We start from the raw sequence: 226,229 nt of genomic DNA, 5'->3' as shown, positions 1-226,229 counted from the left end.
ACGTATTACTGTGTGTGAGGAAGATGAATCATTTTTGTAGGGAGACATAAAGTGCCGTTAGTTGATTAAAGGCCTTCTGAGACTTAAAGTGTTATTGCTGTTAATCTAGTGGGAGCTATGAAATAAAATCAGCTAACCCCGGTAATATAGCAAGGCATAAGCTTGAAATATTGTCTTTCAGACTAGGAAAAAATATCTAACTCACTCCTCCTAAATGTTGATCCAGCATAAGACCCTTTTGATACTCATTTCTTTTTGAGTTTGGCTCTTATAAACTTAAATGTTACATCACTTGTTTTTGTTATAATTAACCCAAAAAAAAAAAACTTATATGGGACGTATCTAATAAATACAAGTTATATTTTAAATAATTTAATTATATTTTTTTTCAATGGTTAGATGAATCGTAATATTACCCTTAAATAATTAGTTAAAAAGACACTCATAAAAAAATATTCAACTGGAGAGGATATGTACACCAAGATTACCAAAGACTTTCTAAGTGATTAAGGTATATAATCCAACTCCACCGGAGTTGGAATTTATCTACAGTTGGATTTATAGTAAAAGAAAAAGAAAAAGGAAAGAACATTAATAGATAAATTATCACATCACTATGACTTGTGAATTTAGAAACATAATGGCCAAAGGGGGTCATCTTTCTGGAAACTCGTTGGCAACAACCCTTCCTTCATCTCCATTCAAGCGCGTGTATAACACCGTTTATACATTAAGAATTTACAGGTCATAACTGATGCAACGATCCCCCAAGAGAGAACATACTATATATATCACTTACGTTTGGGTGGCACCAAGCGCTACTTCTTGTAAATTGTGATAATAAAAACTCCTCTTAATATTTTGGAACCAACCATTTTCTCTTTTGCTATATATAACGCACGCAAAGAAAGTTTTTATGAATGAATGAATGAATGGCGGTTATTCTTTTACATGAAACTTGCAGAAAATCTCGTTTGACCCTTTCAATTTTACGAGAACTAATTCTTTCTCTTTTCTATTCTCTTTCTATTGTCTCTGAATTCAAAGGCGGCGGCGCCACCGCACCACCACCTTCATGGTAGCACACAAACACATTTTCAGTCACCCCAAATGGCCCGTTAACTGAAACATCGCCCAAAGAGAAAAAAAAAGTTGCCTTCTAGCACAAGGTACCGAAAAGGGCGGAAAAAAATCACCCTTTTGAAAGTGCGTTTGATTTTGATCCAACGATTGTTATTAGCTTTTAGGTCCGCGTTAGACCATGGCGGACCGGGACCAGGCGATTTTGAAAGATTTGGCGAGGAACATACAATTAGCGGACACCATCACCAAGATAGCAAACGAGGCACAATCGTTTAAACAAGATTGTCAAGAGCTGCAGGCGAAGACAGAGAAGCTGGCAGTGCTGTTGCGGCAAGTTGCACGTGTTAGCAGCGTGAGCTACCAACGTCCAACGCGCAGGATCGTTGATGATACAGAGCAGGTTCTTGATAAGGCCATGCAACTGGTTGTCAAATGCCGCGCAAATGGCATTCTCAAGAGAGTTTTCACCATCATCCCAGCTGCGGCATTTCGGAAAACATTAATGCAGCTTGAGAATTCTCTCGGGGACGTCTCGTGGCTTATTCGTGTGTCTGCTTCTTCGGAGGAGAATGATGATGAGTATCTGGGTCTTCCTCCAATTGCAGCCAATGAGCCTATCTTGTGTCTCATCTGGGAACAAATTGCAATTCTTCACACGGGTTCAATGGAAGAGAAATGCGATGCTGCTGCATCATTGGTCTCCTTGGCTCGCGATAACGATCGTTACGGAAAGCTGATTATAGAAGAAGGTGGCGTCCCTCCGCTGCTGAAACTAGCTTATGAAGGGGAATTAGAAGGTCAGGAGAATGCTGCGAGGGCTATAGGATTGTTAGGACGCGACGCCGAAAGTGTCGAACAGATTGTGAATGCCGGTGTTTGCTCTACGTTTGCCAAAAACCTCAAGGACGGTCATATGAAAGTTCAATCCGTGGTGGCTTGGGCTGTCTCTGAATTGGCTTCAAATCATCCGAAATGCCAAGACCATTTCGCACAGAACAATATCGTTCGCTTTCTTGTTAGTCATCTTGCTTTTGAAACCGTTCAAGAACATAGTAAGTATGCCATTGCAAGCAAGCAAAACATTTCTTCGCTTCATTCAGCTTTAGTAGCCAGTAATTCTCAGAATCCCAAAGATCATAGGACAGCACCACCACAACAACAAGGCAATGGAAACATTAGTAAAGTTTCTTGTCCGATGCCTAACCAAGCTAATAGTTCTATCTCGAATGTGGTCACTAACACCATAGCAATCAAAACCAGAGCTCCTACCAATGCCCAACAAGCGCAGCCAGACAGTCATATGTACGCGATGCAACCGAACCATCACAACCAACACCAAGACCAGCAAGTATTAGGCGGTACAAGTACTAAAGGGAGGGAATCAGAGGACCCCACGGTCAAAGCACAGATGAAGGCAATGGCTGCAAGGGCCTTGTGGAAGCTCTCTAAGGGAAATTTGTCGATATGTCGAAACTTAACGGAGTCAAGAGCGCTTCTATGCTTTGCGGTCCTGTTGGAGAAGGGCCCTGAAGATGTTAAGCACTTTTCAGCTATGGCGTTGATGGAAATCACAGCTGTAGCTGAGAAAAACTCTGACTTGAGACGCTCCGCGTTCAAGCCCACCTCAACGGCTGCCAAAGCTGTGCTTGAACAGTTGCTCCACATTGTAGAAAAGGCTGATTCGGACCTTCTTATTCCAAGCATCAGGGCAATAGGGAACTTGGCACGGACTTTTCGAGCAACGGAAACAAGAATCATTGGGCCATTGGTGAATCTGCTCGATGAAAGGGAACCTGAGGTTATAATGGAAGCAACCGTGGCTCTTAACAAATTTGCAACCACTGAGAATTACCTCTCTGAAACTCACTCAAAAGCGATTATTAATGCAGGAGGTGTCAAGCACTTAATTCAGCTTGTCTATTTTGGTGAACAAATGATTCAAATTCCTGCATTGACGTTGCTATGTTACATTGCAATAAAACAGCCTGAAAGTAAGACACTTGCACAAGAGGAGGTGCTAATAGTACTTGAGTGGTCATTCAAGCAAGCTCATTTGGTTGCTGAACCTTCAATCGAAGCTCTATTACCTGAAGCGAAATCTACTCTGGCAACCTACCAGTCCAGGGATCGACCATTTCATTAACTTTAATTAGCACCTATAACATTATCAATAGAAAGAAAAAAAAAAAAAAAAGGTACAAACAAGTTTTGTTTTGTTTTGTTTTGTTCGTTCGCGTAAAAGTGTATATAAATTAGCATTGCTGTGATCATATTGTTGTTGCAGTTGTTTAGCAAAGAACCTAATTTGCCAGTTGCTTGTAGTAGCACATTTTCCTCTTGCCCTTATCCTCTCATTTTACACATATATTTGGTCACCTAATTAAAACCCTCTTTGCATTTGGAGCTTTTGCAGCGAGATCGCTGTGATTTTGAACCAGTCCACAAGGCATATCGGCTCAATTTGATAGCCATTTACGTTTAGTTTTGGGCATGAAAATGCTCCGATCTGTGCGCATGCTGGGTACATGCTTTTATTCATGGCTAATACACACACTTGATGTTTTATATGTGTGTATATATATAACAAAGATCCAGCGAGAACCAATCAAATGACCATAGTTCTCTAGATCTGAAACCAAAGCTTTAGATCAACAAAGAGAAATAGTAGACAATAACTTGAAGTTTATTGATGAAGGTAACAAATCTATGCTAAGTTTTCCAAGCGTTTCAATAAATCATGATGATAAATTGAAAATTATACATTCATATCTTATGCACATAAAATTTAAATAAAGGACTGTTGTATCTATGCTAAGGTGTTTCACTCGTTTAGAGGTACCATCAGTTCTCTGTAATACAATCTCTGTTTCATACTTTTTTCCCTTTAAATTCAACGAGCTTCCTCATTTGAATAAGTTGCTTCATTGATTACATTCTGACAAAGTAATTGAAGCTCTACATTTCTATCTAACTGGAGCTCTCAGCCTATTAATTTAACAAATTCAGAAATTTGAATTAACACTTGAGTTAGACTTGGTTAAGGGGAATTTATCCTCTACCTAATAATGTAACTTACATCAACCACTGAGTTATATTAGATAAATACATAGTTCTTTTAAGTAAATTACACTTAACTTGTTTGGTGTAATTCTGTGGTTAATATAACTGATATCATTATATAATAAATCAAATTAACAGTTTCACCTAATAATAATGATATATATATTTTTTTTCAAAAGTTATTATATGTTTACAAAGTCAAAATGTAAACTTGTATATAAAATTAAATGGCACGTGACATGTCATTCATTCATTTGTACTGTAAAATTATATTATTAATAATAACTTAAAAAGTCAACTATTAACAAACACGTTGCATCTATAGTTGACGCGTCATTTAAGATACAAACTTTATACTTAACTTTGTAAATATATCATTGCACTTGACCTAAAAGACATTTGCACTTTCAGAAAGAAAAGTGATTTGTTTTTTTTTTTTTTTTTAATTTGGGAAGAAAAAGAGATTTGTATTAAAAAGGGTAAAACAGGCAAGAGAAAAGTACGTTTTGTAGGAGGGCGAATATGGACTGCCCAAAAACCAACGGAGAGTCTCAGGCCCAAATACTATAGCCTTTCTGTTTTATGGCTTGGACCTGCTCCGGGATTCTGTTTCAGATTAATTTAAGCCTTGCTTTTTAATTTGAACCCATACCTTCAATCAAAGTACGAAGCAGGAATAATTTACTATGAAAGAAACTGATTAGATTGTTTAAGTAAGATATTAAAAATCTATTAAGGAAATAAAATTTAAAAAAAATAATGTTTGGAAGCCAATCGCCAGTTGAGTGGTAGCTCATTTTTGTGTGGGAATGTTTTCGTCCTCTCGTATTCAAAGTTAAAGAATATAAGCAGTCCATCTGGGTTCAAATATTGACACTGCACGATAATAAAAAGGCAATGACAATATTAATCATTGCCGACGAGATGAAGAACGTGTGCACGGCAAGCAACAACCTGAAGCAATCAAGCTGTCCATTGCTGCAGCCGTGGTACTATTATACTACTCCCTGACTCCCCCAAAGAAGGAGCCATTGATGTTTGACCAGACCTGATGGATCGCTCTCCTGGAAAAGCTTTGGGAAAAGCTGTAATTTGACGTTCCATTGCCAGATTCAATTTCTGCCCCCTTGAATTGTCACATCCAACAGACACACCGCAACCCCGTGGAAACCATTACTTAAATCCATAAAAATCAATTGTCTCCTTGATTAATCAAGTAAAAACTTTCAGATCCAACGGCTTTAAAATTATTAATACTGTTGGAGATAAAAATTTTATTAGAGGGGCTTAAAAGATAATTGGGTAATCTCAACTTATCTACAAAATTCTTTATTATAACGGTGCCTTTACTTGTCCGATTGGAAAATCGGAATGATTGATGTCGTTTATTTCGTAAATATGGAACAGAAATCTGAATCGAAATGATAAGACCCACCACTATTTGGGAATGGAGAATGGGAGATTAATTCCCATGGGAGATGGGAATGAGTCTCACATTTCTAAGATTGATCATTTTGTCCTCCTTAAAATTAAAAATACTCACTTTGTCTTATTTTATAATTAATTAATTAATATATTATTATCAATAAAATAAATATATTATTAAAAACTATAGTTCTTGAATAAATAATCACAATAATTAATAATAATATTATTAATTAATTAATATACTATAATAATATTATTATAATTAATTCATATATTATTATTAATTAAATAATATATTTATTACTAATAATTAATATATTATTATTGTAATTAATTAATTAATATACTATTATAATTAATTCATATATTATAATTAATTAATAAAATTAGTATTATTAAATAAATAAATGATATAATTATTACTATTAATTATATATTAATTTATTATTAACAATAATTATAAATTTTGAATAAATAATCACAATAATTAATATATTGTTTTAATTAAGTAATTAATATTAATATTATTAGTTAATATATTTTTATAATAATTTTTATTATAGTTATTATAATTAATTAAATTTTTTTACAATTAATTAATATATTACTTAATAATTATTATGACAATAATCCATTAAGTACTTTTTAGTAATTTGTTACAATCTAATTCATTCCGATTCCGATTCTAAGACAAAGTAAACACATTAATGACAATCCAGCTCATTTCGATTTCGATTCCTATAGTTCAAGTAAACAATTTATTTTGATTCCCATTCCTTATTCTCATTTCAGCTCATTCTCATTCCTGCCCATTCCGATTCCAGCTCATTCCGATTCCAGTTTAGGAAACGAAGCATAAATGAAGTTGACAAATTACATTCATTTTTTTTAAATATATAAAGATAAATGTTTCAGAGTAAATCAAAATTGGTTTTAAAGTAATTTAACTTGAACCATTATTACTACGGTGAATCAAATCAAATTGACTCTCAGACTTTTTAAAAGATTATTTTTTTATTTTGGTTTTATTTTTTAAAAAAATTACACTGAATTAAGAATCAATTGGTTTAAAATTGAACTATTTCTAAATTTCAATTTGTTCGGCTTGGTGATGAAAACTTTTACCCATCTCTAAGAAAATTGTTATATTTAAAGTATAAACAGAGATTTTAATTCATCACATGGCTCGTATCGGAAAAAAAAAAAGAAAAAAATAATCACATGGCTAATGGCTTTCTCTTAATTTTTAGAGAGGTCTTTTAACGTGAGGTCTTTTATTTTATTTTTTAGTTTTTTAAATAAAATGACACAAATGCCTATAATTAGTGGTCATGTAGTTTTTTTTTCCTAAAAAAAGAAAAATTTAAAAGATAATTAATTAAGAAGCACTGTGCCGTCCCATCCCGCACATGCTTAATGGTTTCTTTGACCGTCAGTGTTGACCATTATTGACCAGTCTCCCAAACTTTTCAGTTTTCAATTTCTTTTCTGATTTTATTTTATTTTGTGGAAATCACTTTTACCCAAAAATAAAAAATCAGTGTTTAAAAGCACTTTGGAAACAAACAGCACCTTGCAGAAGGGACAGTCTTTTCAACGGATATTTTAGTGGGCCCCACGGGCGTCCTCTTTCAAGTTTCAACACCCATCCACCTCGGAAGGAAAGGATAAAATCGCCAATTCATCTCCATTCTCATAAAGTAGGTTTGGTAAAACCCCGGGGCTGGATCCGGGTATTACAATGACCGGATCTTGGCCGGGTTTTAATTTGGGTATTCAAATTTTATATTTTTTAATATTATATGTGTATATATTTTTTATTTTTTGGTAATTTTATAAATTTTAAATTTATTTCAATAAAATTTGATATGAAAATATAAACTTTAAGTATATGTATAATAAATGAGTCAAATAAATATAAATATTTAAAATATTATATATCATATAATTTTTTTAATCAAATTTAAGTTCTGAATTTATCAAGTGATGCCCAAGACCAACCTGACTTCATACCCATTACCTGACCCACAATGCCTGAGTACGATCCGGGTCCGGATCAAGCGGATATTTTTACCACCTCTACCAGAAAGCCCCCTGGGGAAACTAATGGTGTGTTTGGTTTTGGAAGGATTTATGGACAACGCTCCACCATAAGCATCTCATCCATAAATGCTTTTAGAATTGTTTTATTTTGTTTAGAAATTTAATCCTAAAATAAGTAACGTCCCGTATCCCAAAATTTATCTATAATTGATGAACATTGCATTCATTGCAAGCGTGAATGAGTTATGTATAGTTGTAGAACGAGGGGTATAATAAATTATAAATTAATTTAAAATCTGTGAATTTATTTAATAGATATCACATCATATATCAATTTACTTAAAATGATTTTTTTTAAATATTTAATTTTTTTTTTGAAAACACAACACTATTATGATAGTCATAAAGAGCTTCGCGAAAACATCCTTTCATACCTATTGTTATTATCTCCATCTTTATAATTAAATGAGAGGATATATGATAACGAATTTACTAATTAGATCTCATTGATTATTAGCATGAATTTATAAATGAAATAAAAAAGATATCTAATGTGGAATTCATTTATAAAATATACTAAAACAAGCCAACTCTAACAACTAAATATAATTCTAAAATCATTTATTTCAACTTTAATAAAAGAATCCAACACAACTTTTATATGTTGTTTTAAATTTACTAAAGTGAAAAACACATCAAAAGCACCTCAATACTAATATCTTACCTGAAAAATGCTTGCTAACAAATATTATTGAAAAAAAAAATTTTACTTTTTGTTTATGTTCTCGCAAAAGTACTTTTCGCTCGTTTTAGTCAAAAATCATAAACCACTGCAAAAACGTCTTTTCGTTATCACGCCAAACACGCCTTGTAGTCCCCACTCATGGATCCAACGGCCCATTTCACCTCCATCAAAACACCCATCCGTCAGATCACACAGTAAAAACACTATCCCGTCTCTTAGATATTATCCTGGAAAAAAAAAAATTATCCTGGAAGCAAAGTAATAATCAATAAATTGAAATAACACTCAGGCCCTTAAAGTTTGTCCTAATAGATAATCACCTCCATTAGTTTTAAAAATAAACAATAAGTCAACATTTTTGTTTTAAACACAGCTATACACTATTAAATAGTAATAGTTACTGAATTTCGTTTATAAAAAAAAAATCATAATATATTTATCTTCATGAAGATTATAGAACATTAATATCCTTATAGATGAAATTTACTAATAAAAGAGAGTTTTGATACCAATTTTTGAAATAATGGAGGTCTAACTATTCATTAAAATAAATTTCAGAGATTAGAACATTTGTTATCTTGTAAAAAGTAATGATATCTCCACCCCACATTTTTTGCAAATCCATCCCATTTTTAAAATATAATTATTAAAGTGTCACATTATTTTTAAAATTTTCAGATCAAGAAAAACTTTGGAGAATTAATTAATTAAATATATCTTAATTCACTTTTTTGTGACTTAGATTTTTTTAGTATATTTGATTACAAAGATTGCTTTGACATAAGTTTAAATTGATTATTTTACTCTTATAAAGTAAAATTATCAAGAATTTACGTTAACTTTAATATTTTTCTAATTTGTACCAAACTTATTATTTCTAATACTACTTTATTAGTATGAATATTATTTTTTAATTAAATTAACATAGTGTCTTTATGGCACAATTCTCATATAAATTATTAGACTGTCAAATTTATGTTATTTACACGTAAGGACAGTGAAATAATAATTAGATTTCATTTAGAAATACTAGATTATAAGTCACAAAATTAAATACCGAAATTATTAGATAGTCATTTTAATTAAATACCAAAATTAATACTCATGTTTTTTTAGGGTAATTTTATCTTTTTATATCATAATAATAAATATTAAAATAAAAATTTGTATTAAAATTTATGATCAAATATGATAAAAGAACTTAAGAAAAGAAATTATAGAAGGATTTAATTGATTAATTGTATAAAATTTTTATTAATTTGTATTTTTTAAAATATTGTGAACTCATTGTAATTGTTTTTTAAACTGTGGTGGATTTACAAAAATAGTGGGGTGGAAATATTCCTATCCCCTTGTAAATTAAAATGTTATCACTTTTTTTTTACCACTTTATATCATATACTTTTACTACTTTATCCCCATAGATTTTTATAGTATTTATTAGAGCATCTCTAAAAGGCTCTTCAAATAAGATTTTATTACTTATTTGAAGAGTCACATTAATATTTAAGACTTTAAAAGATACTTTAATTAATATTTTTCAAATAAAAAATAATTATCTCTCTTCAATTTTGTAGAGTTACTTTATTTCTCTTCAATTTATATCTTGTTATTTTTTGTTGGAGAGAGAGAAGTATTTTAATTATCATTTATTTTTTCTTTGAAAAAAATTTATTTGATTAAAATAATATTAACTTATTTCTATTTGAAGAGTCTTTTGAAAAATAACATATTTTTTCACTCTCTTTTTTACCACATAGGTAAGTAAAATAAATATTTAAATAGTAAAATTAATAGAATTTTTTGAAAATACACTTACTTTCTCAGTATAAAAAATTTTAAAAAAAATGCCCGCTATGAAAAAAAGAAAGAAAGCTATTTTGGTTAAAAATTTTCGTAGAGGATATTGAGATATTGCGAAAGTTATGGAAGATAAGGGGAAAAAATCAAAAAATAAAGGTGTATGAGTTTTTTTCCAATTGTCAATTACATAATTATCCTCAGCGACAAACACACACTGTTCCCTAGCTTCAATGAATATATATAACTACTACCCTGCAGTCCCACCTCTTCAATAATTCTCTCAAAGCCTCTTTTCTCTCATTCTTGGTTCTCTAGGGTTAGGGTTTTTCTTTTCGTTATCAGACATGAGTTCCGAACGAGTTACAGGCAAGGTCAAGTGGTTCAGCGACCAAAAGGGGTTCGGCTTCATCACCCCAGATGACGGTGGCGAGGACGTGTTCGTCCACCAGTCGTCGATCCGCGTCGAGGGCTTCCGCAGCCTCGGCGAAGGCGAAGAGGTTGAGTTCGTGATCGAATCTGACGGCTCCCGCACAAAGGCGGCTGACGTCACCGGTCCCAACGGAAACCCAGTTCAGGGTGGCCCCCGTGGAGGCGGTGGCGGAGGCGGAGGCGGAGGCGGAAGAGGTGGCGGTGGTCGAGGAGGAGGTGGTTCCAGGGGAGGGAGAGGTGGCGGTGGTTATGGCGGCGGTGGGTACGGTGGAGGAGGTGGATATGGCGGCGGCGGCGGATATGGAGGAGGTGGGTACGGCGGCGGCGGCGGTGGGTGTTACAACTGTGGGCAAAGTGGGCATATTGCTAGGGAGTGTAGCCAGGGCAGCGGCGGCGGCGGGAGGTATGGAGGCGGAGGCGGAGGCGGCACCGGCGGCGGGGGAAATTGTTATAGCTGTGGTGAATCAGGTCACTTCGCTAGGGACTGTCCTAATCCAAGCAATTGACTTGGTCTTTTAAGTTAAAAAAAAAAAAAACTTTTTTTAGTGTCATTATTTAGGTGTTTGCTTTTGTTTTTTTTTTCTTTTGGCTCTTTTTGCTTTGTTGATGGTGACTCGCGCGATGAAGGATTATGTTTCTTTGACTTACGAGTCGCACAATCTTATGGTGGTTGGGTTTGAATGAAGTGTTTCTGTTTTTCTTGTTTACAAAAATCGAAAATCAAAATCAGTGTTGTTATATGGTGGGTTTTTGCTAGGATGGCAGTGGAGAGAATTATGCAACATGAAAGAAAATGTTGATATTTGGGTGCTTTATTTTGTTAACTCTCTCTGTTTATACATTAATATAATGTCAATACATGCTGATTTCGGTTAAGTTTAGCTTTTGACTTATTACTGGTTGTATGTTAACGCAATGGTTTGAGATTTTTTTTATTTGGCATGAATGAATGGAGAAGGGGGAAGGAAGCCTTGAAAGTCTTGAATAAGACTTGAAAATTGGTCCATGAAAAGAAGACTATTTTTTTCCTATTTGCTTTTCCTTGGGCTTCTTTTTCAAGTTGCTTTCAATTTGTGGGGACGGATTTTACAGCTGGGATCATGGGAATTGATTCACTTTCTCTTTATTGGAAAGGTTAAAACAGATAGGCGCACAGAGAACATGAATAATTGGAGTTAGAGTTACCCAATAATGGTAGTTTCATAGTTTTTCATCTCTCTTATGGTTGTATTGGTGGTCCAGCCCTAGCTAATTACTGTATTTTGAGCTTTTACCTTTGTTCGTGGTTAATTTGCATTTGCTAAATTCTTGTGATTGAAAATGATAAAGACAGAGATTGGCGGTGTATTGTGGAGAGCGTTGTGGTAATGGAGTGTATAAAGTATGCGTATAAAATATTGACAGAATATTCTTTGAAAGTGCCCATTCCTCAATTTCTATTTGTTTTTGGTGGTGGTGATGGTGGTTGTATTCCTTTTTCTTGTTAGAAGTATGCTGTTCTTTATCCTTTTTAAGGTCAATTAATTCTAGCGTTTGAAAGTGGGTATGAAAACCAATAGAAATATTCGGTCTCACTTGCCATAGATGGGAGTTGATTTTGATTTCGAAGTGCACCACCCCCTCTAATGCTTTGCTTCGTGACAAAAATGAAAATGCGTTTTTTTTCCTTTTTCGGCTATGAGAATCTGCAACCTCAACTAATGGTTCAAAGCCTCAAACTCTAACTAATGGTTCAAAGCCTCAAACTCTACTTGCACAAGATTTAAGGCCAAGAAACTTCTTTATGGTGTAGAATTGGAATCCACAATGGGAATATGAAAATGAAACATCTGAATTCGGGAATTGAAGTTCGGAATTTTGAAATTTGGGATGTGAATAATTGACAATGTTTATTTGCTAAAATATAAGTGAGAATGAAAATGAAATATATGGGACTCGCATGTTTTTTAGATTAAGAATAAAGATTTCGAGTCTGGCCTTGGATATGGCAATGCTCACACCCGATTCGAGTATGTTTTTTGGACACTCGAGTTGGGCTTAAAAAGGCTGAGGATTGGTTTTTTTTTGTGGAGTTTTTGTGTCTTGATTTTATATTTTACAGTATTATATTTATATGTGTATTTTTAATTTATTTTATAATTTATAATTTTATTTTAATAAAATTATATATGAAAAAATGAACTTTGAACATTTAAAATATATGTAATGAATAGGTTAAATAAATATGATTATTTCAAATAATTTATATCTTATAATTTTTTTTTTATAAAATTCAAGTTCTAGATTGGACCTCGAGTTTGGCAAGTATTTTTTGACATCCTTAATAACGAATGGTAACTTGATTTTCATGTGAGATTGGAAAACAAATTTTCATTTCTTGAACTCCTCATTTTACCTCAATCAGAGTTCATAATGTCACCTAATTCTCAATTAAAATATTATTATATTATATTATATTATTCCTTAGCCCCAAAAACAAGTCTCACATTCTATATTATAGTTATCACTTATATAACTTTGAACACTTTAGTACTCTCACATACATATATTAATTATAAAAAAAAATTGAGTTTTATTTTGTACACTCTTTAAAATCTTAAAAAGATCCTTATTTAAATTACTTAACTTTATTTATTTAAAACACAAATAAAATTATGTAGCTACTAATTTTAAGATGTTTAATGTATACTTACAAAAATATAATAAAGTCAAGTTGCAAAGAAATTATTTGCATAATTTTAATTATTAATTTTTTGTTTATTTATGTTTGATATTGAACTTTACATCCAAAATAACTTACGATGATAACATGATAATATTTTCATAAATACTAACTGGGAAAAAAAAGATAAAGAAGGAGGAGAAGAAGAAGAAGAAGAGAAGAGGAAGATGAAGACGAAAGGCCAAAGCAGACGGAGAAGATGAAGAAGATGAAGAAGGGCGAAAGCAAAAAGAAAAAGAAAAAGTTTTTTAGGCTTTAAAGTATGAAAATTGTAAATTGAAAATGAGTATATTATATGGGTAATCAAATTAATTATATAATATGGATTTATAATAAATTGTCCTTAATAGTAAATCATATGATGGGTGTTTTTGTAATGTATATTTTTATTAGAATTAGAGTATTTAGAGTAATTTTTAGAGTGCAAATAACTTCACCCTATATTATATTATTTTTACTATTCTTATTATTCTTATTTTTGTTGTTGTTGATGATGATGATGATATTGTTGTTATTTTGAATAATAATAATCACAGTTGTTATAACAAGGGTAAATTTCAGCCTGCCCCCATCGCGAAGTAACAATTTTCAAATTGTCTCCTTTACTAATGAAAATATCAAATTACTCCTCAAAAATCATTATCTGCTTGTTATTTTTAACGGCTAAAAGAGTAAAATAGTATTTCTACATTCCTCTAACAGTCAAAAAACGGGAAAAAAAAAAAGTCAAATCTTTATATGGGTTAATTTTTATGGGCCCAAATCTTTCTAAGTTTTTCAAAACACACATAAAATATTTATGATATGCATCCCTAATATTTTTATTTTGCACCTATATGTCTAATTTTGTTCAAACTGATTAAATTTTAATTTTTTGTGTTTAAAAAATAAATAAAGAAATTAATTAAAGTTATAAATGGAAAAAGAATAATATTTTACATTTTATATTTATTATTATAATCATTATTATTCTTTTTTCCTTTTGCAAAGGTATTTAAAAAGATATATGGATAAAAAAATCAAAGAACAAAAGAAAAAAGCAACCACAAACTTAATCTAAAGTTTCAAAACCATTCTCACCAAAATCATTGTCATTGCACACAATCCAGAACTTTTCAAATCCTTTGCTTATTCATCAAATTGAAAATAATAAACAATAATAAAATAAATTCATTCTATTATTAATAATATGGTTAGTTCAAGATTAAAGAATATTTATAATCTAAAATTAAATAATCCCAAATATCATTATTATTGTAAAATTCGTGGAGTTTAGAAGTTTGCCTCTTTATTATTATCATTATTATTCTTTTTTCATTTTGTAAAGGTACTTAAAGAAAATATAGATATAAAAAAAAAATCAAAGAACAAAAGAAAAATACTACTGGAGTTCCACCAAACAAATGAAAGGAGTAAGGATGAGAAAAATGAAAGGAAAAAAATGTTACTGGAGTCATGTACGTGAAAGAAAAAAAAATGAAGAAAAAGACGAAGAAGAAATAAGGATGAGAAAAAAAAAAGAAACGAAAAGAGGAAGGAGTAAGGATGAGAAAAATGAAAGGAAAGAAAAAAAGTTACGAGAGTCATGTACATAAAAAAAAAGAAAAAATGAAGAAAAAGATGAAGAAGGAGTAAGGATGAGGAAAAAATAAATGAAAAGAAAAGACAAATGAGTAAAGATGAGAAAAAAAAAAGATAAAGAGAAATAAAAGAAAAAGACGAAGATGACATTATTGTAATTTACATATGATGGCATGTCTTGTAATTTATTTAAGGGAAATTATCACCGGTATACCCTAAAATGTCATCAGTATCAAACATACTACAACACTTTTCACTTGTATCACTCGTACACCCTAAATTGACAAAAGATTTCTGGCGTCCACCTTTCCGTTTACTACCGTTGAGACATGCTGACGTCATAGGGGTAATATAGTATTTTAATAAAGAAGTGGCTGCAAAGAAAGACGGCGTCGTTTTAATACCCCGAAAACACTGCCGTTTCACTGTAACAAAAAAGAAAAAACAAAAAGACAAAACGACGTCGTTTTTTATTTTGGTTAAAATAAAAAGTTACAAAGAAACGACATCGTTTCACTGTAACTCAAAGACAAACAGACAGAAGTGGTCCATCCTCCCCATTCTTTATTCACACTGAGAGAAGTTTGCATGCATATGAACAACCGGTGCAAGACTGTATGCATGCCTGCCATTTTTTTACTAAAAACCCTCAATATTTGACCATCAAACAAGTTTAAGTGATAGCTGTGGAGATTGATTTGGAACTTGACAGAAGAGTAAGCTGATTTCGATCGAATCCAGCGAGCGAAGCATCGAGTTGTTAGGTATGTTCATATATATATATATATATATATATATATATATATATATTTCATGCAATATATCTCTTATCTCTTATTTAGTCAATAGATGTAAGAAATAATTTGAAATTATCCGAATTTATGGGAATTTAATTTTTGTTACAAACCCTAGAATGTTAAAAACGAAGAAATAAGCAGTGGTTATTTTTTGGGTTATTTATATTCTTATGTGATCAATGTTTTAGGTTTATAGAAGTGCATTTATATGGTAAATGATATCGGTTCTGGTTTTTGCATATTGAGGGTCTGTTGGCTGTTACATGTATTTCGTTAAAACTAATTGGGGCTTTTTTCAACTTGCATATTAAGGGTCTGGTTTTTTGCATATTGTATGATATTTATTTCCTACGCTGTGTGTGTAAAGCTTAAAGGATCCATATTTAAGCACATTCTGTTATTTTTGGGATTACAGTAGACATGTCAACAATGAAGCTAGTGATTTCTTTCAAAGGAGAAAAACATCATGTCGGTATGATTAACCCTGAAGATTGGACTGTTGATAGAATAAAGGCTGAGGCATTGAAGATAACTACTGTACATGGGTTAGATACAGTTGGTAAAATCTTATTGACTGTTATGAACCCAGATAGTAAAGTCAAGGTTGTTTTAGATTCTGAATATGGGTTGAAATGTTTATTTGGGTTTCATAATTTGATGGGTGTTACTACATTTGAAGTTGAAGTTGTGCCTGTTTTATGCCCTCAAAATCTAGATGCTCCGTTAATACAATCATTGCTGTTTAACTTAGGAGTACACCTGTCTTCAGAAGTTATAGATATCTTGAATGATGGAGGTACACCAGAAGTTACGCATACAGATCAAGAAGGGGTGAGTAACAGAGATGAATTCGATGATATGCAAAGGGGTTATGGACACGAAGCTACTGCAACTATTCATGAGGGTGAAATTGATGAAGACAAACTATTATCAGATTGGTCAGATAAAAGAAGTGACAATGATGGTGAGGAACCTGTTGTGCAACCAATACCTACCATGCTTGTTGATGATATTGTGTCTGTTGATGACATTGATGATAGTGAGGGCAGTGAGGACAGCCAATGCGAGAGTGATAGCAACGGAGGTGGAGATGGTTTACTAGATGATGACACTAGGGCAGTCGAAATGGTTGTGAACTCTTCTGATGATGACATCAATCTTGGCAGTGTGAAGTTTACAAAATATTTAGAGAAACATGAGTATAAATTAGATGCTGATGGGATACATAGGTTGAGATTAGGTGATGTGTTTAGGGATGTGAATCACTTTAGACAAGTGTTACATGAGGTTATGATTAGGAAAGGGTTTAACATTAGCATAAAATATAGTGAACCGCGGAGATATTTTGCAACTTGTAAGGAGGCTAGCTGTCCATGGTTTGTTAAAGGTGCAAGACTGAATGATAGGAATGGTTTTTGGCTGCGGGAATATCAGAAGAAGCATGAGTGCAAGCTTACCAAGAAATCTGTGAAAGTTACTTCAACATGGGTTGCTGAAATGATAAAGGGACATGTTGCTATTGATGCAAATGTCAAGATATCTCTTCTCAAGAATTATATGCAAGAAAAATTCAGGTTGAAGATTGAGAAGCTCACAATGTATAGGGCTAGAGAAAAAGCAAGGATTCTAGTATATGGTGACCATTCGAAGGGCTATGAGAAGCTGTTTCAGTATGCTGCAGCTATTCATCGGGCTGAGCCAGGAGCCATTTGCAAAGTGTTATGTGATGCAGTCACTATTCCAGAGAAATGTCTATTTCAAAGATTTTTTGTTGCATTTCCAGCACAAAGAAATGCTTTTCTGAATGGCTGCAGACCGTTCATTGGAATCGATGGGTGTCACCTAAAGGGAAAATATGGTGGAGTTTTGTTGGCTGCTGTTGCTTCAGATGCTAATAAAGGGATAGTTCCATTGGCATTGTGTGTATGCGAGATTGAGAACACAGAAACATGGACTTGGTTTCTTGATCATTTGCATAGCTACTTAGATAATGGAAGACAGGTAACATTTATTAGTGATAGGCAAAAGGGGCTGTTGAATGCAATTCCGAACACATGGCCTACTGCCTATCATAGGGCATGTTGTAGGCATGTGTATGCTAATTTTGCGAAAGAACATGCTGGTGCCAACTTGCGGACTCTTTTTTGGAAGGCAGCAAAAAGTAGTAACAAGCATGATTATGAGGAGGCAATGGCACATATCAAAGTGGAAAAGTTAGCAGCATATAATTGGTTGGAAAGAGAGCTGCAGGGATACACTTGGTCTATGCATACATACGACAGAAACTGCAAGGTAGAAAAGACTGATAACAATGCCTCCGAGTGCTTCAACAGTTGGATTTTGCCTTATAGAGATAGGCCTGCTTTGTCAATGCTTGAGGAAATTAGATGCAGACTGATGAGAAGATTTACAAAGAGAAGAAATGAGGGAAATACTTGGCAAAAAACTATTGCTCCTCGGATTTACAAAGAGTTGGATCAAACTTTCAAGAAAGGAGAAAAAATGATTGTGCAACCCTCGGGAGACTTGAATTTTCAAGTCATGGATAAATCTTATTATCCAGCTAGGAGGTTTATAGTGAAATTGGAGGACAAGACGTGCGATTGTGGGTTTTGGGAAATTGCCGGCTTACCTTGCTGTCATGCTATGGCTGCCATAGGCTATGCAAGGCATGAAATTGAGGAGTATATTCCATTTTGCTTTACCAAGCAAGCCTACATTAATACATATTCAGTTATGTTTAGTCCAATTCCCGATGAGCGGACATGGGAGCATGGTGATAGGCCCTTAATTGATGCCCCAATTGTGCGGAAAAAGATTGGAAGGCCAAAGAAATGTAGGAAGAGAGCAGCCACTGAACCTCAAAAACGCAGCAGGAGATTCTTTGTCAATTGCTCGGTTTGTGGTGGCTCGAACCACAATGTAAGATCTTGTCCATTGAGACCATCGGTTGCAAGGCCAAGCAAAGCTACAAACACTAATTCTCAGGTATCTATTTAGTCCATTAGTTTTATTCATTTATGTTTATTGTTTATATTGTCATCTAACACAGAAGTTACGTTTTTTCAGCTGTCAATTGGAAATTCTTCAGGCCAGTCAGCAGATCCTTTAAGCCAGCCATCAAAGCCAACAAGAACGAGAAATACAGCGAGGAGAGACCATGTACCAAGTGATCGAAGTAAAAGCTCCAGTGCTGGATCGATGAAAAGAAAAAGCGCAAACGCTGTTGGAGTTGCTGGAACAAGCAAAAAAAGAGGTTGAATTTCGTTTCTTTTTTATCATATTTCATAATTGAATATAAGGAGCTTAATTTATTTTCTTTTCTGTAATATAGGAAAGACTTCACATGTCAACCTATCCCAAGTCAGCCAATCACAGAATCCATCACAAGCATCCACTGTCACATGTGCTTTGTAATGAGTTTGATGCTCATTTTGCAATGTTTTGTTGGAAACAATCTATCAACTTCAATTTCCTTAACTGTTATGCTAGTTATGTGATATCAACTGAACTTAATTATGCTCTTGCATGAGCTAAGCTATCGAATTGGTTTTTGGAATATGTATTTGAAGGAGATATGTTGCTATCTGCATATTTTGGATATGTTATGATTAGATTAATATTTTAGTTGATAATTATGACTGTTGAATATTTATTGAATACAAACTTTGTGTGTTACATTACTTTCTCATAAGGACAATTACAAAGACACACACTAGCACAATTAGGATCCATTTAAGCTTTCCTTCGATGCTTTTTAGCCTTTTCTTTATCTTAACCAAATCATCATTCAGCTTCAAGTTTTGCCCTGGCATTGCGCCATCAATATTAGGATATATGAGAGATTCCACAGTGAACCATTCCCAAAATCCACAATGCCTCGCTCCATAATGCTTCCACCTGCATGACCAAAACATTGCATTAGGGTTTTGCAATGTGGTTGACACTAGAGCCACTGCTTGCATGCCACACTTGCAGTATTTTGGTTGGCATTTTACTTTATAATATCTGGTATGTCCACTATCAGCAGAACTTGATGCTTCACTGGAGGCCATTTTCATATGAATTGCTTGGCATGTGATTGCTTGGCATGTGATGGATCAATGATTTGTTAATGTGCTTCTGGTTTTTAGTTGGAAAAGAGTAGCAAATTGGTTAAATTTAAAGAGATTATCAGGTGTGTGGTGGCTGATTTTTTGTTGCAAATTGGTTGAATGTTGGCTGATTTCTTGTTGCAAATTGGTTGAATGTTGCAAACTATTTTTGTTGTTGTGTTTTAGGTCATTATATAGCCAAAAATGTAACCGTTATTGGCTCCCAACGGTTACATTTTCAATTGCTTCACTTTCAGGGCAAATTTGTCTTTTTAAGTTAAAAGGGTAAAATAGTCATTTTGCTCAAATTCCGTTAAGAACTTAACGGTAGTAAACGGAAAGGTGGACGCCAGAAATCTTTTGTCAATTTAGGGTGTACGAGTGATACAAGTGAAAAGTGTTGTAGTATGTTTGATACCGGTGACATTTTAGGGTATACCAGTGATAATTTCCCTTTATTTAATTACAATGTCTAATTTAGAAAAACTATCAATTTATTTAGGTTCATTAAGTCATTTCAACACTTTATTTTTTAATGACTAATCATACATCAATTTTTTTTTTTTTTCCAATGAGTAGTCACACATCAACCTTTTTTTTTTTTATCCTTACAATGCCGTTACAAGAATATTCTGTTAAGGTAAGGGTGTTTTCGTACTTTTATGAGTCAACGGCGGTCAATGACTTAAAAAAATAAGTTTTAGGGGGTAGCTTGATGTTTTTAATAGTAGGAGGGGCGATTTGAAGATTGTCACTTCACGAAGGGGGTAGGCCAAAAGTAACCCTTATAACAAATAATGACAATAATCAAATAAAGTTATTTTGGCAACTTACAATTTCAAGACAAAATAAATACGTTAATGGTAATACAATTCATTTTGATTCCTACAGTTAATGTAAACAATTTATTTTAATTCTCGTTCTCTGTTTTGATCTTAATTTATTCTAATTGGATCCAACTAAGTTACAACCAGCTGTAACTTACTCTTCTCACAAAAATCAAGTGAACCCCACCACTATGTTAATGTTCATACGAGAGGAGTAAGTTACAGCTACCAGTATCTTAACACTTGCCATTGTAATTGCCACTACCAATTAATAATTGTCATGCTTGTAATTTTTGTGCTTTGGCTTAATTTTGAAACTTGGTAAACATTTATTTGACAACTATTGTTTACTAACCGTTCATGCACTTATAACTTTGAGTGCTCATTAATGTTTATTAATCATGCATTACTGACTCTTTACATTTATTTTATTTATAATAGCCATTCATTAAAGCCACATTACTTTCTTACTAATAATCAGATATATGTTCATAAATACCCTTCATTGGAACAAATTTCTCAATCATGGTCAAGGAAAAAGGCCAGACTCGAGAGTTTCACGGGCTGGGCTTATTTTGATTTTAAAATATTAAAATAGTGATTATGAGAGCACCGGGTTGCACTCTGATTACACCACCTTGGTTTCTGAATAGGGTTAATAAATCTTTCACTTCACGAAAGAAGATGAATTTTGGAACAGGAGAGATGGGTGTATTTAGACAATTTGGGAATGTTACTGATAACCAAGGAGTGAATACTAGTATAATTTATTTACTTATGAAATTGTATTTTTGTTGACTTATGTATACTTGCGTAAATATAATATACAATAAAATAAATGTATACATGACAAAATTCTACTGTAGATTCCTTTTAGGTTTTACTCACCAGAACAATAGGGTAAATGAAAGATTAGAGTGCATATTTTCCAAGCAATTTAGCTTAGCCTGGCCTTGTTTACTCATATTTGGGTGTGTTTTAATGCTCTTTCTAATGTCAAATATGATATGGTTTTCCTGATGATCCAATGGTAGTTACATCAGTGAACACGGGGAATTTGCAAGCAATTTCAACCAAGATACAATCAAAATATTTGAATAAACATCTTGTTTTCTAATTATTACGTTACAAATTTGATTAATAATAAGAGTATCACTAAAAAGTTCTTCAAATTAGAAGTAATTTTTTTTTAAAAAAAAGAACCATATCACTATTAAACAATCTAAAAGATACTTCAATTAGAATTCTTTAAACAAGTTATACTTCTCACTCTTTAAGCATCACCGAAAATCTCTTCAAATAAGATTTTGCATTTTATTTAAAGAGCCAGATTAGCATTAAACACTCCGAAAAACACTTCAAGTAAGATTTTTTAAATAAGATATACTTCTCAATTTTTAATATTGCCAAGTGAGTTTATGGCTCTTGTATTAATAATTTTAAAGAGAGAGAGAGAGAACAACTATAATTAGTATTTAGTTTTCTTTTCAATAAAAAATAATAACTATTTAGCAATAGCTTTTTTACCATATTAAGTATTATTAAACTCATACACATCTCATGGCAAATATTTTTTCTTCAAATTGTTTTATGTTTTCAAGTAACTTTGTATGCTTAATTTATTAACTACTAGTTGTTTTTTCAATTAACATGTATCAAAATAAAAATGGACAAACATAATGGGAAAAACGTGTTAAGAACACATTAAGAGAATTATTAAAAGATGATGATGATGATGATGACAACATTTAGAATAAATAGAAAATTACTTAGCAACCAAGATTTTGACAAAAGTAGTTGAAGAGATAAAATGGAGGGTAATTAAATTTGGTGATGAGAAGATTTGATTAAAATAATATTAATTTGTCTAATTTGAAGAGCCCTTTAGATGAGAGTTTATTTTTTCACTCTCCTATTTGTCGTATAGGCAAGCAAATAGATAAATAAACAAACTATAATTCTAGCCATAAACAAACTATAATTCTAGCCATTGATTTAGTGCTCAGCAAAAACTTAATTCAGTACTGAATCCCCATTCTAAAATTTGAAGATCCTTTTGGTGATATTCTTGTTGAGTGGAATTCTCTCTCTTCAAACAATATTATTTTTTTATTGGAGAGAGAAAATAGCTATAAAGACTATAATTACTATTTTTTCCTTAAATAAAATAACAACTATTTAATGGTATTTTTTTTTACTCTACTAAATATCATTAAACTAATAAACACCTCACTACGTTTTTTTGTTCAAAATGTTGCATATTTTTCAAGTAATTTTCAAACTAACATTAAAATTTTAATTTATTAATTACTGGTTGTTTTCCAATTAGTATGTATTAAATTAAAAATGGACAAACATATCAGAAAAACATATTAGGAATTATTAAAAGAGAAATATATTTAAAACATAATAATAATATTTTAAATCAACAAAAAATTTCTTAGAAAAAAAAAGATTTCATTGAAATAGTTGGAGCAATTAAATGGAGAGTAATTAAATTTGGTATGGAAAAAAAATTGATTAAAATAATATTAATTTATTCTTATTTGAAGAGTTTTTTTTGTAGAAAAACTTATTTTTCTATTCTTTTATCTATCATAAGGTAAGCATATAGATATTTTAAGGGTAAAATTTGAAAAGTCTTTTAGTGAGCACTCTTCAAATGAGATTTCACTTCTCATTTAAATAGCACATTAGCAATAAAAATGCTAAAAGACTCTTCAAACGAGATTAATTGTCCTTCTATCTATTCAATATTTAAAAGGTGACTTCTTCCTCTTCAAATAATATATGTTTTTATATTATCATTATTGAAGAGAGAGAGGGTAGTTGAATTTGGTGAGAGAAAAAATTGATTAAAATAATATAAACTTGTTCTTATTGAAAAGTCTTTTAAGAGTGAACTTATTTTTTTTTCTTTTTCATTTGTCATACAGTTAAGTAAATAAGTATTTAAAGAGTAATATTAAATGAGTCTTTTGTGATGTTCTAATAGAGTTAAAGGTGTTAGAATCTGTCTTGATATATCTCATCAAGTGCAGAACTCATAATAAATGTCTACGGGGCCAAATTATATTTTTATCCAATATATAAAGTTATAGACTAAGTATGCGAAGACCAATGTAGACTTGTCACACTAATTTTTTCATAGTTTGTGTATATACCCAAAAAAAAATTTCAAATCTTGTAGGTGTTGTGGCACCTCCGCTCTTAATGTTCCTCCGTTCATGTAGGCCATGATTACTGCGACTAAACGATCTATTCTAAGAGAGGAAGGATCTACTTTTGAAGAGAGAGAAATATGTACTTCCACAATACACAACGAGAGATTTGAATGAAGAAATTAGATGACAATTATCATGAAGCAAAATAGTGTGCATCAATTTGAATCAAAGAGGCTTTTAAACTCCCATTATTGTTTAATACCATTGCTTTATGCCTTTATGACATGTAACTTGGATAAGAAGAGTGATAGCATATGAAATGTAAATAATCTCTCTTTAATCTTTATGTAGAAAAAAAAAAGTGCGTTAATTTTGTTGGTGTCACATTAAGGCTTGTTACAATGTGATAGAAACAATCTTGCCCAATAATTTGCTCACACAAATTTATACATACTATGCATTTTATTTGGTCGTTGTTGGACAGACAAAGTTGTATCTTTGACGCATACACAATAACTAAGAAGAAACAAAATCCTAGTACTTTCTTCGGCCACAGAACTATGTAGAGACCTTGTTGGAAAAATTTAAAATGACTATGAAAATATTTTTTTTTAAATGTGACCTTCAAATTATACTTATTTTTATTGTCACCCAGTTTAGTTGTCATTCAATACAAAATTATCCTTTTATCGGTACATCTTTAACAATTTTAATCATAAAAATAACTTTCTTTTTTATAGTTTGAAACCCCCCCCCCCCTTCCTGTAGTTATATATAAAACAAAAAAAAGGCCCCCTTGATTAGAGAATTCTGGTTCTGCCGTTGGCTTCTACAACAAATCAAAAGGGCATGTCTCCCATCTTGCTAAAAATATCACTATCCCTTTGTCTTGTAGTATAGGGAATAAAAGAGGAAACAAACAAATCAAAGACCATAGATCAATGGAATATATGGATCAGCTTCAAACTGAAAAGATACAAGGCTTTATTTTTTTCTGGGTTCGCATGCTAGCTAGCCTCTTACAAAGAGAATCTAGTCTCTCATAAAAGTGAAGCTTTGGGCTGCTTTAATTTCACAAGCTTTATTTCATGAATGTGAGCTCATTATTAGATTCCCACACTGCAAAAACTGTTTGATAAATGTCTATATATACATCTAGCAGCCTTATGATCTAATATTTGAGCAACATTCCCCAGCACTTACGTCACCCACAACATTCTCTAATTATTAGTAAGTTACAATCATGTAAAAAAAAAAAGCATAGGGGAAAAAAGGGGTTTTACGCACTATTGATTTTTCCCTCTCTGCTAGCTAGCAATGCCTCATGCTGCATGCATTTAGCTTTATTGCATGAATGATCGTTTTCAAGGTCCTGGAACCAATGTGCTAAACGAAATCTGCGTGGCTCAAAATTTTCAAATTGATCAAAACTTGATGATATGTGTTGTCATTTAGTGTGATGTAATTTATCAGTTCTCCCTGCTATATGTTACTATGCTATGGTCAAAAAGCGAGTTTGGACTGAAATGCATGCTTTTGTTTTGTTTTTACGTTGCTGTAGTTTGTGTATTTTGGAATATTGTACTGTGGCATTGTTGGTGTTGAAGCTGTGTTTTTCTGCCCACGCAAATCTATCAATCTAACATATTGTGAGGGATTCAGGGAACAGCTCCAATTCGGATGCAGAGTCAAATTAGATCAGCTATAAAATTCACGAACAGCATAATATTATAGCATGTGGTTGAAATACGGAACAGGAATTTTGTTAAATTCCGGACCAACAACTCTTTGAACATAGAAGATTGACAATTTGATCAAAGTTTACTTGAGCTTTAGAGTTTCTTTTACAAAGTGAACTAAAGAAGATTTTGAAATTGAAGATCAAATTTGTTTAGGATCAACGAGCTAAATGATAAGCCTCGTGACACTCTCTATGTAAAGAGCCGTTGGTTTGAAATTTTAAGAGTGTAACTTTAGGGGGAAGAATAAAAAAAAAGTCCCATGTTTACCCTGTGTGTTGAACCTAAATACAATTATACTATTGGATAGTTTTGTTTTTAAATGTTTGACAAAATGCATGCCTTTGTAAGATATGTGGTGATGGCCCAGTTGCCTCTACAAAGACACCAATCTTTTCTTGCTAGTGTTTAATTATCGAAATGGTTTGCGTTTTGGGTGAGAATTAACTTGTTATATAATCCATGCGGGCTCATCATTACTATATTCATGGATTGGCCATAGCCCATAATGTAATCAAAGCTCGATCGTTTCTGTTCCAATTTAAGCAAAGATGATATCATGACAGAAATTTCTATTTTATGACGGATCGAGTAGTAAGGCATTTGACAACATAACTAATAGTACAAATTTTCAATTTTGCATACAATATTTGTTATCCTCGGAAGGCATATGACATAGAAACTCACTAAACTAAATGAAACAGACAGAGGAAAAGGCATGGAAGATGTTTGGTGGCATGTGTATGTTTACGGATGGGAATTTTACTAATCATTTTACTAGCCGAAGACACATTACATTGATGGGTTCTTTTAATTTCAACTCTCCATACAAATTCTCTAAATAACATGATCACAATGTAACCATGCACTGCATGGTAGCATGCTATGTGAAGCCGTGTGGGAGGAACATTTGATAACTCAACCGAAATGTTGCTGCATTGGATGGCCAAATCAAAGGTTGTGATGAGTGTGATTGAAGCTGGGTTGGTGGTGAGGCGACGGAGCCACGGTGGTGTTGAAAGAGTGCGGTGGCGGCGGCAGAACTCCTTGCGGTGGTAGGCATTGGTAGCACTTAGTAAAGAGCCCAAATGTGTCAATTTGGTGTATGAAATTAGTCATGCTCGCCCACCCGCCAAATCCAAACCCAACAACAAGCACCCACACTACTACAAACACATTGATCGTGTACGTCCCTACCCATCTTCCCACAAACTTTGGTGGTTGCTCCACAGCATTCTGCATGATCACATCACGGCCATCCATCAGAAAAATTCAACTTAATCACTGACAATCGTGTACGACCTAAACATTCTGTGACATTAATTTTGCAGTGCAATGCGAATATTGTGCCTTTTGCACTACTTTTATCATGGAGGTTACTATGTTACAGATTCTGTAACATACAGCACCCAATGCATGAACCACAGGTGTCCTGCATATGGAGAAAAAAGGGAGCAAATGATTTTGTCTGGGAGCTGGCTAAAGCAGAATCTGTAAGTTACAGATTCTGAGCTTAGCCTGCTCCCGTTTATCATATAATCAATTGCATATCATAATTGCAATTATCAAGAGCTGATATTTAATTAATACGTATTGATTATTAAATCCCGAAGAGTGTCAACTTAGGAGAAAGACCGGGGACTGGTCTGCTTTACCGTGACCACACGCGACCACCATAACTGTTTTTCTTGTTCTTTACTCTTTGTTAATAAATAAACAATCAATTTTATATATTCAACTAGTATTAAAATATTTAAATTCCAGTCAAACTTTTAGAGTACTAAGCCTGACAAAAAACTCATTAAATAAATGACTTCTAATTAAATTGAATTGTGTTAGTAATGTTAGACTGTTTATGTCATGGGAAGCTATGCTTTCACGTTATTTCTGATAGTTCAATTACCTCTCTTGCAGCAGCTGATTTGAAAGTGAAGATGTGGGCAAGAGCAGGGATGATGTAGACAGTAAAGCTGACAAGAAGTGATCCAACGGTTGAGTTGATGGGGCCAAAGAATGGAAAGACTATAGCCAAAAACCAAATGGGGATCACCACAGGCAATCTTGCTGCTGCTCTTTTGCACAAGCTCTTGCATTCATGCATCCCAATTGCTTTCTCCCAAACAAAATACAATGGTGTACATGCAAAACCAAATGTAATAAACTGCACAAACAAAGACAGACAATGTAAGTGTAATTAAAAGTTAACCTGAAACATTAAGCAATATAGAAGGTAATGGAAGCATGCCTGGTGAATAAGCATTAAAATGACAGCCATGTCTCTGAAGGGGGATCTTGGGAGAAGAGAAAAGGCATTTGAGTGATTGAGAAGCATGTCTCCAAATGCCCAATACACAGCAGCTGCAGATGGAAGTGTTAGCGTCATCACATACAGGGTAGCCAGTAAGTATATGGCCTTGAATTTCTGAGGCTTCCACATTGCGTGCATAATCTCCCTGCAAGTTACACCAGCAATATGTTCAATATTTTCATCTTTTTTATAAAAAAAAAACCATAATAATAACATCATTTTTACTATAAATGCACATTATCTTCTAGGCGTAAATCTCTTTCTTTGGCTCTATATTGCATGTTCATCTAGAAAAGTGAAAAATAAAAAGAATCAAACACCTAGGATTATTCATTATGCATTGGTCAAGCACTCAAGCTGGACCCTCTTGGCCAGTTGGCCTTTCTCTTCTTATGATAAAAGCAAAAGCAACCAGAAAGATCATTGGCTTTTTGCATTGAAATGGAAAAAGTTAGGGTTTCCAAGAAAACAGACTTTTTGCTTCCCACGCTTAAGAATGGCAATTTGGGAACAAAAAAAAAAAAACCCTCGTAAGTGAAAATCTTCTATACGCATGCTTTTTACATAAAGAGATTGGTCATTAGATCACATGGTCAGATCATGCGTCTAAAGAAAGTGTAGGGTATCTAAGAACAGAGAATAAATTTGAATATAATTTAAGAAACTTGACCAGATTTGTAAATATCGTAAAAGACGGGGATCTTTAATCTAATCTTGTCTTACACAGTGACAGCATGTCCACCAAACGTGTAGAGAATGTTTGTAGCTCCTGTAAAATATAGCACCAACTTGGTAGGACCTGCATGCTTAACTCCTTCCACCTATGCACATTTAGTTAATTAATTTAACATCATTTTGCATTAGTTTAAAGAGCTTTAGCCACACTTGTGGCTGCTGAAATTTCATTCATTAATTTAGTGGTTTAATTACCTGGCCATGGAGGAGAGAGGCAATGGTGAGGTACCAAGCAGTGTATGTAGTCATCAGGAGGCCAAGAAAAGACCAGATTCTGTAGTTGTGAAATGAAGGAATAAACACCGTGGTGGCACAACAAGCCCCGAATATATAAGTCCAAGTTCTCTTGTCCAGATTATCATTTATGTAATATATGTTGCTGCAAGTTTCCATTCAAAATTAAAGAGTCAATTAATTCAGATTCTTTAAATCAGGATAACGATGAAGCAAGGGTCAGAGATTCATAGATACCTTGCACAAGCTATGAGTTGAATGACAGATCCAAACAGAAGAAAAGTACAATTAAAAGCCAAACCCACGTTCCTCCAGTGCTTTCCAAGGAGCCCGTCAAGAACTTCAAACCACTAAACACGATAAAAATACAAAGAACGATCCAGTGAGCAACTCAACATGTGACACGTACAAGTTTATGTTTATAACAAGCAACATAGCGTCGTGTGACTGTATCGCTCACCTGAATGACATGGTTTCTGAAATCAACTTTCTCCCTTTCTTTCCTTGTCCTGTATTCTACATAGAGTATGCTAATGAGATAAGCGGTCCAGCTCCCAAGCAACCCATAGAAGAGCTGAAAGAGGATCCCGGAGAGCATCCCCAGCTGGGAAAATGAATACGGCAAAGTGAGTAGCACTTGAGCCACCTGCATAGTATAATAAAAAACTCGAATTACACAAGATAAATACAACTACAGAACACTCGTTTTGATCAATGGGGTCACTGTTTAACACAAAACCTGATTTGACGAACAGCTAAACCAAGCATCGTAAACAGAGCCACCATGCCAAAAGAAATTGGAAAGCTTTGATTTCATGTTCTGTGGCTTCCCTTCAGTCTCCATTTCGACATAGTTCCCGACAACCACTGTCTCCACTACCTTATCAGCTGCCATTTTAGCCCTGCTTCTCTAATACTAATGGTGAGTTTTTTTTTTTTTTAATGTGTTGAAGGGCTTGGAATGAGAGTGAAAGTGGAGTTGAAGTGAATATACAAGTGGTAGTAGTAGTGTGTGTGTGAGTATATATAAGCAAAGAGCCAAAGACAGAGGAGTAACAGAGATGGGTCTCCGTGAGTGGGAAAGGGCTGTGTTTGAAAGGTAGTTTTAAGAGGGCTTTTGGGAAGTGTAAAGTTATCGCTTTTGCGGGTCTTTGATAAAATATTCTAATTTTGGGGCCCTATTTTGTAATTAAAAGTTTTTGTTGTTTAGCTTTAAATTAATATAAGGGTAATTGAAGAATTTAACACTAATCATCTTTGGAGCGTTAGTGGCTTTGGCCGCACGAGCGGGTCTCCCCGTTTTCCGAGCTGATTATTACGACTCTTTATTTTGCCTAATCTTCTCTTAATGGTTTTCTAACCCCACCCCCCAAAAAAAAGGCTCCAGGTGATAAAAGAAAATTTCTACTACAGGAAATTTATTTTTTGTTCAGGTTTTGAACGTCATTATTCTTTTTTAATCCATAAGTTTTCAATATCGTTAGATACAGTTAACATTCAAAAAATGTAAACACAATTGGATAAAAATATATGGCTATGGATTCTTACTTAAACGCCAGCTTTAGTTCTGTTACTTATTAGGCTGATGAGTTAATGAGCAATTTATTTGGCGAAGAATTTCTCTTATGATTAATAATTTATTGCAATATTTTAAGAAAGAAAAAGAATCGCGGCAATATTGATGTGAATGTTGGCGAAGGATAGCATTGTAAAAGTAAAACAAATTCGTCAAAATATTTGTAGAATAACAAGGTACATGGGGGAAGACAAATTATTGGGTAAAAGGGAAAATAAGCAAAGAAAAGAGTGAAGGAGAAATTATAACAAATTAGACCACATGATTGCAGCCAAACGAGCGTGGTCGCTTTATAAGAAGAAGAAAGCTGCTTTTATCACATGGCCAAAGCCATTCACAAGCTCAAATTCCCAAATTCCTTATGCACATTATTATCTTTTTTTTTTCCTTTTATGTTTATAAGGCATAGTTTCTAAGTTTTGAACCCAAGCAATTAATTCATAGTTTATTTGCATTAATAAGGGCACATATGGACATATATGAGGCCAATTGGAGATTGATTGTTAGATTATGTGCCCTTGGGAAGGGCCATTTGTTTGTTATACTCTAGTGGGTAGAATTAAAATTTCTTTCCATGCATGATACGGATACCCATATATATTCTTCATTAACAAATGTATGTATGTATTTTTTTTTTCTTCCTTCTCTTGCTTCATCATTCAGATTCTCCTACTCTCTTTACACAACTAAAAGAAAAGGAGATATTCTCTATGGGACTGAAGCGTGGCCAAAAAATCTGTCTAAAGAGTAACTAAATCTATTCTTTATACATATTTTATTATAATTCCAAAGTGCTAGCTAGAATATAATTCCTAAGTACTAGCTTCTAGCCAGTACTTGCCTTCAATTGGAAGACGCATGCATCTCGAATTTTGGTGGTTGATTATGTATACGTCATTTACCTATATTTTAAATGTAATAGAATTGAGCGAGAATTCTCTTTTGATCTGGGTATTGCTTGAACAGACAGAAAGTGGAAATTGAAAGTTTATGTTTTGGTGTTTTTAACCCAAAAAGAATTTTTTTTTTTTTTAAAAAAAAAACCTATGGGCTATATTCAGAATTCCAAATACAGGGGGCATCATTATGAAAAGTGAAAACCCCAAGAAATTTCTTTAAATTCCTTGTTTCAGAGTTTTAGTTATAAGTCCTTCCTTTGTTCATAGGTTTTGAATTTTGAACAAGTGACATAGAGAGATTATTGATTATCTTCAAAAATCATGATCACAAACCATAATGAGTTTGTCTTTCTTCCAATAAATAAGAGACACCCCATCTCTATTTCCAGTACTTCTAGTATTATTTTAAAAAAGATGCCATGAAGTTCTGAGTCTTGAAAGCTTTAATTGTTTTGATGCAGTGCAACATATTCATGAAGCTTGTTGGGGCTGGCACCACTCACACACATAACCAATCCTCGATCGATAAGTCATGCTTTCTGGCCTCATAGGGACCTGAAACATGGCCTGTAAATTGTGTCTCCTTGATTGCATTTGTGCACTGATAGCTAAAGCATGCACCAACATATCTGCATGCTTGTTAGTTTCTCCATCACATAACATAATAATACTGTTTGCCTTCGCTAATTCATCAAATTGTATGAACATTTTGCTTGTAATTATAAAAGATTGAGAGACTAAAATCCTTACTTGTTTCTTGGTCATAAATTGAATGTATAATGATGAAATGAAGGTGATTAGGGTTTATTTTTCATTTTTTTTTCTGACCTATTGATGATGCAGCCTTTTGCGCATGTATGTAAGCAATTATATCAATGAAGAGAGTCATCATCTTTCTGAAATTTTGTATTCAAATTTTACCATGGGCATTAGCGGTCTCCTTGGTCATGTTTATTTTTCTATCAAATTTTACGAGATTCTCCTAGTAATTAATAGCTTATACCTTACACACATATTTTAATATATCACATTCATTTTTTGATTTGTCATTAAAAAATATGCATTTTTTCGCACTAGCTAATATGAGTGAAATTTAAATATCTTATCTCTTATATTATCTCAAGAGATTTTATTAACTGAACTAATTAATATACTGACTCAATTCAATTTTTTTTATTTAAATTAATTCAAATATGTGTTGAAGTTTATTTATTTTTATTATCTTATTATTGCACGCACAATCGGTATTCATTGAATAAATTAATGGACTTTTAGAGAATCTTCTCCATTGAGGATGATTACGCGATTTATATGAGATTTCATAGAGTTTTTCTCTAACGCAATGTTCACACATTTTAAAAGTTAAAGTTAAAATGTGTTGTGTAGCTATAATAAAAATATTCAATTATAGTTAACTATAGTAATCTAGTCTCAAATCCTTACTTTAAAATGTGCATAATTTGTATCTGATAATTCTTAAAATCTTAAAAACTAATTAAATCAAAGAAACTTCTAGACATTAGAATTGCTGGTAAACTATGGAGATGGATCAAACACATAGCATGCTAATCCAATTATCCTGCTATATTTTGTCTATGAAATTATGTTTAAGATAGGGGACAAAATGAAAAAAGATCCAAATCATTGGATTTTTTTTGTGATGATTTTGATTAAGAAACTAACAACAGAATCATCCCAGATGTTCTGAATCATATACATTGCTTTCACAATGGATTTTGCATGCCAGGCCTGCTAATATTAATAGTGGATCCCTCGCAATACTGTTAATAGATCACGCTATGCCAACAAATAATGAACAATAATTTCTTTAAACAATTATTGGAATGCATTATGAATATCAACATTGATTGACAATGATCTTAACGGGTTTTGTCTCTCTTTTGTGAAAAAGAATCATCATGCTAATCAATTCTTTTATGTCTTGTTAAATATACACTCAATAATTTGCTTCGCCCAATTGTTAAAAACTCAATCAAGCTTATTTGTATATCAAATGTTCGGGTCGAATTCAATTTACATATAATATAATTACAAAAACAATGAATTCCAACTTATGCATGTGGTTTGTATATTTGTATATACACATATTCGAGATTTATTCTAATCTTATTAAAAATGGGGTCGAATATTATTTAAATATTACACGTACAAATTCACTGATCTTACAAATAATAAATTTAATGAGATTTTTAATATTAGTTTGACATGGGAAAATCTGAATATCTAAATTTATCGACCTATACTGATGTGGGATCAAATATTTACACGTAGAAATGTAATTCAAACATATTTAAAGTTTTAATTTGATATTTTACATTGAAGATGGGATAAGATAGTTTTTTTCTTTTTGGGTATGTTGGATAATTATTAAAGCTTTCAATTGGGTCAAACTTTAGGCCATCCCTTCTCCTTTTTTCATCAAAAAATTTTTGCAGGTCTTCAGTGTGTCGTTGAAGATGATAAAGAGAAGCACTTTTGCTTTTTCGTACTTAAGGCATTAGAGATTAGAAGCTGCATTGACTTGAGATACAGTGAGAGTGTCGCAAAGTGGGTCATTGGTTCTTGATTTGCTAATTGAAATTCAATTATGGTCAACTCCATTAGCAGAGAGCTAGCAAGTATTAGCTGCCCCATTTTCACCATTGCAATGTAATTGATTTTAAGGCCATTTATCAAATAACAAACACAATGATGCTAACTTCTCTTTATGGCTTCCATATTGGAAGCAGTTTTTGGCATCAAAGAATCCTATACTGAAAAAATATTTTTGTCGATCTACTTTTGTGTCATTGTTTTACAACATTAAAACTACTCTTTGGTCAGTCCAAAGCAAACCAAAAGAAAGCATTTCAAAATTGTCTTATTGGGGGGTTTTTCCCCCCCTTGGCATTTGAACTGGCCTTATTCATCTAGCTAAAAAGGAAAAAGATAAGAACAATAGAGAAGTGACTTTTGCCAACGACCAATAACATATTGACGCTTCAAGGCTATAGAGATTTTTCAAAGAGAGCGATCTTTAAAATCTTACAGTTTCATACTGTTCCATGCAAGCAGTATGTATTTTCATGTTCATCATTTTATCCAAATAAACCAACTTTTAGCCTTTCCTTCTCCTTGGATGCAACTGAGAGTATAATTAACCTCTTGTAATCATTTAAGGATCAATACTAGGTGCTTCAATTGTGTATTTCTCATATATTAAGTTATTGTCACTCATTATTTTACTTTTACATGATTGTCTGACAGATACACGTGACAAGAATTTAATTGAGAGAAGTATACATTAAGAGTACCTAAAACTTTCTTTATTAGTTAATTACAAATTTTTGCAAATCGAAACAAAATATTTGAGTGTATAAGTATAACTCACTTTTTGCATTTACCCTTTTATCATTGAGTTACCTAAATTATTTGGTCATAAATTTAACTTAGTTAAAAGCAAACAAATATACTCTTACAGCCTAATGATTAAACTCTACACTAATCATATAAATTACGACTAATCTTACATTCATCCTTTTGTTATCGAACCACTAAGTTTTTTAAGTGTCAATATATGTTGTTCCAAAATCCAGCATTTAACTCACAAAGTAAAATTGCAATATTATAATTTAGAAGATTAAAATATTAAATACTTTTTTTGGTTGGGCCAAAGGCCCAACATTACTTCAACTCAACAGACCACAAGTCCAGGTGACGTGGCAACCGATTATTGAATCCCGCAGGGCCTCCATTTATAACGTTATTAACACTCCCGCCCAAGACTCCACTTATCTTCTCCGCTCTCTTTTCACTCTCATCCTTAACCTGCGCACTTGTAACCACCACGGCGCACGTTAGCCCCGGTGGCTCCACTGTTTCCATTCACCGGAGTATCCCTCAGTTGTAGGTGTAAATCGCCTATTGTTCTGTCAGGTACTTTTCGCTACTCTCTACCTAACTATTGTAATATTTTATCTGCCTCGTTTTAGTTGCTTAGTGCAATGTAATGTGTAAAAAATGAAAAATTTGAGCTTGAAATTTTCTTTTATACTTTCCCTTAACTTATTATTCTGTATTACAAAAATTGGGTTTCAGTGATGTGATTATGTTATTGTATAAAACCAAGGGAAGTTATATTTTGTTATTAAGGGAATATCTCAGCATTGATAAACTTATGCGTTATGCCTAAAATGGTAATAGAAGTCAAGTTTTTGAGATGCTAATTCACTTAACAGAGTTTAAAAATCAAATCGATATGGTAGGCTAGGTAGGCCTTGGTTTTACGGCTGTATTATTGCTTATTCATCAGGCTTAATTACTTTTTCACGAACCCTTTTGAGAGCTAATTGCCTTGTTGCTGTTTAGATTATTGCCAGTGTCATGCGCTATCCTTGTTTTATGTATATTGATTCCAGGAAGTTTCATAATATTGACTATTTTTATTTCGTTGATTTCACATCTTTAGTGAACGGAGGGAGCATGTCCGTGGCGCAAGATGGGGTCCTAGGGAGGCCGAAGGCAGAATGGACACCATCCCGAGATTCATATTTGGTTGAGCTTTTCATTGAGCAGCATAATTGTGGAAGAACTGCTTACAATGAATTTAAAAACGAAGTGATTAAATCTGTTACTCGTGACTTCAATAAAAAGTTTGGGATGAATTTAGAAGAGAACCAGATAAAGAACCGGTACAACGTTATGAAGAAAGATTATGGTGTTGTTAAGACGCTGCTTGGTCATACCGGGTTCCATTGGGATGAAACTCGACAAATGGTCGTTGCTGATGATAAAGTTTGGGACAGCTATATTGGGGTACATAATATCCTTAATTTACAACTTTATTAGCTAGTGATTTTTCAGTTCATTGCAAGAGCTGACAACATATTAATGTAGGTAAGAAGTGAAGCAAGGCCTTTCCGAAGAAAGAGCTTTCCCTTGTTTAAGCAAATGTCCATCATATTTGAAGGTAAATTTCCTTATCTTGATTGGTGCATGGTGGTGGTAGTTTAAGTGTTTCAAACGATTACTGATGCTTCTGGTTCAGGAGAAAGAGCAAATGGGAAACACATTCCAAGTGGGGTTCCTGTGGTAGCCGAAGAGGGGCATAGCAACACAGAGACTATTCGATCTTCAGAGCCTACTAATGTACCTACACAAGTAGTAGATGGTGCTCCTGATTCTGATTCCATAATTCGAATAAATGACATGCAACCAAAGAAGCGAAAATGTGTTGCTTTTACAGCATCAGGTCGAAAGAAAAGAGCATATTACAATGCCAGTGAGACAATAGAGAATGCAGTGTATGAGATGATCTCAGCAGCCACGTTTAAAGCTGCGGAAAGAAACGTATTGAGTGAGAAAACATTGTACCAGAAGTGTCTTGAGGATTTGCAGAACTTGGAAGAATTAGATGACACCGAATTCACGAAGGCTGTCAATGTTCTTAAAGACGATAAGAATGCAATTGCATTCATGACAATTAAAGGGCTTCGACAATTAATCTGGTTGAGGTCTCTCTGGCATGCATAGTGTTCTAGAACAGGTGATTGATCCATTTATCCTCCTTGTGAAAGATTTTCCATTTTCTGTTTATTGACCCTTTTGTGTTGTATGTACCACAGTGACTGTGAGAAAGTTCCGTTCCTTATGAGATTGAATGAAAGTTTTGTATGTACCATAGTGTTTTCTTATGGAGAATTTATAGATAACTGATTTATATAATATTAATTCATCAATTTCTCGTCACATTTTTGTCTTTTTTTTTTGTTATTTTGTCGTCACTTCTCTAAATTCAAATAAGTTTTCAATATTTCTTTAATCGCCCGAACACCATTCATGGGCAGAAGAATAACCTGGAAAAGAGTCGTAAGTTATCCTCCTATAGTATAGATTTACTTGACAGCTTGTACTTATTTAATTACAAGCTTTTAAAATCATTTCGGAATCACCTTTTGATCATCAATTTTTAATTTTCTCTTTCTCTTCGCTAATTGAATGTAACACGCACATTCTTACCTTAAGATGTAGGTAATCAATGCACTTTAACCTCAATTTCAGAACCATCGAGATCGCAAATACTCGTGTGCAGCAACCACTAGAGTAGTGATTTATCAAAATTTAACAGTAAAATTACGTGGTTCACTCTCAATTTTCATAGGGCTATGCAGCAGTTTGGACTCTAAGTGCCAAGTCTACAGTAGACTAAATCTGCCTTCAAAATTTGAAGAAAGTCTTTTTATACAGTAGATTTAAGATTGAAAGTGGTTTATTACCTCATTACTGCAATATTTTTGTTGAATTTTATAATAATCTACCGACATACTATAATTAGGAGTGTATTGTGAATTTAAATTTACACAATCATCGCATCGTTTGGGGTAAGAGACCCAATATAACTCGAAATTACACTAAATAAATAAATATTTATAAAGAAAAATGAGTTTCAAATTAAGACACAAGCTTAATCCTTCCTGAGTCCACGATGTCAATTTTCCCTCTTGAGTTTTCATTTGAAGCCTAAAAAACTCTTAATAAAAACATGGTTTATGGCTCTGTCACTTGTTAAAAATACGGGTTTATGTGAGAATAAAAATAAAAATGAACCAAACGGTTAATAACAGAAAATCACAAAAGCGAGGGAAAAGCAATTGGCAAATTACCATAACTACCCAGTCCACAAAAATTTAAAAAGAAATAAGAAAAAGAAAGAAACCACGCACAGCTTCCACCCCTCGTATCAAGAAAAGTAAAGTTGTTTTCGCAAACTCAAGAACAACAAAAGGTTCATCTTTTTATTATTCAATCTTCAATCTTGAAATCAAAATTGTTCTTGAATCATCTTTATTAAAATTCTTCTCTTAAATCAATCATTAATGGATCGCCGCCGCCTCCTCTCCGCCACCTTCCTCTCTCTTCTCGCCCTCTGTTTCATTTCCGGTAAGTAACAATAACAAAAACGATCACTTTGCTTTTCCAAGGTTTATAAAATTTTTCAGTTTACGCCGACGCCCACTCTTTTCTAATTTTTTGCATTTTGGTGCCCGCAGAAACTGAGCCAGCTTCTTTCAAGATGGTCAACAAGTGCCGCCGCACAGTATGGCCGGGCCTACTCTCTGGGGCCAACTCTCCGCCGCTACCGACGACCGGTTTCGAACTCAAGAGCGGCAAATCAAGAACGATAACCATCCCAAAATCTTGGTCAGGCCGCATATGGGCTCGAACTCTTTGTACCCACCATCAAAACCAAACCTTTTCTTGCGTCACGGGCGACTGTGGGTCACAGAAGCTAGAATGCGCCGGAGGCGGCGCTGCGCCGCCCGCCACGCTCGCGGAGTTCACTTTGAACGGCGCCGGGGGGCTCGACTTTTACGACGTGAGTTTGGTCGACGGGTACAATCTTCCGATGCTCGTTGTACCGAAAGGAGGCCGCGGCGGGGGGTGCGGCGCCACTGGGTGTCTGGTGGACTTGAACGGAGCGTGTCCAGCGGAGTTGAAGGTGGCTCGTGAAGGTCGGGGAGGTAGTGTGGCGTGTAAGAGCGCGTGTGAGGCTTTCGGTGATCCGAGGTATTGTTGCAGTGAGGCGTACGCTACGCCTGACACGTGTTTTCCTTCGGTGTACTCATTGTTTTTCAAACATGTCTGCCCACGCGCGTATAGTTATGCCTACGATGACAAGACGAGTACGTACACGTGCGGTTCTGCCGATTACGTTATCATATTTTGCCCGGCGCCTTATACAAGGTGAATTTACAGTTTTGCTTTCATTTTTGTTCTAAAGTTTTGAGTAATTTTGTCATTTCATTGTATGCATTGTCGGCCACGTTGGCACGTTCCAGAAAATTCGCCAGCTTTTGGAAGTGGACTTGGTAAAGTGGACATAAATAAAATACTGGAGTTGATTTTGATGTTCTATTTTTATAAAAGCCAGCCGTTTTAGAACTGAGATTAGAGTTTGTGTAGAAGTGATTTTGTGATGAAGCACTTTTTGTTCACTAGTGTTCTCTTTATTGAGTGATATTACAGTTTCATAATAGTATATAAGCAAACAATGAAAGTATGAAATTTATGTTGTAAATCATACCTAGTTTTAGGCACTGCATAAGTGAACATCAGTCTGAAGTGAGACTAGTGTTATGGTTGCATTGGCAATTTCTATTGACATATGTTGATAGTCGTTTTCTAAGGTATGACAAGTGTTTGGGAAGACACATGTCAAGACTTGGTTTGACCATAGTTAGTATTTAGGTGATTGAAGCAAGTTCTTGCAAGTCATTCGTGTAGTTGTCAATTAGAGTAGAAAATTTGATTTGGTAGACCAGTATAGTTACCAGTTAGTGCTAAACTTGTAGAAGCTCAAGCAAGCTCTCTACATGGTTCTAGGAGATGCAAAATGCTCTTCTACTGAAACAAGCGGCGTGACAATAATGCATCAAAACTCTGCTCGGTAAATGGTTAGTCTTGGAAAGCAATTACATGTGAGCAGCAAAATTGGAGTCACAGCACTTGGGGAAGTTTTGTTGGTTGTCCTAAGACTATTATGGTTTTAGCTTATGCTTTCACAACAAATGGATTGCAAGGCTGATTTCATGTTAGCAAATGTAGTTGCCAAATAGCTGAATGGTCTGATCGTAATAGGCAGTCTGTTTTGTAGCTATGATTGATAGTGATTTCTTGGATCATGTAGCTATCTAGGCTGTGCTGGACCTTTTTAGAATTTCATGCAAATCACGCATCTGTGATGCACATCAGTTGATGGCTTATGCTGAAAAGGAGGTGTAGGTTCTTGTTTAATATTTGGGCTTGTCCTTGGTCTTGTTACTGCCCACTGACAAATGTCGGTCGCTAAGAATTAAATTTCACATCTTGCAGTTCATAACTGTTTGTGTGTTGCACGCATGTGCATCTGTGTGTTCTTTATTTATATTTTATTTAGCTATTCAAGCGGTGGTACTGTCAAATTTGAATTTCGTGTGCTTTAGAAATCTAGACTTGGAAGCACTTTGACAAACTTGGCTACTGTTACAGGTACCCGTTATTTGGTTCTCATGCTCATTAATAGAAGTAATACTATTGTATGTACGCAATGTGATTCCTTTGTTTCTTTATGGAAGGGATGCCACAAATTTGTAAGGGGTTTTCTTGTGCTTAAATTTCTAGTGAATCATTTCGCAGACTAGGAAAATATTTTTCCCCAGCCAAAGAACTACAAACTCAAGTTGCACATAGCCTTTTGCTTCTCTTCTATCTCCTGCCTTACATTTTCTGCAGATTAAAATGCTTAATGGTATTTGTTTTGGGTCACATTGTTTTTTTTGACTGTTTTGTCCACTCTTTCTTTTAATTATACAGTAAGAGTATCATATATCAATGGATATGTCTTTGTATGTACATTGTTTTCAGCCAAAAATTGCTGGGATCAAGAAAAGATGGCGCAGCACTACCACTCGTGAACAAGACAACGATGTACATTGCAAGCCGGCATCCAAATGGTGCTTCAGCCTCAGGTGTGCTCCAAAGGCATTTTACTGCATGTGCTGCCTCAATTCTAACAGCAATTTTCCTCTTTTGGCCGCTTATTTTCCCGTTATGACTAACATTGGCCTGGATGCCTCTAGGCAGATAGCAGTACAAATTCCATCTCAATCAAGAGGTAGAGCTCCGCATCTCAAAATATCTTCTTATGTATATTGTTCCGCTCATGAACGAAGCAATTCAACTGTAGATTAGCCACTTCTTGTGGTCTTCGAGATCCCATTAGAAATATTGTACATGCCTTACCTTTTGCGTATACGTCTTTTCTTCTTATTCAGACACATAATTAGATTTTCATATTTGTACTAATTATTGCAATTTTCCTTTGAATTCTATACATACAAGATTTTGCAGTATATGGGAAATCATATACCTCAATGTGTCCTTTAATTTTTGTGATGACTGGTTTTTTGTTGCTGAGCTCGAATGACAGGAGCCCTCAAGCTGTGTCCTCAAGTAGTCTCTGAAGAATGAAGAGCAGTAAATTGATATTTGGGCAACAAGACTGGTTTATCAAATTCTACGGCAGCTTATGAGTTATTACCATGGGTGGAGCTTTTAACACCCCATAAGATTCTTATAACAGCCCTTTCAAAATTTATTTCTTAAAATGCCCTAATTTAATTTATAAAATAAAAATTCATATTAAAAAAAATAACCGTCTTCCCACAAAATTTCATCCTTAAAAGAAAAAGTATTTTTTTTTAAGTTTTTACTATAAAATACATAAAAAAATCTTAAACTCTTTATTACTTTCTTCTCATTAAATTATTGATATCTTCATAACTTAAAATTCTTGTACTTTTCTTTAAAAAAAAAAATCTTTCAATGAAAATTTAAAATACAAATAAAAATAATGAAATTGACTGGGTGCAAAAATTTAGTTAAAAGAATATTTCATGGGGAAACCTTAGGTGTAACTGTGGTACCACGCCACAGTTACATCCAGTTGTTGGATGTCAGTGGATTCCACCAATCTAAGTGCATCCAACGGCTGGATGCCAACTGTAGCATAGTATTATAGTTGCACCGTAGCTTGATCCTTATTTTATTCAAGTGTTTAGCTAAATTGTCTTTCAAAAAAAAAATCATCTTTAGTTGTTTTAAGTAACTTCAATAAGAAGGAGATTTATGAAGAATTTCGAGGGAGGTGTAGAAAGGCCTAGACTATGACTATTTAAACACCAACTAATGGGCCACCCTCAAGCCCAATGAGCAAACACCAGGAAGTAGTGGGATCATAATTTTCAGCTCATAACCTTTTTTTTTACAAAAAAAAAATTTGTTTGTCAGAAAAACAACAAGAAGCTTGATATTACCATTGGACCTCTCTTTGAGTCTAAATGAAGTTACAAATCCGCGATTAGAATTGTGTCTAAGTGTCTGTTTGATATAGCTTATTTAATAGCCATAAGTGCTTATTTAATCTTATAATCTCTTATCATAATTTTTTTTGGTGTTTGATTATTTTTCTAATAGAACTTTTAAAACTTAAATAAGATATATTACATTTACTAGTAAAAGTTCACATTTTAAGCTTTTAGAAGTCGATGTTGAAATTGTTTTTTAAAATTTTAAAATATCTAACACATCCCTACTTATTTAACAATTTTATTTTATTCTTTTCAATTTTCATAACATAACTTTAAAAACTTGCCTATTAAAGTAATTTCATAAATTTTTAATAAAAACTCTTATTGACAACCAAATAACTAAATTTTTTTGAGTAAAATCTCTATTTATAAAAGCTCTTCTAACAAAAAACTCTACTTAAATAAATTTTACTTGAAAAGCTGTACCAACCAACGGAGCCTAAATTATTAGTAAAATCAGAATCAGGATTGATTGTTACCGCAAGAATGAATCTAAATGGACTCATGCACGAGAATGCTTAATGATTTTAATTTTAACTTCAATTAATAAGGAGGAAAGTAATAAAGATTAAAGACAAGATATATGAGTTAAATAAATTGAGTCGGATAAACCTTAATGCAACAAATGAAGCTAACAATAGTATTCCTCTAAAGCTTCATGCTTTAATTCTCAAACATATTTGATTTGCAGACGATGCTGGATTTCCAATTTTCCAAAGAAAGAAAGTCACATGCAAAGAGCTGACACAAAGAATTGCTTTGTGTTAAAAGTCATAACTCATAAAGGCATAACCTTATCCTCATAATACAATATAATATACACCTCACTTTTCACCGTAAATAAGCACATCTTTTCAGCTTTGCGGCTTCTGCTATGCACACATTGGGTGATCAACTACTGATTAATGGCAATTACTAAGTTACTGTCGGTGTACTTAACACTCTTTTTAGGCACAATTCATACCTAATAGGTTATGAGGTGGTCTGCATGTGTTTTATTGAGGGATGTAAGTTACATAAGCACTGGTTAATTTTGTTAAAATTCCATAAAATATCAAATGATTGATTTACCAGTGAGAGATGAAATCTTTGAAGCTGGCAAATTGGCGGATTCGTTCGTATATCTAATTAAAATATCAATGGGAAATTGACAAGCCTATTGAAAAGAAAAGGGGAGAGTGTCACGGACCCAATAAACTTGAATATCCATGTGCGTGACCTTGTTCATATGAATGCTGACTATTACAACTCCGTTTGACAGACACCCAGCACATTCCTTTCCATTAAAATCCAAATGAGAAAACGATGCTTGCTTTGGATGGTCCCTGTGGGCTGTGGCTATGCGGAGCTTTAATTTATCAGCACAGCGTGTTGGTTTCTACATGAATCTATTGGCCCAGAGAGAAAGAGAAGAAGAAGATCAAATGACATGATAAAAACGAGCGAAGCCTTTTACTAATTTTAAATCGTTTTAAGTGATTCAAGTAATAATGCATGAAGTATATATATATATATTGCATGCATGCATTCAACTTTTTCTAATCTGAATATTATTTCTTTTTTTTTTTGTCCTTTTAATATCGTCTTGTCTAGTCCAGAGCAAATTATTAATAAATTTTATTTATACTATTAGAGCTGAAATGAAAAGGCAAAAAGCCAGCAAATTAAAGCAAGGAATTTTTGTTTTTGCTTCACAAGAATGATTAGGAGAAGACTGCTCACAAGATTTCAAACGCTATGAAACAAAATAATAGTAGTAATTATTCTTTGCATGTTTTGAAATTCCTGGTGCCAGATTCTCCTCACTTATATCAATTCAACATTACATAATATTATTTTGATTGCTATGTGGCTAGTCACATGGGACTAGGCCAGCTTAGACCTATATATATATATATATATATATATAGGAAAATTTATAAAAATAACCCAATTTTTTTTTTTAATTTTCACAATTGGCCCTCTAAAATTTTTCCTATCATAATTAATTAAACACAAGGTTTCTTCCCCAAATTACCCTTGTCTATCAAACCAAACACAACTTTTTTTCTCTCTCTTTATCAAACCAAACGTAGCCTTTCACTCTTAAATCATCAACGGCAAATGACAACAACAAACAATGACGACGAAAGATAAAAGTAAACTTCGATCAATTATAGCCGAATTCATCCGAATTCAACATTAATCTGACATGATTCTAACAAAGTAAAATAGAATCAACCTAATTTTATGCAACAAAAGAGTTTCGGTGCGAATTGAGTAAAAATGGAGGACCAGCCGTTTCACTTTTAAATGAATCGGGCACAATTGATTGGCATTGAAAGTTCACTTTATCCGTCCTTTTTCACTTTTTAACTATAAGAAGATTAAAATCGAGAGTAACATAACACGCTTACCTTTTCAATTTTGTATTTTAATTGGTTGGTGGTAATATTAATTTCTCACTTTCTACAATCAATTAAAATTACAAAGTGTGTTGAATGGTCTATGCAATCGTGTGATGTGTGGACCTTCTACATAATGATGTTTAAAGGGGACATAAAATAATTATTCCTTATTAAAACTGTTTCATCAAAAGATTTAAAAGAAAAATAGCGGGTAGATAAATTGAGAATATAATTACATACTTCAATTAAGATGATGGATGTTATTGAAGTTGGATCTATTTAAATGGTTTTTGTTTCATAAAAAATATAACTCAAAAGAAAAGCCGCTATTTTGTTAGCGGGCACTTCTTTCATTTATTGGTTAAATTGAGGATTCAATGATTCTCCGATATATTAAAATAGAACCTAAATGTATTAAAAAAAATGTATGTGTGTGTGTATATATATATGTATACACATACCCACACATATACATATATGTTCTAATTTGAGATTTTAAAGCGCGTAAAAAATTTTAAAAAAATACATAAATCATGTACTTTATATACTTTAAGTTTTAAGTTTCTTAAACTATAAAAATTTAAAAATTTCTCAACTTTTTTATACTTTAAAATTTTAATTAAAAAAACCTCTATATTAAGATGAGGATGTCTTAATTAGATAACTACTCCCCAAGCGATGGGCCATGAAGCGAGTTCTTCTAATTCACTTTTTGATCGCTTGGAAGTAAATAGCATATGTAATTCAGTTTATAGAAAATAATTTGCTAGAAATAAAATTTATCAACAAAAACTATAATTATTAATTCTTTTTTTCCCACTTTTGAGGCAAAAGACAAGAGACGGAAAAAATTTGTATTTCATTGTTCACCATTTTCATAATTTTAGTCAAAATTTTGGGCTACCAAAAGAAACATTAATACTTTAAAAAAAAAAAGAAACATTAATAGAGAAACAAAATCAATGCACATGAAAAGAAGAGAAAATATGGAATCCAATGCTTTTCTTTCCATTATTGCTTCCCACACTTAACACTCGCCTGGACCCGCTACCCACTCTCCCACGTGGCATTGCCCAAACGGTCATTTTGTATGACGTGGCAACCGTGTAGCCAGTGCAAGCGCATCCACATTTGCCATTGGGTCTCCATCTCAGCTTTTGTAATAGTGACGCGGATCAGTGACAGCACTAGTGGGTGCTGATGTAAGACTAAAGTGACAGGTGTCGCAATCAGGAAGGTAACTGGTGGGGCCTGCTCTTCCCAAATCTCCGTTATTTATTTGACTTGAGCGTTTTGAGTGTGAGGGAATCACGTAGTGTCGCCACGCTTTTACTATGGGGATTCACGTACTGGAAAATGGTAGCTGTTTCGTCTTCCTCGGATAGGAAGTGATGCCAAGGCCTTATAATTGATTGGCTGTGGCTGTGTGGCACACACGTAATCATTATATACACTGGTTGCAAGAAAGAGCCGAAAATCCTAATGACCGAGTTTCGATTTAAATTTCAATTGATGGTATATTTATCCATTTATTATGCTGATTATAAAGTTTTTTTTTTTTTTGATGAATGGAAATTTCATTAAACATAAGATATTGTCAACATCAAATATAACCACGGAGGTGGAACAAACCTACACTCTCCATGACCTGACATAGAACCCTCCACCCTAATTATTGTATGAGCAGCAACGTTCGCAGATCGACGAACAAAAGAGAATCTTACTTCTTCAACTAGCTTAACTAATTCTTGACAGTCCTCAATAATTAAACCAAACCCATTAGGGTTAGGAGTTTGAGTAATTAAAGGTGAGTACACATTCAGACAATCTATTTCAAGAATAACTTTAGAGATCTTCAAATTTTTCATCCAGCTAAGAGCTTCATGAACAGTCATAGCTTCTGTCTCGCGGGGATGAAATAAACTAGGGAAGCGTTGACACTTAGCTGCCAAACAAATGCACCACCAGAATTTTTTATTACTCCTCCAAAGCTGAAACTGTCATGAGAACTAAAGACCCCTGCAACCACATTACACTTTAACCAGCCCGTTGGAGATTATAAAGTTTATTATTTAGTAAGTAAACGACACAAAATAATTAGGATTTAAATTGAAATTCAACCTTTATGATTCATAATATTATTATTATACAAGAAAATATTTGTAGAAACTCAACACTTTCTTTTTTAATTTCATGTTGTAACTCAAATAATATAATAATAGAAACTTATCAAAAGTAGTTTTAATCAGCACAACGATTAACAGTGCAAATAACGGAAATTCTCCTACAAATAACCTTTATTTAAGATTAGTTTAAAACTATGGCAGCGAACGAAATAAGTTACTTTTACTGTGCATATAAATAAGCGTTTGATTAAAAATATAATTTAGTGCCTAATAAATTATGTTACTGTAGTTACCATCAATTTAAAAAGTAATACAACATTTGGTAAATTTTATTATGAAAATATTATTTTATTATGTAATAACTAAAATAAACATAAGTTTAAATAGCCTTTTATTTATATAGTAAGATTTATGAAATATTGTATATCATTGTCTTTTTTATTAAAATATTAAAGTTATAATGTTAAAAGAAGTGTAGTACTTATTTAATAAATCGTGTGTGTGTATACCCTATTAACTATTAAAAGCTTATATCAAAGTAGAGAAAGTTGTGAAATAAACAAATTTTAAAAAAATTTACCACACCAATTTTGCCAAAGTCAAAACTTTAGGAAATTTAATAGGGCTATTAAGAAATGTAATTTCGTATAATTTTAAAATCTACACTAACAAAATTGAAATGTGCTCAGAGTTCAAGTTATTTATAGATGAGAAGAGAATCGAGGTCGCACTCTCGCTCCGCCAAAGCCCTAATCCATTTGAATCATTGACTAGTGGATAGCTGCTGCCGGTTGGATTCATGTGCAGAAGACAATAAATGTAATTTTGCAAAGTTTAGGGAAAAGATATGCTATGAAAACAAATTTAATGAAATGCGATCAATATACAATATTATCAAACACCACAACACTAAAAAACAAGACAGAAAACAGTAACCTGGAAGACAGAACTCAGAAGAACTGGTTTAAAAAGAGAAAAAAGAAAAAAAGAGTACTATTAATAACACAATACAGCTATTTTGGACTAACCCTCACTCACTCACTCTGTCACTTCACTTTCCCATCTCTCCCAAGAAAAACACTCCCACTTGTTTATGGGCATTGCCATTGTACCCTCAATCCCAAACCCTTGCATCACCACCCTTCATTGTCATCTCCACTTCAGCCAAAACCCAAATCAAGCAACAACTTGATGCAAAAAACAACCACCCTTTTCATGGATCTCCCCTCTTGTACCTCCACCTCTCTCATTCTTCCCCTCATTGTTCTTCTTGCAACTTCTCAAGGTAACCCACCGAAAACAAAACACATTGCTCATCTTCCCTTCATAGCTAACCTTCTCTCGCACACTCACATAGTAACAGCTTGTGGCATTTTTCTACTACATGGTCTTCGTGTTTTCATGCTGCATTATCTTTTAACCAAAAATATTATTTTCTTGGGGCTATTTTAATTTAAAAAAGACAAAAAAAAACCTCTAGCATTTAAGTTTTTTAGCTTAGTTTTTCACATTTGTCATAACAATAACAAAAAAATTTAATTTTTTTCTGGGCTTTTTTTTTTAATGTTTTTGGCAGGTGTATTAAGTGCTACCTTTACATTTGTTAACAAATGTGACTACACGATATGGCCGGGAATTCTCGCCAATGCGGGCAGCCCTAGACTCGACAGCACGGGATTCGAGCTCCCACAGGACTCCTCCCGCTCTTTCGTAGCCCCTACAGGCTGGTCTGGCCGGTTCTGGGGGCGAACCCGCTGTAACTTCGACGGATCCGGATCCGGGTCATGCCTCACAGGGGACTGCGGCTCGGGCCAGGTTGAATGCAACGGTCTCGGAGCCGCCCCGCCCGCGACTCTCGCGGAGTTCACTCTCGGGTCGGGCGGGCAGGACTTCTATGACGTCAGCCTTGTCGACGGGTACAACTTGCCCATGATTGTGGAGAGTTCGGGCGGGTCGGGTCTCTGCTCTACGACGGGTTGCTCCACGGACGTGAACCGGCAGTGTCCGGCTGAGTTGAGGGTCGGCGAGGGCGACGCTTGCAAGAGCGCGTGTGAGGCGTTTGGGAGTGCCGAGTACTGTTGCAGTGGCGCGTTTAATACACCCGCCACGTGTAAGCCGTCAGTTTATTCTCAGGTGTTTAAGTCTGCCTGTCCGAAATCTTACAGCTACGCTTACGATGATGCTACGAGCACTTTCACCTGCACTGGTGCCGACTATACGGTGACGTTTTGCCCTTCCTCTTCTCCTAGGTAAGCTCCTATTATCTGCTTTTCAGTCTTTTTCTTTTCTTTAATGGGTGGGTTGCTATTTTATTTAATCATTTTTAGCATCTAATTTGTGATTATTAAGCTTTACTTTTTGAACTTTTTCATAGCGGTTTGATTACGTACTACAAGTTTGTTTGTTAATTGTTACTCGACACCCATGGTGGTGGCCAACTGGAAATGCCAAAGATTCCCTTTATTATGATTTTAATTTTTTATGTTTTAATTTTTTTTTAAAGATTATGGGTGTAGTTAATGATGCTATCAATGTCATAAATGTGTTAGATTCAAGTGTACTTAATTTTTAACTAAAGATTCTGAGCATCAATTACACATCCTGCAAGACTGATTCATGAATTCTGTCTCGATGTCTATTTTGCAGTCAGAAATCTTCAAGTTATTCAACTCCAGTGGCTGGAGCCACATCACAGCAGCAGGGTGCAGGATCGGGGTTAGAGTACTCAGCTGACGGATCCGGCTCAGGGTATCCGGGTTCCGGTGCTGGAACCGGGACCGGTACAGTTACTGGATCTGGGTCAGCATCTGGAGATGCGATGCTAGCAGATGGGTCATATTTAGCCGGTTTGGCCATGGGGGATTCAACAAGAACAGCTTCAATTAGTGCTCTACAAATTTCACTTGTGGCCTTTGCAGCTTTCTCCTCTTTTGTGTTTTCATTTGGGTACTTGTAGTTATGTCTCTCTATACTTCAAAATTAATTAAGGGGTTTTTGTTCTTTGATGTGAATTCTTTCCTTGCATGTTTTTGCAGCCGTTGTTAAGAAAGCTGACTAGATTCTCATTCCACATGTAAAACACCACCCACCATCCCCTTCAAGATTCTGAAAAATTTTCAATGTTTGTTACTGCATAATTCTGAGAAGATAAGGTGCTTTTTTTTTCCCCATTCACACTCGAGCTTTTATTTTTAGGGTTAAAAAGCAAACAAAGCAGAATCAATTGAAAGATCTTTGATGGTATTTTGACAATTTCTTTTTCTTGTCTAGGTTCAACAATTTGTAAAGTAACAAGAGAGAGAGAGAGACTTGTTTTGATTTGTGTAATGTGAATACATAAACAAGATTGTTTGCTGAGAGATTGATTCCCATTGTAGCAAGTTTTGTGGTGGTGCTTTTGCTTTTTTGTTGGCTATGGGGTAACCTTACAGCTTTGTTTGGTGGGGTTGTGCTTGTGCAATGAATCATTGATGTTTGAAAGTCAAGACTTTGGTGAACACTATCGGAATATCACATTCTTGTGGGCCAAACCCTAATGTAATATCTTATCTTTGTACAGAAAAAAGAAAAAATTCTAAATAAGATTAGAATAAAGCCTTAAATTGTGATCATTGTCCTTAGATACGGTAATATGAAGCTGGCTTCTATTTGGAACCGTGATGATTGCCATTCAACTTTTCTGATTCAAAGTCATTGCTGTGCCATTCACATTTTAAACCATCCATTCTGTGTTAGATCTACAGAATAACTCGGTGATTTTACAGTTGAAATTTATTTGATTTGGTGTTTTGAGTTGAGGCAATGAACTATGAGCTACTTATGCAACTGCTATATTATCTGCTGTTGCTTATAATCGAATGGTAACATGTCTAGTTTCATCGCCTCGACAGAGCGAAAATGTTGAGTTTGCAGTTCTATTGCCATACTTAACACTCACTTTGTATTAACCTAAGAAGCCGTAAAAGCTGTACGAACCATGGGCATCAGTGTGACCGGTTACTTCCCCGGTTTGACATTCCTTCAAAAGCTTATCAACCACATCACCAGCAGGTAGATTTTGCAAATTATTATCTGTCAGACACATTTGGTAACACCCATTAGGATGTAATGCTGCCCAAAGCATTATCCCACTCACAGAAGGATGTGAGAAACCTTCCCTCAATACTTGCTCTAGATAAACTGCCTGTTTTTCCTTACTGAGTTTGCTGCTAATATCGACTTCTGTAAGCCAAATGGGGAGTTTTAGCGTTGTCATTTTGTCTATAATAGCTCTCATGAGTGGAAGATTTGGGACTGTAAAGTGACCTTGTAGGCCTATGCCATCCGTTGACACTCCACTGCGTCTGAGTTCTCGTAGTCTTGAAATGTAGCTATCAACCATTGAATTCACATCACTGCAAGTCTCCACCACATTGTATTCATTCATGAATAGTGTTGCCAAAGGATCTGACTGGTGTGCTGTTTGGAAGAAATGCAAGGCTGCTTTAGGGCCAAGACGTTGCTCATAAAAATCAAAATGAAGGATCTCATTGCTAACATCCCAGTGTATGAATTCTTCCTTGTATTTGTTCATTAGGCTTTGTATCCGGGAGTTGACAGCTGATTGTAGTTGGAATCCTGTAAGATTACGAACCCAAGTTGGATTGTATTTTGGATTTTCCCAGAATATATTGTGGCCTCTAACAATTAGTTTATTGGCTCTAACAAATTCCATCATCTGATCTGCTACAGTGTAGTTGACCTTGCCTTGTTCTGCTTCTGTTGCATACCACTTCAGCTCATTTTCAAACACAGCTGCATTGAATCGCTTAACAAACCATTTCTGTGATAATTAAAATAATCACATTAGAATTAGCTCACAATGTAATACGACACGTTGATTCCTTCATAATTTCAATTTCAAAGACTGTTCGTTGTACTCGCTATTGTACCTGATAAGGTAAATTTCCAAGAATGGTGCTTGCTATTGCCGATCCAAGTGGGAAATCCTTTGAGACTTGCTTTATTTTGATTACTGCTCCTTGCAGTATATCTCCATGTCCATTGGTTACATGCATTGTCACAGCACGTTTCCTTTCCTGTATACATTTGAGAGGGTTCCTCTTTAGTGTTTATGAAATAAGTCTTTCATATAACAGAACCATTTAATAGTTTTGGAATTTGACGCTCTAATTTCTTATAAATGCTAAAAGAGTTCCTCTTGGTTTTTATAAGTCTCTTCTTTTTTCGAAGGTCAGTATCTTACTTTGATTATTTGTATTAGCAAATACAGCGTAGTAAAGAAGTGTTACTAGTTATTACAGTGTTGATTATATATTGCTGGTTGAATCTCCATTGATGTTCAGTAAACGGCTGCAGTGAAGCGCTAGCAACAGCTATATTGATATCTCTGTCATCCGAATTCTGAATAATCAACATACAAGCAAAAGGTTCAGCTTCATCTTCAAACAATGTATTTTGCTCATTTTTGCACTAATGCCAACCTAAAGAAGAGTAATATTCAATCTGATGTATTTTACCTGAAAGAATAGTAGAGATAAGTTTGATGATGAATCAAGAACAAATCCACCTTTAAGAAATGACCAGCATCCTTGTTTGGCAGTCACAGATCCAACACAATCATACAACTCGTTTTCTGTCTCTAGGCTTGCGCGTATGTCAGCCGAGTTGGCACCCTCAATCTTAACCCAAACTGTTTTAAAGTAGGCTATAGATTTGATACCCCTGGTGCAAGCATAACCATATAAAGTTATAAATTGGACAATCTTGTGTAACATAGGCTATAGATTTGATAACAATGCGTTAATTGTCGAATAAAAATGATTCTCACTAGAAAAGCAGTATATGGTTCCCTGTGTGAGATTATGCAATATGAAAGCCGGTGTATAGAAACTAGTCTCAGAGTAGGCAACCCAGCTGGGATTTTTCAGGGACTGCTTTCTCAGCATTCCTCCATCATAAAGTGGCTTCTCAGGTGACTCTTTACACTGCAGCCAAGCAAGATATGTGCATATATACATATATGTACTTCAATCAAGCAATGCAACTTACTAGGCACAGCAAGTTCAATCAAAGCACTTATTAATTACCCAAAAAAAAAAATTTACCTCAGTGTATGCAGTAAAATCGTATAGTGGCCGGTCTGCAACACCAAAGTTCTCAACAAGTTAACAAATGTAAACAAAATGATGACATTAACAAACCTATTTGTAATCATAACATTAAGTATCAAGCAGTGAGAGAGAGCTGAACCATATGAAGCAGCCAAGGACGCTCCAATAATAATGGAAAAAACCAAGAAGCCAGTGGAAGTAAGAGTGTGATTCATGTTCGTATGCTGAGATAAACAGAGCGCTTATTTGTGTTATAATATATAGAGAAATTAATGGAGATTGGCGATTGGTCACGAGGCCGGAAATAGTGGCAGATTCTGAGCAATCCAGCTCCTGCTCACATGCAAACAGGAGCTTCATTATGTGGACTAAATTAAAATAATTACACGTGTTTTTCAAAGTAATCCTTATTTAGAGTACATTACTTAATTAATTTCCAATTTGCCATTGCATGCGATTACATTTATTCGTTTGTCAATTAATTTGGCTTTATTTTAAAGACAAATCATTCTCTGATCCTCTCTTGCATCGTCGGAAATGTTGAAACGGAGTTGCTAATTGCCAAATGATGAATCAATTACGGTTTTCAAAACAACTAGGTACGATCAAAATATTACCCCTTGCTACTTTGTAATCGAAATGTTGAAAGGGATCGCAACTTTTTCAAAAAGTTGACTTAAGCTCTACAGCATGATTTGGTGATCTTACAGATGAGATATAATTGTTTGTGTTTGATTTGAGGGATTGATCTAATAGATTGCACCATACATACGAACCATTATGCAACTGCAATATAATTATAATCTGCTATGCCTTACACTCGAATGGTAACGTGTCTAGTTTCATCGCCTTGACAGAGCGAAAATGTTGAGTTTGCAGTTCTATTGCCATACTTAACACTCACTGTGTATTCACCTAAGAAGCCGTAAAAGCTAAATGAACCATGGCCATCCGTGTGACCCGTTACTTCACCAGTTTGCCACTCCTTCAAAAGTTTGTCAACTATGTTACCAGCAGGCAGATTCTGCAAATTATTATCAGTCAGGCACATTTGGTAACACCCATTAGGATGTAATGCTGTCCAAAGCATTATTCCGTTCACTGAAGGATGTGAGAAGCCTTCCCTTAATACCTGCTCTAGGTAAACTGCCTGTGTTTCCTTATCGAGTTTGCCGCTGATATCGACTTCTGTAAGCCAAATTGGGAGATTCAGTGTGGCCAGTTTGTCTAGGATAGCTCTCATGAGAGGAAGATTTGGAACTGTAAAGTGACTTTCTAGGCCTATGCCATCCATCAACACCCCGCCCCTTTTCAGTTCTCTTAGTCTTGAAATGTATCTATCGACGGTTGAGTTCTCATCACTGCAAGTCTCCACCACGTTGAATTCATTCATGAATAGAGTTGCTAAAGGGTCTGATTGGTGTGCTGTTTCGTAGAAATGCAAGGTTGCATCATGGCCTAGTCGCTGCTCATAGAAATCGAAGTGAAGCATCTCATTGCTGACATCCCAATGTATGAACTCTTCTTTGTATTTGTTCATCAGGCTTTGTATCCGGGAGTTGACAGCTGATTGTAGTGCAGGACCAGTGAGATTGCGAACCCATGCTGGTGTGTATTTAGGATCTTCCCAGAATATATTGTGGCCTCTGGCAATTAGTTGATTAGATCTAACAAATTCCATCATCTGATCTGCTATAGTGTAGTTGATCTTGCCTTGCTCTGGTTCTGTTGCATACCATTTCAGTTCGTTTTCGAATACAGCTGCATTGAATCGCTCAACAAACCATTTCTGTAACCATCAGAATAATCGCATTATTGTAGAATGCAGTGTGACAAGACTTTCATGGGATACATAATAGCAATTCCGAAGACTTTTACATTGAATCAATTAAAGCAATAGGTTACCTGATAGGGTAAGTTTCCAAGAATTGTACTTGCAATTGCAGATCCAAAGGGAAAATCTTTTGAGACCTGCTCTATTGTGATTTCTGCCCCTTGTAATGTATCTCCACTTCCATCTGCTGCATGGATTGTCACAGCCCGTTTCCTTTCCTGTATTGTTTAACAGAGTTATTTGTGCAATTAGTTTTCCATTTAACAGATCACGAAACTATATGAAAGTGTTTGGCATTTTAAAATTTTGACTGATTTTGGCACAAGATATATTGCAACAATTACATAGTAATAAACAAGTGTTACTTGTAATTACAGTGTTAATTATATATTGCTGGTTGAACCTCCATTGCTCATCAGTAAATGGCTGCAACGAAGCGCTAGCAACTGCTATATTGATATCCCTGTCATCCGAATTCTAAATAATCAACATACAAGCAAAAGGGTCAATTTCATCTCCAAACAATATACGTTGCTCAATTTTGCCTTAAGAAGCGTAATATGCGATGTGATATTTGATTTTACGGCTGCGAAATTACCTGAAAGAATAATATAGATAAGTTTGATGGCGAATCAAGAACAAATCCGCCTTTGAGAAATGACCAGCATCCTTGTTTGGCAGCAGCAGACCCTACACAATTGTACACTGAGTTCTCTGTCTTTAGGCTTGCCCTTACGTGAGCCGAATTAGCACCCTCAATCTTCAACCAAACTGTTATGCAGTAGAGAAAATAAGAACCATTGCAACATCTAATGTAAGGGGCTAGAATGTGCATATTTTATTCGCCTTTGCAAGGACACTGAATCAAGCTTTGCCCCGGTGAAAGCATTAGCATATTAATTGCAGTACCTTGCGACGTGCATAGGCAAGTAAAAATTCATGGAGACATAAGGATTCTTACTAGAGAAACAGTAGATGGTGCCCGGTGTGAGATTGTGCAATATGAAAGCTGGTGTATAGAAACCAGTCGAGAAGTGGGCAATGCTACTGAAATTTTCTGGAGGGTGATTTTTGAGCATTCCTCCATTGTAGAGTGGCTGCTCTGGCAGCTCTTTACACTGCAGCCAAATAACATTGTGCATATCAGTCGAACAATAGAACTAGAAACTATTAATAATATTAATCACCATATGTAAATGTTTACCTCGGTGTAAGCAGTAAAATCATACAATGGCCCGTCTGCAAAAGAAAAGTTCTCAACAAGTCAACTAATTAATTTTGAACATAACAAAAACCCCCTTTGTAATAACGAAAGCATTAATCATTGAGACATGAGAGAGACCCGCACCATATGAAGCAGCCAAGGAAGCTCCTAAAAGAACGAAACAAATCAAGAATCCAGCAGAAGTAGGAGTGTATTTCATGTTCGTCTGCTGATATAAAGTAGAGAGGCTGACTTGTGCTTATATATTGGAATTTTAACATCTCATTTCTTGAAGTTGACCCCGTCAATATAATGGAGTTTTCAGAGAGAAAGGGATCCGTGCACTTACTGAGGTTTAGGAGGTGAATTGGTCACAGCTCACGAGGGAAACAGTGGCAGATTTGGAGTGGTTAATCCGTGTCTGCTCACTTGCAAAGGAAAGCCTCATGTGAACTTAAAATGAGTACGTTTGCTTGTATTTTAGCATAACTTTTGTACAGTTTTGGATTCATTACAGACACTTTGTTCAAGCAATCCTTAACTCCCGTGCGTGTACGTGGACATTTATTACTTTGTTAATATGGCTTTATCAATCCTTCATTAATCATTAGGCTATCTTGCATGTGTTGATGGGAATGTTGTAACAGAGCTGCTAATTGCCAAATGAAGAGTCTAGAATATGTTTCTCAAAGTAAGATTGATCGTAATATTATTTTAAGAATCAAACTTTAGATGTCAAAGCAGTTTAAGAGCCTTGGGCATTCTTGGAAATAACAAAGCATATGTCAAACTTAAGGAGGAGCCAAAACACACGTCCAATATTTAACATTTGACCCGTACTTTGTGCCATTGCCTTAGACTAGCTTTCTAATGGAAATTAATAATTAGTAAGTTTCCCAGGGATCATGGATACTGAGTTAATGGGAAGTGATATGTAGACAAATGGGTATGGCAAAAAACATATAATTGTGCCTCCTGTGAAAGGAAAATGCGCACGCTATGGTTTCAAGTCCTAGCTTTTGTTACTACAGGCTCCCGTGAGTGCTCAAACTTTGCATGCGCGCATGTTACAGTGGACCATGACTCCTCTGCTGCGTTATAAGCATGGTACTATGATATCCCACAAGTCCGTGCCTTCCGTAGTAGGAGATGAAATGAAATATTGAACTGAAAAGAAACCAAACCTTTGAACACCAAAGACGCCTTTCTTGGATCCTCATCCGCGTGGTTGAATGTTGTTGAGAGCTCTACTTGATTGATACTTTACACATTGGAAAAATTGAGCTAGTTTGCCTTACAAGTCAAAACTTATGAATGTTACAATAGTTACAACGTTTGTTCATTTACACTTAATAAAATTTCGTATACACATATTATGATCGAGTATCATAGTAAAATAAGCGTAGCTTTATTGATTATAACTATCCTTACACACGTTGTAAGTTTAACAAATACCATTAGGCTCATTCCCAAAAAAAAAAAATTGCGGTGTTATATCAGACAATGGTAGTAAGATAGCTTCATTAAAATAAGCCACATTTCAATTAAAGCCCTAAATTCCATTTTGAATTTTGTATTTCACGTTGGGAGTTCCTCCAATGACCAAAATGGGAAAAGCCGCCACCTAATTCAGCCCCTATTGCTTGCATCAACAATTCATTTTCGAGGAGCTTTTTTTGTATGGAGCGGACCCTTCTTAGTAACTTCTCAGGAGGCTCTTTGATTACTGATGAGTTTGTGACCTTCAAGTTTCATCTTCCATTGGTCAGTATAGGAATGTCCTCAAATACGCTATAAAACAAATCCGACCCACTAGCTTACCACATTCCTTCATCGCAGGCCCAACTTCAAGGACTTTATTACTGCCTTCGTGCATTCACGAGGGATTTCAGCGAACTGGGTCACCTGGGGCTTATCGCTATGAGAAATTTTAAAATTGTTTATTAGCCAGGGCTAGACAGTCTGATGAGCGAGTTTTTCAAAAAAAAAAAATAATAATAATTAAGGAATAAAAAAATTTCACAATTTTTAAAATACAAAGAGATGCACAAGCTCTAATGCGTTACATACAAGTACAAAAGTATAACACAAAATCACACCATATCTTCTCGGTACTTTACATAGAGAGTCCAACAAATAATAATAATTATGGCAATGCTCGCCTTATTGATAAGGCATCATCTAACAGACTAATCGCGAAACTCGGATATCACGGAGCAAAAAGGCTCATCAATCCTACTTCTTGGCCAATCACTGCTGCTCAAATTGTGTTAATGTCCATTAGATTCTGTCGACGATGACGATTTCTTCGATCTCCTGCTCCTGTAAATCTTGGTGTAAATGTTCTTGGTCTTAGCTGCAAGTAAAATGTCCAAACCAAATCCAACAATGCATGCCATAGCCATGATGACGAACACAAGTCGGTAACAGTGAGCTCCGACGCAAGTGTTGCCGCCTCCTGCAGTCGGGGTAGCTTGTGCGTCATAGAGGTATCCAGCAAGCAGGCCAGAGAAAAGGAAGGAGCCAAGGGGAAGGTTGAGGATTAAGATATTGTAGATTAGACCATAGTATTTGAGACCAAATAGTTCAGAAGCGGTAGGGACTGTGACAGCTAGACGGACTCCATAGCATAAGCCTACTATGATTGAGCCGATGTATAGTGAACCAGGCAAGGCTACAGCCATGAGAATGTAGCCAACTGCCATTAAAATTTGAGAAGCTGCATTCCAAATTGGCCTTGGTGTTCCAGCTCTCCTGCAAACAAGAAAATATCATAATAGAAGTAAGTTATTGTGAATCAAACAATTTCCTAAATTAATTAAGCTGGCCCAGATGAAAGTGATCCAAAAATTGAAAGCACACAATATTTGACTCCAAGGATAGAAATAGCTTTAGCCAATTCATCATAAGTCAATTCAAACATTTCAGCTAAGTGAATGCAACGGGCGCCGGCCCAAAAAATCTTACCTGAAAGACACTGTAGCCATGGGATTTCAAAAGGATTCGATACCAAGAAATATTCTATTCATTCTCAACAATGGACCATCCTGCCACTGACTTTGTTAAAGCAATTCCCTCCAAATTCTTGCTTCTAAAAAGTGATCATGAGCAAGAGAAAGCAACGCACTAATCTTTAAAATAAAGCTAGAAAGATATGTCACCCCACTTGATTTCATTATATAATAATTTTTCTTTTCTCTCTTTGTCTGAGAGAATTAAGACCTGAACCTATACTTGACTCTCATATTTTTTTGCTGCTAAAAGAAGGAACGGAGACATGGAGTGAAAGCAACATCGAGTAATAAGAAAAATCTTCACGGCTACACATATTAATCTACACCCAACGACAAGTCAATGAAGCTCTGTTTATCCTTACACCCAACGACAAGTCAAAGTAGCTCTCCTCACCCGGGTCTTAGAAAATCAAATAGGCATGTAAGTATTTCTTTACCTGTACTAGCGTAACCTCTCAAGTTCTATATTAAATCTTGCGAGCTACTTGTTACATTAAATTTTTTGTACCACACTAATTAAGCTACTAAACCCCACAAAGTATATAATATAAGATCTAACATAACCCCAAAAGGGGAAAAATAAGATATATAGAACATATATATACATTAAAAATCCGTCAATTCCTTCTTGACAAACCCAACTCAGTAGTCATATATAGATTCAACAAAACATTCGAAGATTTTGTTTATAGCCTTGAGCAAAATCAAGCTTAGACCCCGATTCTGGTCAAGAGCTAATCGAGTATTCCAAATAAAGAAACAAATAAAAGTCATGCAATAATCATGCGCAAAGACAATAGGAACTAGAAACGACGTCGTTTTTACAGTTTTAATTAAAAAAATAAAAAAATACGAGCTAAGGTTTAAGCAGTGACCTAGAACTTACTTGATAAAGTATTCCGAGACGGAACCCGATATAATCCTACCGAAAAATCCCCAGATACTCGTCAAAGAAACGAAAATCGAAACGTCGACGTATCCAAGAGCCAACCCAATTTGTCCCATGTTATTCATCACCGCCAGGCCAGTCCCTACCCCACAAAGAAACGAAACAAACAAGATCCAAAAGTCAACGGTCCACATCGCTTCAAATATCGTGTGATCTTCCCCCAGCACCGGCCTCCTCTTCACTTCCTCCACCGCCACAACCGCCACCACAGTATCCTCCACCGCCACCACCTCCTCTGTTCCAGTAGTTTCCCCGTTTAGCAACGGCTCCACCACTTGTTGCTCTTCCACATCCGGTTCGGTTCTTTTCCGGTTCAAGTTCCAGCTCTTTATGAAAGAATAAACCGGAATGGCCACCGGAGAAGCTAAGAGAATTATCAAAATACCAGAGAAGATCAACGCGAGAGTTTCACTTTTGTTAGGCAAGAAATCGTAAACTTGCAGGTACAACGCCACGACGATGGCGACGGTGTTGATGATTGAGAAGTATTTAGCTTCTTCTTTCTCCTCGTCGACAGTGGAGGCCGGAGTCGTCTCGCGGAGGAAGAAGATGGCGCCGAGGCAGACAACGAAGGGGACGATGGCGAGCATGAAGAGGAACTTCGCCGGATCGTCGGCGAACAAGGCGCTGCAGAGGTCGGTAAATATGGCGGTGCTGAGACCGACGTAGCCTTTCAGGATCCCAGAGACGGGACCGCGGTTACGGCGGAAGTTACGGATGCACGTGACGAGCACAGCGGTGTTCATCCACGTAGTGCTGTTGCCGCCCATGCAGAGGAAGACGCACATTTGCCAGTACGAGAGCGGCTGGATTTTGCGGCTGACGACGAGCCACTGTGCGCCGTATCCGACGAGGCCTTCGAGGGAGCCGATGAGGAGGATGATTGGAGCCGGAATCCGGTCGGAGGCTAGGCCCGCGAGTAGGCCGAATGCTTTGCCGATGTCCTTAACGACGGAGAGGTTGTTGAGTTCGAGTTGAGTGAGGTTCATTAGGGTTTTGAGAGCGTCAGAGTAGTTAGAAAAAGTGTAGTTGTTGCCGGAGATGGCTTGGACCCAAACGGCGGTGACGAAGCCAAGCCATTTGCCGGCGGAGGAAGTGTAAGAAACTTCGAAGCCCATTGAATGTTCGAAGATTTGGTGGGAGCTTTGGAAAACGCAGATAGTGGGGGGTATTTAAAGTTGAATTTTTTTCTATTATTAAATTTCCTTTTTTTGTAATAAAATATTTTATCATTACTTTATTTTATTTTATTTTCTTTTCAGTTTGTTGCTGTATCCAATAAAGCGACACGTACGGTTGCGTTTCGTTTGTCCTTCAAAGGATTGTGGGACCACGTATAAGTTATTGGACTTCACGGTCCGTGCTGTTATTTGCATTGCAAGTTGATTTTTATCTAGTTTTTCGTTTTTGGAAATTTTACGCAAGTTGAACTCACTCGAGAAAATTTTATATATTTAAAAAATTTACTGTCCTTTTTTACTTATGATGAAAAAATACACTAGTTTTCATAAATTTTTTGGACAAATTTAATAATATCAATAATTAATTTTTAAAATTTGAATAATAAACCAACTTGAATTATTTCTTATAAGTCTTTATTTTTTTGAATGGTTGAATTTTTCACAGGGCTCGCCTTGTTAAGGTCTATTTTGAGTTCCCAAAAATCATATAAGTTGGCTTAGTTTTTTATTTTTCTTGATTTATTTTTTGGGATATTATCATTTTACTACTAAAGTTTTACTGACATATCATGTCAGTACTAAGGTTTGCCGAAAAGTGTATTTTACCACCAAAATTTTGCGCCGTTATCAATTCACTACCATTCTGTTAACAACATTAAAAATTTGCTGATGTCATAAGGACATCAAAGATATTTTCAGTTGTAAGAGTAAAATTGTCTGTTAATTTGATAGATAAATTATCATTTTACTACCAAGTTTTTAGGGGAATTATCATTTTACTACCGAATTTTTAGGGGAATTATCATTTTACTACCAAACTATTGCTGATGTCATAAGGACATCAAAGACATTTTCAGTTGTAAGAGTAAAATTGTCTGTTAATTTGATAGATAAATTATCATTTTACTACCAAGTTTTTAGGGGAATTATCATTTTACTACCGAATTTTTAGGGGAATTATCATTTTACTACCAAACTATTGCTGATGTCATAAGGACATCAAAGACATTTTCAGTTGTAAGAGTAAAATTGTCTGTTAATTTGATAGATAAATTATCATTTTACTACCAAGTTTTTAGGGGAATTATCATTTTACTACCGAATTTTTAGGGGAATTATCATTTTACTATCAAACTATTGTGGGTAAAATCGACTTCTAACTCAATTTCCATTAAACATTAACATTTTCTTAACGGAATGGTAGTGAATTGATAACGGCGCAAAACTTTGGTAGTAAAATATACTTTTTAGCAAACCTTGGTACTGACATAATTTTGGTACTAAAATGATAATTTCCTTTTTTGTAATGGTATGGAATAATTAGACATAGTAAAATTCTCTACGAATCTAAGTGAACTCAGTTTATTTCGGCTAAAATCAAACTTTCATTTTTTTTAATCAAACTCGGAAAATAATTCTCAATTTGAATTGGCTTTTACACACACACACACACACACACACACACACACACATATATATATATATATATATATGAAAACTAAATTCTCTCTTTATTTACTTGCTCCAAAACTATTCATTATCATAGCCTTGAAATTTTTTGAACTTGTAAATTTCTAGGTAAATATGTTTTAATGAAAATCCAAGGATCCAGTTATTATTATCCCTTTAAGAACTAAACAAAACTTTGCCGGATTTTTCAAGAAAAAAGGAAAAAGCAAAATTACAAATTGAAGAAAAAATAAAAGCAAAAAAGTTTTGGATTTTGAATGGGATGGGGTGTGTCGTTGAGTGTTTAAATTTCTCATGAGATGAAGAAGCAAACACGCGAGCTGGCTACTGGTATGACGTATGATAACAGAAATATTGTCGTCGTTGGCACGTCACGTGATAGTGAAACGGCACGGTTTTTTGTTGTCAGCTTTTGGCATTTATTAGATCGTATCTCGTAGGCAGGTAGCATGGCGAGATCTCGCGCTAAGATTTTCGCGATTTTATTTGATTTTATTTTATTTAAGTAAAATTTAAAAGATCACCGTAGATAATAATAAATTTCAAGTTATAAATAACATATGCCTTGGTGCTTGGTTGAGTAAATTATATTTTTTAAATCAGTAACCCAACTTAAAATCTTGCATAGATAGGGATCAATAATTAAAAATGAAAATGCACTTGTCACGTTTTAATATATGGATTTGGGGCTTAATAAAATTATCTAGATACAATATAATATTAAATTATAACTAAATAGTGTAGTATGTCCTTGATGATGCATTTTAAAATATATATAGGCATCTGTATTACTGCACATGAGAATTTTTTTAATCAACTATAAAATTGCAATTTATAAAATTGAATTTTGATAAAATTTATAATCGTTTAATTACTACTGTAACTCTGACAATGGAGTGAGGTAAAAAAAGTGAGTCCATCATGTTTTGACTATATCTATAATTTTAATGTTATTTGTCAATATATAATGTACGTTACATGTTGAAATGGTAAAATTATGGGAAATTATCTCTACATCACATTTCTTTTGTTATATGTACATTTAATTACCACAAACAATTGACATGTATTTTACACTACTTTTATTTTAAAACTTGGATCAATCAACCACTTTAATACTAAAAAATAACTATTTTATTAGTAAGTGAATTAAAGACAATTTATTCTACAAAATTTTTAAAAATAAAAAATTAGAATTATAAGAATACCCCTGAATTTAATAAAATAAATAAATTTTAAATCCAATATGTTAATTTTTTTATAAATATAATTTCATTTAAAAATTATCATGTTAATTGTTTGCAATCATAATTTCATTTAATTTGTATAAGGAAGTTTCTTAATATTAATTATAGGGAAGCTTACAATAATTATAGGGAGCTTTTTTTCATATTAATTGTTGTAACTGTACAATCTCTACACTTAATTTAATTATAAAAATTAAATGAAATTATAATTACAAGATGTTATTTTTTTATAAAAATTATCATCTTAAATTTTGAGATTTATTTGTTCCGTTGAATTTAGAGATATTCTTATAATTATAATTTTTATATTTTTTAAAATTTTGTAGAATAAAATAATATCTTAATTCATTTAGGGGTAAAATGATTATTTTCAGCGTTAAAATGGTTGATTGATATAAGTTTAAAAACAAAAGTAGTGCAAAGTAAATGTTAAAATTTTATGGTAGGTAAATGTGGATGTAACAAAAGAAAATAGGTGTAGAGATAATTTCTCTAAAATCATCACTAGAAATAAAATTTGATAAGCTGTTTAAAAAATAAATAAAATAGTGATAAGTGATTGGACATCTCATAAGCAAATGCATGTTAAATTGACGTTTGCATGGTCACATGATTTATGTCGATTTGTAAGAATTATATTTTAGAAGAATTGCAAATGATTCATTGACAATGAAAAGAGACGACGCATTTGAGTTATTTTATTACGTCACGAATAAAATAATATAATTGTTGTGGAGTTAATATGCTTAATAAAAATGCCCCCAAAAAAAAAATGAAAGAGAGGATCTTAGGGACATTTAAAAATAATTTTTTTGTAGAAAAATTGAAAATGGGGAAAGCTTTATTTAATTACAAGTTTTATTGAGCAGTAAATGTGAATCATTATTTCATTATTATTATGAAAATGAACACCCATACCCCACTATTTGCGTTAGCATGTACAATTAGACTCTCATTGATTAAAATGAACATTTAGACCCTTTTTTTTTTTTTTTGTGGTGAACTTCATGTAGCTGGAGGGAAGTAAAGGAAATGACGAACTATATTGTTCCTGAGAGTATAATAATACTCTTACGACAATATTTCTGAGAGTATTAATGAAACATTATATTTTTTTAAATTAAATGTAAATAACATAAATTCTTAAATTATTATTTTACTTTTATAATTAATTTCATAAATTAATCAGTTATAAATAGTTATTGATAAGATTGTTGTAAGGATATTCAACATTACTTTAATTTGAGAGATATTAATTTATTTATAAATTAATTATTAGCAAGGTTATTGCACAAGTACAGAAAAGACTAGTTCTTTCCCGCAGACATTTATTATTTAATTTGTTAATTAATTTTTTCATAGATAAATTAATTAATATTAAGAATATTATTGCAACTTGCAAATGTATTATTATAAAAGGAAATAAAAATAAGAGTGCGAATGTAATATATTTAACCACATGGATGTTTTGAAATATTTTTTAAATTGTAGGGTCTAAGTGAACATTTAAATAAAAATATAAGACTAAATAAATACTTACCCTATTTTTAAAGTCTAATTGTCCTTTTCTCTTATTTTTCTATATGTTATAAAATACACAAAAAAAAATTAGAAAAAAAAAATCAAGAATATGCCACATCTACTTCAAGATCCAAAATGTAGCCAGAAAATAAAATCGCCATAAATTATAAACGCTTCAAATTAAACATAAGATAAGATCCAAGATGTCCTTTGTTGCATTATAAGCTCATGTCCTTCACAATTCCGTGAACAACTTTCTGTCTACCTTTTTCCATGTGAAAGAAGACCAAATTATTGATTTCGTTGATATAAATGTAAAATGCGTTGCGTACTATACTATCATTTTATGTTAATAAGGAGTTAACGAACACAATTGATTTCTTAAAATTTCATGTGAATGAGAGGAAAAAATGTTTTTTTCAGGTGTTTCACACTAAACTATATTACAATGCATTGCATTGTTAAAAATGTGCATTTTTCAATGTTGAATTTAAATATCCTAATTCAAAAAATTATTTTATTTAACTTATCCTATTCATTTTTCATTAGTAACACTCCTATTTATTATAGGAGTAACTTGTCCTGCATTTTTCTCTTAGTTTCACACTAAATTATCTCTGATACCACTTGTTGAGGGACTTGACTTAAAATTTCTAAGTATCCAATCTAAAAAATTAGTCTATTAGGAAGATTAACCTCTCTTGCTAATAAACTCAACTAATTCTTATTTGTTAGTCAATGTGGACACAACTCAACAAGTATGAATGTTGTCATACGTCGATTCATTTTCTTAAATTTAAACGTCGGTTCAATTTATTAAATTTAAAACATGGTTTAACTTAATCGAAATAAACTTACTAAAAACACCACAAATTTCATTAGTCTTGTCTTTCTATTCTGGATTTGCAAGAAAAATGAAGAAGGAAAAAAGAATTTGGCCACTTGAAGAGTGGAAAACTTTTATGCCGGTATGGGAGTTTAGGAACCGAGCAAAGAAATTAAAATGTGGAATCATTCATTACTGTTACTGTCGATGATATGGACTCGAGAATTGCGATGAATCTCGCTCACTAACAAAAAGCCAAAAGCTGGTATTTGATACGTGACTTTGATATAATCCAAATTGCTTATCAGAAAAATAACTATTTTATTTGATAAGATTCGGTTCATGGGGTCGGTACGGTTTTGTGCAAGCTGTTTTTGGTCATGGACCACAAGAAAACCTGGTCCCAAATCACAAGAGCTTTTATAATTTTAATTTTTTTAATTATAATCTGGGAGACTTACACTTCTTTCCTAGAATTTTCAGTTATTACCACTTATCTCCTATCATCTTTCATAATATTCCATTTTCACTCCTATTAATGTCAAAATTTGAGTGATGCCAAAGAGATAACAGCGTATTATAGAATCTTTAAAAAAAAAAAAAGTAATTAGTGAAAATTTAAAAATCGTATAGAGAAAAGTGACTATATCCTTTGTAATTTTGAAGTAATAATCAATTTTGGCACCATCAATTAAGAAATTCATGATAATGCAATAAAGTTGGTGTAATTTAAAAAAGTAGTCACTTATTTATTTCTTATAAAAGAGTTAAAATGGACATTACCAACATAAGTACTTAAATATAATTTATCGTGTTCAATAAAAGGTGTAATCGACATGTCGATTATCTTTTATTCATTTATGAACTAAGTGCTCGATAATTCAATAATCACACATCAATGCGATAAATTACTTAGAAGATATTTACATTCGAAATAACTTTTTTAACTAAAATAATAATATAAAAGATTAGTGGGTTGATTTACAAATTGAAACTACTTTTAGGCCATTTTAAATTTTTTTAAGAATCTAGACAATTATTTAATATATGTAGACATATAATCGTTCCCATTTGACAGTCCGCCTAATTTTTTCTTGGTCACTTGCTTTACCGCTCATATGGGGCACCTTGATTTTCTTTTCTGTAGCTCATTTTTTGGAATTATTCTGCGGGTAATTTTAAATCTTGGCTCAACTTGCAGGCCAAGGGCCGGCTTCAAAAATTAAAATTAGCAAGGTCCCATAAAGGCAGCTACCAAAAGCTGTAACCTTTTTCTTTTGTCTATCAGGTTAAATTTTTGTGAAGCATCACGCATTGAGCTGTTGAATTCTTTTAAGGGAAAATGCTACTTGCATATAAAATTCCATAAAATAAATAGAATGATGATTTTTAGTTAAAAATAATTAAAAAATTAAATAAAAATTTCTCTTTTAGTAAAACATATCTTGTGTTTTAGTGATTTTGTATATTTTTACATGTAATTTTGTGTGAAAATAGCATTGCTCTTCTTGAAATTGACAACAATAAAGTATAAACAAACCCTTATCAATGATTTATGAACAGAATGATGTAACAAAGATGCCGATTTCTTACTTAATTATATTTATCATTGTTATCAAATTTTTTTATACTTTGGTTCTTGATTTCAATTTCCTTTAACATTAGATTATAGTTTAGAAAACACTCATTTAGTTAGGAGACGAACATTTTATAACAATCGTGGATAGGGATTCAAGTTCTCGATACATGTTGTGGGATTGAGAGGCTTTTCTTCTAATTATTTAGAGATATATCTAGTTCGTTTGGATCTAGATTTTTCAGTTGTCCAATAACAAATCTATTTAATATAATACAAATTTAGGGCAATACGATAGTGACCGAGCTATAATACAAATTTATTATACAATAAGTCAGAGAAAACAATAATTTATTAATTTTATGCATGTTGTGAAGTGCGAACGTTAATTCTCGTGCTGTAAATTATATCCTAATAAGCTTCCAAAGCTCATTGTTACAAACCAATCGTGTTAAAATTGTCTCCTATTAATTTATCTTGGAAGTTCAATTTTCCCAATCAGTAATGATTAATTAATCAATCCACTTGGTTTAAAACGACCCAGCTTGTTGGCGGCTGATAAAGATACTTGGTAAAGCTTTCTTTGATTAATTGAATTAGTAAAGATTTCAGTATAAAAAGAAGCCCTCAATTTACAAAATTTCCACAAATTAAATTTCATCATCAGACTGTCATTCAAAAAAAAAAAACATATCATCTTTAGACTGTATCACTGGGTCCCTACACGTGAAATACTGAAATTATCTAATTTGTGAAGAAAATATGCGGTGCGTATAAGGAGATGAGTTGTTAACAAATAAGTTGACACGATTTTCCAATTGAAGAAAGAAAGAGTGGTCCATAATATCTTTTTCATTTGATAATTCGTTCTGTAATTTGCCGACACGAACAGCTGTACGATTAATTTTAAGCCGTATACGTATGATAAAGCTTGTCATCGTGTGTCCATAGTTCAATTAGCATTTGCATAGCTAAGGCGCCAAAATTAAAATTGAAGATTTATATAGTTTTATACCACCTCCTGTGTTTTAGTGTTTATACAGTAAAATAATAATAATTTTGCATAGCAGGAGGACTGAAGTAGATCATATTGTTTTGTTAAGTTTAATTCAAAAATTAAAAAAAAGTCACTAGTGGCTACTGCCTGCTTGTTTCATGCTTAAACGAGGTCGTAATCATCGATGACACCCAATGACGGTATTCTCACTATTGTTGGTTTTTATCAAGTGGGATTTTTTAATAATTGACGCTTTTGGCTGGAAAATTCTGCCGCGGCCAAAAAGCTTGACCTTTTCTTTAATCTTATTTTTGCGGCTCGTGGGCATGATTTTAAGATGGAAAAGATCATCGTCAGCTCCGATTTATTAAAGCACAGAGCAGCTGCACGGCAGTTTGTGGGAGATTTTGCCGTTGTAGAGGCGGCAAACAACCAAGAACCAACCAGAGGAAAAAATAGACTCCGAGGTTCTGCAAGTTCGATGGCATAAAAATGACGTGTTGTTGAAAATAACTTGAAGACATTTTTTTTCTCAAAGAATCTTTCTCTTTTTTGGCCTGCTTAATTACTGGATATTATTATTTTTTTGTTTTCCTAAAAAACATGGAGATGTGTAAACTCACATGGATAAAGATCATCTCCTTATCTGAGCTCTTATGAGGTTTTAATGATTTTGTGTCATGTGTATTTAAATGATAATATATGGATATAATTTAACTTCTTCATTTTCTTTATTTATTAACTATCAATCACGCATGTGTGTTTTTGCTCAGAAAAATATCAGATCATGAGAGAATCCTAATCCAACTCATATTGATCTTTTTATTTCCGTAGCTCCTTGGGAATTAAACTCGTGTGAAACCCCCACGCTTGCTTACTTATTGTAAAGAAAATGAATTGTTGAATCCTAATATACAAGCAGATCTCTAACTGTCAATAATGGATACACAAACTTATTTTTATGGAGCATACAACCCTTTTTATTTAAGTCGCAGACTTTTAAAATCTAATTATTGTTTTTTCTTATTTTTATTATATATCATAAAGCACATAAAAAGATTCAATTAAATTTTCAAGAATGTGCCACATTTACACCACTATCCAAAATGCGACCAAAAAATGAAATCACCATAAATTATAAAACTCTTCCAATTATAGATAAGATGAGATCAAAGAATCCATATGTCCTTTGTTGTATTATAAGTTCACGACCTTACAGATATTGAAAATGACATTGAAACTACTCAGGGTTCTGCGAACGTATGTTTGTCTACCCTTTTTTTCATGTGAAAGGAAACGAAATTATTGATCTTGTGGATGTAAATGCATTGGCCACCTTTTTATGTTAATAAAGATTTAACCAACACAATTGAATAAAAAGAGAGGAGCATGAAATTTAATTCTATTACGTCTCTCGCACCAAATCATATTACAAGCCGTCATAGAAAATCTACATGTTTTACCGTCAAATTTAAAAGATGGTTTAATACTTTAATTAATGGAAATAAACTAATTAAATACACCATAAATTTCATTAATTTTTTGTCTCTTGTATTTTTTACTTGCAGGGGAAAGAAAAAAAAAAAAAGTTGCCACTTGAATTAGAAAGAGAATATGTGAATCCAGAACGCAAAAAAATTCAAATCATTGCTATGTGTACTGGAGAGTCGTGATAATGAGCCGCTCACCAAACAAAAGTGAAAAGACGGTCTTTGACATTAATTTGACACCAATATAATCCAAAGTGCTTATCAAAAAGAAAACTACTTTCATTTGATAAGATTACGAGTCTGTGGTCGGCACGGTCCTTGTATAGGCTGTCTTTAACTCTTAACATAGACGACACAAGAAGCAAAAGCTGGTCCGTAATCTCCAATCGAATTTAAAACTCGTGCTTCGAACTCAGAATTTCATTTTTTTTTTTCATTTTTATAATTTTTAATTTTTTTTAATTATGATATCCCATCAGATAAGGTTTCATAATCGGAACATAATCCTCTCATAATCTGAGTACTATTGAGTTTTTAAAAAAAATTTGTCATGTGTCTTTTAATGATAGTATATGGGTAAGATTTAATTTTATTTATTTATTTTATTTATTAACAACCAATCAGTGATTGAATTATTTACTCAGAATATGATCAGATCATGAGAAAATCATGAACCTTCATAATATTTCATCTTCTTCACTCCTTAACATTTGTTGAAATTTGGATGATGTCATGGAGATAATATTGTATTATAAAATCTATAAAAATGTAATCACTAATTAAAACCGTAAAGAGAAAAGTGGCTGACTCCCTTGAAAATTTAAAGTACAATGATCAGTATGACACAATGAATTAAGAAAAATATGGCAATGACTTGAAATTAGGATTAATTCAACAAAATAGTTACTTATTATTGTTCCCCCATTAATTAAAATTGGCTTTTATGTCTTATATAATGAGTAGTGCTAGACATTTTAAATTTTTATCTCAAATAATTACCCCAAATGATACGATATTTATCAATTGATTGGTGAGATAATATAATTAATTAACTTTAAATTTTGTCAAGAATTATGAACCGATTAATAAATATCACATTATTTAAAATAAAAAGATTAAAATATTTATCATTACTCTTATATAATTTTGTCGCGTTAAATAGACAATGTGTTTAATATTTCAGCTATCTTTCAACTTCTATGAATTAGATCTCCATTAAATCATATTTCATTATTTTCAAACGCAATAAATAACTCAAAAGGCATTTACGATGAAATGCCTTGTTTTGTTAACTAAAACAATTAAATATAAAAAAGATGAGTGGGTTGATTTAAAAATTGGAACTAATTTTAAGCTGTTTTTGTCAGTCACTTGCTTCTCGCACATGTGGCGCACCGTGATTTTCGTTTTCTGTGGTCACTTTTTTATTTTATGGTGAATAATTTAAAATTCTGTGGGTCACCTGAATTTAATTTTATATTGACTCAACTTGCAAGTTGCACCCAAGGGCCAGTTTCAAAAACTATAAATTAGACATAAAAATAAATAAATAAATAAAGGTAGCTATCAAAAGCTGCACCATTTTTTGTCAGTTGGGTTTGGGTAAAAAAATTTTAAACATCTAAGATGGAGCTGTTGAATTTTTATAATTGACAGCCATTAACAAACTTATATTGGCAGATTCAATGGTTTTGAAATATAATGATCTAATAAACATTGTGAAAGAGAGTTTTCTTTCAAGGTCTAATTATATAGAGGCATGCATAATTCTTTCTGGGGGCTCAGATATTTGAATTGCCCAATAATAAAACTATTTCGACAGAGTCTACGAGAAATTAGAGCTAACTATATTTTACATAATATAAATGAGAGTAATATAATCGTGTAAAATAATTAATAGTTTATTGATTTCATCTGCATATCATGAAGTATGAACATTCTTGTGCCCTCAATTATATCCAACTTCTAAAACTTATTATTAGATTGTCTACAAACCAAATATCTGAATTTTTTTGTTAATTTATCTTTGAAGTTTAATTTTCTCAAATCATTATGATTAATCAATCAATCCACTTGGCTTAAGACAACTCAACTTGTTGGCGGCTGATAAAGATACTAGATAAATGGTTACTTATGGTTAATGGAACTGGCAACACAAGTGAAAATTTTGATTAAAAAAGAAAACCTCAATTTACAGAATTTCCACAAATAAAATTTCATCCTTAGACTTTCATAAAAATTTTTTTTTTAAAAAAAAAATCATCTTGAGGCTGTGTATATGCATCAATGGGTCCACTATACGTGAAATTATCTAATGTATGAAAGAACATATGTGGTGGTGCGTATAAAGGAGATGTGTTGTAGACTGTAAGTTTACTCATTTTCTAATTGAATGAAAAAGTCGCCCATAATATCTTCTGCATTTATTAATTTGTTCTGCAATTTCCCGACATGAAAAGCCGTGCAAATAATTTCAAGCCATATGTACAAACAATGAAGGATAAAAAACCCAGCGGCTATGTCGATCAATCTATGTCATTATGTGCAGTTGTGCACAGTTCAATTGGCATCTACATTATTGTGGTTAGTAAATTCAAGATCTATAAACAAAAGGCTTGAGATGTACGTGACAATAACTTTACAACTTCTGACGGAAAGTGATCAGAGGGACGGGACCCTAGACCGAGTAAATAATGTCGGCCTCTGTATGCATGAATCATGCATGCCCAGAAAACAAAAAAAGGAGTCTTAACAGTTTCTCCTGAGAATATGCTGCAAATTGCATGCATCTAAAATTCAAAGATGGATTCACCAATTAACCCATAAACATAAAAACTCCTGCAAGTTGTAGGATGTTTCATTTGAGGTGATTTTGGTCATCTTATTTTTTGCAATGTATAGCTCCAGTACGATGCACTTTGATTCGAGGGAAGAAGAAGGACTGAAGTATAATCTATTGTTACATTAATTCCCCACCCCCCCATGGTGGCAACGTCTTTCATGCCTTTACCCAATAAAAAATGATCATTATCATTAGTTTTTATCAAGTTGGAACTTTAAACTTTTAGATATTGACGCGGTTGGCTGCAAATTTGTTCTGTGGCCAAAAAGCTTGACTTTTTTTTTTCTTTTTTCTTTTTTTTAAAAAAAAAATCTAATCTTTTGCGGCTTGTTGCATGATTTTAAGATGGAAAATTTGTCAAGTTGTAAAGAAATGTGCTTGTGTATTATATATACAGATTAATGAAAGCGTCTTTACAATAAAATTATATATACCCAATAAAATAATGCTCTTTCTGAATAGAAGGCAGTTGCATGGCAATTTGTGGGGGAATTCGACGTTGCAGAAGCGGCCAGCACCCAAAGGAGAAAAATACACACCCAAAGTTCTGCAAGTGAGTTGGCATAAAATGACATGTTGAAAATAACTTGGCATAAAATGACATGTTGAAAATAACTCTTAAGACACTTTTTCTTGTTCTCAATCGGTCTTTTTCTCCTTTGGCCTACTACTTAATTAGTTGATGTTATTATTGTTGTTTTCCTACAAAATGATAGAGAAGGGCAAATCCAAATTAATCTTTTAGTTCTCTACCTTCTCATAGCTCAAACTCCAATGACTTAAAAAAAAATAATACTTGAAAACTACTCGAATAAATATTGGGTTCTCGCTAATTCAGATTTGAAATGAATAGGACCATTAGGACATCAAATCTCTCTCAATAAATATTTAACATAACTGTATTTCCAAGCATTAAAATGAGAACCTTTGTTAAGTTAAAATAGTTATATACCACCTTATTTGATCTTTTTACTGTTTAGAAAATGGACTTCCAAACTGTTGAATCTTAATGCATAGGTAGACCTCCAAAGTGTCAAGAATGGAAACACAAACTTACATCTAGCTTGGACCATACGGTCAACATCATACGTGTGTCTTTTCCATTGCTCCTCCATCGCTCCTTTTGTGATATCAATCCCACCACCATATAGGTCTGAAAAATGAATGAAAACTACTACCAAAAGAGGATATGTATGTTTACTCGTACATTAAAGTAAACTTTAAAGATCTGAATGCTCTTTTTCCTTTATCATAAGAGGCAAAATTTGGCAAATTATGATGGCTATATATCCATTTCTCAAAATAAAATAAAATAAAATCTATGATTCAATAAAAAATTCAAGCCGAGTGGTGAATAGTTGCTTCATCACCGTGAGTCCATATGAGAATAGCTGTTTCAGCCTCATGGGCTCAATTTCAAATCCATTTACATGATTATGGATAACATGGTTAGGTGGTTACATCTGGGAAATTTACAAAAATAACTATAAAATTTTTGCTATTTTCACAATTAACCCTTTCAACTTTTTTCTATCAACATTAGCCAAACACACGTTTTTCTCCCCAAATTACCCTTCTTTACAAACGAAAAGAAGTTTGGTGCAACAGGCCCAAGTCTTGGTGCGACAGGCACCTGTCGCACCAAACTTCGTGCGACATGTTGCCTTCTTCTACCTCAGTATTTGTTTGTTTTCGCCAGTCCTTTCGTCTTTGTTCGTCTCTTCTTATTCGTATGTAATATCTTCTTCTACCTCAGATCGAATCTCATCCGACAACCCAAACAATAAAACAAAATCAGCTTTTTAATCCTCCAAAATCCAATTTCGGAATTCAAATTCCCCGGGATTTTCCATCAGAAGCCACGTTGCGAAATGCTAGGCGGGCTGTACGGAGACCTACCTCCACCCTCCGATGAGGACAAACCCACCAACACGACCACCACTGTCTGGTCAATTTTCGCGCCACCACAAACCATCCTCAAGCCCCAATCCAAACCCAAAACCACCCAAAATTCTCTCCTGACTAGACCCCATTCCTCACCTACAATCGCACCTTCCCCTGACGACGTGGTAGCACTGCCGCAACTGGCATTGGTCGACGTCACTTTGACCGTAATCGAGGGGCATGACCCCGCTAGACCGAACGATTACGAGGATTATAGGAGAGAGAAGAAGAAGAAAGAGGTGGATGCTGAAATTAGTAGAGATCTGGAGAGAAGAAGGCAAGAGGAAGAGGAAAGGGAGATGAGAGAGAGGGGTAATTTGGTCTCAGCGGTTCTTTTATGGCTAATGTTGATAGAAATTTGTTTGAGGGGTTAAGATGGAAAAAACTAAAATTTTTATGGTTATTGGTGTAAATTTCCCGATATATCTTCATAAATATTAATATGAGTATATGAGAACTCATATGGTTCAAGATTATAAGATAATAATTTTTTCGAACTTTAATAAAATGTAAAATTCTTGATTGGATAATTTCTAGTGAGTAAATATGTCTCTTTTACTAGGTGTAGATTTTCGAGCTATATCCTATATACCTTTGAGTTGCGCTATAAATATATGCATTTAGATTCTCGGCGGAACCCGGATCGCGATATATTTCCAGATGGTAACAAATTAAAAAAAAAAAAAAAAAAAAATCTAAAATTCATCTTAGGACCACAGGTCCTTGAAAGGACATTTCTTGTTCGTTCTCTCACTTGGTGACTCATTTGTTCTTATCGCTTAAAATCCTTCAATCATCAGCAATGTGTCAGCATCTTCTTGCTTGATCTACAATGCTGATTGCTGAGTGGCTCTGCTTTTGCTTAAGTTTTGTCTCACAAGTGTTTCATCAAACACTTTTGGAAATGCGTCAAACACTTGAATTCCTCAAAGAAGCCTGAAATACTTTCGTTTCTATAACTAACCTTTATCATAGTGTTGTGCACTTGTATCAAATTCAAATCCATTTCTAATGGTAGTAAAATTGGGTTCTTACTGACCAATTGGTCCTTACTGACCAATTTATCCCCCTCCAAAAAAAAAAAAAATCTATAACTTAGACCTCAAAAAGTAGTGAAAAAACAATAGAAACTCATTAAGATCCAACATTTTGATCACATTCAACTTGACTCTTGAGGTAACTGCCAAATTTTGACTAAATTGAGATATTGAAAAGGGTTCCTTTTTTACTATTTTTATTTTGTAATTCAACTTTCAATGTCAAAAATGATGAGAAGACTTTATTTTTTGGGCTGTTCTAATGAATTTGAGGCCCTAGCCGATTGCCATATTTTAGGCCTTATCATTTTTTACTAAATCTAAAAAAAGATTTTGCCAGTCTTCAATTCAATTTTTATATATTATTTTTAAATATTTAAAGGTAGATAGGATTTATTCTAAAGCCTTGAATTAACTATAACAGAATTAATTTTGAAGATCTTGGTAATATAGTTTATCTAAGAGGGGTACTAGTAGATATTTGGTATTAAAAAAAAAGAAAACTAATAGATTTGCAATGAAATATTTAAAAAATTAAAAAGTAGTCAACCCAACGATACTGCATATTGCCAATTTTATTTCAATTGTGAGTGACACGTCGTCCTTGTGTCCAGCCCCAAATGATTCCACATTCAAGAATCAAGAATGTACAATTTAGTAGGCCAAGACAAAACTAAGGCCCAATTTCGACATTGCCTTATTCATTGGAGTGAAGTTAAAAGGCACCTCAGGTTATTGTTCAAAACACCAACAAGGAAGCAATGAGAGGGTTGTAACTTATTCCAATTACAGATGTAGAGTGTGTTTGGGATTGATATTGGGTAATTATAGTTTAAAAGTTACAACACTAAAATATTTGGTAAATACTAATTGTTATATATTGAAAACTATGTTGATAGTATTTTTCACTTGTATAATAAAAAATCTATTATATTTTTAATAATTATGTCAAAATTATTATTTAAAATTTATATTTACTATATATTATTAATTTTTTTTTCATAGTTACAGTTTTTTTTCACAGCAGCTATAGTTTAAAAGTTACAGCACCTTAATTCCAAATAGGATCATATTCAAGTCTTTACTTATACGATTCGACAATTGGGAACGATATGATTCTCCGTAGGCCTTATTGTACTCTAATATTTTGTGGGTTGATAATAATTAGGTTGGCAAAACTCGGGTTTGATCTGGGTATGGCAATACCCGGACCCTGCTTGGATGTATTTTTTAGAAATATGGGTTGAGTTTTTGTACCTGGATTTTATATTTTTTTAATATTGTATATGTATATATTTTTAATTTTTTTGTAATTTTTTAATTTTTTCAGTGAAATTGGACACAAAATTATAATTTTTAAATGTTTAAAACTTTATATGTGTAATAGATAGGTCAAATGAATATAATTATTTAAAATAATACATATTTTATAATATTTTTCAATAAAATTTGAGTTCCGGGCGAGGTCTCAGGTTTATCAATTGATGTTCATGACTGGCCCAACTTCATCTCTAGCTCACATCGCCCAAGTTCGGTTTGGGTACGGATTGGGCGGGTATTTTTTACACCTCTAATAATAATCCTTGGGAAAATATCAAATAAGCCCTTCCATTTCAAAAAAAATAATTTTAAAATCCACAAATTTAATTGCTTGTATCAAATTCATCTTTACCTAATACCGACTATCTCAATTTTAATTTTTTTCTTTTTAATCAAAGATGGGACAAGAAATCTGACTCGTTGAAAATTACTTTTTACCATATTGTTACTTGAAGCTACATTTATGGGGTTATCAACTATTTTCAACTTGATTAATTAAACTGGTGATGCTATTTGAACCTACTAAATTCCTCAATGCACTTTTTTTTAATTGAAATTTTATTGTGGAAATATAATTTAATTAATTATTTATTTGACCTTATTATGTCTCCCTCTATCTCTTCTCATATCAAAATTTGTCATGATACATTAAGTAAATATTGTATTTAACAAATGAAATTGTTCAAAAATTAATAAATCCAACCCTATTTTATCTAAACAATATTAAATCATCAATACCCATAATGTAAAAATAAACATTAAAGGTTTATGTGCCACTTTGAATTTATTAGACTTTTTTTAGTCAAATCTCAAAACCACTAACTCTAATTCTCTAAATGATAATAATAGGTAAAAATTGATAAATGTTATAGTTAAGACTAAGAAAAAGATAAGAGTTGATTTAAGGAAAAAAATGAAGTAGAGATAAACTAGTTTAAGTTTTGACTATTGTTACAAAAGAGATACATTTGTAATTTTTGAAATTAGTGAATCAAAATGAAGGCCATACTATTTGAACAGGCAGTTTTTATCGTAAGACCCATTTTCTTAATTTATACATTATTGAAATTAAAGGCACTGAATTTTTAATTTTACTCTCCAAACCCTCCATAAACCCAAAAATAACCTCCAATGTCCAATTGTTACATATCCTCTCATTTTATTTATCACTTTTTTTGGTTAAATTATTATCTGCACCCACCAACTGTTTTCATCTTACTATCATTTCTTTGCCTTATCTTTTGTCTATTACCCTAGGAGATCATAGTTCCATGTTAAGGGAATAAGATTTTTTTTTTTAATTATGCTATAACTGGATGGTTTAAGATCAATATAAAATTATGTCTATTGTAACATGAAAAAAAAAAAATTTATGTTACTCAATGCAGACTTCAAAGTATCAATGGGTCTTTGGCTTAGCGGTGAATCTCTACTCTCACAGTTAAGTATGATTGTGAGGGTAGAGTTTCGAGTCATCAAACTCCCTCAATTAAGTATTATGCATGATTGTGTGGAGTTATTTGCAAGTATTTCTCCATTGCGAAATGTGAGTGGAGTAGAGACATTTCTCATTTGTGAGTGTTATTTATCTAGATATGTACTTCATAAAATTTAATGTAATAATGTAAGTTCTAATTATATATCTGATTGTAAATATTAATATAATGATCTACTGTTATAGCAGTTGTAAATTACTATGTAATACAATAATCTAATGTGTAATCAGTATTTAAAAAAAATACAAACTTTAAAGTGCTTCATTGCTTGGGTATTTTGGTTGACAGACAAGAGTGGAATTAAATCAAAATACATTATAATTACCTGTTTATTGAAAGATTATGAATTTGTGTTCATATGTGATTGTTGATACTCTTCGATTTTTTAAATTCAAATCTGTGCTCTGACTCCATAATTGCTTTCAAAAAAATAAGAACAAGTTTTCATTTTCTGAATTTGCTAAAACAAAAATTGCGTAACATGACATTTGATTGATAATTTTACAAGAGTAACGTAGTGTAAAAGTTATGATTGATGTTAATGGGTGGCAAAAAAAGATTTTACATGTAATGAATACAGATTAACTGGGTTTAAAGAGTAAAAAATTTTATTTATAAACATTAGTTTGTCTTTAATTGTAATTACCTTATGGATAATTTAGTAATATAAAAATTAATGTAAAAGCGGGTCCAGAAAATAATTTGGCAGGTTCAAATAGCCTCACCTTTAAAATAATAAGTTATAATTTATAATTTCTTTTGACACAATAATTTGATAATTATTTTAACTAAAAAGTGAGTGTTGAAAAATATTAGAATATCATTAACAAAACTCTTTTAATTTGACTGTTAATGCTTATTTGCTTACCTATATAGCAATTGGCAAATAGAAAAATAACTCTCTTCATATAAAAACAAACTTATATTATTTTAATCAAAACTTTTTCTACAAAAATAATAATAATAGCACTTCTCTGTTTTTCATAACGATGATATACAAAAATAATATAACAATAATTGAAGAGGAAGTGTTTACTCTTTAATATTGAAAAAGGGAGAAATATCATTTTATTTGAAGAGTTTTTTGAAACCTTCAATGCTGACGTAACTTTTTAAATAAAAAATAAAATCTCATTAAAAAAAATCTTCTTGTGGATTTTTTTTCTCTTAAGAACTTATAAATTGAAGTTTAAATTCAATGATACGTTTATGAAGTGTTAATGACCTAGTTGTAAATCGTACGGAGTCATGATATTGGATGACATTGGATTCCCTTTTCATCTTTCAAGACACCCAAAAATAGCAAAACATTAGCTGTAAATCATCCTCGTAATGATCATCCAATCGTATAAACTTCACAGAAAGAAAAACGCTAACTTTTAATTACTAGCAATGGATTCCTTCAGTAATGCTGTCATGAAGCAACTAGCGGGAGCCATTTCTTTCTTCTTAATTCTTCATTACCTTTCCTCAACAAATGTCACAATTCTGAAATCATCAGCATCAAAATTAGTTGATTGTGTTCGCAGACAAATCCAAAATTATATAGACTGTGTCTCAGCTCTGGATCGCAATCCCCGAATTCCATCAATATCAGACCTGGAAACTCTGGCAAGAATTGCTCTAGAGATAGCAGTAGCAAACACAACAAACAACAAAGCTTATGTTGAAAAAATGGCAAAGAACAAAAGGACTGCCCTAATCAAAATTAACATATTTCCGTAGTTGTATTATTATACGCCGTAGTTAATGGATACAAAGAATTTAAAATGTTAAATAAGTCACCTTTATTTATAAGAAAATATTAAGATGAATATTCTTTTCTACTAAAGTATTTTCAAGTCAAGAATGACTATATCCTATTTCTATCATAGAATACTATATTTCTATTTAGTATTAAAGTAATATAACATTTAAAAATTCTTGTACAAATTGATGTCACATTATATGATTGGTTGAATAAAAAATTAAATAAAAATAAATCATGTGAGTCAAATAATATCTTCATTCAAGAACTCATGTGATTTAGTGATGTCAAAAATATCTATTAGCCCGGACCTGGGTGATGATCGAGAATGAGACCAGACCAAACCCAGGCTTCACTTGATAAGCTTGAGGTTCAACTAGGAATCCAGACTTTATGAAAAATATTAAATAATTATATTTATTTGGTCCACCTATTATATATATTTGAAATTATAAATATTTAAAGTTCATTTTTAGGAGCCCAATTTTAGTAATTCAAAAATCATAAAATCATAAAATAAATTAGAAATATACATATATAAATTTATAAAACATAAAATCTATATTTTTTTAAATTCCAAATAAAAAAGATTGGCTCGAGTGTAAAGTGTTCAAAATACATGCTGCGGACGGAACCGACCATTGCCATACTCGAGATTGACTGGGTTTTTGCCTTCCCTTTTGATGTTATATCAGATATATATATATAATTGTATCATTACTTTTTAACATTAATATGCAATACTTATTAAAATGTAAGATCTAGCCTCAGTGAATACAATTTATGCTGAAATTTGGCACTTAATGTAACTTCTAGTTGACCCAAAAGTAGCTTCCCATGAGCATTAGTCTTTTGACAGACAACAACTCAATTATATAAAAAATTTGATTTTGAATTAACGCAAGTAACATATAATGTAACTTAGTAAGGCCCTGATACTTATCAAACTACATTGAGTCGTATGTTAATAGAGTTAGACGCGGGTAAATTGGATTTTGATTCAGGTTGTTCAAGTTTCGGTTTCGAGAATTAAACACAATTAGATTTGAACTATAAACCTGAACTAAATTGAATTTAATTCGGTTTGGGTAATAAATTTGGGCTCAATTTAGATTAGAAGTCCTAATTTTATTTCCGTTCAATTCTCATAATCTCATTCAAAAACAAAATAATTAACATATACAATTTTATGTTTAACAACTAACAAAAAAAATTAACAATTAACAAAAAAATTAAACAATGAAATAACAATTAAAAAAGAAATTACTCACAATTAATTAATGGGAGATCAGAAAAGAATAAGAGGAAGAAGAAGAAATATCTGGTTGTGGTAGAATAAAAGAAGAAGAAAAACAAGTTTAGCAGCAGTAGGGAAAAAAAAAAAAGAAGAAGAAAAGAAGAAGATATTTGGCAGTGACGGAAGAAAAGTGGCGAGGAGGCAGCTGAGAAATGTGTGTTTGGGAGTTGGGGCTTTATGTATTAGATTATATGGATATGTGTTTTAATTTTTCAGTTAACCCAATCCGTGTTTGGATTTAAAACTTCAACCCAAACTGAATCGAAACTGAAGTTAATGTCGAATTCTATTTAATCCGAGTCAAACCGATTTGAATGCCCGTCATAAATAGAGTTAGAAGGCCCAAGTCCTAAATAGATTTTTAATTATAGCATTAGAAGATCATAGTATAATGTTTAAGGAAAAGCAGTATACGAAATTTTATTTAAGGGAAAAAAGAGAAGCTACATAAAAGAATATAAGAGTCATGAGAATTAGTATTTAGAGAGACTCCATGATCTTCTAGCAAACTCTTATGAATAGAATCTGGGGGCTCATTACCAGTTCATAAAAGAAGAAGTAAAAACGATGTAAAATTTGCAGGTATTAAAGGAATTGTCTTTAATTCTCACAGATTCTCAAATTGCTCTCAAACAGGGATGTCCAATGTCATGTGTTAATGGCAATATTACGCTCACATTGTTTCTTTATTTATTTAAGGAAAATTTACAATGGTCCACCTGTTTGTTTTGGCTTTTAAAAAAATATATAAATATTTTTTTTTTCAGCGCGCTACTTGAAGTTTGCTTTTTGTTACATTCGTCCACTTCCGTCTAATTTCCGTTAGTGGATTTAACGGAATGTTAACGAAATGATATTTTTATCCCTCAAAATTATAATTTAACCCAAAATAAATAGAAATTGGAGATAAATTGGATGGATTTAATTTTTTTCAAAGGTGGATGCTAGAAAAGAGAAAAAATAAATACAAATTTTCTAAATTTAGCAAGCAACAAACATTATTTTCCTCCAATTTCTAGCATCCACCTTTGAAAAAAATTAAATCCATCCAATTTATCTCTAATTTCTATTTATTTTGGGTTAAATTATAATTTTGAAGGATAAAAAGGTCATTCTGTTAAATTTGCTAACGGAAATTAGACGGAAGTAGACGAATGCAACAAAAAATAAACTTCAGGTGGCGCGCTGAAAAAAAAAAGCATTTGTATATTTTTTTAAAAAATAAAACAAACAGGTAAATGGTTGTAAATTTCCCTTTATTTAATGTAATTATTCATTTCTTGTAGTTATAAACATGAATGGCATGACATGGCGCGCCGCCTGTAGGGATGAATTTGAGAAGGTTGCAAACCTATGAATCTGTTTGTTATTTTTGCAAACAATATGGATAGCTATGATAATTACCCTTAAATCTGTCTCTAATGACATAATCAATAATTTCAGGCAAAATCATAGCATTTTTAAGCCTCTAAAAATTGCTTTGATTAATCAATAATTTTTATTACATAATTCACCTCACAAACTCTCCAGTATTCACGTCCCTGCAGGAGGCACAATAATACTCTGCAACAACCATTAAAGAACCCCACTGACACTCTCTGTGCTGTCTGTGTTTTTTGTGCAAATCGATACTATGGAGGATCAAGAGAACTTAGATTTTTGCTGATTTTATTGAGAGAAAGCAAAAGAGACGCCTCGAAACGATGCGTAGAGAGATCTCGGGCTTCGTTCGGACGCGATATCTTCTACTTTTTGTTCTCATCTTTGTCTTTCTCATTGCCGCTTTCAGTAGTCGCAGAAAGGTTTGATTTTTCTTTCACCCATTTGATGAAATGCGTGAATGAGTTAGTGTGCGGATCTAAGTTTTGTATTTTTGATGTGAAATTTGATATGGGGTTTTGAATTTAGGAAATGGGGTTGCTGGGTTTCTAGGAAATTTTGGCTCTTGTATTGGAAATGTCAATGCGGGGTTTCTTTTGAGTCAAATTAGTGTTTGAGCTTAGGGATCATGTTAGAAAGTGTACTTTTTTCCTTGCTTTGGGCAATTAAGCCTATTGCTTGATCTTCTAATTATAATTGCTTATTGGCAAACAACTCTGCACTGCCTATTACTTGATGAAATTTCATCCGTTTGCTAGTTATTTGGGATTAATATTAGCTACGTGTGAGATCAGGGGTTTTCTCACATTGTTTGCTTGTTTCAGTTGGAAAGAGCTTTTAAGTTCTTGCGATCTTTTTATCTTGCAAAGTGCTTTGACTGGTGTTGATGCTCCAGAGAATGAGGTTGATCTGGAAATACAATCATAATCATTCTAGAAGATGGATGATTATTTAATATACTGCATATTGGTTGAGTTTTTGTTTTTTTTTTTTTGGTATTAATATTGTCATTCTCAACTATTTATTCTTTTTGTTATATCTATCAAGCACTGATCTGTTGCTCTACGATGATGCTCTAGGAAGAAGAGAAGGAGGAAGATGTGTTTGAAATTACACATAGAGTATACTTGGATGTTGATATAGAAGAGCAACGTTTAGGTACGGTTTAACATCTTCACTTTTGAATGACTGTGGTTAGGTTGCCAAGTTATTTTATCTTATTAAAAAAAACAGCAATTAGCAAAGTATGGCATGTTGATTTTTTGTCACTACGATGTTAGTTCAGGTTTTACACAGACTCTGTTATATGACTGTTTTTTATTATTCAAATGTGTCCCTGTTGTCCTCCTTCGTTACTAATTTCCAGTTTTGTGCCTGAATTTTTGCAGGTAGAATTGTTATTGGATTGTATGGCCAAGTTGTACCAAAAACTGTTGGTATGTAGTCAATCTTCTGTTTGAATACTTAGATATCATGATGTTGGAAGCTTAAATTTACTAAATAATTGCCTTGTGTGCAATTTGCTCTTGGTTAAGAGAAAGCCACCCTCTATTTGAAATTCAAAGAATTTGGTTGTTTTTCAGATTCTCAAGTTAATTATCTTAATATTTTAGCTCATATTTTGATGAAATTGAAGCTTTCAAATATATAAGCTTGCAAACTGACATGATGTACTTGCTTTCTAAAATGTATCTGATAGTTCAGTGCAGTGTGCAGTAAAAGTATTTAATTGTCAAGTGCAGTGTGTGAGTCTTGAGAAAGCCTGTTCATTCAAAACCACTGAAGGTCGAGGCCTTATTTAGAAATCCCTGCTACTGTGTATGATTCATGCTGTAAGGATATGTGTTGGCTATTTGGCCTTTTACCAAGTAGATATGTACTACCATGCAAAATCATCGCATCCCATTATTGTGGTGCTCTATATGACTGCTCTGTGTATGATTCATGTTGGAATCATGAATATGCAAAAATTGAATATTTAAGTTACATGTATATTTGATGTTTATTTACTGACAAGGGTATAAAGTCTCTTTGCTTATGTGCATGCTCTGTCAATTCCTAAGGTTGACCTTTTAATTTTTTGCAGAAAATTTCAGGGCTTTATGCACAGGTACTTTGGGTTCTTAAATTTCATGTTTTCAACATTTAAGTTCCAGATAATTCAAATATCGGCTACTCTTATGGTCAATGTGTTTAGTATATTTGTTACTTTCCGATTATAGGAGAAAAAGGCACTGGGGCAAGTGGGAAACCTCTGCACTATAAGGGAAAACCATTCCATCGTATTGTATCTGGGTTTGTGATTCAAGGTGGAGATATAGTCCGTGGTGATGGCAAGGGAAGTGACTCTATATATGGTGGCACTTTTCCTGATGAGAACTTTAAGATTAAACACTCACATGCAGGTGATCTAATGTGTCTAATTGTGTGATTTGCATTGTTTGTGAACCATGGGCACTTTTTTCTTGTTGGAATCTCTAGAATCATTTTAATTTTAGATATCACACTTTCTGCTTCAAGCTTGCTTTATCTGGAATAAATCCCGATTTTCCTTTCTAGGTGTTGTTTCCATGGTGAATTCAGGACCTGATTCCAATGGCTCTCAATTCTTCATCACCACTGTCAAGGCCAGTTGGTAAGTTATTTTGTAAGGGCGTATGTTGGATTAGTTTACCTTACTTTAATTGGAGTGCTGGGCAGATTTTCCTTTTAATGAGTGTTGGAATTGATGTATGTTTTCATTGAATCGCTTTCCAGGTTGGATGGGGAGCATGTCGTCTTCGGGAAGGTTATTCAAGGCATGGACACTGTGTATGCTATTGAAGGTGGAGCTGGAACTTACAGTGGAAAACCAAGAAAGAAAGTCACTATTGCTGACTCAGGAGAGATACCCAAGAACAAGTGGGATGAGGAAAGGTGAGGATCCTCGATGTATTTACAACGAGAAGAAGTTTTTTCGTTTCGAGTTTGCTAATTGCTTTCAGATAATTGATTCACTTTTGGTGCCCTTTGTATCATGTTCATCAGTTCATGAAATTTCTTTAGTCTTGATATAGATCCAATAGTTATAGGCTTTTCCTGGAAATATTGTTGTAACCATGATTATATTGTATCTGACCATCAAATACACTTATCAATTGTAGCTGAAAATCACAAATCTCAATCACATCATACAGTACAACCACTGTATTATTCTCTGTTACAAAATTTGGGATGTGTGAAGTTGCATGAGAGATTTTTAACAGAGAATGCGACAGCGATGCTGTATTATAGTCATTATCTTGCTTTCCGGTGCATTGATGAAAAAGTTAAAAAAAGTTGCATGAAGTGGCATAATATTTACATGGAGAGAGATTTTTAAATGGGATGATTTTAATAAGACCATCCAATAAAAACAAATTACATGTTCATCATTATGTAATGAAAAGGAAATTATCTCTTATTTATTTATTTATTTATTGACTCGGATCTCTTTTTTATTTGATATCTTTGTTTTGGGACCTTTCTTCCGTTACATCAAAGGAAGGGAGGTTTTAAGTCCAATTATCCAAAGTTTTGTTATGCTTCTGTTCATACGTTCGGGGTGAGATGATGGCGGAAAAGAAAGAATTTGAGATTTTTTCTTTCACAAACTCACTTTGTTCATATTACAACTTGGCCTGAATCCATGAAAGTCCAGCAAAACAATCCAAACCAAGTTAGCAAAACAACCCAAAAGAAAAAAAAAAAAACATTGCACAAGCATATAATAAAGCTTTATAGAAACCCAAAGAACGTATATACCCACTTCAGCGGCATTTGCATAAGGAAAAAGTAAACAAATATTCAACGGAATTTGCAGGAAATTTTGAGCTCTTCTAAGGGTTTATCTCCAGGAACTCCTTCGTCAACCCAGGCAGAATAGCCTCCTTCCAACTTAGTCACATGCTCATAAAGCCTGTTACCATGAAGTCGTTATAACTCAGTTTTTGTCGTTCACAATATTGCAAGGAACTGAATTGAACTTACCAAGATTGAGAATAATCTTACGGCATTTCGAAGATCAACACAAGCACGGAGCGCTCTGCCTCCACTGTTGCAAACCTTTGCAACATTGAAAACAGGCATATATATTTTAAGATAGACTAGATTTCATAAACATTTTAAGATAGACTAGATTTCATCTTGATATATAAACAGACGAATAGATTTTACCACAATTGAAGGATCCTCTTTCTTGCAAAGTGAGGCCACCTGGGTTAGAAACTCAGGGTTTTTTTCACTCTTTCTGGACTTAAAGGGCAAAACAAATTGTGTTTTTACAGGGGTTAAGGAGTTACTTTTTACAGGGGAAAAACAAATTGTTTCCAGGAAACATTGTCAGGCAAAACAATCGTGCACAAAATAATGTGTTACGGGCATCAGTCAGATGATAGCAGCTTTTGCAGCCTCGGGGTTTTTTAATTCAGAAATCAATATTACCGCCTTGCATGATGGACATGTATGGAGCATTCAAGGCTTTGTCAACATGGCCCTTCTTGAACTCCGCAGTTGTTCTGCAAAGAAATCATTTACTCTTAATGCCTTAATCGTCAAAATCATGATTGCGACTGTAAAAGTGGATGAAATTATTTTCCAGTATCCCACCTCACATCTAGATAGCGGTGACCGGAGCCGAGAAGATCTTTTGCAGCATGAACATCAACACTAGCAACATCTTCAGGCCTACAAACATGACAAAGAAATGAAGTAATGACACAAAGGCTGCTATGTTGAATCATATAAGAAAGGCAACACAATGATAGCTAATTTCTGTTTTGATATAAAGGGATGGAAATCTAACTTCTTTATGGCATCCATGATTGACAGAATAGGACGCAAACTATTCTTCCTCAGCTTTGTCGACGCAAATATTCCTACAAACATCATTTTCAAGCGCAGGTTTTGTTTATATAGACAATGTTGACAGTAACTCTTGATGTAAAAAAACTTATTCAACTCTCAAATTGTAAACTTCTGAGTGTTGACTTTTAGGTGCCAATAATTTTTAGAAATTATCTTGAATTTTACTTCGCTAAAAGCTAAAATCGGTAGAGGGCCCTTATTTAGTTAGCTCGTGATAACATTCCATGGTTATTTGAAACTTTAACCTACCCAGAGAAATCTCCTTATTTGGAAATTTCTGTTAAGACCCAAAATTATTATTTTACACAAATGAACATGGTCTTTGAGGATTGCTTGTGTCCAACAAAATGTGATTGATGCTTATAATTGGCCGTCAATTCTCTGTACCTTAGCCATAAGTTGACTTTAACTGCTCTGACTCTTGAATAATCAAATGATTTATCTTCCTTATATCTTCCAACAGCCCCCCCCCCCCCCCAAAAAAAAAAAAAAAAAGAGCATTTGATAATAAGCCAGCTACCTAATATTGCATCAGAAGAGGTGACAAGCTCACTTTATTACAACCTTGGCTTAGGGTATACAATAGTAAAAATGCTCATCTCAAGGGCAGAATTTTCAACAAGTTTTGAGCTCTGCAGCTGGTTTATTTATCTTCGGCAAGTTCTTTGTCAAGCCACGCAGAGTAGCCGCCTTCCATGCTAGTCACATGCTCATAGCCCTGCTTCCATGACATGAAATCTTTCCATTTCAGTTTTTGTCATCCACAGAATCGGAAAGATTTGAATAGAACTTTGCATCAACAAATATTGAGAATAATCTTACTGCATTTAGAAGATCAACACAAGCACAAAGCGATCTGATTCCGCTTTTGCAACCCTTGCAGCATTAAAATCAAACATAAACATTTGAAGATTAGACACAGAGTCTAGATGTATTTTATCAATAAACAAAAGTACAATCGTACCACAATTATATGATCCTCCTTAGAGCAAACTGATGCCACCTGGGTGAGAAACTCAGGATTTTTCACTCTTCCTGGAAATATTGCCAGAAAATCAGAAAACACAAATTGTTTCCTGGAAACATTGCCTGGAGAAACAATGTAGCTAGCATCTAGCACAGTATTTGTAGCCTCGGGATTTTGAAAGTTCGGCAAGATTATGAATTCCAAATCACCTTCTTGTGTGATGAATAAGTATGGAACATTCAAGGCACCGTGAACATGGCTCTCGTTGAACTCCTCAGTTGTTCTGGAAACAAAGTCAATGCTTCAGTCATGAAGTACAAGGTTGTAAAACAATAGAAGGCTGATGAAATTGAAAATGATTTCCAGGATCCAACCTCACATCTAAAAAGCGGTGACCGGAGCTGAGGAGATCTTTTGCAGTATCTACACCAACACTAGCAACATCTCCTGCAGGCCTAAAAACACGAAAAATGAATTAAAATTAAAATACAGAAAGCTGCTGGTGTATGAGTCATACAACAAAAGCGCAACAAAATCTCACCTCTTTCCGACATCTATGATTGTTCTAATGGGAATAAAACTGTTCTTCCTCAGCTTTGTTAATGCAAAAATATTCCTACAAGACATCATTTTTAAGTGCTTTCAGTTTTTCTGAATGCCGTAGGCTCGTACACTTCTGTATCAGTGATATTGCATGTAATCTTCTACCATTTTTTTTCCATATATTTTCCATCTAACCTTTACCCATTTGTAAACTGATTGAATGCTAAAAGCTGTTCATTTTATTATGCAAGTGAACATGGCCATAGGAATTCTTTATGGACAAAAGATGTACCACATGCATCTCACTTATTTATGCATTAGCTTCTGCAATGTTACATGCTTCCCACTCCCCACTTGAAAGATGGTTCGTGTTTTTAATATTTATTCTTTATTATGGCTAATTGATGGTGCGATTGATCTGAATAATTGGCCATCTATTCTTTGTCCATTAGCCTTTTGTTGACTTCATCCACTCTTACTTTAAAACAACACTTACTCTGTGAGGCATTTGATAAGGTGAGCTAGCATTTTTCACATTATCATATTCTAATTTTTTGTTTTACACTAAGGTTTGGCCTTATCTCTAAACATTCCGAAGTAAAAGCATATAACCTAAACTCGGATCTTATGAATGCTTTTCACTTAATGGTTTTTTAATATTAATCTCTTAAATTAAAACCAATTAAATTTGAGAACCATCTTGTAGCTAGATGTTAAATCATTTTTCGAATTTGTGTCTTCCGCATATGTTTAGCAGAAGTTGAATCTCGTCTAGCTATTTAGAAGGATATCTAAAGCTGCTATAAATTTCTAATTACAAATGTAAGTGAAAAGAGAAAACAATTAAATTATAATTTTGTTAATTACAAAGATTTCAAATTTAATAAATAATTACCCCAAATATCAATGGCCTTGTGTGAAATGACAAAAGAATGTTTGTCAAAAATAAAATGGACGAAAATTAGACGGACACCTGCCACTCACCACTTCCAGGTTCCAACTCAAGACGAAGAACACAGACGTATCTTCTCCTCATCAAAATCCACGAAGAGAAAATCACTTCCACTTTCTAGCTTCTGCTTCTGCTTTCGGCTTCCAGCTTCCAGCTTCTAGCTTATTAGCTTCTCCCTCAAATGGGCAGCAGCGAAGAAGACCCCAACAAGCTCGTGTGTTTCTACGAGTCATCATCTTCTCCATCACAACCTCTCCTCATCAAACCCACTTCACCAATCCCCGAACCCACCACCCCCTCCGCCGCCAGTCCGCCGGAACCCGACCCGACCCAATTCCTTCAGATCACCTACAATTACGGCCCCAGACCCTTCAAAGACATCCCCTTTATCATCCTCTTTATTCTCTTCGTTATCTCAACTTTTGGGCTCGGTATATTCTCAATATGTAATAAAAATCAGAACTATAACAACGCCTCTTCTTTTATTTACAATCCCTCTTCAGGTTCCTGTGTTAAAGACTCACTTTTTGACAATTTTGACTATTGGGTGTTTGTGGGTTTTAGTTTTTCGTCGTCAAAATCTAATTTTTTAAAGGATTTGATCTGGGTTCTTGTAATAACTTTGATTTTAAGCGTGCCCATTTGTTTTTTACTGCTTTTGTTGCTCAAACATTACACTAAGCAACTTGTATATGTGGCACTTCCGTTCTTTGTTATTGTGCCAACTTTTATTAATGTTTATTGGTTTGTTGCATGTACCGTTAGTTCATCCTGTAGTGATTCATTACCTTTAGTGTATCGAATTTTGGTGCTGGTGTTTGTGTTCCTGATAATTGGAGTTCTTGTGTGGATATTTGTTGCTAATTGGCATCGAATCGAGTTGACTGTTCAAATAATTGGGATTGCTTCTGATGCTTTGTCAAAAAATTTGGGCTTGTTTGTTGCACTTCCCTTGTTGACACTAGGATTAGTGGTTTATTATGCGCCGATTGTTGTGTTCTTGGTGTTTGCAAGATTGAATGGGAAGATTGTGCCAAAAGAATCGAATGGAGAGTATAAATGTGTTTGGAAACAAGATAGTTGGGTGCCTGCGTACTTTGCACTGGCAATTCTAACCATGTTGTGGTCTTTGACTTCAATGGTGGAAGCAAAGGCTTATGTTATTAGTGGGACTATTGCACAGTGGTATTTTTCGAAGGAGGATACAAAACCTAAGCGGAGTATAAGAAGTTCTTTGAGGTAATTCCTGATTTTTTTATCACTATTCAACTTGGTTGAGTTTATCTGGTTTAAATGTAGCTTATTGTCATTCTTTTAAATTTGCAGCAATTGCTCTTAAAGTTAATGGTCAAATAAATAGATGTGGGCAATTAACTCTATGGCATGGTGTTGCAGATTTAATGTTTGGATAGATGTTATAATAATTCATTTTTAGATTGCATGAATAAGATTCAAATTGTTTTTCACATGCATTCTGGATGCAATAATGAATAGATTTGAATAATTTCCTGATTCATTGTACTAGCTTATTGTCATTCTCTTAAATTTGTAGCAACTGCTCTTAGAGTTAATGATCAAATAAATAGATGTATTGAATAATCTAGGCAATTAACTCTATGGCATGGTGTTGCAGATTTAATGTTTGGATAGATGTTATAATAATTCGTTTTTTTGGTTGCATGAATCAGATTTAAATTTTGTTTCACATGCATTCTGGATGCAATAATAAATACATTTGAATCATTTCCTGTATCATTTTATATGTTCTATGACATTTGACAATAAAGAAATTAAATGCATGCCTGAAGATAATGAAGTTTAAATACTACATAGAGACAGGCAGTATGTGGCATTGGATAACAATAAACTGAGGATCGGGCTATTTTAATTTAAATTTTATGGCACAAATTTTGAACCATTGGGCTCAACCAATCCGATGGTGGATGAATAACAATCTTTAAATTCTACTTTGATTTTCAATATCTACCATTGAATTGCTTGAAATCAATGGCTCAAAATTTGTGTCAAAATTTTAAGTAAAGAATTGAAGTTAAAATAGTCTAACCCTAAACTAAATTGAAGAAATTAGGTACAGAGGGATTGTGAGTCAGCTTTATGCTTATTCTGTACCAGTAAATAAACTTAGATTTGCAATAGAAGAATAGACTTAGATTTCAATTTTCAGCTGCTATACATTTGGATGGGGTAGCATTCAAAGAGTAAGATTTGTTATTACCTCTCTCTTTTACTTTTTACACATATTTGAACTTGGTTACATCCTGCTAGCTCTTTGGTTAAATAGTAAATTTAAGGGTTTCCTATATTGGTCATGCAAAATATTACTTGAATCAATGATGATATTTAGTTGTAGTTCTTTATTATTTTTTTGTTCTCTTATTATTATTATTTTTTTTTTATGGATTTTGCCGCTCCCTCAGTTGTTCCATGTCATCATTTTGTTTAGAAGCATCTTAATTGCTGCAACTTTGATGGTTATCACATATACATGTTGAATCCCTCTCATCTTATTGTTGTGAAAACTTGCAGGAACGCCTTTGGTCCCTCCTCTGGCAGTATTTGCCTGTCTGGACTACTTATATGTATGGTGCGTATAGTTCGTGCTGCTGTTGATAGTGCAAGACAAGAAGATGTTCCTGGATTTGTGAACCTTATCCTGCGGTGTTGTGTTAATGCATTACTGTCAGCTGTAGATTTTCTTAACAAGTTCACTATCAACTTTGCGGCAATAACTGGTGAAGCGTACTGCTCGTCTGCAAGGATGACATATGAGCTTCTAAAGCGTAATCTTCTCTCTGCTGTCTTTGTGGAGACTGTCTCTACTAGATTGTTAGCTGGAATAATCTTCGTCATTTCAGCTGTATACACAATTGCGGTGAGCAGATTATTCATTTCTCTGTTATTTCAATTCTTATATAATCTGTTGTCAAAAATAGATTTTCATCCCTAGGTGATAGGAATCCTTGCAGGAGGGCTGAAGTATGTGGCTCTTCTTTTCCAATTGTATGACAATGCTCATCTTAATTTTGGATAGCTAGGACAATTGTTACACCATAATTTCATGAGATATCTGTATAGGTTCAATACTTCACAAGATTTCATTTGTGGTGGTGATTTTTAGTCATACTCTATATGCATTGCTGATGATTTTGGTCTAGCTTGTGAGAATGTTGTCAGGCTGGCTAATTCTGTCTAGCATGTTATATTGGAATTATGCATGCTTTGATATCAGCCTCTTGAGATTAGGTACCTCTTGCCCTGATGCATTTTGCCATAATGCCATAAGCTAGTTCTTGCTGCATTTTGCGTTAAACATTGTGTTTGTTTTCCCATTTTATCCTGACTTTGAATATGCATGAGCAGGTCTGTGCTATCTTAAAGGGAGTGAGAGATCTCGGGATCTACTCATACCTGGTGGCTGCCCTAGCATTTGTGCTGCTGATCTTTGTGCTGGGTTACTTTGTCCATGTGTTGGACAATGTAATAGAAACTGTTTATGTCTGTTATGCCATTGACAGAGACAGAGGGGAGGTCTACAAACCAGAGGTGCACGAGGTTTATGTTCACTTACCTATCAGCAGGAACCACAGACGGACGTATGCTCCCGCAGCTCTCGGTGTATAAATATCCATCTTGAATTTCCTTGACCTCGGAACTATTTGTTGTTATTAATCTGACTATTTGTTGTTATTAATCTGTTGTTCTGTGTACAATAAGTTAGAACCGCGGGGCAGTTGGCAAATTGTGCATACCTTCTGTTGTTAACTTTTCTTCCCAGGCTTTTTTCAATAAAGAGCTAAAATTTTCAGGCTACTTCTAGTGTCCGGAGAATGCAGAGTTTTTGAAGCAGGTTTATGCCGTGCATATTTACACTGGTTGTTTGCTTCAGAGTTCAGATAGGTTTATGTTTGCATGGTTACCCAACCTCGCTTGTGATTGAAGTGTATATTGATTATTGAATTCGTTTAAGTTGCAAATGATTTATAATTTAATTGGATAAAACGTTCAAGTGTATGATTTTGAAACCAAATGAAAATAATTCAATTGAAAAGTAAAAAAAAAAAGTGAATAAAACATGTATAATAATAAAACAAATTTAAATAAAGATAATAATTGTAATTCTCTTTTTCAAAACTTGAACTACGATGACTATTTAAATCAAATTGGTCGAAAATTATTGGTGCAAATTCATGGGAATGATTGCTATCTAAATAATCTCTCTACAGAAATATGTTAATTTTGAGTATCCTTTATCATATTATTTAGGCATAAAATTTAAAATAACGTCATAACTTATTTTATATTCACTATTTATCATTAATTTCTCTGTTAGGATGTGTGTTTTCATTTATCTCTTCTTTCGGATTTCGGCTTAATTGAAAAAAATAATAATAAAAATGCTTTTAGGCTTCTTGGGAGAAAAATACAAATAAACTAAAAATAAAGGACCTCTATTTAAATCCCCAAACTCAACAAAGCCCCTGCCGCAAGCAAAGCAGCTCACAAAACCCAAACTGAACATAAAAAATCGATTCAAAGCTCTTCTGCATACTCTCGTCTTCTCGTACTAAAAAATTCAATCAAAGCCATGGTTCTCGAGGTGGGTTTCGTCTTTAATTAACTTTTTATTCAATTAATTTTTCTAAAATTTGATCCAATTGTTTTCAAATTTGAAATAAAATCAGGCGACTATGATATGCATTGACAATTCGGAATGGATGCGAAACGGCGATTACTCTCCGTCACGATTACGAGCTCAAGCGGACGCCGTTAGTCTTATTTGTGGAGCCAAAACACAAGTAAAATTCATTATTATGTTACTATCTCTTGTGGATTTTTCCTTTTGTTAAGAAAAATTGGGGATATTGACGATGGGATATTTATTTATTATTAATATTATTATTTTTTGTGGTTCCATTTTTAATAGTCGAACCCGGAGAATACCGTGGGGATATTGACGATGGGTGGCAAAGGGGTTCGTGTTTTGACTACTCCTACAACTGATCTTGGGAAAATTTTAGCTTGCATGCATGGTATGTTTTTTTATTTGTATTCATTCATTGTGATCGAGTTTTTGATGAGTTTATTTTATGTGAGCTCATAATTGGGTTCTTACAACTAGGTTGTGTTGTGCTGTTTATGTATGTTCGGTAATGGTAGAAATTAGAAATCAGAAAAATTTAGGGTTTAGCAGGAGTTTGTCTTTGGGTCTAATGTCTACAAGGGTTTTGAATGCTAAACAAAGTGACAAACAAATATTTGACCTTGAACTATGTGGTTAGGATTTTCGTCACAATTTGTTGGGTTTGTTGATTGAAAATTTAGAGTTATATGCATTCTGTCTCAAAACAATTTATGGGTATAAACTATAACCTATATGAACTGGGGGTTTAGCTTTTAAGGCAAGTGCTTGATGTTTCCTTCTGTGCTTATCAAAGAAGGAATGTGAAATTTAATTCTAGGTCTAGCAGTTTTTCACTTTTTTCTGAAGCATTGCCGCCATTAGTAGATATAAGCAACTTCAATTTGCATGCACTTTCCGTTTAATGGATTGAGTATTATGACCATTCTCTCATCTTTTCTTAGGTGTTTGATATTAAAAATTTTCTCCTCATTTCTTCTTTATGGTGCAGAACTTGATATTGGGGGTGAGATGAACATAGCGGCAGGAATCCAGGTTGCTCAGTTGGCTCTTAAGCATCGGCAGAACAAAAACCAGCGTCAAAGGATTATAGTTTTTGCTGGAAGGTATGCTTTGCTGGCTCTTTTACTTGCTTGTTCATGCTTATTGACATTTGACTTTCTTTTTTGCCCCGTGTTTGCAGTCCTGTTAAGTATGATAGGAAGGTAATGGAGATGATTGGGAAGAAATTGAAGAAGAACAGTGTGGCTATTGATATTGTTAATTTTGGTGAAGATGATGATGGGAAGCCAGAGAAATTGGAAGCACTTCTTGCTGCAGTTAATAACAATGATAGTAGTCATCTAGTTCATGTTCCTACTGGTCCAAATGCTCTTTCTGATGTACTTATAAGGTATGACATTTTCCCATTTTCCTTGCGGCCTCAGTTCCATTTATAGGGCAAAATGTAGAAATTGACTAGTATTATTTCAAATAACTAGAAAGTTAAAGTCTGAATTAATTACTAAATAACAAATGAGCTAGTACAAAATTTAAGTGGGGAAATAACAATATTTATAAAATCAGTGGTCTGGAAAAATTTTGCTTTTAATAATAGAAAGCTCAAAAGATGGATTATTACCATATTGAGCTATGACAAAAGTGATGTAACGTATCGTTGTTTGAAAAATAAGGTGGATCCTATCAAACTCCTCTACTTTATTAGTGTATATATCAACTTACATGCTTTTCCATTCCTCTGGCAGCTCACCTGTATTCACTGCTGATGGTGAAGGAGGAAGTGGCTTTGCTGCAGCAGCGGCGGCAGCTGCAGCTGGTGGAGTTTCTGACTTCGATTTTGGTGTGGACCCCAACATTGACCCTGAACTGGCTCTTGCCCTTAGGGTTTCCATGGAAGAGGAGAGAGCAAGGCAAGAAGCTGCTGCCAAAAGGGCTGCTGATGAAGCTTCCAGACAAGGGAAAGAGGAGGAGCCATCATCCAACTCACAGGATGCAACGATGACTGACAATACTAACAATACAGCAGCAGAAACAACTGAGAAAACTGCTGATCCAATGGTTAGTGTCACTTTTGCACTTGTATTTTGTGTGTTATTTATTCTTAATTCCAGGCGTTAACATTTAAAAAAAAAATTATATAGCATGAACAACCCTTTCATTTGAGATCTGTTCTGAACACTGTTGTGACAGGATGAAGAGAAATCTTTGCTAGAGAGGGCTTTTGCAATGTCCATGGGTACTTCTGTATCTGATACTTCCATGGCTGATGCTGATACGTCAAAAGCGACTGATGAGGATAAGGAGTTGGCCTTGGGTATGTCTACTTCTATTGGGGCTTTTTGATTTACTAGTGGCTGTGTAATTATTTGTGTTGCTTTGTTGTTGTCATCGCCTATGCATTCAACTTGACACTTGACACTTGACACTTGTATGTGGGTTCAAACTTCAATCACCTATTTTGAAGTCCAGCCCTTGTGGATCTAAAAAACATCCCTAAATTAGGTTCTCTCAATCTTTGCGGGTATTTGGTTTATTTGTACTCCTGTCTGTCTTGGAAATTTTAAGATGAGGAATTCAAGGTTTTGGATAATTTTAGTTTACAAGCAGTTAGTGTGGGGCAACTTGTATGTCTGTATGGTAATGTTTTGTGCTTGGTTTGCTTTGGATTTCTGAACTCTTAACTAATATGCATAACTCTTAAATCGCCAAATAATGGGATTGGATGAATCATGTTCCTTGAACAAAAGCTTACCCATACACATACAACCTTTATTTTGTAATTGCACGGCTTTGGTAGTGGCTTTCTTGTCTTGCTGTTGGAACTCCTATCTTAAGCTCTCATTATATGTATCACCCTAGTCATCATGAGATTGACTTCAAAGTATTCTGCAGACCTTGCGAACTGGCCTGTCATGCTTGAGATTATTGTCAAACTTGTGCATGACTGTCTGATTTCTCAAAAGCTTCCAAAATTCTATATTTATATTAATTATATGTATTGATCCATCCCTTTATTTTATTGCTCGCAGCTCTCCAAATGTCCATGCAGGATGATACAAAAGATCCATCAAACCAATCAGATATGAGCAAGGTGCTAGGGGATCAGTCATTTGTGTCATCCATCCTTACATCAGTAAGTGTACTTTCATCTATGTTGATGAACTTCATGCAGCAAACTGTGGCATATGAATATGTCCTGACGTGTTATTGGTTTTGCAGCTTCCAGGAGTTGACCCAAATGATCCATCGGTGAAAGATCTGATTGCATCTCTTCAAGGTCAACCTGAGGTGTGTCCTTGAAACCTCTATACTTAAACTTACAAGGACGAGTTGATTTAGCGTGTACATGTGTGTATTTTCTGTTTTAGCGCTTTTTACCAAATTACCAGTTATCCATAATTCATGTTGCGTCTGGGTACTTATTCCTTTCTTTCATATTTAAATTTTAGTCATCTGAACAGAAGAAGAAAGAAGATGAACCCCCAAAGGATGATAAGTGAAGTTGGCATTAGTGATACTGCTGAATCTTCAAGCCAAGGCTTTAACTTCAGAATCCAGCTCTTCCTGCTACTTAGTTGCTTTGTATCCAGGAAACTCTCATGTTTCTCTTGAGTGGTCAAAACAAGAAGAGATGTAAAAGGAACCTCGGGAGGTTCCAGTTGAACCTTGATGAAAAATATTGTTGCTTTCTGTTCTAAAGTACATTTGCAGGTCTCGAAGGTTTGAATTCCATCACTATATCGGCGTTATGCCTTATCTTCGCTTTTAAAGAAAATAGTAACAGATGGGTTTAATGACCTAAACTCCACGACTCACTTTACGTTTCTGAGGTGATTATTTGATAATTGATTTCATTAGCACTGGGTCGGCTGAATGCCAGCAGCTACAAAAATTTTGGTAATCTTGATTTATCATTTTGTGAATTGGTTATTTTAAAATTATTATTATCATCATCATCATCATAATCATCATCATCATCTCAGTTGATTCCCTCTTTTTAAGAAGGCAAAAATAGTTTGCCAATTCACCTCTTTTTTTTTTTGTTATAAGGATAATTTAAAGTTTTTAAAAATAAGGGAGTGATTTAAATATAGTTAATTTATGAGGATGGGAAGCTGAAATTAATCCAAATTTTTTTAGCTCAAAATCATGGGCAGTTGTCACCAGTAATTTCATATTTTCATTGCTCTCTCTCTCTGTCATAAGTTAGTTTCTGGCTGAAGCTGAAGAATTCAGGCTTGACACATGAGAGACGAGTGAAGCAAACAAAACAAAAAAAAGGGCTAATGCGGTAATCGATCAACGAGCTCAATTATGTGTAATAATTAAGAGTTTGTATGGCGAAATGTGCTAGTCACAAGCCGGTTCTGCGGTCTTGTCAAAGAGAGAGTGCAATCCACTATTGGATGGTATCACCTTTTCCAGTTTAATTCTCAAAATTTTCCCCCGTTCTTTCTTGGCCCCCTAAGTTTTGGCTCTTATGCGTTGTATTGTATATCTGCCCTCTATTAAGTAATAGGGTAGGCTAGGCTAAATTTCTTTCACCTCTGCATTTTCCATAATAGGTCGATGATTTGATTCAGGCACGGGTAGCAACGTGAACAAATCCCAAGAAGGCTAGCTACTAATGTTGGACCATTGTGTTTCTCATGATAGGCTACAAATCAAACAACCCCAGATATGATTTTCGCATTTTGCTTTAAGATGATTAAGCTGCACCACCGAATACGTAACTTCCATTAACAAGAAGTTGAGAACTAACTGGCAAAACCCACCAAAACAAATCTATTCTATTCACATTCCTTGGCCACAATCACAAACACCCGGTGAGAATTAGAGGCTTGAATTCTAAAAACTCCACGTCGGCCTCATAGAGATGGGTCGTGTTTTCAGCTAAGGAGACCCACCCACTTGAGGGACATGTCACGCTTTACACGTATATTTCTTCTCGTGCTTCCAAATTTGGCTAGATTTTAGTGCTTGTACTTTCTCGCACACACTTATCTCCAACATTAGCTAAATCCACGTGGAATTATATTTTATGGGATTGTTATCAGATATGCTTAGACAAACTTGTGGGAAAACTCAAGCATGGGGATATGGAGTCTTGAAAATTATATACAAAGAATTGATATTAACCAAGTCGGCCACAGAACCTGTACAAGTAAATGCGATTGGTGTAGATGCATTGACTCATCTATACCAAGAAAAGCTTTTAACTGTATACATTTTATGTATATTATTCTTTGGCCTTTAACCCATCTTCTGTTTTGATGTCTCATACAAGTGCTTATCTTCTTCTTTTACTTTGCTTTCAAGCAAAGACTCTTTCAAGGAACAGAAAAATAGAGAGATGGGGATGTAAGTGTGTGATCCGAGATGGGACCATCGTATTTTCTGCATAGGGAATGTTCCTGGACATGCTATTCTAAATTTTACCTTTGTGTTAAAATAAGTTTATTAATAGTGAACTCGTAGGTAACTGCACATTAGTTGATAAATCACTTTTTTAATCCCTAACCATTAACACTCAGTACCTTTTTTTTTATAACTAATTATTTCTTCATTACAACAAAGTCAACTGACCCTTCAAATGTACGAGTTTATATTATAAATTTTGTAATGAGTAGAATAAATACATGCATCATTTGACAAAATCGTAAAATCGATGAGGAAATGATTTGGAAAAGGATGGGTAATTGGGATAAGATTGCTACTTGTGTATAGAGAGTAATTAACATTAGCAAGAGTGTAACCAAAGAAAGTTAACAACTCCTGCTTAATTACTTAAATAGGATGTGAGTAATTGAGTATTGAATATGTGTGTAGTCATAACCGATAAAAGTTTATGTAATGTATGTGCTACTGTAATTACAAAGTTGGAATGTTGTTGGATAGAGACATATAAAGCATCAAATACTATAACAAAGATTACTTATTATAGCAATAAATTTAATGCAGTAAAGTGATGTAACCAAGTAGGTATTCAAAATTTACATGCACATTTATAATGCCAACTCATTTCTTTCCCCTTTGTAATTATCTTAATTATAGATTTGACTCAAATAAACAAGAATACTGTATTTTTTGCCTTAAAAAAAAAGTTAATTGTTCCTAATGATAATATAATAATAGTAATGCACAACATAGATCTAGTAGGGCCAATCTTGTAATATTAATAAACTTCAGTGGCCTTTAAACACTCCACATCTTTATATGAGACCAAATGCCACGCTATCATTTGCAAACCAAGCTTCAATTATAATAACAACTGAGAAACAAAAAGATTTCAGCAACAATGGCTATGGCTTTCAAGATGGTAGTTTTGTGATTTAAGTTTCCTTTTAATGCTTCTAACCTTGCCATTCAAGTTTGGGATCAAATTCATGATTCTGTTTTCGGGTTGTTTTTTGTTTCAGGCAACAACGGGAATGTGGGTGGCCGATGAGTGCAAGAACTCATTCATGGAGATGAAATGGAAGAAAGTGCACAGGTACATAGTGTTCAAGATTGATGAGAAATCCAAACTGGTCACCGTCGATAAGGTCGGCGGCGCCGGCGAAGGATACGAAGACCTCGCGGCGTCCTTGCCGGACGATGATTGCCGATACGCCGTGTTTGATTTCGACTTTGTCACCGTTGATAATTGCCGGAAGAGCAAGATCTTCTTCATTGCATGGTTCGTTCGCATTTTTTGTTCTCTTGGTACCACATATCATATTAGATGCTCTTTGATCTTAGAATAGTTGTTATTTTACGTACATTTTTTGCTACTTGTTATAAAGGGTATCATTTTAAGTGCTTTCGCTGCTGTCAAAAACAATTTCAGATAAGTTCAAAACGTTTCTTAAAGCATAAGGAAGCAGTAGCAATCCTTTTTTTCTTCTTCTTTTTCTTTTTCCTTTTTTAAGATTGAATGCTTTTTCTAGGATTTATTGCCATCCCTTTTGCGGAATTTGCTTTTGCCGAAAAGCACTTTTGCACAAACGCTTTTTTTAGAGTGATTTTGTATAAAGCAGTTTCAAGTTTACAGTCAAGTTTTACAAAATAAATATAAATACATTTTATTTTATTTTTTTCTGAAAATACTTTCACATATGCTACAAGGCCAAAATGGTCGCAAATGATGAGATTACAAACTACTGGGGCATCCTCAATTCCTGAAATAGGTAAAATATCAAGTTTGGTGATTTCAGATTCAGAAGCATAGTGAAGAATCATCAATCGACCCCACCAAATTTTTAATCATTATAAAAAGTAAATCGCAGCCGTCAATTAGTTTCCGCATCAAATCAGTTGGCTAAGAAATCATGTCAATTTAATTTAATTTATTTTATTTTTATAATGAACAGGGCCCCGACAGCGTCGAGAATCAGAGCAAAAATGCTTTATGCAACTTCAAAAGATGGGCTTAGAAGAGTGCTTGATGGCATCCACTACGAAGTCCAAGCAACTGACCCAACTGAGATGGGATTTGATGTGATTATGGACAGGGCCAAGTAATTATTTATAATTAACCAGAACAAGCTGCTAGAAAGTGCTTTTTTTGCTTCCATTTTGTGGTTAATAACTCCAATCAAAAGTGCTTTTTCTCCTTCTTGTTACCTTCTTTTGCATTTTTCTAGGGCACTGATGTAAGTTAAGTTAATCTTCTAATTTGTGATAATAATAATTATGCCCCTTGTTTGCTAATTGGAGGACAAAGCATCTTCTGAGGAAGATGAATTATTGAGACTTTTCTATGTATTTAGATGCCTCGAAATCGTTTTATAGCACCACAATAAATGTAATGATTAGTCTAAGTAACATGTCCAGAGAAAGGTTAATTAACATGTGTTTAGATGCGAATTCATTTAAAATATTAATGAATCTACACGAATAAGCCTTAAGTTATATCCTTTACATTGGGTTGATATGAATTTGTCAAGAGAGAATACGCCTATGCAAAAAGATACAGAATCAAATTGAACAACAAATTAAAAAAAAAAATCAACCTGAAATTAATTTAGTTAGTTTAGCTTGTTATGTTCACTCCAATAGATTTATTCAGAAATTCTGAAGCAAACTCGATGTTACCCATTCTAAGAGAACTTAAATTTTATATATATTTAAATATGAATACCGGAAATTCTATGACAAAAAATTGACATGAACCAAAAAAGTTTGTATCAATCACGATTGTATCAAATTATATCATGAATATGACACATGACGTAAGTGGTATTATGAAATTAATTGACCAAATTATATCATGAATATGACACATGACATAAGTCGTATTATGAAATTAATTGACGCATCATTAAGATATAATCTTACTTTCTGAAAATGTAAAATCAAGATATTGAAAAAGACGTGATTTAAAACATATATGACATACCTAATGACCATAAATGACTCATCACCATAATAATAATTTATTTTTATTTTTATGATATACATAATAGGTTAACCTTGCTGATGTACTTATCGGACATGATATGAAGTATGAACTGTAATTTATAACGGATAAGGATTCATTTCTCTAGCTATTGTACATGCAAATTAAGAATTTATCAATACGGCCAAAGGACTACAAACATGGGTACAGCCTAGAGCCAATAAGAAAAGCATGATTGTTAAATCCTAATAATTAACATAATTATTAAGAACAATTGAATTGTCGAGTGAAAAAGAGAAAAAAAAAAATAGTATCGAATTGATAGAAGTGAAATAAGGGATTGAAGACAATGAGTGCAGTTTGGCACCCAACCCATGAGAGAACATGATGCACATCAAATGTGCCCAAAATTCTTCCTGGTATTATGTTTAATCTCTTCAAAGAATTTTGGTACTGCAGTTCGTTGATATCCCTTCTAGTAATGATTTTCAAGGGCAGTGATTCTAATGATTGTTTTTTTTTCCCCCCCTTTTTTTCATAGATTTCACTTCAATCACCCCAAATCAGTTTCTTCTATTCACCAAGAGGGAAAAACAAAGCACCCAGATGTAATTACTAGGTTCATGTTCTTCGCAGCAACTTTGGGCTGTTTTAACCACCGCGGTCATGAATGACAGGCATCACATAATCCAGGTGAGACATTTACTATTGTATTTTCTATTGATTAGGCCTCTAAATTGGTTTTCTTGATAAGAATGTATTGGTGGCAGAATCAGGTTTCATGCGAAAAGACTTTGTGCTGATTCAAGATTAGCTAGAGCTAACCAACTGGGCCTTAGTCCAGTGGCCAGAACCTTGCACTCACAACTGTGAGTGCAACGGTTCGAGCCCCCGCAACGTAAGTAGGGGCTTATTTTCTTCCTTAATTATTAAGTGAATGTAGTTTACTCCCTTTCGAAATGTGAGTGGAGTAGATACTCCTCGAATATTAGAGAGGGTAAAATCTGGACAGTGTTACATAAGAATTCATCTAAATTAGACCTAGTAATTGTCTGATTATAAATATTAGTTGTAAATCTCATATAATATGAGTTGTAATCTGAGCATTAGTCTCATGTAATTCAACAAAAAAAAAAAAAAGATTAGCTAGAGCTAGGGATGGTAATTGTACCCGCAAACCCGCCCAAACCCACCCGCCAAAACCCGCCCGTTGCGGGTAATTTTACCCGTTGCGGGCGGGTTTAGTATTATAAATTAAAACCCGCACATGGATGCGGGTGGGTTTGGTATTAACCTTATATCCGGTGGATACCCGCATGGATATCCACCAAACCCGCAATATTTTTTTTCAAATATTTTTAATTTAATTTAAATATAAAAATGTATAAAGAAAATAATGTCATTAATCAAATTACTAAATAGACAAAGACTCAAAGTTGTGTATGTATGTATGTGGCCCATATCTTATTCGAAAATCATAACCTAAAGAAAACTAAAGGCATTTCCCTTCGAATTATTATTTGAAAATATTAATCTTAATTATTATTATAGGCATTGTGTTGGATGGGTGCTTATGGTGGTGAATGAAATGAATATCTTCTCTTGGATCTTATTTCAAATGATAATATGAAATGTAATTATTATTTTTAGATACTAGTTTGTGTTTTTTAAATAGATTTGTGTAATTTATAATTAAATTTGAGAATTTGTATTGAATTGATGTGGAAATTTTAATTTTTCATTGACATTGTTTAAATATAAAATTGAGTATGCTATATGGAATTTGAGGTTATTATTATAAATTTATATATTAAATATTTGTGATTTTAAATACGGAAACCCGCAAAAAATCCGCCGGATACCATTGCGGGTTTGGTAATTGTTAAAACCCGCTGCGGGTGGGTTTTTTTAAAAAAATTAAAACCCGTTGCGGGTTGCGGGTGGGTTTGGTAATTTAAATTTTGTACGGGTTTGGATTTGGTAATGGCAAACTCGCTGCGGGCGGTGCCCATTGCCATCCCTAGCTAGAGCTAAAATATGAAACGCCAAAAACTTACGGGGTGGTGCTATCTTTGTGAGTGACCCAAAGGCCTGAATTTGCGCTAGCCCTGCCAGCTTGAATTCTTGATTGGCCCAAAATGACGCATTAAAGGACAAGAGACTATTACTTGTTTAATGAACCATTAACTGCAAGCTCTCGTAGCTCAGTTGGTTAGAGCACCCGTTTAGTAAGCGGGAGGTCTTGAGTTCGACTCTCAACGAGAGCAGTTTGTGTAACTTGATATAACTTTTGGTACTTTTTTTCTTTTTCCCCCGTCCAAGAGTCCAAGTTTCCGCACCGCTATCTCCGAAAGAGGTGCACTAATTGTCGGGGACCCTCTCCAACAGCAGACACTTCTTCCATCTCAGAAAAGCAAGATGATGTCAGCATCTGGAAACGGGGACCCAACCCGGATGAAACAGAATGATCACATGTTCACCACGCGGACGATCTTCACGGCAAAATCATCTTCACCGTTAATCTAATTGAACTGTGGGCCAGTTAATGATAACAGCATGTTCAAGGATGATCTCCGCCGTCAGATCAGCGTGATTGCTGCGAATATCCACCTGGCCTAAGGCAGAACCCTGTGTTTAACTCTTTTCTGACCGTTCTGTTCGGTCAGCGTACTCTTAGTAAAATTTTGCATACGAGGGAGACGATTGTTCACCCGCCTCCAGAGCGCGTGTAGAACCAATCCTCGATTATTGGGATTCGGAGATTTGAATCATCCATCATTTTTTTGTTTTTCGGTCTAACATTCCAAAATCATGAGATTTTATATATTTATATAAAACACGACCAGTCATCACATTTTGTTATATCACATGGTACAATCGATTTTGTTTTAATTTATTCGCGAGATATTTTTATATGTACATTTTAAACACTTTTATTTAAATTAATTGTCAGGAAAAAAATTAATATTATCATAATTAAATTTAAAGACTCTAAAAATGTTTTAAGAATTTTTCAATCAATTGGATTGGTGCAATTCGAGTTCAATTTTGAAATGGTAAAAAAAACCAAAAGAAAATAATAATAATAATAATAATAACTAAACTGATTGATACGGGCTTTGTTGGGAGAATTTGTGCCTCTCGGTTCGAGCGGAAACTTTTAATCTAGGTTGTGGTACATGCTTAAAAGTGTCTTTTACAGTTGGGACCCTCCCCAGGATACCTCGTGGTAAAAAAAAAAAAAAAAAAACTTACAATTCGATTTTGATTCCAAGTCTGGTTTCACCAACCTCTAACGAAGAATGCAACACAGAACATTTATTGCACATTGCAATAAGTACTACCATGCTATTAATTAAACATATGTAAATGAATTATTCATACCATACTATAGATTATGCATATGTAAATGAAGTATTTATGTCTCGTGTGACTACTTTATGCTCAAATTGAGCACTTATTGCCATTTGAATGGAAGCATGGTAAATTTAATTTAACCCATTATGGATATTTCATGATTATAAATTACTCAAAAACATTCATGAACAATTGAAGCACTACTATCAATATGCGAGTTTTCAAATAATGGTTGTTGAAAGTTGAATTTTGCATGATGATCAGCACGAGTCAAAAAACAATTAGGTTCCGGTAGTGCTTATAATTTGAAACGTGTATGGTGTATCGTGAGGAAACAACACCAACAATGTGCCAAGCAATCAAAATAAAAAAAAATTGCAAAATTGAAAGCACGTGGATTAAATCATTAATTGCCTTGAAAACAAGTTTCATTGATTAAGTTAAACAAGTAAAATTAAATTTAGAAAAAAAAATTTCATTTAAATGCGACTCAGACTCTATTCTATCTAAAGGTTACTTTTTTTTTTAGTGATATTTGCCGGTCACCATAAATGGCTGAAAGTTTTAAAGAAATAGGAAAATGAGAAAATTTTCTCAATTGGAAAGGATATGAAAATAATTTTATATTTAATTCCTTATTTAAGAAAAAAATGATGACAATTTGATGCACAATATTTTATTCAGAGAACGAACGAGAAATAAATGAAATTCCCATTTTCGTTACCTTTTAAATTTATATTTTCTAAAATTTATGGTGAATACACATAAAGTTTACATTGTGATGTAAATACCAAATATCATAATATTTATAAAAAAAATATAAAATAAGAGATAATATAAAGACTCGGATAATGTCATAAATTATCTTATCATGTCGACGACATTAATTTAGTTTGTTGGAAATGTTTTTAATTAATTTAGATTATGTTACAATTTTTGTGTTGATAATATAAGCAAGCAGTCTCAAACATCTCTTTTTATTATTCGAATAGACAGAATATATGTGGATCTCTCCCCTCCGCCCATTGCCATCGCTAAAATTGGTCACTTTAAAATGCCTAAAGACTGAAAAGCCTGTTCAATCACTTTGTAGGCAATCACAATTATTTAGATTCCCGTCTGATTGATGATCAAGGGTACAATCGTTCTATGATACATGTCGTAGGACCTGCATCGACGGTCATGATTAGCTCCCATTGGATTGAACGGTGATCCTGTCTTTCATTCCTGGACAGCACTGGGGCGACACCGCGACATTACTATTCCAAGAATAAATTACTTTATTAAATTAAAAAAAAAAAGAACACTTTTACTTTATTTGATTTTGTCCCAATCAATACGAAGTCGTTTTCGCATCCTCAAGGGCCCGCTAATTAAGGACTGACTCAGCAGTTCGTCCTTCGCGGACAAAATCATATATATCCACACGGACCACACTGTTTGGCACTTCGCGGATATATCATTGAGATGGGGGGATAATAACATCGAACTCCCTCAACTCTTACAATTGCTCATGCAAGAAGTTTATATCAATTTGTGCCAAATAAATTCCTAACACATTTCAAGTAAATTAAATATGTACCTACCATTAGTCAAAACATAACATATTTTGATATGATATACCCAGAAATTCTAATAAATCATGCCTGCTACTAAACACAAATATGCACTTTTGACAGAAGAAAAATTATTTGTTAACTTTAAATAAATACAAATAAACCAAAATAGGAGAAAAATATTACTAATATAATAATTCTTACTTCCTTTTTAAAAAAGCATTGCAAAAGAAAAAGAAAAACTATGAAAAACAAAAAGAATTGGATAAAAAAATTCAATCCCATATTGATCATGCAACCAAATATGCCTAATTGCATGTTTGGTTTAAAAAAAAATAAAGAAAGGAGAGGAAAAAAAGAAAAGAGAATGAAATGGAAATAAATAAAAAGAGAAACATAAATTTTATGTCTGATTAAACAATAAAAATAAAATTAATCATTTATTTTGTCTCTCTCTTTTTTTATTCATGTCCTCTCTTACTATTTTTGAACAAAAAATAAATTAACAGTACTTTAATTATTCCTGTAGGAGTCAACAACCTATTTGGTTCAAACGAAAACAACTATGGCCTTATTTGGAAAAACATTAAAAGTAAAGGATACGGGGTTAAATTACCCCATATGATAAATTAGGGAATTTATTGAATTAATGAATTAATTAAACGCGATTAACAAAAACAGAAGGACAGTATCCGTATTATATCCCTCCGTCTCCGTGGGTAACCAACACACACTCCCTCACTTCACTCTTTACCATCATTCTCTCTCCCATGGCTGCGATTCCCTACAGTTCGCTCCCCCTACAGTTCCTCTTTTTCTTACTCCTCTCCGGTTCGTTCCTCCAAACTCGAACTCTCTCAACCGATCAAACCGTCAAAACTTTCATCTTCCGCATCGACTCTCAATCCAAGCCGTCCATTTTCCCGACGCACTATCACTGGTATAGTTCTGAGTTCGCTTCTCCCGTCCAAATCCTCCACACATACGACACCGTTTTCCACGGCTTCTCCGCTACTCTATCCCCCGACCAAGCCGCCTCCCTCAGCCGTCACCCCTCCGTCCTCGCCGTCATCGAGGACCAACGCCGTCAACTCCACACCACCCGCTCACCTCAGTTCCTCGGCCTCCGCAACCAGCAAGGCCTCTGGTCGGAATCCGACTACGGATCCGACGTCATCATTGGCGTGTTCGACACCGGTATCTGGCCAGAACGACGAAGCTTTTCCGACTTGAATATCGGGTCAATTCCTTCGAAATGGAAAGGGGTATGCCAAGTTGGAGTCAAATTCACTGCTAAGAATTGTAATAAGAAAATTATTGGAGCAAGGTTCTTTTCGAAAGGCCACGAGGCGGCGGGGGGGTCGGCTGGTCCGATTGGCGGTGGAATTAATGAGACTGTAGAGTTCATGTCGCCGCGGGACGCCGATGGTCATGGGACCCACACGGCGTCGACCGCCGCAGGACGGCACGCGTTCCGCGCGAGCATGGAAGGTTACGCCGCCGGGGTCGCTAAGGGAGTAGCGCCGAAGGCGAGGCTGGCGGTTTACAAGGTATGCTGGAAGAACGCCGGCTGCTTCGACTCCGACATTCTCGCTGCCTTCGACGCTGCCGTTAACGACGGAGTCGACGTCATTTCCATCTCAATTGGCGGCGGTGATGGAATTTCTTCGCCGTATTATCTCGACCCGATCGCAATCGGATCATATGGCGCCGCTTCGAGAGGTGTGTTTGTGTCGTCATCGGCTGGAAACGACGGCCCGAACGGGATGTCAGTGACTAATCTCGCTCCCTGGATTGTCACCGTTGGTGCCGGAACCATAGACAGAAACTTCCCCGCGGAGGTGAGACTCGGTGACGGAAGGAGACTCTCCGGCGTGTCTCTATATGCGGGTGCGCCGTTGAGTGAGAAAATGTATCCTTTAATTTACCCGGGAAAATCAGGGGTTTTATCAGCTTCTTTATGTATGGAAAATTCCTTGGATCCTAATCTGGTGAGGGGCAAAATTGTAATTTGCGATAGAGGAAGTAGCCCGAGAGTGGCTAAAGGTTTAGTTGTAAAGAAAGCTGGAGGCGTGGGCATGATATTAGCCAATGGAATATCCAACGGCGAAGGCTTAGTTGGTGATGCTCATCTTTTACCAGCTTGTGCCCTTGGTTCTGATGAAGGTGATGCAGTTAAAGCTTACATTTCTTCAACAGCTAATCCGACGGCTACGATTGATTTCAAGGGGACTATTCTCGGAATCAAGCCGGCACCTGTGGTGGCTTCGTTTTCAGCCAGGGGGCCAAATGGGTTGAATCCGGAGATTCTTAAACCGGATTTGATTGCTCCCGGTGTTAACATTCTTGCTGCTTGGACGGAGGCTGTTGGGCCGACGGGGTTGGATTCAGATTTGAGGAAAACTGAGTTTAATATCTTGTCTGGTACATCAATGGCATGCCCACATGTGAGTGGTGCAGCGGCTTTGCTTAAGTCAGCTCACCCGGATTGGAGTCCGGCTGCTATAAGGTCTGCTATGATGACTACTGCTAGTATAGTTGATAATAGCAACCAGCCCATGACTGATGAGGCTACTGGAAATGCATCAACCCCGTATGATTTTGGTGCCGGCCATGTAAATCTTGATAGAGCAATGGATCCAGGGTTGGTTTATGATATTACCAATGATGATTATGTTAACTTTTTATGTGCTAATGGTTATGGACCAAAGTTAATTCAGGTGATCACACGAATACCAGCGAGATGTCCGGCTAAAAGGCCAAGGCCCGAGAATTTGAACTACCCTTCGATTGCCGCATTGTTCTCGACACAATCCAGGGGAGTTTCAAGCAAGAGTTTTATCAGAACCGTGACCAATGTTGGTCAGCCAAATGCTGTGTATACAGTGAAAGTTGTGTCTCCGGAGAAAGGAGTGACAGTGACTGTGAAACCATCAAGATTGGTCTTCACAGAGGGTGTTAAGAAGAGCAGCTTTGTGGTGACGGTAACTGCTGATAGCAAGAACTTGGTGTTGAATGACTCTGGTGCTGCGTTCGGGTCAATATCGTGGTCTGACGGGAAGCACGAGGTTCGAAGCCCACTTGTGGTTACCCAATTGGACCCTCTGTAACCTGGATGAGGTAACTTGTAGGAGAAGCTACTTGCTTTTATGGCTTTTGTAATGTGTGCGCACTGTGTTTTTTTTCACTTTCGGCAAGATAGAAGTAGAGAGGTTGGGAGTACTTGTCTCTTTCAAGTTAAGTGGATGTATGTTGTATGTATAAACTGAACTAAGTTTATATACTCAACTTTACATAAAGTATAGGCTTTTAAAAACTCAATTATAAGAAATGATTGCTGTTTTGAGTTCATATAATTACATATTTACTTGCTTTTTGTACCAGCAGCTACTGCTAATTGCTAGAGCAGGGTTCTCCCATCAAGCACTGTAACAGTGATTAGTTGTTGAATTTAGCAAGGCTTCTTCATTGATCTTCTGTTGCTTTTCTAGCCAGTGTTGTCCCTTGGCATTTGCTAGTTGCTACGACTATATTCTTGGTTATTTAGAAATGTTTTAGAAGTACCAAAAGTACTTTGAAATGCTTCTTGTGCTTTTTATCTCCAATGGTTTTAATTCCTCCATTATGGTCACCATCCACTGATCCACAAATTTAGAGACTGGGCAGGGAGAGAAACTGGTAAAAATAAAAAAAACAATATTTTAATGCGATGCAAGTTACTAAACGCACGCACGCACGTTGCCCTTTGTGTTTTATGACCTCTTATTTTGTTCATAAAATATATAGAAGATTCACTAGCCGTTTGCTATTGGTTTAGTCTTGTTCAAAGTGCACACGCATTTTTAAGATTTGATTATTTTAATACCGAGTTCTATCCATTCTCTCCTAGAATATCATCCCTTCCTTGATTGTTTCATGTGGGAAGTTTTGTATTAAAAAAAGAAAAAAGAAAAATTCATATTATAATCACATATAATTGTCAATAATCTCAATCAACAATGAATTGTCATTTTATAATATAATTACATATTATTAATAATATCAAGAGATAAAAAAAAATTTATGTTTTCAACCAGAAAAAGAAGAGAGAAAACAGCTAATCCTTTTCTCTTTTCAAACGGAAGAATTTCATAATGTAATTCAATTTCTCCTTTCCCTTTTTCTTTTTTCTTTTGTTTGTTCAGAGGGTTTCGCGGGCATAAGGGATCTTGAATGATTGATATTCAGGCCCCTCCAACGAACGAAATAATCCATGCTTTAATCCACTTCCCGTACCACATCAGATAAAAATAAAGAGAGAGAGAGAGAGAGAGAGAGACAAGACCACAAGGACACCCCCGGTATAATTAATTTGTATACTTCTAACATGAAATGGCTTTATATTACTGCAGCTTCCTTCGAAACTATATAAGTCATAAGATACAAATTTGGTAGGTCATTCCCGCGTTAATTTGCACCCACCATTCGATATTTCTTAGGCGCTAGCGCTACTGGGACAGCCATGTACGCTGAAAAAAAATTATATAAATTAAAGAAAGAAAGAAAGAAAGAAAGAAAGCACTTTAGGGAGGACCATTTGCTTCCAAGTTACTTAAAGCTTTGTGTCGGTTTAAATATTTGTTTGATATTAAATCAATCTTATTGAATCTTGCAAAACTTTATCGAAAAATGGATCATCCCCTTTTTAAACAAAAAACTTGAGCAGCAATTAATCAGGCTTAATGAATGTTATTATTTCTATTTATTATATGCAACCTAAAGCTTCCTAGTGCAAATAAATAATCTACAAGCATACACCAATCTTTTCAACTTATTTGACTAACGAGCTTAAGTGCAAGTTGAAACCACATAATTGAATTGGTGTCTTGCTCTGGGCGTGATCTAACCTAACTAAATGCGAATCAAATTCTTGGCTTTTAGTGGAGACAACAAGTGCTTTCATAAACAGTTTTTAGTTTGGATTTTTATTTTAAAAGATAAATCACTACAAATAAGTGCTTATCTGGGGGTGGTATTTAGCTGATACTGAGGCATCAATTTGTGAAGCTATATCATATATAGTCATATAGATATAGATGTTTCATTTATAAGACAATGAAATTCATTCAGTTTACCACAGATAATTGAGAGGGTGACCACATCATATTTTCACCAGAAACAATACAAGAATCTACAAGGCCTGTGCCAGCATATGCCTCCTTTACATGTCTTCAGGGATACTGAACTCGAATCGCAGAATAGTACGACCACTGTATCGATGAGAAGAGCAACAGATATGATAATGAAAGCAAAAACTGCAGAAAGTATAGAAAGAGACATTATAGAAAGTTGTAACTGGAAGCACTTGAGGAACAAGATACTAGCAGCCCAGACAGAGTTCCAATTTGATGCTAGAGTATCCGATACCCTCATCGTTTAGAGCCTTATCGACAAAAATAAAGGACTGAAAGAGTATATATATACATAAATAGTTAGGCCATGTAAAATGCTAGAAAAGTCCAGGTTATGTGGTGTGAGTAAATGATGCTTGATGCAAATGGGTTGAACGAGACATGCTTGGATGGCTAGAATTTGATGAGAAGTGGACATTTTTTATTCCAAAATGTTATTCAGGCACATTGAACCAAAGTATGCCAAAATGAATGCGTGCCCACATCTTTAAAGCTAGGAGTTATCCTCATGCATGAACTAAGAAAGTATAAAGATTTTTCTGTTAACATTTATGTATCCATAATATTGATTTTGATGATAATAAATCAAATTTAAAATGATTTAGTTTTTAAAAGTTCAAATTATTTTTTATACATTTTAAATAAATTATTATTTTCACATTATAAATGTTTTATATTTAATAGAAAAATAATTTTATAAAATTAGTTGTTTTTCAAGTTTATGGTCTAATTGAAAGAGTTTTAAAAATTTTGAAACCAACAAGTATTGCTTGGAATTCTAGAAAATGACTTATGTGAAAATTTTCATAGCGTTTTGGGGATATCATAATTTTAAAAAGTTTTGGGAATAATAAGTATTATTTAGAAGTTCTTAAATTTGACATTTGTATAAAGTTTTATGATATTTTGGGCTATATCATAATTCTATAAAGTTTAGGGTAAAATTATAATTTAAAAAACTAATTCACTGTATCTGTTATTGTAGCAGAGCGGCTAATCGTATTTTACAAAGCGGCAAGCCAAATTATGGGTAGTAGCTTACTGGAATGAAAGCGGCATGCCGGATGTTCCAAAATTCAAATATTTGTTGTAACAGTAACATAAAAGCGTCTAACTGGATTCACAAAGCGACAAGGCAATTATCACTAAAAAGTCTATAACGGCTAGTTTTCGAGCTCAAATTATGTAAACTCAAATTCATTTCATTTTTAGTAATCTTTGCAAGTATAAACAAGTGCACACAACATATATTGAGCTTTAATTTCGTAAATCATCATAGATTAAATCTTCATTGAGCTATCATTTGTATATCCACTCTAAAAGAGAGTTGTTTGTTGTAATTTTTATTTCTCATCAAATTGTGAGTGTACAAGTGTGAGAAACACTTGGAGTGAAGAGATTGGAGAAATAATCTCTTGATTGTAAATGCTCATTGACACCTTGAAAGTCAATTATAAAGAACTTGAAGCCTTGGGAGGCTTGGATAGTGAAATCATCAAGTTAGGTGAGCTTGGAGGCGTAGACGTAAGCGAAGATTACCGAACCACGTAAAAATCGTGTTTGTTTTCTCTTCCCTTACTCTCTTATTATTGTGCTTTGTTAAATTTATTATTTTTTATTCCATTAAGGCATTAGATTAAATTGTTGTATAGTTTGTTTATCTTAAATTTTAAAATCTCAATTCACCCCCTTCTTGGGTTGCCTAGTTAGTATTTCATTTCCGTCATGTATTAGCTTTCTTTCTTGGGCTATAGTTCTTGCATTTTATCTTTGTGGACCGCTATTGTTTTTCTGCACCTCACTTGCTAATAAGCCATTTCAGGCCGAACTTAGTCCTAGTACTTGGGCTGCTGCCGGTTGGCGCCGTGCCTTGCATCTCATGGACAAGATCAATTTCTTAATTCATCGGAAAACCGTGAGAACACCAAATTAAGCAGTTAGTGGATCTGTTAAAAGATAAGCTGTGCTGGGTTGACTTAGGATTATTGTATTTCATAGTTTTCCCGTGATGAGATGCGCATTATCTACAGCAGCTTATCCATGCCATTATTGGTATACTAGCAACAGAAACTAATTAGTTTTCCAGGATTCTAGATACTACTTCTGAGTTATATCTATCCACATCTTGTGAAAGAATGGGCATCATGTCCCTGACTTGCCCATAAATCATTTAGGCATGAACTAGTAGTCCTCAGCAGCACTCAACAGATACAGCTATACAGTTTTCCTAGCAGAGAAATTAAATTTAATAGCACCGAAGTAATTTTATGATCCTCAGATTCTCCGTAATTCAATCAACTAAACCGGGATTTGTAATCACAGGAACTTTCATGAGCATATGTAATCGGTAGTAAATATCAAATAGGTGATTGAACCAAAGTCTTTAGTTTAATAATGAATTTTCACATCAGCTAATTATGCTAGCATCTTGTCATACCAAACCGGTGGAATATAAAGTCAACAAGATTCTTCTAATAAAATAAAAAAAGAAGCAAAAGTAAAGGAAAGGAAATTATTGCTTTTAACGATTTTAGAATACATTCATGATGAAGCAGGGTACGTTAAAGTTAGCATCGCTATGATTACAAATGCTGATAATTAATTTCAGCCATATCAGATCCATTAAAGAAGAACAAATGGAATCATCTTCAAATTCGTAATTCTGGAATTCTATACAAAGCTTCTCTCCTTGATACGTTTTAACTATAATGAATAATAAACCCAGATTCAGCCATCATCTGGTTAATCAAGTTGCCAGTAGTACGGGGATATTCTGGTGGCGCTTATGTCAACAGAAACTTCATCAAGTCTTGAGACATAGTGAATGTCCATAAGAAGAAAGAAACTCTCCTCTAATCTAAAAGGATAGAATAATCAACCGAAGTCATGTGATGTGCTATTGAGAAAGCTAATCCCTGGAATCTTAATTATCCCTTTCTTCTGTGAGCCCGATCTCAATGCTTCAGCATCCTGAAACCTCCCAACTGATGCATAAACATTTGAAAGGAGCACAACTTGACCAGATTCTCCAGGGTCAAGCTTAGATACCTTTTTCGCTGCTAGTTCTGCTAGCTCCACGTTACCATGGAGCACACATCCACTAAGCAAAGCCCTCCAAATATTTGGGCCCATCCCTTCTAAAAGTTTGCCAGCAAGCCCACTTGCATCTGATAAGCAGCCCGCTCGAGCAAGCAAATCAACCACACACCCATAATGCTCTTGGCTTGGCTTCACTTTGTTTTCTTCTATCATTTGATTGAAAATAACTAATCCATCATTTGTTAACCCTGCATGACCACAAGCATTCAAAATGCTCAGGTAGGTTGAACTATCAGGGACTTCCCCAGTCTCCGTCATCTTATGGTACAGAGCAAGAGCCGTTTCCCCATGGCCATTAACCCCATAACCATATATAATAGTATTCCATGATACAACATCTCGAAGAAAACCCATCTCCTCGAAAACAATGTAGGCAAGGTCGACATTCCCACACTTTGAATATGACGATATAAGACAGTTTTGAACTGATCTATACCGTGGGAAACCAGCTTCAAAAGCAATACCATGGAGCTGCAGGCAGATCTCTAAAGCAGCTAGCTCACCAGAAGCAGTGAGAATACTGACTAACGTTATTGAATCAACGGAATCGGTTTTTTCTTGTCTCATCTTAATGAATTGGTTCAAAGCCTCTCTTGCACACCCATTCTGCACATATCCTGAAATGATTGCTGTCCAGGAAACCAAACTCTTCTCTGTTATCTGATTAAACACAGATCTGGAAGAATCTAAATCACCACACTTGGAATACATTGCAATGATAGAGTTTGAAAGGCGTAGCTCTGATTGAAGGCCTCCCAAAACAACTTGTGCATGGAGTTGTTTTCCTCTCTTCAGATCTCCCAAAATTGCATTAACTGAGATTAAATTCAGTAGAGCAACCGTATCACAAATGATCCTACTCTTTCTCATTTCCCTAAAAATCTTTAGAGCATCACCGGCATATTCAAAATCGACAAACAAGCCCATCATCCTCGTCCAACTGATAACATCTTTGCATTCCATCTCTCTAAATATTTGGATAGCAGCATCTAAATCCATCAGACATGAATACATGTCAAGTACAGAGTTATTAACAGATACATCCAAAATAAGGCCCAACTTAATTGTCAAACCATGGATTAGTTCACAAAGTGCCCTTGACCCTAATGCAACACAACCCCTAATAACCGTCAACATTGTCACAGCATTAGGCACCAAACCAGACCCACGAAAGAAATTAAATAAGAGAACTGCCTGTTGAAAAAGTTTATTATTTATAAACCCAGCAACAATTGCATTGCAAGAAACCAAATATGGGTTCTTTAGTCCTTCAAACAACTTACAGGAATAAAATATATTTCCACATTTTGCATATGCATCAAGCATCGCAGTACCAACTATTACATCAGATTCCAACCCAAATTTCACCATCAGCCCATGAATAGATCTTGCAAGTTCCAAGTTTTGCAAGCCTGCTGCCGCAACAAGAACACCAACCATAGTGAAAGAATTGGGTAAAAAACCCGAAAGCATCATATGGGAGAAAGCTTTCATGGATTTCTCGTGAAACCCATTTATAGAATATCCATGAATCACAATGGACCATGATACTACATTCTTCTCAGGAATTTCATCGAACAGGTTCTCTGCTTCTTTAATTTTTCCTGATTTGAAATGATTACTCAAAAGTTTGCTGGAATTGTACGGATCAATGCAAGAAGCTTGAGGTTTGTATGGAATAAAGCACTTATTGAATTGGAAGCATAAAAAAGGAGTTCTCTTGATCGTGTTTAGAAGCATATAAATCCTTGAGTGTTGATGAGAAGTTGAAGACTTTGTAAGTGTTTCGATTGCGGGTCAGACGGTTATTTCCGGTTATTAACATTTTAAATAATGGGCTGAGACAGCCCATTTATTGAAGGCTTGGGCTCAAGAGGACTTATTCCTGGCCTTAAGCTGGGCTTTGTATTGAAGATGGGCTAGACAAAGCTAGGCTACAACTAGGGATGACAAAAGTGCAGGTCGGGTCCGGGTTTGAGGCTGCCCGGGACCGACCCGCATGTCAGACATAGCTACCTGGACCCGAACCGTGCCTGGATTTTTTCTATGCGGACCGGGTATATGCCCGGCACTATCTGGACACGAGCTTTTTTACGGGTTTTCTCTACCCGCATTTTTCAAAGTTGAATGCACTGGAAATAAAAATACAGCCATGTCCATGGTCTTTTCAACTTTCTTGAAAAAACTGATAGTTTTGCCTCCATTAACAAGCGAAGCTGCATTCAAAACCAAACAGAAAAAGACAACAAACAAGAGGAGAAGAGAAACCAAGCAAACCCATTTGAGTATTCTCTGTAAACAACTCAACACATTATCGTCTTGTTACGGTCGATATACATATATATCATGGGTCGTGGTTGTGTTGGTGGAGTTGCAGCTGATAAGGTGACAAAACAATGGAGTGAGACCAGCTATGATGGCTGACACCGTCGCTTGGTGGCTGCCGCTGAGAAGATAATCAAACAGTGAAAAGCTATGTGACGGGACGACTGTGCTTTGAGAGGAGAAATAGAGTTGACCAAGGAAGGTAAGAGGTTCGCGGCTAGTGGGTGGTGGCTACTGGTGGAGAGACGGAGAGAGGTGCCGCCGATTCGGAGATTTTAGGGTGTGTGCCTGTGTGCTGCGTTGTTCACTTGCAATCGTGATTTAGAGTTCGGTTTTGGGGGCAATAGGGCAAAGCAAATTTTATTTTCGGTTTTATATTTTCTTCTTTTTTTTTTACTTAATAAAAAACTAGGCACGGGTCCGAGTTCCGGGTTCTTGGTGCTGTGATCGAACCCGTGCCCGGAAGCAACCGGGCATTGAAAATCAATGCCCGGGTCCGTTTTTTGCATTCATAAAATCCGGACCGCACACGCCGGGTCCGGGCCAGATCCAGTCCGGACGGGCTTTTCTGCCACCTCTAGCTACAAATCACTTTGAGTCTTGATTGAAAATTTGGAATTTGGACAAACTAGTTTTCAATGGTCACAAACTCACAATTTTTCTTCACATTTATCAAATTTTATGTTACTCGGAGTCAGAGTAAAGGTATATGTTAGTAAATTTATCCAAATAATAATAATAATAATAATAATAATAATAATAATAATAATAAAGATCTTACGAAAATGAAAATACTTATAATGTACAACAGTTGTAAAGTAATTTCTTTTTAAATATAATTTTTAAGATGTTAATTTAATTGGATGATTCTCACATTTTTTAAATCACGTCTTAATACCTATTAGAGACAAAAACATTTTGTCCATTATTTATTAGAATAGATTTCTCTTTATTCTTTTCAAAGTTTTGGGGTGTATGATTCGGAGGAAAATCTAAACATAATATTTGAAGAAAGAATTGTGATGTAATAATTTAAGAATTCAATTTCTTTCAAGCCGGTCTAAATTTATGGAATCCATTCTTTGTGATTACAAGCGTATGCCTCCTCAACTACTTACTGTTATAAGAAAGAAATAAAGGAGATGCGCTACTCCTGTCACAATTAGTGATCCAATATGACGTTTCATCTCAATCTGATTAATCACGAATAAGGACACGTGTTTCTGTTCAATTAAATCTCTTTCAGTTTCTTGTAAACTAGTAACTTTGTTAATCTAAAGATTTTAAATAAAGGAAATTACTAAAAAAACCTAAATAAAGGATTTTACGAAACGAATATGAATAAAGCGCGGGAGGTAGATATTTCTTTGTTGTTGAAAACAAAACAGTTACTTCAGCAGGACGACCAACAGCCCACGTCTATTACGCGGATACTTCTCCTTCCGCCACGTCATCATACACGGTCCCCATTTTCCTTCCCCGTTCATTTTCCTTCGATCCTAAGCTTTACGAAAACGTTTGTAAGCCCCAAAGTCTCAAGTAAAGTAACTGATCATCATCAGCGTCAATACTCAATCATGGCTTCTTCAAACCCCTCAAAAGCACTTTACCCAGAAGTCGATTTATCAAACCCAGAAGCCGCTTCTGCTTCGACTGCCGCTTCTTCATCACCGTCTTCTTTATACCCTTCGGTTGACATGAAAGACATGGCGGAAAATCTCTTCCCCGAAGACGATGCCGTTTCGCACATCACCGCCAACGCCCCACCGTCCGAGCATGTTCTTGTCAAAATCCCAGGCGCTATTGTCCACTTAATCGAAAGAGAACAAAGCGTTGAGCTTGCTTCCGGTGAGCTTTATATAGTGTCTCTCTCGCAAGGCGACAATGTTGTTGCTGTGTTTGCACGTGTTGGTGATGAAATTCAATGGCCTTTGGCCAAAGATGAGCCGGCCGTTAAGCTTGACGACTCTCATTACTTCTTCACTCTAAGGGTTCCCGAAAATGGTTCGCTCGAGACTGATCAAGTTCATCATGAGGTGTTGAACTATGGGCTGACGATTGCTACAAAGGGACAGAAGCATTTGTTGAAGGAATTGGATAAAGTGTTGGAGACTTACAGTTGTTTTTCGGTGCAAAAGGTGAAGAATATGGGGAATTGGGAGATGGTGGCCAAGGAGATGTCGCCTGAGGAGCTGAAGTCAGCGGAGAATAGGGAGTTAATGGGGAAGAGTTCGGGGGCTTATTGGACTGCGTTGGCGCCCAATGTGGAGGACTATAGCGGCTCTGTGGCGAGGATGATTGCCGCGGGATCAGGGCAGTTGATTAAGGGGATTTTGTGGTGTGGTGACGTGACTGTGGATGGCTTGAAGTGGGGGAATGGATTTCTGAGGAAGAGGATGGGATCCGGTTCGCAATCAGAGATTAGTCCTGATACAATCAAGCGGATCAAAAGGTTAGATTTTATATATATACATGGCTCTACGTGGTTTGGCCCTGTTTTTATGCATAGGTGAATCATTAGTTAAGATTTAGTCTCCTGGATAGAAGATTTACCAATTTATTTGTCCTAAATTATGTGTCTGCTGTATAATTTTTGGAGTAGATATGCATTAGACTTTTGGCAGCTAATATTTCGATATCTAATTTGTATGCCTTATTCATTCGAGTATCTGGAGCACGGAATATATGAAATAGATCACGAAGTATTCGAACTATGGTTCATACTTAAAATTCAGACCCCTTGTCCGGATACTTTGGAAAAATTTTCAATTACAAAATTTTTGTTCTTTCAAATTCCCCGTTTCTGCTTTTATTTCACTTAAAGCACAAACTTGAATAAATGAAACTACCAAAATTTTGAAATGGATTGTTTGCAACTCTGTGTTTTCTGCTTTTTAGTATTTTCTATATCGAGCTGACACATCTAATGGTCTGTTATACTCAGGGTTAAGAAGTTGACTAAGATGTCTGAGAAAGTGGCTACTGGAATCCTTTCTGGGGTTGTTAAAGTGTCTGGATTCTTCACAGGCCCGATCGTGAATTCTAAAGTTGGGAAGAAATTTTTCAGCCTACTGCCTGGGGAAATTGTCCTTGCTACCTTGGATGGGTTCAGTAAGTTGTTCTTTTCAGTTTGTTTACTCTCCCATATATGAATTACATGCAAATCCGAAGTTCTGAAGGAGATGTTACTTCTATAAATTAATCTGATCTTATCTGATCTCCTTGTATAAATACCTTATCCCATGTCGCAAGATGTTGCTATGGCCTTGCGATATTTGTCTGCGTAAAAATAACCTGTGGATGGTTAAGATAGTACTATAACTATGAAATGCTAAAAATGGTTGCGTGTATTTGTAGAGTTGTATCATGCTTTATGCCTTCTGATTACATCATTGATCACCCGTGTGTTCTTTTTGTGTGCATTTGCAGACAAGGTCTGTGATGCTGTTGAAGTTGCTGGAAGGAATGTCATGTCAACCACATCTGTTGTGACAACTGGACTTGTTTCGGATAGGTATTTATCTCAACTTAAATATGTATTTAATGCATCATTGCATCATCAGCGTCACAATAATTGCAAATATTACTATCAGCATGATCTTGTGATCATGTTATATTGGATAAGTTGGAATCATCTATGGTGTCAATTCATATTTCTTTAATTTGGGATACTGACAAGTGTTGTTCCACTAAAGGGATTTGTCTGGCTGTGGGCCATACAGAAAGTTGATATTTTTATCTTTATGGAATAAATTCAGAACTCTGTGTTCCTATGATCTGGTTAAATGGCAAGACCATTGCAATTAAATCAGAGGGGTTCATTTTAGACTCCAAAGTTTTGACAATTACATTCAGTGTACCCGTTTTCATTAAAGCTTTCATGATACTGTTGGATCTATTAGAGTAATGATCATATTTTTGACATTTTTGACATTGCAGGTATGGGGAGCAAGCAGCAAAGGCAACAAATGAAGGGCTAGATGCTGCTGGACATGCCTTTGGGACTGCTTGGGCTGTTTTCAAGATAAGGCAGGCTTTCAATCCAAAGAGTGCATTCAAGCCCACGTCTCTAGCTAAAGCTGCTGTAAAAGCTAATGCTGCTGAGCTCAAGGCTAAACAGAGCAAGAAATCTTAGTAAACATATTTTTGTCCCGCATTGTTCACCTCTATGTAATAGCAGAAATGGCTTTTTTCTTTTTCCATTTTCTTGAAGGTTGAGGTTTGTTACTTTTTAGATGAAAACAGGCTATATATATGTGTGTGTGTGTGTGTGTGTATGTGTGTGTGTATACATACATACATACATACATGCATACATACATACATACATTAATCCCAATTGATGGTGAAATGAAACTACTGTGTCAATTTTGCATTGCCGATATGAATCTAAATTTGGACACCAAGATGAATATACTTTTGATAGCAAATGGTACATTTTATTCCTCACATGAACCGTTAAATTCTTCAATGTCAATGGTTCATACTCACTCAGCAGTTGCTAAATAGTTGCTAAATATATTCTTCTGCCAAATTCTAGTATAAGTTCATAACTCAGTAGCTAGTTTTGAATGGCTTGTAAGTCTTGAGATCAAGAACAACTCCGGCCACAGAACCAATTGCAGCAACCAGAGTGATGAAGAAACAACTCACATTTAGAATCTGAAGCCCAAGCCACCTAGTTGTTCCTCTTCCAATCTTCTTCTGTGCTTTGTACATCTCAATCGGGAAATAGACTGTTAATGGCCAGAATCCCATGGCCCCTAAAATCCCCACAACATCGTTGAAAAATGGCAGGAGCATGGATATCAACGTCGTCAGCACAACAAAGAGAGTCCTCCATACCAGCCGAAACAAGTTCAACTGGTACACACCCCAGAAAGGGATTGGTATCTCATATTCTGCAGTCACAAGGTCACTCTTAGGCCATTTTTTTGCACTCCATTTCTCCACAAAAGCAAACAATGGCTGGCAAAAGACCTGATAAGCACCAACAAGATGAACAACAATTGCTGCATTTGCAATGTCTATGAGCCAATAGGGATTGTAGAAACCAAAGCCAGTCAAAAGATTGTTAGGAGCAAGATCTCCGAAGGCTGCATAACCCATGCATCCGCAGAGCAAGTAGAATGTAGTCGTTACTATGATGCTGAACAAAGTTGCTTTCTTCATGGTCTTGTACTCAGCAGGAGGGGATCTTATTGTATCCTGTAGAATAGATAAAGTGTTCTTTTATATACGAATACATGTCATCATGTATTTAGGCAATAAATATGCTAAGCATGCTGTCAAAGCTTGTACCTGGATTTCGAGAAGGATGATGGAGAAAGAGTATGCAAAGGCAATTGCTCCAAGAGCTTGTAGACTTCTCCACAGCTTCTGTGTTCCAGTAACTGTTCCAGCACTTGTTAGTGTTCCTATGCTGATGCCCGTTAGGCTTCCCTTGAAGCTCCTGTTTCCTGAAAAAATGCAAGCTTTTTATACCATTGCCGGCATCCTTCTTCGTCTCATAATTGAAGGAGAGGATGGCTTTATAAGCATATTTGTACCTGCAACTTTTCCAATTCCAAGTCCAAGACCAGCAGTAGAGTATGTGAATGACATAATAGCTGCAACTATGGAGAGCCACCACACTTGATCAAAGTCTGGGATCTGAGAAAATAACACCTCTATGATTCCAAATGTTATCATATACCCATTACTCGACATGTGGCACGGATCTTTCCCCCCGCTTTTCTGGAAACAGTTTGATCTCTTTATTGCCCTAAAATAACATAATCAATGGCACATGAAGCATATGCAAGTTAAAACTTTAAAAAAATGAGCTAAAATTCGTCGAGAAAACTCACATCATGCTAACCGATGCTGCAATTGTGTAACCAATAGCAACACCAAACAAATTCAAGTACTGGATCAATCCACAGAATATGACCTTCTTTCCACCTGAAATCAAAATCAAAATCAATGTTAGCATCATCCCATCAAAGATAAAAAGTCTTGTACATGAAAATGACAACAGCATTCTTGTTACCTAAGTTAGCCTTGACAGCATCCATGTAGGTGTAATTTCTCTGTCCGGTAACAGGATCACCGGACCGGTAGCACTGAGAGAGGAGATTGGCAGTGTAAAGATTGACTAAGGCAAAGAGGATCAGTACAGTTGGTCCTGCAACCCAACCAAGCTGCGCTATTGCCCATGCTAATGACAATACTCCTGATCCTATAACTGCAGTAATAATATGCGATGATGTAGTCCAGAAATTCCCTGCAACGACTTCAGTTAGCACAATGAACTCAAAAAATTATTTTTTCCAACAACAATTAAAAGAGAGGGTGTGATTATTATATATTTATATGAAGATTACTTCACAAGTAAAAGCTTAATCTCTTTCACCAAGCAAATGATGAGCTTATTACTATTTTCTAAGTGATAATGGGGGTATTAGTACAAAATGAAGACATTATTAGACCCCGGCAAAAGGGATTTCTTAAGAAATATTTTCCTCTTTTTGTATTATATAATTAAAAATTCTTAGTTTTACTTTGTCTTTAAGTACTTCTTGATGAAAAAATAACTATCCCAGAAGCCAAAAAAAAAGTTCTTCTCTTTGATTTGAAAAATAGGCAAGTTATTAAACTTACCAGTTCTCTTCAAGCGGCCATCATCATCAAAGCAGTTCGAATAGTTGGCTTGAGGATTAGTGGCTTCAGTCTCAATATGAGCTTTAGGCTGAACTTCAACTTGCAAGTAGTGCCTTACGTCATGTCTTTCTTCAACCTATAAACAAACATTGATTAAGTTTACAATACATAAGCAGCAGCAGAAAATTAATTAAAGAAAGTATTTCAAGAATATATATTGAGGAAGAAATTAAATAAGGTGTTGTGATTACAGCCCCGTGATGGATTCTGCTTGGCATAGTTCGGCTTCTTGGCAACATGGCTCTGAAATAATTTTGAAAAATGTTATGAGAAGGATTAGATGGAGCTAGTAATCAGAACAATGGATGAGGAGATGGATGTGGGCATTTCATGGGAATTAAGTAGAGAATTTATAGAAGAAGATAATTTGCTCCAAGCGAACTGTGCTAGCTTGTGTTGAGTTGATGAGAGCATGTATCACGCTCCTCTTTGTGACCATGCCCAAAAAATATCTCATGTATCGAAGTGGCAACAACAACCCAACTTTACACTCTAGCAAAAAAATGTGATGGATCTGTTACTGTGGTCGACAATTTGAAGGAGATGATTAGATATTTGGATCAATGGCACTAATGCTATCAATTAATGGAGTGATTCCATAATACAGATGTAGCTGCTTGCATGATCCTGGCAAACTTTGAGTTCCAAAATGAGAGTGTTGTAATTTGAGTATTAGATCTTACATTTTCGAGTTACTTATTTAATTAGTTAGTCTCCGGTGCGGATGTCTGAATGATTTTAAAATATAGATGTCTTCATATTTTATTTGACAATAGGTAATATGGGTAGGTGTTTTCGGTTAATTTTTCTTTAAAAAACTATTAGAGATTCAATTAAAATTTAATCAATTTCTGATACAAAATTTATCTCAAATTTATAAATTTTATGTTATGACCTCTTTGCTTTTGCTATTTTCGTTATGGTTTGATCTAAAATTCTTGCTCCGCGACTGATTGAATGCACTAATTTGCATGTTTCAAGCTAGTATGTATAATATGAACTTCCTAAGTGAACACAAATCTAATCCCAAAAAAATATCTTGAAGAAAGTTATGTGATAATCTTATTTAGTTATATGATAATCTTATTTATTTTGCTGGCTACCCAAATTTACTCAATTTGTTTCCATCCCCTAGTGGGGTGTGGTTAAGGTTCGTTTTCGTTTGCTACAACACAACGTGTTTTGATTACCAAGTGTCCTACTATCATTCTCTTTTTCTCTAATCCTTTTCCGCAGGTAATTAAAAAATAATCAACATTTTTTAATTACATACAAATCACGCCTCGAGTGGAAAGTGGGGCCGAGCTTCCTCATGAAATAGTTGATGATGACTCTTATCACCACAATCAGCAGAACCCGAAGATGTGGCATTATCTCATTGCAACACAGCCCACAATGCACAATCCATGTACTTGATAATTTTGTTGATTTTTTTTTTATTTTTTTTATTTTTGTCTTAACTACGAGGTATTTTAGGGAGGGTCCCAACTGTAGAAGACATTTTTAAGTTTGTACCACAACTCAAATTATAAGTCCTCGCTCGAACCGGGAGGCACAAGTTCTCCGAACAAATACGACTTTCCTACTATTCGAACTGGAGAATAAACTCAATAAAGTCACTTAAGGAGACTCCATTATCAGTGGAGCCAACAATTTATTGGTTTTTTTTTTTAATTCTTTTTGTTCTAGTGTCCTTTAATTTGTTGCTTTGATAGGATGCAATAGTGCTGAAGCATTCGAGCAAAAGTTGGGAAATTTACGAAAATAACCATAAAATTTTTATAATTTTCACAATTAATCCTCTTAATTTTTTTCTATCAACATTAGCCAAACACACGCTTTTCTCCCCAAATTATCCTTCTTTACAAACCAAAACAAATTTGGTGCGATAAACACCTATCGCACGAAACTTAGTGCGACATGCACCTGTCGCACCAAGGCTTCGTGCGACAGGTTGCCTTCCAAGGCACCAACAACATTCTTATTCTTTTTAGTCCTTTAATTTCTCTTTCAGTCGTAGTTACTCTTCCAAAACTGTACAAAGTAATCTGCATTTCCATTCTTTAAAGCTTTGATCTTTCACTTTGTTTCTTTAAGTAGTTGCTTTCTGCAGCTTCTGGAGCTTTGCTTGTTGCAGCCTGTCGCACCAAGCCTTGGTGCGACAGGCTGCAACAAGCAAAGCTCCAGAAGCTGCCTGTCGCACCAAGCCTTGGTGCGACAGGCTGCAACAAGCAAAGCTCCAGAAGCTGAACCTGTCATTTTTCATTATTCATTATTTTTATAATCTGAACCTATCATTACTTTATTTTGTCGTCAAACGAACTTGATCACGGTTCTTTATGTTCGGATTCATTTTCTGCATTTTCTGTCTTTGCCTATGTATTAATCATCTCTTTGAAAAGTTACTTTGCTGGTGGTTCATAAATTGTCATTCATGGTCTGAATTTTCTGTGTGAGCACCATGCCACTAGACTATCTCTTATTCTCTTAAAATGGATGTGTTCTTGTTAGATGTAGCTATTGTATTCTACTTTTTTACTTTTGAGTGTGCCTCATCTTTGATGTTCCAACAAACTTATTGGTTCCAATCTAATGAGTTTCGTTGAAGTTTAATTGTACAGAGGTCAAATATGTGTTTGAATACAGCTATAACAAAGTAGCTATCTGTATTTTATTTGGATTAAAAGTATAGGAATATGAAAGGAAAAACTTTAGTATGGTCCTTCTACTAGTTCATCATGTGTCCTGACACTTCTACTTCAGGTTGGATGTAAACTGATGTGAATAGTTCACATTGACTTGATATCATATGCAATATGAGAGACCACTGAGCTCTTCCCTGAAAGCAATTATTCTTCCCTTTCCGACTTAGAATGACCCTGTGCATATCATAATAAAATCAGCTTCTAAATCTGTATCTTATGACATATTGGATAGGCTAGGTTGCAGAATTTGTGATTTAACCAATTATGGAGCTAAGCCAATCTTTTAAAGATTAAGAAAAGTTTTCGCCAAATAGATAATAACTATGAACTCACTTGATCCTTGAATATCTGCAACTGCAACCTGCATTCTCTAGTTCTAGATTGGTGAATAATCTTTATTTCTAAGTTTTACATAACCTCCTATTAGTTTTGTCTGGGTCCCCATTATGGGATTTGAACCAACTTACCTTTTAGATTTGTGATACCAAACTTTTAAATGGAATTTTATGAAACGTGTTCGTTGTTTTGCCATCATGCAACCCCTTGATGTCAAAGTTGTAGTACTTTTAAGAGAAGCAGATGGACAGTCTCATATGTATTCATGTGGACTTGTTAACCAATCAAGCTATAACGCTCAGATACCAGAACTAATTATGAGCACATTCCTAAATTGTTATTGAGCCATTTTACAAAGACAATTCCTCCACGGCATTAAACAGCAGCTTGTTGTGTTTGTTTTCGCCAGTCCATTCTTCTTTGTTCGCCACCTTCCCCCGATGACGTGGCAGCGCTGCCGCAACCGGCATTGGTCAGCGTCACTTCGACCGTAATCGAGGAGTACGACTCCGCTAGACCGAACGATTACGAAGATTACAGGAGAGAGAAGAATAAGAAAGCGGTGGATGCTGAAATTAGGAGAGAACTGGAGAGAAGAAGGCAAGAGGAAGAGGAAAGGGAGATGAGAGTGAGGGGTAGTTTGGTCTCAAAGGTTCTTTTATGGCTAATGTTGATAGAAATTTGTTTGGGGGGTTAAGATGAAAAAAACCAAAATTTTTATGGTTATTGGTGTAAATTTCCCGCAAAAGTTCAGTTGAAATACGTGCAAATTGCAAAGTGCAACGGGACACCATTATCATTTTCGGTCACCGAATGGAGCCTCGATTTTAGTTGACTCCGAGTCAACTACAAAGCAAAGGGTCAATAATCTGAAATTTGCCTGCTCTACCTAGTCAACCTGACAAGGTATTCATACGGTTTTTTTTTTTAAATATTAATATATTTCAATTAGAACGATATTTATAATTAAAAAGCAATCGGAACTCATAATTGAGATTCTTCTTCATAATTCTAATATGACACAACTAGAACAATAACTATAACTTAATACTGGAGAAAAATCTATTTTATCGAATGTGAGAAACCAAATAAACCCTTATCAGAAGGGATTCAGACGCCCAATATTATTGGACGCATGAGTTGTTAATGGATTCGTAACCCATTGGCATTCATATGGGTTTTAAACTCGCTCACCATAAGGGTGAGTTTTTAATTTCTTGATGATTAATTTTATGTTGAACAAAATAAACAAAAACAAGTAGTAGTAATAATAATAATAATAATATAAATACGGATGATTGAATAAAATTATATAAATAATTAATTAATTTCAATAACACACGTCTATAATAAACACACTGGAAACATATTTAACTTTATTAATGCAACAAATAAAAAGATCAACATAAGCTATCAAATTAATTTTTAGAACACTTTAATGTATAAATATCAGGATTCAAACATAAGACTTCGAAATCTCTCGTTTATAACATGATCTTGGATATTAAATTACTTTATAATGAATTAATAATTAAGCGATCAATCTTGTAAATCAAATTTTGCTCTTAAGCAAGAAAGGAGGGAAGGAGGGAGCGCGGAAAAATTATAAATAATAAATAATAATTGACCCTGGGTGATAAAATTAAGAATAAAAAGGAGATGTTAGACAAAACGACATCGTTATGAAGCAGCGTTCAAAACTGTGTCGTATCCAATCGGGTTTCTTTTGCATCAGTCCTGGGTTGGCTTGCCCTCCAAGAAGCTTTACTAACTACTTGTAGACTCTCTTTCTCAAAACCCCAGATCGCAAGCTTTCAAAAAAAAAAAAATCAAATTCAAATAAAAAACAAACTCGAGACCGAAAAAAGGAAGAGAAAATGGCTCGATACGATCGCGCGATCACGGTCTTTTCTCCGGACGGCCATCTATTCCAAGTCGAATACGCGCTCGAAGCCGTCCGTAAAGGAAACGCCGCCGTTGGGGTCCGCGGCACCGACATTGTCGTCCTCGGCGTCGAGAAAAAATCAGCCGTCAAGCTCCAAGACTCCAGGTAGAAAACATACATTCGCGTAATTAATTATGTTTAGGTTATATTTGAGCGCGAATTGATTCTGTAGGGTTAAGTTTCGGATTTTGAATGTATAGTGATTTGTTGTAGTATTAGTTTTGATGAAAATAGCTGATTATCTTATAGTTGGGGCAATAATCAGTATAAGATTGTAATTTGCATGCCTCCTTAGCTTCTGCTTGATTATTGCTTTTGCTTACAGAATGGTGAGGAAGATTGTGTCATTGGATAATCACATTGCGCTTGCCTGTGCGGGTCTGAAAGCGGATGCACGTGTCTTGGTTAACAGAGCGCGTATTGAATGTCAGAGTCATAGGCTTACTGTAGAGGATCCTGTCACAGTTGAATATATAACGCGGTACATTGCTGGGCTTCAGCAGAAGTATACACAGAGTGGTGGGGTGAGGCCTTTTGGTCTTTCGACCTTGATTGTTGGTTTTGACCCCTATACAGGTGTGCCGTCTCTTTATCAGACTGATCCATCGGGAACTTTTTCAGCATGGAAAGCCAATGCCACGGGAAGGAACTCAAATTCAATAAGGGAGTTCTTGGAGAAAAATTATAAAGAAACCTCTGGGCAAGAAACTGTGAAGTTGGCCATTCGTGCTTTGCTTGAAGTAAGTTGCTAATTTTCGAATGTGCCTGTGTCTAACCTTGGCTTCGTAAGTCTAATATGAAACTAGTCTTATCTAATGGCACTTTTCTGTGTTAGTAAATATGAGATTCTCTTTTAAGTAGGGTTTTCAAAACCTAACTTACTTGGCCTTTATATTTCAGTGTAGTTATTGGCTTTTGATATAGGATACGGTATCAGATTATTGTTAAGTAAGTTTTCAGCTTGTTAGATGTTTGATAAGCTAAGTATTTGCTGAACCTTTAAGATATTCATGACGCACCGGCTTAACTGGTAACTGAATTATTGAGGTCTCTTGTCATGATTTTCACTTGTAACTGAATGTTTCATTGTTCATAACTTGTATTTTGTTTGATGAACTCTTTCGTCATCATTCCTTGTTTTCACATACATCATCTTTACATAATATGATTAAGTGTAAAGAGGTGGGTATTCACATCACACATGTAACTTTTCTCCTTTCTATATTTTGGCTTCTATTTAAATATTTTAGGGAAACTGAATGATTGGAGTAATAGGTGGAAGAGGACTCTATGTTAAGAGAAAGATTGAACATGAAAATCAATTAATAAATCTAACCAAAAAGAAGAAACTTAAGGAGGCATAGCCTGCCACAAATTCCATCTTAGAGACTTCCCTGACCCTAAAGATCAAGAAAAAAGTCGACCTAGAAATATGCAGGAATCAGTAACTAGGCTTGCAGCTTATGTGGATTGGCAAGTATGATTGTCAACTATATTCAGGGATTGAAGAAGCCACTTGGGTCTGGAACGAATAATATTTTGGTTGGTGGTGCTGGAAGCGGGTAGATTTGCTTTCGGCTGTTTCATGCAGTTGGATTGTTTGGTTGACAGTGAAGAATTAGTCATAATGCTATAGAATTTTTGTGTGATTTTTTTTTTTTTCAAATGTACAAACTGCTATAATCTCTTTCACGTGTATAGTATTTAACATTTTGTTGCTTATACTATTAGGTTGTTGAGAGTGGAGGCAAGAACATTGAAGTTGCTGTGATGACGAGAGAGCATGGTCTCCGGCAACTTGAAGAAGCAGAAATCGATGCCATTGTCTCTGAGATTGAAGCAGAGAAGGCTGCTGCAGAGGCTGCAAAGAAGGCCCCTCCAAAAGAAACCTAGAGTTATTGATTCAATAAATCGGTGACTTCTTAGGATGTGGACATGTTCAAATTTCTCTTACAAAAAAGCTGCTTTTAAGTTGGCACACTATTGTTTTGCCAATGGTACTTCTATGTTATTAAAAGTTTTACCAGTCTTTCTTTTAGCTTTTGAACCTGAAATTGCATACCATTGTAGGCTTATATGTATTCCTTGATTATGAGATTAAATGACTGTGGAAAGGCATGAATTTGTATGTTGTATCTCATTGAAGGATTTGGATACAAGTTGCAAATGTGAGTTGTTGATCCTGTGATTAGCTCTGAAGAACGAAGTTTGGGATAGTAGAGAATCCTAAGGTTATAATGTTCCATACAGAATGTGGACATTTTGTAGTGAATTAGAAAGTGAAAACCAAGGAAAGCCTTCATGGGCCTGGACCGTGCCTATACTACATACACACATACATCAATCCAATAACAAAATCATTAGTCAGGATGATTCAGACCTGGGCTATGGTGACTCTCTTTCCTACAATGGAAGGAATGAGTTTTGAGTCCTTGTATAGAACTTTTCCACTCTTGTATGAGTCGGGTTCAGACTTGTGACTTGTGAGCTATACTCAGAGAGCTCCTTTATACTCTACTTGTAAAAAAATTAAACTCCTATGACACATTATATATATAAACCCCCAACTACACTATAATTATATAGATTTACACTTTCAACTGAATAAACACAGATATCTGAGCTACACTCAAAATACTCCCTTGGCTATGGTATAGTTGTATGGATTTAAACATAGTAGACCTAATGGCAGTGAAGAGAAAATGTACATGCAAACATGAGCTTTAGGCCCTGAGAATGGATTTGGATAGCTCAAATCGGGTAGAGGGGAGTTTGCTTGATCCTGAGCCAGCCGACGCGTCACGGGAATGGTAGTTCTCACAGCCTTCTGGTAGCTGCGGTGGTGGCGGTGGCAGCTCACCATCATTATGCAATACATAATATTATCAGTATCAGTATGCAAGACTTTCACTGTCACGTACTTCAGACTTTTGAGTAGCCCTTTTGGTTCGGAAGTAAAAACTAAAAATCATCACATAATTATTATTTTATTTTATTTTATTTTATTTTTTTACATTATCAAGCACCAATTCACTATTATTCATGGTGAACGTCAATTTTTTTTCATTACAGAATTCCTTCTCCTCCAAAATAATCTTCGAAGCATATTTGAGATTTGACATAATTAAAATGGAAAAATTGGCAGTCCGCCATGGGCCATCAAATCATTTCGATTTCTGACCCATAAACTCCACTAAAGCCTTAGGTTCTAACATTTCGTTTCCGAAGCTCGAAAGAAAATGCAATGCCCGCCCGTGTATATTTTTAATAGCAATATATTAACCAGTAATTGACATACTTTAAACATGATCAATCTTCCAAGACAACCTTAATTTTGTCATTATTCAGTTGCTTTTTGAACCCATATAGAAATTGCAACAAAAGTAGTCATTCGATGTGAGGTCTTCTTCTACATCATCATTACTTGTAATTTTTTTTTTTTGTTAATAAAATATTCTAGAAACGAAGAGGAGATATGATTAGCTTATTGACTTTGCCAAATTTTCCTACTTTTCGATATGCATGCAAACACTAATTAATTGCCTCCACCGATGGGATTTTTTTTTTTTTTTTTTTAATAATTTAAATTAGGGTTCTGATTAGTGGAGGACAGGATGAGTATTCTATGTAGCTAGATGTATGTTATATACTTCTTTTATTTAACTTTTGAGTGAAGTCCATATGCATATTTTTATTTTTAATTTTAAATGCGGGTGAAGAAAAATCTTACTAACTCTCTTGATAATGAAATGAAAATATCTACATAATGTGACACTATGTTTCACTCTAGTTGACTCATATATTTTAATGATAATTAATCAACTACATCAAAGGGTTTAGATTCAATATCACGCACAGGGTTGCTATCATCAGTAATTATCAATCTCAACATCAATTGTTGCATTTAGGTGTGAGTTCATAATATGCTTAGATCATGAAATTTAGTCACATGCGTGTGCATACGCTCTTTTCATTCTTTATTAATTAAAAGGAAAAAAAACCCCATAATTTTGACTTATAATATATAAGATATACGGTAAGCTTTATATTATTTAATTCTAAATCTGTTTTATAGACCGCAATAATCAAACCCTAACATCATCAAAATTAATATAAAAATGCAATTTACATATAGTCGACGTGTATTGTTGATATTTCTTTTTTTTTTTTTTTTGCTATACATATAAAAATGGTATACCTACTTGGGTTATGAAAATACAAATGTGCATACACTCATTTTAATATGTTGATCAAGCAAATCCATACATATACATATAATTTTTATTTGTTTTTCTTTTAAATATCATGTATTAACCAAACGCAAACGTCACTTAATTTAATATATATATATATATATAATCCGTATTTTCAACTGTATTGTTGAGATTTCTATTTTTTTTCCCCCTCTCTTTATACATATAGATATTGTATACCCTGAGGTGCTCAGGTTATTAAAGTACACAGGGTCATTTTATTCTTTTATTAATAAGAAAAAATCAATAATTATATCTTACTTTAAATGAATACATGCTGATACCAACTGCCTATTTTATTAGTAATCTTACTTTAATGTATATGCTGATACCAATGGCCTACATTGCTATTATGTTTTGATTTATTTATAATGTACTTTATCAAACCCTAACGTCATCAAAATTAATACACAATTCATATTCAACCTCTATTATTGAGAATTATTTTTTCAATTTTGAATTTCTATAGCTGGCTAGTATTTACTAACAAAAAAAGGAATATTCGTACGTGCGTACATGTATCTTAAGGAAATAAAATAAAATAAAAATATAATGTGGTTGAAGATGTAGGGCAGGTGGGGGGAGATAAATTAATTTCTGTATGACAGAAGTGAGAGTGATTAGGGCCTTGGGGGGGGGGGGGGGGGGCCAATAATTTAACAAGAAATTGTGGAAATACTGAAAGAGACGGAATTGAAGCTTGACTGAATGAATATGGTGACTCTGGAATCTATCAACATCAATCAAACGATCGAAACCCACCTAACTGGATCAACTTTGATTGGTCTCAGCCACACAATGTCATTCAGTCACCTTATCCGCACGCTGCTTCTTTGTTCTTGAATCTTGATGCTTATCTCTGCCCTCCAAGGCTAGCCCTACTTCATTTAGTATCTGTTTTATTTATAATTTTATCACTATGTATGAATGACATTATGTTTTTTTTCCATGCATGTAAGTGTAATGCCTGTTCATATCTCACCAAACTTTGTCAAACTCGCTGCCACCAGCTACTCTTTTGCTATATATATATATATATATATGTGTGTGTGTGTGTAGAGAGAGAGAGAGAGAGAGAGAGAGAGGATTTTACTAAGTTACAATTAATGTAACTTACAAACTTTGCAACACTTGCAAAAGTTTATGACGTGAAAATGAGATGAGATTCACTGTCGTGTTTAAAAAGCTGTAAGTTATATTGATTGTAATTTAACAAAACTTTTATATATAGTGTGTTTTGAAAAATATTTACAAGTGATAAATAACTGCACATCTATTCCCCTCGCATACGTATATATGTAGAATTTTTCTTTTTCGGTGGAAAAAATTTAAAAGCATACTTAGAATTAATTAATGTAATTATCTTTTTTTTTTTTTCTTTTGTCGTTCTTAATCAGCCTAATCAGTCTTACCTAATATACCCATAAGTCATTTCGTAAGGGTTGAGTTGTTACTAAACTTCGAATATGAAATGATTTTTTAGTTTCTATATCAAATTTTGATATGTTCCCATTAAACATTGTTCCAATAATGCATAGGCTTTGAGATAGGGAAATGTAGAGGGAGGGGCTTCTCTAGCTTATTTTCAAGCCTTGGCTTGGAAGAAAGAGTTAATACTTACTTTAGCCATGTGCTTGACTTTCCTTCTGCATTATTGCCTTCACACAATGAATCATTAGCCATGTGCTTGACTTCCATTAATCTTTATCTTTTAAAATTTAAAAACAATTAATAATAGAAAGAAGAAGACTGATTATTTATATATACCTCTCATTTTCATTTTAGAAATCCAAACTACTTTCCAGTTGGAATAATTTTTTTTTCCAAAGGACAAGAAGCAACCAATCAACTAGTGGGTTCATGACATCATCATCAAGAATTTTTTGATAGAAGAATTATGATAAGAATTTATAACCATTTTGCTTTCATCAAATAATAAAAGGGGGGCTTTATAAATACTTTTTCCACAAATTAATTTATCTATCAAGTGTTGAATCTATTAAATTAAATAAATCAACAACTAAACCCGTTGAAATTTACTCTAATTAAATTTGACTCGTGAAATAAATTTCCAAAAATAGAAGTGAAAATTACTTTTCCTTTCCAAAAAAATAAAATAAAATTAAAAAAAAAAGAAGAAGAAGAAGGTGGTGGGGGGATTCTCTTTGCAGTTGGAGATAAGAAAGAGAAAAGAGAGGGCTTCGGATTGGATATCTCAAAATTATAATAACAAGGTGGGGGGAAAGTGGGGCCCAACTGTTCAGACAGGTACAGGACGTGGGCCCCACCGCCGCAACCGCGCACATGAGGCCTACGTCGGACGGCTGCCAACTACCACCCAAAAAGAGTGGAGTTGGTAGCGTGTGAGATACAGACGTTTTCACTACCTCCTTCTATTTGCCCTCATTTTTGTCAAATAATTACATCCCTGCCATCCCATTCTCACTTTCATATCACGGACATGTTTATTTCCTCGAAAATCTTTTTTTTTTGGCCAAAAATGAGTAAATATCCTTCAAGTATTTTGAAAAATTCTACTTAGATAGCCTATGATAGGCCGATTTGTCTCACCTACCATTTATACTATCGTTTAGTATTAAAAAAAAAAAATTGACATTTCATACATAAATGCGTTTGTATAATTTGACGCATTGAAAATCTTGTATGGTAAACCAACAACATATTGATTGTCTTTTAATCACATGTCTAATACAATATATTACTTGAGATCGTTTATGACCGAAGCGCTCATTTTTTTTGCAACTAAACTAACATATAGTGATTTGTGAGCTTTTTTAAAAAAAATTATTCCTAATTTTAGGCTATTTCTATAATTTTTCCCAAACATTGATGAAAGAATTGCACGATAAAATTAAATTTTACACAAGAAACGAATAGAGTTAAACTCGATAATTAATACTTATTTCAATCTTTTTCAGGTTCTTTTGGTATATTATATTGGAAAGGAATTCGCAACTTTATTGTTTATGTTCAGGTTCACCTACCATCTTCTTGGACTGTAAATCCAATGAATTAAAGTTCAAAATCCACATGTCATGTGATACCATCTTCCATTACTTATTTTGTTGATGAAAATAATTGAGGATATATATATAAAAATATAGCTCAAAATATTATGAAAATCATGTGAAGCAAGGTGGTAGAATTAACAATTTTCTTATTCTTTAATGAAAATGAATAAAATATTTCATCGGGTCAAGGCATTTAGTTAACAATTGAACATATTAATTCATGGGTCATGAAGAAAACTCAAATGGCCCACGTCAAGGCTAATGCATGTGATTACACGTTGGTTGTGGATGTTGAAGGAGTTAGAATCAAGGCAGTAGAGGAACAATTCTTATCTCATTGATGGATGATGGAAGATGGAAGCAACTATTAATATAACTAAACAGCTTGCCTTGTTGTGTAATTTTCTTGGAAAGTAAGTGTGGAAAAAAAAAAAAAAATTCCAAATCCAATGGAAGTTTCTAATGCCTCTACCTAACACCTTTGAAAAAGCAAAAGAAAGTGGTGAATTGGTGAAAAGTGACTACCTTTTCTGTATGGGAATGGCCATTTTATTTTGGAACTTTGTTCCAAAGCAGCCACTATTCATGTCCTTTTGCTCTTGGTTATCTTTTGTTTTGAGATTTCTTTTCAAAGTTTTTTTTTTTTGTTTTTGGGGGTTCATCCCTTTCTTGTTTGGATGATTGTGAGAAACTATTCCCTCCTCGATTGTTTTAATCAATTCTACAATTCATTGATATGCTTAAATTATTTTAATATAGAGTTTGGTATAACATCCAATCTTATTTTATATTTTTATGATGATAATGAGCATATGGTGGTTCATGGAGACAGCCAGAATGAAAGGCCATGCAACACTCGACCCCATTGACAAGACCTTGAGTTAATGTTAGTGGTTAGAAATTTTGGACTTAATTGGGTCTACCTCCTTTTTCTTTTTCTTAATATATATATTTTTTGGCTTTTATTTTTAACCATTGTTACAAAAATTACATTCTAGAATTTATTAGTAATTTGAACCAATATATTATACTATAACTCAACTATTTACGTTGGCAAGGTAGATTCGTTAGAAATTGTGAGTACTAACATTTAATTACACTTATTAAGTGTTGATTTCGTTAGGTTAAATTCATAGATTTCCTTTTGATACGGTATAATGCTTACTTTTTACCTAATTTTTTTTATTTATTAAATTATCATCAAATTCGGCTTTAAAAAATTGTTACCTAATTCGTAAAAACGTAAATGTCATGTAGGTACGATACATTGCGGCTACCTTTCGGGTTCAATGAACTTTATAACACTTGAGATGTTATAAATTATTACATTTGCTTGTCAAAGTCGATTTTTAATGTGAAGGTCTCATTTGTATTCATTGTATATATATTTGTAATTTGCTCAAGGGTTGTGAAGTGTCATTCTCTTTAGATTTTGCATGAAACATAAGTTTTCGAGTTATTTTCGATAAAACGCTCAAATTATATTATAATTATGTAAGTTTTAGAGACAGTATGTGTTACTAAATTGTAATATGCTTTAAAAAGAAGAAAAGAAAAAGAAATTGCTCAATGGCAAGTTGAGAATTAGAAGCCCTCTGTATCATGTGAAAAGACATGGAGGATGGTGATGCCAACCGTTTCTTTGCTACCAAATTGATGCCATTGATGAGAATCGACCTCTCAAGTTGGTAGCAAACAACCTAATCCAATCCAAAATGCTTTAGAAACTGGAGGGATTAGGAGTGTGTGATGTGTACATACCGCACGCTTAGAAACTTAGTTAGGGTTTTGGCTTTTTTCATTTAATTTCCCCCAAAATCTAAAATTATTGTGTGGTTGGTTGGTTGGCTCATATGGCCAAAGATCATTAAATGTTGGGTTGGTAGAAGGATGGTACCATAGCTTAATAGCTAGAGCTAAGGCAGCCGGTTAGTTTCTTCACGCCTTTTATATCAATTTGTGCTCTCTGTTTTTTTTTTTTTTGCTTTTTTTTTGGCTTTTTGATTGATTGACTGACCAAGTGGAAGAGATAGGTTACCCACCACTTCATTTACATCACCTTCCTCGTTTCTCAATTATCAATTCTCATCCTCTCGCGGCTTATCCATTGCCTTTGCCCCATGAAAAATCTAACTTTTTTCTTCATAAAGGACAAACCCTAAAACAATAAACTAATATGATGCATAAAAAAGAAACAAAATATATTACAAGTCACAAAACATGGAAAGAAAAAGAATCAACATATATAATTAATTAAAAACCAATTCAAAATAATAGCCTTTTTTTTTTTGTCCATGTTGAAGATAGAAAAATAAGAACTAAAGAATTGCATGCTTTATTTTGGGAGTATTTTTATTTCATGCAAATAGGTTATTTTAGAGTTACCATTATTTTGTACAGTACTTTATAAAAAAAAAAAAAAGTTGAGTACTGATTCATTCTAATTTTAGATATCTGGACCGAGACTTCGGAGAGCTGACAAAGGAGTCTACAAAAGATGAATGCATGAATCATCAAAATTAATAATTTAAATGGAGATCGAATGCTAGATTAATTATTAATCAATCCTCTTAATAATAATAAGAATAATAACACGGCCCCCTTTGAAACTCTCTGCCTCTCTGGTGGGAATCTGACAAACCCCAACTTTTATCTTGTAAAATTAAAGCAGTGGGGGAAAATTCCAAAAATAGGAAATCTTTCCAACAGTGGAGAAAAAGAAAATTATTGCAAAAAAAAAAAAAATTGGTGTCACCTGTAGACATTATTAATATTTGCAACTACACACTATGAAGTAACACCAATAAGGAGACATACAAGTTAATTAATTAGAGTAAGATTGTAAAGTAAAGTAAAGTAAAATATATATATTAATTAATTAATAATTTCAGCTACATGATTTTTATTATTATTATTTTATTTCATCTCCAAGCTTCTGTAATCCAAAACACCAGATTTCAAACCTAAGAAGTCGTAGCAAGTGCTGCTGCTGCTGCTGCTAGTGTTACTGCTGCTGATCATACTATTAGTATTATTGTTGTTGTTATTATTGCAACTGCAACCTTTACTGTTTTGTAATCCCAAGCTGCAAGCGAGACAAAGGCTGCTGCTTCTTCCTCCAGTTTTAATCAATGGTTGCTGCTGATGAAGATCAGCAGATGATGGAGGGCTGATTCTGAGCTCAAGGTTCAAGTCTGGACACGTCACTTCTTCTTCTTTGACGATCACTTGCTGCTGCTGCCGATGACGATGATGATTGTGATGATGATACGGCTGTTTCTCATTTTTGCAAACAAACCCAATTGTCCTTTTCTCTCGTTTTATATCCTCCTTTGCAGCTGCTGCTGCCGAAAATGATATTGTTGTTGTTGTTGCTGCTGCCGCTGCCGCCACATCAGCAGGAGCAGCAGTAGTAGCACTTTGAGCGGCTGCTACAGGTACTGCTGGCTCATTGAGTGGCCTGTGTGTCGCAGGATCAATCCCTCTGTTCAGAAGCTTCCTTCTTATGTGTGTGTTCCAGTAATTCTTTATCTCATTGTCTGTTCTTCCTGGTAACCTCCCGGCTATCAATGACCACCTATCAATAAAATACCCATTCATCCAAATTAAAACCTGGAAACTTTTTTCTTTTCTATATATAGTTTCTAGTTTTTTTTTTCTTATTGTGTTTGCGGACTAGACGTCAACTTTTTCCCCCCCCCCCCCCCCTCTAATCAGTAAAGTTCTCTCTGTTCGTTCTGTCTGAGGTTTGGGGGAAAAATAATAATAAGAATGATGAAGAAAAGACATACGTACGAAGACTTACTTGTTACCAAGGAGGCTATGGAGTTTGATAATGAGTTCATCTTCTTCATCAGTAAAATTACCGCGCTTTAAGTCGGGTCTCAAGTAATTGATCCAGCGAAGCCTGCAAGATTTGCCGCAGCGAAGAAGGCCGGCGGCTTTAGGGAGAGAGCGCCAGCAGCCTTCGCCGTGGGCTCTTATATAAGCAATCAGGCGATCATCTTCTTCTTTAGTCCATGCTCCTTTGTTTGTGTGGGCTTTTTCGCAACAAGGTGACCTTCCCATTTAGTCCTTTCCTATTATATCCTGTTCTCGGAAGCAGAAATGAAGGCCTACTTGCTGGCTGCTGCTGCTGCTGCTGTTGTTGTTCTTTTCTTTCTTGCTGAAACATTAAGGCCGGCCCTTTCGAGAACTTGAGGCGTAGTTATATGTAGGCTGTTGACTAAATAGAATTGAGAGAGAGAGAGGGAGAGGGGAAAAAAGAAAAAGAAAAAAAGAAAAAGAAAAATGGGGGCAGTGACCCTCCCTAAATGCTTCTAGATGCGAGTTGGTGAGACAGGTTAGAGGGGAATGGCTGGTGGCTCTTTTTAAATTATTTTTTTGGTCTTTTTTGTGGGGGGTCTTTCATGAAATTGGCAGCAATGATATTTAATAAGGGGCCATCAACTGTAAGGTAAACTTCAGGTAGGTGTAAAGTAAAGGGTTGTGTATTAATTAATTATTATCGAGTATGTATGTAGAGGCAGGACAAGGTGTGATCTTTTGCCCTTTTCTTTCTTTCTTTCTTTGTTTTAAAAAAAGTAAAAATTGTAATCTCAATTAATTAATTAACTCTTATCTACTCATATACTTTACTATTAATGATTCAGTTACCTCTCAAAATCTTTCCCCCAACTCATCACTAAAGAATTAACATGTACCATAATTATATACATGTTAATTTACCTAATTGTATTATTGTATCCTTGTTGTTGTTGGGCGGGTTTTTGAATCTATGGTCCACTCTATTTACCTTTAAATGATTCTTTTTAGTTTTCATCCTAGACTAGTAGTTATCTATTGTTTTTAGCATGCATAAATACAAAAACGTGTCACTATTAAGATGGGATGTTGTTTCTTCTTCTTCTTCTTCTTTCTTTTATTTAAATCTTTTTTTGGAATAGTATTAGTATATTAATATACTAATACTTCGAATTAAAAATTTTCCAAAACCTTCTAAATTCATTTGATCATGGTTTAGTTGAAATTTCAAAGTCTAGAGTGAGTTTGATCTACTTCTAGATATTGTAAAGAAAATATTCTCCACTAATATGCACTTAAATTACTTGATCCTCTTAGCCGATGGTTCCCTAAGATACTCTATTGTTGTAAATTTTTTGATTTAAGTTACTTGCAAGGAGATATATGGTTTTATGATGTTCTTTTTATTTATTTAGACAGTTAGTTGTAGTGGGATTTTGGTAAAAAGGAAATTATGTATACAAGTGGTGTGGCTTTCTTTTGTACATGTATGGACATTTGGTGGTTGTGGCTCTTTATTCTATTGGTACACTATCATGCATATGAGAGAGAGAGAGAGAGAGAGAGAGAGAGAGAGAGAGAGAGAGAGAGACAAAAGTAAGGTTTCTAGAAGGCATTGGAGGTTGGGTTGAAAGGCAAGATGATGAAAGAAAAAGGGAAAAGAAAGATATATCTGTAATGAAATGAAATGAATGTGGTTGTGGTTGTATGTGGGCTTTGGTTCACCTTCCACTTTTTTCCTTCTTTTTTTTTTTTGGGGGGGGGGGGGGGGGGGGGGGTGCAATTTTTTTTCCCTAACCTTGTGGTGCAAGTTTGGGCAACAATGGGGCAGGGTTAGGGATGGAGAAGTTGATTCACCTTTTTGTTGTTATCTCTATTCCCAATTTGTAGTCCCAAAAAATCTCCTCCCTCTCTCTCATCATGCAATTCATTCAAGTGGCTGGTAAGAGTTAAGATCATGGGCATACGTTATTTTTATTGATAGCCAGCTTGTGTAATTATCTGTGAGCATTTCACCTACCTTCTTTTTTGCCACCTGGTTCAATCCTTGCCTCTTTGTGATGTTGAACCATATATATATATATAGCATTTTGTGGATTTATAATGATTTTATTCCCCACAAGTACTTATTATCTTTTTTACACAAAACCCTACCTAATGTTTTGCTTTCACTCGTTGATCAATGAAAACAACAAACAAATTTTAACTACCAATTTTATGCTCAATATGAGAACAAGTAGAAGCAAGAGGGCGAGCCTTATGCTTCCTAATTCCTATATTAAAACTATAAACATATTAAATAAATCCAACATATAAATATATATAACACTCATTAATTGATCAATGCTCTTCTCAGTATCATATCAATATTAGTTAGGTAGATTTATCTACTAATCAGTTTTACAAAAAAGAAACGATAAGAAACAACAAATAAGGAAACATACATTCATGTTTAGTTTACAATTAGATATTTGATTATTTAAAAAATAAATATCTATATTTTCTTATATTAGTAAATTCTGTTAATTTAGATGAACACATTAATCTTGTTTGACATTAAATTATATTAATACTCTTATTAAATTCATTTAAATAGATAAAATTAAAATAACAAAATGGGACTCAACCACCCATGTATGAAATAGTAACTATCTAAGGGACAAATCTTTGAGTGCCCTATTAATTGTTGTTATGTGATTTGTTACGAAACGACGATTGGCAATAACCAGAACGGGTTGCGCGTGTTATGTGGGTGATGAGAACCAGCAAAGCAGCACGTGGTTGTCATGTGCTTAGGTATTGAAACAGAACAGGATTCGTGGGTTTGTCTGTCCTAAAAGCCCTTAAACTTAGGGCCATCCCTTAACCTACCTCTTTTGGACGCCCCTTCTCCACCATATGGGAATGGGGCTCCTCAAATTTATAGCTTCAAGTCAATTTTAGCACTCCACATGCGACATAAAGTTTTCCTTCAAATAATAATTTTAAGTACTTAATAACATCACTGAAAAAGTAATAAAAAATCACTTAATGGTATCCAATCTATAACCTACTCGATGATGCCGATTCTAATCCTAATGTAAAATCTTATAATATTTTTAAAATGATTAAAACACAAATTTTGTAAGTATTCGGTAAACGCCACTAGCACGCACTGGCAGTAAAGTAGGGGTTAATTTAGTAATATTGTAGTTTTTAAAACAATTGTTATTAATTGTACTGTAAAAATAATCAATTGTAAATAATATCAGTTAAATGTTGGTGAAATTTATTTTTAAAAATGATGTATATATAATATAATATTTTTTGAATACTGATTACATATCAGATTAATGTATTACACAGATATTTACAATTGCTATTAGAGCATATATTACACTGATATTTACAATTAAATATATAACTTGGGACTTACATTATTACATTAATTCTATGAAGTACATGCCCATACATATGACACTCACAGACAAGTGATGTTTCTGTTGCACTCGTATTTCGCAAGGGAAAATGACTTACAAATTAACTCTACACAATTTTTTACTTAATTGAAGGAGGTTGAGCCTATGGAGACTCAAACCACTACCCTTACAGTCCTTCTTAATTTTGAGAGTAGTGGTTCACCATTAGGTTAAAGTAATTTCTTTAAAATTAATGATTTTTAATTAATAAGAAAAATTTTAAATTTTTATAAGATATATATATATATAATTATATTATGTACAAAATTGATTCTTAAAATTTAATTTTGAAAGTTTTTCAAAATTTACTATATAATAAATTGATTTTATAAAAATTAATTTATAAAAAAATTTACCGGACACCAAAATTAACTTTTATCTTTTTAAAACTATTTTTGCGCCAGCCCCAAAGATTCATTGTTAAAACTAAACAATTGTGTGATGGCAAAACCAAGCAAATTATATCCAAAGGAGTGCAGCATAGCCCAATGGTAAAATAATAGTTGATCTACCCCATATAAAGAGGTTAAAATTGTGAACTTTTGAAACTCTTAAGTTCATTCCCCCTTGATGGGGAACAAGTATATCGGCATCCATGATGTTTTGATGGGACCAAAAATTAGGTTTACAAGTTATTTTGGGCTAATGTTTCTGAAAATGTTCCAAGTGTCTCTTATCCGAGGAGAAAAATAGCTTCCCCACTCTTGTGTAATGGTGTATGGCAAACCTCATGCCAATAATATTATTACAAGTGGGAACATGTAATTTTTTTTGTCTACCATCAATAAACTTAGGAAAATGATTCTTGCACCGGGTCAAACCCCGAATTAAACGCGTCGTTTTACTCAAGTAAAAAAGGCACCTTTTTTGCCAAGTTAGTTTATTTCTCCTTTCCTTGCTCACAGCCCAAGTTATTTCCCCCTTGCCATCACGCGTGAAAATTACGCACAACTCACAGCTATTCAGAATCCACAATACGCCTGCAAATCAGCCACTGCCACTACCACCAACGACAACCATCACGCGACGACCACACCAACGTGATACTTCTACACTTGGGGTAGTACTTTAATCTTTTGTTGATTTTAATCCTTCCGGGTTTTATTTGTCATCTAAGTATCTCATCAATTCGTCAAAAGACCCACTGACCCTGTACTATGAACCCCACTGTGTATACAATCAAAATTTTCTGGAGAAGGATTTGGTCGACATCGTCATTATCCTGGATTAAAGCAGCTTCTTCCTAAATTTATTTTGGTTTCTGGACAAGAAGATGCAGTTAAACTTAATAAGCTGTTGCATGCCAAGTGTATATCAATAACCTCAACCTTTCAAGCTAAGGCAACAACAATTTATTGTGTGTTTATGTATTTTATTTCCTCCTTTGTTTTACGGGTTTATTGTACCAATGAAAAATAGAGATCTCTATAGCAAAGTGTTGTGAGTATAATTCAGACTGAAGGAACAGTTGAATCATTAAAAAAACTTTGAATTTGAGTTGATTCCTTCAAAAAACTGTTATTTGATTTTTTCTCCTCCTCACACTTGCTGATGGTGAAATTTTGAGTTGATTCCTTCAATGTTTCAAGTTTTCCCTCTGAGATCTAGCTTGCATTTTGAAGAATGAAGTCTGACTGTAAGGTTAAAACGGCGTCGGTTTACTGAAAGAGATAGGTAAAAGAGAAAGAAAAGAGATGTTACTGAGTCTCAAAACGACATTGTTTTATTGAATTTTCGGGGCTTGACCCGGGGTTTGACCCGGGGTAAATAGCAGCACTCATAAACTTATCTAATTGCCCAGCGTACTATCAGGAATAATAAGAACTTGGCAGCGCTTGGGGCTGGCGAGTTCTGGCTAAATTCACTTGCAAATAACTGATGGTATATGTAACCAAATACAAATTTGAGTAATCTTGTTTCACTTCATCCTTTTGCGAACTTCGTAAAAGTAGCTTAGAATCACCACTGCCACAGTAACTGCTACTCCAACTGCACCTTGAGCTAATATGGTGCAATCATTTGCTGTTGATTTGGAGCCAGAACCGGGTGAAAACCCTAGCTCTGAAAGTTTCTTATGTGATGCTGCATAATCTCTAAAGAATGCATCCTCATCCTGACATGGGCCAGAAATTTGGTAAAATAAGTGGAAAATCACATCCAATAAAGACAGTTATAAACGAATAAGTAACTGTGGAAACCAGATCAAGTAACAAATTATATTTGCAATTGTAAAGATCTAAAAAGATACTAAATTGCGAAAGCTTATAGTCATTCGAGGACAACTTGATAATAAAAGACCACAGAAATCCACCCAACAAGTTTGATCAAACTTGTAAGACTCTGGAGTTGGATAATGGTTGGGTTTCTGTCAGGGACCCAATTTATTAGGCACAAAACATTCCAGTTCTAGCTTCTAAGATGGTCACATCAACCAGATGTGGTGCTAATCGTGGCAAGAACCGGCACTGAGCCAGTTCAAAACTCCACAACCCTGACCCAGCTAATTTCCAAACAAACAACCTAACACCACACTTCGAATCTACTTTAAAAAATTATGGAAGTGTCTAAGATATAAATGTGAGACAACAACAGGAAAAGTACTGCCAGCCAGGCTTCAGGTACGCCAACCCCGTCTCTATCCAAACTGAACCCACAAGTAGACAGGCTGAGTTTAGGTTAGATTGCCCATGACTAATGGCTCACCACCAAACTGAGTTGGCAGATCAATGTCTGCTCTGTCTGCTCAGATTCTACCAATCTCTATGGATGCATAGGTGGGCCTTGTTAAGCAAAAAGAAAAAACTGATTCTACGGGAAAAAGTAACAGAACTAGAAACTATATTATAAGATCATCCCATGATATTTTGCATGCAGCAGCAAAAGGAAAACACAGTAAAGGTCTTGTCAGCCAGAAATAAATATACTGCGTGATCAAATGAAGCGCTGTTAACATGGGGTTATTTGGTTAAGATAAGTGCATTGACCTTTGCATACAACTCAACATAACGACGGAACTCAGGGTCTTCTAATAAAGCCTTGTCTGTTGGAAGTTGCAGTAATCCTTCTGATTCCCCATTCAGCAACTCCCTGGAATCAACAGTAATCATGAAAAATTAATTGTGTGATACTCTAAATGACTCCCACTACAAAGATAAGGCAGGAAATATTTTTCCAAGCTCAGTTCAAATCTTACACAAAGTATGAGTTATCAAATTTCAGAGGCTCCCTGGTCCAAGGGCCTTCAAAACCTGATCTCTCTGGATGTGCCCTTCCCTATGCCACGGCGCCAAACAAAAATGTTCACTTTCAAGTATCCACAATACACAGTCTCAGATATTGGTACAAGCATGTTGAGTGCATTTCTTTAAGGATGTCTACATCCTATTAAATTGCGGATGGAGATAAAAGACAATAAAAGAATTACAAATCATAACTCATCGTCCATATTACATTGGAGTTCATGCTTTCTTTTTTCTCTTTCCTACTTTTTGCCCTTTAACTCCATCTGTATTTTAAAAAGATGTAGACGTCTGCATAAGATAAGAACTACATATATAATGTGTCGAGAGAGTTACCAAAGTATGGCCCCCTGAGAGTGCCACTATATCCTTGTCAGACAGACCCATCCGATAAAAGATATCCCTCAGATGAGGTGCACCTACCACCCAAATTTACAAGGCGTTATATTAAAGTTATCTCCCAGACAGTATTATATATGAGCACTTTAAATTAGGGATATGGACAGTAACTTGACTATATCCCTGCTTTAAAATAAAAACTATAGTGCACTGAATCTTAATTAACATATCATTTCAAATAGAGTAGGCTGAGTAGCTATAGCCTATTGGAACTAATCTTTCAAGAACATATCATTTCAACTGACACATCTTCATTTCTGAGGGTTCTATAAGCCTGCTTTTGAATTTCCTTCATGAATTAGCCCATGCTAATTTTCCATCAGTAATAGTTTACAGTAAAGCTAAGCTGACACTTGAAGAGGAGGCTGAGACATATGGATTTGTTTTAAGACATTAACTCATATGCAATCAAGGCATGGCATATACTACAACCCCAGAAAAGAGTATACCCTAAGACATTTTTATTCTATACAAAAATATTCACCAGATATATAATGTACTCCTACAATCTATGAACCATAAATAAGTGATGATAACCTCAATCATATAATAGACACCAGGCAGATATGGAGAAGTTAAAATTAAAAGTTTAAATTTAAACTAGCGCAAATTATTTCAATTTCTTCTTCTCTATCAAATTGGGGCAAATAACAAGATTAGATAACAGCAATGTTCATCTAATCAAATTAAAAATACTAATGAACAAGCTTCAGGAGCACATTGCTAGAAGTTATATTAGTAATTCAAGAACAGTATCAAGCATTCCAGAATTTTAAATATTTGACATTAACACACTGCTTCAAGATTCCAAGAGGTTATAATACAATAAACCAGCAAGATACCTCGTTTGGCATCTGGAAGACGCCCTTCCTTGGGAGAAATTTTTGAATCCTAAAGAAAAAAAAAAAAAGGGCGAGCAATCAATTGAAGTGATTGAACATAAAAGCTATAATTTCAAAAAGTCACAACATAGTACCTTTCTACCAGGAACAAAGTCGACTGTAGGACCTCCAGTGACCTCAACTGCAACAACACCCGCAAGCTAGAATAACAAGTAATTATTAGATATGAACAAAGAGTGCATCTAGCATCTTCTAATTAAGTTGTCAACTTCAGGTAAAATCCACAAAAATTGCTCTGATTTGTCATACAAAACCATTTTACGTTATTTCCCCACATACCCCAGCCTCGGGATGTCCCTTAAGCTGATATATAGATCTGGCCATAATGTCCACATCAGTAGTTAACAGCATAACAAAATCCACTATTTACTGCAGTTTGTGTCAAGATATACATCCCTTTATGTATAACTGTTAAGTGTAACAATAACCTCCCATCCTACTTCCCAAAAGAAAAGAAAAGAAAAGAAAGAAAAGAAATAAATGTCGACAGAATTGGCATACAAACTATTTCAACTTTGTACTCACCTGGTATAGGTCTGCATATGTTATTTTTGGATGTTTAGCCTTCACTTCCTCTGGCATAAGGAAAAGAAAACCATTTCACTGACAAGTCCATGTCAAGTTAATCTAAGCTATAAATTATTCCAGGGTTCTCAGATATAATTAACTGATAAATTCTTAAATCGCAATCATTCTCATGAAGTTAGCAATGTCCCATATCTATCAGACTGGTTTTTCCAAAAAAAAAAAAAAATCACAAAATAAGCCAAGAACAACAGTTCAGAGGTCCCATGAAGAAGACCATCATAGGACAATTCTTTCTGTATAATCATTATCATCTGATAACATGTATATGTCTAGCCTCAAAATAAATTAGACATCAAATGAAATTATTTGCATTTAAAAATGAGTAAATAATCAAATGTGACCAGATGATAGTAGTGTCTAAGTACTATATATGGTTTAAGGAGTGATCAAAATACCTGTGTTCTTAGGATATACTGAAGACAAGAATGTTCTTCAATTCATGGAGATTATATGGATTAACATGTCCGCCGGTGCTCATATCATTAGATTGACAAATCACTCTTTCATTTTAATTGACCATCGTCCATTGTGCTTTTTAGTAAAAATGGTATATGTCTATATGATATACTTATGTAATCACCATTCAACCTTGGTTTTCAACTCAAGCATGCAACTGGGTGACACCTAATTTTGGTAAAGAATGCAAGTGTAGCAGGAAACTCACCATCCAAACTAAAGGCTTAAACTCTCTGAAATGCTTGATAAGTCTAAAAGTCAAAAGTGTGATCACATAAATTTCATGCCAAGCAATAGTTTCACTGAGATTCTAGTTTACTCAATGTCAATGCGACTGAAACAGTCAAATATTAATATTGCAAATTTTCTCAATTATAATTGCAGCTTTTTTGTCAGCTCCACAATCACCACATAGTGGACGTTATATTTAATTCATTTTATGCTATCTATTTTCTACTTTTCGATATTCACAAGTGCATGACTTGGGATACATAAATAGATATACATAAATATTTAACTTTATAAAAAAATAAATAAATAACGCTAATAAAAAAGGCTCACCACAAAAATCAAGAGCGATTTTCAAGCCATTGTTGGAGCCATGAGAGTACTCCTCTTCGTTCCTTATCGAGCCATTTGGTCCACCAGTCTTCGTGTTCACGTCATATGTTCCCGCGTCGTGCCACCTTTATTAAAAAAAAATAAAACAAACATGAATTAAGTTTCAATGACTTTCTTGAGCAAGCGTTTCCTCGGGAAACAAACAGGAAAGGAAAGAGAGTAGAGAACGCACGCTAGACGGAGCATGATTGGAGCACAGTTCTTGTAAGCGATAAGAGCGCGGAGATCGCGACGAGCCTTGTCGATCTCCTTCAGGTACTCTGTGTCAACGACCGGTAAAGCCATCGGAGCTCTTTTTCTGTAACGACCTTTTGACAGTTTACGACAGCTGTCGTTGGTTTTTCGAGAAGAAATGGTCAGTGAAGACGGACCTATAAAATTAGATTAGGTGAAATGATAAGAGTTCTAATCTCGCGCGGTCAATCTCTTATTATGCTGATTGAGATAGCCAAGTGGCATACAGATATTGGATAGGAAGATTTTAAAATTTTGATAATCCAGTTTCATCCCCAGCGTCAAAACAAACATTCATGGCCGTTGGGCAAAAGAAAGCCATTGTTTAAAGGTAAATGGCACGTTCTCCAGTTTTTGTCTTTTTAACGTAGAAAAATATACTACTAGCATTTTATTTTTGAGTAGCCAACAGACTCCCTCCAGGCTCCAGCCTCCCCCTTATCTAGTTTTTGTCTTTTTAAGACGCAAACCATGAACCGTGGAGGATTACAGTCCCTCTTGACTGTGAAAGTAAAATTCAATTAAAAATATAAATATAATAGCCTTTGAAAATCTTTAGAAATCATGCCAATCTTCCCCCACCACAATCCGATAATCAAAAATCAGTAAAGTTTATTTTTATTTTTAATCAATGTCACCGGTTTATAACTTTAACGAACAAACCAAATATTAATCTCCTCAAATTAAAGATCATTGAACCAGCGTCTAAAATCACAGTGTATTATTCTGTGTGAGATTAATATAATTTTTTACACACATTTACAAAAACAACAAACAAAGAGATCCTTCAAGACAATGGCGCAAGATAGCGTTTTCTGTACCCAACAGACTGAAGTAAACTTACAGGCAGTATCTAATAAAAGGAAGAAGAAAAGGAGATCATATGTTTATGCAGTTCGCCATTGCAACTCGATCTGGATTCGTCCGTTCTTCGAGTCAATGAGGTGGTACTTCTCATTGATTCGCTTGTTGCTAACAACATCTGAAAGATTGATGTCAATATATCCTAGCGTTTCCTGACCACAAGCCACATGGTATAGAGTGTTGGTGTGAATATCACAAAAGATGAAGGACCAAAATTTTTGAATCCAGAACAGAAATTTTTTTTTCATAAAGCTCATTGAGTTTTGGAAATTGTAGTTTCACATCTCCGTATGTTCAAATTTATGCTTTAACCCTTTGCGAGACAAAAGGATATTATGACTACTTATGTTAGAACATAAGTTCCCCTTGCATTTCTCTTGATTTTTGTGGTGATCTTGAAGTTGCCCTTGCATTTCTCTCAAAGTTCCCCAGGTCAAACAAAGCTAAGAACTAAATCATAGATTAGTTCTTTATGTATTTTATGTAGCCATCAAAAGGAAATCCCTCACTTTTGTCAAGTAATTTTCTAATTTTTACAATAACTAATTCACTTTTAGCTTAGAACACAATCTCTAATCAATCTTCTATACTAACCTAAAATATTGTAAGGATGTGGGTTCAGGCTAAACAAGACTGTGAAGGATGGCAAAACAAAGTTAAATAAAGTTCATGAAACGAGGCGTAGAGATGGTACACAAGTATACCACCATCACTGCCGGAATGGATCATTCTTCATTCGACAACATTCTTGCTTAAATCTGTGGACAAGATAAAAAATAAAATAAAATTGAAACAATACCTTTGGATGCAGCAGTCCAATCCTTGATGAGACACTGCAAACTTCCACGTGTAGTCTATCATTAGTGGGAGGCTCCTCTAGCATAAATTGAAACTCCTCCTCCCATCTGGGATCTCTATTCTTCTTTACATGCTGTATCATTGAAAGGCCAACATCATGCATACAACAAATTCAAATAAAAAAAGTCTAAAAATTTGAATATTTTCTGTAATTTCAAAATATCTCGTCAAACAATGATGAAAGTTCAAGAAATAAGCCTTTTCTACACTGTTCCTGTTTGCCTTGTATTCGAAATTTTCAGCCAATCAGATTCACTTTCTCATGGAAGAGCTTAGATAATACTATACTAGTGATGAAGTAATGGCATAAAACAAACATATTTAAAAGTACAAAAAATAATGGGAAAGAATCAACAAACACCCTTAACATGGCAAAAATTACCATGTGACTTGCTTGAAAGAAGACAAATATTGTTAAAAATATGACTACGAGCAGGGTTTTGTGGGTTAATTATACAATTTCTGGATTGACTAAAGAGATACAAAGTCTTCTGTGTTTTGTTTTGTTTTGTGTTTTTTTTTGGGGGGGGGGGGGGGGGGGGTTGGAGAAATATGAAAATTATAAAGAAATAAATCATATGGTACTGGTAGTAGTACCTTAGTTTTTCTCTCCTCCCCTCTGAAAAGAATCCGTGCATAAGGATTAGTGTGGTGCTTGCCTTCCACGTCTTGAGCTTCATGGACTATAACTACAAGCAAACCTCCACCAGCTGGTGTATTTTCAGGAGCCTTTTGCACCGTCTGCGACTCTTCAAAACTTTTTGGTAAGTCCTCTTCTTTAAATGGTTTATACATGAATTCCACCACAAGCTGTCCACGCGACTTCTCATTTTGACCATCATTCAAATCCATGTTTTTGAGAAGGTCAAGAGTCTTAACTGTGGGCTCTTCAGGGGTAAGTTCTTTCAAAGGAACAACATTCATGCCCATCTTGTCATGTTTGCCAACCTAAGAAAAGGGAGAAAAATAGCTTAAACAACATGGAAACAAATTACAACTTCTAACCACTGATTTGGAATAACATACCTGCTCCCAGTCATAAACAGCAAGCTCTACAGCCTGGGACTCTGGATCTCTAACAGTAAAATTGTATTCCTCATTCCATTCAGGGTTCAAGTTCTTGTGCTTCACAGTGGTTTTCTTTGATGGAAGCTTATCCTCGGTGATCTTTAGTTTCACGTAAGGGTCTGATGCACCCAGAAGATCTTTCTTTTTCAGATTCATTGCCTTCACAACCTTCACATGGAGAATTCCAACAGGTCTCCGGTAAGCTCTGCATATTTTAGTTAATTTAGTCAGCAAAAATATATAAATGATTCAAATGGAGTCATTACTCCCAAAAGAATTTTGCAAGTTCTGCACGAACATACTTGGATGGATCCAAAATTGGTACTTCTAGGGTTTTGGGCCACAGGTACATGTTGGCCACCTGAGTTTTGATAAGCTCCTGCATAAAGAACTCAGACACTTTTAAACGCAATTATTGGCAAGTATTTGTATAAATAAATATTGCTAAGGAATATGGAAATGAAAAAGAAAAAACGGAATCTTCCTTTTTTTGTGTAAAGTTCATGTCCTTCAAGAAGAAATCAGGATCAAATAAGTCTAATTTTGAACAACCTTGACAAAATAATAAACTGACACCAACAAATAATGCATGTAGACAAATGAATATGTTGCATAAGATAAGTAAACTAAATGAGTGATATGCTGATTAGTAATTAGAACACACGAGGGCAGCATGCATTACAAAGATTACATGAAGACTATTACAGGTCAACTGATCGGAGCTGATTAAGATTTGCATATTTACTGACTGGAGGTTAGAGAAACACAAAATCTCAAACTTTTCAGCTTGTGTAAAAATAGCTAGATGAATTAGTACTACTGTTAGATTGAATTACCAAGTATATAGTGACTAAGCCCTCCTTCAGAATTGTCATAGTAAGAATGAAATCAAAAGCTTATATATAACTTAAGCAGATGCGTAAAGACACAAAGGCAAGCAAACAATGTGATATTTAAAAAAAAAAAAAAAGTCAACTTTATACCTGAACAAACCTATAGAGACCAGGAATTGACATAAGATCAGCCCCTACTAGCTTCAGTCCAAAGTCAACATGAGGCTGCAAACAAAAATAAGAATAATCAAGAGAACAAAATAACTTATAGAGGCATAAAAACTTTCTTTCTCAACAGTTCTTTTGATTGACATTCTGCTTGCTATTCCAGTCTAATCTTTTTCTTTCTTCAGTCAGTGAACAAGCACCAAATGGATCCAAGTCCAAGTAAGGAAATTCCTAAACCATCCAGGTAAGCCACTCATGTTCAGCTTTCTTTAACTTTCTTGAATAGATAGCTTAAATGGAGGTGAAACCAAGTTTTCCATATTTTGTGTTTGGAATAAGGAAAAATTGTTCATTTTTTGATGTTATCAATTATCACTAACCTTCTCCATGAGAGACACATAAATATTCGCAAAACAAGGAAAAGCAGGGACCAAGGGCTTCAGAGTAATGCGTGGTTGAGCAAAAACTTGCAAATCCACCACCTGAAATTTTGCAAACCACACAGTATTAACGAGCAACGACTCTCAAAACTCTCCCTTTCTCAAAAATAAATATCTCTTTATGATAAAATAGTTTCTTTGCTCCGTACAACAAATAACAACCTGAACTGTTGCCTTCAAACCAAATGCTTTAACACCAATGGTTACATTAGGATTTGCAGCCCACTTTAAGCATGGTTCCATAATCAACTCCTTCTCATCAGTGACATAAACTTTCATACCTGGCACAAACAAGAACCCAACTAAAACCATCATTAAATCTATTTCAACCACCATAGGCATCCAAATAATCAATTTTCAATTTTATTTATTCATTTATTTTAACTTAACATATTCCTTAATCCTCAAAACCAATGAAAACCTTTAGAAAAACCAGAAATAATTAAAATATGAAGAATATATCATTCTACTAACCTTGAAAAGTTGGTGGTAGAGTCCCTAATGTAAGAGTTTCAAATTCAACAGACTCGATTTTATACTTAGGAATTTGTTCTGCAATTATAGGCTTTGCAATATTCTTCGCAGTCTTACAAATAGCCTATTACATATAAAATAACAGAGTCAAACACGAATAATAGAACAAGAAGAAAAGAGCTACAAGCTGATAATACAATACATGCGTAGCTTGACATCAAACCTTGTCAAGATAAGGCCACATTAATTCAAGGAACTTATTCAGCCAATCAACCTTCAAAGAAAACAAGAGCAACACCGTCAAAACAAAACGAAAAACCCAGGCCATAGAATAACATTAAAAAAATGCCAGAGAAAACAGTTACACACGCGATCATAGTCGGGACATTTCACCCAAAGAGGTATCTCTGGAAGCATCTGCTGCAGAGTCTCAGAATCTCGCTCAACCAACGGGCGAATCTCAGGATTCTACACCAAGCAAACAAGCAACATATAAAATTCAACTAACGCAGATGAAGATGAAATTAGTTCCAAATCATCACTACACTTTAGCATTAGCTACAACTGCATGAAAATCAAATCGAAGTGAGCCAGTGATTAGCAAACACTTTTTCGTCTGCTTCCGGAATTAAGCATTATCTTGCTCCAACATGTACATGTAAATTCAAAAGTTCCGCTAATTGTTCAATATCTTAAAATGAAGCAATAATATAGTTTGGATATTATTTTCAACTTAAACGAGATTCAGATCAAAGAGAATGAAATCAAAACTTCAAATCTCATTCAAATTCAAAATCAGTGCAGCAAACAAACACACATTTTAAGAAATAATATGATTGAACTAATTTTAAAAACTTAATTACCTTCACGTCGGTTGGTTGAAAGTAGATGAAAAGGAAGTAACCAATCACAAGCCCCGACGAAATCCCGACGCCAAATCCACAAAAACCGAAGATTGTACTGATAACTCCCATTTCTCACTTTCTCGGTTAATTTTCTCGGTATCCAAACAGCCTTTTGTAACTGTTCAACGACAAATCTTTTATGAGAGAAAAAGGTCTATTAAATGCGCATACTTATATCTGATATTATCATAAAGTGTCAAATGACGGAATTGACCTTTGCCGACGAAAGAATCATAGAAGGAAAGGAAGAGTTGAAGCAACGAGGAGAGTTGAGAGGCAGCAGCGTGCCGACGGAGAAAGCAAAGTAAAAATACAAAAACGTTGGCGTTTAGTGCAAGGTGTTGTTTTACTTCTTCAGAACATGCCACGTTATTCTTTTGACATTTCTACGTGGGTCCCGGCATCGATATAGGACTCATAGGAGACAAGTGGGCTGGGACTCCAGCAGTGGATATGGGCCCAGCGAAAAATGCCACCTGTGAGCTATTAGGACATTGGTATGGGCATTATGGTCTTTTAGTTTACAATAAAAATCATAAAAATTAAAATATTTCCTTTTATGGGATATATTTAACGTAATTGTATTATTTTACAAAGTCATGAAAAAATTAAAATAAAAAAAGGTTATGCTTTCTTGAAGTGGTTCATGACTGCATACTTGCAACACATTACTGGCTGGCATAATATTTGAATTGATGCTACATCTTTATCCATTATAAAATAAGTCAGTAATCTCTCTTTTTATATGTCAGTAAATCTCTTTTCGATCTTAATAATATTTTTTTATGCCCACTGGAGTGCAAGTAGACTCGTGGCTGCTCCCTTTAAGTGTAAGTTGATCTCCAGCATGTTAAAATCTTTTTTTGTAATTAAATTCTGGTTATTTATATTCACTAGACGCAACTATTTCTTTAAAGCTCTTAGAGATGCCCCATGATTCAATTATTCGTGTACATTTAAAAGTAACACATTAGACAATCAACTACTAATATTCAGAGCTTCTAAGGTCCATATATCCAAATGCGGATTTGTGTAGATTAACTATTACACCATATGATATGATATTATTTTTGTTTAATTAACTATAACTTCATATGTATAATAGCAAATCCATATTTAAGGAATCAGAGAATCTTTATATTAATGTTTGTTGTTAATTCGAATAAAAACAAAGAATACTCTCTTTGAATTAACATCATTTCCAAGTTTATTTCGTCTATCAAATGGTGTGTTTAGAAATAAGGTTATACAGCTGTAATTTAAAAATTACAGTACTAAAGTAAACACTAGTTGTTGTAACTTAAAAAATATGTTGATATGATTTTTCACTTGTATAATGAAAAATTTATTATATTTTTAATAATTTTGTCAATATTATTACTTAAATTTTATATTTACTATATATTATTAATTTTTGTTTCATAATTATAATTATCTTTTTTTACTGCAGTTATAACTTAAAAACTATAACAAACATGACTTAAATCAATTATAAAATGTCACATTATTTTGGTTGTATTGTCAACAAGTTCGCATGGGCTGATATACTAATGTTGTGTTTACTTTCTGGAGTGGGAATGAGGAGTGTGAATTCCTCCCACTCCAGTGTTTACTTCACTTATTTAGTGAAGGATTGGGAATCACACTCCGTGGGTCCCACCCATTTTTAGAGTGGGGAGTGGGAGTGAGACTCCGATTGGGGGAGGTGGGAGTGGGAATCCACTCCCACCTCTTCCTTTTCTACCCTTTTTTTTTATATTTTTAATTCAATTTAATTTTTTATAATTAATAAAATAAAATAAATAATATTATATTTATTTAAATAATAATATTATATTTATTTGAATAATATTATTATATTTATTTAAATAATATTATTATATTTATTTGAATAATATTATTATATTTATTTAAATAATATTATTATATTTATTTGAATAATATTATTATATTTATTTAAATAATATTATTATATTTATTTGAATAATATTATTATATTTAACTAAATAATAATTTGCATTGATTCTAAGTTAAAATTATTTTAAAATAATATTATTATATTAATAGAGAATTAATAAATATAATATTATTGTATTTATTTTACAAATAATAGTACTATATTTATTTAATATTAATAATAATAAATAGTTTATTCTAAGAAAATATTAATTTTGTACTAAATAATATTATATTATTATTTTATATAATAATAAATTTAATATAATTATATTTAAATTTAATATAATTATATTAAATAAAATAACGTTTCATTTTATATTAGAATTAAAATTAATAAAAAAATGTGATGTTCATAATTAAGAATATTAATAATTATTATAAATGTACAAATATAATAAAATAAATATTTATTCATTAAATATATTTTTTATTAGCTTTGTAATTAAAAACTATAATTCTTTAAATAAGGATAAAATTATAATTTGAAACTATTTACTCCTAGTTCAAGACAAAGTAAACACATAAATTGGATTATGATCTCCATTCCATACTTCCATTCCAGTGTAAGTAAACAACCTACTCTCACTCCCACTCTACACTCTCAATCCTAAGATTCTCACTACAATCCAAAAAATAAACACTACCTAAAAGAATTGGACTGGCATTAAGCCGATATTCCAAACAGGTTTCCCTTGGAAATTGTGTCGATAATGACTGGGGTGAAGCTTTCAAATGAATCAAACAACGCGAGCCTTTCAATTTTCGGCTCTCGAAAGCGCCAAATTTTTTTGTTCTTTCACTTTGCATCTTGTCTCCAATTTTGTTTTGTTTTGTTTTGCATATGCTCCTGCTTTAATCTTTAATTCTTTATGAGCTGTGATCATGTTCCATCTCCCTCCATATTTCCACATTCCTTTTCAAGCCGGGGAATCTTATATGACTCTTAAACCTTTATCATTTGATGCTCTATATGGGATTAATTCTTAGTTGTTTCTACATCAGTTTTGCGTATATGTTACAGCTGCAAATCTTTTTTTTGCTGATGCAAGACATTGTAATTTGGACTGCAGATATCAATTTGGGCTCATAATATACAATTTCAAATCTTGTGAGAACGACAAATATTTACAGCTTTTTATCACAAATTTTTGTGAGTTTCCATCAAATTTATTTGTTTTGGCCTCAGAACAACATTAAGATAATGTTTTGCTGGGAGGAGAGAATAGCGGAGAAGAAAGTCATTTGAATTTCTTTTTCATTTCATTTGCTCAGTTGGACAAATTATATAAGAATTTAATATTCAATATAATATATAATTTTAATTCCACACTAAAGAGTGAAGAATTCAATTTCCTTTTCTGTTGGAAATCAAAACCTCCAATATTACCCTTTCAACTTTTTAAGTTGTTTAATGTCATCAAATAATTATTATTTATAAATTTATTTGATCGATTTAATATTATAAATAATTTTGTATTAAGTAAATTTAGTAATGATTTAAAAAACTTAACAAAATCAATAAATAATAATTTTATTTATTTATTTATTTAATATGAAATTATAGAAATATAAATTAACAGTCGCTAGACTACTGCCGCTGCCATCGTCGCCGCCACTGGCACGTGCAATCTCACTGTCGACCCCGTTGGACTTGCCTACCGACAAACAAAATCATTATGTTTTCGTTGAGGTAAAAAAAAATTGACATGTTATTCAAATCCGATTAAAAAAATTTTACAAACTTTTTAACTTCCACATATCCCGAAAAATATCAAAGCTTTCTAGCAGATATGTTCATCCATTATAGAGAGCATCAATTTCTAATCATTTTCATATCATTCATGAACTTATATGAAAATGGTGCGGCGGTGGAGTATGGCAGCCGGCAGTGGAGTACAACAGCTCTGTTTGCTTGATTTGGTTCTTTAAATGAAAATTTAGAATTATAATATATTGATTAAGAAATTATTTATATTATATTATAATTTATTTAGAAACAAATTATGTTAATTATAATTGCTTAAATTAATAATATAATAAAATTATGTTAATAAATTTTTTTAAATACAATTTAATTATAACTATAAATATGTTATTTAAAATAATTTTTTGTTAGTACTTTATGTTAATATATAAAACAAAATTGCTGTTTATTTTTTGAATTATATTTATGATAAATATTGAAATTTTAATACTTAAGGCTAAAATTTGTATAATTATGTAATTATGTAACAAATCAAACATTTGAAAAGTATTTCACTCTCTTCTCATCTCCTTTTCTCTCTTTTCCTCCACTTTCCTCTCCTCTCATTTTCTCACATCTCTTAAAACAAGCATCACACAAAGTTATTTATGAAATCTATTAAGAAACTTGTGTTATTGATCTTCTTATAGGAAACTCATATTCATGCATTGAAATAGTAATACTAAACTTCCTAACTATTATCTAAACATTTTCATCTTAATTGCTAAGCGGTTACCTGTTGGATAGTAAATATTATTAATATGATAATTACGTATTGTTGCATTTGACCGTCTAATAGGTTGATGCTACCTTGTTTGTGATGATATCAGAACTTTAGATTAGTTAGGAAATGTAGCATTACTTTGAAGAAAAACTTGAGTTCCAACTAATGTAACTTTCATATGATAAATAGTATAATAATAATTTTACAAGTTAAAGTAATCATTAATATATAAGTAACACATAATAGATAAGACTTAAATTGGATCTATGTGTAAGAATTGCAAATCATTACAACACATTATTTTCTTCAATTTATCAATTTTCAATTCGTCAATAAAGTTATCAAAAGTGATGCAACTGTGATTCCATAAAATTTACCAATAAGAGGAGAGAAATAGGTACTGTGCAAATTGTAGCTTTCATCAGGAGCTTTTTAAATTTTCGCCTGCACTGACTGTTAGTTGAGATTTTCAGAAGCTAGCTAGTTCCCGCAGCTACAATGGAACCAAACATATGTTTATTGATTTTGACAAACAACAATAATTTTTGATAAAGAATCTCGAATATATATGTAATTTTTTTTAACACTTCAATTTTTTTATTCTTTTCAATTGAGAAGAATCCATCGTAATTTGTATCAGAAAGAATATATTTAAGAATCCATCCCATTTTTATTTGATTCTTGTATAGAAGGGCCGGCCCCTAAAAAGAGAGCCGAATAAAAAGCCCAAAAGCAAATGACTAGGCGGGCTCATTCATTCATTGAGAGAGCATGTCTATCTTTCCAACACGTTTAAGTTTGAAGAATACTGAAAAGGGACCGACTTTGTCAGTGTCCTTGACACCTTGCCAGACCAGAAAGTAAAGTGACCTGAAACCATACATGCAATGCAACCTCTTTGGTACGAAGGTCTCTTCTATGTCAGTAAATTGATTTGACCCAATTGATTAAACAAATTGAATATTACCGCTAAGTGGAATAGATCCTTTTATACAATTCATCTTAATTCTAAAATTTTCACACTAATCGAGATTAATAATAAAGCTTAATAAAAGGAAAGGAGGGCCAAATAATACGAGCTGTGGATCGATCCTATTTAACATCATTTAGATATGCTAAATAGAACATTATAATAGTAGTAAATAAATTAATCGACATAAAGGAAAATTCCCAATTAAGTCAAAAGATCGCATAGATGCAGCATGAAATCAATCAAAATGACACTTACGTGAGCCTAATAGGCTAATAACAACTAGTGATTAGCAAGTTAGCAACCATTAGCCCCTATAGAGACGCAATTTTCCCTAGGTGAGAAATTATTCACCGCCTTGCAGCCTCACCTCCCTTCTCATATTCCCTCCCCTTTAATCCCTTCATCATCGGCCATCGCCATCCCCATTCCCATCACCACCTCTTCATTTTTCTTTATAAAAATACCTCGCAAATTCCTTTCCTCTTTTCCTCTTTTATTCTTGTTCTCCCTTTCGCCACTCACTCTCCCCTAGGGTTTCTGTTTTCTGGTTTCCTCTCTATATTACTCTGTCCACGCAAATTGCACCTGTGGTGGTTCTGTCAATTTTGTTTATTGAGTCTAGGGTTTTTGTTTTCTCGATTTGGTGCCGTGAGATGCAGGTTGGAATCAGATCGGGAGCCGTCTGATCGCTTTCGCTCGGTTTTGTTGATCGAGCGGGAGCGACGTCGTACCGATTTTGGGGGTACGATTGTAGTGTATGGAAACTAGAAGCCGGAAGCGGGCGGAGGCTTCCTCTTCGTCTGGTCCCACCACTCGTTCTCTCTCTAACAGCAACAGCAGCAGCAGCAACAACAACAAACGCCCTCGCCTATCCTCCACCGCCACCCCAACCACCACGCGCTCTCGTGCCTCACGCGTTCACGTCCCCATGGACCCCACCTCCACTAGCGAATCTTCCGGTTCACGTCACAACTCCCGCCGCGCCAAAATCTCCGACAATTCCGCCGACAAAGGAAAAGAAAAAGAACACAACAACAACAACAACAGCAGCGATAACAATAATAACAACAGTAGCGAAATCCCTAAATTGAATATGGACATGAATATTGACGACGATGATAACGACAGCGAGGGTGGAGTCGGGATTTTGCATCAGAATCTGACGACAGCGAGCAGCGCGTTGCAAGGATTGCTGAGGAAGTTGGGGGCTGGTTTGGACGATCTCTTGCCCTCCTCCGCGATGGGAGGGTCTGCCTCCTCCTCGCACCAGAGCGGGAGGTTGAAGAAGATTCTGTCCGGGCTGAGGGCTGACGGTGAGGAGGGAAAGCAGGTAGAGGCATTGACGCAGCTTTGCGAGATGTTGTCCATTGGGACGGAGGAGAGTTTGAGCACTTTCTCGGTGGATTCGTTCGCTCCTGTATTGGTTGGGTTGTTGAATCATGAGAGCAATCCGGATATTATGTTGCTTGCCGCTAGGGCTTTGACGCATTTGTGTGACGTGTTGCCGTCTTCTTGTGCTGCTGTTGTGCATTATGGGGCGGTTACTTGTTTCGTTGCCCGGTTGCTCACTATTGAGTACATGGACTTAGCTGAACAGGTTAGCTACTGATATGTGTTTTTGGTATTCTATTGTTTGCTATGCATATTTAATTAGTTTGGTCGGTAGAGGTTTAATGGTTTGTCGGTATGGAAACTAATGTTGACAGTGTAAATGGTGTTATTTTTAGCTTGTGACATATATGGTGTGTTGAGTTTGTTGGACACAGTTGTAATCTACGGAGTTTATGTGGTTACATTTGTAATTGTTATATTTGTCGAGCATTTATGTCAGCTTTGGTTTTTGTTGTTTATTTACGATGGATATGGTGTGTGCAGTCTTTGCAAGCCTTAAAGAAGATTTCACAGGAGCATCCAACTGCTTGTTTGAGAGCTGGCGCTCTAATGGCAGTTCTTTCGTATTTGGATTTCTTCTCCACCGGAGTTCAGGTAAGTAACTTTATTAGTTTTGACTTTATGCTTGTTAATAGAAGAGAGTTTATTTTTGTTTTCCTTGATGCTTACTGCTGAGCCACGCTACGTTATAGCGAGTAGCATTGTCAACAGCTGCAAACATGTGCAAGAAGCTCCCTTCAGATGCTGCCGACTTTGTGATGGAAGCTGTTCCCCTGTTGACAAACCTTCTTCAGTATCACGATGCAAAGGTAAATTCGTGGTGTTTTGTTGATTCATCATTAGTTTCCCCTGATTTGTGTTTGGTTTCTGTTTCCTCATCATTTCCAATGTATTTTTGTAGGTGCTGGAACATGCTTCTGTTTGTTTGACTCGAATTGCTGAAGCTTTCGCTTCGTCTCCGGATAAATTAGATGAACTATGCAACCATGGTCTGGTTACTCAAGCTGCCACTCTCATTTCCACCAGTAATTCTGGAGGCGGGCAGGCATCTCTGAGCACACCAACCTATACGGTAAATTTATATGTGCAGTCCTCTTTGGATTTTTGTAACATATTTGGAGGCTGTATGTCTGATTTTGAGGAATGCAGGGTTTGATACGGTTGCTTTCCACTTGTGCAAGTGGATCCCCTCTTTGTGCCAAAACTCTGCTTCATCTTGGGATTAGCGGCATTCTCAAGGATATACTATCAGGATCTGGTGTTTCTGCTAATTCAGCTGTTCCACCAGCTTTGAGTAGACCAGCAGAGCAGGTAGTTACTGCTTCTTTGGCTAATTCTTTTCTGTCTATGAAGATGCAGTTATGTCAAGTTTTTTATTTTCTGGTGTGGATGTCAGAAATACAAACTTCATATGATTTCTAGGTTTTTTTGCCCTTGAAATATATTATACATGCAGCCTTGCCCTTTCGGAGTTCATTTATGTGCCTTTATAACTCTTATGCGTCAGTAGGCACCTTAAAAGCCCCTGGCTATTCTCTTTTTGCATGTCAGATGCACATTTAACATGTTTTGTTTCTTTTAACTGTGTAGATTTTTGAGATTGTCAATCTAGCAAATGAGCTTCTTCCTCCTCTCCCGCAAGGAACAATTTCCCTGCCATCCAGCTCCAATATGTTTGTTAAAGGTCCTGTTGTTAGGAAGTCTCCTGCCAGTAGTTCTGGGAAACAAGACGATACAAATGGAAATGCTTCGGAGGTTTCAGCGCGAGAGAAATTATTAAGTGATCAGCCTGAGCTTCTGCAGCAGTTTGGAATGGATCTTCTTCCTGTTCTAATACAGGTGATTTTTTTTGGTTCAAATAGCTATATTTTACTTGTTTTAGTTAGTTTATTTATGTTCCAAATTTTGTCAAGCAGATATATGGTTCCAGTGTCAATAGCCCGGTCCGACACAAATGTCTCTCAGTGATTGGAAAATTGATGTATTTCAGCAGTGCTGAGATGATTCAGTCTCTTTTAAGCGTAACGAACATATCAAGGTATCCACTTTTTATTAATAACTGTCCTGAAATGCTAACATACTGGTGTGTATGATAGTACTCACACATACACTTTGTTGTTTGGACCTATAGTTTCTTAGCCGGTGTATTGGCATGGAAAGATCCACATGTCTTGATTCCTTCTCTCCAAATTGCTGAGATTCTGATGGAAAAGCTTCCTGGTACTTTCTCTAAGATGTTTGTCAGAGAAGGTGTGGTTCATGCTGTAGACCAACTTATTTTAGCCGGCAACACAAATACTGTTCCTTCCCAAGCATCTTCTGCTGATAAGGATAATGATTCTATACCTGGATCATCACGTTCTAGGCGTTATAGACGGCGCAGTGGTAATGCGAATCCTGAATGTAATTCATCAGAAGAATCAAAGAATCCTGTTTCAGCAAATGTTGGTTCGCCTCCAAGCTCGGTGGAAATTCCAACAGTGAATTCCAATCTTCGAACTGCCGTTAGTGCATCTGCTAAAGCGTTTAAGGAGAAGTACTTCCCGTCAGATCCGGGGGCTGCCGAAGTTGGAGTTACAGATCATCTTTTACATATAAAGAATCTTTGCATGAAGTTGAATGCTGGTGTTGATGACCAAAGGACAAAAGCAAAGGGCAAATCAAAAGCATCTGGTTCTCGTCTTGCTGATTTATCTGCTACCAAGGAGGAGTACTTGATTGGGGTGATATCCGAGATGTTAGCAGAACTAAGTACAGGGGATGGTGTATCCACTTTTGAGTTCATTGGTAGTGGCGTTGTTGCAGCTTTGCTTAATTACTTTTCTTGTGGCTACAAGGAGAGAATGTCAGAAGCCAATATGCTCAAGCTTCGCCAACAAGCATTAAAAAGATTCAAGTCATTTATTGCTGTGGCTCTTCCAAATAGTTTGGATGCAGGGGATGTGGCTCCAATGACAGTTTTAGTTCAAAAGCTTCAAAATGCTTTGTCATCATTAGAGCGTTTCCCAGTTGTGCTGAGCCATTCCGCTAGATCATCTACTGGGAGTGCTCGTCTCTCTTCTGGACTGAGCGCATTGTCTCAGCCTTTTAAGTTGCGCCTTTGTCGAGCTCAAGGAGATAAATCTCTTCGTGATTATTCTTCAAATGTGGTACTGATTGACCCCTTAGCAAGTTTAGCTGCCGTTGAAGAATTTCTTTGGCCTCGAGTTCAGCGAAATGAATCTGGCCAAAAGCCTTCGGCATCTGTAGGGAATTCCGAGTCTGGGACTGCACCTACGGGCGCTGGTGCATCATCTCCTTCTACATCTACTCCTGCTTCCTCTGCTCTCCGTCATTCTTCAAGATCCAGATTATCTGTTAATATAGGGGATGGAATGAAGAAGGAGCCTTCGCAAGAGAAAGGCACTAGCTCATCCAAGGGAAAAGGTAAAGCTGTTTTGAAGTCTGCTCAGGAAGAGGTAAGGGGACCACAAACAAGAAATGCTGCTCGTAGAAGAGCAGCTCTAGATAAAGATGCACAAATGAAGCAAGTGAATGGAGATTCTAGTTCTGAGGTATGCTGTATATACTCCAGTTTTTGTGGTTCTATTATTTTAGTTCTTTTTACCTAAGCCTTGTAAGTGTAGGTTGCAAAAAGTAAATCATGTTATTTCTGTGGGTTTAAAAGTACAGTTAAAACATTGACGTAAAATGAGTTGAAAAAAATGGAAATAAATGCCAATTCATGTTTAATGCAAAAGCCGTAAGTAAGTTGTGTCTGCATTAGTGTGTTAATTTATAAATTGAACTGAAGCTTTATGTGTTCTTACGTTTTAATTAAGTATTAGCCCCCTATTATTATAGAATTTGTCCTGTATTAACATCACTCAGGCAATGAATAATATTATTTCATTAGTTATTCTTTTAAAATGGTCGATCTTTAGTAGTTATTCTAACTTAGTGCATTCCTTTGAATTTTACCAATGGATGTGTAATTTTTTGGAAACTTTGTCTAACTTCAGTTGTTTACAGAGAACCCAAAACATTGTGCTTTCCTGTAGATGATTCTGTCTTGATGATGATGTTTTATTTCCCTTTTTATGTTATATTTCAGTCCTGGCCTTCCCTTTGGCCTTTGGGTGGCTGAAACAATGCCCCACAGCATATGTAGTGCTGAGTGTACTATCAAGTCATTTTACAATTTCTTGATGAAAGTTATGATATGATATTATGCAAGCACATGTATCGAAGAATTGACTTCACTATTGTTTTTTGAAAAAAGACCTAACTGAACACAATACTCTCTAAATGCTTATTAGACTTTAGTATGTCTTGTGACATACTTCACTGGGCATGCTGTATGAGATCAACTTTCTACTTTTGATATGTATTTTCTCAAGTTTGAGGAAATGGTGTAAAATTTTGGTGCAGTAACATTTTTAGTTAACAAACTTATGTCGTCTGAGTGAATCTTCTAGAAGTGGTGGCAATAAATTTAAATTTATGTGCTTCCACAGTCCAATAATGTCTTAACATTGTTGTCTTTCTCTATACCCATTTTTAGCACTCTGACCAATAACTTCTTTTCTTTTTAGGATGAAGAACTGGATATTTCTCCTGTGGAGATTGATGATGCATTGGTAATTGAGGATGATGACATCTCAGATGATGAAGATGATGATCATGAAGATGTAAGCTATCTTATAATTTTGTTCTTCCTATCATTTCTTGAAATAGGGTGTCTTCCATTCAGCTACTTATATTCATCATTCGTGGTTCGAGTATATTAGAAGTGATAGGGATGCATAGTCTTTCCATACAAACAGATGCAGTGTTAACTGCTATATCAGTTTATATAGGAGTTTGTATCTCCAAAATTAAAGGGATTGAATCTCATGCATAAGTAAATACTGAACTATCAAGGAATTAATTGGGTAAGCAATGTACATCAAACCTGTACTAATGTTGGTTTGGCATCTGATTCAGCTTTTCCATTGATTTTTTGTGCATGTTTGAGACTTTGCTAAACAGGAGGTTAGCATACTTGAGTGCGGTAGAAAAAATGGATAATTGTATAATGGTATTATTCATTGCATTGACAACTTAATTGAGAAGCATTTTGCCTGAATTTTGTGAAATAAAACAAGAAAGGGAATTAAATGGGATGCATATTGAAAAGAAAGAGAGTAGTACAATGGCTGTTTGGTTGAATTTCAAATCCTATACATTAACATGTTCTTTCTTATGTGTACGGAGAATCTTCTCTCTCCACCAGCAGTACTAGTTTAATTGTTAAATGGTGCATACTAATGAATACATAGTCATTTGCTTATAATACATCCATTCATGATTCATGATTTGGTAGAAAGTGAACGATGATGGAATGAATTGCATGAGAGTTTTGATCTTGCTTTTAATAAACGATGGACTGCACCTTTCCAATAAAAGATAGGACCATTAGTAGCTGCAACTTTTTTTTATCTTTTGAGTTCATTTTAAGAATTATTCCTAAAAGAACCATTGTTTTATTTCAGGTGCTAAAAGATGATTCTCTTCCTCTCTGCCTGTCTGACAAAGTGCATGATGTGAAATTGGGAGATTCAGCTGAGGATAGTACCACTGTTCCATCGGCCAGTGATAGCCAGAATAATCCAGCTTCTGGATCCAGTAGCAGGGGTGCTACAGGTAGGGGTTCTGATTCTGCTGATTTTAGGGGTGGCAATTCTTATGGTTCAAGGGGTGCAATGTCTTTTGCTGCTGCTGCAATGGCTGGGCTTGGTTCTGCAAATGGCAGAGGTGTCCGGGGAGGCAGAGATCGGCATGGACGTCCTCTATTTGGTAGCTCCAATGAGCCCCCAAAGTTAATTTTCACTGTTGGTGGGAAACAGCTTAACAGGCATCTGACTATTTATCAGGCCATCCAGCGACAGCTTGTGCTGGATGAGGATGAGGATGAGAGGTTTGGTGGCAGTGATTTCATATCTAGTGATGGAAGCAGGCTGTGGAATGATATTTACACAATTACATATCAGAGGGCAGACAGCCAAGCTGATAGGATGTCTGCTGGGGTTTCAAGTTCTGCTGCTCCTTCAAAATCTAGTAAATCTGGTTCTGCTTCCAATTCCAACTCTGATTCAGCGTCTCGAATGTCACTTCTAGACAGCATCTTGCAAGGGGAACTTCCTTGTGATTTGGAAAAATCTAATCCTACGTATACGATTTTGGCACTATTGCGTGTACTAGAGGGTTTGAATCAGCTTGCACCTCGTTTGAGAGCACAGACAGTCTGTGACAGTTATGCTGAGGGAAAAATTTCGAGTTTAGATGAGCTTAGTGGAACTGGTGTTAGGGTTCCTTATGAGGAATTTATTAACAGTAAGCTCACTCCCAAATTAGCCCGACAAATTCAAGATGCTCTTGCTTTGTGCAGTGGCAGTCTTCCCTCGTGGTGTTACCAGTTGACAAAAGCATGCCCATTCTTGTTTCCTTTCGAGACCCGGCGACAATATTTCTATTCAACAGCTTTTGGATTATCACGTGCATTGTATCGTCTTCAGCAGCAGCAAGGTGCCGATGGTCATGGATCAGTAAATGAAAGAGAGATCAGGGTTGGGAGATTAGAGCGCCAGAAAGTTCGGGTCTCCCGAAATCGCATCTTGGATTCTGCAGCTAAAGTAATGGAGATGTATTCTAGTCAGAAGGCAGTGCTTGAAGTAGAATACTTTGGGGAAGTTGGAACTGGATTGGGTCCTACCTTGGAGTTCTATACACTACTGAGTCGCGACCTGCAGAGAGTCGGACTTGCAATGTGGAGGTCAAATTCCTCATCAGAGAATCCGTCAATGGAAATTGATGGGGATGAAGGCAAAAGTGGTAAAACCAGTAATATATCTGGAGATCTAGTTCATGCTCCTCTTGGGTTGTTCCCTCGACCTTGGCCTCCTAGTGCTGATGCCTCTGAAGGTGGCCAGTTTAGTAAAGTTATTGAATACTTCCGACTGCTTGGACGTGTAATGGCTAAAGCTCTTCAAGATGGGAGGCTTTTAGACCTGCCATTTTCAACAGCATTCTACAAACTTGTTCTTGGTCACGTAAGCTTATGACGAAACTGTTTTAATTACAGTGAACAAATTTTACTGCTATCTATTTTAAACAATATGATTTGCTTTTGTTTTTCAAAGCCTATAATTTCTAAACCTTTGCAGGAGCTTGATTTGCATGATATTATTCCCTTTGATGCCGAGTTTGGGAAGATTTTGCAAGAGTTGCATGTCATCATTTGTCGAAAACAACATTTAGAATCAATGACCTCTGATAATTGCGAAGAAGCTGTGGACTTGCGTTTTCGTGGGGCCCCGATTGAAGATCTTTGCCTGGATTTTACTCTTCCTGGTTATCCAGACTATATTTTGAAACCAGGAGATGAAAATGTATGGTACCGTAATGGTTTTCCCCTGTTGCTTCTCATCTAAATTTGTATGTTTTTTGACATTTGCAAATTTTTTAGGTTGACATTAATAACTTGGAGGAATACATATCCTTGGTAGTTGATGCCACTGTCAAGACAGGCATCATGCGGCAAATGGAAGCTTTTAGAGCTGGCTTCAATCAGGTTAGTTTCTCTCTTTAATCTTGATGGTTTTTATGATCATACAACAAAAATTGTTGAGCTTGAAAATCTCATTTCATTGAATGATCAATACTGAAATGATTGTCTTAGTTGGAGGTGCCATAAAACTTGAAATTTGTTTTAAATTACTTCGAAGGCAACATTGATGGAATTAGCACAGTTTAGAATCTCTGGAAAGTTCAGAAGAAGTAAATTGCAAGAAGCGGTTAAGTCAATTTTTTTCTGGTTTCTCTCTGTATATTTGTATCCTTGAAGGGCTCTGGAGCTTGGAAAGATCTTGATGAACCTAATAGCTGCTTGTCTCTTCCCGTTAACTGTTCTTGCAATTTAAATTCTGAATTACTGCTGTTATTATTCTATTAGTCTAGTATATAGCTAAATTTGAGGAAGGTGTTGCTAATTCGGATACAGTATCCATTTCTTTCTATTTTAACATGCTATTTTACCAGATGTGCTTGTCTTGTTTTTCTATATTTGAGTTCTAAAACTCACTACTATGCTGCATCTAACAAGCAGGTCTTTGACATCACATCATTACAAATATTTACTCCTCATGAATTGGACCATCTGCTTTGTGGCCGTAGAGAGTTGTGGGAGGTACTTTTTCACTTAAATTATATCATTTCTACAAATTACAAGATGTGGAGAACTGTATTATTTTATCATGGCTAACAACTGTCTTTGACTTGTGCAGCCTGCGGCGCTTGCTGAGCATATAAAATTCGATCATGGATACACTGCCAAGAGTCCTGCAATTGTTAACGTATGCTTCTTGCTATGGTGATTGACATCTTTCTGGAAACACTGATTCAAATATGATATTCATATGGTGTTTTATTTTTAATATCATCAGTTACTAGAGATCATGGGAGAATTCACACCAGATCAGCAGCGTGCCTTCTGTCAGTTTGTTACTGGTGCACCTCGTCTTCCACCGGGTGGGTTGGCGGTGCTGAATCCAAAGCTTACCATTGTCAGAAAGGTAGCACCATGATTTTGAATTTTAAGATTTGCAGATTTCCTTTTTTTTTTTAAATTAGTATTTTGAGTTGGTGTTTGTGTGTACATGTGCTTTTTCATTTTTAAAAATGCTTTTAACTATATTGTTGTGAGTCCTGGGTATGCGACATGGAAATAGAATTTGATACTGTTGGAGGTTGGTTCTTCTTCCAAGCTTTGTCATATTGATTTTAACAATCCCCTTTGTTATGGGTCATGTCTTCTCTTACTAGTAAATTAGGCTTATCTCTCATTTTATGTTTGCATATGCATATGCATATGCATAGTACTCATTCTTGGGTGTTCCAAATCCCTGCAGCATTCTTCAACTGCACCTAATACAGCATCAAATGGAACCGGGCCTTCGGAATCAGCGGATGATGACTTGCCAAGTGTCATGACTTGTGCCAATTACCTGAAGCTTCCTCCTTACTCTACCAAGGTACCCATGTTTGCTAAATAAGTGAACTGTCATTTATATCTACTTAAGTTTATCCTGTTAATAAATCTTGCTTAAATTATAATTATTGTACTTGCAACAGGAAATTATGTACAAGAAACTGGTTTATGCAATAAGCGAAGGGCAGGGATCTTTTGATCTGTCATGAGTTCTCAAAACTAACCGATGGACCTTTGTATATTAATATATGTGTCATCAAGTCAATTCTCTTACCTGGGGATTATTCATCTTTGAAAGTAGCATCATATTTCAGTCAAATAATGGCTGCTTTTCACTGCCCTTGTATCAATGTTCACATCATTGGCAAGGTTAGTTCCCATATTTTGTGCAGTTCGAGTTTTTTGTTTCATTATCGCAAGTCAGGTTTTCCATTGCCTTATATTTTTAAGTTTCAGCGACTTGTTGCTGATATCAAGTAGGTTTTTCTGCAGTTGATTTTTTTTGTTTCAGGTCAGACTTCAGGCTGCCACAGTGCCACACTCTCTCAACAGAGATTTGAAGAGGGAAATTGTGGAGCAGTTTTTTGGCTGCTGCTAGGACTTTGTATATAAATAGGAAACTTAGATTTTTTGTCTTTTTTCCCTCAATTGACAAGTTATTGGCTGCAGAGTCGACATAACATGTATGGCATAAAAATGATGGGAAGGAAAAATAAATTGTTGAAATGTTATGCCTTATTTTAAGCTCATATTCTTTTCAATTTGAAATCTTTGATTAAGTAATTCTTTTTCATTGCCTTTTGTTCTTTGTGGAATTTATTGGTGGACGCATTCTTGTTTTTCACTTTGATGTGAATTAATGTGGGAAGTTTGTGAACACAATGTTTTGAAAGGAGATCTGATTGGATATGTTAACTAAGCATTGTAAACCCAAAATTTCGGATAAAAGGACGTCAATACAAAGCTCTGGCCTTGAAAGGGCGAGGCAGAGTGATTTTTGAGATCGCATATAAAATTTTGGAATATGTTGTGTCCTAAAAGTCAAGCTTGTTTTGGCACACCACCAGTCATAAGTGGGAGGTGCTTGGCTTGGGTCCGAATGCAATTTTCCCATACGATATTTCAACTGTTCTAAGAACCTTGATAATTTTACATATAATTTTAATAAAATGTGCCTTGCTGCAGACTTGGATGTGTTCGAATTTCAGCACTAGTCATGCAGCAGTGTATTTCTTTCAGATGGAAAAAAAATGTGCAGAAGATGTCAAGAATGCAACTTGATAAGAATATATCTTGCTTCAACGATCGATGAACTGTATAAAGAAAAAGAAATAAATGAAACAAAAGGTGACTCTAAAGCATAAGATTGACCGGGAGCCTCTATGTTACATTGAATGTACCATACACAACCAATAAGAACCACATAAATTGTGGGACCCACATAATTATGTGGTTCTTATTGGTTGTGTATGGTACATTCAATGTAACATAACAAAATCCAGATTGACCACTATATTCATTTCCCGGTTTAAAGAAAAAGAAAAAGAAATGTATAAGGTCAAATGAAATCTCAAAATCTACTTCTTCCAAAAAATTAAAACTGCTATTCATTAAGCTGCTGCATGATCTTCAACTCAAACCCATGATTGCAAACATACTGTTAAACCTTTATCTAACTATCTCTCTTATACTACTTGAAGCCGCACTTCACTTGAACGGCCAGACTCTTCTTCACATTGGGACAAGGATCCCAGTTCCTGATTAAAAGCTCTTTCTCGAAGGGAATTTGACAGGTATGTTTCCCCAAGCAGAACTGCAAATGAAAAAGCAAAAAAGGGTAAGTTACCTTATGACCCAAAAGTTGAAAATAGTGTGTAAGAACGGAGAATATAATATTACGCCCGTTCAGGTGCAAGAGCAAGACCAATAGGAAACAAGCTTGACACACAGGACCTAATACCATGTTAAGTTGAGAAGATGGTGTTAGGATCAAGATTTTACCCTTTCAACAACTTCCTTTGTATCTTGTGCATTGCAATTTCCATATTGATAGCCTCCACAGATACCTATTGAATCACCGTAGCTAGCAAACTGTACATTGGTGATTACTTTGAAGTCTGGGCATGTCAAAACAGCCGATGCTTTGCGATTATTAGCTGTATATTCCGACACATTGTTCTTTGATCCCCATGACTGCACTGGAGGTGGGTGAATGTCTGAGATGTAGCTACAGATTGTATCTCTATCAACTACAACAAATTTAATCTCTTCAGGCCTTGCTTCTTCCTCTTCTTCCAATATCACCATCAGATTGCCCGTTGGCTTTAAGTATGATCTTGGAATATGGTACCTAAATTATCAGGGGGAAAAAAAAAATTGCTCAGTTTTGCCTCTCAATATAACTTTCAGTTGATTGACAATGACTACAATACAAAAGTTGCTTGATACTATGCTCTTCTTCCAAATGCAAACTTGGGGAGATGAGGAAACAAAAACTTGAAAACTTTTTTAACAGGTGAAACGATGTACCATACAGAACTGCCTTGTAGAGGTGCCTTATTTCAGTCAACGTATATAGTTTCTTCGTGTGTTTGTTACTTACTCTGATTGAGTAGGCTGGCCAAGAGGAGACAAGTAAGAGATCCAATATCTGCCAATGCTTTGACCATTGATCCAAATCATACCTTTGCCCATCCTGTTCATTTGAATGGCTATTGGGTGGTTTCCTTCAGGAGCATCAAAGTATGTCTACAAAAAGTGCTGATGCAAAATCACTTCTCTGAATTTCAAAGCTATAGGCCTATGTTTACTTGCCTATTTGCTTCTGCATTACCTTGAACCATGTAAGAGCTGGCCTTTTGCCTTCAATCTTTGTCCATTTCACCTTGTTTAGTCCTCCTAGAGTGAAAATCTTAGCTTCTTCACCATACAATCCAACCTGCAAATACGCACCAATTGACTTGCATTACTATTAGTATTCAGCTAGACCATTCTATAGAGTGAGGAGGGCTAAGGTTCTTGCTACCTGATGAGCCCATCGATTTTTTGTAAGTTCAAGAGTTCCAGTGTTCAAGCCAAGAATCTCTACCCTATGTGGCCCTGCGAATCTTTTCTCCATGTAGGCACCGCTATCCTTTTATCCGCGAAGAGCTCATTGATCAGTTCCTCTTTGATAATTCATCAGCTAACATTTAACAACATATTTAAGTTAATGAGGTACTTACTGGGAATCCAACCACACTGCCCAAGATTTGTATATGGTTGGGGCCTTCCTTCAACTTTATCGGCTTCCTGAAGACAAAACTCTTATCTAAATGGCTCCCATGTCCATTTCCTTAAATACACAAGCATAATCAGCTAAGAATATGGAACACGTTTGAGTTTCACTAAACGGGTACAATTGTGTGTGCTTACCCACGTATTCGCCATTTACAAAAGCAACTAAAGCATGGCCTAGACTTGCAACAATTAGAACTGGGGAAGCATTTGCTCTCATTGGCAAGTCACCCCGACCCAAAGTTATTCTGCAGTTGCAAAAGTACAGAGAATGTTTGATCTTGGCACTTGTAGATGCACCAACAGTAGGCAAGAAAAATTTATCGAAATTTATCTATGTGATTTAGGATTACTTACATCATTGAATACCAAGCATAGTCTGTGGTATCTTTTGTGAGGTTAAAGAGCTCCAATGGGTTCGTGGCCTTATTTTCAAGTTGCTCAAAGGTAGGAATACTTTCTGTGTACGTCTCCCAGTCCCAGGAAAGCCTCTTGTTTGCAACCACTGATGGCACAAAGTTCCTCGAATTATGTTGTGATACAATCTGTTGTTTTACATTATCAATTTTGCTGTTAGCTCATTTCTTTGCAACAAACTGCTATGATATGAATTGAAATGCACAACGCTAAGGGGTTAGGACTTACAGTTTGAGTGTTGTAAACTACAGTCTGGCAGTCAGGAAGGATGCTAATCGATTTTGAAGGAAGGTAATAGTTTCTACCCCTAAAGCTAATAGTCTTTGCCATATAAGTACTGTTGTTGGATAAGAAAGCAGCACAAGCCCCATGTCCTTCATAGACTATTGCCTGCAAAACAGAACATGGCTTGAGTTTAAGTTTTTGTTTTAATTTCTTTTCTTTCTGTATTTGGAAGAGCACGTTCTGTTTGCTACTTTGCTTACCTCTAGATCTTGGCCTAATTTTTGGACGCTAGGATATCCCCAAAGGAGAGCCTTCTTGCACAACTTCAAAGCCCTGTGCAGGTCCTTGAGGTGACCCCATTTCGGATCCCTTTGCAAACCTGCAACTCAAAATAATCAGCCGAGTTACACAGCTGCAAAACTGAACAAATTTTCTGAACTTTATTTTAGATCCGCACCAAATTCATCAAGAGGTGCTTCATCATAGTATCGAGTAGTCACAAAATTGGCACTTGTTCGACCAAAATTTGTCCCACCATGGTACTGCAAACACAACTTGAAGGTAAATTTCTTCGTCTTGCATTGGAGAAATCACAGAAAAGAATCAAAGGAGCTTCCTACCATGTAGTAGTTAATTAGTGTTCCATTTCTTGAGATGAATCGAGCAGTTGAAAATGCAAGATCTTCTACTGATCTTTGAGATGGTGGATCTCCATATACTCTAAACCTGGAATGTATGATATAACAATTTCGTCATTACCATCAAATTTTAACCCATATTTGTTTCATTGAGATAATCAGCAGAATAAATACTCACTGAGCGGTCCAGTTCTCAGTCCATAGAGATGGCTTGTTGGGTTTATTGGGACCAGTGAAAGTATCTCCACAGTACCTTCCATTGCAAGTATTGATCTGCACAATGGAGCATATGTTAATGTCACCAGTTTCTTTTAATCCAAGAAACATTTCGTGCACAAACAAAACTCACAATTGGATCAGGAGCATCTTTTTGCTTGCACATAACCCATGGCACTCCAATGTTCATCCCAACAGCCAAGTTTCCTGTCCACTGCACATACTTATTTCCTTTTTCTCTATATGCAAGTTGAATTGTACTGTACTCGTTTTCGATCTGCAATGTGTAAAAACGAATTCCATGTCAGATTATGAAGTAAAATGTGAAATATTGGAAGATTAGAGAATTAGAGAGGAACTAAGAACCTGAACTAAGATAATGGGGCCTCCTTGTGACGCAAATAACTTCTCGTCTTTCATCTTTTTGATGATCATCGTAACATATTTTTTCATGTGGTACTGCAAATGGGAAAATTCTTAATCACAGAAATAACTTGAATCGTTGCATTGGATTTCAACATTTGTCTCAGATCATCAATTAACATACAAATTTACCTTGAATGGTTCGTTATCAGAACGAAACGTGATATTTTGGACCTCCCTTAGCCAATAAGGCAATCCTCTGAGGTTCAAATTGAATTCCAAATTAGGATACAGAAAATTTTAAACAGGAATTAATGAGAGAAGACAGATGAAGGTTGTGAAAATCGAATTATACCCGTGATTCCATTCAGCTTGAATGAAAGGTCCAAGGCGAAGACTTGCATACATACCATGTTCCCCAATCATCTTAATGAATTTCACTAAATCATACTGTCCTTGAAAATTGTACTGCGCATTGAAATTCATTCCATTAATCACATTTCCTAGTTAGTGAATCTTTACCAAGGATTAAAAAAAATAATATATGCATTATCTCATGTAACCTGGCCTTGCACTGGTTCATGAATGTTCCAAAATACATATGTCTGAATCACATTCAAGCCTCCGCGTTTAGCCTTTTGAATAAGATCAGGCCACATCTGAACCACGATTCAACATAATCATTAGCCCGAAATTCATCAAAATCCTAAAAAGTTTCATCGTCAAGTGCATAAATCAACGCTTACATCAGGGGTGCTTCTAGTGTAATGAATTGAACCCGAAAAAAGTATCTCCCTTTTGCCATTAATGATCAAAGACCTCCCATCATAAGTGACACCGAGCGTCTTGTTTCCGTCAGCTACTGCAAATGAAGCCAGCAGACTAAGGAGGGTGGTGATTAGAAAAAGAAAACTGCTCATCACCATTGTTAAGTACCACTCCGAAATTGATGATATGTGTACGATTAGACCCCCCACTGATAGAACTGCAAATGGATCTCCTGCTTCTATGACGAGGAGCCCTGAAGCTGAAAAGCAAATGCCCTGCTGGCAGGACACTCTGATAAGAGAAGCACAGTGCAAAATATAAGGCCTTAAATGAAACACCGGGGGTTGTTTTTGAGCCTAATTCATGAAAGCTTTTACTTTCTTTCTAGTTGTTTTTTCTGTTGCCATTGTTGTTGATGTTCCCATAATTGTTTGTCTCAGTGTTAATGCTAATCTCGGAGACAGTTGTGAGAGTTTTGAAGGTGTCTGAATTAGGACCGGATTTACTTAAGAATCGGTTGCTGAGCTTATGTGTGCAACAAGAACTCGAAAGTGGCGGGTAACTTAACAGAATTTTAAACCCCCCTTTTTTTTTTACTGTTTACACTCACTTTTTTTAAAATCTTGCTGGTGTTAATTACCACCAGTCATATCACAGCTTTGTCATCATTTAGACTAATTACTTCTCGTTATTTAATTAAATTTCTGTTAAATAAATTTTCCATCTTATCATTAAAAAAAAAGAATATTTTATGTAATTTGATTGGTACGAATTTATCTGAAATATATAATCGCTTCAAGTTGAAAGTACAAATAATATTTGTTAATAATGCTACTAATGTTTATGAAGATAATTAGGTTTAGCCATTTTATTATATGCAATTTTTTTTTTTGTGGTTATGCATATATGCCTATCAATGTAGCACGTTTATTTAATTCCAATTCGAGTGATTAACTAAACTAATAATTTTCATCATTTTCTCATCGTTAACGTGATATTTGTGATCGTTTACAGTAAATAAAATATATTTTTTCAATTTCCTTAAGGTTAGGGGAGGCTTTGTCAAGATACGAAACTTTGTATACTAAAATTAATTTTCTCAAACAATTAGGGGTACAGTGAAATTATCGAAAAAAATAACAAAAACAAGAAACGCAGCGTTTAAATAAAAAAATTTGGTTTAAGAGACTTGTTCCCTCCAAGAGAAAATAAATTCTCCCGCCCGAACAAAATCCATTTTGCTTTCACTTTGAATACCCAAAAAAAAGAAAAAAAAAACAAGCAAACAAACAAACGCTACACAATCTTCTTCGCAAAGTCAGTGAAAATGTCAAATCACCAAGAGGATCTTAGCCTTCTCCTCTCTCTTCAAGACAAAGTTTTAGAGACTCCTCCAGGTTCTCCTTCAAATCCAGGCTCTTCTTCACCAGGTAACACCAAACGCTGCGTTTTGTGCGTTTCCAGGTTTTTATTAGACACTCTCATTTCGAAGTGAATTGAGTTTAAGTTTTCTACTTTAGTTTTAGAAACATCGATCTGGGTGTCTCTTAGTTTGTTGGACTTTCGTGTCTTTGACTCATCAACAATCGCTCCAGGGTTTTACATGGATGTTGACAGTTCGTTATGCATTATTGATATTTTTATTTTTCTAAGAGATTGGTCAGATATTCGATAATTTTGTTATAAATTTCATGTGGGTATTTTTTTTTTTTTTTCCAAACCGTTGGATGTGAGTAGGGTTCGAGTTCTAGGCCTATTGCACCATCACAATCACAAGAGGTTTTGTCAATTGAATCAATTAGCATCCATAAATAATTAAACTGGGTAGTTATTAATTTGTTTGTGATTTCGCAGGCTACTTATCTGATGATGGATCTCCAAGGCAGCGAGGGCAAGTGGACATGTCTGCTTTTAGAAATATTGTTCAAGATTGTCTTGATTATGAGCCAAAACCAGTTGATAAGATCAAAAAACCAAAACTATCAAAGAAGTCAAATGATCCGGAGGTTGAAAACTTTTCTGGCTTGCGTATAAGGTAAATTGAGAACAAAATAATGGTCTTCTTACAAACAAAAGAACTAGGAAATTTCTCTAACATTTTATTTTTTTCTTCAGGAACCCAGTGGTCGCCCCTTCAGAGCTCAGTGAGCGTTTCTCAGAGATCAGATTTGTTCGGTTGTCCACTATAAAGTACTACATTAGACTTCATATGCTTATTTATCTGCAATGTTTATTCTTGTGATTATGCTTTACTTATCATGAATCAGAAGTAATAAGATTTAAAAATAAAAGTAATAAGATTTAAATTGCAATGTGGTAGCAATTTTATATGTTGGGTTATTGTAGGAATTTATTGCTGGGGGACACTCTTTCGGGCTGTTGGGCTACTGTTGCAGTGTTGACTGAAAAGGGCCATCCTAAGACTAGTTCTATAGGGCAGAATTATTGTATATGGAAGCTTGGGTGTTTGGAGGAAAATACTATTTCGGTCTTTTTGTTTGGTGATGCTTATCAGAAAAATTGGAAAGAGCATGCTGGAACAGTTTTTGCACTGTTCAATTGTAGTGTTCGCAAAGATGCCAAGGTATCAACATGTCATATACTAAGTGGGGAGTTTTGTTAACTATTAATTTAATCTTTCTTCAAAACGTTTAAGTTTTTGGTTTGTTATTATAGGGACCAGGTTTTTCTTTGAGTGTGAGCTCCGCAAGTCAAATTATAAAGATGGGTACTTCAGTCGACTATGGAGTTTGCAAAGGAAAAAGGAAGGATGGGATGGCTTGTAACACTGTCATAAATAAGTATGTTGCGGGCACGCCTTACTCCTTGCATCACCTTGTTATGTGAACAACATTCCTTAGCAATGGCTCTTAGCCTCTGTTTCAGAATGAATTGAGTTTGATAAAGTAATTTTAATGAATTACGAAGAAAAGAAAGATCATGAATGTAATCAGATGCTTTGGTCCCAATAGTTATCTTGCCTTGGTAAATTTGTTACAAATCTATTTCATAGCATTCATTAATTTCAAATCTAATCCAATCTCATTCAAGTGCAAGTTGGTCAATCACCGATCCATTACAGCTGAGTACAATCTTCATAATCAAATATAATTGCACAGTTTCTGCATTCTCTATGGATCATTTTGTTTCCCTCATACTCACTCTCGAATTAGCAAATTTTCATTTTCTGACTTCCTAAGTCATTTTGTTTTTTCAGGCGCAAAGGGATATACTGCGGTTATCATAGATTGGTAAGCATAATTGTCTAAGTCCTCAATCTTGTTAAACCAATATACCTTGGCAGCCAGTTTGCTAATCACTAGTTTTTATATTTTTCGTACAGAAAGCATCAGATAGATTTATCACAACTCGAAGTGAATTAAAGGGAGGGTAGGTCATCAATAATTGGCATCCTTTTAAATCTTTTTGCTGTTTTACTGTAAGCGGTATTTGTGTTGGCCTCTGATATGCCATCTAATTTTCTTATAGGAACTTGAGAACAGCATTTAGGAGCCCTCTCAACTCAGAAGGCATTTACTTATTTGACCCTCTAACTGATAGAACAAATTTGCAAAAGCCCAAGCAGCCCGTGAAGGTATTGTCAGTGGAAGGACTCAAAAAGGCTTTAAGGTTTGTCATAGTTAGGATTTAATATTCGCCTTTGAATGCATATAGATGTCCTCCAGTTACTGCATAATGAGTTTGATTGATGTACTTGAATGATCAGTAATGCAGGCAAAGTGACAACAAATACACACTCACAAGGAATTAGATTTCTCAATGAAATGGCAGGTATAAGATAGCAACTCTCCCTGCATGTGCTAGCTGTAACTACAACAATGTCCTGACATGCATTATTTCATTACTGCAGGCCCAAAAACTGGGAATAGAGAATCTATAAAGCCAGGCCGACAATCTACTAACTTAGAAAAGAGGTAATCATATGTTGGACTGAGCATTAGGCAACTGTTGTATAATCATCTGTTATGATTATCTTCCCGTGTCATTGACAATATATCTATCAAACCTCAGGAAATCTCCTACAGTGAAACCAGATCCATCACTAGTTACGAACCAACAGGCAGACGACAAAAGAAGGAAAACAGACCAGGGCCAAGCATTGGCTGACAAAACTCAAAAGGGAACAGGAAAAATGATTGAATTGGACATGGTTAGTTCGGATGAAGACTTTTGAGGACTTATTTATCATCCATCATCTTGCAGTAGCAATGAAGAACCTCTTAACTTATGGAAATAGAATCGTAGAACCCCCAAGATCCTCATTTGTGGTTTAGTCAACAGCTACATGGATAAATTATTGATGAAAATTGTCTATTTCTCCTGGAAGATGCAGTTCAAGATTGGGGGTGAAGTTCTGATATTTTCACTCCAGAAAACTCACCCGATAGTGAACTGCAATGGTCAGCAGATTGATTCTGCAGCTCTACAGAATTTTGCCAGATTATAGTTAATTGTCATTCTCTATCTTGGGAGGAATCGTAGAGCTGTGAACTTAAAAGACATCTTCAATTTTTCAAACAGGTTAATTGATCATCCTGCTATAAGGAAATACCAGAGCTAATTGTATTGTAAGTTGTGTTTTCCAATTATTGTGATTCTATACAGTGCGTCGTAGTCCATAAATTTTGTGATAAGGTTATAATTTTCATATGAGATTGAAACTGAAGCAAATTGGGAAGGGACCGGAGGGACCATTGCTTTGGCCGAAGATAGAATTAGCATTTTCGATCATCTATGCACATGGAGTTGGTACTTAGTACTAACCGCCCCATGTGCTCTCAGAATTTGATAATATTTTTAGTACATGTTTTGTTGACCTAATTAGAGTAATTTGATCATTATAAATTAAACGTCTTGTCAATTACGTACTGGGTACTTGTTTTAAAGTAAAATTCATGTGAACCTAAGACCTAGGCTCCTTTGAAGGCGTAAGCTGTGACTTCACTATGTTTTACTAGGCTGAAGATTTTCTTTTTTTTTTAGGTCGTTCATGGTGATTCGTCATTCACTCCTAAATTCAATTTTGATGTTGATGACATTGATAATTCATTATTGATTGACTTTTTGAGGTAGATGGAAGGAGAGTTTTTTGCTAACTGAAATGAATTGGTGGGGATCGGATCAAATGAAATTGCTTCATTTAAGAATTACTTTTTCATCAAGAATTAGGCTTAGTTGATTCGTCATAAATCAAAGGTATTAAAATTAAATCCAAGTGGAATTTGAATCATGCAGTTTAGTTAAGATGTCTTTCGATGATTTGAGACTCGGTTACTATTGGTTATGTGGGGCTACGTGGGGTCAATAAACCCTTAGCCTCTCTTAACAACCACCTTATTAATGAAATAAAAAATGAAGCCGGTTCGTGTCACGAGCATTGAAGTTGACGGGCCAATAAACTCGAAGAAACAAATTTTGAACCAAACCCAGTTGTCCAATTCATCTTTCTCATCTTTCTCTTTCATTGGTGAGTCATCTTGAGTCCCGCGCATTTACTTTTTTGAGTTTTAATATTTGCTTCATGCATAAGGCAAAGGCCCACCATCTGTTTGTGAAAACGAGAAAATTACCAAGTGCACAATCTTTCACATTATCATCACCATCCTTCTCATCAACTTTGGCACACACAACCATGCATTTTTCTTGTTCATTTAAGGCCTCGATACCCCATCTCACCATGGGCCCCATCGACTTTATTACTGTCAAATAAAATTGATTCTTTGAATATGATTTTCTTTTTTAAAGGTTATTAGGTTTATGATGCCATTTGATCCAAAATAATAGACAAGATGAAAATAAAATAACCTGTGAGAGAGTTCTTATCGTAGATGGATCTCCAAGTTCTTGGAATACTCTTAAATTTCAATTAAGCATCCAAATTCTGTTCAATACCAACAAAAACATCACTATGAAAGATTTTATCATCATAATAAATGTGTTCCAAAAAGAAAAAGTAGAGTAAATGAAGTGTGTTAAAAAATAAATCAATCTTAATTAAGCAGGTCTAGTATATTTTTCATAATAACAGGATCGTTATAACTCATGCCATTCAGCTTGATATTAAATATTGCATTTAAAGAATTAATTTATTGTCATCTTGATATTTAAAAAAAAATGGACAAAAAGGATTTTAATACAAAATCCGAAGAGAGAAATTTGGAAAGTGACTGGTGATGGTGGATGCGTTTTAAGAGTCATAAGAATTTTGGGACCTGTGAGATTTTGGATTTGAATCTTTAGCTGGCGGGGGCTGTCACTTTAGTGCCCACCATTGAATTTGAAACCAAAAAAAGGGAAAAAGAAAAGTGCCCCTTTCAACCCAAAAAAAAAAAAGTGTTAAACAAACAAGGACTATTCACATCATGATCCTTCAATTTTAGCGGAATCACAAATAATAGTAATAATATAATTTCTATTTTTTCATGTAAGTCTATGGTCTTTCTTAACTATTAAGAATAGATTAATAATTACGTAATATTAAAAATTTAACTATTACATACCTCAAGCATTTGAAACAAATGACTCCTATATAAACGTGTTTGAGAGGTGTAGAATTGAATAATGAATTTTTATTAAATTTAACAATAGATTAAAACTAATAATTTTGTGAATGTTAGTCGATACAATTAATAAAATATTTTGAACGATACAAAATAATTTAAAGTGAAAAACTATGATCACCTAGAATTTGAGTCCCACTACCTAGAATTTGAGTCCTACACAAAGCATTATGGGGGCTAAATTCATTTCTTAATTATAAATATCGATAATTATAAATTCATTAAAGATAAAAGTCTGAACAATAGTTCATAAGAACCAATATAAACTGATTTCAATAATAATATAATTATAAAATTAGTAATTATTTTATATAAATATTAATTATAGTTTTATTGTAATATTAGTGTCAAAAGAGGGGGGGAACTTATGATCTCGTGCATGGAGTGAGATTTTAGTTTTCACTCATAAAATGCTAACTGTAAGAAAAAAAATTGACAGCAGAGCGGGGACCTATATAAAAATGGATTAAAATCTATCGCCTTAGCTATGATTTTATCGAAACAAGGAGACTCAAATGTAATTGTCCGAAGCCAAGAAAAAGGAAAAACAGCAAAAACAAAATCGAAAAGACATAAATAAACGCAGCACACTCGCCCCGGTCTCTCCCTCTCTCCTTTGTCTGTCTCTGCTCTTACAAAAATGCCGTACTTGTTCTGAGTTAGGGTTCTGTAGCTGTAAAAACAAAGAAAGACGAGTAATAAAGATACTGTCTTAAGTGCACGTGGCGCGAGATGAGTGCATCGAGGTTCATAAAGTGCGTGACGGTCGGTGACGGCGCCGTCGGCAAGACTTGCATGCTCATTTCTTACACCAGCAACACTTTCCCGACGGTGACTGACCTAATTTTACATCTTCTGTTTGGTTTCCGGGAAAATGCGAGAAAATTTATCTACTCTGAGAACGAAAGTTTTCGGCTTGACTGATGCGTATTTGAAAAGTTTGACTTACTTTTGATATGCTTGTTAGTTCTTAGGTTTCAAAAAGTTTGTTCCTTTATTTGTTTTTGTTTTATTTATTCGAGAATGAAGATGAAAGTTTTGATTTTTAGTGTTATTAGCGACAGCATATTTTAAGCATAAATGCCTAGTGATAATGGGTATCTGTGGAATTTCTGTTTGTTGATTTTGTTTTTTTTTTTTTCTTGCCCTTTCCTTTTGTGAAATTCTTGAATTTTTCAAATGGGTTAATATTGTATGTTGTTGTTCAAACATATGTTGAAAAAATGTTGACTTTTAGTATCTTGACTATTGAATTGAGGGCTAGAAGAAGGTCTTCTGTTTGTTTTGGTTATTTCCTCTTTGCTCTTTGATATTAGATGACAAACACACCCCCCCCTCCACCAAAAAAAAAAGAAAAAGTGAAAAGAATGTAGAAGTTTGAAATGTTATGCTCGGGTTAAATTTTGGTAGTCATTTTCTGTTGAGATGTGGCAAATTAAGGTCTTTTTTGTTGGTGTGTTCATTGTGCTTTTGATTCTTGATTCTATGGATGTGGTTCTCTGCTACTGTCTTTTACTTCATGCAATTTTGGTGTTTTTGGTATGACTGCAAGTAAGAGATTGTTAAGTTAAAAATGGTTTCTATCTTCTTTTGCTTTGTATTGGGAAACAGGATTATGTGCCAACAGTATTTGACAATTTCAGTGCAAATGTGGTAGTGGATGGAAGCACTGTTAATCTTGGGTTGTGGGACACTGCAGGTAAATTTCTTGTTTCTTAGAAACTCATTTCTTATCATAGATTTGATGGTATTAATTTTGTGGAATTTACAGGCCAGGAAGATTACAATAGACTAAGACCATTGAGCTACCGCGGGGCAGATGTCTTCTTACTTGCATTCTCTCTCATTAGCAAGGCCAGCTATGAAAATGTTGCTAAGAAAGTGAGACAGAAACTTTTTTTTTTTAACTAGCTTCTCATTTCCTCTTGTTCTAATGCTTGATATCTGATTGTGGTGTGCTGATGATTTTTTTTTTTAAACAATGTATAGTGGATTCCTGAGTTGAGGCATTATGCACCTGGTGTTCCAATAATTCTTGTCGGGACGAAGCTCGGTTAGAATCTGCCATTCCCACTTTTTTCTGTATTTTATTACAATGTTGATAGTAGCAACTATTAGTTGTCTGTACCTTGCAATTGCCACGTAATGCAATGGATGCCACATACAATTAATTCTTTTCTTGGATAGGAGCTTTAGATTCATGGTATACATATCCTGGTGCAAGAATTATCAATACATTGAAGTTCTTGTGGAAATTTATGAGCTAGATATCTAAAGTATAAATGCAGTTGTGCGAAGTTTTTGCATTTATCTAAACACTGTCAGCTTCACCTCTTCTTATAGCACATTCCTAATGATTTCGAATTTTCAAGGGCAGATTGTGCCATGTAGATTCATTACCAGCTTTTTGACATATTGAATGGGTTCTCTTCTACCATGTGACATATACAGGACTTTAGGTTTGTTGACATTTAAGATTTTTTTTTTAATTGAATTGTTATGATACGTCTTATCCAGATAGTTATGGCTGTTGTGGTGTCTCTCGCTACTAACTTGCCCCTACCCTACCTACCTACAGATCCACTTGTCCACCGTTGTGCTTGGAAGCTGGATATGTTCCAGTGGACTATTAATTTTTGTGTGGAAGTATTGATGTGCCTTGGTTTTGATGTGGCAACTGAGGTGTCTGACATAGATTATGCGCTAGTAATCAATTTTATTTTGTTAAGACATTTCATTACAAAATGTGGCCTATGAGAGATCAGTTTTCTTCTTGTAGATCTTCGGGATGATAAGCAGTTCCTTGCAGATCACCCTGGTGCAGTGCCAATTACCACGGCCCAAGTATGCGCTGTTGCTTCCCATGTTCAAAACTATCTGTCTATATATATATATATATAGGGGATTATTTACTATTGATTTTCTCATCTTGCCTTTTTCTGTGGTTTGAAGGGGGAGGAATTGAGAAAGTTGATAGGTGCTCCTGTTTACATTGAGTGTAGTTCCAAAACACAACAGGTATATAAATTTTATTTGCTTCATTAGAATTCATAAAGAGAAAAAGTTGCAATTACCTTATGGTTGATGGTATTTTAATTACCTGATGTGAATACAGAATGTGAAAGCTGTCTTTGATGCGGCCATCAAGGTGGTTCTCCAGCCGCCAAAGAACAAGAAGAAAAAGAAGAGAAAGGCACAAAAGGCTTGCTCTATATTGTGATTCTTCAAAACAAGAGTTCTGTGAAGGAAACGTGACCAATTCATAATTTATCCTAAATCTTACGTTCTATGTTTTCCTCGACTCTTCCTGCCTCATGGCAGAAGCAGTGGTTTATGGTCTCAACTGACTCAGTTAGATGGCTATGTAGAAGCATCATATTACGTGTTTCTCGCTTTGGGTTGTGTTTCAACGTGTATATTATTGATTTATATATTGTCTGCTAACGTGCAACTCTTCTTTTCTTTAGGTCTAGTTCCCTACGATGTATCACCTAGATTGCAGAAATTCTCTTTCTATGAGAAAGCCAAACTGGTTCGGCTTGTATCATGTTTCATAATCAAACGCTGATTTAGTATTACATCTTAAGGAACTTTTTCTGTATTCGGTGTCTGCCGTTGAATGATAATATTATTATGGGTCTATAGAATACTTTTTTTATAGCGGGCAGAATATTGCTTTCACTTTCATTTCAAAGCATATTGTATTCAATTTCTGTGGTCTGCTTTTTAACATCTATCCGCTTCATAGCTTTTCAAGGTTCTCAATAGTTTAACTGTTCCACCCAATTAGCTATTCTCGGATTCAAAAAGAGCCTGCGGGTTCTACTCAGCCTCAGTAATTCCCAAGATACTACCAGATTGAATGTGTCCTCAGGGTAGCCATCCCTTGAAAGCGAAGCCTTGCCACTAAATTAGAATAAGAATCATTCTGTTCACGGGGCAAGTGGCTAGTGCTCACTTTAAGCATGATTTTTAGAATCAATGAATTACAAATGTCAAATAAAAACTAGTTGACTGATCAAGATAAGATAGGAACGAGAATGAAAAGGGTAGCAAATAAATTTCAAGTTTTTCATCATTTATAAAATTCAATGATTCTTTGCTTGCCACTTTTTTACTTGTTTCGTGGAATTTATACTGTTCCCACTTTCATCAGTCCGAAACGAATTTGTGGACCTCTGAAACTTCACAACTGCACAAAATTTCACCATTAAATACACCTCCACTTTCCCTTTTGTATCGTAAACACGCAGATTACCTCCCTTCTTCCTCTTGAATCATCTGAATACAACTGCCACTGCTTTGATGGCATCAAAGAGAATTTTGAAGGAGCTCAGGGACTTGCAGAGGGATCCACCAACTTCATGCAGTGCAGGTAACTGAACTAAAGAATTTCAAATTGAGCTTTTATCATTGCCAAAACAGATTGGTGACTCTTCCTTGAAATGAATCGTTTTCAGGCCCTGTGGCTGAGGATATGTTCCACTGGCAAGCAACCATCATCGGTCCAAATGATAGTCCCTACGCTGGAGGTGTGTTCGTTGTAACCATCCATTTCCCTCCTGATTATCCCTTCAAACCTCCCAAGGTAAAAATAAAAAATGATGAATACTTTTGTTTTTTGTCTTTTCGGATCTTTTCGAACATTTATTCGCAATTATCCTGAGATGTTTCGCTGAACGAATGAATATCTGTAGGTTGCTTTCAAAACCAAAGTCTTCCATCCGAATATTAACAGCAACGGCAATATTTGCTTGGACATACTCAAAGAACAGTGGAGCCCTGCACTCACCATATCCAAGGTGACAATCTTCAATAACTTGCAAAACTACATGAAAGTCTTGCACACACTGGAGAAAATCCAAACAGACACTGAATGATTTGGATTCTGATCTATATTTCTTTGAATTTTGCAGGTGTTGCTCTCTATATGTTCATTGCTAACGGATCCAAATCCTGATGATCCTCTTGTTCCAGAGATTGCTCATATGTGCAAGACAGACAAAACCAAATACGAGTCATCGGCACGAAGCTGGACACAAAAATATGCCATGGGCTAACCCTGAAGGCAATATTAATATTTGAAAATTTTCCATCATCAAAAGATTCCTGTTACCTTGCTCAACTATAGAGAGGGCTCAAATCTTGCTATTTATTAGGCATTCATCAAGATCTATATATACTATGGTTATTGGTTGTGTGACTGCGTAATTTGAGTGTAATTTGGAGAGTATTTTCTCAGAATAAATAAACTTGGCCACTTTCTGGTTTGGATTTGCAATCAATGTCAATAAAGATTCAATGGATTAATAATCTTGTTCTATAATTATTAAAATCTTTGCTCCCCTTGTTCTACGGAAGATAGATTTACCTCCCCAAGTGGAACTTCAAAGGCTCCTGTTCTTTGCTAAAAAAAAAAAAAAACATTGGCTGTGGCACTTTGTGAGTTGAGACTTCATCACATTTAATTAGCCAAAGAATTGCCAGAACCAGTACATCTATAATACAACTTTGTATGGCAGAGTACCCTTCTCTTTTTTACAATTACTTCATATTTTTCGATTCTAACATCAATTCCTAGTTTTCGTTACCATATATATAATAAATCATAAAAATTGGAAGTCTAGAGCAAATACTTGGAAGATTATTGAAGAAAAAACCGAGGATGTAGCTGAAAATTTGAGGTTTTTCAACATAAAATTTGGATAGTGCTGTATGCGCAGACCATATAAGATCTACCTAATATGAAGCACTAGAGTTGGGGTTAAGCTCCACAAAATATCTGGGCCGGGCCAGATTGAAAACTTTCTGCATTGAATTCAGTACTGTGTAAAAACTATTGGCACCCCTCTGACTTCCTGAAAAGCCCCGCGCCTAAGTGCACCTCTTAAATATTTTTATGTGTGCGTAACCTTTTAGAATCCCATCTTCATTCCAAAAGCGATGCCGGTCCTGCAAGGGCTCGGACTCGCCGATATCGAGAAGTTACTCAATGCAGAGGCGATAGTCGCCATGAGATGGCACTCAAGTCAACCACTTTGGTGTCTCTCAAGCTGGACCAACCTTGTTGATATTCGTCTTGATGTTAGCGATCATCAATCATCATCATCATCGTGATGGTTGTAATGATCAATGTTATGGTGATGTTTTGGATAAGGTTGACGGACTAAAAGCTAAACACTAATGTAAAAGAATGTTCAATCGGATGTAAAAGAATGTCCACTGGGATTTGTTCAGTCTATGAGTCTAAGGAATGGTCAAAAAAACAGAAGACAACTTAAAGCGGTTGTGTACGATCCTGTTATATATGAAAATTCTACATTCATATTAAACTATTATTTTCTATATAGAAGGGAACATGAATTCTAAAATTATTATTGATCAATACTCAAATCCTCAAATAATTAAAGTTAAAGTTAATTTATGATTTTATCTCAAATTCTATATTTTATTTTTTAATTGGTTGTGTTATTTATTTATTTTTAATATATTCTCTTGTTAAGCTATTTTTTGTGTGTGTGTGTGTGTGCGCGCGCGCTTTTTTGTCTATTTTGAAATAAAAATGTATCAATAAACTTTTAAAAAATAAAAGAATAGAAAAATTAGTTTAATCTCAAAAAATAATAGTAAGAAAGACGTAATTTGACGAAAAAAAGTAAGTGAAAATGTTATAATTGAATTAAAAGTTCATGGATTAACTATCGTAGAATAAAATTTTATTTAATAATTTTACATTTTAGAATATTGGAAGAATTGATTTTAAATAAGTAAAATCTATAACGTGACTAATATATATTTTTTGCCTCAAATTTTAAGAAAAATTAATTAAAACCATTTGTCTAAAATCCTAAATATTGTTGAACCGACCTTAAAAAAGATGATTAAAAAATTGTGCCTAATATAGGATATAAGACAGCCTCGCCCCTACCATAAAATTATTCACTTCTTCTTTTAATTATATCCTGTAATTATTATTATCATTATTATATTATTATTTTCAATCATACTTGTACGTCCGGACTGATCAGACTTTAGTGAAAAAAATCTGTTGGGGCCGGGTACTTGAAGCCTTCATCGGTTTCGGTTTCGGTTTCTTTCGAGTCAATTTTCATCCTCAGACACATAATCTTCATTCTTCGGCACATCAAAGACGTCAGTTTCTAGTAAGCAGGGTCGGATTTGATCATCTTTCAATGAATAAAATAAAAAATCAAAAAATCAAAAAATCAAAAAGTTGACAGAATAACAGAACCAAGATATTTATATTTTACGACTCATATTCATATATAAATTATGTCTCTCGTCATTTATATAATATACTACTTCCATATCTTATCTCTACTCAATACTTTATGTTTAAAACGAGGTCCATATTTTAGATGGTGCGAGGTCATGATGTCATGAACCAAATCTGCATTAAACAAGTTTGCCCAGTGGGTCCTATTTTCTCCCTTTTTCCTAAAAATTGAAAGGAAATATTGGCAGTAAATTATCCTTTAATCTTTGGGGAAACCTTAGGTGCAACTGTAGTACCGTGTCACAGTTGCATCTAACCGTTGGATGCTAGTGGACCTCACTAATCTAACTGCATCCAACGGCTAGATGCAACTGTGGCACGGTGCCACAGTTGCACCGTAGCCTGATCCTTAATCTTTGTGGCTAGACATCAATCCTAATTGAGTTTGCCACAGTTGCACCGTAGCCTGATCCTTAATCTTTGTGGCTAGACATCAATCCTAATTGAGTTGATCCTCATTTTTTAAAAAAATAGCTTAAATTATATATACACACATATATACGTACATACATACATAAAATCTTTTTATAACGAGAGTATCTTTAATTTATTAAAGTAAAGATGTCACTAAATACAAAAAAATATAAATTTAAATACATTAAAAATTATATTTTTTACTAATTAGTATTGAAATCTATTTTTTTATTTATTACTGACGCGCGCGCGCACACATAACTAATAAGATTAAATAAAAAAATTTATCTCTATTTATTTATTTTTATTTTTTTTTTCGATTTCGAGCGAATCGCCCTCGTACAATAAGAGTACAAACTCTTCGGTGTCCGTTATAAAATTTGAGAGGGAAAAGCCTAAAGAGTCATTATCGATTAGTCTACGACTTTCAGTTGAATGTCGCTCACCTACCGAATCAGAGTAGTTGATACATCAAAATATGCTTAGCCAGCAAAGTTATATCTGCAATTAATAATTAAGAGAAACATTAAACTTAATATTCTATTTAATTACTTTGTTGGTTTTATAATAATGTCTTGTTCATAATTATTTATTTGCTTTTGTCTATTACAACATGTAGGTTCTGCAAGCGCCCACATGATCAACCAAATAATTAATTATAATAATCTATGTTATTCGGCCAAATGGAAAGAGAAAAATACTGCGATATATAGATATATATATATATATATATATATTGAAAAATAAGTGCAGCTCTGTGGCCTTATATGTTTGACCTGATCGCTTCGCTAAATGTGTTTCTCTTTGTAGAAAAGTGTTTCCAAAAACAAAATCAATCAGGCCATCACGTTTGCCTTCCTTCATTTTCCATTAGCAATCTTAGCTAATTATATAACACATTCGAATATTCTACTTTGATTGCTCAATTATACATAATAAAAAAAATGGCATGTGGATATTTGGAGATTAATTTGTTTCTAAAAAGATATTAGTTTATCTTACCACAAATTATTATTATTATTAATCTTGCAAACTTCTATTAGTATTGAATTGGTAAATGGTAATAGAACAGTATCATTCATTGTAAAATAAACAATTTTTTTTTTTAATCTTACAACAATAGTAGAATTTCCTCTTTGCTGTAATCTCTTCCTCTTTTGTAGTTACGTCTAATATTCAGTCAATATTATTGTGAAAAATAAAGAGACGAAAGTATCAAGAATATTCTAAATCCGTAAAATATATATTTGTGAACGACTCTACAAATTTATATACGGTATCTCTCATTATATTATGAATTATATTGCATATCATATCATATGAAGAATTTCGATTTTATTATATGAATAAGAATTTCTCATGAGATATGAAATTCATTTCTCATTCTATTCACTTACCAAAACACACCAACGAACACAAATATGTTTTTTTCTCTTTTAAAAAGTGTACATTTTGTTCCAACATGTAACACAAATAATAACACAACTGTGTTACGCGTACACCGCCAGCTTCAAAATGGGAAAGATTAGATTTGTCGGTGGAATTTGCTGATTTGTTGACACGTGTAATAGGATAGACATCATAACCGAACAGGTTAAAGTGGTTAATTCTGTTCCAGTAACAAGAAATCTAACAGGTGTCCGCTTATGGTTATTTATTTATTTATTTATTTTTACTAAGCATGCTAAGGGGGCTGTTAGCACTTATCTTTCAAATTCGAGTCATTAGTAAGAAAAGTATTTTTGGGTTCTGTCATATATCCCATGCTTGATTTAACTGATGTGATTCGATTTAAAATTTAGATAATTAAGGGTGTGAAAAGGAGTGAGGTGCTATAATTTTTAAGTTGTAATTATTGTGGAGTAAAAGATATAGTTGTAGAGTAAAAAATGAGAAAAAAAAATTATTAAATTATTAAAACTCAACTACAAATATTATCAAATACTTTAATAGCTCAGTTTTGACGGCTCAATTACCTCACCACACTCTCAAATGAGTTCTAAAGTTAATTGTTATCTTAAATACTCTTGTATTTATCATCTGCTGTATTGAAAAATAAGATATTTAAGGTTTGAAAAAAGATTGAACAAATGAACAGGAAATTGGAATTCAAAGTCAAATGAATTAAAAAGTCACACCGGCTGCAATTAATTCACACGTCTCTGCTAATATAATCATCTCAATGGCTGCATGCGTCATCGTGCATTTCACGACCGAAGACGTTTAACTTTCGGCTAAGAAAGAAAAGAATAAAAGATGATTAAAACAAAAAGGTTTTAACAAAGGGGAAATCGTTTATTTTGTGAAAGAAATGGGTCAAAACATATACAAATCGTCATCACTTTATTAAAGAAAAGAAGGATTGATAATGATACACAGGGCTTGCATGGCACGGCGAGTTACATGCATGGTTCTTGAATTTGTGCTCGTCATTATCACCACCATTAATTATCAAAATTTGACCCCACCATTCAAAGTGTTTTAAGATACTTGATTTATATATATAATGCTAGCTTTTTCTTTCTTTAGATTTTAGTTATGATTACGCTTTGCCAATGAAGTGTTGCTAATGTTGTTGATGCACTTGATTATTTCTAAATTTTATATTGTTCTCGATATCAATATATATATATTTTTTAAAAAAAATTTAATTTTACAAGTTCAAAGAATCTATTAACTAGAAGTATGTAGGCAGACACACACAATTTAAACCAATCGAGCCAACCCGCAACAGCCGGTGAAAAATATTTCTGAGCTCGTATATCGGAACCTGAAATCACCGGATAACATAGGTTTCCCGCGAATTTTGCACGTATCTTTAACGGTATAAACTAACTAACTAAGGCTAATTCAACTAAAGTATTTGCTCCCTTCTCTTTTCAGAAAATTTAGGGCTTTTAGCTCCTCTTCCTTTTGCCTTTGCCGACACTTTCTTCTCGCCATTTCCACAAAAATCACCATTTTTTAAAAAATCCCATTTGCTTATCTAATCTTTTTCGTCACCAATCACCCATCTTTTCCTTTTTTAAATAATTCCTTCATTTTTCCATTATTTTAATATATGATTCCTCTGCTTTTGAATAGTAGTTTGCATTAGGTAGGGTGATGAGCTTTGGCGGCAATTTTATTTTAAAAACATGCGAGGTCTTAAAGAAGAATGGGTACAAAATTTAGGTGCATTTTCTCTTGTCCTCTTTCATTTAACTTGTTCTTGATTCAATATTAAAAAAAAAAAAAAAAAAAAAACTCTTTAGTCCATAGTGCAAGATTTGGTTCAAAATTTAATGGGATGTTTTTTATAACTGTAAACTTTTGGTTCTTACAAGAGAATCTCTTGATGGGGTATCATGCATTTGTTTATAATTACAAGTTACAAGTGGTGGCTTTAGGTGCCTAGCATGTTGTAGCAGTAAACTAATAACGGTAGCTTTTCTGTCGCAGTGATAGGCATGATCATTGCAAGAACTGGGAAGGTTGTTAAAAGAGGATCTGTGTGCAGATTGTTTGCAAATTGGGGAAAGATTAATAATAGAATCAATAAAGGGATTGAATTTGCGGTAGCAATTTAGCAGAAGAGAAACGGAGAACTAAAAATGCCAATTGAACAGATGAAGAACAGGAACGTGTTGGTTGGAATTCGAATCGATAGCCATAGCAGGGATCTTCTGAGCTGGGCTCTAGTGAAAGTTGCTGAGCCTGGAGATTCTGTTATTGCTATTCATGTTTGTCGAAATGCCGGTAACCCCCTTTTCCCGTTACTAAGTTCAGAACCTTATGGCTTTAATTTGCACATAATTAGTTATTGATTCAAAGTCTTCAACACAGATCATGCTTCAAAAGACAAGTCATTGTTGGATAGTTATTTAGAAGTCTATGAAGGACTGTGTTCTGTAAATCAGGTTTGTGATTGTACCCTTTCTGATAATATTATCATAAGTTTGATTAATTTGATCATGGTTTCTGATATTTGGGTTTACAGGTAGGCCTCGCTGGCCAGATCATGGCAGGAAGTTCGGTCCGAAGAGTTTTAGTTAGAGAGGCTAAGAACTATGCTGCCGCGGCCTTAGTTGTGGGGACGAGCAAGAAAAGTGCTCTTGGGTAGGGGCAGCTAGAAGTTCAAGATTTGTATTAGTTGAATTTAGTGCGGTTCTTTTCTGATTACTCTAAACAGATTTTATTTTTCAGAGGTAGGTGTTCGACGGCTAAATATTGCTTCAAGAAATTGCCACCAACAACTGATGTTTTGGCGATCAACAATGGGAGAATTGTCTTCAGAAGGTGCAACAATAATCAACTACCAGGTTTGAATGTTTGATATGTGAGTCCTTGTGAGAAAAAAGTCCTCGAAATACATCCCTCAAGGTTGTTAAATATGCTTGTGGTTATGGCAGGAGTCAATGGAAATCCAAGACCTAGTGTTAGTCTAATTGAAAGTCAGTGTTTTAAAGAAAGCCAATCTGAATTTGCTTATTCCGAGGCTGAGACTGAGAAATCGAGTGGAAGAGGCAGTGATGCAGCATCAAAAGATAGATATCCAACTCTTTTATGTGAAAGTAGGACTATTTCGAGATCAAGTTCTGTTTTATCAGTAGATATTTTGGAGCATAGGCCTGGTTGGCCGTTGCAACGCAGAGCTAGTTCAGGGACACCAGAAGCCATTAATGCAAGGAAGCTGTCTGTGGTGCAATGGGTTATGAGCTTACCAAATCGTTCCCCACTGCACAGTCCTACATGTTCTACTACGGATGAAAAGCGATCGGAAAGAGAGATGAGTGACATTGTGGATGAGAGTATTAGGAACGGTTCATTAGATGAGCTAAGGAAAGGCTTGGAGGTTCTGCTTAAAATGAGCACATGTGGTTTGAAATGGTTTAGTTATGAGGTTCTGCAAACTGCAACTTCTGAATTTTCTTCAGGTTTTTACCTTTTATTGTCCTAAAAGTGCCAAGATTTCCCCTTTTTTGACACTCTTTGGGCGTGTCTTTTCCCTAATTTCTTCTTTTCTCGTAACAGAAAATCTCATAGGGAAAGGAGGATGTAACCGAGTGTACAAGGGAGTTCTTCCTGATGGTAAGCATGTAGCAGTAAAGATTATGGAGTCATCCAAAGAAGCATGGAAGGATTTTGCCCATGAAGTTGATATCATCTCAACCTTGGAGCACAAGAACATAGCACCTCTGCTTGGGGTCTGCATTGAAGATGATAATCTAATTTCTGTTTACCATTTCTTGTCTAAAGGAAGCTTAGGAGAGTACTTACATGGTAAAGCTTGATCTGTGCTCTCTTTTATCTTGATCAAACTTGTTGTAAGCCTAGCTGACGTGAGTTAATGTATAGGTAAGTGCAGAGATAAGCATCCGTTGTCATGGGAAGTAAGATTTAATATAGCTGTTGGGATTGCTGAAGCTTTATTTTACCTCCACAATGAATGCTCAAGGCCTGTTATTCATCGAGATATCAAGTCCTCAAACATACTTGTATCGGACAAATTTGAAGCCCAGGTGCTTTTATCATCAATCATTTTCAGATAATCTGATAATAAGTCTCAAATTTATTACATGGCTTATCAATGTTTCAACATGACAGCTATCCGATTTTGGCCTGGCAATATGGGGACCGGCAGGTTCATCTTTTATGACTGGAGACGAAGTCGTTGGAACTTTTGGGTATCTTGCTCCTGAATATTTTATGTATGGTAAGCTCAGTGACAAGGTAGATGTCTATGCTTTCGGTGTAGTTCTGCTTGAATTACTATCAGGAAGAGAACCTATCAGCAGTGCTCCTAAAGTCCAAGAGAGCTTGGTTATGTGGGTAAGTATCATCTCTAAAAGTTATATAATTTTTTAGTTGTTACTTGTGAACAATGTTGTGAAGGAATAACAATTTACAAGTACTTTGGATTCAGGCAAAACCAAAAACAGAGAATGGGGATCTGAAAGGCCTACTGGATCCTAATTTGGATGGGAAATATGATGAGGTCCAAATGCAGAGAATAGTTCTTGCAGCTAACCTCTGCACCACACGGGCAGCTCGCCTTCGCCCTACAATGAAAGAGGTAAAAGCATTTCACTCTTCAAGTTTTAGTTAGTAGCAGAGTGAATTTTTCATAGAATTTTCCATTTCTCCAGATTCTACAGCTCCTGAGAGGGGACAATGATTTTGACAAGTCAGTGATCTCTCCAAATAAAGGCATTGAGGATTTGGATAAGCAGGAGGATAATGATGATGAGGTTTATCCAAATTCAAGTGCTGAGTTACATTTGAGTCTAGCATTGCTCAACGTTGATGATGACTCTACATCATTTAGTAGTATGGAGCCAACCAACAGAATTTCGATGGAGGAGTACCTGAAAGGGAGATGGAGCAGATCATCGAGCTTCAATTAGCTTTTCGTGCACTTGTATGAACAGATTTGCATTTTCTCAAGGCCAAATCTGCCGTGATAAATTTAATTGTGAGATATAATTGTGTCCTTAGTTTCTGTGCAGTAGAGAGTTTCTGTACAGTAGATTCATAGAAGAGCACCCAGTGTTTGAGGTGGTTCATAGATGTAGGTTATGTAGAATTCTGAAATAAAAAGAGTGCTAAAGAAGCTCATTGTTGTTGCAGATGCTCACTGGAATGGATATGTTTGTAAGTCCGCAGATGTTGCTGCAATGGTGTTTAACATATTTCCATATGAAAATGCGAAAAAAAAAATTATATGTTCTGGGGATCCATAGTTCAGGGATTAGCCAGGCATATTTCAACTGAATATGAGCAAACAAAAATTATATTCTGGTTCCTAATTACAGAGAGTTTCAGAGTCACTGATCTCAGATACAACAATGGCAAAAAGAGCATTGGCAAAAGCAGTAATATACTTTTATTCCGAAATGAAAATGGACATAATTGCCGGTGCACAATTACTTCATAAGCTATATATTTTTGCTTGTATCTTATTTTTTCACCAATATTGTAGTAGTAGGAAACAAAATTCACTTTAGGTGACGTAAGTATACTGCAATGCACAGCAGGTGATTGATCCTTCATACACCGCCAACATGTAATAATATCTTCAGGCAGGCATGATACAAAAGAACACAAACCCCTTATACCAATCAACACATATTTTCTTGACAATTCAGGCTAATAAATTTAGAATAACACAGTACATGGCAAAATACAGTTATTGACTTGGTGCAAAAATATTGATACATGGCGTAGAGAACATCTTCCATTCCACAAATAATCACAGCAAGCATTAGATAAGTCAGATGCATTGCTCCCAGGAAGTTATCGTCAAACTCAGGGTGCTCAATCTGAAAGGGAGCAGCAGCCCAATCCCAAACTAGTTGTTTATATTGTGATTCTGCATCCAGCAAGCAACTTTCAGTGAGTATAGAAGTTGAAGCTATTTCAGCATTCTGGTCTGCAACGAGATCTGCCTTTTGCGATGAGAAATGCCATAACTCTTTGCGAGGTCCAGGAGCCAATTCCTTGACAACAGTTGTGGATACTATGGACAAAGAACACAACTGCCCATCTCTGGAGCTAGGAACCACATAATCTGTTCTTGTAGTACAGCAGCCAGCTACATTGCTGGATAGAACTTGTCGGTACTTATGCTCTTTTAGTCGCAGATCAACCTGAATTATGCTTCCTATAGTAGGAATATCAACATCAGTAAGAAGATAAACAGAACCAACAATCGCGTAAACAATTGAGGAAGGCAAAAAGCTAAAGACTACTTACCGTGTTCTTTGCCTTTAATGTTTTGGGTGTTGTGTGAAGAGTCATTCAGGCTATCAGATACAGGTTGCTCAAGCTCCTCGGTGAGACTGCTCTTATGAACAATTGGTTTACATTTTCTCTATTCATTTGACAGTCCCTTGTATCCCCCCATTTCTTGGTCCTCTTAAGCTTGTGCCCACACTTTTGCTCCTCCTCCTCCTCCTTTTTTCTTTTTTTCCCCTCTTCTCATCAGTTGCCTTATCTTTCTTGACCTTAATTAAAGACCAGAAAGAGTCAATTTCAGGAAATTAAACCCATAATTCACTCTATTCAACCATTAACAAAAGAAACCAGTGCTTGGCTTGTATGAAGCATCAAGCGAGAATTAGACAAGCTTCCAAATTAACTCATTGTTTGCACAGTACTAGAATAAAGACCAATTTGCTACACAAGAGTTATAGACAAGAGGGCAAAAAATTATTCAAGGAAACAGCCTTAATGAGCTGCAAAACAGCCTCGTCGCTCACCCCATTCAACACTAACCACGGCGGAGGAAACGTTGCACACCTTGCCATTGTTTATCATCAACAAATACTTGATTTTCTTAATATTACAAAAAAACCACAAAATACCCGCCAATAATAATAATAATAATAAAGAAATATTTAAATATATCAACGAAATCACCACTGTTCTGTTTTTGTTCTTGTGTAAATGAGATATTCCTTGATATTTATGTTTAACGAGATTAAAGAAATGATACATAGACGCGCGCGCGCGTATAATCATTCTTAAGTGTAAGTACTATTATTTTTATAAATATATATTGTTGTTAAATTATATAGTTTAATAACATTAAAATTTGATTTTATTAAATTTTATAATTTAAAAATATATCTGCATAAAAATAAAAAAAAGAGCTGTTGGACTAAAAAAAACTACATATAATAGAAAGCATAACATTTAAGCAATATGAATGTAAAGAGAGACAAGAGAGAGTGTTCCCGTTTAACATTTAAGCAAATATGAATGATGAGACAAGAGAGAGTTTTCCCTTGATTTTGAAGGTTAAAAAAAAAAACTTGAATATAATTAAATAAATTTTAAATATGTTTAAAGTAAGTTGGGAAAAAAAACCAATGGTTTAAATTATATTTGTCGTGCCCTTATCGCAAATTGAAACAACAGAATAAACATGAAATAATGATCCATTTATAACTCTTTTATGTAAACTAACGTGGCATAATATACATCATTACACTTACCTCCCATTACTTTTTGAAATTGGTTACCTTCCATGGATATTATAATATGGGCTCGACTAGAAATCTAAAGATTTATTGATACATTGAAAGACATATATTTTATGTTATGTCTATGTATTCTTAAGCACGTTATTGTTTGAGTATCGTTAAATAATCAAATTTTATTAATTTTTATTTACTTTCATATGATTTTACAATATTTAAAATATTGGATACAATACCAGTTGACTCTATTTTATTCATACTCACGAAAAAAAATTATGAGTAATGATAGACTTTTTAAATTTTTTATTATAGATTTCATCATAAATGAGGTGTCATTAATGATTGGTTAGTATTTTTTATAAAATTTAAGTAAATTAATTATATTATTTTATCAATTAATTGATAGATATCAAAATTAATTTAGAATAATTTTTTTAGATAAAAAATTTAAGATATAAAACAATACTCAAAAGTTATTTGTATCTGTTTCCACGAAAAAAATTAAAAAAAGAGGGAGAGAGAAAAAAAAAAAAAAAAAGTAGTGAAAATTGAGGGCCATAGTTTCTAAATAATAGCCAAGTGGCAACCTTTTAATCATTATTTTGTAACTTTTTACGAAAGTCTTAAAATGAATGCCATCTCCACGTTTGCCCATTTGCTACTAGGAATAAAGATGCTTTCCAGATCGTTGTTTTTTGTTTTTTATTTTTTATTTTTTTCTGCAAAGCATCTCGAAGTGACACGTTCGCCAGTTTTTGGTTATTTTTTTCTGAAGGTAAGTGGGTTGAATAGTAGTCAAATGCTGTGTGGCTCAAAAATCTAATCATTTATAAAGAGAAAGAATAAATGAATAATTATTACACTCTTTGATTTCTACTTGTGAGTCCAATAATTGTCATGAAACTTAAGGAACTTTTGAGTTGATAAAAGTGTACTTAACGTAATTACTTAAAGAGTGTGTGTATTTGAAAATGTTTTTGATATCAAATTAGTAAGAAGATTTCTGGTTTTTCATAAATTTCGTCTCACTTTGGTTGGTCGTGGTACTGAGGAGGGTCTATTAAGATAATATTTTTATATAAGACGAGGTTATTGGAACCCACTAAAATACTCATTAAACTCAATATTTAATAAATTTTTAATTATTAAAATGTCCACACAGAAAATTATTATAATAGACAAGACTATATAATTAAATTAAATAAAAAAATTACAGCTTTTCTCCCATATTCTTTATTATTCGATGTACTATTTTCATGACGTTTATGATTTTTTTTAAGCCACATATTAATTTTATTTTTTCTTATTTACACTTTTGACTTTTCTTAGTAGAACGAAGTTTCAATGAATTTTTAATACATTTGGATGCTAGTACAATTCCTCTTGACTTCCACCATCTAATTTCATCATTTCCAATTTTTTTGAATAGGACAACGAATCCTCTTCCCATTTAGTAAGCTTTCTCCTATGTAAGAAAAAAAAAAAAACGCAAGAACTGTTGCAATTACTTAAATTTTTTATTTATTATAAATGTAATTGTAATTTTGTTATCAGTTGTTTATTTAAAATTTTTTAAGTGTATTGTTCCAAACACGAAAAAAATATCAGAGGGAAAACATCTACTAAAAATTAAAAATAAGAAGTTTAAGAATTTGAGATAAAATAGTGATGGAAAAAAGTCCAAATATAAAGAAGAAAATAACGAGGAAATGGAGAAACGACGTGGAAAGAAAATAATAAGAGAAATAATGATAATTTAGCTTAATAAGAGTATTTTGGGTATTAACATGAGTTAGTAAAGAAAAATTGTATATTTTAAATTTTAAAAATGTGTTTATTCAATAAATGAGTTGTTAAATAGGTTCAAATTGTCCCACCCTTTTATATACATACAGTGCATCCCAATAATTATTTTAAAATTACGCACAAGCCCCTCGAGAACCTATAAATTAAAGCAGTGTTGCGTTATTTTAAAACTTCTCACCACTGACTCTGAGAAAAGACTTGAGGATTCTCTGTGAACCAATCGCTCTGTCAGCGTCCCTGGTAAGTCCATTGTTGTTTACTTACCATCAAATGTGGCGCATTTATTTACCTTTTTTTTGTTGCCTCTTTAGGTTTCACGGGGTCTCTTTATAGACATAAATATTTAAATAGGAAAAGTTCACCCGTGTTCTGTAAAGCCGTCTTTTAGTTTTCTAGGGTTTTGGTCTCGGACCAGACTTGATTTTTCCATTGGTGTTTTTTCTCGCGAAGCCTTGATTGCCTATATGGTTCTTGTAGCTTCAACATTTCAATTTTCCCTGCAATTTATGGTATTTCGAGGTAAGCTCTTTTTGTTCTTGGTTTGATTGAATTTGATGTAAAAAGGTTTTTTTTTTTTTTTTTTTGGTCGTTGATTTGAATTTGCATCTGGTTTATTACTGGATTTCTAGAATTCATTGTCTTTTTGTTTGTAGCTTCATACTAGGGTTTTAGTTGATTTCTTATTTTTCCTGCTCAGATTATTGTTTATGTGCTCATTAAGGGTTTTGTTTCACAATTTTTCGTCAGGGTGTTGCTAAGATCCATGCTACTGGAGAATTGGCTTAAATTATCATCTGGGTCAATATCAAAATTCCAAATTTACCTCTTTTGTGGGTTTAGAGTTTAATTTGAAATGGATGATGGGGAGGTTGATTTCTCGAACCAAGAAATGCTTAGCGCAAACATTGGTGATTTTCCTAGCTGCTCAATGGACAGTTTTTTTGAAGATATTTTGAAGGATACTCATGCTTGCACTCATACACACACTTGCAACCCGCCAGGACCTGACTCCTCTCATACTCATACTTGTTTTCATGTGCATACTAAAATTGTGGCTCCCACAAGTGAGGATAAGGTGTCCACTGATGATACCGCAGAGTCCACTGAAAAGAAAACAAAGAAACGCCCCCTCGGTAACCGTGAAGCTGTTAGAAAGTATAGGGAGAAGAAGAAGGCACGTACAGCGTCCTTAGAGGATGAAGTTGTGAGATTGAGGGCTGTGAATCAGCAGTTATTGAAGAGGTTGCAGGGTCAGGCAGCATTGGAGGCCGAGGTTGCGAGGCTTAAATGTCTGCTTGTAGATATTCGGGGTAGAATTGAAGGGGAGATTGGATCTTTTCCTTACCAGAAATCAGTCAACAATATGAATTTGCCTAATCCACATTCAGCTGGTGCATATGTGGTGAACCCATGCAATATGCGTTGTGATGATCAAGTTTATTGCCTTCACCCAGGAATGGAGGATAAAAGTGGAGAAGGCATCGAACTGAATGGCCAAGGCTTTAGTGGTTGCGAGTTTGAGAACCTGCAATGTGTGGGAAATCAAAGTTCAGGGGTGAGGGAACTTCCTGGATGTGGAGATGGGAATGTTGCCACCAATACCCATTCTTCTGCCACTAAAAACAGGAAAGGTGAAGCTTGACTGCCATTTTTCTCTAGAATTTACCTATCATTTACTCGATTAATTTACGTGTTTTGTGATAAGATTTGATCAACATTTTCCATCAGCTTTTATGACGTAATAACTGAGGCTTCTCTCATTTTAACTTGTCTGTGAGAAATTAGATCCTGGACTGTTGTCAGCTTTCATTTTTCTGTTTCTCTGTGTTGTTTAGGAACTTTAATGTTGTGAAAGTACATAGGTGATTCTTGAGATTACTTAATATGGTTGTAACAGATTGTTGCTCAGAAATGTCTTAAGGATTTGTGGTGACTATCAGATTATTGCTCTTCAGATGCTATGTTTAGAATGGAAATTTGGGGAAGAGTGGAAGTTCAAGTTAGGGATAGGGAATTACTTTAGAATCAATTCACATCTTAATTTATATTATATGGGTGGTGACACCTGTATAGTTTTCCATAGTTTGATTTTTCAATCCATGTAATACGTCTGTTAACAAAAATTTGTTGTAGCTGAAATAGGTCTAGGATTTAAGGGTAGATCTAGGAGAGTTAAAGTGGCTTTAGTTTTCTTACATTTCGAAGCTTTTTGTAGTTCAGTCATATCTCATGTCATAAGGTAATAGCACTAACTCGTAAGTACAACTGTGTTGAAGGATGGAAACTGAAAGCCAGGTACTTTTATGTGGTAGTATTAAAGTATAAAAGGATTCACATGTCGTAAGCACACTGAAATAAAAGTAGCAGTATACAACTACCATAGTTCTTCATGGATTCTTCTCACGGGGACAGTTACCTACAAGCAACAATGGTGAACAAAGTCATCTCATTCTTTCAGTCTGTTTTTTTCCCAACTTGTGGATGCATTGATATATTTTCATTTATCTGGGAATTATGGGGCTTATCCATTAATTATTTTTAACATACTGTTGGCATTTCATTTTTATAAGGGTAACTTGATAATACTTAATTCATGAACCTTGCAAATTCCATTCAGTCTTTCTGATCTAACCACAAGCAACCCCATATAGCTTTGAGGCTTAGGCAATCATTGCTTGTTAGCCTTTCAGTTGCTCTGATCTCTTACGACTATCTCATTTATCATTTTAGGAGGGACTCGTGCAGCAACAGCAGGCTGAAAAGCAGACTGGATGGCATTATCCTTATTTTCGTGAGTACATATCATCTTGCAATAATTAGTTATGTCAGGTAGCAGCAACAAACTTCTTCAGGTTGCTTTGTGCTCTTTATTTTTCATTTCTGTTTCTTTTTTGCTTTACCCTACTGTTGAGTTGTAAACTAGCACAGCTTGTTTATGTTGAGCTCAACTTTAAGTCGATTTGTTGCTATTCCAGTTTGTTAAGTTAGTTCATGCTCGAAGTGTAGATTTGTTTGTTAGAGGGGAAATTAATGGGTCTGGAACTAGTAGAATCTGTGAGCAGAGACCAGTTTTCTGGTTACATGTTATCTATATAAGATTTAACTCGGCCTTTAATTAATATATGAACTATTGAAGTGCTTTCTTAATGTATAGCATTCTTTTCCAATTTTGATTATTGGTAATGTAAAATTCCTTTCCCTCACTTTTTTTTTTTAATTTTATTTGGATGGGTTTTTCAAATACTCTCTTTCTAAGCTATTAGTTATGGTTGATGAATGACAGACTTTAGGCAAGATGGCGTGCCTTTGAGTGACGTTTATCTAGTGTAAGCCATGAAGAGGTAAGTAACAAATCCTCACAACCGATATCTGATCTTGCCCTGGAGAATTATACATTAGTGGAGGAAGTCCACCCCTGCCTGCATTTTTATCGGGATGGAAGCATAAATTCAACTGGCCTTGCAAGTTAGGGATGGGATCCTCTCAACCTAGTTGAGAGGCCTGCTAGGAAGATACTTGTGTTGCCGTACAATGGCTGTTATTGTTCCCTCTCATAACGAAAAGAAAATGGATTCAAGAAGAAAAATAAGATGTTTGAAATGGCAAACTGACTGAATAGATATACATTGTGTTTTGGGAATTTGCCTTAATAAAGCGTTTAGCAATTGCAATATAAGCTTTCTTTGTGCTCTTTGCTTTTGCCGAAGGGAATTATATAATGTGCTTTTGCGAGGAAAAGATGTTGAATAATGAAACGTTGGGCCAATGTTGCGAGCCAAGCAATGCTCGTTTAGTGATGGCTGATGCCCAGCCGTGAGAGAGAATTCAATTGCGCCAAAGCTTAGAAAAGTCATTAGATGATTTGAATCTTTCTGTCAAACAATGTAAATTCTACGGGACTGACTCTGCTTTCTGAGTTAGATTTGTGCACGTTGATGCCAGGGGACCAAAGCAACCAACTCCGCAAAACATTTACTAAATTTAACATGGGGCAACCATCAACCATCTCTAAAGTTGTATCATTACTGCCTTATGGTTGTGTCAAATCATTCTAGCTTTTTCCTTCTGCGTTCTTTTTTAGGAATATTGCCCCAGAACAAGAAGCAAACAAGAAACACATGCATCCATAGTCACAGATGACAAAACAGTAAATTAATACCTTTCAATGTGTTAAAAGCAATATGAAACAGGATGGCCACTAGCTAAGGAACAATTCTCAGATGGAAAAGGACTCTTCATTGACATGGAGCTTATCTATGCTAATCATCTGTGGCGGCTAGAAAATCATCGTCATCACGGTAAATGCTGTCTGTCATTTGCCAGACCTGAACAGTATTGTCGTCGGCTACACTTGAAATGACCCACGGGTCATTTTTGTTCCAAGAGAAATCTGATATCTTGGCCTTGTGACCTCCATGAGAGAAAAGGAGCTCAGGAGGACCATCCTCGGCATCTAATTCCAACTGCTCGTCCCCAATCCTGAAAGCATAGTTAAATCAATCGGATGAGATAGGCTTGCACTCCTATTCACTATACATGCCAAATATCAGATTCACAACAATGTTTATGATCAATGGAGAACAAAATATAAGGACCATGGCAGCATTTTTAAAATTACTTGTTCATAAATACTGAGAGACCATGTGGTCAAAGTGATGATGGCAAAAACACAAAGTATCCTAGGCACATACAGGACAAATTGGGTTACACTAGAACATAGGTTTTGCATCCTCCATGGTATAAATTGGCCAATCACATGATCAATTGCTTCACAGTCCAAAATTATAGTTCAAACAATCAGATAATTGCGAAAGGGCAGGTAACAACATTAGTACTTCGGTTTTATTATTAACAGTAGGATTTTATTCATCACTGAGAGGGGAAAGACGGAAATTTGGAATCTTACAATTATCATCCAACCTAAACAGTAAATCAAACTTTTCCCTGTTTCCCCCCATTCTTGGATGTCGAATTAATTATTCATGAGCACAACAAAAATTAGATTATAAAGAAACTGATCACACAGGAAAGTGAAAGGACAAAAGTTATCAAATACCTGTTAAGGTCCCAAACCATGAGCCTTCTGTCATCAGCTGAAGAAGCCAGCACGGTTTCGTGATTAGGATCCCATTCTACCTGGAACACTTCTTCTCTGTAATACGCCAATGCAAAGTAAGAAATTCCGTTCATACACCTAGCTTCTTTGCAGAAAATTTCAGATGATATTGAAACATTTCAGCGCGTATGCAATAAACACAGAAAATATAGATTAGGAAGCAAAAGATCGCAGAATGAAAATCATAATCTACAAAGCCACTGAGAACACCCAAGAGGTCTAGGCCCAAAAAACATTATTATAATTATTTTTGTTTGTTAGCAATTTATTTGTTAATCTTTTGAATTTGCCATGGTCAAACATATATACTAAAAGATAGGGTTGTGGCAACTGAATTGCATTATTACCACTTCCAACAACCACATTCTAAATTTATAAGACAGGAAAAGGACGTACGTGTGACTACTTAAAATGTGTAACGGCACAGTCATCTTCCGCATATCAAACAAAGCAACAGTAGTGTCTGAAGATGCAGTCGCCAGAACCCATTCATTGTATGGATTAAAAGATAGATAGTTAACCTGGGACAAGAGAGGGGAAAGAAAAAAAAAAACTTTATGCCATAACAAATAAAACCATAAAATGCAAGGTGATGCAGTCAAATGGATTTATGCAGGAAATATATAAGAGCACATATTTCAAGTTTTTATTACCTCTTTCTCATGAGCTTTTACACGCTGTTGAGTTTGATTAGTGCGCAAGTCCCAGATCATCAGTTGGCAATCATCGCCTGCAGACCCAAATAAATTCTCATTCTTCAAATGCCACGACACATCTTCAACCACACTTTCATGAGCCTAAGATTAGCCAGCCTCACCAATCAGCAATCAATGCAGCAAGCATGACCCAAAAAAACTATAGTTTTGCTTCAAAAACAATAGGAAGTCCAGAAATTACCTCATAGACATGCATTGCATCAATCACTTTGTCTTGAGCCAACGCAGACACATCCCACAAGCAAATCTTATTGTCATGGGAACCACTCACAAGATAACCTTCCTTAAAGGGACTCCAAGACAATCCATAACCCTCTTTATCATGACCCTTCAACCTCAGATCAGGATCACAATCATCTTGCTGCTTTTCTGCCTGTTTGGCACAGTCAAACACATACACCTCACAACTGCTAGTCTTTGTACCAACAAGATTGGGTTTCTGTGGCATACACCGTGCTCTATTCACTTCCCCATCAACACGTATCTTCTGCGCTATCTCCACCTACCCAAACAAACATTTTCGCCGATAAATTCCAGTTAGTTTAAGTATTTTCACACAGAGAGACACCAAAAGAAAAGGAAAAGGTTCCATAGCAGCTTCAACTAGAAATTTCAATAAATTACTAACACCGATACCATATTCCTTAAGAAAAAAGTCTTACACAGCTGATAACATATATAAACACATACTTTTACAGACTACAAGTTCGGATATTAGCTTTATGGAGCAATTAATATCGCAGAAAATACCCTAAAACTAAAGCCAAAAATCAATATAACAAACCTTATGAGCTACAAAGTTATCGATTTTGTTGATGACTTATATGGTAACATTTCCATATACCCACAAAGCATTTCTTCAAAACAAAACGAGAAAGTAACAACTTCACTCAGTAATTTCATCGAACGCCTGATACCCAAAAAAAAAAAAAAATCATTTCACAAAACAAACCTTGGGGATGACAGGATTTTCATTTTTGCCGCCGACGTTAGACTCCGAGTCTTTGGTGGGCAGCACAGCATCGGCGATCATGAGAAAGTTGGGAAAATCCTCGGAGGTGTGGGTCCCGAGCACGAACTTGTGCACCGCGAAAGTGGGGTCCGCTGAGTAGGGTTGCGGAGGCGATGGGACCCAGTGGACGGTAAGCGAAGGCCACTCTAACGGGTGAGAGACAATCAGATCGTACAAAAACGGCGTGTTCTTCTTCCATACCGTGAACTCCTCCTCCACTTGATCCAAGCTCGCGTCTTGCTCCTCTGCTGCCATTGTTCGTCCGTTCGTTCGTTTGCTTGATAGATTCTCTGATTGTCAATGTTAGTTGGCTTATTCGTTTTAGGTTATTTTCGTTTTTCTTTTTACCGCCAAAATTGCTGTTTTCCCGCCAAGGGGGGGGGGGGGGGGGGGGGGGGAGAGGAAAAAAGTTCCGGTTTAAGTCTGGAGGAGAGGGAGGGTTTTGAAGGTTTTATTTATATGCATGGTGTGGTGGTTGTGGATAACACAGTACAGACCTCTTCATGAGTGGGGGCCTAATTGCTATTTTTGAGGTCCGATACTTCTTCCCCCCCACCTTTTTTTTTTTTTAATAAATTATAGCAATCCAATAATATTTTTTATATTTAATTGATTCAATTGGTAAAACTCAAAATTAATTTTTTATTTTCTACTTCTTTGTGATTCCAAATCAGGTAATCAGTTAATATTTTTAGTTTGGTTGGAAGATTTTCTAAAGTTTTTAGAATGTTATCTTTAATTTAATCTCTAATATATAACACTCACTTGTTTCCCCCTTTCCCCCCCCCAAAAAAAAAGATAGTCAATTAAATAAGACTGTTCAAAACATTACCCATTTAGAAGTTGAGAGCATAACAATCTAATAATATAAAAGTAAAAAGAATCTAAATTCATACAATTTCAACATAATTTTAGAGTATTTCAACTTTAAAGTGAATATAATTTAGAGATATAAATCTAATAAGATGAGATTTACCCCCATCTCAAAGTCTATAAATAAATATACTTACAAAGGATTAATGAATTCTTTATGGAAACTCAAACTCTAGTTTTTCAAAATCGATAAATAATTTTAGAGTTTTTCAACTTTGAAGTGAATATAATTCAAAGATATAAATTCAATAAGATGAGATTTACCCCATCTCAAAGTCCATAAATAAATATACTTACAAAGGATTAATGAATTCTTTATGGAAACTCAAACTCTAGTTTTTTAAAATCGATAAAAGATGAGTTTTTAGAGACTTGGATGGGGAGCACTTGTAGCCGCTTGAATTTTGAAATTTCAGCAGTTAAAATGCTTTGTGAAAATTACCGATCCACTGTTTATTAAATTTTGCACCTCAATCTTAAACGGGCTTTTGAATAGATGAAACCCAGTTAACTTTCGTTGGGGGGATATTACATTAAAAAATAGAGTGGAGCTATTGGCACCCTTACATTATTCTTATAAAACTCCACTTTAAATAAAATTATAATTAAAGATAATTGAAAATTAAACACATATAGATTTTTTTTCAGCAAATTAGTTAATTCATAATCAATCCTTTTCAAAAAAAAAAAATTTATATGTTACTTCCTATCTAACTAAAATAAATTGTACAAATCTAGAATAATCTATTGTTCTCTTTTGATTTCTTATTGATTAAATATTTTTATGCTTAAAATTTCTTTAAAATTATAATTTGAAATATGTATTATTTCAGCCAATGATTAACATTAAAAAACTTATCACCCATATAACTTTTTAATTTGTGTGTAGGGTAATACTAAAATTGAAAATAATAAAAAAAATAGCACGATAATAATTTGAGTTTTAAAAATAAAACAAATCAAATGAAAATTGAGAACTTATAAAAGTATATCTAAAAAAGGGACATTTTCAGAAATAAAATGAATATAACTAAAAAAAAAGTTTTATGAGGAGATCAGAGGGGTGCCAATAGTCCAACTCTAAAAAATATACGAACACGAATGGAAACTAGCCAATGATGGATTGATTCAGGTGGACGTAAAAGACGGTTGTGGTGTATTTAGTAATCAGTTTGGGAACTCATGACTAATGAAACCCAAACTCAGGCCTGTTAGAACAGGCGGAGCCCAACTTTTGCGAGGGGGTCATTTTATAATAATGAAATACATTTTTAAAAAATTATAAATCAAGACCGCGTGAGATTTACGTTTTGAAGTACTATAAATCAAGACCCGCAAAAGATTTAGGTCGTTGGCCGGTGGAGTGCTTTGGATAAATTTCATGATTATCTTTTGCTCTTATCTTGAAGGAGCTTCGTTTCAATTGGGCGTGCCAAGAATGGGGCCAATTCTATTCGAATGCGTGGCTCATTACACAAGTGTAATTCAGCGGTGATTTGCTGGTAACATACCAGTGACAACAAGCCAATTAAAAGTAATAACAGCTGGTCGCCGACAAGAACTCACAGTAGCATCTCGATATTTAATAGCTTAAAATTATTTTTAAAAAAACTATTAGTATATCGATAAATTAATAACGAAATATTAATTTTTAGAGAAAATATCAAGATAATTTTTATAGGCGTTGAAGTAGTGCAATTATAGAAATTAGCAATTCTATTAAGTTATATGATATTATTCTAATTTTGAGCGACAACTAAATAATTAAAAGTGTCCTAAAAAATTATAGGAGAAAGAAGTTGAAGATCGGTTTTAATGTAATAGAGCCCATCTCATGTGAAGAAGCATTCAAAGCAATAGTAACATTGAATAATTTCTTGTCGTTTTGAAACAGTACCATGCCAGAACTTCTTTCAAAAACATTACAAAAAAGTTAGAGATGATATTCAAGTTGAAAGCAATTTCATGAATAAGCAAATCAACACCGGAACTTATTTTGCAAAAGCCTCATAGATATATTATATGTATTTAGAAATTTATGCATTAATTGGGCCCTATGAAAAAACTATTTTTTCACAAATTTATTTATAATTTTTCACGTTGGTCTCAAATCGAGGCAAATAAAATTATTATTTAGTTAAAATTATCAATTTATTAATTATTAATTTAACAAGATCTTACATCTTTCAAAAAAAAAAAAAATAACAAGATTTTATTTACGGTATTGCATTTCAATATTACCGAGGCAAAGCAGCATGGACCTCAGTCCCTGTATAATTGTAACCCGACATTAATACCATTCACCTATATTATACAGGTATATTTATAATACTGGCCCCAATTGCATTAAAACTATGACATCTTTTTACCCATTAGTTTTTGCTCTTTTTTTGTTTAGGTTTTTAACCTCTATAATTTCACCTTATGAACATGTAAACATGTTGGCCCCTTTTACTAATGACTACATCACGTTCTAAGCACTCGCCTAATTCTTCCCTTTAATTTACAATACTAGCCAAAATTATACAAAATTTCAAATTTACAAATCAAAATTGCTTGTAAAAACCCCGCGGGCCATAAACTTAGCCCAACGAAGAATCTCTACCCTTTTGGACGGCTCACACTCTTTACTTTGTCATTCATTATACGTACACACAATCAAACCTGGCCATACTGCAGCCCATGAAGCACCACTTTATCCAATCACAGATCGCGGACTGACCGGGACCACCCACCCTTTAGTCCAACGGGAGTTACAGCAATTCAATTAGTGGGGCCCAACCAAAAAAGCAGTAGTCTAATCCCACCACACTCGCGCTCCAGACGTGTCGCGTGAAATTCACCTCCCATTCCGCGCCAAATTAATAGGGGGGCCCATTGTCCCACGCGGTCGGTGGCCATGCACGGCTACCGTTTACACTCACCATGTTGTGGGAAGACTAACCCGGGACACGTGTCGGAAACTGTACGGGCTTGCAGAGCAAAAGTAAAAAAAATTACGACTCAGATTTCGATGGAGAAGTTGGGGGGGGAGGGGTGCTTCTGTATATATATACAGCTGAGGTCCCTTAAGCGTCAATCACACTATCATTGTCGCTCTTGAGACAAAAGGTGCTTGGTGGGATATTTTCTCATTTCTTCTAATTCTTATCTTTAAAATAAGATAGTAATCATAATTCTGCTCCTCATAAGTTACTTTCCTTAAAGAGAAAGAGAGGAAAATAAGATAAAGAAACGTATGGGTGTTGTGGATCATTTTTCCGATTACTTTGACTGCTCTCATGGCAGCTCCAAGCTCAAGAAACGCAGGCAATTGCAGGTATCTCCTTTTACTCAAGCCCCTTTTTTTTTTTTTTTTGGCTTTATGATTCAAGTTTTCAACTATCGGAACACTTGAAATGCTTGGAAAGTGCTTGTTTACTAGCAGATCGATCCAGGCTTGAGTTAGCTTCGGATCAATTTGTTTTGAAGCTTATTCAAATCTTTACTAGGCCTTTTTTTTTTTAAAAAAAAAAGAAAAATCTTTGTGCATAACTTCTGAAAACTAACATTTATAGGCTTATTTTAGGATTTTAGATCCGCAAAAATCACTTTCCAATTAAAAATCTAAAATTTTGGATCACGGAAGCTATGATTAAAAATAAAAAATTATATACTAACTTGAGGAGGTCGTAACTTAAAAACTGTAAATCGTATGGGACCAAACGTTAGAAAATTTAAATGGAATATCCAGAATTTTAAGTTAGATTGAAATTTTACAGTGTGCCCTTAATATATGTTGTTTATGGCCGTGTTTGGCCACCCACGGTCGCTTCTGCAAAGAAGCGCTCATGCAACCTCCTCGAAAATTGAAGGGCATTTTAGTCATTTAAGTTCATTTATTACAAACAGACAAACGTAGCTTCCTGCATCAGCTCCCCGAAACGGTGAAAGAAACACTGTCCCAGCAGCAGTTCCTGTCCGGTGGTCCTAGTAAAAAATTGCTGTGTGTTTATGCCCACGTGGGATCTAATTGCATGGTAATGTGTTAATTTGTGTGATCAGACGGTGGAGGTGAAGGTTCGGATAGACTGCGAAGGATGCGAGCGCAAGGTAAAGCGGGCCGTAGAGGGAATGAAAGGAGTGAAGCAGGTGGACGTAGAGCGGAAAGCCAACAAAGTCACCGTCGTCGGATACGTGGAGCCGTCGAAGGTCGTGTCACGCATCGCGCATCGGACGGGCAAGAAAGCGGAGATCTGGCCCTACGTGCCATACGATGTCGTGGCCCACCCTTACGCCCCCGGGGTTTATGATAGGAAGGCCCCCGCTGGGTACGTGCGAAGAGCCGACGACCCACAGGTGTCGCAGATTGCACGTGCGAGCTCCTTCGAAGTTAGGTACACCACTGCCTTCAGTGATGAGAACACGCAAGCCTGCGCCATCATGTGATGTCGTGACGACACGTGTGACGTGAAGTCTGTGCGATGCAGTCAGTATGTTTTTGTTTTTTGTACCTTTCAAGAATTGAAGCTATTAAGCTCTCTATTAGTTTTGTTTAATTGGTTTGTAAAAATGGTAATGAAATTATTATTGTAGTTTTGAGTATTTTGGGTTTAAATGAAAAAACATTTCGTAGAAGCAGTCCGTATTTTATGCTTAAAATTTTTATTGGTAAGAGTTGTTAACAGTTTAATTTATTTTATAAGTTACTTAAAATTATGATGCTTTTCTATTATAGATACGTTCTCTTGATTAATAAAGTACTCTTTCGATCGATGCGAGTGGATTTAAACTTTAGTCTTTTTATATCAATTTCTAATTTAATATTGTAATATCGTTAGACGATATTATCTGATTCAAATACCCATTTCTCTGTACTTGCTAGCGTACCACAAACCATGCAAGTTGGCGCATGAGCTTTGTACATGAGATCATAAGAATTGTTGTTAGAAACTGGCTTTGTACTTCTGAATCAAACTTTTGGCTGGGGGCGATGGTGCAAAGGGAAAATGAGACAAAAGGGAAAAGACCCAAAAAAACTACAGTTAAAAAGGTAGGGGGGGGGGGGTGGAGGGGGGGGGGGAGTCACTTTCATATTTGGTGTGAATGGAAAATGGAATCATTCGATCATTGAATATTAAATTAGTGGGGATCATGATCATTTGATATGCTAAAATGGTCCCACGCCACTTCATATTTTTGTTTGGCAGTTGGCTAATGGCCACTTCTTGAGATGTGAAGTCAAGCCCATGTGACGTGTATTGCCGTATATATGAACAGATTTAATAAAATGCCAAAAATGGATGTATTGACCTCTTCTTTTCAATCCATATATACTCGCAGATTTATGAACTATGTGACGATTATGTAAATTCTGATTGTAATTAATATCATTATATTGCAAAATAATGTAAAAAAATTAATGAGTTTTGCATGTGTACGTTTATTAAGAGAGAATAAAAAGTTCATTGTAGAGATTCTTTTTCTGGAAGAAAAAAAAAAAGAAGGGTTTTCTTTGTTAGGGTAAAGCGCATGATTTGAGTTTTGCAAGAACTCTGTTTCGCAGGGAAGGTGACTGGCAGAAATAAGTCAATTTGTAGGCTTGTAATGAGGCTAAAATTTAAAGGGATCAATGAAAACTACTGCTTTTAGAAAAATAACGATAATTCAGACTATGAGAAATAAACATTTTCCTTTTTTTTTTTGTGTGTATGAAATACCAAGCCTCATCTTCTGTCTTATTAGAGGAAAAACAGGTGACCATACCCTCAAAAATCAATTATATAATGACCAGGATTCGAGTACATGTATAAACTTTAAAATAATCGTCAAATGTATGAACAGCTGACTTTGTTCAAATGTGATTTATAAAAATAATTGTCAGAACTCAGAAGAGATAGATCTGCTATGTACTTATTAGTTCATTGAACAAACTAAAGAACCTTAATTAATTGTGTAATTGTCATTGGGTGTAGCAATTATGTATGTATGTGTCTTCTATGTTATATAACCTTTTTTTTAACATATGTTATATAATTAAGTTTGTTGTTATTATTATTTATTAGAGTAATGATATAGTCACAAACTCTTGTATAAATTTATTTCGTACAAACTGATGTGGCGTTAATTTATTGGTTGAATTAAATATCTCTTGGCCCACATGATTTATTTCTATTATTTTATATTTTTATTCAACTAATGAATTAATGCTACATCAATTTATACAAGATAAGTTTGTATAAGAGTTTGTGGATGTATCATCACTCTTATTATTATTATTATTATTATTATTATATGGCTACATAAGGAACTAAAATGATGGTTCCACAGCTATTTTGTTTTTACATATTAATAAGGGAAAATATCAACCGTCCACTCGTTTTTTCCAACCTTTTCAAAAATACACAATTCCTTTTTTTATTTTTGGCCGGAATCCACCTAAAGTTATATTTTGTTTCATTTTTCCACTTCCATTTGGAATCCGTTAAGAAAACTAACGGAAACTTTAAAAAATGTCAATTTTACCCCCCAAAACGAAAATTATAATTTCACCCTAAAAATTACAAAAAATAATCAAATTAAATCTAATTATTTTCCCTATCGGTCAATAAAGAAATTAATTCCACAATCATCAAATGTAAGTTTTTTTTTTTAAATATGTCTGTAATTAGAATGCTAAATTATAACAGAAGTATTAAAAATAGCTAACCATCAATTGAATTTAAAATAAGTAGAGTTTTATTATTCATTGAGTTATAATCTCTAGTAGTTAAGATTTTTTTGTACTTCATTAACGCATCAATAATGATATTCATCATTAAATCTTATTATTTTTGGTATTTTTAGGGTGCAATTATAATTTTCGTTTTGGGGGGTAAATTGTCATTTTTTAAGTTTCCGTTAGTTTTCTTAACGGATTCCAAACGGAATTGAAAAAGTGAAACAAAATGTAACTTTAGGTGGATTCCAGCAAAAATAAAAAGGAATTGTGTATTTAAAAAAAAAAAAAAGGGTGAACGGTGGATATTTTTCTTATTAATAATTGTATTTCATCTCATGGATTCCTATTTAAGAAGAAACAAATGCATCGATTTGCTTTACTCTTTAAATGTACACATAAATTATGATAAATTTACATCTTTTCTTATTAGAGTGAGTCAAATAAGTCGCTTCTTAATATAACTCTTGCTCACACAAGGGGGCCTCAATTGCAAAGTTATGATAAAATTGGGTGCATTAATATTAGTAAATTGAAGTCCACAATACTTCATTTAAGAAATAGTTGCTGAAATCTGGTGTCTTCATCTATTCATCAACTCCTGAACCCGGTGGCAGTCTTATTGCGTCTGGTCTAAACTGGCTCTGAAAGGCCATTCACATTTGTTACAATATCAAAATCATTTTCATCACAAACTACAATTAATTGTCAATGAGAAAAGTTTTATCTTATTAAACTAATCTAAATGATAAAACTTGAATCATCGATTCCGACCGTTACAATGACCTTATTATATTTTATTAGAGCATAATTAAGTCCTCTAAACTATAGCTAATTAGCCATCCTATCCTATCGTATACAGAATTAATTATATATTCAAATTGCTCATCCCTGTCTATTACTATATATATGCGTATTGTAAAACCCAGTTTGTTTTCTTCCCATGCAAGTGCAACAGTTTGTCTGTATCCATCGATCATGCTGACACTTTTCAGAAAAAAAGATACTGACCAATTGAGTTGATTCTACTTTCGTCGACTCCTTTCATCTTTGTTTGGGTTAGATTTGCGCTGTAGCACAAAAGAAACGGACACATAAAAGAAGTCTTGGGTCTTGCTATTTACTGTTCGTGTCCTTGAGAAAAAATTGAAATGATTCTTGCTTTGAAAAGAATGGGCTTCATGGAGCCCGTTTGTGAGGATGCTTCTATGGGAGACGATGTGCAACTTAAAGCCGAAGAAAAAGTGTGCCCGTGATGGCTGGATCCGTGATATAAACTTGGCCCACTTCAATCCTTTGAAACTTTAGAACCCAAGATTAATTTTGCTTCATCTTTCTCTCCGTTCTTAACATCTATCATTTTTTAAGGTCGGATATTTGGATGGGATTAAGAAGAAATCTCAAACATTAATTACAAAATTTTATCTCATATTCTTATCTGAATCCGGGTGACCACGGGCTCAATCCACATTAATGGTTAGTCGAGCTATGCTGTGGGGGCTTTACCAACATCATTAGCACTAAATACATGCGTTCATCATTATTTAAATTTATGACTTTAATTCAAATGAATTTACCCATAAATGATTAGCTAATGGTGAGATCCATAGTTTGCTTCCCTGAAAGAAGGTAGATTTAACCTAAATTGGGTGTCGATATGGCTCAAAATGAGCTGGACTATAATAAGATTGATCCAAGCCATTAAACGGTCCATATATAATTACAAAATGGTTGTAATTTAAATGAAAAAAAAAAAGTAAGATAAATGAATGAATTCATTTAATACATGTATTTGAAAGGAGTTTCAAGGATCTTTAGCAAGCAATAACTCATTAGTCATGAATGCTCAACCACTATTCGTGATTCTACTATTTTTCTTGTTATTAACTAAATGCCTAAGATTGAAAAAAAAATCATATCATATTTAAAGAATTATAGTTTTAAAAAATAATTAAATAACACAAATCGATTTCTTTAACAAAACCTATCTCCATGAATAAAATAGAAATACTCATTGATACGAATAGAATTTCAAACGTAGAGGAACATGAAGCAATCAATTATGAGTTGTTTGTTAGACCAATTTTCAAACCTTTGATCTTTATGTAGACCATTGAATTTCTAGAATATATAATTGATAACGATTCTCGTCTAATTCAAGGCTTCTGACTTTTTATATATGGGGGAATGATAATCTCAACAAAACTCTTATCAAATCACCGCTATTGATTTTTATTTATTTTCATTATCGCCCACCTAGCTAGTTACGTTGTGAATATAAAGAAAGATACCCACTCTAGTTTATCTCATGAATACAAAAGGAATGGTCAAATAATAAATGAATAGGATGAAGAAGACTCCTTGAAAAGAATGGCCAAGCCATTTTTTTCCTTTGATAAAGTTGATTTGGTTGTTTTGCTTTAAATAAAAGTTAATAAGTGATGCCATGATATTCAAAGCAAGAAAACGTATGGTATGGTCCAAAATTTATGCAGTCAAAGTTGCACGGGAAGAAGCAGAAGCCAGAAGCAGAAGCACTCTTTAACTTTTTCACTTTTTCCCCTCCTTCCCCCAAAAGCACTCTCACATGAGTTGCTTGTGTCGGTTTTTGCCATGTAGAATGTGAAATCACCTGACATTTTGCATGGGTAACATTAACCGACTTGTCCCTCCTTTTTATTGAAAGATAATGGCAGATAGGAGATTTTTTTTTTTTTTTTTCAATATTTGATTTATTTATTGTAATCCTCGATCCCAGCCCTAAAACAAGTAAAAGAAGAAGAAAATTTTGATGTTTTTATTTTTATACATTTATAATCATAAGTTAAGTGAGAGTGTAATCGCAATGCATGGCGCAAAATTTGCTGCCACAACAAGTGATTAACGCATTTCAAAAGGAAAAAAATATGTATTACTTGCCACTATTATATTGTCCCGTACCATAAGAGAATCTCAGATTTTTCCAAAAGGGTTTTTTTCCTTTCGTCTCCATTATTGATTTTAATTTAGCTTTCATACACTATTCAGCACCTACTACCATGGGCCAGATTATAATTGTGATTGATAAAAATCTGGGTAAAATATTTTGAAGAAAGTTTATTTCATTATTTGCATCAATTTGTGTTTGATATCTTGTTAGCGACTTTTGGGGATTTATCTTACCTTTCGTATTTAAGTTGTTTGCATTATTTTGGTTTATTTAGAACTTGAATTTATTTTAATATTATTCTAAATAGTCCAAGAGACTGTTTTGGTATATGATAATCAAAGGGAGCAGTGAAACTGTAGTAATTATTGGGAAAACCCCGATTCTATTATTAATGGAGCTATAATTAAACTTAGAGTTCACTATTTTTATTAGAGTTCGTCAACAATAATGTAATTATTAACTCTTTTAAAATATATCTTTGTCGCAAATTCAAGTATTTTAACAAGGTCTTAAAGTTAACCATGACTATAAGGGCAATGGTTCGAGTTCCCGTGAACCCAACCTTCCTCAATTAAGTATGATTGTGTGGAGTTAATTTATAAGTCTTTCTCCCTTACAAAATGCGAGGAGAGTATGGACATCCCTCATCTTTAAGGGTACTTCATAATTTTTAAAGTAATAATATAAGTCTCAAGTTATATATCTAATTGTAAATATTAGTGTAATAATCTATTATAATAACAATTATAAATATTTATATAATATAATAGTGTGATGTGTAATCGGTATAAAAAAAAAAGTATTTTAACAAGATTCATTGTATGATCATATCTTCTCGAAAATTCAATATGCATGATATAATATTTAATCTCCAAATCCAAACTTTTCGCTTGACAGTAATTCAATGAAGTTGAAATTTTTCGAAACTTCGTTAATTTTCAAACTTGTAAACTCTATAAAAAAATTTTTTTTTTCTTCAACCAAAATTTATACTTAATTATAGGTGCATGAATGAAAGAGAATAGTTTAACGAATGAGGTGTGCCAATAATGTCATGCTTGTGTGGTAGCTCCCAAAACAAAACACATTCAAGTCTTATTATATTATATTTTGTGTAAAATATTTGGAGATGGTTAATTTTATCCTACTAAAATTAATAGATATCACTTATTTTTTTACTAATTTTATAATTAGTCTATAACTGGTATCTTGCATGCAACATAATTTTACAGTATTATTTTTATTTTTAAATACACTTTAATTTATATCTATTATAAATTAAATAAACCATATAAATAAAAAAATTTAAGAATATGTATGTCTCAACATGAATAAAAAACTAATAATAGGATTTTTTTTTATACTTTTCGTTATTTTTAAATATTTTTCTTATAATAAATATATATTTTATATTCAATATATAAATTATTAAGTAAATAATTCATTTATTTTAAATTTTTAGTGTAAGAAGATTTTTAAATATATATAAAAGCAGCCGCCGGCCTATTTGATTTTATTATGCATCTCTTCAAATCCATCCACCTCTCACACATGTTTCCACGTGTGATGCAGCAAAGCAATGTGTTGTCAATTGAATCTTTATAATTCAATCGATCAAACCATAACCCCACTAAGCAGTAAGCACAATTATTATTATTATTATTATTATTATTATTATTTTAGTACATTCATGCATGATGCATGCATGGCTGCTGCGAAAACACAGACAAAAAAAATAAAGGGAACAACCAAGGCAACTTCTTGTGAATGCAGGACTCATCACACCACTTCCAGTCAAGCTGAATATGGACGAAATAAATCAATTCTGATGACTTGACGCGTCCTTTATTAATTAAAGGAGAAGGGACACCTGTAGAAATTATAAAGCTCCGCCTAATTAATTAATATGCAAGTTAATATAAAACAATTATGTGGCTCCAAAAATAAGCGCACATACAGGTTTTCATTATCAACCCTTTTTGTCTTTTTAACCTACATATATGGCAAACCGGCTAGAGCTACTCCCTCACATATGTGAGGAAATGGGTTCGAGTCTCTGCAGTCACATTATAGAGGTTTTATTTATATTTTCTTTTTTAGAGTCACAGAGCTCGAGTGAAGGCAGTCTTTCTCCCAGGATGGGAGTTTGACGTCCCTCGAATATTTGAGAGAGTTACAAAAATCTGAGCAGTGCCATATCAGCATTAATGTCCTCGAATATTTGAGAGGGTTACAAAAATCTGAGCAGTGTCATATCAGCATTAATGTTAATAGATCTCAGTATATATATATGATTGTACATATCAGTTATACTCTCATGTAATATGAGTTATAATATGAGTTGTAATTTGAACAATAGTCTCATGTCATCAAAAAAAAAAAAAAAAAACCTACATATATGGCATGAGATTAGATTGATCATTGATGCATATGCATTTCTAAGAGAATGTCTCTATGTTTATTCTTGAAAAGCTAGGCTTAAACGTACGAACCTGCGTGTTTATTGCTGAAGCGTTAGAGATAATTAACGTGTAGAATATGACAATCCTACAAATCCGAGTCCCCTTTTCCGTTTATTAATTAAAATGGATAGAAGCAGCCTGATGATCAATTATGGAATTCATTCATTTAACCAAAGCAACATGGTGGCCCATATGGGCACGAGCTGCTTTTCGGGTGGCCGAATGACTGTAATTGGGTGAGTGAGTTTTGGTTTGGCTGTTCAAGTCACAAATGGTGGCACCACAATCAATATCGTGGGCCACGAAGATTAATAAGTCCTTGGTGCCTTGGTGATCTCGCAATAACTTGTTAAACCCACCGTCTCATTTCGTCTCTTTCGAAGTCTTCACATGTATGTGCGATCCGATTCGATTCTTTGGATGACAAGAAGTTATAATTCTTAATTAAGCTCCTGGCTATCATCTGTTTGTTGAATTTGGTCAGCTGTTCATGAAAGTTTTTTCAAACAATTAGGTCAAAACAGTGTTAAATGAGAAACTTCAATGTAATAATAATGAGCACTAGCCAGCCTTGACACGCCTTGGAAATTATTTAATTGATTGAGCTTTGATATATACATAAAGTCTTTCGACAACCCTTTAAATTCATCTTGGGTAGCTTGAAAATTACTTAATGGTGGGGTTTATCAGTAACCACACGGTTTAATTTTCACTTTTTAATCATGCTTAATTAACAAACACATGCTTCTTTGAATTGACCCGATGTTCACTACATATTTGTCATAATTTTATCCGCGTATGTTAATGGAATAATGATCTCTGTTTCCACTATGTACATACAATATTAAACTGCCTTTTTCCCCCCCAAATATTACAATAATTAAATCTACATATAGTAAATGTCAACAGAAAATCTTATAGATTGACACTATTATGTCCTGCGATCCAAATATCTAGATGGATCAACATCTTGGATCAATTTTGTTGTGGCATATATAACGTAGATATAGATCTATTTCTTAATATTTAGAAGAAAATTAATGATTGTAATTTACAATTAGAAATCTACTAGATTTCATTACTTAATTATGTTGTGTGCAGTTTAGATATCTAATTAAGTATCCCACTATGTGTACAGTCTACTTTCTAAATTAATTATATCATGAAATAATTTAGATTTTTAAAATACGAACAGACCGAATCTACATCTTAATATTTTGAAGAAAAAATGTAATTAATCTTCTTCCACAATTTAATTTATGTAACCATTCGGCTCAGCCTGAGTGGCCAGGGCTGCTGCCCTCCAAATTGGAGGGCAGCAGTTCGAACCCCCACAAAAACATTGTGGGGGTATTTTCTTTCTCAATTAATTTGAGTGAAGGTAGTCTTCTCTATTACCCATGAGTGAGGAGTATACATCCCTCGAATATTTGTGAGGGTTAAAATCTGGGCAGAGCTCCATTAACATTGATGTAAGTTGGTCCCAGTAATTGTCTGACTTGTACATATCAGTTATAGTCTCATGTAATATGAGTTGTAATCTGAGCAATAGTTTCATGTAATAAAAAAAAAAAATTAATTTATGCGAAAGAAAAAAAAAGAAGAAAAAAGCCTAGTGGGTGGCTGGCTGCCTTCCCATCTATAAGCCCTGTTTATTAGGGATTAAGTTTCACATTTCCACAAACACCAATATAAGGGCAAATCATTATGACAATGAAAAAGCACGAAAGCACTTGGAAAAACTAGAAAGTCTTGCTTGCGGGCTCTTTTAATATTAATTTTCATTTTCATTTACCCCCACCACCATCTGTACACATGCAATTGTGGGGAAAGGGGATTGCGTTGGTATTATGGGGGGGAAGTAAGACCCAGGTATGTACGCTTACATGAGTACATGACTTTGCCAAAAGCATAAAAACAAAGGGGAAGTTGTTGGGAAGTTGCAGCGAGAGAAGTGCTTTTTTCAGCAGCAAATACGAGAAAAAGAAAATGTATATACACACACATGCACGGGCTTCGGAATTTTGCCCCATGCACCACCACCACCTTTCACATCCTTTTTTTTTTTAATTAAAAAATAATAATAATAATAATAATAGAGAGAAAGTGTTGGTGTGTTTTCACATGGATTGCACCATTGAATTTCAGTTGCAGAAGCTGAGAAGATGGTTCATTGAGTCATGGTTGGTGGGCAGCACATGGGGCCACGCTCACCACCATACGTGCTGTGGACTTTTGATAATCGATCGAGTTAGCTTTCTTCGTTGCCATGTTTCCTCTTTGCTTCCTCAGTTCATTGTCATAAAATATT

At 34.6% G+C, this 226,229-nt stretch overlaps 30 protein-coding genes, 1 long non-coding RNA gene, 1 other non-coding gene and 1 pseudogene across 44 annotated transcripts; 20 read left to right on the top strand and 13 right to left on the bottom strand.

Annotated features, from left to right (window-relative positions):
• Positions 1–786: 786 nt before the first annotated feature.
• On the top strand, positions 787–3,394 carry LOC102613990 (hypothetical protein). The gene has a single exon (XM_006486796.4). The coding sequence runs from the start codon at positions 1,262–1,264 to the stop codon at positions 3,224–3,226; it is 1,965 nt and encodes a 654-aa protein (XP_006486859.1). The 5' UTR covers positions 787–1,261; the 3' UTR covers positions 3,227–3,394.
• A 7,025-nt stretch (positions 3,395–10,419) lies between these two features.
• Positions 10,420–11,467, top strand: LOC102613691 (glycine-rich protein 2). The gene has a single exon (XM_025102442.2). It carries the CDS (start codon positions 10,507–10,509, stop codon positions 11,095–11,097), a length of 591 nt encoding a protein of 196 aa, XP_024958210.2. The 5' UTR covers positions 10,420–10,506; the 3' UTR covers positions 11,098–11,467.
• A 14,650-nt stretch (positions 11,468–26,117) lies between these two features.
• Positions 26,118–30,135, bottom strand: LOC102611910 (auxin transporter-like protein 5). Its single transcript, XM_006486704.4, has 8 exons — positions 29,532–30,135; positions 29,253–29,438; positions 29,030–29,142; positions 28,754–28,937; positions 28,547–28,644; positions 27,761–27,968; positions 27,419–27,676; positions 26,118–26,751 (listed from the first exon to the last, which is right to left on the bottom strand). Exons 1-8 carry the CDS (start codon positions 29,685–29,687, stop codon positions 26,467–26,469), a joined length of 1,488 nt encoding a protein of 495 aa, XP_006486767.2. The 5' UTR covers positions 29,688–30,135; the 3' UTR covers positions 26,118–26,466.
• Positions 30,136–35,053: 4,918 nt separating this feature from the next.
• On the top strand, positions 35,054–37,015 carry LOC102611610 (hypothetical protein). Its single transcript, XM_006486703.4, has 4 exons — positions 35,054–35,203; positions 35,736–36,082; positions 36,164–36,236; positions 36,315–37,015. Exons 2-4 carry the CDS (start codon positions 35,750–35,752, stop codon positions 36,797–36,799), a joined length of 891 nt encoding a protein of 296 aa, XP_006486766.2. The 5' UTR covers positions 35,054–35,203; positions 35,736–35,749; the 3' UTR covers positions 36,800–37,015.
• An 872-nt stretch (positions 37,016–37,887) lies between these two features.
• Positions 37,888–41,179, top strand: LOC102610931 (thaumatin-like protein 1b). Of its 3 annotated transcripts, none has more exons than XM_006486701.4 (4): positions 37,888–38,206; positions 38,317–39,010; positions 40,670–40,773; positions 40,889–41,179. In XM_006486701.4, exons 1-4 carry the CDS (start codon positions 38,143–38,145, stop codon positions 40,921–40,923), a joined length of 897 nt encoding a protein of 298 aa, XP_006486764.1. In that variant the 5' UTR covers positions 37,888–38,142; the 3' UTR covers positions 40,924–41,179. The 3 variants fall into 3 exon arrangements, with proteins under 3 accessions (XP_006486764.1, XP_006486765.1, XP_006486763.1); XM_006486702.4 differs by having other exon boundaries at positions 37,889–38,206; positions 40,885–41,179; XM_006486700.4 differs by having other exon boundaries at positions 37,892–38,206; positions 40,670–41,179.
• Positions 41,180–47,640: 6,461 nt separating this feature from the next.
• LOC102610623 (thaumatin-like protein 1) lies at positions 47,641–50,295 on the top strand. Of its 2 annotated transcripts, XR_003066983.2 has the most exons (5): positions 47,642–47,972; positions 48,264–48,936; positions 49,334–49,633; positions 49,723–49,839; positions 49,958–50,295. XR_003066983.2 is itself a non-coding variant. In XM_025102422.2 (4 exons), exons 1-4 carry the CDS (start codon positions 47,879–47,881, stop codon positions 49,730–49,732), a joined length of 1,077 nt encoding a protein of 358 aa, XP_024958190.2. In that variant the 5' UTR covers positions 47,641–47,878; the 3' UTR covers positions 49,733–50,295. The 2 variants fall into 2 exon arrangements, 1 of the variants encoding a protein (XP_024958190.2); XM_025102422.2 differs by having other exon boundaries at positions 47,641–47,972; positions 49,723–50,295.
• A 239-nt stretch (positions 50,296–50,534) lies between these two features.
• Positions 50,535–53,015, bottom strand: LOC102613402 (endo-1,4-beta-xylanase 5-like; annotated as a pseudogene).
• Positions 53,016–53,403: 388 nt separating this feature from the next.
• Positions 53,404–56,234, bottom strand: LOC102613106 (endo-1,4-beta-xylanase 5-like). Its single transcript, XM_015532782.3, has 7 exons — positions 55,983–56,234; positions 55,839–55,873; positions 55,596–55,752; positions 55,233–55,405; positions 55,010–55,111; positions 54,706–54,852; positions 53,404–54,589 (listed from the first exon to the last, which is right to left on the bottom strand). Exons 1-7 carry the CDS (start codon positions 56,056–56,058, stop codon positions 53,615–53,617), a joined length of 1,665 nt encoding a protein of 554 aa, XP_015388268.2. The 5' UTR covers positions 56,059–56,234; the 3' UTR covers positions 53,404–53,614.
• A 1,605-nt stretch (positions 56,235–57,839) lies between these two features.
• On the bottom strand, positions 57,840–60,960 carry LOC102610314 (protein NUCLEAR FUSION DEFECTIVE 4). The gene is made up of 2 exons (XM_006486698.4): positions 59,739–60,960; positions 57,840–58,592 (listed from the first exon to the last, which is right to left on the bottom strand). Exons 1-2 carry the CDS (start codon positions 60,917–60,919, stop codon positions 58,109–58,111), a joined length of 1,665 nt encoding a protein of 554 aa, XP_006486761.2. The 5' UTR covers positions 60,920–60,960; the 3' UTR covers positions 57,840–58,108.
• Positions 60,961–83,256: 22,296 nt separating this feature from the next.
• Positions 83,257–86,379, top strand: LOC102610001 (peptidyl-prolyl cis-trans isomerase CYP21-1). Its single transcript, XM_006486697.3, has 7 exons — positions 83,257–83,594; positions 84,252–84,330; positions 84,561–84,608; positions 85,259–85,282; positions 85,395–85,577; positions 85,732–85,807; positions 85,930–86,379. Exons 1-7 carry the CDS (start codon positions 83,496–83,498, stop codon positions 86,090–86,092), a joined length of 672 nt encoding a protein of 223 aa, XP_006486760.2. The 5' UTR covers positions 83,257–83,495; the 3' UTR covers positions 86,093–86,379.
• Positions 86,380–88,582: 2,203 nt separating this feature from the next.
• Positions 88,583–89,820, bottom strand: LOC102612809 (protein HIGH ARSENIC CONTENT 1, mitochondrial-like). Its single transcript, XM_025102436.2, has 5 exons — positions 89,565–89,820; positions 89,398–89,478; positions 89,021–89,306; positions 88,879–88,932; positions 88,583–88,774 (listed from the first exon to the last, which is right to left on the bottom strand). The coding sequence occupies exons 1-5, from the start codon at positions 89,651–89,653 to the stop codon at positions 88,700–88,702; spliced, it is 585 nt and encodes a 194-aa protein (XP_024958204.1). The 5' UTR covers positions 89,654–89,820; the 3' UTR covers positions 88,583–88,699.
• Positions 89,821–90,498: 678 nt separating this feature from the next.
• On the top strand, positions 90,499–94,349 carry LOC102612505 (uncharacterized). 2 transcript variants are annotated; one of them, XR_008051110.1, is made up of 4 exons: positions 90,499–91,757; positions 93,066–93,411; positions 93,506–93,782; positions 93,900–94,047. XR_008051110.1 is itself a non-coding variant. In XM_015532740.3 (3 exons), the coding sequence occupies exons 1-3, from the start codon at positions 90,700–90,702 to the stop codon at positions 94,158–94,160; spliced, it is 1,665 nt and encodes a 554-aa protein (XP_015388226.2). In that variant the 5' UTR covers positions 90,503–90,699; the 3' UTR covers positions 94,161–94,349. The 2 variants fall into 2 exon arrangements, 1 of the variants encoding a protein (XP_015388226.2); XM_015532740.3 differs by lacking the exon at positions 93,506–93,782 and having other exon boundaries at positions 90,503–91,757; positions 93,900–94,349.
• Positions 94,350–94,979: 630 nt separating this feature from the next.
• Positions 94,980–98,981, top strand: LOC102609685 (26S proteasome non-ATPase regulatory subunit 4 homolog). 3 transcript variants are annotated; one of them, XM_052432452.1, is made up of 10 exons: positions 94,980–95,136; positions 95,222–95,335; positions 95,464–95,569; positions 96,170–96,284; positions 96,362–96,571; positions 96,924–97,236; positions 97,369–97,492; positions 98,208–98,311; positions 98,398–98,466; positions 98,640–98,981. In XM_052432452.1, exons 1-10 carry the CDS (start codon positions 95,125–95,127, stop codon positions 98,676–98,678), a joined length of 1,206 nt encoding a protein of 401 aa, XP_052288412.1. In that variant the 5' UTR covers positions 94,980–95,124; the 3' UTR covers positions 98,679–98,981. The 3 variants fall into 3 exon arrangements, with proteins under 3 accessions (XP_052288412.1, XP_006486759.2, XP_024958044.2); XM_006486696.4 differs by having other exon boundaries at positions 98,628–98,981; XM_025102276.2 differs by having other exon boundaries at positions 98,398–98,526; positions 98,628–98,981.
• Positions 98,982–101,331: 2,350 nt separating this feature from the next.
• Positions 101,332–102,870, top strand: LOC102609419 (actin-depolymerizing factor 5). The gene is made up of 3 exons (XM_006486695.4): positions 101,332–101,497; positions 101,598–101,857; positions 102,531–102,870. The coding sequence occupies exons 1-3, from the start codon at positions 101,477–101,479 to the stop codon at positions 102,679–102,681; spliced, it is 432 nt and encodes a 143-aa protein (XP_006486758.1). The 5' UTR covers positions 101,332–101,476; the 3' UTR covers positions 102,682–102,870.
• A 2,881-nt stretch (positions 102,871–105,751) lies between these two features.
• On the top strand, positions 105,752–105,825 carry TRNAT-AGU (transfer RNA threonine (anticodon AGU)). The gene has a single exon. It is a non-coding gene; the product is annotated as a tRNA-Thr (tRNA).
• Positions 105,826–109,149: 3,324 nt separating this feature from the next.
• On the top strand, positions 109,150–111,943 carry LOC102609127 (subtilisin-like protease SBT1.6). The gene has a single exon (XM_006486694.3). It carries the CDS (start codon positions 109,242–109,244, stop codon positions 111,579–111,581), a length of 2,340 nt encoding a protein of 779 aa, XP_006486757.2. The 5' UTR covers positions 109,150–109,241; the 3' UTR covers positions 111,582–111,943.
• A 4,197-nt stretch (positions 111,944–116,140) lies between these two features.
• LOC102608839 (pentatricopeptide repeat-containing protein DOT4, chloroplastic-like) lies at positions 116,141–118,556 on the bottom strand. Its single transcript, XM_006486693.4, has one exon. The coding sequence runs from the start codon at positions 118,479–118,481 to the stop codon at positions 116,517–116,519; it is 1,965 nt and encodes a 654-aa protein (XP_006486756.2). The 5' UTR covers positions 118,482–118,556; the 3' UTR covers positions 116,141–116,516.
• Positions 118,557–120,468: 1,912 nt separating this feature from the next.
• On the top strand, positions 120,469–123,448 carry LOC102608259 (protein EARLY-RESPONSIVE TO DEHYDRATION 7, chloroplastic-like). Its single transcript, XM_006486691.4, has 4 exons — positions 120,469–121,518; positions 122,011–122,177; positions 122,496–122,580; positions 123,006–123,448. The coding sequence occupies exons 1-4, from the start codon at positions 120,644–120,646 to the stop codon at positions 123,199–123,201; spliced, it is 1,323 nt and encodes a 440-aa protein (XP_006486754.1). The 5' UTR covers positions 120,469–120,643; the 3' UTR covers positions 123,202–123,448.
• Positions 123,413–126,392, bottom strand: LOC102608549 (amino acid permease 4-like). The gene is made up of 7 exons (XM_006486692.4): positions 125,960–126,392; positions 125,709–125,844; positions 125,098–125,331; positions 124,916–125,009; positions 124,616–124,830; positions 124,368–124,525; positions 123,413–124,274 (listed from the first exon to the last, which is right to left on the bottom strand). Exons 1-7 carry the CDS (start codon positions 126,005–126,007, stop codon positions 123,621–123,623), a joined length of 1,539 nt encoding a protein of 512 aa, XP_006486755.2. The 5' UTR covers positions 126,008–126,392; the 3' UTR covers positions 123,413–123,620.
• Positions 126,393–130,553: 4,161 nt separating this feature from the next.
• Positions 130,554–132,913, top strand: LOC102607975 (proteasome subunit alpha type-7). The gene is made up of 3 exons (XM_006486690.3): positions 130,554–130,859; positions 131,080–131,494; positions 132,486–132,913. The coding sequence occupies exons 1-3, from the start codon at positions 130,687–130,689 to the stop codon at positions 132,645–132,647; spliced, it is 750 nt and encodes a 249-aa protein (XP_006486753.1). The 5' UTR covers positions 130,554–130,686; the 3' UTR covers positions 132,648–132,913.
• A 7,973-nt stretch (positions 132,914–140,886) lies between these two features.
• LOC102607674 (myb-related protein 308) lies at positions 140,887–142,593 on the bottom strand. The gene is made up of 2 exons (XM_006486689.4): positions 141,845–142,593; positions 140,887–141,616 (listed from the first exon to the last, which is right to left on the bottom strand). The coding sequence occupies exons 1-2, from the start codon at positions 142,105–142,107 to the stop codon at positions 140,956–140,958; spliced, it is 924 nt and encodes a 307-aa protein (XP_006486752.2). The 5' UTR covers positions 142,108–142,593; the 3' UTR covers positions 140,887–140,955.
• Positions 142,594–147,002: 4,409 nt separating this feature from the next.
• LOC102607382 (L-ascorbate peroxidase 3) lies at positions 147,003–151,905 on the bottom strand. The gene is made up of 9 exons (XM_006486688.3): positions 151,679–151,905; positions 151,447–151,571; positions 150,367–150,416; positions 149,916–149,981; positions 149,782–149,830; positions 148,877–148,959; positions 148,495–148,574; positions 148,286–148,388; positions 147,003–147,414 (listed from the first exon to the last, which is right to left on the bottom strand). Exons 1-9 carry the CDS (start codon positions 151,789–151,791, stop codon positions 147,220–147,222), a joined length of 864 nt encoding a protein of 287 aa, XP_006486751.2. The 5' UTR covers positions 151,792–151,905; the 3' UTR covers positions 147,003–147,219.
• Positions 151,906–152,444: 539 nt separating this feature from the next.
• LOC102607091 (synaptotagmin-1) lies at positions 152,445–157,635 on the bottom strand. Of its 2 annotated transcripts, none has more exons than XM_006486687.4 (12): positions 157,309–157,632; positions 156,815–156,913; positions 156,669–156,719; positions 156,446–156,569; positions 156,134–156,252; positions 155,912–156,013; positions 155,514–155,588; positions 154,833–154,909; positions 154,489–154,735; positions 154,060–154,410; positions 153,404–153,535; positions 152,445–152,756 (listed from the first exon to the last, which is right to left on the bottom strand). In XM_006486687.4, the coding sequence occupies exons 1-12, from the start codon at positions 157,417–157,419 to the stop codon at positions 152,628–152,630; spliced, it is 1,617 nt and encodes a 538-aa protein (XP_006486750.2). In that variant the 5' UTR covers positions 157,420–157,632; the 3' UTR covers positions 152,445–152,627. The 2 variants fall into 2 exon arrangements, with proteins under 2 accessions (XP_006486750.2, XP_024957636.2); XM_025101868.2 differs by lacking the exon at positions 152,445–152,756 and adding an exon at positions 152,791–153,054 and having other exon boundaries at positions 157,309–157,635.
• A 5,495-nt stretch (positions 157,636–163,130) lies between these two features.
• Positions 163,131–173,932, top strand: LOC102606600 (E3 ubiquitin-protein ligase UPL3). Of its 3 annotated transcripts, none has more exons than XM_006486686.4 (18): positions 163,131–164,347; positions 164,626–164,736; positions 164,835–164,951; positions 165,044–165,214; positions 165,292–165,453; positions 165,733–165,981; positions 166,059–166,180; positions 166,274–167,696; positions 168,717–168,812; positions 169,656–171,212; positions 171,327–171,551; positions 171,629–171,733; positions 172,268–172,348; positions 172,446–172,514; positions 172,605–172,733; positions 173,070–173,192; positions 173,293–173,518; positions 173,661–173,932. In XM_006486686.4, the coding sequence occupies exons 1-17, from the start codon at positions 163,508–163,510 to the stop codon at positions 173,356–173,358; spliced, it is 5,646 nt and encodes a 1,881-aa protein (XP_006486749.2). In that variant the 5' UTR covers positions 163,131–163,507; the 3' UTR covers positions 173,359–173,518; positions 173,661–173,932. The 3 variants fall into 3 exon arrangements, with proteins under 3 accessions (XP_006486749.2, XP_006486748.2, XP_015388277.2); XM_006486685.4 differs by having other exon boundaries at positions 173,642–173,932; XM_015532791.3 differs by having other exon boundaries at positions 173,630–173,932.
• Positions 173,933–174,655: 723 nt separating this feature from the next.
• LOC102612206 (beta-galactosidase 13-like) lies at positions 174,656–179,616 on the bottom strand. The gene is made up of 19 exons (XM_006486791.3): positions 179,031–179,616; positions 178,848–178,943; positions 178,640–178,752; positions 178,477–178,543; positions 178,288–178,380; positions 178,055–178,198; positions 177,884–177,978; positions 177,688–177,793; positions 177,525–177,609; positions 177,328–177,446; positions 177,071–177,232; positions 176,783–176,970; positions 176,564–176,673; positions 176,374–176,483; positions 176,175–176,282; positions 175,983–176,087; positions 175,752–175,897; positions 175,151–175,499; positions 174,656–174,962 (listed from the first exon to the last, which is right to left on the bottom strand). Exons 1-19 carry the CDS (start codon positions 179,208–179,210, stop codon positions 174,840–174,842), a joined length of 2,499 nt encoding a protein of 832 aa, XP_006486854.2. The 5' UTR covers positions 179,211–179,616; the 3' UTR covers positions 174,656–174,839.
• Positions 179,617–180,112: 496 nt separating this feature from the next.
• Positions 180,113–183,751, top strand: LOC102630884 (uncharacterized). Its single transcript, XM_015532780.3, has 11 exons — positions 180,113–180,482; positions 180,907–181,087; positions 181,168–181,242; positions 181,399–181,636; positions 181,729–181,853; positions 182,270–182,303; positions 182,396–182,442; positions 182,542–182,682; positions 182,780–182,844; positions 182,924–182,987; positions 183,085–183,751. The coding sequence occupies exons 1-11, from the start codon at positions 180,380–180,382 to the stop codon at positions 183,245–183,247; spliced, it is 1,236 nt and encodes a 411-aa protein (XP_015388266.2). The 5' UTR covers positions 180,113–180,379; the 3' UTR covers positions 183,248–183,751.
• Positions 183,752–186,200: 2,449 nt separating this feature from the next.
• LOC102630577 (rac-like GTP-binding protein RAC1) lies at positions 186,201–189,234 on the top strand. The gene is made up of 7 exons (XM_006486682.3): positions 186,201–186,464; positions 187,245–187,332; positions 187,405–187,514; positions 187,623–187,686; positions 188,413–188,477; positions 188,586–188,651; positions 188,749–189,234. Exons 1-7 carry the CDS (start codon positions 186,366–186,368, stop codon positions 188,851–188,853), a joined length of 597 nt encoding a protein of 198 aa, XP_006486745.1. The 5' UTR covers positions 186,201–186,365; the 3' UTR covers positions 188,854–189,234.
• Positions 189,235–189,436: 202 nt separating this feature from the next.
• On the top strand, positions 189,437–190,903 carry LOC102630275 (ubiquitin-conjugating enzyme E2 10). Its single transcript, XM_006486681.4, has 4 exons — positions 189,437–190,008; positions 190,094–190,221; positions 190,331–190,435; positions 190,550–190,903. Exons 1-4 carry the CDS (start codon positions 189,939–189,941, stop codon positions 190,691–190,693), a joined length of 447 nt encoding a protein of 148 aa, XP_006486744.1. The 5' UTR covers positions 189,437–189,938; the 3' UTR covers positions 190,694–190,903.
• A 5,177-nt stretch (positions 190,904–196,080) lies between these two features.
• On the top strand, positions 196,081–199,978 carry LOC102629784 (protein kinase STUNTED). Its single transcript, XM_006486679.4, has 11 exons — positions 196,081–196,518; positions 196,786–197,082; positions 197,170–197,243; positions 197,324–197,442; positions 197,530–197,645; positions 197,736–198,260; positions 198,358–198,606; positions 198,682–198,845; positions 198,931–199,155; positions 199,250–199,399; positions 199,473–199,978. Exons 2-11 carry the CDS (start codon positions 196,938–196,940, stop codon positions 199,728–199,730), a joined length of 2,025 nt encoding a protein of 674 aa, XP_006486742.2. The 5' UTR covers positions 196,081–196,518; positions 196,786–196,937; the 3' UTR covers positions 199,731–199,978.
• A 260-nt stretch (positions 199,979–200,238) lies between these two features.
• On the bottom strand, positions 200,239–201,700 carry LOC102629611 (uncharacterized). Its single transcript, XR_008050801.1, has 3 exons — positions 201,585–201,700; positions 201,079–201,329; positions 200,239–200,986 (listed from the first exon to the last, which is right to left on the bottom strand). It is a non-coding gene; the product is annotated as an uncharacterized LOC102629611 (long non-coding RNA).
• Positions 201,701–204,228: 2,528 nt separating this feature from the next.
• Positions 204,229–207,789, top strand: LOC102628933 (hypothetical protein). 4 transcript variants are annotated; one of them, XM_025102244.2, is made up of 4 exons: positions 204,297–204,353; positions 204,591–204,632; positions 204,861–205,744; positions 206,844–207,260. In XM_025102244.2, the coding sequence occupies exons 3-4, from the start codon at positions 204,967–204,969 to the stop codon at positions 206,870–206,872; spliced, it is 807 nt and encodes a 268-aa protein (XP_024958012.1). In that variant the 5' UTR covers positions 204,297–204,353; positions 204,591–204,632; positions 204,861–204,966; the 3' UTR covers positions 206,873–207,260. The 4 variants fall into 4 exon arrangements, with proteins under 4 accessions (XP_006486740.1, XP_024958012.1, XP_006486739.1 ...); XM_006486678.3 differs by lacking the exon at positions 204,297–204,353 and adding an exon at positions 207,397–207,789 and having other exon boundaries at positions 204,371–204,632; positions 206,844–206,904; XM_006486677.4 differs by lacking the exon at positions 204,591–204,632 and having other exon boundaries at positions 204,229–204,353.
• A 451-nt stretch (positions 207,790–208,240) lies between these two features.
• Positions 208,241–211,499, bottom strand: LOC102628661 (WD-40 repeat-containing protein MSI3). Its single transcript, XM_006486675.4, has 6 exons — positions 210,898–211,499; positions 210,127–210,447; positions 209,883–210,026; positions 209,626–209,750; positions 209,170–209,265; positions 208,241–208,592 (listed from the first exon to the last, which is right to left on the bottom strand). Exons 1-6 carry the CDS (start codon positions 211,210–211,212, stop codon positions 208,373–208,375), a joined length of 1,221 nt encoding a protein of 406 aa, XP_006486738.2. The 5' UTR covers positions 211,213–211,499; the 3' UTR covers positions 208,241–208,372.
• A 3,404-nt stretch (positions 211,500–214,903) lies between these two features.
• Positions 214,904–216,447, top strand: LOC102628362 (heavy metal-associated isoprenylated plant protein 26). Its single transcript, XM_006486674.3, has 2 exons — positions 214,904–215,149; positions 215,875–216,447. The coding sequence occupies exons 1-2, from the start codon at positions 215,069–215,071 to the stop codon at positions 216,256–216,258; spliced, it is 465 nt and encodes a 154-aa protein (XP_006486737.1). The 5' UTR covers positions 214,904–215,068; the 3' UTR covers positions 216,259–216,447.
• The last annotated feature ends 9,782 nt before the right edge of the window (positions 216,448–226,229 follow it).

This window comes from Citrus sinensis, chromosome 8 (genome assembly GCF_022201045.2).
Source record: "Citrus sinensis cultivar Valencia sweet orange chromosome 8, DVS_A1.0, whole genome shotgun sequence".
Lineage (NCBI taxonomy): Eukaryota > Viridiplantae > Streptophyta > Magnoliopsida > Sapindales > Rutaceae > Citrus > Citrus sinensis.
This window is presented reverse-complemented; position numbering and strand designations above follow the sequence as displayed.

Bases quoted from the DNA above. Each gene is read 5' to 3' on its own strand.
- LOC102613990 (XM_006486796.4), top strand. From the start codon at position 1,262: ATGGCGGACCGGGACCAGGCGATTTTGAAAGATTTGGCGAGGAACATA.
- LOC102613691 (XM_025102442.2), top strand. From the start codon at position 10,507: ATGAGTTCCGAACGAGTTACAGGCAAGGTCAAGTGGTTCAGCGACCAA.
- LOC102611910 (XM_006486704.4), bottom strand. From the start codon at position 29,687: ATGGCAGCTGATAAGGTAGTGGAGACAGTGGTTGTCGGGAACTATGTC. The intron at 29,143-29,252 runs GTGAGCGATACA...TATCGTGTTTAG, and splicing joins TCAGAAACCATGTCATTCAG to TGGTTTGAAGTTCTTGACGG. The intron at 28,938-29,029 runs GTATCTATGAAT...GGAAACTTGCAG, and splicing joins CAACTCATAGCTTGTGCAAG to CAACATATATTACATAAATG.
- LOC102611610 (XM_006486703.4), top strand. From the start codon at position 35,750: ATGTCCGTGGCGCAAGATGGGGTCCTAGGGAGGCCGAAGGCAGAATGG. The intron at 36,083-36,163 runs GTACATAATATC...ATATTAATGTAG, and splicing joins TTTGGGACAGCTATATTGGG to GTAAGAAGTGAAGCAAGGCC. The intron at 36,237-36,314 runs GTAAATTTCCTT...CTTCTGGTTCAG, and splicing joins AATGTCCATCATATTTGAAG to GAGAAAGAGCAAATGGGAAA.
- LOC102610931 (XM_006486700.4), top strand. From the start codon at position 38,143: ATGGATCGCCGCCGCCTCCTCTCCGCCACCTTCCTCTCTCTTCTCGCC. The intron at 38,207-38,316 runs GTAAGTAACAAT...TGGTGCCCGCAG, and splicing joins CGCCCTCTGTTTCATTTCCG to AAACTGAGCCAGCTTCTTTC. The intron at 39,011-40,669 runs GTGAATTTACAG...CATTGTTTTCAG, and splicing joins TGCCCGGCGCCTTATACAAG to CCAAAAATTGCTGGGATCAA.
- LOC102610623 (XM_025102422.2), top strand. From the start codon at position 47,879: ATGCAAAAAACAACCACCCTTTTCATGGATCTCCCCTCTTGTACCTCC. The intron at 47,973-48,263 runs GTAACCCACCGA...TGTTTTTGGCAG, and splicing joins TCTTCTTGCAACTTCTCAAG to GTGTATTAAGTGCTACCTTT. The intron at 48,937-49,333 runs GTAAGCTCCTAT...TCTATTTTGCAG, and splicing joins TGCCCTTCCTCTTCTCCTAG to TCAGAAATCTTCAAGTTATT.
- LOC102613106 (XM_015532782.3), bottom strand. From the start codon at position 56,058: ATGAAATACACTCCTACTTCTGCTGGATTCTTGATTTGTTTCGTTCTT. The intron at 55,112-55,232 runs GTAATTTCGCAG...TTGATTATTTAG, and splicing joins TATCTATATTATTCTTTCAG to AATTCGGATGACAGGGATAT. The intron at 54,853-55,009 runs GTAATTACAAGT...TAAACAATACAG, and splicing joins AGCAATATATAATTAACACT to GAAAGGAAACGGGCTGTGAC.
- LOC102610314 (XM_006486698.4), bottom strand. From the start codon at position 60,919: ATGGGCTTCGAAGTTTCTTACACTTCCTCCGCCGGCAAATGGCTTGGC. The intron at 58,593-59,738 runs GTAAGTTCTAGG...TCTTGTTTGCAG, and splicing joins GTCTCGGAATACTTTATCAA to GAGAGCTGGAACACCAAGGC.
- LOC102610001 (XM_006486697.3), top strand. From the start codon at position 83,496: ATGCGTAGAGAGATCTCGGGCTTCGTTCGGACGCGATATCTTCTACTT. The intron at 84,331-84,560 runs GTACGGTTTAAC...GAATTTTTGCAG, and splicing joins TATAGAAGAGCAACGTTTAG to GTAGAATTGTTATTGGATTG. The intron at 84,609-85,258 runs GTATGTAGTCAA...AATTTTTTGCAG, and splicing joins AGTTGTACCAAAAACTGTTG to AAAATTTCAGGGCTTTATGC.
- LOC102612809 (XM_025102436.2), bottom strand. From the start codon at position 89,653: ATGATGTCTTGTAGGAATATTTTTGCATTAACAAAGCTGAGGAAGAAC. The intron at 89,479-89,564 runs GTGAGATTTTGT...TCGTGTTTTTAG, and splicing joins ATCATAGATGTCGGAAAGAG to GCCTGCAGGAGATGTTGCTA. The intron at 88,933-89,020 runs GTACGATTGTAC...TAATGCTGCAAG, and splicing joins AGGAGGATCATATAATTGTG to GGTTGCAAAAGCGGAATCAG.
- LOC102612505 (XM_015532740.3), top strand. From the start codon at position 90,700: ATGGGCAGCAGCGAAGAAGACCCCAACAAGCTCGTGTGTTTCTACGAG. The intron at 91,758-93,065 runs GTAATTCCTGAT...GAAAACTTGCAG, and splicing joins AGTATAAGAAGTTCTTTGAG to GAACGCCTTTGGTCCCTCCT. The intron at 93,412-93,899 runs GTGAGCAGATTA...ATGCATGAGCAG, and splicing joins CAGCTGTATACACAATTGCG to GTCTGTGCTATCTTAAAGGG.
- LOC102609685 (XM_006486696.4), top strand. The intron at 96,285-96,361 runs GTATGCTTTGCT...CCGTGTTTGCAG, and splicing joins ATTATAGTTTTTGCTGGAAG to TCCTGTTAAGTATGATAGGA. The intron at 96,572-96,923 runs GTATGACATTTT...TTCCTCTGGCAG, and splicing joins CTTTCTGATGTACTTATAAG to CTCACCTGTATTCACTGCTG.
- LOC102609419 (XM_006486695.4), top strand. From the start codon at position 101,477: ATGGCTATGGCTTTCAAGATG. The intron at 101,498-101,597 runs GTAGTTTTGTGA...TTTTTGTTTCAG, and splicing joins TGGCTATGGCTTTCAAGATG to GCAACAACGGGAATGTGGGT. The intron at 101,858-102,530 runs GTTCGTTCGCAT...TATAATGAACAG, and splicing joins AAGATCTTCTTCATTGCATG to GGCCCCGACAGCGTCGAGAA.
- LOC102609127 (XM_006486694.3), top strand. From the start codon at position 109,242: ATGGCTGCGATTCCCTACAGTTCGCTCCCCCTACAGTTCCTCTTTTTC.
- LOC102608839 (XM_006486693.4), bottom strand. From the start codon at position 118,481: ATGCTTCTAAACACGATCAAGAGAACTCCTTTTTTATGCTTCCAATTC.
- LOC102608259 (XM_006486691.4), top strand. From the start codon at position 120,644: ATGGCTTCTTCAAACCCCTCAAAAGCACTTTACCCAGAAGTCGATTTA. The intron at 121,519-122,010 runs GTTAGATTTTAT...TGTTATACTCAG, and splicing joins ACAATCAAGCGGATCAAAAG to GGTTAAGAAGTTGACTAAGA. The intron at 122,581-123,005 runs GTATTTATCTCA...TTGACATTGCAG, and splicing joins ACTGGACTTGTTTCGGATAG to GTATGGGGAGCAAGCAGCAA.
- LOC102608549 (XM_006486692.4), bottom strand. From the start codon at position 126,007: ATGTTGCCAAGAAGCCGAACTATGCCAAGCAGAATCCATCACGGGGCT. The intron at 124,526-124,615 runs GTACAAATATGC...GCATTTTTTCAG, and splicing joins TGGAATTGGAAAAGTTGCAG to GAAACAGGAGCTTCAAGGGA. The intron at 124,275-124,367 runs GTACAAGCTTTG...TCTATTCTACAG, and splicing joins TCATCCTTCTCGAAATCCAG to GATACAATAAGATCCCCTCC.
- LOC102607975 (XM_006486690.3), top strand. From the start codon at position 130,687: ATGGCTCGATACGATCGCGCGATCACGGTCTTTTCTCCGGACGGCCAT. The intron at 130,860-131,079 runs GTAGAAAACATA...TTTTGCTTACAG, and splicing joins GTCAAGCTCCAAGACTCCAG to AATGGTGAGGAAGATTGTGT. The intron at 131,495-132,485 runs GTAAGTTGCTAA...TTATACTATTAG, and splicing joins CCATTCGTGCTTTGCTTGAA to GTTGTTGAGAGTGGAGGCAA.
- LOC102607674 (XM_006486689.4), bottom strand. From the start codon at position 142,107: ATGGGAAGGTCACCTTGTTGCGAAAAAGCCCACACAAACAAAGGAGCA. The intron at 141,617-141,844 runs GTAAGTCTTCGT...TTTTATTGATAG, and splicing joins CATAGCCTCCTTGGTAACAA to GTGGTCATTGATAGCCGGGA.
- LOC102607382 (XM_006486688.3), bottom strand. From the start codon at position 151,791: ATGGCTTTACCGGTCGTTGACACAGAGTACCTGAAGGAGATCGACAAG. The intron at 149,831-149,915 runs GTACTATGTTGT...TTTTTTCTTTAG, and splicing joins ACTTTGTTCCTGGTAGAAAG to GATTCAAAAATTTCTCCCAA. The intron at 148,960-149,781 runs GTATCTTGCTGG...TTTGGGTGGTAG, and splicing joins TCTTCCAGATGCCAAACGAG to GTGCACCTCATCTGAGGGAT.
- LOC102607091 (XM_006486687.4), bottom strand. From the start codon at position 157,419: ATGGGAGTTATCAGTACAATCTTCGGTTTTTGTGGATTTGGCGTCGGG. The intron at 156,914-157,308 runs GTAATTAAGTTT...TGCTTGGTGTAG, and splicing joins TTCAACCAACCGACGTGAAG to AATCCTGAGATTCGCCCGTT. The intron at 155,589-155,911 runs GTTAGTGATAAT...TTTTGTTTGCAG, and splicing joins ATGTGTCTCTCATGGAGAAG to CCTCATGTTGACTTTGGACT.
- LOC102606600 (XM_006486686.4), top strand. From the start codon at position 163,508: ATGGAAACTAGAAGCCGGAAGCGGGCGGAGGCTTCCTCTTCGTCTGGT. The intron at 164,737-164,834 runs GTAAGTAACTTT...GCTACGTTATAG, and splicing joins TCTTCTCCACCGGAGTTCAG to CGAGTAGCATTGTCAACAGC. The intron at 165,454-165,732 runs GTAGTTACTGCT...TTAACTGTGTAG, and splicing joins TGAGTAGACCAGCAGAGCAG to ATTTTTGAGATTGTCAATCT.
- LOC102612206 (XM_006486791.3), bottom strand. From the start codon at position 179,210: ATGGTGATGAGCAGTTTTCTTTTTCTAATCACCACCCTCCTTAGTCTG. The intron at 178,199-178,287 runs GTTCTTAGTTCC...TACACATTGCAG, and splicing joins GCCCCATTATCTTAGTTCAG to ATCGAAAACGAGTACAGTAC. The intron at 177,610-177,687 runs GTAGGAAGCTCC...TTGTGTTTGCAG, and splicing joins CACTAATTAACTACTACATG to TACCATGGTGGGACAAATTT.
- LOC102630884 (XM_015532780.3), top strand. From the start codon at position 180,380: ATGTCAAATCACCAAGAGGATCTTAGCCTTCTCCTCTCTCTTCAAGAC. The intron at 181,088-181,167 runs GTAAATTGAGAA...TTTTTTCTTCAG, and splicing joins TTTTCTGGCTTGCGTATAAG to GAACCCAGTGGTCGCCCCTT. The intron at 182,443-182,541 runs GTAGGTCATCAA...ATTTTCTTATAG, and splicing joins CGAAGTGAATTAAAGGGAGG to GAACTTGAGAACAGCATTTA.
- LOC102630577 (XM_006486682.3), top strand. From the start codon at position 186,366: ATGAGTGCATCGAGGTTCATAAAGTGCGTGACGGTCGGTGACGGCGCC. The intron at 187,333-187,404 runs GTAAATTTCTTG...TGGAATTTACAG, and splicing joins TGGGTTGTGGGACACTGCAG to GCCAGGAAGATTACAATAGA. The intron at 188,652-188,748 runs GTATATAAATTT...ATGTGAATACAG, and splicing joins GTAGTTCCAAAACACAACAG to AATGTGAAAGCTGTCTTTGA.
- LOC102630275 (XM_006486681.4), top strand. From the start codon at position 189,939: ATGGCATCAAAGAGAATTTTGAAGGAGCTCAGGGACTTGCAGAGGGAT. The intron at 190,009-190,093 runs GTAACTGAACTA...AATCGTTTTCAG, and splicing joins ACCAACTTCATGCAGTGCAG to GCCCTGTGGCTGAGGATATG. The intron at 190,436-190,549 runs GTGACAATCTTC...TGAATTTTGCAG, and splicing joins CTGCACTCACCATATCCAAG to GTGTTGCTCTCTATATGTTC.
- LOC102629784 (XM_006486679.4), top strand. From the start codon at position 196,938: ATGCCAATTGAACAGATGAAGAACAGGAACGTGTTGGTTGGAATTCGA. The intron at 197,646-197,735 runs GTTTGAATGTTT...TGGTTATGGCAG, and splicing joins CAACAATAATCAACTACCAG to GAGTCAATGGAAATCCAAGA. The intron at 198,607-198,681 runs GTAAAGCTTGAT...GTTAATGTATAG, and splicing joins CTTAGGAGAGTACTTACATG to GTAAGTGCAGAGATAAGCAT.
- LOC102628933 (XM_006486678.3), top strand. From the start codon at position 204,967: ATGGATGATGGGGAGGTTGATTTCTCGAACCAAGAAATGCTTAGCGCA. The intron at 205,745-206,843 runs GTGAAGCTTGAC...TTATCATTTTAG, and splicing joins TGCCACTAAAAACAGGAAAG to GAGGGACTCGTGCAGCAACA.
- LOC102628661 (XM_006486675.4), bottom strand. From the start codon at position 211,212: ATGGCAGCAGAGGAGCAAGACGCGAGCTTGGATCAAGTGGAGGAGGAG. The intron at 210,448-210,897 runs GTTTGTTTTGTG...TTGTTTGGGTAG, and splicing joins AAAATCCTGTCATCCCCAAG to GTGGAGATAGCGCAGAAGAT. The intron at 209,266-209,625 runs GTACGTCCTTTT...GGCGTATTACAG, and splicing joins CACATTTTAAGTAGTCACAC to AGAAGAAGTGTTCCAGGTAG.
- LOC102628362 (XM_006486674.3), top strand. From the start codon at position 215,069: ATGGGTGTTGTGGATCATTTTTCCGATTACTTTGACTGCTCTCATGGC. The intron at 215,150-215,874 runs GTATCTCCTTTT...TTGTGTGATCAG, and splicing joins AGAAACGCAGGCAATTGCAG to ACGGTGGAGGTGAAGGTTCG.